General features: G+C 37.6%; 4 protein-coding genes across 6 annotated transcripts; 2 read left to right on the top strand and 2 right to left on the bottom strand.

Moving 5' to 3' along the window:
- Positions 1-24931: 24931 nt before the first annotated feature.
- Positions 24932-50556, top strand: ITM2B (integral membrane protein 2B; the record flags this gene model as incomplete). The annotated part of the gene is made up of 6 exons (XM_080689118.1): positions 24932-25048; positions 44824-44952; positions 45598-45804; positions 47872-47982; positions 48470-48620; positions 50421-50556. 6 exons carry the CDS (start codon positions 24932-24934, stop codon positions 50504-50506), a joined length of 801 nt encoding a protein of 266 aa, XP_080545244.1. The 3' UTR covers positions 50507-50556.
- A 38346-nt stretch (positions 50557-88902) lies between these two features.
- On the top strand, positions 88903-245812 carry RB1 (RB transcriptional corepressor 1; the record flags this gene model as incomplete). 2 transcript variants are annotated; one of them, XM_080689898.1, is made up of 27 exons in its annotated part: positions 88903-89027; positions 92347-92473; positions 104540-104655; positions 112252-112371; positions 113835-113873; positions 115242-115309; positions 122818-122928; positions 127111-127253; positions 129938-130015; positions 133522-133631; positions 133810-133887; positions 137416-137503; positions 150266-150382; positions 151578-151634; positions 151929-151960; positions 152045-152121; positions 154918-155114; positions 223735-223853; positions 229703-229830; positions 231559-231704; positions 234044-234148; positions 235134-235247; positions 235348-235511; positions 237472-237502; positions 241738-241880; positions 242610-242659; positions 245739-245812. In XM_080689898.1, the coding sequence occupies 27 exons, from the start codon at positions 88903-88905 to the stop codon at positions 245810-245812; spliced, it is 2757 nt and encodes a 918-aa protein (XP_080546024.1). The 2 variants fall into 2 exon arrangements, with proteins under 2 accessions (XP_080546024.1, XP_080546023.1); XM_080689897.1 differs by having other exon boundaries at positions 229685-229830.
- Positions 190150-191184, bottom strand: LPAR6 (lysophosphatidic acid receptor 6; the record flags this gene model as incomplete). The annotated part of the gene is made up of 1 exon (XM_080690346.1): positions 190150-191184. One exon carries the CDS (start codon positions 191182-191184, stop codon positions 190150-190152), a length of 1035 nt encoding a protein of 344 aa, XP_080546472.1.
- A 10204-nt stretch (positions 245813-256016) lies between the features above and the next one.
- On the bottom strand, positions 256017-283063 carry RCBTB2 (RCC1 and BTB domain containing protein 2; the record flags this gene model as incomplete). Of its 2 annotated transcripts, none has more annotated exons than XM_080689779.1 (12): positions 256017-256157; positions 259014-259144; positions 260808-260947; positions 265656-265782; positions 266514-266764; positions 273334-273476; positions 275474-275581; positions 275719-275877; positions 276686-276852; positions 280089-280239; positions 280464-280619; positions 283022-283063. In XM_080689779.1, 12 exons carry the CDS (start codon positions 283061-283063, stop codon positions 256017-256019), a joined length of 1716 nt encoding a protein of 571 aa, XP_080545905.1. The 2 variants fall into 2 exon arrangements, with proteins under 2 accessions (XP_080545905.1, XP_080545906.1); XM_080689780.1 differs by having other exon boundaries at positions 266514-266704.
- Positions 283064-288358: the final 5295 nt, after the last annotated feature.

The following is a 288358-nucleotide window of genomic DNA, read 5'->3' as shown; positions in this document are numbered from 1 at the left end:
TAAATCAATGGCCTCCTTTAATTTTTGTTTGTTTGTTTGTTTGTTTGTTTTTGGTGTGGTATCAGGGATTGAACCAGGGGCATTCTATCTCTGAGCTACTCCAGCCCTATTTTTTACTTCTTTATCTTGAAGCAGGATCTCACTAAATTGCTGAGGGCCTCATTAAGTAGCTGGGGTGGGGGTGGGGCTGCAAACCTATGATCCTCCTGTTTCAGCCTCCCAAGCACTAAGATTACAAGCATGTGCCACCATGTCCAGCTTGCCTCCAATAAATCTTAACAGTTCTAATTAATGAACATCCACAGACATTATCACCCAGAGTCTATCATCTACTTTAGAGTTTAATATTAGTGTGGTAGGTCCTTTGGGTTATGGTAAATGGATGCGATAATATTCGCCATTATTGGACACATAGAATAATCTTATTGACCTAAAAATCCTCTGCGCACTGCATATTTATTACTTCATCTGCCCATATGCTGGCAACCACTGTTCTTTTTATTGTCTCCATAGTTTTGCCTTTTCTGAAATATCATATAATTATATAACATTCTCAGAATGGCTTCTTTTATTCAGTAATAAGTTTCTAAGATTTGTCCATGTCTTTTCATGGCTTGATAGCTCTTCTTTGGAGACTAAAATGGGCCTTTATTTGTTTACCCATTTACCTACTGAAAGACATCTTGAATGCTCCCAAGTTTTGGCAATAAATAAAGCTTACATAAATATCTACATGTAAGTTTTCATGTATACACAAGTTTTTAACGCCTTTGCATAAATATCAAGGAGGGTATTTGCTGAATTGTATGCTACAAGTACTTTTAGTTTTGTAAAAAATTTTCCAACTATGTTCCAAAGTAGCTCCATAATTTTGCAACACTTTAGAAATGAATGAGATGCTCCTTTTAATTCTCAGCATTTGGTGGTATTAATGAAAGAAAGGACTGATAAGTTGTATTTTATTAAAATTTTAAAACTTTGATCTGTAAGACACTATTAAAAATGAGAATACACCGGGCGTGGTGGTGCACGCTTGTAATCCCAGCACTTGGGAGGCTGAGAGAGGAGGATGGCACAGGTTCAAAGCCAGCCTCAGCTACTGAGTGAGGCTCTCAGCAACTTAGTGAGACCCTGTTTCCAAATAAATTATAAAATATGGCTGGGGGGGGGTAGCCTGGAGGTAGAAAGCCCCTGGGTTCTATCCCAGGTACCACAATAAATAAATAAATTTTTAAAAATAAAGAGAGAGAGAATACAAGCCACAGAATGGGAGAAAATGATTGCAAGAGACCATCTGATAAATGTCTCATATCCAGCCGGGCATGGTAGCAATCCCTGCACTTGGGAGGCAGAGACAGGAGGATCCTGCAGGTTTGAAGCCAGCCGTACTGGCTTAAGAGACCCTGTTTCCAAATAAAAAAGTATAAAATGGGTCTGGGAGTGTAGCCCAGAGGTAGAAGGGTTTCCAGGAACCCCAGTACCACCAAAAAAAAAAAAAAAAAGTCTCTTCCAAAATATACAACCAACCCTTAACACTCAGCAATAAGAAACTCAACAACACAAACTATTTTTAAATGGGCAAAAGATCTGAACAAACATCTGGCCAAAAAAGACATAACAGTGGCAAATAAGCAAAGAAAAGATGCTCTGCAACATATGTCACCAGGGAAATGTAAATTAAAACAGTAAGATGCCTCTATACAGTTATTAGAATGGCCAGAATCCAGTGCAACTATTTTAAGTGTTCAGTTCAGTAGTGTACATTCATATTATCATACAAGAGTTCCAGATCCTTAGAACTTTTTCATCTGGCAAAACTTAAACTCTCCACCCATTCCAACAATTCTTCGTTTTTTCCACATATCCACCCCCAGCCCATGGCAACTACAATTCTACTTTGTTTCTGTGAATTCGACTATTTCAGTTACCTTGAATAGGTAGAATTATATACTACTTATCTATTCATAACTGGCTTATTTCACTTAGCATAATATCTTTGAGGTTCATTCATCTTGAAACATTAAAGAATTTCTCATAGTTTTTAATTTAAAAGAGGTATTTCTATGGTTAGGATAAGTGTCCCCAAAGGCCCATGTGCTAAAGGCTTGATCACCAGCCTGTGATGCTAATTAGAAGTGTGGAAACTTTAAGGGGTGGGGACGAGGGCAAGGAAGTCAGGTCACCGGGGGTGTGCCCTTGAAGGGGATATTGGGATCCCTGCTCCTTCTTGTCTCTCTTTGGCTTTGTGGCCATGAGGGTTTTCTTCAACATACACTTAAAGCCATGATGTGCTTGCGACATCTTACAGGCCCAAAAGCAATGGGCCAACTAATCATGGTTTGGAAGCTCTAAAACTATAAGCCAGAATAAACCTTTTCTTTTTATAAGTTGCTTATCTCAGTTATTTTGTTATAGTAATGAAGAGCAGGCTAATCCAAGTATTAATGTTTTCAATTAAATAGTATATGCAGTCCTGGCTTATTGTCCCATCTATGTGTCCCTATCCCCAAAGCATCTGTTCTCCATTCTTTTCTTCCTGCTCTTGGTCCCAGGAGGATGACCTCTACAAATTACTTCATCATATGGATTGTCCTCAGGCTTCTGGTAGAGTTTGGCTAATGGGAAACACCACTAGGAGACTGGAGGGCAAGGGGTATTTATTTATTGTCTCTCACAAGCACTACCTTCCAGCATCACTGATGCTCAGTCAGAAGCTCTGCTTCAGCCCTAGTCTTTAGCACCAACTCACCCTAGGCTTCCTTATCGCCACTTGCCTCACCCCTTTTTCCCCTTTACTTTCAAGCCTAGAGGCAGGAAGACTTCTTGCTGTTGCTAGTTGCTGCATGCATCACCACTTCTTTTTGTTGTTGTTGTTCTTTTAAACTTACCTACACCTTGATACTTTTTAAAATTAAAATCTCTTTATTAAACCCTTTTGAGTACACCATCTGTTCATGTCATTCTTGCTAAGATTCTGAGTCAGACACATGCAACTATTAAAAAAAAAACTGATGGTGTAGAAGGATATAAGAAGTAAAAAATAAAAATTGTAACCCTTTACTCCCTTCCATCCCATGTATAGTTGCCACGTCATTTAATGAGCCCTGATTTGTTTCTACCAGACATGTTCAGTCCTGCTTCCCTGGAGTAACTGGTTTACCAGGGCTAAGCCATCAGTGCAGGATATTTCCCTGTCCTGGGGATTGGGTTGACAATGGGAACATGAGTCACTACCATGACCCAGTTCAGGGCAATCAGATGCAAAGGGAAATTTGATGGGGTTTCCTTTCAAGAAAACTGAGCTTGGAGGTGAGCCCCTACTGCAGGAGCCAGTGGAGGAGGAGTTAGAAGAAGAGGCTGAATCAGGAATCACAGAAACCAAAGTGGGCCAATGGATTAAGCTACTCACATCAACTCTAAGCCAAACCAACTTCTACACTTATAATTCTAGAACCTGATAAATTCCATTTTTCCATTTATAAAGCATTCTAGTCAATACATGTATATACTATAAAATACTCATACCCCAAGGGAATTATACCATTATATATTGTACTGCAAATTGATTTTTTCATTAAATAAATATCCTGAATATCTTTCCAAGTAAGCACTTTAATTTTTTTAAATATGGGGTCTCACTACATTGTTCACAATATTCTTAAACTTCTGAGCCAAAGTGATCTCTCTGCCTCTGTAGGAGATGAGTTACGCCACTGAGTCCAGCTAGATAAGTACATTGGTTATCGCTTCATTATTTAAATACTACGTAGGTGTATTTTGTGAAGGGAAACATCATGGTTTATTTATCCTTTCACCTGATGAAGAATATTTAGGTTGTTTGCAATTTTTCCCTATTACAAACAGTAACGCAATGGCACAAATATTTTGGTGTATCTATATTAATATATGCATAAAATGAACTCCCAGTGGAATTGCTCAATCAAAAAGTCTGAGAATTTAAAATGCTCATAAATACTGCTGTATTGCCTTCCAAAAGGTTACATCAAATCAAATAGAATCTATGAGTATACTTGACTTATTCATACCCTTGCCAACACTGGATACTGTAAAATGTTTAAATCTTTGGCCATCAGATAAAGATTACATCTCATTTGTGTATTAATATTTTTATTTATGAGTCAACTCAAAGCATTTGTATGCTTTTTTGTAAACTACCCATGCTTTTTGCCAAATTTTATTTAGTTATAATTATAGTTTCACAATTAATTTGAAGTAGATTTATTTATTTATTTATTTATTTATTTATTTATTTATTTATTTTTGGTGGTACTGGGGGTGGAACCCAGGGGCTTTTCTACCTCCGGACTATACTCCCAGACACATTTTATATTTTATTTGGAAACAGAGTCTCACTAAGTTGCTGAGAGCCTCAATAAGCAGCTGAGGCTGGCTTTGAACCTGTGCGATTCTCCTGTCTCAGTCTCCCAAGCGCGGGGATTACAAGCGTGCGCCACCACAACCGGCTCACCTCTTTGTATTTAAAAGAGTTATTTATTATACATGTTTTAAATTTTGTTCTTTGGTTTTTGATAGTCCTTTTAGTTTTTTTATGTACGTCTTATGTAAGGTTTTGTGCAATTTAATATGTTGATGTTTTCCTTTATATTACATACATTATTTATTCTTGCAGTCTCTCTTATTCCAAGATTATTAATTAAATTTTAAATTCACCAATGTTCTAGCTGGGCCTGGTGGTGCATGCCTGCAATTCCAATAACTCAGGAGGCTGAGACAGGAACATTGCAAGTCTGAGGCAAGTCTCTGCAACTTCATGAGACCCTGTATCAGAATGAAAAAATATAAAACAGCTGAGAATGTAGCTCAGTTGTTCAATCCCAAGTACCAGAGGCAAAAATAAAAACAAAAACAAAATCACCAGTGTTTTCTTTGAATAATTTTGTGGATTTATACTTACATTTATGACCCAGGCAAACTGATGTTGATCTCTACAAAGGTATATCCTTCCATTTTTTTTTTTACAATGAGTATATGTTACTATTATAATTGTAAAAGTATTATCACTAGCTAGTACAGATAATGTCTTTCTATGAAAATCTTGATAAAAGCAAAGTCAGTAGCAGATGTAATTTGAAAAACATCAATATGGTAAAAGAATGAAATGAGGCTTCCCATATTTTACTTTGAAATTCAAAAGTTCACCATATGTGTGCCTTCCTCTGGTATCGCTAAGCTCCTATTCTATGTGGACATACTGTTCAGCACAAGAGGCCTGCTGGCTTGGTGTCAATGGCCAGCCCTCCTTAGTTATCAGTCCATAGGAAAAGAGGGGAAAAATATCAAGAGAAAGAGCAACAAATGCAGATAAAAAATAAACTGTTCGAAGCAGAACTGAGATTTGCCTCCTTGCAACAAGTCTGAGTGTGTGTTATTGGGGATTGAATCGGGGGCATTCTACTTCTGAGCTACATCTCCAGACACATTTTATTTTTTATTTTAAAACAAGGTCTCACTAAGTTACTGAGAGCTGGCCTACAACCTGCAGTCTTTCTTCTCAGCCTCCCAAGTATGACTAGTCTTTTTGAAACTCTCTGACTATCCAATAATACAGTTCATTTTCCAACTTCTGCCCCACAGAAGCTTTTAAAATCTCTGAGCACTAGTCCATGACTCCAAAGTGTCCCCACTGCACGCACACAAAGTTCAGATCATGGATTCGAGTGTGACTGCCTGGCTCACACTAACACTTACCAGCTCTAGGACCGTGGCACATTGCTTAAACAACTCTGGCCCTCACTTTTCTTACCTGTAAAATGGAGACAATAATACCTTAAGTGAATGCCCTGTGGATGAATTACCTGTGTTAGTATGTGTAAAGCACTTTGCACAGTACTTGCATACAATACTGTTCATTAAGTATTATCTACTATCTTTAGCTGCAACTAGTTAAGTCTATCTAATCCAACAGTCCATTGGAGAAGTTCAAGGGACTATCAGAATATTAGGAATTATGTAATATTCCAATTTTGTATTGAATGACAGCTTTGGAAAAATCATGCAACTTTTGTCTTTCTACTTTCTTGAACAATGACATGAGGATAATTAGTTCCTCCTTACAATTAACTAATCATTGTAAAGTGCACTCAATATGCAGTTTGAAGAATGCTATTATTAACATGGTTCTTGTTCACCTGACTTCAGACATGCTGGTTTTTTTCTCTAGATGACTCAATGCTCTGTGCACTGCTATTGTGCAACAGGTAAGAGAAAGTTGTTGAATCATGTTAAACCTGCTTATTGATGCTAAGATCCCACTGTGTGATGAAAAGAAAACAAAACAGAACTCTTGATCACTCAGTAAAGCAGTGGCTATGTGGTTGAAAGAAAAGGAAAGTACCTTGCTTTGTAAGCTGCAACTGAGGTGTATTTTGTGATATATTCTCACAACAATTCCATGAAGTGAGACTTGTCCTTGACATTCCCCTCCAAAGAAAAGCAAACTATAACTTTGCAAGATCACTGAGGACCATTTTAGAAGTCTACCTATCACATGTATACACTCAAGTATGAGTTTTCTCTTTTTAAAAAAATACAGCTATGCAACTAAAATGCATTACCATTTTATTCCTTCTTTGCAGTGTTTTCCATTGCTGTTTTGTGTGATATATTATGGCTGAAACCTTGTGTTCATTTCTTACAGTTCACTTTAATTCTTTTGTACATTTGTTATCTAGTAAGCCTATTATTTTAATAAGTTTTATTTTCAATAACTAATTCTTTAAAAACTGTCTAAATTTGCAATTTCAGTATCCTTTTGTATCACTAAGATTTTTAATTCTATCTAATTTTAAATCTTATTTGCTCTATAACTATTTCCTTGGGCACTTATGTTTATGTTACGGGGCTTGGTGCCTGTCCTTCACAGAATTGGTTTTTCTTAAAAGTCTAGTGGTGGTCCTCAGTTTGCTGTGTGTCTTTGTGACTGAGCATACCTGCTCAGATCTCTGTGGGATCCAGTTGTGACGCCAGGAGCTTGTCTGAAGTCCCTGTGGGTGGGCTAGAGAAGAGATGCCAAGAAGGGTGCCCCATCCCTTCTGCACCCCTCTTCCTATTAAATATTCTTGGAAGCAATGTGTCTCAACCTATGTCTCATTACTGCCTTCCTAAGTTGTTGTTTTAGACCCTTTCCCTGTAATCACTTCCTCCACCCCATGAAATTTTAGTACAACTATGCTGTATATTTATTTTTGTATTATGGGCTACAAAACTATAGCAATATCTAAGGGTCTTTGCCAAGGTGGGACAATGATATCCAGAACATAAAATCATGTTATAGAGATGTCCTTGTCTTCTGAACTAAGTGTCCTAGAGGTAAATGCTCTTTTTGTCTTCTGCTTAGAAAGCAATTGACAGAAGGACTTTTCTCTTTTATTCAATGCATCTCAGATTAAGAACATTCAAACATTCACTGAACCACTCCTACCAGTAAAGTCTCTGATCTACTAAGTTTCTAAAATTCTTGCTTTTTTTCCCCCACTAATAGGCTTTAATTTTTAGAGGAGTTTTAGGTTCACAGCAAATCTGAGCCAAAAGTACAGATAGTTCCTATGTACTCTCTCTTCAGCCCATATAAAAGCTCCATCCTCAACATACAACACAATTTGGCATGTTTGTTACAGTCTGCATTGTTTTTTTGCGTTTGTTTTGTGGTACTAGGGATTGAACTCAGGGGCATTCTATTTCTGAGCTACCTTTAGCCCTATTTCAGTTTATTTTGAAACAGAATCTTTCTAGGTTGATATGAGTCTATTTGCTGTGGCTTTTCTTGAACCTGCAATCCTCCTGTCTTAGCCTCCCGAGTACTAGGATTATATACATATGCCACCATGCCTAGTGTCAACATTTTATAAATATGCCAACCTATATATGATAAAGTAGAATGGTTCTGTTTTATGGGTTCTCTAATATATTATGTTTATGATGGTTAGAACTTGTGATAATATTTAATTTATATAGCAAACTATAAATTATTTGTTAGTGTAACACTGAAATTGAGCTGGGGAGTTGCGAAGGAGGTAAATACCAACCAGGTTATTAAAAAGCTGCTCTAATCAAACCCAGCCCGTCACGGATGATATCTCTGGACCGTGGTGGAAGGAACCGATGAGCCACAAGAGGAAGTACCGATTTTTAAAGGGGGTTTTGGGGTGCAGCTAGCAGTGAGGGAATGCTGATTCTCTTGCGACATCCATAATCTCCCGGCCTTGCCATGCCTGGAGTCTCGAGATATCTCTGCTTCTGGCTTCTGGGGTTTAGCCTCCTGTCTCCACTACAGGGTCCCATGGGGGAAGTGGGAGACCCGACCTATCAGTTAGTATTATATACTTAAACAAGGTTATTCTATCAACCCATGTATACATACTGCATACTTCTTTTTTTTTTGGTGGTGGTACTGGGGTTCCTGGAAGCCCTTCTACCTCCGGGCTACACTCCCAGGCCTATTTTTACATTTTTATTTGGAAACAGGGTCTCCTAAGCCAGCGCCCGCAGCTGGTTTCGGACTTGTGCGATCCTCCTGCCTCTGCCTCCCAAGCGCGGGGATTACAAGCCTGCACCACCATGCCCGGCCATACTGCATACTTCTAATATTTTATGCATACTATTTTTTTTTACTGTTTTGTTAGTCTGTATTTACTTCTATAAGTTCATAGAGTTGACATTTTTACTATCCATATAACTATGAAACAACATAAAATTATATTTACTGATCTCTTGTTAGTTTTTAGATGTTTCTGTATTTTTATATTGTATGGCTTACCAATATTGTTAAGCAGTTTCCAACTTAAATCAATATAAAATGATGTTCCTTTAGCCAAGTGCATAGAATATTACATATGATATTCATTTGTATATATGTGTGTATTTCACAATTTAAAAAACAAATAGAGCCAGGCGTGGTGGCGCACGCTTGTAATCCCCGCGTTTGGGAGGCAGAGACAGGAGGATCGCACAGGTTCGAAGCCAGGCGCATGCGCTGGCTTAGGAGACCCTGTTTCCAAATAGAAAAATGTAAAAATAGGTCTGGGAGTGTAGCCTGGAGGTAGAAGGGCTTCCAGGAACCCCAGTACCAGCAAAAAAAAAAATAATAATAATAGAGAATATATATTTAAATATACACATTTTCTTTATTTTTATATTATGTGTCAATCAGGATTTTTTCTAGTATAATAACAGAAAACCCAATAACGAGGGATTTTAAAAAGACAAAAATGTCTTAAGTAACTTAATACAAGCTCTGAGTACGGTAAGACCCACAGTTTCTCAATATATCATTTCAATAATGATATGAATGACCCAGGTTCCATCCTGCTCTTTGATTTTCAAAAATTAGTAGCAAAGTAGCTAAATAATTAGAAGCATCTTATACATATTTATCCAAGTCTAGAGGAAGAAGTAAAGCATGTATTATTTTGATGCTCTAAGGAAGGTTTTTCTTCACAGATTTAGGCTTATTGGTAAAAATTGATTATGTCCCTATTTAGAACCCAATCCCTGGGAAATTTGCTTAACTACTTATAGAGTATCATTTGGAATGTTGTAATATATTTGTTTAAGCCCTTGTTTAGAATAACTTTTTTTTTTTTTTTGGTGGTACTGGGGATGGAACCCAGAGGCTTTCTACCTCCGGGCTGTACTCCCAGACCTATTTTATATCGTATTTGGAAACAGGGTCTCATTAAGTTACTTGGAGCCTCACTAAGTAGCTGAGGCTGGCTTCTAACCTGTGCGATCCTCCTGTCTCAGCGTCCCAAGCGTGGTGTTTACAAGCGTGCGTCACCATGCCTGGCTAGAATAACTACCTTTATAATCAAAGAGAAAAATATAGAGAAAAAAATCTAGCATAATGTATATGAACATTGTGGAATTAGATGTTAGAATATCAATTACAATATTCCCTGAACACTTTCAAAGAACAATTTGTTTCTGGTAGTAGAACCTATTTTATCAACAGGTGTGCACCACCACATCCCAGCAGAAATTCATCTTTTACAAGCCAATTTGTACTTCATTTTGGAGTATCATCAAGATAACATCTGATTATGGTGAATAGGGAAAGTGAACAGTTATGAATAAGGATACTACTTGAAGCTTTTGCAAAAGCCAATTACAGAAATAATGTTATTTTATCATCCATTTTTTTATTCTCTAGTGTTTTTAGGATTATAAGTAATGTTATATGGAATACCCTAATAGTGAAAATGTGGATTGTCTCTGAAAACTGTAGGTTTTAAATGACTCATATTTTGTTTTTAAAAATAAAGACCCCAGCCGGGCGTGGTGGCGCACGCTTGTAATCTCCGCACTTGGGAGGCGGAGACAGGAGGATCGCACAGGTTCAAAGCCAGCCAGGCTGGCGTAAGAGATCCTGTTTTAAAAAATATAAAATAGGACTGGGAGTGTAGCCCGGAGGTAGAAGGGCTTCCAGGAACCCCAGTACCACAAAAAATAAATAAATAAACAAACAAATAAATACCTCTATTCTTTGAAACTATAATCTTTGCAATCTATATTACTGGATTCTCCTCTGTCTTGTAGAGTTTCTGTTGTGTCATTGTATAGGACTCTTGTCTTCCAATGAGATTTGTCTCTTATTTCAAGGCAGGGATTATGCTGCATAATCCTTTTGTTTTGCTACTGTAACTTGGACAGTGCTCAGCATACAGCAGGTGCTCAGTATTTTTTAGTTAGAATTTTCTAAATACCCAGTGATGACTCTCAGAAGTGTGCATCTTTTGTGTTACCACACGTGCAGGAGAGAACAGTGTATGTGTGTATAGTGGGCTGAATAATGATTCCAAAGATATCAGATCCTAATCTCTAGAACCTACAAACATTACCTTATATGGAACAAGGGTCTTTGCAGATGTGCTTAAGTTAAGGATCTTGAGATGGGGAGATTACCCTGGGTTATCCAGTGAGCCCTAAATGCCATCAAAGAAGAAGATTTCACATACAAATACGTGCGCACACATACAAATAAAGAAGAGAAAGACTTGAAAATGCTGGCCTCGAATACTGGAGTGATAAAGTTACAAATCCAAAAATTTTGACAACTACCAAATACTGGCAGCAGCAAAGAACTTGTGTAGAACATCTGGAGGGGGCACATTCCCGCCAGTACCTTGATTTCACTCTGGTGATGCCAATTTGAAAATTCTGGCTCTAGAACTATAAGAGAATACATTTTTATCATTTTAAGCCACAGTGTTTGTGATAATTTGTTAGAGCAGCCATCGTTAACTAATACAATGCCAACCAGTGCATTTTGCTTTGGGAGGATTGAAGAATCTCTCGGAGCTCTTTTTGTATTCCAATCCCGCCCCAGTCGCACCATTACCAGTCAATCCCATTAACATCTATAAGAGGGAAGCCACTCTGCAATAACTTGCAGTGCATGTTATCAGCTACATCGAGTAATATCTCAAGGAGGCTGAACAATATCTAGAGCAGCAGGCACTTCCACCCAATGCCTCTACCAATCTCATATTCATATCCTTGATCTCCCTCTAGTAGTGTTCCATGTGATGACAGTAGAGTTCTGGATATAGTAAGAGCCATTTTTGGTGTCCAACTGAACTGTAAGTCAATATATTTCTTTTCTTTATAAATTTCCCGGTTTCAAGTATTCTTTTATAATAGCACAAAACAGATAAAACACTTTCTTAATAAAATTTACTTTTATTTTATAATTAAGAAGAATATGAAAAGAGTAAGTAGTTTCAATAAAATCCAAGTTGAACAAAACTTCCTGTCTATAAAATACCAATCGAATAAAATCTAAAAGTGGAATGTGGTTATCAAGCAGGGCATGCCATTTCCGTACTCAGAGCTTCCCATCTGAGAGTGTCTTTTATTTAGGTCACTCTAGGAAGAGCTGGGGCCCATGGGCACTGGGAATGGATGCTTAAAAAGTGGGCTTCACCCACTTCTCCTTCTTTGTACATATCTTTATTTTGTTTTGTTTTTAAAATCTGGAAAAGAGCCTATATTTCCAAGCCCATTAACTCCATCTCAGCCCCCCCCCTCTTTCCCATGATCATATTGTTTTGTTTTGTTTAACCTGGGGAAAAAAAAAAAAGAACTCAACCACAAATATAATGTTTAGCTTTCAAAATAGCAGCTGGAAAAAAAAAAAAAAAAAAGCCCAGGATGTGTGAGACTAAAAACATCCCTTTGGCTGTGTGTGTGTGTGTGTGTGTGTGTGTGTGTGTGTGTGTTTCCTTAGGTCCCTCCCAGAGGGGCTCACTTTGAGTAACATGCTTCAGTTTGGCTGAGGGGGCAAAGCTCCCCACATGGGAACCGCATCATCACTTGGGAACACAACCTTGTCTGCTCTGACTGGGTTGGCACAGGACTAACTGTGGTTTGGCAAGGGCTCTTCAGTATCTTGTTTTGTTCATTATTTCATGAATTCAAATGTGTTAGTCTTTTTCTTTCTGTTTTTTTTTAAATGCCTTTTGATCATGGATATCAGAGATTTCTGAAGCCCTGGGAATTCTATAAGTAAATTTCTTAGAAATCTGTCTTCAACCAGTTGAACTGTTTCTTTGCTTTTTGTCTGTACTTCCCATTAGACAACAGGATTTATTTGTTCAAATTCCTGTCTGACAGAACTGCTTGTTCCCAATGATTTGTACCCTTTCTTATACCCCTCATACCCCATGCTTTCTCTGCCCAATTTCTTTCTTCCTTTATTATATGTTCACAGTCTTCTGTAACCACCCACCTACTTAGCAATAACAAGGGACCGTTCTCACCCTATTATGATGGATGTGACTTTGTAAAATGTATAGGTAATGTTGCAACACGTTTTAAAACATGAATTGAATTGCTTTGATTAAATGCCATTAAGACTCCTTGTTTGCAGAATGTAAGTATTTGTTTTTTTTATATGCACTTCAGTTCATAAAACTAACTCTGGTGTCTCAAAGTGATGGTTATGCTATTTTTTGGTAACGACTATAATAAAACATTTTATTATGCCTCCAAAGTATCATCTTTCTCCTTGTAGAGTGTAATTAGTTCACTTTCAGAAAGAAATGAGGATCCAGAGTTAAAAATTGACTATGCCAAAAAGAGAGAGAGAGAGAGAGAGAGAGAGAGAGAGAGAGAGAGAGAGAGAGAGAATGAGAATGAATGAGAGGGAGAGGAAAAACTAGTTAAGGTATATTTTGGGCAGAATTCCCCCTTAGTATTTTGACCCATCCTACTGAAGTTCAAGGGCACTGGGAGAGTGAAGTAGAACAAAGGGTTTTCTTCCTGATATTGTTACTTAATTGCCTTAGGGTATTGCCCTCCCATAGTTAGCAATTTCTGAGGCTTAAACTGAAACTGGAGGACTTGAGGAAATTTCCCGAGTGTATGGATGTTTCTTGAACCACCAGCATTTTTTATTTTTTGTTGAATAGAGGTTTACTTGCAGTTCTACGCAATTTTATTTTGGGAATAATGTCTTACTGTATTTGTTCCTCCGATCTTCCTATGCCTTGAAATATTGCCCTGAGCTTAGCACGTAGAAACAGGAAAAAGATGCTGACGGGTTTTTATTCCTTTGCTGTTTCATTGGTAAAACCGAAGGCAGACCACTTCCTTCATATATCTTTTGGCATCTGATCAGATTTTCTTTAAAATATTTTTTCCCCCTCTGTGTGGTCTCTTAAAGAAAGTGGCAGTTAAACATGCTGCTTCTAGTTTAGGTTCTGTACTTTCTTTAAGATGAAATTTATAAGCTTTTTAAATAATGTGATCAACCAAACTCAAGAATATCTTAAGGAGAGTCTTCCATGTTTAATATATTTATTTTTTTAATTAATTATTTTTTTTTGCCAGTCTGGGGATGGAACCCAGGGGCATTTGACCTCCGAGTTACAACCCCTGCCCTATTTTATATTCTTTAGTTTGAAAACGGGTCTCACTGAGTTGCAAAGGGCCTCACCAAATGCTGGGATTACAAGCGTGCGTCACCACTCCCAGCCATATTTAATATATTTAATATACATGAATTTATCTTGGCCTTCAAAAGGTATATCCAGCTCTGCTCTTATTTGTCTGAAACATCCTATAAGGAAATTTTCTAGAGATTTTAAAGGGTTTTTTTAACATAAATATTTGTATTACAGCTCCCTCAAATTTTAATAAATCAAACATTGTTTCCCCTTTTCCTTAAAATTAGCCAGAGGAAAACTAGATGAAAGATTATACACATCCAATTTCTTTAGATTTTTCTGACTCATAGTACAAACAATTTTCTCTTGCATATAAGTCCTCACTGTTATTCAATGATACAAAGTACAAGGAAGTTGATTATACTAGATTCAAAGTAAAAATCTAAGTAGATCTCCCTTGTTTGGGTGGGTTTGTTTGCATTTCCTATATTCTTTTGCAAATTGACTAGCACTGGCCGGGGCACACTGGGGAAAGAAATAACCCCCTCCTTATCTGAGTGCATTGTAGGAGTCATTTCATAATAGGAAGGCTCTCAAACATAATTCCTGAAAGGCCTCATCTTGTCCATGGCATGGGTCACACAGTACAGTTCATTTCTTATATTTCCATTCCACCCAGAGCTCCTTTTTATGGCTCCCAATTTGCCTTACAACCATCACTTCATTAAGAGATAACATATTTTTAACAGTCTCTTCTTCAGCATCAAAACAAACATTCAAAAAAATTTAAAACTGGGCCAGGCAGGGTGGCGCACGCCTTTAATCCTAGTACTTGGGAGGCTGAAACAGGAGGATCATAGGTTGGAAACCAGTCTCAGCAACTTATCAAGGCTCTTAGCAACTTAGTGCTAAAGATACTGTTTCCAAATAGCAAATGAAAATGAATAAATAAAATAGGACCAATGGTGTAGCTCAGAGGTAGAATGCCCCTGGGTTCAATCCCCTGCACCAAAATAATAATAATAATAATAATAATAATAATACAACTAGCTTTAGGGCAGAACCTATAAGGAGAAATCAGTTATTTTCCCAAAGTTTGAGAAATACAGCTTTCAAATACTGGTTTCACCCCCACTTGTTCCAGGAAGCAATACAAGAAGTCTGGTCTGGACAATACAGAATATTATTAATACTAATATTACTAATAAGAAATACTAGCAAGTAACCCATGGTGCGGGAGCTTTCTCAGGTCTGTGTGTCATTTAGTGGCTGGAAATGAGGGGGACAGTCTAGCCAGGCATAGACTGTTATGCTATCTAGGAAAAGATCCTGGAGCCATTAGGAAACAGCCTCCTCTGCAGTGCTGGTGACTAGTTTGCACTACCACCCAGAAACTATAAAGACCTTTACCGTTTTTAATCCCATTAATTATGCTGCTTTATGTATGTTTTTCTTGCTTAATAGCAATTGCCGGATGCTGTGTGTCAGGGTCTCAAGTTGGAAAGATCACTTTAGTGCTTGCCCACATATATCTGCCATTGGCCACAGGTTTGCCAGGAAATGAAAATAATTCAACTTTAGCTTTGATTTTTAATAGCTTTGTTAAATGATTATAAGAGAAGCAATTTTGTTGTGGCTTAAAAAAAAAGTCTGTTTAAATAAGCATGACCTTCCCATTACATTGGACTGTAATCTCTTCTTGGACTAGGCAGAAAAAGAACTATCAGAGACTTCTTAAAGTTGTTTTCCAGTACTTTGATTCTATTAGATAGAACATTAGATAGAATAGTCCTGTGGCTATTAAGTCAGAACATGAGACCTCAAATTTATAGGTTTTAGACATTTCACTTTTGTAAGCCAGCCAAGATTTTTTTTAAATTTCCTGCCCCAGCCTTTTTTTTCCTATTTTGATTTAGAATTAAATTGTACATATGCCTCAGATCTAATTAATAAACATACACAAAATATGATATATTCAAAATATTTAGAGTTGTGATATGTAAAGCCTTGATTAAGCTATTTAAGTCATTTTTACAAAGGTTCCGGACAAGTTAATTTTAAGTTATTTAGTAAATAGATCTATAAAAATATTTCTTTTTTGTGGTACTGGGGATGTAATCCAGGGGCATTCTACCTCTGAGCTATATCCCTAGCCCTATTTTTAGTCTTTTATTGTATTTTGAGACAGAGTCTCATTGAATTGCGAAGGGTCTAGCTGAGGCTGTCCACCAACCACAATCCTCCGGTCTCTGCCTCTTGAATGCTGGGATTACAAGCATGCACCACTACGCCCAGATTATAAAAATATTTCTAGGAAATAATGTATATTGTTACATGTTCCCCCTTATGAAAGCATCTATACTTTAAATAATATGTTCAGAGTTAGAGTTAAGTGATATCCCTTTCTTGCTTGCTATTCTTTTTTTTTTTAAGTGTCAGAATGTTAGTGGTAAATCATAATTACATAAAGTTACCGCTGCTTCTGTCCCAGATATAGGGAAAAGGTTAAAAAAGTCAGAAAGGAAAACAAATATTTAAGGATCATATAAGGACTTTTAATTAGATCCTAGGGTGATTAATACATCTTTAAAAATTAGGGTTAGATGGAGTCTGCCTTCAAGTGCCTGTGTCTTACTAATAGATGTGTCAGATTTCTCTCATTTTGGAAAGGTGTAAACAAAATTGAAAAAGATGGTACTAAATTTCTTAAGCATCTAAGAAACTTGCTGAAAATTGGTATTAACTTCATGTTCCTCTTTTGTTATAACAAACTTTACTGCATGCTTTATCTTAGAGTAATGCTTTTGATGAAGATATATGCAGGGCAAATTCAACACTGAAGACTGAACAGAACAGAGTGGAAAGAGTGAGATTAAGGTAGGCATGGTGGTGCAGGCCTGTAATCTAACTACATGGGAGGCTGAGACAGGAGAATCGCAGGTTCAAAACCAGCCTCAGCAATTTAGCAAGACTCTCAGTGGCATAACAAGTATCTGTTTCAAAACAAAAATAAAAATTAAAAAAAAAGGTCTGGGGGTATAACTTGGAGGTAGAATGCCTTTAGGTTCAATCTCCAGTACCACAAAAAGAAAAAAAGAAAGTGAAATTAGTGGGATGTTATCAGGTCTTGGTGGGCCTTAAAAAGCATATTGAGTTTAGATTATAGACACACACACACACACACACACACACACACACACACACACACACATTTTGTGTGTGGATATGTGTATATAATCATGATAGATAGATAGTAATTCTTCCTTCTATAATCCATGTAACCAAAATGACATCAATGGTTTCATGTCATTTCCCTGGAAGTCCAAAGCTTTCCTTTATGAAGCCCACAGTAACATTTAGCAAGGTTCACTGGAATGAGACTGATTTTTTTTATGATAAGAGCCTTGGTGCATATGTCTCCTACCTCATTTAACTCATAACCACATGTACTCCTATATACATTGTTACCACTAATGTTGGATTTATATAGTATTCTGTCCTCTAACATAGATAAAAGAGCTATAGAAACTATCTCCTTTATCCTCATAAGAAGAAGAAGCTTAATTTAAACTTCTCATTCTGCTGATATTTTGTGAAACTTTCAGCAGTCCCTTGAAAATAAAAGCCCGTAGTACTAATTCTAACATGATGCTATAGTTTAGATCTTAGTGTCCTCCAAAGGCCCACGTGTCAAAGGCTTGGTCCCCAGAGTGGTGCTATTGGGAAGTGGTGAAACTTTTAGGAGGTAGGGCCTAGAGAGAGGTTTTAAGTCACTGGGGCATGCCGTCAACGGGATCGTGTGACATAGTTTCTTCCTCTCACGCTTTGCTTCCCAGCTGCCATGAAGTAAGCATGCTTCTCTGCCTTGCTCTCCCACCACACTGTGCTTCCAAGCCGTGCCACATGCTCCAAAGCAACAGGGCCAATTTAACATGGACTTCTACCTGCAAAACTGTGAGCCAAAATAAACCTTTCCTCTTTGAATCCGATTATCTCTGGTATTTGTTTCAGTAACAGAAAGCTGACTGACACAGATGACATGGAGACTTATAGCGCCAGCCCACCAAAAGGTATATTTCCCACAGCTTCTCAGCAGATGCCTTCCATCTGCCCGAGGCTGCTCTCCCTCCTGATCTTGGGGCTCTTCTTCATTCTCTTCCCTTTCCTCAGGCTGTTTTTATTCAATCTTTGTCTTCATCCAAATCCTTTCAGTTCCTCCCACTAAAACTGTCTTCTCCATGAAATCTTACTAAGCTACTAGATTCCAATATCACATTATGATCAGATATTTTATCTGCAGGGTATAGTCAGCCCTCCACTATAATCCACATCTGCAGGCTCTGCCTCCATGGATTTAACCAAGCAGAATAAAAATATCTGAGAAAAAATAAACTGCATCTATAGCCTGGTGCTGTGGTACACACTTGTAATCCCAGTATTTGGGAGGCTGAGACAGGAAGATCACAGGTTCGAGACCACTGTGTGATAATTTAATAAGATCTTGTTTCAAAATAAAAGGGTCTGGTAATATAGCTCAGTGGTAGAGTATCCCTGAGTTTAATCCCTAGTACCACAAAAACAAACTAACAACCCTGCATCTCTCTTGATTATTATTCTTTACACAAGATAGTATAACAACTACTTACATAGCATTAACATTAAATTAGGTATTATAAGCAATCTACAGATGACTTAAAGTGGAGGATATTCTTAGGTTATATGCAAATACTATTCAGTTTATGTAAGAGACTTGAGTATCCAAGGATTTGCGTACTCATGGGAGTCCTGGAACCAATCCTCATATATACATAGGCAGTGTTCCCAATGAAAATACGGTATATGATAAGATTTTAGCAAGAGATCAGAAGGACCAGTAATTGGTCCACCTGCCTTTGTGCCATTTCTCTCTATTCTTTCTTCTTCTTCTCTCTCTCTTTTTCTTTCTTTCTTTCTTTCTTTCTTTCTTTCTTTCTTTCTTCTTTTTTTTTTTTTTTTTTTTTTGGTGGTGCTGGGGTTCCTGGAAACCCTTCTACTTCCGGGCTACACTCCCAAACCTATTTTATATTTTTATTTGGAAACAGGCTCTCTTATGCCAGGAAGGCTGGTTTTGAACCTGCGTGATCCTCCTGTCTCCACCTCCCAAGCTTGGGGATTACAAGTGTGTGCCACCACACCTGGCTTTTTTTTTTTTTTTTTCAGTACTGGGGAGCTACACTCCCAGCCCCATTTTTTATTCTTTCTTTTGAAACAGGTTTTCATTGAGTTACAAAGGGTCTTACTTACTAAGTACCTTAGGCTGTCTGTAAACCGTGATCCTCCTGTCTCAGCTTCCCAAATGCTGGGATTACAAGCATGCACCACCATGCCCAACTTTCTCTATCCCTTTTTAATAAACTTTTTAAATACAATTTTAAGTTCATAGCAAAATTGAATAAGAAAGCACAAAGAGTTCTATATACCTGTCTCTATACCCATAAACTTCCTCTTCGAATCAACATCCTACCCCAAACTGGTATACTTGTTACAATAAATGTGCCTACCTTAACACATCATTTTCACTGAGACTCTAAATTAGGGTTCATTTTTAGTGTTATATATCCTATGGATGTTGATGAATGAATAACTTATATCCACCATTGTAATATTATATGCAAGTTTCATTAAAAATCCTGTATGTTCCACCTAGTCATCCTTCCTAATTCCCAGCCTTTGGAAGTCACTAATCTTTTTATTGTTTTCATATTTTTTCCAAATGTCATATAGTTTAATTCATATAGTATATAGCCTTTCCAGATTGCCTTCTTTTACTTAGTGATATGTGTTTAAGTTTCCATGTTTTTCCAGGGCTTAATAGGACATTTCTTTTTTAATGATGAATAATAGTTGATTATCTCAATGTATCACCATTTATTTAATCCACTTATCGACTGAAGGAACTCTTGATTGCTTCTAAGTTTTTGCAATTATAAAAAAATAGAAAGATACAGGTGGGGGTTGTTTTGTGGGCATAAGCTGTCAACTATTTGGGATAAATATCAAGGAGCAAAGTGGTTAGCTTGTATGGTAACAGTATGTTTAGGCTGGGCCTGGTGGCACACGCTTGTCATCCCAGCACTTGGGAAGCTGAGACAGCAGAATCGCGGTTTGCCGAGAGCCTCAGCTACTACTTAGTGAGGCCCTTTGCAACTCAGTGAGATCCTGTTTCAAAATAATCAATATAAGCCCTTTGGCAAATGTTTTCTCTAGTGTAGGGTTTATCATCTTCTTTTGGTGTCTCTCGGTTTATATTTCTCATCTTTCCCTCTTTCTTTTCCCCTTTTAAGTGTGAAGTGATATTCTTTTTTTATTTTTATTTTTTGGGAACTGGGGATTGAACCCAGAGGCATTCTACCTCTGAGCTATACCCCTACCCCTATTTTTTAATCTTTATTTTTGAAATAAGGTCTCACTAAGTTGCAGAGAGCCTCACAAGTTGCTGAGGTTGTCTGCGAACCTTTGATCCTCCTGCCTCAGCCTCCCAAGTACTGGAATTACAAGTGTATGCTACCACACCCAGCTGAAGTGACATATTCTAAACATGGTTGCACTTAGTAAACCCTGCTTTGGAGGAGAGAAACAATGAGAGGACAACTAGAAGACTAACGCACCTAGTGCATAACAGATCCAGTGTTTTCACAACCAAATAAAATAAAACAAGAATCCTCCATGCCATAATCAATTGAATCAAAAGGGATGTGGATTAAGTATTACGATAATTTTCAAATAATTTAGGACATTATAGGCTGAGACTCTAAAAAAAATTCAACTAGTCAAGTTCATCAAGAAAAATAGTCAGCATTTGGGAGGCTGAGACAGGAGGATGGCAGTTCAAGGACAGCCTCAGCTACTACTTAGTGGGGCCCTTTGCAACTCAGTGAGACTCTGTTTCAAAATAAAGAAGAAAAATAGGGTACAGCTCAGAGGTAGAATGCCCCTGGGTTCCATCCCCAGTACCCGCAAAAAAAAAAAGAAAAAAATAGTGATCGATTATTATTATTACTATTATTATTAGGTACTAGGAATTGAACTCAGCAGCATTCTACCTCTGAGCTACACTTCCAGTCCTTTTTAAATTTTTTTATTTTGAAATAAGGTCTTCCTAAGTTTCTGAGAGTCTCAGGAAGTTTCTGAAGCTGATCTTGAATCTGTGGCCCTCCTGTTTTGGCCTTTCAAATACTGGAATTACAGGCATGTGCCGTGGCACCTGGCTGTGACAAATTATTGTTTAATTAAATTAACTAACATAAGATAAAATAATTGAAAAGCATATATGATATTGAAGGAAGTAGATATTAAATATAAACCTGGGAGCTAACAAATTTAGAAACAATAAAGGATGCCCAAGGTTATGAAGAAAAGAATGAAAACGGTGCTGAAGTCTCTGAATAGCAAGTCAAAGCCTTCACCTTTTGCCTAAAAGAAACACTTCCCTTATGAAAGTTGAGGCAAAGGCACAAAATGTCTAGCTAAAGCCACACACTGTGTTAAGAGAGGGAGGCTTCAAGAACCTTTATCAAAGGGCATATTCAGTGATATTGTTTCACCAGGCACCCTATCTTTGCAAAAAAAAAAAATGTTTCCCAAACATTCTGCTAAGCCTCAAGAAATTTCTCTAGGGAAGAATTGCTTCCTTGAGAAAGAACAATGGTAATAGAACTGTAAAGAACTGCTTAAAAAAAATCCTCGTTCAGGCACATCACACACAAATCTAAAGGGACTAGGATTCTAGAATTTAGTTCCCCGTTTAGTTTCCCAATTCCATTTTGTCCTCCTCCCCGCTTAAGTAACAACAAACTGGGATCCTGGTGAAATGCAAAGCTAGCGACTTTAAGAACAGATCTTCTCGCCTTCTCAAAATCAACATGAAGAAGGAAAACAAAGTTCTTCTAAGACTTCCTTTACATTTGGTAGTCAATGGTAACTTATGATTATGTTTTTCTCTCTTTTTGTTGAGTCATCGACTCCCTCCTCCCCCACTCCTTGGTTTCTAGGGTCAACAGGCAACCTTTACATATCACGAGACTGGGTTTGCTATGTTTGGTCTTGATCCAGCTTCTTTATTATCCCTGCTGTTGTGCACTGCACAGTTCCGTAGACACACCAGATAAAACAGGAAAACAAAGCCAGGAGATTATTCCCAGGCTGTTTACCAACTGATTTCAAACTGATGTTCATTCACTATTGTACACAAAATAATGAGAGGTCTTTTACTCTGCTTTTTTTTTTTTTTTTTTTTTTTTTTGGTGGTGGTACTGGGGTTCCTGAAAGCCCTTCTACCTCCGGGCTACACTCCTAGACCTATTTTATATTTCTGAAACAGGGTCTCTTACGCCAGCGCGGCTGGCTTCGAACCTGCGCGATCCTCCTGTCTCCACTTCCCAAGAGCGGGGATCACAAGCGTGCGCCACCACGCCTGGCTTTTTAACTCTGCATTTTAAAAGAAAAATCCTGGGGTGGAGGAGGATTTCTGGTCCTATCAACATCATTTATTCTTCTTTTGCCTCGGTTTCTTAATCAGCTAATATGTTGTTACGGAATAGTTTTCTTTCTTCTTTTTAAAATCTAATTCTATCTACTGCAAAAAAGCCTTTGGGTATTTTTCTTCCATTCCATCCAAACATAGAAAAAATAGTGTTAAATAAATATTATAGGATATCTTCTTGTTTTGGACCAAGTTTCTGCACCAGGAAAACAGATTAAAAATCAAAATGGAGCTGGGTATGGTGGTACACACTTGTAATCTCAGTACTTGGGAGGCTGAGACAGGAAGATCACAGGCTCAAAACCAGCCTTGGCAATTATGCAGGCCTCTCAGCAACCTAGTGAGACCTTGTTTCCAAATAAATAAAACAGGCTGAGGGTGTGTGGCTTGGAGGTAGAATGCCTCTGGGTACAATCCCCCCCCCCCCCCCCCCGTACCAAAAAAAAAAAAATCAAAATGGAGTCTCATATTAAAATTCCATGTCACCACAAACACCTTGAAACTAAGCTATTTATTTGATCTTTTGAAAAATGAGGACTGGAGAGATAATAGTCAAATCTCTCAAGCTGGCCTCTTCCTATTGGCATGATTGTTAAGTTCCCTTCCCCTTAATTTTTACTTTAAAAAAAGTAACCCAAAGAAACCCGATGTTAACCAATTAGTTATTTTTCTATTGTTTTATTTCTCTGCATTACAAGGAAAGTAATTTTGAAATGATCATTTTTCCTCCCTGCCCCTACTAGGGATCAAACTGAGGGCCTCCCAGATAAGAGGCAAATATTTTACAAGAGCTACATCCTAGGCCCCAGCTTTCTACTTTTTTTTCTATCTATCAAACCCACCTCCTCTGCTGCCTTGATTGGAACCCTCATTCTATTTTGTGGAATGGAGTGTTGCTTAATTCTAGAATAGAAAATAAAGTCAATTAAGGTCTTTAATGTGCAGTTTTATCCTTAGACAAACTGACACATGTATAATTATGTATAATCCTCCAGATCTTGCTTCCAGATGATTTTCGGTTGGATTGTCTTATGAAATCCACGAAACTCGGGAGCTAGGGACAGTAGTTAACTTTGAGATTACATTCCATTTTTACTATCATATACCAGTTCACAGGGTGAACCGCAGCATGATACCTGGAGGAGAGACCAACCCAGGATGTTGAAGCAAGCTGCAGCAAGTTATATGGTCTGCTGCTGTTAAAACTCACCAGAACTGGAGCCCACTCAACTCTTCCTACTTTCAGCTGAACACTTCTTTTTGACTGGAATTTCAGAATACCCAAAAAGACTCAAGATTTAGACTTGCATCCCCCCCGCCCCCTAAGCACAGGTTATTCCTGAAATTTGGACATATTGGGCTGTTTCTTAGGGATTGTGATTTAATATTCACTGGAGATTCTGAGATACCTAAGCCCTTCCTTTAGCAGAGCCAACTCCTCAAGAACCTCAGACTCAATCTACTTTCTTTAGGGTTAACGCAGGCCACACACCTGGAATCTACTCCGTACAGCCACGGAGTTAACTAGGACAGAGTGTTGTCCACAGGGCCATCTGTTGACAGTCAGAAACCTATTAACAGTGCGAGCCAGTACCCTCTCTCGTCAATTCTAAGTGAAACCTCTTTAAAATTTTGCCTTATTCTTAAATGAGCATTTTTCATTTTGCAGAAAAATAAGGACTCATAATCGAGTACTTTGCCTTGAATCACAAATCAGCCCAGTGTGCAGGTGTTTTTTTTTTTTTTTTCTTCTTCCAAATCTACACAAGAGTGAAACATTTTTGTTTTACCACTGCGAGACAAATCTGTTAAAAGGGATCCTCTGAATTGATCTGGGACTGGGCAGGGCAGGTGTGGATGTCTCCAGAGAGGGAGAGAAGGCAAGTCAGCCAGGCAACGCCCTTTGGGTGAGGTCCTTGGAAGATAAAAGTCAGATTACAAATACAGAGCTTGAAACATTACTGTGCTCTACTGAGTCGCTTCGCTACTAAAGTGGAAAGATGGAGATTTTTTTCTTCTTCCATAAAAATTCCCTGGCCAAGGTGGGGACAGCGGGCCCAAGGAAGAGGTGGCCCTGGCGCGGCCAGAGGTTAGCCCCGTGCACGCGGCGGGCCAGGAAAGTTCCCTCGACTTTGCTACCAACCTGCAACCCGGGGCCCGGGAGATGAACTAGTGGTGAGCAGAACCGGAAAATCCAGGCGACCCGGAGGGGCGACCCGTCTGGACTGCGGCGCGCCCCTCCACCGCGGAAGGCGGGGCTTCGCTCCGGGCCCCGCCCCTCCGCCAGATCCGCCCAATCACACCACGCCCTCCGCAGGCCCCGCCCCGCGCCGCGCTCTGGCCGGGAGTCTGCGAGCCCCGAGCCGCAGTCGCCGCCTCGCCCGCCGCGTCGTCCCCTCGCCCGCCGCCGCCGCCCGGAGCCCGGAGCCCGGCCCCGCGCCCCCAGCCCCGCCGCCGCCGCCGCCCGGGCGCCCCAGGCCGCACCATGGTGAAGGTGACGTTCAACTCGGCTCTGGCCCAGAAGGAGGCGAAGAAGGACGAGTCCAAGAGCGGCGAGGAGGCGCTCATCATCCCGCCCGACGCGGTTGCGGTGGACTGCAAGGTGCGGGCCGGGGCGGGCGGCCGGGCCGGGGCGGCGGGCGGGAGCCGAGCCCAGCCAGCCACTTCCTCCCAGGATAAATAATGTGCCTAAAATGGCTGACATCACTGCAAGCCTAAACCTCTGTTGTTTCCTTACTTTCGCTTCCAGGCTGAGCAGCACTTGGACTCGGTCCAGCGACTGGGAGCGTCTTAATTTTTTAAAAAGCCTTTTCGTCTTCACCCCCTTTCTTTCCCACGGCCCTTCGGCGTCGGCAGGTGAACTCACCCCGGGGTCTGGACAAGAGGGTGAGGCGGCGGTCTGCTCCGGTAGGCTCTGCCCGTTGGTTTGATAATTAAATATCCCAGGTAAAGGTCAGCAATGACTCTGTGATGTTCGCATAAAACCTGCAGTTGACTTTTTTTTTTTTTTAATCAGCCTCTTTGTGGGAACTCCTTGTGCGAAGTGAAACCGAACGTAACAAACTTGCCCCCAGGTCCTTAATTTTTTTCCCCTTTTATTTGCAAAATCTTCCTTTAGCCTTAAGTGAAAATCACGAGCGGAGCCGTTATTGTGTTAAGTTTTAGAGGCTTTCGATAATATCAGTTTAAATATGAATATAATTATCTCAGTTGCTTCTTATAAACCAGATCTTTTTAGGCTGTAAGAATTCAATCCTGTAGAAATTAACTGTAGAAGTTAATGTTGCTTAGCTTATGTTTTCTTTAGTTCTTTTCAAAACCTATTATCAGTAGTGTAATTTTCATTTTGACTTAAAACAATTGTGTGCCAAGTATGAGTGATAAGATTCTTTATATGGTCCGATGATAATTACTACGGAAAAATAGGTCACTAGTAGAGATATGCTATAAGATTTTTGAGAATATCGTGCTAATCTGGATGGACCTGTGCTCATTTTCTAGACATGTTCTAGTTAAAAACAAACGTCAACGCTTGATTTTTAAATGATTACCTTGACTCGAAATAGGAACAGTGTAATGATTCTCTAAAAGGATTAAAGGTTTTGGTTTTGGTATTAGTATTGTTTTCCAGAACCCATTGCAAACAGTCTTGGTTTTAAAAGAAAATGTTTGGAATGCACAGGTGAAAATTGCGGTAGCAAATTATTATTAGCTCTTTGTTTATTTTACATACATTATACCTAAAATAGACGGATAGTCAAGTACCCAGTCACAACCATCTCAAATATATATTTAATGCTATTATGTATGTATATAATTTTTAAAGCTTACAAACAGATATAACTCCTATTTAAAAAAATAGAAAGCCTCAGATGATGTCATTTCCTATAGCTTTTCTCTGTTCACTGTAGTGAAGATTTGAAACTCTGGACAAACATCAGAATTAAAATTGCTTGAGCAGCTTTAAATTTGACTTGTAATAATTTTTATCATTTATAAAATAGTGGTCCTGTTTTCAGGTTCTTAGAATTCCTCACATTTTCACCATAATTTAAATTTTGTCCTTATTGCAGCTACAAAAAGTAACCATTTATAGCTCTGTACTTTGTTTTTAATTTCTTATTTTCTCAGATCCCTCCTATGTCTAAAGAAAAATACTGGAACTAAGCTATGAGGTCCAGACCTTTCTTTGTAACTACACAGCAGTCATGGATGAATTGGTAGATATAAAAATAACTGATTCTTTTTTCAGCTGTAAGCTGAAAGACTTCTTCAGTGAGTGACAAAATATTGCTCCACATTATACGTAGAATCCTATTATCAGTCATTTAACGGGTAAAGGAAAGCCTTACTTAACACATTCGTGAGAGGACTTCTAATCTTCTGATCTCTACATCTTAGAGGTGGGGCAGTGATTACATAATGTTCTCTGGCTTTTTTTGGGGGTGGGTGACTGTGGCAACCACCTTGTCTGACTGCCTAGGCTGGGAATAGAATTAGCCTTAATGTCCTTTGCCTGATTGGTTGAGAGAATCAAGTGAGACTGGTTATGTTCTAGAACTCATGAATAAGAATTTTAATCTCTTTGACTCTCCTAGACCATAGTATTCATAGATGAATGTTTTTCAAAATATTCTTTTGAGAACCATCTGCTCTGGTGTCTTCTGGAGTTCTGGTTTTTCACATGTAGATTCTACTACATTATGCCACAAGAATTTTGATCACTAGTCAGCTGTCTTATATAACATGCATTCCAATACTTTTACTTGGCTCCTGTCTTTTGCTGTTTTTCTCTCTGCAGGGGGAGAACCCTCAGATAGCAGTTCCATGGCTCCTTTATGGTTTCAATATTGTCTTTTAAGTAGTTATTAATTCCAGCAGCTATTTCTATTGATTATATTATCTCAACTAGTTTGCATTTTCTCCTATATTTGCCTCTTAATTGTTTTTAACTCCTAAACCTGTTCTGGTGGGCACAAAGCTGCTAGAGAAATAGAAACAGCAAAGACTCATAGAATCTGTGTTTTGTCTAAGAAAGGTGAGTTTAAAATTACATACACGTTATAAGCAGCAATCCATTTATTTTTGTATTCATATCTTTAAACCTTAGACAATTGTTGTATATATGCATATATCAAAGAAAATACTTATTGTACTGAACCAGAAGTCTCAGTTTTGTTATTACATAACTACTTGATCTTGGGCTTAAGTTTTAGTTTTCCTGTCTGTAAGATGAGAGGGTAGAACCAGATGGTCTGTAAGAATTCTTCCAGTTTTAAAATTCTATGAAGATGCTAGGATTACATAATTTTATTTTGGCAAGAATTAAGTTGTTTTAATTGTGAGAAATAACAACCACTGCCTCACTCTAACTAGACTGTTCCTTTCCATGTTTAACACGTTACAATCCTCCCTCATTAAATAGCTGTGGGCTGAAGAAAAAGATGAATAGAGGAATTATATAATAAAGCAAATTTTCATTTTTGGTTACCTCACTGTAGAACAGACAAGTTGTCAACTCTTGTTGCAATGCCTGCTTATGAAACTCCTTTCCCAATATCAGGCCTTGAAAAAGCATAAGTTTGCTTCATTAGTTATCCCCACAAGCCATTTGCTGATGCATAGTGTTGACTTCTCTCTATCCTCCATTGTAGATATTTTTAAAACAGAGTGGTAGAGAGCATGTTTAGGAGAGAAAATGGGGCAGGATGGGAACATGAAAGTGAAAGACAACTAAGCTTTGAGTTACTCGGCACAAAATGGCTGCTTGGGCTCTAGTTGTTTATACTTTGTGATTTTGCATAATCAGGACTAAAGAGTTGATAATAGGGCCTGTTTGTGGTTGTAGTTTTTTTTCTTGTGTTTTTTGGGGGGGCATGAAAGGAGGAACATAAAATGTGTAACTACACATTTGCTAAAATGTGTTGATTTATAGAAGGGATTGGGAGCTTTCTTTAACCAAAGTGCATCTCATTACCTGGTTAGGTAACTTCACGCAGCTATTGGCCAGTGAAATCTTTAGAGTCATTACATGTTGGTCTCCTTGCAGTGTACAGATATCTGATGTGGGGCAGTGCTGGAAGATAAATGAATTGCCTCTGTGCACCCCCCACCACCACTTTAACAAAGTCTTCTGTGCATGTATATCAGGTGCCTAGTCCTGATTGGACACTGCTGCTCTTGAGGTTGGGTCAGATTGCATATTGTGCTGTTGAAGGACAAGTTACCTGCCAGAAGTCCTCCCAGGGATGTAGTCTTCCCAACTAATCAAGCTCTAGTGTATATTATCCTTGGCATATCAAAAACCTGCAAGACCTCATGTAATTCAACTCTTGTTTAAGAGGTTTATGTGAATAAAAGTATTTCTTAACCAGAAAAATCTAAAACACATTTATAGTACAGGCCTATTTAATGTGATTTAGGATTTCGCTTATAAAGTGTTTATCATGCATTGCTATAGCTTAACTTGTATATAAATGTCCATAGAAAAAATGTACTAAGCTGTAGTTTGGGACATTTTCTCTTAGTTTGATCATAACTCAAATATCTGGAGTGTGTCTTCAAAAGCCATGTTCCTTTTCTGAAAGGAAATATTTTCTGAGTTAATATTTTAACTAAAACTTGAGTTTCTTTGTGTAACATATCAGTAAGGAAGATTAAAAAAACTGTCTTTTCAAAATAGAGCAAATTGAATTCTCTTAAAAACTTTTTGGCAAATGTGCCTTTGGAGGCGCTTAAAAATTGAAGGAGGAGGCAAGGACTTGCCCACTAAAGGACTTCAGGCAAATACTGCTACCTGTTAAAATAAAGGATTTGACAATTCTGAATGTGAACAGGGTGGATTATATCTAAATCATATAGAAAATAGTGACATTAGAACTGTACTTTAAATAAGCTTATATAATATGTTAAGATAAATTTTCTTTGAATAGAGCTTAACAGGTAGGAAGCTGAAAGTTCAAAATTAAAAATTATATTTCAAATACGACCCTAAGGGCATCATTTAAAACATCTCTAATTGTGATTATACCTATAATAATGATACATGTTCTTAATAATTTTAAGGAAATCTACAATATAATCTCACAAGTGTTACTGACAATAGAATGAACAAGATTATTTTAAGTACTTGTAAAATTTTAAGAGTCTTTAAATGATTACAGAGAAAAAAATCCTCATGCAGTATTTCTATAATTTTATTACTATTTGGTGAAAAAAATATAGTAAGATTGAACATGGTCTCTTTATTCCTAAACAGAAATATTTGAATCTTGAGTTGTAGAAATGAGAAATTTATCCCTCTTAATAAGATAGAGGGGTATTCTGATTTTTACTAAATATTTTATCTTTATTTATTTTTGCGGTACTGGGATGGAAGCTAGGCATTATTCTACCTCCGAGCTACACCCCTAGCCTTATATTTTGAAACAAGGTCTCACTGAGTTGCAAAGAAACTTACTAAGTAGCTGAGGCTGTCCATGAACCAGGATCCTCCTGTCTCAGCTGCCCAAATGCTGGTATTACAAGTGTATGCCACCATGCCCAGCTTAATGTGTGTGTGTATGTGTGTGTGTGTGTGTGTTGGGGGTGGGGTTGCAACCAGGGGCATTTTGCCTCTGGGTTATACCCTCAGTCCTATTTATTTATTCATTCATTCATTCATTCACTTATTTATTTTTGAAACTAAGTTGCTGAGGCTGGCTTCGAACTTACAGTCCTCCTGCTTCAGATCATAAGTATTGGAATTATAGGTGGGCACCATCCCATCTGGTTTTAAATCTTAAATTACTTTAGCAACTTATATATTAGTGTAATGTTACTGTATTATTATTGTTATAATGTTCAAAGTTACTTAATATAAAAACCAAAAAAGTAAGCTGTATTGTTAATTAAATTTCTTGGATCATTGCAACATCTCAAAGAGGACTCATTTTATACTGGGAAAGATGAATTTGAGAGTTTATATCTGCATTATCAGTTTTTAATATTTCAATTTATTTCGTAGCTTTCTCGTTTGGTTCATGTTTTCATTATTTTTACTTCACTACTAGGACATCAAGTTTCTCAAGTCAGTTTTATCTAGGACAGTAGTAGAGATGTTTAGCAGAGATACTCAAATAGATGGATTAATAAAGCTGGGCCTTTTGCATATTAGGGTTAGAATTTTGGTTTTTAATTTTTAAAAATTGGATCCAGTGTTGTATAGTCCTAAAGTTTTTAATGTTTTGTTTGTTTTGTTCTGTGGTACATGCCTTTAATCCTGATACTTGGAAGGCTGAGATGGGAAGGTTGCAGGTTCAAAGCCAACCTCAGCAACTTAGACTTTCAGCTACTTAGCAAGACCCTGTTTTAAGACAAAAAATATGAAAAGGACTGGCAGTATGGCTAAGAGGTAGAATGCTTTTGGGTTCCATACCTGGTATTACGATAGATAAATACAAATAAATGAATAAAATTTGCACCTACCATTTACTGCCATCCTTTGGATACATTATATTAACACTGTACGTTAACTTTTCCATCAACAAAATAGAGAGTATAATCTAGAAAGCCCCACTTTTCCCACCTTCTTATTCCTGTTTGGTTTTTTTTTTTTTTTTTTTTTTGTGTTACTGGGGGTGGAACCCAGGGGCTTTCTACTCTGGGCTATATTTTTATTGTTGCTGAGAGCCTCACTAAGTAGCTGAGGCTGACTTCAAACCTGTGTAGTCCTCCTGTCTCGGCCTCCCAAGCATCATGGGTATTACAAGTGCACCACCATGCCCAGCTTACCTCACAAGTCAGTTACCTAACAATATTGTTTGTATTTTTACTTACAGAAAAATATTCTGGTAAGGATTCATTTCTGCAACATAAAAGCCCTCACCTCGGGATTAAAAAATGTATATTACTACACTATATAATAGCTGTTAATAGAACTTTTTAAATATAATTTTGGAAGCTGGGGTGGTGGCACATGCTTGCAATCCCAGTACTTGGGAGGCTGAGACAGGAGGATAGTGAAGGTTTGAAGCCAGCCTCAGATACTTAGGCTGTCAGCAACTTAGTGAGACCCTGTTTCCAAATAAAATATAAAATAGGCCTGGGAGTATAGCCTAGAGGCTTTGGGTTCCATCCCCAGTACCCCCCCCCCCACACACACACAAATACTAATTTTGGGTTTTGCTAAAGTCCTGTCCTATCACAGAGGAACCCTCCCCTCCACCCCTTGGGTGGTACTGGGGATGGAACCCTTCTACCTCCAGGCTGCACTCCCAGACCTATTTTATATTTTTATTTGGAAACAGGCTCTCTTAAGCCAGAGAGGCTGGCTTCGAACTTGCGTGATCCTCCTGTTTCCACCTCCCAAGCGTGGGGATTAAAAGCGTGCGCCACCACGCCCGGCGAGGAACATACTTTTTAAAGGTTGTAGTATCAGGCCAGGCGTGGTGGTGCACCCTTGTAATCCCAGCACTTGAGAGGCTGAGACAGGAGGATCGCACAGGTTCAAAGGTCAGCCTCTGCTACTTATGCTCTCAGCAACTTGGTGAGATCCTCTTTTCAAATAAATTATAAAATAGGGCTGGGGGTATAGCCTGGACGTAGAAAGCCCCTGGGTTCTGGCCCCCAGTACCACACACACACACACACACACACACACACACACACACACAAAGTTGTATCATAAAGTAAAATACATAGATCTTAACTGTCCAGTTATTTATTATTATTATTATTATTATTATTATTATTATTATTATTGTGATACTGGGGTTCCTGGAAACCCTTCTACTTCCGGGCTACACTCCCAGACACCTATTTTATATTTTTATTTGGAAACAGGCTCTCTTAAGCAAGTGAGGCTGGCTTCGAACCAGCGCAGTCCTCCTGACTCCGCCTCCCAAGCGTGGGGATTATAAGCGTGCGCCACCACACCTGGCTCCGGTTACATAATTTTAAATGTACCTGAGCTGGCTGTGGTATGCACATACATAATCCCAGTACTTCAGGGGCTGAGACAAAAAGATGACAAGGCTTTTTTTTTGTGGTACTGGGGATTGAACTCAGGGGCATTTACCTCTGGCTATACCCCCAGCCTTTTTTTCTTTCTTTCTTTCTTTCTTTCTTTCTTTCTTTCTTTCTTTCTTCTTTCTTTCTTTCTTTCTTTTTTTGCAGTACTGGGGATGGAATACAAGGGCATTCTTCCTTCGAGCTACACCCTCAGGCCTGTTTTTTTATTCTTTATTTTGAAACAAGGTCTCATAAAAAGACCTCACTAAGTAGCTGAGGCTGGCCACGAAACATGATCCTTATGTCTTGGCTTCCCAAATGCTGGAATTACAAGTGTGCACCACCACGTCCGGCATAATTCTTTATTTTTGAAATAGGGTCTCACTAAGTTGCAGAAGGCGTCAATAAGTAACTGAGGCTGACTATGAACCTGTAATCTTCCTGTGTCAGCTTCTCAAGTACTGGGATTACAAGTGTGCACCACCATACCCAGCAGAGGATCACAGGTTTGACACCAGCTTCAGTAACTTAGCAAGATGCTGTTTCTAAATAAATAAATAAATAAATAAATAAATAAATAAATAAAAGGGCTGGGGGGCAGGGCCTGTAGCCTTTAGGTAGAATGCCCCTGTGTTCAGTCCTCAATACATACGTACATATGTATGTACATACATACAGACATACATAAATGTATACAGCTGAATTAACACCTTAATCAAGATAGAACATTACTATCAACTCAGTTATCTGATGCTCTTTTACAATACATATGCTGCTCTCTTTAGAGGCAATAACTATTTCTATGCCTATAAATTAATTAGAGGCAATCATGTTTACCCTTTGACAACTTGTCTTACATTACCAGGGTAGCCACTAGACCATACTTTGTCTTCAAGCAAAAGATGTCCTCTGGCATCTTGGTAAGTGAAACATTGGCTGATTTTAGCCCCACTTACCACCTTGGCTGGCATCTTTGCTGGAAACAACCTGTCCAACCATGCATGGTGATCTGAACTCCATATTTCTCTTAAATCCATACGTCTCAAACTTTTTGGTCTCAGAACTTCTTTTATTAAAAATTGAAAAGTTTAGAATCTCAGGAGCTTTTGTTTTATATATATATATATATATATATATATATATATATATATATCTTGATATTTACTATTAGAAATTAAAACAATATTTAAAATAATGAATCTATAACATTAACAAATTTTATGAATAATAAAATGTTCTAAACAACCAAAATGACTTAAAGACTATTGTTTTATATTTTTGCAATGTTCTTTAGTGAATAGCTTAATGATAGTTGGAATCTCATCAGCCTCTGCATTCAGTCTATTGTGATACCATGCTTAGCTTCTGGAAAACTCCACTATCTTACGAGTGAAAGTGAAATTTTTATTTAGTGTTTAATTGTGAAAATAGTGACCTTGTGGACCCCCTGAAAGGTCTTGGACCATGTTTGGAGAACAGTTACTATAAATACTTGCTTATACTGTTTTTTCATGTTTTTTGTTGTTTTCATTTTTTTGTCTTTATGTTTTTGCAATTATGGAAGGTGAACTTTTAGCCTTTTCCATATATTTACACACAACACATATATCTATTTTCTTGATACAGTTATAGCAGTTTCTGGTTATATTGATATTCAGTGCTTTTATTATAATTGGTATAAACATTATTTACATCTCAGTGAGATAGTATACTTTTATTGTACTTCCTTTCATATATAAAACTTAATTTTTCCTGGATTTTAATATTACTTCTCGGGCTGGAGGGAAGGTTACTAATGTTGAATGTATTGCTGATTAATCCTCAGATTCTCTGACAGCAGTATAAAAATGCCTTTTCTATCTTCAAATTCACCAGGTACTAAGTTTCATATTTTTCTTTTATCCCTACCTATCACTGTCCAGACTGGTTGCACTCTAGGAATATTACACAGATCTCCTGAGAGTCATAATCATCCTGGAATTGCCTTTACTTTCATTCTATATCGGATCTGCAATTTTATAAATTTGGAAAAAAAAATACAATAAAAAATTTTAAAGCCTTAAATGTCTGATGGTCTATCCTTAAAATTAATTGATCATTGATCTGGATGTAAAATTCTAGGTTAAGCTGGGCATGGTGGCGCACGCTTGTAATCCCAGTGCTTGGGAGGCTGAGACAGGAGGATTGCACAGGTTTGAAGCCAGCCTCAGCTACTTAGTGAGGCTCTCAGCAAAATAGGTCGGGGGTGTAGCCCAGAGGTAGAGGCCCCAGGGTTCCATCCCCAGAACCAAAAGAAAAAAAAATTCTAGGTTAGCTCTAATTTTCTCAGCATTGTTAGTATTGCATCATTATCTAGTCTGATGTCATTCTAATTGCTAGTTACTTCTTTGCATATGCCCCCCCAACAGAAACCTGAGATTTTCTCCTTATATTTTTTTTCTTGTATATTTTCAGCTTTCAAATTTTTTATTTACATTACTTGTCTGTTGTCATTCACTTCCATTCTCTGGCCAAATATTCATTTATTTATCCCATTACTATCACTTTATTGTACTTTCAAAAGAAAGTTAAGGTAAACATTTAACAGGAAATCAACTGCTGTCTTGATAACTCTTAAAATATTAGCACATTTTCTTTTATACTAAAATGGGCTTAATATTAATAATAAACAGTAGTGAAAATCATCTGAATTAGTATTAGCACTAATTTAAGATTATATAGGATGACCTAGAAAGATAGACGAAGCATCCTCTAGTCTTCCTATTCAAAGGAATTACTCTTTCATGAGTAATTTTTGAGACAACTTATTACCAACTTTATGATTTTACTTTTTTTGCTCTTTAACTATACTTGTGTTTCATTTTTGCAATTAATATCTTGCCTTTTTAGTTTATTTTGAAATGCTTATAAGTGTGCCTCTGAGTATTTTTAATTTTTGCTTCATGTCTATATGATTCAATACTTTTTGTTATCTTTTGTAATTTGAACAATGGAGAAAAGTCCTATTGATTTTGTCAGTATGTAGTTAATGCCTATTGTTACAAGTGTGGCTCTGTTCGGATTAGCCTTTTACAATAGCAGAATCTGTAGAAAGTCAGGCCATATAATATCTGGCTGGATATGTGCATTATCTAAAGGCAGCAATGTGTCACTTCATTTATTACCAGAATCAATTTCTCCAAGCTATTTAATCAGATGTTGACCTAATATCTCCATGTTCTTTTCTGAAGTTGCACATGAAGCCAGATATATTTAGGCCTTATTAGCTATGCATATTTTAATATTATGCAAATAACTATATAAATAATTTTTGGGGGCCTTATTATATTTATCAATAAGATGATGTATTAAAATAACTGATCTTCCATGGTAGTTCGTGGGGAATCGTTTCTTTCTGAATTGTACTAATCACATTCAGAAGCACTCTGTAGCCAGACGCTATGAAAAGAATTTAAAAATTCTACTCCCTCCAATCTTCAAGAAGCACATAGTATAGCCAAGAACAGACAACCAGTTATGTAAACTATATAAACCAAATTAGTCACAACCTACTTAAATATCTGTATTTGCTTTCACAAGAAGGTCATGTCCCTGAGTCTAAGAGCCAGAAAAATAGTGGAGTAAGAAGCAAGATCAAATATTTCCACTGAGTATTTACAGTATACACACTCAGAAGTAGATACTAGATTCCACAGCGTTAAAACATTTTTTACCTATCTCAAGAATCTCAAGAACTGCAGTTTTTTTATAGTACTTAATCATTTTGTATAACTTTTTAAAATCCAAATTTGAAGATAATCTGCACTGCCCATACTTAAATTATATGGACCTCAGTGGTAGAGCACATGAGACCCTGGGTTCAATTCCCAGTACCACCACACCACCACCACCACCACCACCACACACACACACACACACACACACACACACACACACACACACACTATTATTGTCACATGTTTTGCACTTCAAGTGGAATTATCTATATTTAAGTGTATAATGTTTATCTTGGTGAATAATATTAAAGTCATTTATACAATGATTTGCTTTTTCTAATCTTGACACTTAATTTTACAATGAATTATATAGGAAAAGCATTTATACCATGCTTAAAGTTTTTAGGAAGACAGTTGCTACTAAGAACAGTATAGTCTCAATATAATTCAGTGATAGAAAAAAAAAAAACATCTAAACCAATTTAGCTTCCCATGGTAAGAGATATTAATACTAAGTAACATTTGGATATAATGCAGTAGTCTACCTCTGCCAGTTTGCTAATGTAGGCTTTTTGCTATAGTGATTGATGCCTTTTAACTCATTGATATGAATTTGAAAGTGCTAAAATTGCACTTCATAAACTTTAAAGTTCTATTTAGCAGAAATTGAATGCCATTTAGAAATGATGATAATTTTTAAACTATGAAAAAGAATTGGACATTTTGATGTGTAATTCATATAGTAATATTATACTTTGTACCACATATTCTGTTCTTCACTAATGATATAGAAGTGATTAAGTTGTGATCCTGTCCTAAATGCATTTACTGCCTGCCTGATTTTTTTTTTTTTTTTTTTTTTTTAGTTCTGACCTATTTTTCTTAGGCTTGTGCTAATTATATATGAGGATAGTAATTTGGTTTAGATTACACAGATTTCTCACAAGAGTTAAATTGTTATGCAATACCTTTAAAGTTTTAATTTTCTTCCTCTGTTGCTGCTTGCATATATTAGCATTTTTAACAAAAAATGTTAGAACATTTATAGACATTGTAATTAAGTTCTCCCATTTTTGACCTCCCCCTATTCCAAATACGGAATAACTCAATAACTGCTGCTCATAACATGGTGTAATTCCTAATTTTGAATCAATACTAATTAATTTGGCTGAACAAAAGCCAGTTCAGAGGCCAGAGTCCTCACAGAAAATGACATAGTGAAATATAATTTTATACCATGGTGAAATATGTATGTTTTATACAAATATAAAGAACAGCTTTCTGTTTCCAAATAATGCTGTCATGTGGAAAACTGCTTTCTGTTTGTGTGTCAGGTATAGTATTTCCTGTGTGGACTTTGTCACCACAGTTGAGACAGTAGCAATCCTATGAGGAAGCAAAATTCAGATACTGATGCAGATGAATAAAATGCAAACAAATGTTGGATGGCCTTATAGATTATTAACAGTTCAGCCAAAGGTCTTATTCTATATATAGCAAATATGTTTGTTAATCAATGCTATTAATCTCTAAATTTTTTTTTTGTGTGTGTGTGGAACCCAGGGGCTTTTCTACCTCCAGGCTTATCTCCCAGACCTATTTTATACTTTATTTGGAAACAGGGTCTCACTAAGTTGCTGAGAGCCTCTCTAAGTAGCTGAGGCTGGCTTTGACTCCATGCGATCCTCCTGTCTCAGCCTCCCAAGCGCTGGGATTACAAGTGTGCGCCACCACACCTGGCTAAATCATGTTTTTTGACATTTCCATATTGAGGACAGTAACATAATTTGAAGCTGGGTAAATAGAACATCTACTGGCCTCAAACCCAAAATTCAAAGTAGTTTAACTATTATATAATTTGGTTCTCAGAAGGGGGCATACCAGTCATAGCTGGAAATGAAGATTAAGGTTCAAAACTCAGCAACATTGTAGAAAAAACAACATGGTGTATTTGGTTTTCAAGTAGGGAGAGAAATGAGAGAAAAGAGTTAAGAAAACTAGAACTTTGATGAGAAATTCATAGTTAAAAAATGTGGATAAAGTTTTAAAAATACTGGTAGCTAATTTTCAGCTTTTAGTCCAAATAACACATCAGGGGTAGCGGTCCTGTGTATAACAGTATTTACCTATATTACGCTAACATGTTTAAAAGTGTACATGTTTCTGAGTAAGTCTACTTTTGAAACTTCAGTAGTTCAGGATATTCTGAGTAAATTCTTCTGGTTCATTTCTGTATGTATCCTTGAGACTAAGATATTTTCCTCTTTATTGTAACATTGCTGTTGTATTTGCTATATTGATGCAAAATAATATATCTGAGAGCTTTGAAAAAGTCTCTTAAAAGCTTCATTCAAGTAAAGAAGGTTCAAATAGAAATTCCTGAGGATGTGAAGTGATTTATTAGCTTGAGTAGAGAATAAAAATTATATGAAAAGAACTTTATATTTTCAGTGAAGTTTATAATTGAAGTACATTTACTGAAGCCTCTTAGGTAAATGAATAAGGTGACCTAATTCTTAACTAATTCAAGTAACAAAATTTCTCTTTCATTTTGTTTAGAATGTAATTGGTTGAGTAATTTTACTTTATGATCCGGTAAGATTTTTCTTTTTAACCAGAAATAAGTATGATGCTACAGTGAAGCCCCTTTAAAAGCCATGTCTTTCTATATCTGTTGTTGAGGGTGCTTGTAGGCCAATGTGTGCTTTAGTGTCTTCATTTATAAACTGGGCTAAAATCTTGAGATTTCAGGAAAATTAATGAGATGATAATTGTGCAGCACCTGTGGGAGTTTTCTTACAAGCACAATTTAAGGTGTACCAGTTTTATTGTAGTACAAGGGAAGGAAATGCCTAGGTGACTTCTTTTAAATTAGGCCAGGTAATAGCCGGGCGTGGTGGCGCACGCTTGTAATCCCAGCACTTGGGAGGCTGAGACAGGAGGATTACGCAGGTTCAAAGCCAGCCTCAGCTACTGAGTGAAGCTCTCAGCAACTTAGTGAGACCCTGTTTCCGAATAAAGTATAAAATAGGTCTGGGAGTATAACCCGGAGTTAGAAAGACCCTGGGTTCCATTCCATCCCCAGTACCACAAATAAATAAATTAAATAAATAAATAAATAAATAAATTTGAGGCTGAGACAGGAGTGTCGCGCAGGTTCAATGCCAGCCTCAGCTACTTAGGCTCTCAGCAACTTAGTGAGACCCTATTTTCAAATAAAATATAAAATAGGGCTGCGAGTATAGCCTGGAGGTAGGATGCCTCTGGGTTTTACCCCCAGTACAACCAAAAAAAAAAAAAAAAAAAGTTATGTACCCCAATGGAGAAACTTATGCTTATTAGGGTTTTTCTTTTTATTTCTTTAATTATGGAATACTCTAAGCACATAAAAATATAAAGAACCTGTAGTACATTTTGCTTTTAAAGTCCTAAATTTTATAAAAGTTCTAAATAAACTTTATATATAAATGCCTATATTGTACAGCTTGCTTTTTTTATTTTTAATTCGCCATTATGTTTTTTAGATATATATCTAAAATCAACAGTGCTAGTTGATTTCTTAAGCAGTTTTAGTGTATGAGTCTGTAATACTTTATTTTCTTAATGGACTCTTAGATTTTTTCTGATTTTTTTTCTATTACTGACTATGCAGTGAATGTTATTTGTATATAACTTTTTTATGCATGTGTAGAAGTTTAGGATTATATCCTTAGGATTGGAATTGCTAGGTCATAAGATGTTTGTATCCTTAGTTTTATTGTTAGTGCCAGATTTTTCTTCAAAATGATGATACTGATTCCTGTCAGCCATGTAGAAATTTCCGTATTCAGTGCTTTCACCAGCACTTGATAGTGTTAAACTTTCTTTTATTACCTGGTATAGTAACTTGGTTGATTTCTTCCTCAGTTGGTTTCCCCCATTTTGAAATATAATTTATATGCAGTAAGAGTCACTCATTTTATTCACCTACAAATCTTTGATTCAGGTGATTTTTTTTTTTTTTTTTGGTGGTGCTAAGGATGGAACCCAGGGGCATTCTATCTTCAAGTTACATCCCTAGCCTGATTTTTTATTTATTATTATTATTATTATTATTATTGTTATTGTTATTGTTAGTGGTGGTGGTACTGGGATTTCTGGAAGCCCTTCTACCTCCGGGCTACACTCCCAGACCTATTTTATATTTTTTTATTTGGAAACAGGGTCAGCGAGGCTGGCTTCGAACCTGCACGATCCTCCTGTCTCTGCCCCCCAAGCACGGGGCTTACAAGCGTGCGCCACCACGCCGGGCTTTTATTCTTTATTTTGAAACAGGGTCTCACTAAATAATGGAGGCTAGCCACAAACCTGGATCCTCCTGTCTCAGTCTCCCACATACTGAGATTATAAGCGTTCTCCACCACACTGGGCTAACTCAGGAGATTTTTGATATTTGATCTTTAGCAGTGTTGCTGAACTGTTACTTTCTTAGGTTTTCTACATAGATCATTTATAAATAATGACAGTTGTTTTTTTTTTTCCCTATTTTTTTTCCCCTATTCCTGTTCCTGTTATTTGTTTACTGGCAAGGACCGCCTCTGGTAAAATGTTGATTATAAACAATCAGTTTTAATGGGTATCTTTATACTCCAGACTTAAAGGGTATTGTATAAATCTAAATTTCACCAATAATATTTTTTTCATTTCCCATACTAGAGATAGAACTCAGGGGCATTTCACTCCCAGCCCTATTTTTAGTCTTTTTTTTTCTTCTTTCTTTTTTTGAAACAGGGTCTTACTGAGTTGCAAAGGGCCATACTACATATCTGAGGCTGTAACTGAGGCTGATGGCAAACCACAATCCAATCCTCTGGTCTCCGCCTCCCAAATGCTGGGATTACAAGTGTGTGCCAGCACACCTGGCTTCAAATATTAAATTTAATCATTCAAAAACAATTAGCCAAGCATGGTGTCACATGCCTATAATCCCAGTACTTGGGAGGCTAAAACAGGGGGATTGCTGATTCAATGCTAGCCTCAGCAAATTAACAAGACCCTGTTAACCAAATAAAAAATGAGGCCTGGGAGTGTAGCTCAGAGGTTCAGTGCTCCTGATTCAATCCCCAGTACCAATAAATAAATAATAAAAACATTTAAATCTTGAGTGTACCTTAATCACTTCACAACTCAGATGGTAATATAAAATATTATTTATGTCATACATGGTGTTAATTCTTGACCATAAATTGCTCATATTGTGAACTGTACCGTGTGTGTGTGTGTGTGTGTGTGTGTGTGTTTTACTGGAACCCAGAAGCATTCTACCTCTGAGCTGTACCCCCTGCCCTATTTTTATTTTTATTTGGAAACAGGGTCTTGTTAAGTTGCTGAAACCCTCACTACATTGCTGAGACTAGCCAGTGATCTTTCTTCTCAGCCTCCCAAGTACTGGGATTATAAGCATGCACCACCACACCCAGCTTTGAACTCTATCTTAATCACACTTGAATTTCCCAAAGAATCTAGCTTAGTACATACTTAACAGGCCTTTAATAAATGTTAAATTGGGCTAAGTAGGGCTACATAGCCACAGTTGTACATCATGAATTATGCCCCTGCAGCATTATCTTGCTGACTACTGATGTAACTTGTGAATCAAAAAGTTAAAAGTGAGCTCTTTTTTCTTTTTCTTTGTTTCTTTTTCTTTTTTATTTTTATTTTTTTGCAGAACTATAGAGGTTGATCCCAGGGGCATTCTACCTCGGAGCTACACCCTCAGCCCTGTATTTTATTCTTTATTTTGAAACAGGGCCTCACTAAGTTGCTGAGGCTGATCATAAACCTGCGATCCTCCTGTCTCAGCAACCTTTCAAGTGGGATTATAAGAGTGTGCCACTACACCCGGCTCTTTTTTTTTTTTTTTTAAAGTGTCTAAGTTTTATTCACGCACTAAATACTTACATGCCAACTAAGTGCCAAACTTGGTTTTAGGTTACCAGTAATGTAAAATAAATATGAATGTATACTCATAATAACATATGACGAAGAGAGATCTATATGTGAATTATTCTAGTGTAAGATGAGAAGTGACTGCTAGTGATTTAGAGATTTAAAAGATTAGATAGGCTTTGCAGGCTTAATGGCTCTTTTATGAAGTTTCTGATTATGATGTGTGGATTTTGGGTCTATAATTTGGCTACTCGGACTTATTTCCTTATTCTTAAGCTGTGTTTCACATAGTTCTTCCAAAAACTGGTATTTTATTACAATAGGTCTAAAAATGTTTTTTTATAGCATTCAGCTTCATACCATGGTCTGCCAAGGTTCTTTGTGATCTGCCCCAATTATTTCTCATCTTCATCTCAACCACTCCCCACCATATTGGACATTCCTTCTATACCACATATGGCTCTTGGAAATGTGCACTAGGCACCATGGTTTTATTCATTCTTTGCCTTACATGTAATTTTTCTTTAACTCTTCTGCTTCAGTAGTAAATATCCCTTAACATTGCCCGTAAGTATTTTCTTTCATGAGAAGTCTTTTCTAAATTCATCCATTCTTAGGTGTTCTCTGGATTTTTCCATTAAGGCCCACATCATATCTATATTCTCTTTGTATATTTGTTCCATTTGCCAAACAGATCGAGCTGGTCTTTTCCTTGACAAAAGCTGTTATTTCCTGTGCCTAGCACAAGTCTTGGCATGTAGTAGACATAATTTACTCTTAAAATGATTTGTTGAGCAGTTAAAGATATATCAAAAAGCCTAAAAACTTGTCATCAGTTCTTCATTAAGGCTATATATTCTTTTGAAGGTTATCTGCCTGTGGTCTTGGTATGTACCTTTAGGTACTATTAGGAGACAGAGCGTGCTGATAGGGTGGGTGTATACACACATTTGACTGTCTCGGCAGCTGATATCAAATGTTGGAAGTGACTATTTCCATCTGTCATTTCCACTCCCTACTCTGCTTCCATCCTGAAGTTAATTATGTTAGAACAATTTCTTATCACCTAGATATTTATGTCAGACAAAAGCTCCAGCAAAACATGTATACTTTTATTGTTCCAAATTTTATAATACCTCGTGGTTTTGTTTTATTTATTTATTTATTTTGCGGTACTGGGGATGGAACCCAGGGACATTCTACCTCCGAGTTACATCCCCAGCCCTATTTTTTATTATTTATTTTGAAACAGGGTCTCACTAGGTTGCAGAAGGCCTCAGTAAGTAGCTGAGGCTGTCCACGAACCGCGATCCCTCCTGTGTAAGCCTCCCACATACTGGGATTACAGGTGTGTGCCACCATGCCTGGCCATATACAATATTTTTACAAGTACTGCAGCAAAGCATACCATTCTCAGCATTTGATCTGATATTTAAATAGTATTTGTTATGTTTAAATTCTATGTTTAAAAAATAGAACCTCCTCAGCCTAGGAGTACACTATGTAGCCTAACATTGTTCTTGGTTATGACATTTGGGATGGGATTTTCTCCAATAATATCAAGATAAAATTTCTCATTTTAGAATTGAGAACATACACTTAACTTTCTTGGTCTAATAGACCCACCTTATTTTTGTGCGTTGCTTATATGGTTTTCCTATCTGCATCTATATCTTATTTTATAATGGCTTAGGTTAAGTCCACTTTCTCCCTTATACTGCTCCATGTTGAGTTTTGGTTATTATTATTTAACTAGTTTTTAGATTAATAACATTTTTTCTATTGCTTTTATCTTAAACATAAAATGAAGAGCTTAAACGGTTATTTAGGGTAGGGCAATGGAATTATAGAATTATTTCTAAGTAAGTAACTGTCTTTTTTTAGATTCTAATTGTTTTTAAATTTTGTGTCATGTTTTTCTGTCCTCTTTCATTTTTCTGTTAATTTTTCTTATCAAGGGCTGGGATGTAGGCAAGTGTACCGCCCTGGGTTTGATCCCCAGTCCAAAAAGACAAGAGAAAAAAGATCCCCTTTAATTTTTCTTATCAATTTTTAGGAATGGTTTTATACTGGTATGAAATAAACTACTTATAGCAGGCTAATATATAATTTACAAATAATATGATAGAGATATCTCTAATACTTGTTATCAGTTGAAATGTAACATTTTCTGGGAAAAAAAAGTGTGTTTTTTGGTTTTGTTTTGGTTTTGGTTCTGCAGATTGAACCCAGAGGCAGTCTACCTCCAAGCTATACTCCAAGCTGGTTTTTTTTTTTGTTTTTTTTTTTTTGAAACAGTCTTACTAAGTTGCTGAGGAGAATCTTACTAAATTTCTGAGGCTGGCCTCAAACCAATGATCCTTCTGTCTCAGTCTCCCAAATACTGGTATTTCAGATAGGCATCATCATGCCCAGCTTCTTTTTCTGAAATTTTAAATGTAAAAAGACATCACCAAATGTTGTGCATGGTAAATACCAAGTGTTGAGTATATCACTGCTCAAGACATAGTTAGCAAATGTGGTGTTGAGAGTTAGAAGTTGGCCACATTCTCCCTCTGAACCAGTGTCTCTTAGCCAAAAAGCACTGGGGTAAGCCTTGGAACTACCACTAAATCATTCCTGGATTGGTTTTGATCAGGGGCCTGACTCTTGGTTTTTATGTCTTCATAAAACAATAACCTTATGATTTTCTAATCCTGAGTCTGTGACTCAGCTTGAAGATTGGCTGTCTTTTGTATTTTAGGATCCAGACGATGTGGTACCAGTTGGCCAAAGAAGAGCATGGTGTTGGTGCATGTGCTTTGGGCTAGCATTTATGCTTGCAGGTGTCATTCTAGGAGGAGCTTACCTGTACAAGTATTTTGCACTTCAGGTAAGTAGAAAGAATACTTTGTCCTTTTTCATTTTCCTTTTTTTTTTTTTTTTAGCAAAATGATTATATTGCTAGAGGTGGCAGCTTAAAGTAATTTTTACATTTAAAGATTTGCTGTAATATATTTTCTACTTAATTGTGAGATAGTTTAGGGGAAAATCAGCTTTACCTATATATGGAAATTTCAGAAATATTATCACTCTTTTGGCTAATAAAGGAAAAATCATTTAATAAGTAAACTACAATAAAAATTTTAAAAGTGTTCTTTCAGAAAAATATATGTATACATTTATGAAATCATAGATTATAAGAATATATTCTTTTATGAAAAACAAAGACTAGGTAGAAGTAAGCCTATTCATATTTACTTGTTACTACCTGGATAATTGTTTTATATACTATTTCATCTAACACAGAAAAGGGAAATCAGCAGCTTTCCTTCTCTGAATCCCTTTTTTTAACAGTACTTTAAAACCTGATCTTAAAGAATGCATTAACTCTCAAATTAAACTGTCTGCCTTGTCATCTGAAAGTAAGAGTTTGCAAGCAAAATGCTATTTAGATGGAGGTGGCAGCTTAAGTAATGCTTACATTTTAAAACCTGTCTCGTTCTGAATTGCTAAAATGAGTGTTTAAACGCTACAGCCGGATGACGTGTATTACTGTGGGATAAAGTACATCAAAGATGATGCCATCTTAAATGAGCCTTCTGCAGAGGCCCCAGCTGCCCGCTACCAGACAATTGAAGAAAATATTAAGATCTTTGAAGAAGATGAGGTTGAATTCATTAGTGTGCCTGTCCCAGAGTTTGCAGATAGTGATCCTGCCAACATTGTTCACGACTTTAACAAGGTGAGCCAAATATGCAGAATTAAAAAAAAAAAAAACAGACTCTTTGTTTTTGTGGCTTTAATTTCAATATTCACTTAAGTTATTCTACTTTAGGGTTTAGTTTTTACTTTTAAAAATGGGTTTGTGCTTCTCTGCCCTTTAAGATAACCTGTCAATATCTGGTGGCTCTGCTTTATCTGAAGCAAACCCTTAGTGACTTGGCCTCCTTGTATCTTTCTGACCTTTTATCCCCTTGCCTTGTCTACTCTGAGAGCTCATTTTGTGGCTCTTTTTCTGTTGGCAAATTGCTATTATTTCTTACTTGACGCCACAAGATAAGTTGGTGATTTGTGTTTTCACTTCTTTGTAGCATTTTCAGGAAATAATAATTTGTAAATAGATTTCTAAGTTTTTCCCCTAGCTTCTCAACATTTTTATGCAATGCAGAAAAGTTGATGTGAGTACCCAAGTCCTCCAACGTGGCTCCAACGTTCTGCCATATTTGCTTCATTTCCTTTTCCTCTCATTTGACATTTCACCCCTAAATATTTAAAATACTTAAGCTGTGATCTTTTTTTCCTTTCTCTTTTTTGTTTTTCCATTTTTATTGGTTCATTGTACTCACACATCCTGATGAATTAAGTGACAGACACACATATACACAGCACTTGGTGAGCTTCTCACTCCCACTCTGTATTCTCCCCTTGCCATTCATGAAATCGAGCTTGGCGCTGATAATTTTGCCTGTGTACATCATGTCGGTTGAAATGTTTCCTTCATCAGGTCTCCCTCCCCCTCTCCTGCTCCCTCCCATAGACCCCCCCTCCATCACTCCACTAGGGTTTTTCCTTCTTTATCTGGAATCCCTTTTTGTATCAATTTCTCCCTGGCTTCCACATATGAGGAAAAACATAGGACCCTTCAGTTTTTGTGACTGACTGATCTCACTTAGCATACTATTATCTAGTGCCATCCATTATCCTGCAAGGGACATAATTTTGTTCTTTATGGCTGAATAAAATCCCATTGTATGTATATCTTATAACTTCATAATCCTTTCATCTTTTGATTAATACCTAGGCTTTTTCCATAAGGCTGTGATCTCTTAAGAGTTAAGATATTTTCCTTTACAGCCATAACAACATCATCACACCTAAAAAATTAACATGATAATATATAGTTTATATTTTTAGTTTTCCCCAATACTTTTGTCTCAAGAACTTAACTTTTCTTCAAACTAGGGTTCAGAAGTTCCAAAATTTGTTTATTGCCTATGGTTTTTATGTCTTTGTATAAGCTTGCCTTTTCAAACACTCAAACGAAACACTGAAGTTAGCTTTACATACATTTAATTTCAAACCATTTTGAAAAATTACTTCAAGGTAAAAGCCTATTCAGTGCCAATAGTAAACAATAGCAAGCACTCACTGAGCTCTTAGAAATCTCAGCATTTACATGGTGTACTTTATTTTATTTATTTATTTATTTATTTATTTTTTTTTTGGTGGTACTGGGGTTCCTGGAAGCCCTTCTACCTCCAGGCTACACTCCCAGACCTATTTTTACATTTTCATTTGGAAACAGGGTCTCCTAAACCAGCGCACGCGGCTGGCTTCTAACATGCGCGATCCTCCTGTCTCTGCCTCCCAAGCGCGGGGATTACAAGCGTGCGCCACCACGCCTGGCTACATGGTGTACTTTAAATCAGTCCTATGAGATAGTCTTTCTCAGCTGGGCTTTCTCATCTGAACCACAGAAGACATTTTACAGGCAGTTTCTCTAAGGATGGTACTAATACTTTAGATACATAGGAAATTAATGTTTATATAGAAGGGGATATTTGGACTTGTAAGTGAAGGAACTAAATCTTCCAATCAGGTGATAGGTATTTGCAGTTAATCTTAATAGGTATTGTTATTACTTATAAAAGCAGGCCACTGGTAAGAATTTTATTTACTGACAATTTTACCTCGTCATTTCTACTTCCATCCCTATCTAGTCACCAGATTCTTGATTCATTGAAATAAAAGTGTCTTATACATTCTAAAGCCAACCCATTTTAACTAAAATTTATCTTTTTCTTACCAGAAACTGACTGCCTATTTAGATCTTAACCTGGATAAATGCTATGTGATCCCTCTGAACACTTCAATTGTTATGCCACCCAGAAACCTGTTGGAGTTACTTATTAACATCAAGGTATACATTTGTTTAATATTTTGACTAATGATGCTATTTTATAGTGCGTTAGAATTCCTTGTTGAGAAATTAGCCCTGAGGAGCCTGTCTTAACCAGAATATAACCAAGAGTTTTAAGTTTTCCTAAATGTCCGGAGAATAAATACTAGCCAACTATTTTATTTTGACACCATAGACAATATATAAGCAAATGGACATGACTGTATTCCAACAAAACTATTTATAGCTGGGTACAGTGATGTGCATCCATGGTCCCAGCTATTCAGGAGACTGAGGCCAAGAGGATTGCTTGCACCTAGGAGTTTGAGACCAGCCTGAGCAACATAGTGAGACCCTGTTTCTCAGAAAATCCAAACTGTATTTATTAAATCAGATGTTGGCTAGTGGTTTGTCAACTCCTCTAAATACTATGATCTCTAAGAATTTTGTCTTTTTTTTTTTTTTTAAGTTTGCTCAATACTCAAGTAACATTATTTTCTAAATGTAGGCTGGAACCTATCTGCCGCAGTCATACCTGATTCATGAGCACATGGTTATTACTGATCGCATTGAAAATGTTGATCACCTGGGTTTCTTTATTTATCGACTCTGTCATGGCAAGGAAACTTACAAACTGCAACGCAGAGAAACTATTAAAGGTAATACTTTTTAGTGTTAAAATACTAGTAGAAAAGGCCATTGTGCCACTTTATTGTGTTAAACAGCTTAGATGAAGCCTAACCACTGTTATCAATATGCTTGCCATGAGTGAAAAAAATAAAGTTACATTGTGTCATTATATAATATTTTCAGATTCATAGAAACATCTAAATTCACTCTTTTCAGATAGAGAACAGGTCAGTGTGAAATGTTGTTGCCTTGAGAAGCTGGTACCTCACCTTCCATGTAGCTCCCCAGTCTGACTTTCCATCACCATGTGGTTCAACCATACCAAAAGGGATTTTTATTATTTAGATCTTTTGAGACTAGATATTTACTTGTATTCTCAGAGAGCTGGGTCTTAAACAAGCTGTTTGCTGTTTGGATCACGTTGACTATCACAGGTTATTTAGAAAGAAATTTGGAGGTGGGTGTGGTGGTGCATGCTTATAATCCCAGCATTTGGAAGGCTGAGATAGGAGTGGGGTTCAAGGACAGCCTCAGCAACTACTTAGTGAGGCCCTTTGCAACTCAGTGAGACCCTGTTTCAAAATAAAGAATAAAAAAATAGGGCTGGAGGTATAGCTCTGAGATAGAATGCCCCTGGGATTTCATTCCCAGTATTTTTTTTTTTTTAAAAAAAAGGAATTTGGGTGGAGAACTAAGAACATTACCACAACTAATGTTGGAGCTTTGCCAAATCACTTAAACTTTATTTTCATACCTGAAAGATAAGGATATAACAGTATGTTCCCCACTTCCTTTCTATTGTAAAAATAAAATGATGAAAGTACACGTGACAGAATTGCAGAAAGTAAGAAGTGCTATTCAAATACACTGTGGTATTTTTCTTTGGGATCATGTCACCCTGTAAAAGTGCTTTCCTGGCCTTTAATTAGCACTTTTAATATACTGTTCTCTTATGTAGTGCTGATGAGTCATCTGAAACCTATATTTGAGTTTCCTTACATTTGGAAATCATCGTGTGTGTGTGTGTGTGTGTGTGTGTGTGTGTGTGTGTGTGTGTGTGTTTAAATGTCAAACTGATACATGGAGCCAGGTGTGGTAGTGCATACCTGTAATCCCAGTACTTGGGAGGCTGAGACAGGACAGCAGGTTCTAGGACAGGCTTAGCAATTTAGTGAGACTCTCAGCAACTTAGCAAGACCCTGTTTCAAAACAAAAAAATAAAGCCAGGTGTGGTGGTGCATGCTTGTAATCCCAGTACATGGGAGGCTGAGACAGGAGGATCCAGGTTTGAGGCCAGCGTCGGCTACTTAGTGAGGCCCTTCACTTATTGTTGTCCTGTTTCAAAATAAAGAATAAAAATCGGGCTGGGAATGTAGCTCAAAGGTAGAATGCCCCTGGGTTCCATCCCCAGGACCAAAAAATAAATAAATAAAATAAATAAATAAATAAATAAATAAATAATAAATAAATAAATAAATAAATAAATAAATAAATAAATGGGCTAGAGACATGACTCAGAAGTATAGCACCTGTGGGGTCAATCTCTAGTGCCACACACACAAAAATAAAACTGATTCATGGAATGAAATTTCACTTTTTTATTTGTGTATTATTCTACAAGGAATTATTTTTATTGCCATGGTCTGTGGAGATATTTAGTTCAGAAAAGCAAGGGAAAAATGTTTTTTCCAATGCAAATAAATTAAAGCTCCAGAAGTTCATGTGATATAGTGAAGCATTTCTCTGTGTGTAAAACTAACACTAAAAATCAATGTGAATAGTTACTGCTAAAGAACCAAAAAAATTTTAAACTTTTTCCTCCCAAACAGGTATTCAGAAACGTGAAGCCAGTGATTGTGCCATAATTCGGCATTTTGAAAACAAATTTGCCGTGGAAACTTTAATTTGTTCTTGAACAGTCAAGAAAAACATGAAGAAAAAATTAATGCCACAGCATAATCCCACCCTTTGCATTTTGTGCAGTGATTATTTTTTAAAATCTTCTTTCATGTAAGTAGCAAACAGGGCTCTGCTATCTTTTCATCTCATTAATTCAATTAAAACAATTACCTTTAAAAAAAATCTCTTTTTCTTTCTAAGTGTGGTGTCTTTTATATTTGAATTGACCAATTGTATGAAGTCATAGATAATACATTATCATAAATCTTAGGTATTGGAAGAATTAAATTTTTTAAGTCCTTTATTTAGATTTTTATGTTTTAATTATACATTTTTCGAAAGGAGGGGTTATATGAGGAATAACCATATATATGTATACATTAAAGTGGACCACAGTGACTTATTTGTAGTTGTTAGTTGCCCTGCTACCTAGTTGGTTAGAGCATTTGAGCACACATTTTAATTTAGGTTTAATTAAAATGTGCCGTATTTTCAGTGTTGCATCAAACTATTTAGAGTATGATTTCCACCTTGATGTTTTAATATCCTAAGCATCTGCTGTAATAATATTTTAGAAATGTTTGGAATTTAAGAAATAACTTGTGTTACTAATTTGTATAACCTATACCTGTGCAATGGAATATAAATATTACAAATTGTTTGACTAGACTACGTGTTGTTTTTCCCATAAAATAACCAATAAAAACCAAAGAATAATTTGATTCTTCATATCTTAAAGTATTACACTTAAACTACTTTTAAAAATTCAGTTCTCTATATACAATGAGTAAAGTCATAGGTTTTTTAAAAAAATAAAAATAAGCCGTTAACAAGTAAACTAGATTCTTTGTGGGTGCTATTCAAGTAGCATTTGAAACTCAACCTTAAATGATTATATCTAAAATAAAATTTTGTTGTTGCTGTTGTTTAATGGGAGGGCCTCTATTAAAGCCTACAGTTTTCAAAGAACATAAAATACTGGTTTTTTTTTTTGTGTGTGTGAGAATATCTCCCTCACAAATGGTGCATTTGGAGTTAAAGTAGTGATTTTGCTTGTTGGTTTGTTGAGAAGGGTCTTGCTATGTTGCCCAGGCAGGTCTAAAGTGGTCTTCCCACCTCAACCTCCTGAGTAGAGCTGGGAGTATAAACTAAGGCCTATTACCCACCAAGCAAGTTATATTAGTGATTTTTTAAAAATAATTTCTAAGGTTGCTCCAGGCTCACTGGCACACACCTTCCAGTGTACTTAGGAGGCTGAGACAAGAGGATTGCAGGTTTGAGAACAGCCTCAGCAACTTGGTGAAACCCTGAACAACTTAGCAACATCTTGTTTCAAAACAATAAAAAAGGGCTGGAGGTATATCTTGGAGGTAGAATGCCCCTGTGTTAATTCCCTAGTACCAAAAAAAAAAAAAAGTTTACTTATCTGAAATGATTCTGATTCAGAATTCACCACCATTTAAAATATGGAAGTGATTTCCTTACAGTTCCTGAGACAAAAGATTTCAATTCTAACTTTAGGAATTCACAATTTTTAAAGCTTTAAAAGTTATAAAGGATTTGGTCTAGAAACCAATTCTAGTTCAGAAGAACATTCCTGGTTCTTGACTTCATTTCAATAGTGTCAGAGTTTGTTTTTGTTTTGTTTTTGGTGGTACTGGGGGTTGTACTCTGGGACATTTTATCTCTAAGCTACACCTTCAGTCCTTTTTATTTCTCTTTTGAAACAAGATCTTGCTAGGCTGATGAGAGTCTCAGTACTTGCTGAGGCTGTCCTCGAACCTGCGATCCTCCCGTCTCAGCCTCCCAGGTACAGGGATCACAGGTGTGTGCCACCACACCCAGCTATCTTATCAGAGTTTTAGGTCAGCTAGATAAAAATTTAGAATTGAGAATTTATTTTAAAAGAGATTGTGTACTGGTACAATGAGAGTTGATTTTCCAGGCTCTAAAGTTCATGATTTGGGGTTCTGTGAACATTTAGGAGCATGTTATTCAGTAAATACTGAGCGTCCTTTATTTGCTCAACACTAAGAATTGAAGATACATCATTTACAAAGAGAAAAACAACTACACTCTCTGTGAAGACTGGAAATGGAGTTTTTACTATAGCCAACCAGTGAAAATACATAGTGGTCAGTACTGCAAGGTGGAAGAACAGGCCCAGGTCCTTTGGAAATGTTAGGAGGGCCAGTGAGGCTCTCAGGAAGTGAAATGCCTGCCTCCTTTTTTTCTTTTCTTCCTTCAGTTTAGAGGATTTAACCTGCAACCTTGTACATGCTAGAGAAGTGCTCTGCAACTGAGCTACATCCCATCATTTTTATATGCCCTCTTGGGGACTTCATTTGGTAGCCAATGGGCCACTGTTGAAGGTTTATATTTTGGAAGAAGCATGTTAGGTTCTGATTTCTCATTGATTATAATGGTGGATTAGGGTAGAAATTGTAATAACCCCAACTTTTTACTGGCTTCAAGTGCCTGCCTTCATCAAAGTCCAGTGTGGCAGGGATGCTCCAAGCTCCCAAGGACTGACAAGTACACTTTACTATAGCATAATTATTTGATCTGAATGTTGTAAAATTTTTGTATAATTGTTTTGGTAAAATGCTCAAATATTTCAGGACACTTAAATCATTGACTTGGCCAGACTGGTCTGACATGGTACCGTGCTTTTATTTCCATTGCTATTATAATAATTGCCTTACATAGAGTTAGTTTAATAGAAAGTGCCCCTCTCACCTAAGTTTGGCCATTCTGATGTCTCTCAGTAATTTTTGAACTGTGAGATTCTAGGCTATACTTTTGAAGTCATGAGCCATGCTAGATTCTGCCTTGTCAGTGTGTGGCTTGGAACAACCAGAGGGCACAGGATGTCAGTGAAAAGATGACAAAGAGAATCAGATATGCAGTTTCCTATAGGTTCTAAGGAGACTCAGTTATCCTTCCCTGTTGCTGAGTTCTTAGTCCATTTATGCTGCTGTGACAAAATATAAACTGAGTGCCTTATAAACAGTAAAGGTTTATTTTTCATAGTCCTGTGGGCTAGAAAGTCTAAAGATCTAGGTGCATGTGGACTGAGTGTCTGGTGAGGACCTGCTTCATCCTAGGTAGGTAGCCATCTCTCTGATCTCACGTGAGAGTCTCTTTAATGAAGGTTCTACCCTTAAGAACTTCCAAGGTTTCACCTCTTTATTACCATCATCACCATAGGGTCAACGTGAATTTTGGGAGGACACAAATCATGAGGTGCCCCTTTGTGTATGTGTACATGCACACATGTGTATGAATTTATCTTAGATTGCTCTAGACCTGCTCCTTTGCAGCACTTCTCTTGGCATTGGTAGAATAAAGACCAGAGAAGTCAGGAAATGAGGTTTATCTTGGCAGGTTGTTAGGATTCTGATGCTCACCCATCAAAGACACAGGAATAAGAATCTCTGGCTCAAAAGTTGACAGATAATTAAATAGTGGGTTCAAAAGTGCTTTATACAGCTAAGTACAGTTGTGGGCAGTTAATACCTTTTGTAAACCTTGTCACTGGTGTTAGCAAGTAAACACTGATCTTTTTAAATGCATATTATGATTTTTCTGGATTCCTCTTTATATTTTTCTACATACACGTTAGTAAATGGTATGCAAAAAAAGTATATAGAGCCGGGCGTGGTGGCGCACACTTGTAATCCCCACGCTTGGGAGGCTGAGACAGGAGGATCATGCAGGTTTGAAGCCAGCCTCAGCTACTTAGTGAGGCTCTCAGCAACTTAATGAGACTCTGTTTCCAAATAAAATATAAAAAATGGGTCTGGGAGTTTAGCTTGGAGGTAGAAAGCCTCTGGGTTCCACCCCCAGTACCACCACACACACACAAAAGTTTATAGTGTTTTGTTTATTTATTTATTCATTTATTTTTGCAGGTCTGGGGATGGAACCAAGGGGCATTTGACATCCAAGCTACATCCCCTGCCCTATTTTTTATTCTTTATTTTGAAACAGGGTCTCACTAAGTTGCGGAAGGCCTCACTAAGTAGCTGAGGCTGTCCACGAACCGCGATCCTCTGGTCTCAGCCTCCCAAATGCTGGGATTACTAGCGTGTGCCACCATGCCCAGCTGTACACAGTGTTCTAGATGTTGTTTATCTCAGATATATTATGAGTTGATGCTGGCTGACTCTGTTAAGTGTACATTTTACCACTTACTAGACACTTCAACCTAATAAAGAGTTTGTTGTTCAGAATTATAGAAATCCTATTCTGTGTTGGACACCAATCCTGCATATTTAAACTCTTTGAGACTTTTGCTAGAAAAGAGTTTCATGTGTATCTATTTAGAAAAAGCACAACCTCTCAGTTTGTTGAAATCTAGTCCCAAGTCATCACTAGTTTTCTTTCCTCTGGCTCATGGAAGGTTAATGCTTCTTTAAGGAAAAAGTATGGTGAAGTCAGTGTAGGCTTTTATATTATTGAAAAGATTACTAAAAACAATTTAAAATATTTACTGAATTTTAAAACCATAAATTATTTCCTGATACCACTGGGGTAAATAGACATCTGTGGGCTTTAGATCTCATACTTTTTAAGTCTCTCAGCCTTCTATTGCAGATTGATTTTGTGAAGCCAAAGAGGTGAGTGAGCTCTTCAGAGCCCAAAATACAGTCCCAAATGGAATAAAATTAGATAATCCCTAACTCTCTTCACTTATATTTGTAATATGATGTGGATCCTGTATTTGTTTTTAAACTTATATTTTTTTACATTTTTATTGCTAAAAAATTTAATATAGAAATGTTAAAAAGTGAATGTCTCCCTCTTTCTACCATCCTCCCTCATTAGTCACTCCCATTCCCCCAAGGGAAAGTGTTGTCAGCGGTTCAGTGTGTAACATAATTTTTAAGATGACCTGGTTCTCGTACTAGTGACTAAAATGAAACATGCTGGAATATGTTTAACAAGGCCAAGCTAGAAACTCCACCCTCTGGACAGTCATCAAGTCTTATACTTCCCAAAACTTCTTGATTTTCTGCAGTCATGGCTTAATCCACTTTACCACACCTGTAATCCTTTCTTCACACTCATCTTTGTATCTTTGCAAGATACAAACCTGATATTTTCGTGATCACACTCTCTGCTTAAAACATTGCCGTGGCTTCTGGTACTCAGGGTAAAAACCAAAATACTGCTGCACTGTCCAGTCCCAGTTCACTGTCCAGCCACATCTTATCATACTCCCCTTTGTTCTCAGCATCCTGTCATACTGACTGCCTTATGGTTTCTTGGTAAATATTATTCTGACTTTGAAATTCCCTTGTTTTCTGCCATGCCCTTTGGTTACCTTCTCTAAGTTTTCGCGATTTAGTTCAGGTATCACATCCTCAAAGACGACCTTTCCTGAAACAATAGGAAAGAGTCTGTTTCTCAGTCTCTTAACACCGTAGACTTCTTTCCTTCTTTTCTTCCTTTCTTCAGTGCTGGGGACCAACCCCAGGGCCTTGCATATAGTAGGCATGTGCTATACTATTGAGCTATACTCATAACCTCTGGATTCCAGTATCTTAATAGAATGTGTGGCACATAGTTGAAACTCTTGTATATTTATCAAATGAATTATTCCTTACTGTATCACTCTTGTCATCATCTTTATTTTGGATGAGGTAGCATTTCACAAAAACAATTATCTCAATATTTGCTGGCCTTCTCAATTTTTCATCCTGGATCTGAGTTAGTTTCATTAAATACAAGTCTGATCATATCTTTCTTTTTTTTTTTTTTTTTTTCGCGTCTGGGGATGGAACCCAGGGACATTCAACCTCTGAGGTATACCTTCTGCCCTATTTTTTATTCTTTATTTTGAAACAGGGTCTCACTAAGTTGCAGAGGGCCTCACTAAGTAGCTGAGGCTGTCCGCGAACCGCGATCCTCTGGTCTTAGCCTCCCGAATGCTGGGATTACAAACGTGCGCCACCACCCCCAGCTTTTCTTTTCTTTTTCTTCCTTTAGGTAGTACTGGGGATTGAACCCAGAGACATTCTGCCTCCAAGTTATACCCCCAGCACAATTTTATTTCTTATTTGGAAACAGGGCCTCACTAAGTTGCCGTGGCTTCAAACCTAGGATCCTCAAATCTGTCTTCTATAAATTTCTGTGATGATGTTTTGTTGCACTTAGGAAATGATCTATTCTAAAATACTGTCCTACTAGAGTTCTCTCATTGTTTTTTGTTGTCATTGCTGTCTGTATCCCAACCTTTCTCTTTTGGCCTTCACATAAGCTCTTAGCCCTGCCCAAGAGTTTTCTCTCTCCAGCCCATCCCTTGTCCTTCTCAGACAAAACACTTGGTTAACTCCTCACCCTTCAGATCTCAGGTTAAGTTTCCACATCTCTTATAACTTCCATGATACTTTTATCTGTGTACATGCAACCCTCTGCTAGACCATTAGCAAAGCTTATTACTGTGTCCTCAGAACTTGACATACAGTATTATCTTAACACTGAATGATGAAATATAGTAACATTTTGGTCAACTATAGCTAGAAAAAAATGCATAACAGTAACCACTAAAACCAAAGTTGTTTGTCAGTCTGCAGCATTGAAGTGGGCAGTTCAATTAATATTTACTGAATAAATGAATGAACGAACAAACTACCTTGAGTGGATCAACCCATTCAGATGGTAAGGGTTTTACTTAGAGGTTCTTTCAGCTTAGCAGGTTTTATAGGCACATAAAGCATGTTCTTTGGGAGCCATATTAAGATTTTTATACAATAGAAGTAATGATTAATAATAAATATTCACAAGTGTTTTGAACCAAGCTTTTTGTATTGCCCATTGCTCTACAGGGTAGTATTTTGGGTCAGATGCTCTTCCACATTCAAAAGGAAACCGACATTCTTTTAAGACCCAGTGATTATCAAAGATATCTATACTAAATTAAAAAATGTAGGAGGAAATTTTGCTGTCACAGGACTGGAGGATGCTGGTTGTATATAATAGATGGAGCCAGGATGCTAAATGTCTTAAAAGCAAGTTCTTTGCAAAAATTATTGTCCTGCCTGATTTGCCAGTTATATCCCTGCTGGGAAATGTGAAAGGAGGCTCAAATAAGCTTTCAGAGTGTCTGTTAACACCCCTCCCCATTATGTAGAGGCAGGAATCATTTTGGTTTGGGTATGAACACAGCAAGTTCTTAGAACATTTCTTAACACCTATAATTAGCCAAGTGCAAATTTAGTAGCCAGAAATCACATACTTAGTTTTAGTCAGAGAACATTATGCTTTGACTCCTAATTATCTGATCCCCAACTCCCATCACAAACCTTACTGAGGTGTCCAAGGAGGTGAGTGAGCCTATAAAATCTTGGAATTTTTTCCTCTAGGATGACTCTAGATAATCACCTTGTGGCCATCTATTACCCTAGAAAACTACTCTACCTGGGAAACTTCTTTAACTTACCATAGAAAAGCCTTTGTAGAACCATGATTTTAATATTATTCTCCTGTTTTCTTTGTTTGTCCTCCCGGGGATTGAACCTCGAGGCATTCTACCTCTGAGTTGTAGCCCCAGTCTTTTTATTTTTTGTTTTGAAACAGGGTCTCACTAGGTTGCTGAGAGTCTCACTTAGCTTCTGGTACTGGTCTTGAACCTGCAATTCTCTGGTCTCATCCTCCAAGTACTGGGATTACAGACATGTACTACGACAACATTTGGATCTTCTCCCACTTTTTGTTAAGGATCACTAAAAATAAAAATGAGCCCAACATATTCTTTCAACTTTTTAAAAAGTGCTAGTGGCCGGGCGCGGTGGCACACTCTTATAATCCCTGCGCTCAGGATTGCACAGGTTGGAAGCCAGCCTCAGCTACTTAGTGAGGCTCTCAGCAACTTAGTGAGGCCCTGTTTCCAAATAAAAATATAAAATAAGTCTGGGAGTATAGGCCAGAGGTAGAAAGCCCCTGGGTTCCACCCTCAGTACCACCAAAAAAAAAAAAAAAAAAAAAAGTGCTAGTGAAAACATTCGTGTACTATCTAGTGCTTCTTATATAAGTAAATATAGTGTTGGGATTGTTTTTTATTTTCTGATAAATGCTGATAACAGGTAGTAGAACTAGATAACTTATTTGCTTCCATATTGCCTTGATTTTTGAGAAACTCAAAGCCAGAGTTTGTGCTAAATTAAATTATTTACTTTTAGTCTAGGTTTTCCAGTACCTTTTCAGTAGGGTGTGAAGTAACCCTTTAGTTGGCTCATATTTTGTTGTGTATTTTAGGTATAATTTACATGTAACAGAAATAAATATATCTTAATTGTTCATTGAATTTTGGCAATTTTATACATCCATGTTAATAATCAAAACATCTTTAACATGCCAGAAAATTCCCTTGTCCCCCTTTCTGGCCAATACTCCCTCTACTAAAACTACTTTCTAACTGGGCATGGTGGCGCACGCTTGTAATCCCAGCATTTGGGAGGCTGAGACAGCAGGATCACGGTTCGTGGCCAGCCTCAGCTACTTAGACCCTTTACAACTCAGTGAGACCCTGTTTCAAAATAAAGAATAAAAAATAGGGCTGTGGATATAGCTCGAAGGTAGAATGCCTCTGGGTTCCATCCCCAGCACCGCAATAAATAAATAAATAAATAAATAAATAAATAAATAAATAAATCTGCTTTCTGATTTCTAAGGCTATAGATTAGTTTTGGGCTGTTCCTGAATTTTACATGAATGGAATCATACAGTTTGTAATACATATGTTATATTTTTGCCTGCATTTTTCTCAACACTTTTGACATCTACATTTTGGCATGAATTGATAGTGGCTTCTTTTCAGTTGCTTAGTAGTATTTTCTTTTTGGCATATGCCATAATTTCTTCATTATTTTTCGTGTGCATGGGTATTTTGGGTTGTTTCCAATTTAGAGCTGTTATGAATAAAATTGCTATGAGCATTCCTGTACTCGTCTTTTGGATGAACAGCTCATGTTTTTAAAAAAAATCTAAATTTCACTGTGCAACCATTTTATTGTAAACCTCAACTTTTTGGAGGAAATTTATAAAATGCAAGTAATAAATATATGAAAATATAAGAGTTCACGTATTGTTAGATTTATACTCATAATTTAAATACTAAGAACAATTTAGAAGCTTCAGTTCTAAGTCTGGAAGTCAAGGCCTAATCAGAAATATAATGGATCCTTTCAAGTAAACTTCTGCAGTTTGGATAATTTCTCATAAATTCTCCCTAAAGCATAAGTTGCTCTCTTTCCGATCTCCATATTGCTTGCCCAATAGGCATTATTAGTTAGGCATTATCAACACTAGTCCAAAACCAAACTTGATTTTCCTCCCCATATCTACCTTTCTTGGTTTTCTCATCTCAACCCCTTTTTTCCATTGCTCAGGCTAAAACTGGAATCATCAACATTCTTAGAGTAAAAGCCAAAGTTCTTCCAATGGTTGACATGACCATAAGTACTAATCTGGGCTTCCAGAACCTCTCCTTACAGCATCCTTGTCTCCTCTCCTGTTTCTCATCCCTCTGTAGTCATATGTCTGCCTCACCTCATGAGCAGTGCTGTCTCAGCCCTTTGTGCTTGCTGTTTGTGGGCCAGAAATGTCATACCCTCCTTCCCATTCAAGTCTCTTTTCACATGTGTTTTTCATTAATTAGGTCACCTGGTCACCTCTTCTCAAGTAAACCCCACCTCCACCCCCATGCTGGCAATGCCTGTTTGTATTATGTTCTTACTTTGCCCCACCCAGGACAGACCACGATCACTTCAAGTTTGAGAATCGGCAAAAATGATGAGTAGGACTTGTTTCAAGATTCCTAAGACAGAGCTGGCGGGGAAGGTGTGAGACTCGGTGGCAGCAGACACATGCTAACGTGTGAGGGCCCTTGGCTCTAGCCCCAATATGGAAAAAGGCTAAAACATCTAATGCAAACAGCAAAGAATAAACAAGCTCAGCTTTCTCTTCACATTCCCTGTTTTCTTCTGGAGACTCCTAGAATTGGTGGTCTCCATAGCCCACATGAATGAGATGTCCATCAGGGCAAAGGAAGAGAACCGTGGGCTCTGCCCCTTTCCCTCCCTCTGCAGGCACAGCCATTCAACAACCAGAAGCAATCTACATACTACTACATGACACAATACTGAGAGCAGAATAAGGTTACCCCATTTCCTTGTGGCTGTGACAGTGCACCTTATCTACACCTATGCTCCAAGACTTCTCCATTCTGTCCCCTTAGGGGCCTTCCTGGTCATGACCTACTACCTCACTTCCCTGTTTTTCTTCATGCACTTATCACTTGAATATTATACACTAATTTTGTATTTGTTTATCGCCTGTCATTCCAAGTATAATATAAATTCACTAAGAGCAGAGACTTTTTTATTTTAATTTTGTATCCTCAGCTCCAAGAACCAGAACCAGGCACATATTAAATACTCAATAAATATTTAATGACTGAATTTTGCTCAGTGTCTTTAGCATGGTTTTATATGGTCTCCTTAAAAAATGGCTTCATGTGTGGGTTTTCATAGATGTTGATATCATACAAAACAAGTCCTTTTTTATTTTTTTCTCTTAGCTTTAATTTTTTAAATTTGGGGGTTGGAATGACCACAGGAATACAAGTTACAGGCACTTCAGACTTGGTACTACGTATGTTGCCATGTTAAAGTGGACTGGGCACTCTGTCTCCAGTAGACAGTAAAAGAAAATGAATTACCTTATTTTTTATTTATTTATTTTGCAATACTGGGGCTGGAACCCAGGGGCATTCTACCTCTGAACTATACCCCCAGCCCTATTTTTATTCTTTATTTTGATTTATTTGTTTGTTTGTTTATTTATTTATTTTGCGGGTCTGGGGATGGAACCCAGGGGCATTTGACCTCCGAGGTATACCCCCTGCCCTATTTTTATTCTTTATTTTGATTTATTTGTTTGTTTGTTTATTTATTTATTTTGCGGGTCTGGGGATGGAACCCAGGGGCATTTGACCTCCGAGGTATACCCCCTGCCCTATTTTTATTCTTTATTTTGAAACAGGGTCTCACTAAGTTTCAGAGGGCTTCACTAAGTAGCTGAGGCCATCTGCAAACCATGACCCTCCTGTCTCAGCCTCCCAAATGCTGGGATTACAAGCATGCGCCACCACGCCTGGTTTAATTACCTTATTTTAATGGCTAAGATTCAAATTGCTTCTAACATGTGATTCCTTAATGTGAAAGTGGAGGGGGGAAAGTGGCAAAAAGTGTATTGAAATTAAGACTGATTAACAAGTGAAAGTCTTGAAGACAGCATTCTGAGAAAGCGTCTGCTTATTTAAAAATCTGCACATTTTGTGATCTGAATGGGTTTGAGTAGTGGATAAACTCAAAAGAAAAATTGAGAGCTTTTTTTCATTGATTCTAATAAACTTTTAAGTGTCTCCTATATCAGATATTGGCTTCAAATTTAAATATTCTTTTTTCTTAAAAGTCAACATTGTGACTATAATGAAATAGTTTCTACAAGGTGACCCAGAAAATCCAATTTACTGGCAATCGATAAGTAACCTTTAGGGAGGAGCACTGACGTATGTAGACTACAGTACTGAAGCTTTGCCCTAAAGAGATTTGCAAGTTCTATTTGCCTAGGGTAATATGGGTTGAGAGAATTCTAAGCTTGGCAATCTTTCTCTGTAAGTCCATTGCTTTCAGTGAAAAGATGTTTACTAATACAACTGTATTAATGTATTAGTTTACAACTAACATTATTATGCCAAATTTTAGTAGAAATTTAATATTCACATAAGTCAATATCACATTTGATATTATGCCTAATCATTTTGGAGTTAGGCATAGGACTTATGCCTAAGATGGCTATGAATCTTGTATATCTGACTCATCCTTCAAAAAATGTGTTCAGAAAGATGGTTATGATTCTTGCAAGCACAAGGGTATTCCACCCACCAAATTCTGGTTAGAAATAACAAACAGAAAACAAAGTAATCAGTTTTCTAAGCAGCTAAGTATACATAAAGACTGAAGGACTTTACTAAATAAAACAAGCCTGGTTTATATCAGCTCTACTCGTGGGGAGTTTGGCCAAGGATAGAGAAGGTCTACTCTGACCACAAAACTATACATAACAAAGGACTTTGCAGATAAGAATGGAAAAGTCAGACAACAAAAACAACTTCATCCAAAGACACAAGGTAACAGAAACTTCCTTGGCTGAGTTGATAGTTTTGTCAGTATTGTTCACTTGAAACAAGGAGCTTAAATTTGACCCACTAACCTCTCAAAGAATCAATCTTTAGTCTTTCTGCTATGAGTCATATGTTGCCCACGAACCTCTAGCCTCCTGGAATGACTGTTAAAAATTCCAAAACTCTTGGCAATGACTTTGAAACACACTTTCAATGTTACTGCAGCCCCACTCTGCCATTCCTAGATGTACAGGTGATGTGGTCACACAGTTAATCATCAGAACAGAGGACAAGAGACAGAACAGTGGGGAAACCAGAAACACAAGAGGTACTTTTGCCTATTGAGCGCATCCTTTTTGTTTTTGTTTTTGTTTTGTTTTGTTTTGTTTTGTTTTGGTGGTACTGGGGTTCCTGGAAGCCCTTCTCCCTCCGGGCTACACTCCCAGACCTATTTTTATTTTTGGAAACGGGGTTTCTTAAGCCAGCGCGGCTGGCTTTGAACCTGCGCGATCCTCCTGTCTCCGCCTCCCAAGCGTGGGGATTACAAGCGTGTGCCACCAACCACGCCCGGTCCTTTTTGTTTTTTAATGAACACGCACTTTTTTTTTTTTTTTTTTGCTTTTTATTGGGAAAATTTTCAAACACACAAAAATAGAAACAATAGTATGCTAAATTCTCTGAACCCATCATTTGGCTTTACCATTAGTGATATTTTCTTTCTTTTATCTATACTTGTTTTATTTTTATTTCTTCTGGAATATTTCATCCATAAACACTGAAGTACATATCTCTTTTATAAACAGATGCACAATCTATTATTCCTACTCTAAACATAATTTTTATCATCTAATCCATATCTAAATCTGTATTCAAATTTTGTGTGTGGGGGGGGGTCTGGGGATGGGACCCAGGGGCATTCGACCTCCGAGCTACACCCCCTGCCCTATTTTTTGCTCTTTATTTTGAAACAGGGTCTCACTAAGTTGCAGAGGGCCTCACTAAGTATCTGAGGCTGTCCGCGAACCGTGATCCTCAGGTCTCAGCCTCCCGAATGCTGGGATTACAAGTGTGCGCCACCACGCCCGGCTACGTTCAAATTTTTTGGGTTGGTTTACAAATAGTATTTTATAGTTGGTTTGCTTGAATTGGTATTTAAACAAGATTTACTCTTTGCATTTGGCTGCTATTCCTTAAGTCTGTATTTTATTTTATTTTATTTTATTTTATTTTATTATGCCAGGGATTGAACCCAGGGGCATTCTACCTCCTAACTATGCTCCAGCCCTATTTATTTTTAATTTTGAAACAGGGTTTTGCTAAATTGCTGAGATGCTGAGGCTGGCCTCAAATCTACGATCCTCCTGTCTCAGCCTCCCAAGTACTGGAATTACAGACATGTACTACCATGTCTGTTCCCTTAAGTTTGTTTTATTTTTTATTTATTTATTTATTTATTTTTTTGGTGGTACTGGGGTTCCTGGAAGCCCGTCTATCTCCGGGCTACACTCACAGACCTATTTTATTTTTGGAAACAGGGTCTCCTAAGCCAGCGCGGCTGGCTTCGAACCTGCGCGATCCTCCTGTTTCTGCCTCCCAAGCGCGGGGATTACAAGCGTGCGCCACCACGCCCGGCCCCTTAAGTTTGTTTTAATCTATAGGTTCCCCTTCCCTTTTCTACTTTCCAGCCATTTATTTATTTATTTATTTATTTATTTATTTATTTATTGCAATGATTGAAATTGAACACTGGGCATCATGAATGCTAAACATACTCTCTATTGCTGAGATATACCCTTGGCCCCCTTCTATCCATTCACTGATAGAAAAGTTGGGTTGTCAGGCGTGGTGGCGCACACTTGTAATCCCCACACTTGGGAGGCTGAAACAGAAGGATAGCACAGGTTCGAAGCCAGCCTCAGCTACTTAGTGAGGCTCTCAGCAATTTAGTGAGACCTTGTTTCCAAATAAAATATAAAATAGATCTGGGGGTATAGCCCGGAGGTGGAAAAGCCCCTGGGTTCCACCCTCAGTACCACACAAAAAAATAAAGAGGAAAAACATTTGAGAGATTTTATTTAATATTTAGCTAGGCAAATTCATTTAGGCATGTGAAAACAAAGTACAGAAAGTTCTCTATAGATTTTTAATAAAAAGTTTTGCATATTTTTCATATTCTTACTATTTACCATTTCTTATGATACTGGCTGTCATTTTTCAACTTAAAATAAAGGGAGCTGGGCATGGTTTCATACATCTGTAGTCCCAAGTACTCCAGAGACTGAAACAGGAGGATCACATGTTTGAGAATAGCTTTGGCAATTTAGTGAGGCCCTCAGCAACTTAGTGAGATCCTGTTTCAAAATAAAAAATAAAACAGGGCTGGTGGCATAGCTCAGAGGTAGAATGCTCTTGGGTTCAGTTCCCAGTACTACACACACACACACACACACACACACACACACACACACACACACGGATGGAAAAGTGGGCAAAAAATGTGATCGTGGACACATATGACATTGGGTTTTGGATTATATATAAATCTTAGGGCACACTAATTCTTAATCATATAAGTCAACTCAAAGGAGCACAGGATATTAGAATTGGAAGCTATCTTAAAGATTACCTGCTGTAACATTCTCCATATGTAACAAAGAGTCCAAAGTCCTAATGGGTTGAGTGATTTTCAGCAGGTTAACCAACTTCTTTGATATTAAGGTATGATTTGAATTTAGCATCTTCATACTTCCGTTGAATATTGCCATTGAATGACCTTAATCTGTTCCTGAGCATTTTCCCCTTGATAAACAGAAGAAAATTGTTAGGAAATCTTTTCATTACGCTTAGGGTGGGTAATGGACTTATTGGATTCAGAAGCACATCCTGCCATTGTAAAACACGTGCCAAGAATGGTTTCCTACTATTGTGAAAGCTGAGGACCAGGGTACAAAGAGGGATGTCGGGGAGAGAAAACACGTTTTATACAAGGCTGTGACTATATTTTTCTCTTGGGTTTCTTTATCTTATATCATTGTCTGCATAGATACATTTAGATAAATGTGCCTTTTTAAGAATCATTCAACCTTTTAGTTCCAAAAAAAAAAAGGTAGAAATATAAAAAGCTTTTTGGTAATGTTACTGATTATGCTCTCTTTTTTTTAATAGAAATGCTTGAATATAGAAAAGTACAAATATGTAAAACTCAGGGAAAAATGAAGCAGAACCTTTTATCCGTGCTATATTTCAAAATACAAACATGAAGGTTGGAAGTCAATGGCAGGAAACAGCTAATTGTTCGTTCAGCAACAAGCTCTTGGACAATGGTTTGAAGCAGCGAGATAATATGCTTTTAGTATCTGGTTTCCTACCATTTCATATAAACATTGCCTCTCTGTTTCCTTCATGGATAAATTTAACCTTAAAATCAGTCTTGCCGTCTCCAGTGCTGTCCTGTTTGTGGAGTTTTTGACAGATCCACGGATTTTAAACACTTTGTGGATTACAGAATATCTTTCTGCAGGCAGACATATGAATTAGTTACCCATTTCCTAATGTTATTTCTGGACTTTGTACAAGGACTAATGGTGCCAAGTACTGGCGTTACTGGCATGCAACACTACGTCTGGCTTACACCATCTCTTCTTAGTTTAAATCCATTTTAGTACCCCCTTTAGTCAAAAATCATAAACTGTTAGATTGGATGGTGAACACAAGAAAGTCAGGAGATGTCACAGCATTTTCCCTTCCAGGTGGTAAGGTTTTATCATGGAGTTATGGCTGGAAATGGCATTCAGGAAAGGACTCTGTCCTTCCTTGATTTCCAGTTTGTACTGAGGATTCCAGGAGAGACAGGCCCACATCTCCACCCTTATACTGTACGACATAGATAGCACTTCCAATACTAGTCCACGCCCTACACCCTCTAAACCTCCCAATAATCTAATGGTAACATCTATCATCCATCATTTCCATGGTAAGCCTAGAACACAGTGGTTCTCAAAGTGTAAACTGAAGTTTCCTGAGGTTGCCTGAGATCTTCTAAGGTCCTTACAGGGAGTTCCTGGGGTCAAAACTATTTCTTGATAATAGTAAGGCATTTTTCTTGTTCACTCTTATTCTTCTGAGTATTCATTGGAATTTTTAAGAGGCTATATGATAGATATTATTAAGAACCCAGCAGTCTCTCACTCAGCGATTTTCTAAAATATGCCACTTTTCCCATAATTTTTTGTTTTTGAAAGTAATCAAAAAACTATACTATTTTGTAATTATTTTGCAATGGCTTATTCTTATTTAAATTAGTAAATGCATATCTTGAATTTTCCTAATCTTACTTTATAAGGTAGTAAGTATCAATGGATATAACTTATATAAGCAAAAGCTTATAATGTTTAAGAAAATAAAAGGCAGCCAAGCATGATAGCTCATGCCAAAATCTCAGTACTTGTGAGGCTGAGCCAGGAGGACTGCAGGCACAAGGCCAGCCTTAGCAACTTAGCAAGGCCCTTAGCAATTTAGTAAGACCCTGTTTCAAAATGAAATAGGCCTGGGGTATAGCTCAGAGGTAGAATGCCCCTGGGTCCAATCTCCAGTATCCCTTCCCCCCCAAAAAAGAAAGAAAAGAATACAAAGGGATTCTGAGACCAAATATTTGAGAACCACAACTCAAGTACTATGTGCATGTATGTCCCTATCACTCTGAACTACATTATATGAGACTACAATGCACCAATAAAAGCATTTACACACACACACACACACACACACACACACACACACACACACACGTATTTAAGAGCCAATGGCAGACTGGACGTGGTGGTGCACGCTTCTAATCCCAGAATTCAGGAGACGGAGACCAGAGGATAGCGGTTCGTAGACAGCCTCAGCTACTTAGCAAGGCCCTTCACAACTCAGTTCCAAGCCGGGCGTGGTGGCGCACGCTTGTAATTCTCGCATTTGGGAGGCTGAGACAGGAGGATCATGCAGGTTCAAAGCCAGCCTCAGCTGGCTTAAGAGACCCTGTTTCCAAATAAAATATAAAATAGGCCTGGGAGTGTAGCCCGGAGGTAGAAGGCCCCTGGGCTCCATCCCCAGTACCACAAAAACAAAAAACAAACAAAAAAAAAAAAAAACTCAGTTTCAAAAGTAAAAAAGACTAAAAAATAGGCCTTGGAGTGTAGCTTGGAGGTATGATGCCCCTGGATTCCATCCCCAGTACAGAAAAAAAAAAAAAAAAAAAAAAAAAAAAAAACCAATGGCTTTGAATTGTGGTGGGAAGCTAGGTGGTGACAGAAGGATGTTGAGGTCATTTAGATATGCAAATCACCCAGCTTGCCTTCATGCTCCTGCACTCACTTTCTGCTGACAGTCACTCCTCACTATCAGGAAGCAGTAGTGTTAGAATGATTAAGAACTATGCATAAAGAGCCTGAGTTCAAATTCCTACTCGGCCATGTGTTAATTTTGTAACTTGAGCAGTTTACTTTGCCCCTCAAAGGCCTCAGGTTTCTCATCTATAAAAGTGGAATATGGCCAGGCATGGTGGTGCACACCTGTATTCCCAGGTCTTGGGGAGGCTGAGACAGGAGGATCATAAGTTCAAAGCCAGTCTCAGCAATTCATTGAGGCTCACATCAACTTAGTGAGACCTTATTTCCAAATAAAAATAAAATAGGGCTGAGTGTGTAGCACAGAGGTAGAATGCCCATGGGTTCAATCCAAAAGAAAGAGAGAGAGAAAGAAAGAAAGAAAGAGAGAAAGAAAGAAAGAAAGAAAGAAAGAAAGAAAGAAAGAAAGAAAGTGATAATATGGTAGGAACTAACTTATGAGTTTATGAGAATTAAAATAAAACACATATTAAATATTACCTGTAATAGGTGAAGTTTCTTAAAGCTGTCTTTGTGATCATCTAATTAGAACTACTGGACAGAAAAAGCAGAGTGAATGCCAGGTTGTTTAGATTCCTTGAAAAAGAGAAATAAGACATCATAAAGGTTAGCCAAGGTTTAGCTTAAAAGTCATAGGAGAGACCTGTAGAAATGTGGAAGGGGACTGGAGAGGGAGATAGGGAGGAACAAAAGAGGACTGAGGAAGGAAACAGTTCAAATAATACTGTGACAATATATGAAGGTATTACTACCAATCTCGCTAACATGTATGGAGGGTGCGGGGTGGGATATGGAAGGGTGTGCATGTATGTTTGTATCACATTAAACTTCACTATGATGTATAATTGCAATGCATTAGTAAAATTATTTTAAAACTTCTCAAACTTTTAGAAAAAAACGAGGGAAAAAGGTTTAGTGGATGACAGATGATTTTGTACTGATCGGTTCAATCTTACCAGAAAAATGTTTTTCTCATAGTTTATCGCCAAGCTTTGTTTCCCTAGGTTGTGTAAACCTTCTGCTTCTTGTGTGATGACATTGGAGTAGTGGAGTCTAAAGGCGTTGGCTTCGTGGTAATAGACACATCTGGACAAAGCACTGTAAGGACAGGCCGCTGAGCTTCACATCTTGCTTATATGCAGGGTGCTTTGAAACCCACCTTGACCCCTTTTAACTCTGACTGAATAATAATCCAAGCAAACAAAAATGGGGCCCAGTTCCTCCATTTTCAATCATAGCCATCCTGAGGAATAATGCTCATCTGGAATCAATAGGATGTTAGAAAGAAGTTGGCTTCTTTCCTCAATTTTAGGTTTTATCTAAATGCCCACTCAGTATATTTCTTTATTTTTATTTATTTGTTTTTTAGTGGTACTGGGGTTCCTGGAAGCCCTTCTACCTCCAGGTTACACTCCCAGGCCTATTTTTATCCCTTCTTTTTATTTGGAAACAGAGTCTCTTAAGCCAGCGCTGCTGGCTTCGAACCTGCGCGATCCTCCTGTCTCTACCTCCCAAGCGTGGCCTCAGTATATTTATTTTCAAAATGCCCAGTATTATTGTGTTCAATTTGATAGAACCTCGTGAGAGGACTATGGAGAACGGAAATCCTTTTATGGCAGTGTTTGTCCTGGTGCAGAAGCATTCTGTTGTGCCTTTCTCTTCTGCTTCTTGGCCAAGATCAAATGTGCCACTTGCTTCTATCTGTATCTGCCTTTTGTTTCACTAGTTCTTGCTTCTTGCCAGGACTTGTGTTATTTTCCAGCTCTTAGGTCTCTCCTGGGTAAAACTGTGGAAAATCTAATAGCATATCTAGCTACTCTATAAGCAGAAAAAGTTCTGTCTTGGCACAATGAAAAGACTTGCCTATAGGTCCTACCATTCTGGCATGAGGCTTATTGCCTGAATTCCTAATAGCCAAGCCCTGTATTGATCCCTGAGCAATTTGATAATATCACATTTCATTATTTAATTATGGCCAGGGTTTCACACAGAATCAGTCCTCTGTTGGACTGGGAAGATCATTGGCTTCTTATAAACATAAGCAGATCTCATAATGAAGAATTCTATATATCTGTACATAGGTTTTTGCAGGAGCCTAATAATCCACTAGACCATCCAGTAAACACTGCAATTTCATTCACCAGCACCTTTACAACCTCCATCTCCTCGACCTAAACAGAGGCTGGTGCAAACCTTACTGTGTGACTAACTTCAGGAGTTATTCACTGACCCTCTCCCAGTAGTGGCAGTGAATCCCCAACTTAACCAGACAATAAAATCAGCAGGAGTAGAAGTTTCACTGCACCTTAAAGTTTCCTTTATTCAGGGGCCTCAACCACTTGAGGCTGGTGTCCCTACCCATTCATATCCAAGGATTTTATCTCTATCACTATCAGTATGGCCTGGCACCACTGCCCAAAGGAGGCCCAGTTCTATCTTTATTGAATGGTCTTGGTTCCAGCTGAAGAAGTCCCTTCTCTCTCACTTTGTCCATTTGATCTCAGACACTGTTTCCTGAGATCCCACATGCAGAACTCCTGCATCCTACACAGGCCATCAGAGATTTGGGTGTATTGAGAGACTTCATTAACCAAACCATTTCCTGCAGGACTGTCTGTCAAGCAGCCCAAGAACCTGGCATCCCAGAGATGGCGTCATGAAGGATTCCTCCTCTTGGTGCTGCTGGTCATGCAGAAGATGTTGGGCTTGGAGGTCCAGACAAGAGGTCATGAGGGTGTGTTCTTAACACATCAGGCAATGATGCAGTGGCCTACTAACCAGTCTCCTCATGTCTATTCCCTCCCTCTTCTCATTCCACACACAGCAGTCAGGAAGTCTGACTGTGTCTTTGCTTGTTTAAACCCCTTTCCTGTATCCCACTTATGCCGTCTTCTTCCTAACTATGCTCCAGTTCCACCAGCCTTCTTTTTACTCAAGTGCCTCGGGGCTTTTCCACAGGGAAGTCCCTTTGACTCCTGGGCTCATTAATGCATCCATGAGCTCTATTCCAATGTCATTTCCTCAGGGGGTTCCCCTTGAGTCTCCAGAGGAGAGAATGCCCCCATATCATGGTTCCTAGCTCTACATCCATTCCTTCACAGTTTGTAATGACTAACTTGCATGCTTTTTTAAAATCTGTCTCCCCCAGTCAATTCATATTCTTCATAAGAGCAGGATCTATAACTATCCTCCATGCTAGGGCTGTAGTTCAGTGGTAAAATGTTTGCTTAGCATGAGTGCATCCCTGGGTTCAATCCCTGGCACCAAAATGACTCCTTCTGGATCTTGACTACTCAAATAGTGGAGTCTACTATTTATTAGATGAATAAATCAACAAAAATAAATCTGGAAAAGTTACTATGATAGGCTGTACCAGCTGGTGGGGACAGATGTTGTTCTGTAACTTCATGCACTGTGAGGAGCTCTACCACATTTGTGACAGCTAGACTTTTTTTTCCTACCATGTGGCATGCAGCTATGTGGCAGCTGCAGATGTGGGTGGCTGGCTTCTTTTCCAGCCTTCAACTCAATCACTGTCTCCTCCTCTCAGGCCCACCCAAAATAGATACACATTCAAGTACTCCACCACCACCCCCACATCTTATATACAACATATACATGGCAAAGGCAAGTTTGGTACTTTGGTTTTTTGAATTCCACAAAAAAATGTGGGGGGCTGTTTTTATTTAGCAAGACCTATTGATTGTCTTCATTCCTATTTTTTTTAAAAAGCAATATCAATGAGAAAATAGTATAATCCTAAAAAAGGATTTATAAATTTCTTGAAAGCCTAGCTTCCCAGAAATCATAATAAAAGCTTCACATCAGGCTTTACTTAGCATGTGTGAAGCCTTGGATTCAGTCCCTAGTACTGCAAAATCAAAAACCCAAAAAACCTCCCCATCACTTACAGTCATTTTCCAACAGCACATTTTTCACCCACACTCTTATTCTGGTGTTTAACTTTTCACACATGTCTGTAGTTTGTTCTCTAAAACAACTCTAAGCAGCTCACAGAGAGGGTTTATGGATCTCTGGCTTTATATTTCTCCATACCTGTGCATAAAGTGCCTATTAATTTTTTCCTCATGGTTTTCAGGAAGAGAAATTAAGTTGAAAAGAAAAAGAAAATTGACTCTTAGAAGAAGGTATTCCACAATTGTGTATTCTGTTATTATATTTCAGATCCTGTGACAAAAGAAAATGGCTTTAGATTAAAAAAAAAAAAAGGTAAACCTGTGCTTTGCCTAATTGAAATAAAAGCCACATGGTGAAAAGTTACCTTTCATACTAGAAAGATGATACACTGATAAATTCAGAAATTGTCCCTTTTTTTTTTTGGTACTAGGGATTGAACCCAGGGACATTCTATTTCTGTGCTACGCCTCCCAGCCCCATTTTATTTTTATTTCGAAACAGGATCTCACTAAGTCGCTGAGGGTCACTGGCTGAGGCTGGCCTTGAACCTATGATCCTGTGTCTCAGCCTCCCAAATACTGGGACTACAGGTGTGTGCCACCACCTGGCTTAGAAATTCTCTTTTTAATGGAAAATTATTTTCACACACTGCTCTGGACTAATTAGTTTTATGGCTTAAAAATTCTATGATAGCTAACTTAAGCTTATACTAAAAAGGTGAGCGACAACTTTTTTATAATCTCATTTGATTCTCTTAAACCCCGTGAAGAGCATAATCATATAGGATCCTTTATATAAAAATCAGTGAAGAGTTCCTTGGTTTCAAACTAAAGATAATCTGAGCTGAGGGGAAAGGAAAGCCCAGGAGGCAAATGGAGTGAGAAGAGAACTGACCTGAGTCACTGAAAGGGGCACTGAGCTCGTCCCCATGGGAAAAAGGGATGCCTCAGAAACACCAGGTGTGTTTGTGAAACTGAGAGGAGAGGTTATTTAGAACGTTCTTGGGCTGAGGCCCGAGGCTCACAGAAAAAGGGCTGTGTGGAGGCTATGAATCTGGAACAGTGTACAGAGTCCCCTGTGTCAGTATGGCCTGGAAGTACACGGCTATTCTGTGGCCTGAAAGCGCCACATGGGGTCTTAGGCAGCACCCCAGATTCCCTGACTCACCCTAGTAGTGTGCAGCAATCACCTGCATGTCAGTAAACAAGTGCTAAATAGATGATGGATGGCTAAATGGCAGTTGAGGTGCTAATAGACCCTCCAAGATCAGGTGCCCCACTTTCCAATGATTTGACACCACAAATCAGATCTATCCTTCTGGTGTATAGGGGCTAAATTTAAGGTGCTACCATGTGGAGGGTAAAGACCCTCAACAGAAAAAAAAAATAGAGAAAAATAAAGGTATTGTTTCTTAGATAGTTGGGTTCCTGGGCTGAAATTTGAAGCCACCACAAAGACCTCTTTTTAGAACGCTATTATCTTTCATTTACATATGCTGACAAAGTATTTTTATGGGTACATCCCTCACTCTAGTTCTACTGTTGCTGAAAAACATGTCTAACTGGGACATGAGTCCCTAGTGACCTAGTAGGAGAATAATGAGTATTTGGGGGGAAAGAAAAGCAAACTTGGTAAAAGATCTTTCTAACTTAAACAAGGAGAAGGCAGTTAAAGGAGGAAAAGAACCAAATGAATTGCTCTTTTTTGGTGACTCTTATACATAGGATTTCCTATTTTTCTAGCATGGTCATGACAAATGCTTTAGCCTAAACCCCTGAGTCTGGAATTCAACCTGAAGTATGGAAAAGAAAGGACTGGGCTTAAAATCACAACTCAGGTTGAATTTCTGGCTTTGCCAATGAACAGATATCGGATCTTGAGCAATCTCTTAACTTCTTAGAATCTCCATTTCTGTATAGAAAGCAACTGGGCTAGGTGTCATTTGTCTGTAATACCAATACTTGGGAGGCTAAGACAGGAGAATCACGGGTTCAAGGCCAACCTCAGCAACGTAGAAAGAGTCTCAGCCACATAGCAAGACTTTGTTTCAAAACAAAAATAAAAAGGGCTAGGGTGTACTCAAAGATAGTTCAATCCCCAGTATTCCTCCCCTCTCCCAAGGAACTAATAAAACACATTCCACTGAATTATTGAGGGAACTGAACCATATACTGAAAGAGCTTTATAAGTGATAAAAAGCTGAACTGTATAAGGTATCATTTTGTGGTGAAGTGGACAATGGAGTAAGAGGTAATATGAATGTGGAGGACATCTGGGGTCATAAAACAGACCATTCAACACAAGGACATTAGACATGCTAGAAAGAAGTGTTTCAGAAAAGAAATAAAGGGACAAAAGTAGTTATCTGGGCATGGGAGGCAAACCCAGATGTCCTCCTTTGAAGTCTAGTTCCTAAAACACTAGTCTCTGTCTACTTATACTTTACCAGCAGTCTCCTGCTCATTTACCTTAGAAATCTACTTAGAATTAGTGTAAGGTACATTGCCTTGCACTTATTGTTCCAGAAAAGGACAATCATTTCCAAATGCCTTCAGTATAAGAAATTAGTAGTGGTTGGGTCTTTATTTTTATTTATTTTTTTAAACTTATTTATTTATTTATTTATTTATTTATTTATTTTTGGTGGTGGTACTGGGGGTGGAACTCAGAGGCTTTCTACATCCAGGCTATACTCCCAGACCGTTTTTATATTTTTTATTTGGAAACAGGGTCTTACTAATTTGCTGAAAGCCTCACTAAGTAGCTGAGGCTGGCTTCGAACCCGTGTGTTCCTCCTGTCTCAGCCTCCCAAGCGCGGGGATTACAAGTGTGCACCACCACGCCCGGCTGTGGTTGGGTTTTTAAAAATCAATGTTTAATCTTTCAACTACTAGAAATCTTTTAAGTTGTTGTTGTTGTTGTTATTATTATTATTATTATTATTATTATTATTATTTGTGGTACTAGGGATTGAACTAGGAATTGGTGGGGCAGGAGGTATTCTACCTCCAAGCTCAGCCTGCAGAACTTTTTATTTTATTTTATTTTATTTTATTTTATTTTATTTGTCTTGAAACAGGATTTCACTAGGTTGTTGAGGGTCTCACTACTTGCTGAGGCTGGTCTTAAACCTGGGTCCTCCTCTCTCAGCCTCCCAAGTACTGAGATTCCAGGCATGCCCAGCTTCTTAATTACTGCTCTTGCTATGAAAGCCCTTGGCTACTACTGGTCCAACTAGTACTTCTTCCGTTGTGACATCCCTAGAAGTTCATCACTCTTATGAGAAAATCTTTGTCATTACTCCTTAAAAACTGAAAATTAGGGAGCAGGCTTCAAATTAAGCTTCAGCTGACATGCACCCATGGTAGAAATAATGGCAGCCTTGTTAATTTAGTCCAGTGTTGGAGTCTTCTAATCATTAAGATGAAGAAAACTCCATCCTTCAAAATTCTTGGGAAGTAGTGTTAGATAGGAATATTTTACTATGTTACCTGGAATAGGATGATATTTCAGAAACACATGCTCAAGTTGCATAGAATGGCCACTATACTGTCTTCTCAGGAGGGTGGTAGGCCTTATTAACTAAAGCCCTCTAGGGCTCACTGAAATTTTTGATTGGTTTAGGATTGTGAGTTTGGGAGTAGAAGCCAAGCAGAGGCAAACATTTTTACAACAGAGAGGAGATCTTAACACATCTGAAGTTAGTGAGACAAATCTTGTGAAGGCCTCCAGAGCAGTCAAAACTGAAAGCTGTTGGGGAAGGTGTATTAAGGACTCCTAGTAGTGGAGAGCCACGTGTATATTTTGATGAAAAGACATATGAAGAGGATTCCCACAAATGTTTTATTTTAAAATTAAAACCTTTAGGTTAGGCGTGGTGGTGCACCTTGTAATCCCAGTACTTGAAAGGTTGAGACAGGAGGATCGCAGGTTCAGGGCCAGCTGCAGATACTTAGGCCCTCCACAACTTAGTGAGACCGTGTTCCAAAATAAAGGATAAAAAATAAAGCTTGGGTTTTAGCTTGAAGGTAGAATACTCCTGGGCTCAATCCCCCGTACCAAAAAACAAAAACAAAAACAAAAGAATTTAAAACCTTTAGAAAAGTTGCAAGAATACTATAACAAATGTTCATATACCTCTTACATATAATATACATACAGTATATATTTGGTTAAATATATGAATATATATTTTGTGTGTATATATAAAGATAAATAGATATAAGGGAAATGTACACATGTATAAGGTTTTTTTGAACCTTTTGAGAGCTTGTTGTGAACATCATGACACATCACTGCTAAATATTTCACCATGTGTCTGCTAAGAGCAAGGTCCACCTTCTATATGATCACAATATAATTATTCCACTTAGGAAATTAAATTGACATAATATCTAATATTCAGACCATATTCAAATCTCCCCATTGTCCCTTAAGTAAGATCTTTCTAAGTCTCCAGCTTAAAGGGGGTGAAGACACATTTTCTTTTTCTTTATTGACACATTTTCCATATTCAACCTAAATTCCTTCTTTATTTTCATACATAACCATCAGAAATAGCTTCATTTTTCCATGAATGCTTTTATGCCAGCAATTTCTTTGAGGGAATTTACACATGTCCTACATCTAGACTGGCAGGGAGTAAAATGGAAATAATAGAAGCTATCGGAAGAGAGTCCGAGGGACACTGATTATATTTGAAGCAGCTGTTTGGAGAGAAAAGCTATTCTATTCCTGGGATGCTGGTCTTTTTCTTCTGACCTCCTATTTTTATCCTGGCCTCTTTTAGTCTTTTGTATGTAATAAGTCTCTTACAGTGCTTGTCTCTCTGATCTTACTATTAAATTTATAAACACGTTGCTCTCATAAGACTTTTTAAAAATGTATTTTATTTTTAGAGTAGTTTCAAATTTTCAGGAAAATTGAGAAAATAGTAAAGTTCCCATATACTTTCCTACCTTCTGCCCCATACCCATTTTCCCCTCTTATTTTTTTAATTTTAATTTTTGCATATGTTTGTGTGGTGCTAGGGGTTGAACTCAGGGGCATCTACCTCCAAGCCATACCCCCAGCCCTATTTTATTTTTTAAATTTGGAAACAGGGTTTTACCAAGTTGCTAAGAGCCTTGCTAAGTTGCTGAGGCTGGCTTTGAACCTGCAATCTTTCTGTTTCAGCCACCCAAGTACTGGGATTACAGGCCTTGCCATTACATACTGCTTCCTTCTATTATTGACATTAAAAATCTTACATACTCTTACATTAGTGTGGTAATGAACCATTGCTGATACATTATTAAACAGAGCCCATGCTTTATTCAGACTTCCTCAGTTTTTACCTAAGCTCCTGTTTCTGTCCCAAGATCCCATCTAGCATATCAAATTATATTTAGTTATACTTTCTCCTTAGGGTCTTACTTTTTAAAAATTTCTTATTGGTGCATTGTAGTCATATATCTTAATGGAGTACAAGATGGTAGAGGCATACATTCATACATTACTCATTTAGCCTTTCCCCAATTCCCACCCCATTCCTTCCCTTCCTCCTTTCTGTTCATGTTTGGCTTAGTGATTGACTTTGAGATGCTTGTGAATGTACATCATATACATTAGAGGATTTCCCTTTTCCCCCCTCCCATCCCCCTCAGTTAGGTGGCCTTATATGCTCATCTGTAGTTTCTCCTTCTTCATCTAGAGTTCTTTGTATGACCCATTTTCTCCCTAGCTTCCACATATTAGGGAGAACATCCAATTTTTTACTTTTTGTGACTGACTAATCTCACTTAGCATAATGTTCTCCAGTTTCCTTAGGATCTTTAAACTGTGATCATTTTTCAGACTTTTGTTTTTCAAATTGCTAAACAGTTTTGTATTTGTGGATCTTTTGATAATTCAATCCATGTACATCCACAACAGATATTATTTTGAAGTTAGAAGTATCTCTGGTGAAAAACAATTTCTCTTTTAAATAACATAGTGGTAAGATTGGTAAAGTTATACTTGAAACTTCTTTAGAAGTTTTGGTTGTAATGGGATGTGGTGTTCATAGCATTCATTGATGGGATAATTTTCTTTGGGTGGATTGAATCAATGAAGCTCAAGGCAAGAAGACAAGGTAAAAGGGCTGAACCAATCAGGAGGTGCCTTTTCCTTTGGAAACTTATGCTTTTATAGATCCCACAGGGGAGGGTAGTCTAAGCTTTTCTCTTTATCCGTGGGATAAAGATAAAGCATCTTAACCGGGCCTGGTGGCACATGCTTGTAATCCCAGCATTTGGGAGACTGAGACCGGAGGATTGCAGTTCGCGGACAGCCTCAGCTACTACTTAGTGAGGCCCTCTGAAACTCAGTGAGACCCTATTTCAAAATAAAGAATAAAAATAGGGCTGGGGGTATAGCTTGGAGGTAGAATGCCCCTGGGTTCCATCCCTAGTACCGAAAAAAAGAAGATAAAGCATCTGGGGGTAATTTGGCTGAAGACATGCTACTATACTTTAGCCAACAGGTAGTTCTCTTGTACTTTGTTGTTTTTATTTTTTAAATTAAAGTATAATTTACATAGAGTATAAATTACATACGTCTCTTAAGTATATAGTTTAAAAGTTTTGACAAAAGCATACATGTGTGACCAATACCTCAAGACACTGCTCATGTCTATCATTGTAGAAAGTTATCTCCTTCCTTCCTTCCTTCCCTTTTTTTTCTTCCTTTCTTCCACTAGGTATTGAGCCCAGGGGCATTCTTCCTCTGAGCTACACTCCCAATCCTTTCATATTTTGTTTTGGAACACGGCCTTGCTAGATTGCTAATGGTCTCACCAAGTTGCTGAGGCTAGTCATGAACCTGTGATCCTCCTGTCTCAGCCTCCCAAGTTCTGAGATTATAGGCATGCTCTACTATGCTGGGCTATCTCATGCCCTTTCAAAGTCAATGCTTGCCTCAATCCATGGAGCATTTACTGATCCTATTTCTTTTACTATAGGTTAGGTTTGTCTATCCTAAACTTCATATAAGTGGATTCACTTAATACCCTTTTGTGTCTGCTTTCTTAGCTTCATATAATGTTTTTAGAATTCATTCATGTTTTGTGATTATCAAAAGTTCATCCCAAGCCAGGCATGGTGGCACACGCTTGTAATCCCAGCATTTGGGAGGCTGAGACAGGAGGATCACGGTTTGTGGACAGCCTCAGCTACTACTTAGTGAGGCCCTTCGCAACTCAGTGAGACCCTGTTTCAAAATAAAGAATAAAAAAATAGAGCTGGGGGCATAGCTCAGAATAGAATGCCCCTGGGTTCCATCCCCAGTACTGAAAAAAAAAATCATCCCATTTGACTGCTGAATAGTATTCTTTGTACATTAGTAATATACAATTTTATCTATTCTTATAATGATGGACATTTGTTTATTTTCTGAATTTTAGTTGTTATAAATGAAGTCATTATAAATATTATTGTACAGGTCTTTTGGGGGGACTTGTTTTTCATTTATCTTGGGTGTGGAATTGCTAGGTCATGTGTTTTGCTATATGTTTAATATTATAAGAAAATGTCAAACCATTTTTCAGAGTGATTATACCATTTTATTAGGTAGTTATTGCTGTGTAAAACTATTACCACAAACTCAACAGCTTGATGTATTTATTATCTCAGTTTTTATGGGTCTGGTCACAGCTTAGTGGATCCTTTGCAATGCTTTAATCAAGGTCTTGGCCAAGACCGAATTCATGTATGGCAACTCAACTGAGGAAGGACTCGTTTCCAGACTCCTGTGGTTATTGGTAGAATTCATGTTCTGTGGTTGTATGACCCAGGGATTCAGCTAATTTCTTTCTTTCCCTCCCTTCCTCTGTTTTTCCCTCCCTACTTCCCTTCCTTCCTGATATCAAGCCCAGGGATATTCTACCTCCAAACTATACCTCAAGGCCTTTTTATTTCTCATTTTGAAACAAGGTCTCACTCAGTTGGTGAATTCTCACTACATTGCTAAAGTGTCCTCAAGCCTGCAATCCTCCTGCTCAGACTCCCAAGTATTGAAATTACAGATATGTGCTACCACTCCTAGCCAGGGCTTCAATTTCTTGCTGGGTGTAGGATGCAGGGCATCCTCAGCTCCTAGAGACCATGTACAGTTCAAACAGAAACTGTTGTGAAAGTCATTTTCTTGCTCTAAAACTGCAGGTGTGTAGCTCCTATTGGGATTTGTCAGGATTTATTTATCACAAATGCCTCTGATACCAATGGATCTGCTGCATAATATAGCTCAAGTGGCAGGGCTGTTTGCATTCCAGCCTGGATCTAACCATGAGAAGCCTCTGACTTTGTTATCCATTTGCCACTAGAAGCTTTTTACGTCTCTGATAATTGGCTGGTTTTGTGTCCCCTAAGACAATATATACTGCCCTGAAAATTTCAAAGAGGCCCACTAAGTGATGAGTATTTTTCTTAATGGCATGACGTGAGAGGTACAACAACTTGTCCTTTATGTTAAATGTGACATCCCCAGCAGATGCAGAACATTGAATTCTTCATAAACACAGCAAGTCCTTGATTACCTCCAAATTTGTCTCCCATTCTTTGGCAAACGTGTTTTACTGGGCCATTTAGACCATGGTGCTCAAAGTTTAATCTATAGACAGGTGTTTGTTGATGAACACTTGACTACTAGTCAAGATAAATTTGGAAATTGAAGATATTGTGTCTAGGAATGTAATAGTAATTTGATCTTGATGTGGCTTCTAGTCAGCACATGATCAAAAGATTCATTGAACAGGGTATAGGTGATTTGGGTTATTGTCAAACTGATGTGTTGATTTGCATGTGCAGCAAGATATATACTGGTCAAGTTCAGTAACTTCCAAAAGTATTGGTCTGAGCCGGGCATGGTAGTGCACGCTTGTAATCCCAGCACTTGGGAGGCTGAGACGGGAGAATCGCACAGGTTCGAAGCCAGCCTCAGCTACTTAGTGAGACTCTCAGCAACTTAGTGAGACCCTGTTTCCAAATAAAAATATAAAAAATAGGTCTGGGAGTATAGCCCAGAGGTAGAAAGCTCCTGGGTTCCACCCCCAGTACCACCAAAAACAAAAGTGTTGATCTGAGACAGGTTGGAGAAAGAAAAAGAAGGAAAGAAGAGAGAGAGAGAGAGAGAGAGGGAGGGAGGGAGAGAGAGAGAGAGAGAGAGAGAGAGAGAGAGAGAGAGAGAGAGAGAGCTCACTACAAATGTTTGGAAAATATTGTTCTAGAGTACTCTAGGAGAGAGAACAGAAGAGTTATCCCTGAGGCCAGAGAGTAACCATATACTCTTATCTTTCATACATATAATAGCAAACTGCTTTTTATCCTTCCTACTTATGGTAGTAAAGAAAAACACATTTATTAAATTAATAACTGCTGGCCGGGCGTGGTGGCGCACGCTTGTAATCCCCGCACTTGGGAGGCGGAGACAGGAGGATCGCGCAGGTTCGAAGCCAGCCGCGCTGGCTTAAGAGACCCTGTTTCCAAAAATAAAAAATAGGTCTGGGAGTGTAGCCCGGAGGTAGAAGGGCTTCCAGGAACCCCAGCACCACCAAAAATAAATAAATAAATAAATTAATTAATTAATTAATAACTGCTTACAAAATGCTAAAGTCTATGTCAGTTTGCTCTAGGAAGATACTACATGCCACATCACATATAACTGCATGTTATATAATTGTGGGAAGATAGTTTATGCTGCCTGGCAGCTTCTGTTGGGGCTACCACCTACTTAAGTGTTTGGTTGTATGCTGTCACCTGCCATGATCTCATTTTTGTAGGTATCAGACAAGAGAGTTGAATAGAAATATAATGGGGCCGGGCGTGGTGGCGCACGGTTGTAATCCCAGTGCTTGGGAGGCTGAGACAGGAGGATCACACAGGTTCAAAGCCAGCCTCAGCCACTTAGTAAGGCTCTCAGGAACTTAGTGAGACCCTGTTTCCAAATAAAGTATAAAATAGATCTGGGAGTATAGCCCGGAGGTAGAAAGGCCCTGGGTTCTACCCCCAGTACCACCACCAAAAAAAAAAAAAAAAAAAAAAAAGAAAAGAAAAGAAAAGAAAAGAAATATAATGGAACTCCAATCCACACATCCTTTAAATCTTCCATACTGATGTAAGTTGTTGCAGTTCTTCTAAGATGTTGTCTTACTTCTGAGTTGTTATTCCTACAAAATGGAAATTACTCCAGAGGTCAGGAAACCAATGTAAGGGTTTTGTCAGCCAAGAGTATCTATCCTAATCATACATCTAGTGGCTTTAACACAGAATGTATTTATGGGCCCATCAGGCCCACTCTAAGAGTGGAGCCCAAACTCCACTGGTCCCCATTCTAACAGAAGAATCATGACAGTATTAATGTCAATTCGGGCCTGTGTCTAGAGGATCTTGGTTCTGGACAGCCTCAGCTACTTAGTGAGGCCCTTTGCAACTCAGTGAGACCCAGTATCAAAATAAAGAATAAAAAAATAGGGCTAGTGTGTAGCTTAGAGGTAGAATGCCCTGGGTTCCATCACCAGTACCGCAAAAACAAACAAACAAACAAACAAACACACACACACTCTGGACAGTCCCTTTTTCCAGACCATGGTCAACATGGCAAATGGCCACAAATCCTTTTCAGAGGAAACTTGTCAAAAACAGTCATTGTATGATTTACAGGCAAAAGAAACATTTTCTAGCAATCTGGAGGTGCTGCTTTTGCCAGTCAGAGAATTAATAAGGTCATTAGTAGATTGGAGTTGGCTCTACCAACTTGTAGGAGCCAATTGTGTAGGTCTCTTCTGAACTGTTGAGTAACATTATGTGCACCATCACACCCAGGTTAACAGGTAATTTTTAAGTGTCCACTATATGCCAGGGGCAGGTTGGGCACAGAAACCCACTGGTTAGCAGAACAGATATAGATCTGCCTTCTCCAACTGGTGGCTTTGTGGACATAAGAGCTATGAAGCCGCACAGCACTCCATGTCAGAAGGGCCTCAGCAGTGGTTTCATGCTCTGGTGTCACCATCTTTAAATTATACACACACACACACACACACACACACAGAGTGTGTGTGTGTGTGTGTGTGTGTGTGTGTGTGTGTGTATTTTAAACAAGGGGCCTTGCATTTTCATCTTGCTTTGGGCCTTGCAAATTATATAGCTAGTTTTGCTAATGGAAATAGAAATTTGGAAGAAAAATCAATTGCATTCTCTCTTTCAAGGAATTTGAACTGGTGATATGGAGAGAGGTTAGGCTAGCAAAAGTAGTATAAAGAGATGAAGAAGAGATCATTTCCAGTGATGTGGAGGAGAGGAGCCTGCTGGCTGGTGATGATAAGACACATGAGTACACCAGGCGGAACACTTTTTTGTTGTTGTTTTCTTCATTTTTCTTTCCTTCTAAACTTATCATTAACCCTGAGTAATTCCGATGAACCAAGCTGGTCTCTGTTCCTTCAAACCTAAACAGACTCTAAGGAGCACACACATATGGGAAGTGACTTAAGGCATGGAATTAACATTGAGCAAGAAGAGGTAACAAGACCTTCAAAATCCAGGTGTTTCCCATAGTATCTGTGGAGAAACTTCTAGATTTGGCAACTTCGTAAACAAGGGGCACACTCATTTTCCACGTTAAAACTTTAAAGATTGATATTCATACTGCTTGTGAGATTGGTGACATGCTACTTGTAGGAGACAATGTATAGCTAAACTGTGTTTATATTTTATTTTAATAACACAAATTCTAGAGACGCCTAGTCTGTTGAAGGTATGAAATGAATGGAAAAAAGCAATTTCAGGGAGCTCAAAATATTTATTATTTTGGTGGTACAGGGGTATTCTATTAAAAATAGGGGTATTCTACCTCTGAGCTATACCCACAACCCTTGTTGTTTTATAACAAGCCTTGAACTTGTGATCCCGTTTCAGCCTCCCAAATACTGTGATTATAGGTATGTGCCACTGTGCCTAGCTAGGTTATTCACTTTTAACTTTTATTCATAGTGAAGAAACAATGCTTTACTTCCAAAATTCATCTTCAATCCTTCATCAGTAGCCAACTTCAAAAATTGACATATAAAATTGTAGTTACATTTAATTATCTCTCAATAAAAATGGGCTTTGGATTTATGAGTTTTTTGTGTGCAGAGCTTATTTTGTTAGAAAATAAATATTAAAATATTTTAATCAAATTAATCATTAATTTATTTATATTTTATACATGTTTAAATGCCACTTATTTGATGAATTTATTATTTTATTAGACAGTTCATGATTGTAGAGCTCCATTATGAATTATGACTATGAATTCAATAAATGGGGGATTACATTTCTGAGTAAAACTAGAAAAGCTCTTAGTATTTTAAATTTTTGGAGTCACTTTTCTAATCAATTATTTAGCTTACTGCTACTATTACTATTATAGATGTGTTTTTTAATTGATAAGACAGTGAAGCTTGTTTCATCAACTATAATACAAGGTTTAAAATAAATCACACACATTTGCTACCTTAATTTAGCTATGAGTTGCAAAAACAGGCTCTATTAAAATTAAAATAATTATTCACATTCACAGATTTTTAATCAATTTTGAGCAGTGGGAGACAAAACTTAACATTTCATTCACTGAAGTGTGGTCCTACTGTGTATGACAGGGACATAGCCAAGCCACGTGAAACTTACCACACAAGTTAGAGAATACCTTGAAATATTCTGTGTTTTGTTTAATGAAAAGTGTTCATTGATCATATTCTTGGATATTGCTGACATGTTGAACTGCTGATAAGTACTTTTAATTTCTATACTCCTTGTGACTAAACATAGGCAGTTTGCAGACTAGCACTGGTGCAAGGACCACACTCTGTGTAGCATTGCTGTACAGAATACCTGCTCTGAAGAGACTGGCAGAAAGAAAATTAGTGAAGGGAAGATTTGTGGAAGAGCGTGTGTGTGTGTGTGTGTGCGTGTGTGTGTGTGTGTGTGTGTGTGTGTGTGTGTGTGTGTGTGTTGCTGGGAATTGAACCCAGGGGCATTCTACCTCTGGCCTTATTTTATTTTTATTTTGAAATAGGGTCATGCTAAGTTGTTGAAAGTCTCACTAAGTTGCTGAGGCTGGCTTCAAAATAGCGATTCTCCTGTATCAGCCTCCCAAGTACTAGGGTTAGAGGTGTGTGCCACCATGCTTGAATAAGAGTTGGGGATTTTTAAGAAAGGGGAACTGGTTAACTATGTCAGCTGTAAGAAAGGTCAGGAGGTTAAAGGCCAAAAAGAAGCCACTACATTGCCTAGTAGGGTATAGGTGACCTTTGAAAGAATTATTTCAGTGGAGTGCTGGTAATGGCAGTAGAAGAAAGCCAGGCACTCATAAGCTGAGGAATTGGGGAAGCAATGTGGACGGGCACTATTCTTTTAAGAAGCAAGATGATAAGGAAATGGAAATAGTGTGGAAGCTTGACGATATAAACACATGGAAGAAAGACTTATTAGACTAGTGGAGACTGAAAAGAGATATTCTAATGATATTGAAAGGGTCTCTAGGTGAAGAGAGGGAGATTTAAGAATCTGCAAAATTTCAAAATACTTCTTTGGTAGTACCACAGAAAGCTGTGTGGTGAGTGTAAGGACTGTGACTTACTCAGTTGTTCCTGAGTTGTACAGAAGGAAACTTTTTTTTTTTTTTTTTTTGTACTGGGGATTAAACCCAGGGAGGTTCTATTTCTGAGGTACATCCCCAGGCCCTTTTATTTTGTTATGGGGGATTGAACTCAGGGAGATTCTACCTCTGAGCTATGCCTCCAGCCCTTTTTATTTTTTGTTTTGAAACAAGGTCTTTCTAGTTGCTGAGAGCCTCGTTACATTGTTGAGGCTGTCTTCAAAAGCAGCGATTTTCCCTCTTAGCCTCCCAGGTACTGGGATTACAGACACGTGCCCCATGTCCAACTTAATTTTTTAGTGTAAAACAGGGTGTTGCGAAGTTGCTGAGGCTGTCCTCCAACCTACGATCTTCATGTCTTAGCCTAATGAGTAGTGATATTAAAGGCATGTGCTATCGCACTCCCGCTGGAAGCTATTATTATTATTTTTGGTACTGGAAATTGAACCCACAAGCATTCTACCTTCAAGTTACATCCAGGGCCTTTTTGTTATTTATTTATTTATTTATTTATTTATTTATTTATTTATTTGGTGGTACTGGAGATGGAACCCTTCTACCTCCAGGCTACATTCCCAGATCTTTTTTATGTTTTATTTGGAAACAGGGTCTCTTAAGTCAGCACGACTGGCTTCGAACCTGCGCAATCCTCCTGTCTCCGCCTCCCAAGCGCAGGGATTACAAGTGTGTGCCACTACACCCGGCGTTTTTATTTTGTTTTGAAACAGGGTCTCGCTAGGTTCCTGAGAGTCGTGTGTGTGTGTGTGTGTGTGTGTGTGTGTGTGTGTGTGTGAGAGTGAGATACTGGGGATGGAACCCCCCAGGGGCTTTTCTACCTCTGGGCTATATTCCCAGACCTGTTCTTTTATATTTTATTTCGAAACAGGGGCTCACTAAGTAGCTGAGGCTGGTTTTGAACCTGTGCAGTCCTCCTGTCTCAGCCTCCCAAGCACTGGGATTATGAGTGTGTGCCACCACACCCAGCCTGTTCCTGAGGGTCTAAGTGGTTGAAGCTGGCTTTGAACCTTGATCCTTTTGTTTTAGCTTCCCAAGTACTGGGGATTACAGACATGTGCCACAATACCCAGCTCCTGGAAGCTGTTTTGAATACACTATGGAACACAATTTAAGCCATGGCAAAGATCCATATCCTATAAATTGAGAAGTCTCTTTATCATAGTTGTGGTAAATCCAGATGTTGATAAACTAGGTTTATATAAGCAAGTCATATCTACACATGAAGGGAATTATCTTCAGTTCTCAGAACTTTCCTTGGTTCTCCGGGACTCCCTATTTTTATTAAGTATTCATTCACTGTGTGCCCAACACTGCTAAGTACTAAGGCTACAAAAATGCCTATGATTTTGAAGGACACACAGGACAAATATTATCAGTCATGATGCCTTCTGGTACAGACAGCAGGAAACACCATCTCAGTTAAAGTCAGCTCCAGGGCTGGCCCAATCAGAGGCTCCATTATGTCACTGAGGGCCCAGATTCTTTGGATATTCCTAGTGTACTAACCTTAGCATTTCTGGCTGATCCCTGGTTTGGCCTGTCTCAGGTTACACCAGCTGCAGCAACTGGCAAGTACCACATTCTCTTGGTAATAGTTAACGGGTAGAACTGAGTCATCCTTGTATCTAATTTTATCAGGCTCCCAAAAGACTCATTCATTGTTCAAAGGTCAAAACTGAATCTTGAGCTCTTGTCTAAAACCAGGGCAAGGTGAATATGACTAGTACTTGAATCCCATTCATTCTCTGCGGGTAGACCTGGGCCTGGCTCTTAATTCCTGGCAGACATCTGGACCCCAATAGAGGGTTTCTGGTTAGGTGGAACTGCAGGACTTGTCATTATTTGCCAAGTCTTCACACATCCTGGTATGTGTCATGGTAAATACAGAAAACGATAGTTTATTGTACAACTTGTAATAATTTTATTTATCAAAAGGTTCAGACTGGATCCTTCCTTGCTCAGCTATTACAGCATAAAGAAATTTACAAGAGTACAATTGTAATTTATTCTCAGCCACTAGGTGGGAAACCAAAAGTGTGTGCAGATACACAACAGTATGTGCCAGAGAAGATCATGTACTCAGATATCTATAAATACCAAGACACAGAAGAATTACATTTTTTTTTTTTTTTTGGTAACAGAGATGGAAGCCAAGGGCATTATACCTCCGAGCTACACCCCAGCCCCATTATTTTATTTTTTATTTTGAAACAGTGTCTCACTAAGTTGCAAAGGGTTAAGTAGCTGAGGTTGTCTGCGAACCTCTATCCTCCTGTCTTAGCCTCCCAAAAGCTGGGATTATAAGTGTGTCACCACGCCCGGCTCAAGAATTACATCTTCTAAACCCATGTTTGACGGTGGTGGTTCCAGTTAGCACTTTTTTCTTTTTGATGTCTTTGTGGTTTTGCAACATAATGTAAGTGGAACCAAATATACTTAGTTTCATGTCTTCTGCTACCCATCTGCTAGGCGATACCGGGCAAATGAATTAAATCCCCGAGCCCCTTTTCCAGCCTGCATCATGGAACGCTAATACTCCTCATTTTGATGGGCCGTTTCTGAGACTTAAGCATCGCGTAAGGCGGCCAGCGCGGTGCCTGAACACCGAGGCGCACCACAAACGCTGGGCCGACGTGAACGGCGGCTACTCCTCTGAAGACCTCTCCCCCACGATTCCACAGCCCTCAGCCCCTGGAGGCCAGCATCCCGGGTCCCGGGGCGCGGCTGCCCTCGCCCTGGCCGGGAGTATCGGCCTCCGCCTCGCCCGGGGCCGAGCCGGGAGAGGGCGAGTTGCGCCCTTATTTGGAGCTGCACGTTTGTTTTTGTTTTGGTGGCGGGCGCGGGAAGGAGAGGGGCGTGCCCGCGGCGGGTGGCGGCGTCCGCCGGTCCGTCCGTCCGTCCGTCGGTGGGCCTGTGGGTCGGCGGGCCCGGGCGGCCGGTGCTGGCGGGCCGGGGCCGGGGCGCGGGCGGCGGGCAGGGACGCGGCGGCGGCGGGGACGCGGCGCCCGCAGCCCTCGGCCGCCCGAGCTCGCGGACGTGACGCCGCGGGCGGAAGTGACGTTTTCCCGCGGTTGGAGCCGGCGCCGGGAGCCGGGCGGGGCGGGCGCGTCCGCTTCTCCTCAGGGGACGTTCGAATTATTTTTGTAACGGAGCCGGCCGCGGACGGGGCGTGCCCCGACGTGCGCGCGCCGCGGCCCCGCGCGCCTCCATAGCCCGCCGGCGCCCGCCCGGCCGCGCGTCATGCCGCCCAAAGCCCCGCGCAGAGCGGCCGCCGCCGCCGCCGAGCCCGCGCCCCCGCCGCCGCCGCCGCCGCCCGCCGCGGAGCCCGAGCAGGACGGCGGCGCCGACGACCTGCCGCTGGCCAGGTGAGCGCGGCGGCGCCGCTGCCCGCCCGCGGCGCCCGGCCCGCGCTGACAGCCGGCGGGAGCCGCGCGGGTCCGCCGCGCCTGACAGGTGTGCGTGTGGGGGTGGGCGCGCCGCGGAGCCATGACAGGTGCAGCCGCGGCCGCGGGACCCCGGCCCGCGCAGGCGCGAGGCTCGGGACCGAGCCGGAGGGACCCGCGGCCGCCGCGCCGCCCGCTCCGCTCCCCGCGCCGTCCCCGCGCCGCCGCCCGGGGGTCCGTGGCCGGCGGGGCGCGCGGCTGAGGGGCTTTGTGAGGTTTCCTCAGAACAATGCTTCGAGGCCCGGGGGATTTAAGGCCATCTGTGGGGACCGCGGAGCAGAAGTTGTTAGAAGGCAAAAAGTTTCTCGGGAGACAGGGAGCGTAAGATAAAGTATTTAAACTTTCTCTTTTATTTTTCCAGTCGAAGAGAAATCTTCTTGCATGTTAGTCAGCCTCAGCATGCCTCGTTATTTCTTCCATTTTTTGCCTTTTGGCTGAGCCAGGAAGGATCCTGGTGTGCCCTTTTTGGTTTTGGTTTTGTTACCAAATTAGCAGGGTTCTGCTCACAAGGGACCACCCTCTCCCTTTTTACTAAATGGAATCTAAATTTAAGCGAGTCCATGTGGATGCAGTAGAACGCGTCAGGAAGATGTTTATTGAGTTTCAGCATCATCTTTTTCTCCGGTGTGCTACTTTATGGTTAGGTAAAATTGAGAGTATGGTTGTCATTATTATTGTCATCACAGGTTTTACTTTGAGGCTACAAATCCATTGAAGGAGAATGGGACTCATTTCTGTTCTTCACCACTCTCTCTCCCATTCTAGTCCATCAGGAAGCCCCATTTTATCCTTGCTCTGAATAGTACCTTTCTTTCCACTCCCCAGACTTTTAATAGAATTCAGGTCAAACTGTGAATGATTGAATTTGGATTTTGGAAATGGACTGTGCAAGACTAAGATTCAGATATTTAAATGGACTGTCATATATAAGTCAGTTAAAAGCTGTACTCACTAGTAAAAACAAAACAATAAAAATGAAAAACAGGTCTGAGGTATGTTCCTGGAGAAGGTCTCATTTTAGATTCTGATTAAACTCTGAAATATTCAGTATTTGTAAGTTTCTCTTCAGAAAGAGCAGTAATGTCTAAAGAATTGTATGTCATAACACAGCCTTGAGAGTATTTTTAATTATTGTAGAGTAAGCAGAATACATAGTTTGCTTTTGATTACCCATACCCATAAAGGTTTTCATTAGTGCAGTCAATCTCTATAGATGAACTCCAGTCATGTGCATTTCAGCATTGTAGGTGAGTCTTGTGCAAACATCATAGATTTACTTACATCAACCTAGATGATATAGGTCAATCACTCCATGTGGCTTCTTGATACAAAAGAAGTGATAAATATAAGATGTATGGGCTTTTGCTGGCTTAACAGCATATTGTTTTATAGTAAACTTTCTCTTTTTGTAAATACAAGATGTATGGGCTATTGCTAGTTTAACAGCATATTGTTTTATAGTAAACTTTTTTTTTTTGGTACTGAAGTTGAAGCCAGGGGCATTCTACCTTTAAACAATACCCTCAGACCTTTTTATTTTGAAACAGGGCCTTGCTGAATTGCTGGGGATCTTATTAAGTTGCAGAAGGCTGGTCTTGAACCTGTAATTCTCCTTTCTCAGCCTCCCAAATACTGGGATTATAGGTGTGAACCACAAATCTGGTTTATAGCAAACTTTTTTTTTTTCTTTTTTTGGTACTGGGGTTCCTGGAAACCCTTCTACCTCTGGGCCACACTCCCAGACCTATTCTTTTATATTTTTATTTGGAAACAGGGTCTCTTAAGCCAGCGTGGCTGGCTTCGAACCTGCGTGATCCTCCTGTCTCCGCCTCCCAAGTGCGGGGATTACAAGCGTGTACCACCATGCCCTGCTCAAACTTTTAATTTTTTAAACAAGTAAGAGTAAGCTCTAAAATAGTGATAAAAGTGTAATATAATAAGTATATAAACCAGTGCCATAGTTGTTTACTATTAAATATTATGGATTGTACATAATTGCTTTTACTTTATTTACCTACAGTTGGGAGCAAAGTAGGTTTGTATATGCCGGTACTACCAAAAAAAAAAAAACCATGCAAGTAATGTGTTGTGCTATGACATTATGATGACTAAAATATCACTAGGCAATATGCATTTTTCAGCTCCATTATAATTTTATGGGACTGCTGTTGTACACTCAGTCTGTCGTTGACTGAAATATCCTTATGTGGCACATGACTGTACTTAACAAGGGTAGAACCACCACCTGGCAATCTGAAGCAGAGAAGCTTAATTAGGGATGGATTTAGTGCTCAGTCCAACTGCACTTCCAGTGACAGAGTCCATTTCTCCTTGAGAGGCAAGATGTCATTTCTTTTGCATTATCTTTGGCCTAAGTGATCAAACTTGGGAGGGAAACTGATTAGGAACAACACGCCACCTTCATTGTTGAAGTAATCAAAAGTTTATGATGCTTTGAAGGAGTCATCAACCTATAATAGTGGTCTAAGTCATGGACTATGGAATTACACTATTGAGTTTATATCATGGTTACTTCTTAATTACTATAAGCTCAGATGACTGCTTTAATTTCTCTGATTTGGTAGATATCTGTAAAACAAGTATAGGGAAAGTACTTGCTTAAAGGACTGATGTGGTTATTCAGTTAAAGCATGTATTTAATGTACTTTGTTTATAGTCATAGTAAATACTCAAAAATTAAGTTATTCTTCATATGAGTATGATAAAATATTAATAAATGAAAATTAATTAGCTAACAATAATTTGTTGAATGCCTCTCTTGGTTAAGAAAGGTCAAGGAGAAAGAGCTGAAATAAGTGATGTGGTAATTTATATCAAGTTAGTCACTATGTAAGAAATATTAGAAGTAGAGAGTCTATGAAACATTGATATAGTCTACAATTTATCAAAGTCATTCGCATTGAATTGACTGTGCAATTTTTATTGTCCTACTTTCCCAAACAATATTAGTGTTCATTCACAAAGCCTTTTTTGCTATTTTGGAGTGTATTGGATTCACTGTGCCAGCACATAATTTTTACTGTATATCCTTATTTTGGAAAGACTATGAAAAGACAAATATATGTTTAAATTCTAAGTGAATTTTTTAAAGATAGAAATGAAAATGTAAACTACTTGGTGATATTCTTTTTCAGAATACTGCTATCTCGTGAAAACTGTAAAAACAATTGTTTAATAAATTTATATGTATGACTATTACATGATTATTTTCATTTGGTAGGCTTGAATTTGAAGAAACTGAAGAACCTGATTTTACTGCATTATGTCAGAAATTAAAGATACCAGATCATGTCAGAGAAAGAGCTTGGTTAACTTGTGAGAAAGTTTCATCTGTGGATGGAGTATTGGTAAGGATTTTATTAAAGTTTTTTGAAAAAATTTTCTCATTTAAAACATTTCAGATCACTGTGAAAAGTTTGGAAAATAAAACAATATAAAGGAAGTAAAGTCTAGTAATAATCTGTTACCCAGAGATAACACCTCTGATAACATTAAAAGGTTTGGAAAAAATCTCCCACATAAACCTCCCAACAAAGTGTTTTGGAGAAAATCTTAGATGTTATATTTTATATATAAATACTTCACTATGATATCGACTTTAAAAACAACCTTTTCACGTAAAATATATTTTTCAAATATTTCTTTGCATATATATAATGTGTGTGTGTGTGTGTGTGTGTGTGTGTGTATGTGTATGTTTTCTACAAAGTGTAAGGGTAGTGATGCCAGAAATTTGGATATGACAAATGAAACCACAAAGTGTTTTTTAAATGAAAAGATAAGGTAAAAATTTATCATAGGTATATATGTATAGGCATACGCAGGAGATAATGTTAAGTTTGGTTCCAGGCCAGTTCAGTGATTATTGCATTAAAATGAGTTACACATAGCCAGGTGTGGTAGTGCAAGCTTGTAATCCCAGCATTTGGGAGGCTGAGACTGGAGGATCACAGTTTGTGGACAGCCTCAGCTATTTAGCAAGGCCCCCCGCAACTTAGTGAGACTCTGTTTCAGGGAATAAAAAGTAGGGCAGGGGTTGTAGCTTGGAGGTAGAATGCCCCTGGGTTCCATACCCAGACCCACAAAAAAAAAAAAAAGAGTTACACAAAGTTGTTTATTTCCTGGTACATATCAAAGTTACATTTATACTGTGATATAGTCTATTAACTGTGCATTAACATTTTACCTAAAAATGTATATAATATACCTTAATTTAAAAAATATTTTATTGCTAAAAAATGCTGGTGATCTTCTGAGCCTCAAGTGAGTTATGCTTTTTGCTGGGAGAGAGTCTTGCCTCAATGTTGATGACTACTGAGTGATCAGGGGATGAGTGCTGAATGTTGGAGGTGGTTGAGGCAGTTTCTTAAAATAAAATAACAATGAAGTTTACCACATTGGTTAGTATACAATGCTATTTGATGACATTTTTTTCACAGTGGAACTTCTTATATAAAGACCTCTCATATTTTGTTGCTACTTTTTTTTTTTATGGTACTGGGGATTGAAATTTTACCTCTGAGGTACACCCCTAGCCCTTTTTATTTATTTATTTATTTATTTATTTATTTATTTATTTATTTATTTATTTATAGAAACAGGGCCTCCTTAAGTTGCTGAAAGCTTCCCTATATTGTTGAAACTGTCCTCGAACCTAGGATCCTCTTGTCTCAGCCTCCCAAGCTGCAGCTCATCCACCAGCAGTTCATTCACAGTCATGTCTTCCATCTCTACTTCTAATTCTAGTTGTCTTGCTATTTCTACCGTATCTGCAGTTACTTCCTCCACTGAAGTCTTTTGTGTGTGGTACTGGGGGTGGAACCCAGGGACATTTTACCTCAGAGCTACACCCTCGGCCCTATTTTTTATTCTTTATCTTGAAACAGGGCCTACCTGAGTTGCAAAGAGCCTCACTAAATAGTAGCTGAGGCTGTCCACGAACTGTGATCCTCTGATCTCAGCCTCCCAAATGCTGGGATTACAAGCATGCATTACCACCCTTAGCTTTCCACTGAAGTCTTAAACCCCTCAAAGTCATTTGTGAGGATCATAATCAACTTTAAATTCTTGATAATAATAATATTTTGATGTCCTTCCATAATTCATGGATGTTCTTAGTGGCCACTAGAATTGTGAATCCTTTGAAAGTTTCAATTTTCTTTTTCTAGATCTAGTAGAGGAATCACTATCTATGACAACTATAGTCTTACAAAATATATTATTACTATTTATAAAACTTGAAAGTCAAAATTACTCCTTGGTCCATTGGCTGCTAAATGGATTTTATTTTAGTAGGCATGAAAATAACTTTAATCTTGTACATCACAGCTCTTGGGTATCTAGGTACATTATCAGTGGGCAGTAATATTTTGAGATGAGTCTTTTTTCCTGAGCAGATTTTAACAGTGGGCTTCAAATGTTCAATAAGCCCTGTTGTAAATAGATATACTATAATCTGGGCTTTGTTGTTTTACTAATAGAACACAGGTTTAATTTTTAGAGTATAATATAACAGATCACAGGTATAATTTTGAATAGTTCTTAAGGGGCCTGAGAGTTTCAGAATGGTAAATAAACATTAACTTCAACTTGTAGTCAGCAGCCACATTAGCCCCTAATGAGCCAGTCAATCTGCCTTCTGAAGCTTGTAAACCAGGCATTGACTTCTCTTTAGTTATGAAAATCTTGGATGGCATCTTCTAATCTGAGGCTGTTTTGTTTACACTGGAAATCAGTTAATTAATGTAACCATCTTATTTAGCTGGATCTTTTGGACAACTTGCTACAGCTTCTATATCAGTACTTGTTTCATCCTGTACTTTTATGGTAAGGAGCTGGCATCTTTCCTTAAACCTCATGATCCAAACTCTGCTGGCTTCAAAATTTTCTTGTGCAGTTCTCTCATCTCTCTCAGCTTTCATAGAATTGAGAAAGTTAGGACCTTGCTCTGGATTAGGCTTTGGTTTAAGGAAATATCAGGGCTGGTTTGATCTTATATCAAGACCACTAAAATTTGAGCCAGGAGTGGTAGCACATGCTTGTAATGCCAGCATTTGAGAGGCTGAGATAGGAAGGATTACAGTTCGAGGACAGCCTCAGCTACTTAGCAAGGCCCTTTGCAACTCAGTGAGACTCTGTTTCAAAAATAAAGAATAAAAAATAGGGCTGGAGGTGTAGCTTGGCGGTAGAATGCCCCTAGGTTCCATCCCCAGTATCATAAAAAAAAAATGACCACTAAAACTCTCTATATCAGCAATAAGGCGGTTCCATTTTCTTATCATTGGTCTGTTCACTGAAGTAGCACTTTTAATTTCCTTCAAAACTTTTCCTTTGCTTTCACAACTTGGCTAACTGAAACAGAGACCCAACTTTCAGTTTATCTTGGCTCTTATGTTTCACTGAGTTTACTCATTTCTAGTTTTAGGTTTACAATGAGAGATAGATAACTCCTTTCATTTCAATACTTGGAGGCCACTGTAGGGTTTTTAATTGGCCCAGTTTTAGTATTGTTGCATCTTGAGAAATAGGGAGTCCCAAGAAGAGGAAAGAGATTGGGGAACAGTCAATGAAACAATAATAACAGTTATTGTTTAAGTCCATTTTCTTATATGGGTGTAGTTCATGGGTCCCCCAAACAATTTTAACAGTAACATCAAAAATCACTGACTACAGATCACCATAATAGATATAATAATTATGAAGAAGCTTTAAGTATTGTGGGAATTACCAAAATGTGATAGAGAGACATGAAGTAAGCATATACTGTTGGAAAAATGGCCCACTGGGGCCACAAATCTTCAGTTTGTAAAAATTGCATTATCTGTGAAATGAAATAAAACAAAGTGTGCACATAGGGATTTATTTTGGTGCATGGTTCTGGAGGCTGAAAGCCCAAGATCCTCATCTAGTGAGGACCTAGTGAAGATTTCATGCATTTTTTTCTTAACATGGTGAAAAACCAAGGCCATTTGGGAGCACACAGAAGAGAAAAACATGAGGGATGGCCTCACTATGTAATAGCCTGTTCTTGTGGTAACTAATCCAGTCCCATCAGAGTTAAAACTAACTCTTTTGAGAATTAACCCAGTCCTGAGAGAATGGCATTTGACTCACTCACCTCTTACAGGTACCATCATCCGACAGTGCCACAATGGCGATCATATTCCAATAAGAGTTTCAGAAGGGTCTAACCATATTGAAATCACAGCAGTTCTCTTAGACTCCCAGTTCTCTCTAGCCAACTCACAAAGACTATCGTGTGCTTCATTTCTTTCTCCTTGTACTGCTTCCAAGGAATCTTTCCCCAGAAAATTAAAGTATTTGTAGGATTCACATTGTATATTTCTACTTTTAGGAATCACTGTCTGTCATTCTTAATGTTTACTTTAGTCTTGAATTTTTAAATTATTTTTTTCCTGATTTTTAGTCATTTCAGATCAAACAGTAAGTCTGGTCCATGTTACTGTATCATAACTTGAAGCAGAAATCCTCAATTAAACCAGATGAGGTGATGCACACTTGTAATCCCAGTACTTGGGAGATTGAGACAGGAGGATTGCAGTTTCACAGCCAGCCTCACAGCTACTTAGTGAGGCCCTCTGCAACTTAGACCCTGTTTCAAAATAAAGAATAAAAAAATAGGGATGTGAGTATAGCTCAGAGGTAGAATGTCCCTGAATTCAAACCCTAGTACCCCACACAAAAAAAGAAATCCTCAGTTAAATACTTTTTACCCCTCCTCCCTTGTCAGTATTTCCACCAGAGTTGTACATTTGTTACGGTTGATGAAACTACATTAACACATCCTTATTATCCCTAAGTCCATAGGGTTTACTCTTGGTGTTATACATCTTAGGCATTTTGAAAAAATTTATAATTATATAAACCCACCATTATAGTATCATACAGAATAATTTCATTGCCCTAAAAACCCTGTGTTTTGCCTATTCAGCTTGCCCTCCCTCTAACTCCTGATCTTTTTATTATTTCCATAGTTTTGCTGTTTCCAAAAAGTAATACAATAAGCAAACACTATATGGTCTTTTCATAAAATAGGGCTGATGGTATAGCTAGGAGGTAGAATGTCCCTGGGTTCAATCTCCAGTTCTCAACCCCCCCCCCCAATAAAAAGTCAAAAGAATGCTTGTAATACCAGTAGGTATTGTTGGTAGGCTGAGACAAGGCCATTCGTAACTTAGTGAGACCCCGTTTCAAAATAAAGAATAAAAAAATAGGGTTGGTAGCATAACTTAGAGGTAGAATGCCCCTGGGTTCCATCCCTAGTGTTCATGTTTCTCTGTCTCTCTCTCTGTCTCTCTCTCTGTTTCTCTGTCTGTCTGTCTGTCTGTCTGTCTGTCTGTCTCTCTCTCTCACACACACACACACACACACACACACACACACACACACACACACACAATAATAGTTGGGATAAAGGGAACCTTTGCATACTGTTGGTGGGAATATAAATTGGTATGACCTTTATAAAGAACTACATGAAGATTCCTCAAAAAATTAAAGACAGAATTTATGACCCAATAATCATACTTCTGGCTATATTTCCAAAGGAAATGATGTCAGTTTGTCAAAGATACCATCTGTATTCCCATGTTCATGCAGCATTTTTTAGAATAGCCAAGATACGGAAATAATCTAAGTGTCTGTCAGATGAACAGGTAAAAAAAATGTGATATATGAACAATTAATAATGGGATATTATTTGGCCTTAAAAGAGTAGGAAACCATGCCATTTGTGACAATATTAACTTGGAGGTCCTTATGCTAAGATAAGTAACTCAAACACTTAAAGGTAAATACTACATGATCTCACTTAGATGTGGAGTCTTATTCAAAGAGTCTAAGCCTTCATTTATAAGATGAATGAATTTGGAGATCTAATGTACAGCATGGTGACAATAGTTAATAACAATATTTTGTATACTTAAAATTTTCAGAGCCGTGTGTGGTAGCACACGCTTATAATTCCAGCATTTGGGAGGCTTAGATGGGAGGATCACGGTTCGAAGACAGCCTTAGCTACTACTTAATGAGGCCCTTTGGAATTCAGTGAGGCCCTGTTTCAAAATAAAAAATAGGCAGGGCATGGTGGCGCACACTTGTAATCCCTGCGCTTGAGAGGCTGAGACAGGAGGATCGCACAGGTTCGAAGCCAGCCTCAGCTACTTAGTGAGGCGCTCAGCAACTTAGTGAGACCCTGTTTCCAAATAAAATATAAAAAAATAGGTCTGGTAGTGTAGCCTGGAGGTACTCTGGGTTCCACCCCAGTACCACAAAATAAATAAATACATAAATACAAATAAATAAATAAATAAATAAATAAATAAATAAATAAATAAATAAATACAAAATAGGGCTGGGGGTATAGCTTGGAGGTAGAATGCCCCTGTGTTCCAATCCTTAGTACTGCAAAAAAAAAAAAATAAAGAAGTGTGGAGTATAGGTCTTAAGTGTTCTTACACACACGTGTGCACATGCATACTGTAACTAAAGTACTAATATGTTAACTAACTTGATTGTGGCTATCATTCTACAATGTGTGCTTATATGAAAACATGTTGTATGCCTTAAATATATAAAAAAAAAAGACTTTGACTAGATATGGTGGTACATGCCTTGTAATCCCAGTATTTGAAAGGCTGAATGAGACAGGAAAATCTTAGGTTCAAGGACAGCCTCAGTGATGTAGTGAGACTCTCAGCAACCTAGTGAGACCCTGTTTCCAAACAATAAATAAAAAGGGCTGGGGCTGAAGATTGGAGGTAGTATTGCATGGGCTCAATATCTAGTACCCAGTATATACATCAACTTTATTAAGGAATTTTACAACATTAAAAATAATGTTCATTTGTTTATTCATAAGTGATGTTTCCTTTTGTGAAGCAGTATAGGTGATATTTGCTAGTAGAAGTTGACAAGCCAGCTTTGGAAGATTTCCATATTTATTCATATAATTGAATCTGAATTTCAGGAATTAACTTCTCTCTCTAGTGTTTTTTAACATTGTTTCTTAGAGTGATGAATATCAGTCTTGAGGCTGTTTTATAGGAAAGATAATTAGTGGCCATTTGAGTATGGTAACAGTTTTCTTTCCCGTACTGTCATATTTTCTTGAATGGATCATCTTTGGACTTTAATCTCAATAAGTTGAGCAGTGAGCTTGAAAAGTTACATATCACTTGTTTAGAAAGTGAGGTCTGTGATGTCATTTCTTTGTGTGACTTACCCTTGTTGACACTACTTGTTCATTATCAATGAGTGAATGTGGGATGAAGAAACTATAGTAAAACTTAGTCTTATCTTACACTTTGGTGATTCAGTTGTTGCTATTTTCTCCAGCCATACCAAGAAAAGAAAAAAGAATTTAAAAGCCACTGCATCCACATTAGAGTACAGCCACTGCCACAACTTTAAAAACAAACACTTGCCAGGCATGGTGGGCACACTTGTAATTCCAGCATTTGGGAGGCAAAGACCAGAGGATCACAGTTCGTGGACAGCCTCAGCTACTTATTGAGGCCCTTCACAATTCAGTGAGACACTGTTTCAAAAATAAAAGGACTAAAAAATAGGGCTGGGGGTCTACCTCGGAGGTAGAATGTCACTAGGTTCCATCCCAATACTGCAAAGACAAAACAAAACAACACTTAAACTGTACTACACTTAAACTGTACTACTACTTTTCCTGCCTTCAAAATGCTTACAAATTAGTCCTATTGGGGCAAATGAGCAAGCAAGTCTATCAAGTCACAGTTTCATAGGTCTGTGCATTGAGTACTATAGGTGTTTTTAAGGGAAAGACTCAAGCGCTCATCTTATAGGCAGAGGGCCAGGTAAATCTAAACTTGCCAGGTATGTTTTTATGGTTGTAAAAACATTGTGTAATTGGACCGTTGCTTCAGCTGGTGTTTACCCCAGCATGACATATTAAAAGTATGATTCGAGTCAAACAGAGCTAGCTTTTGCATTCCTCTTCATGGCTACACCACTCCTGCACTTTGCTTCTGTGCTCATCCAGGAATATTCTTAATGCTAGACTGCTGACAGCTAACACTATATAAGTGAGGGAGGATTTTCTAGTACTTTAATGTTATTCTTTTTGTTTATACATAAGATCTTGCTAAGAAAGAAATCTAGGAATAAATGATGAAGGTATCTCTTCTGTTTTGTTATAATGCTGTATTAAAATACATTTAATGAAATCTTTTGGTCATTACTCAGTTTCACAAATAAGTATAATGATACATTCTTTTGGTGATGAGATAACATTTTTGTAGTGGATTATTTTCATCTTTTTTATTTCAAAAGTACTGGTTAAGTCGGGCATGGTGGTACACGCTTGTAATCCCAGCGCTTGGGAGGCTGAGACAGGAGGATTGCACAGGTTCGAAGCCAGCCTCAGCTGGCTTAAAAGACCCTATGTCCAAATAAAAAAATATAAAAAATAGGCTTGAGAGTGTAGCCCAGAGGTAGAAGGCTCCTGAGTTCCATCCCCAGTACCACCAAAATAAATAAAAAATAAAAATAATTTTTTGGGGGGGCAAACTGGGTTTGGAACCCAGGAGCATTCTACCTCTGAGCTATGCCCCAGCTCTATTTTTTATTCTTTATTTTGAAACAGGGTCTCACTGAGTTGCTGACTGTCCATGAACCGTGATCTCCTGTCTCAGCCTCCTAAATTCTGGGACTACAAGTGTGCCCCACCATGTCCAGCATAAAGAAAAAAAATATTTTTTTGCAGTACTGGAGATAGAACATTCTACCTCTGAGCTATATACCCAGCCCGATCTTTTATTCTTTATTTTGAAACAGGGTCTCACTGAGTTGCAAAGGGCCTCACTAAATAATAGCTGAGGCTGGCCTCAAACTACGATCCTCCTGTCTCAGCTTCCCAAATGCTGGGATTACAAGCATGTGCCACCACGCCTGGCAAAGAAAATATTTTTAACTTGTGAAATTGATAGAAGTGTATGTTATGATAACTTAAGTATCAGTTACTTTCCAATGCCTCAATTTTCTTTTTCCATGATGATTTATGTTACCACTTGGTGGAGCTATTTTATAAGTAAGTGTGTTATAAAAAAGCAAGTACACACAAGTTGTCACTAATTAGGGGTTATCATTAGGGTGGTTCAGAGGAACTAAATAATAACATAATAGGTAGCTTCTTCAGAGGTTGTTACTAGATTTTGTTTTTAAAGATTTTTCTTAGTATTCTTAATGTTTTTTCTTTCCTAATTTATATAAATTTAGAATTTTTTTTTGTAGTACTGTGGATGAAACCCAGGGGGCTTCTACCTCTGGGCTATAACCCTGACCTATTTTATATTTTATTTGGAAACAGTGCTCACTAAGTTAATGAGAGCCTCACTAAGTAGCTAAGGCTGGCTATTGTCTCAGCCTCCCAAGTACTGGGATTACAAGTGGGTGCCACTATGCCCAGCTTAAATTTAGAATTTTTTTTTTTTTTACTGTCTTAACTTTTTTATTTTACAATTGTAGATTTTTCCTTTTTTCTTTTTCTTTTTTCTTTTTTTTTTTTTTTGTGTGTGTGTGGGGGTCTGGGGATGGAACCCAGGGGCATTTGACTTCCAAGCTACCCCCTCCCGCGCCCTATTTTGTATTCTTTATTTTGAAACAGGGTCTCCCTAAGTTGCAGAGAGCCTCACTAAGTAGCTGAGGCTGTCCACAAACTGTGACCCTCAGGTCTCAGCTTCCCAATAGCTGGGATTACAAGCATGCTCCACCATGCCTGGCTATATTTTTCTATTTACCAAATAGAAATAGAAAATCTTTTTATATTTTTTAAAGAGAAAAATTTTGAATTAAACTCAGTTAAAAATGAACAAAACATAAAGCTGTAGTAGTCAAGATATTGTTGGGTATTAGTGAAAAGAAAGACAAGTAAGTCTATGGAACAAAATAGAGACTCCAGAAAGATACCCACACTTAAATCTTCAGTTGATTGTCTATATAAGTGTGAAATGAGGGAGGCTATTCCTCAGCAAATGGAAACTGGAACAGTTGGATATCTAGATGTAAAAATTCCTTGCTATCTAATACCATTTTATAAAATAAACTCAGAGTGAATCATAGAATTCTAGGAGGTGACATAGAAAATCTTCTTTGTGAACTTGTATTATACAAAGATTTCATAGATACTACCACTGAAAGGATAAGCCATAAAAAAAGCTAATTGAGATTTTCAAAATTAAAAAACGTGTGTGTGTGTGTGTGTGTGTGTGTGTGTGTGTGGCTAAAATTAAGGAAAATATAGAGTTGGATGATGATGAGTAAACTTTCTGTTATCCATGAAATATGATAATCCAGAAAAATGATTTGTTCTAAAGCTTGTATATAATTAAGATTTCAAAATAATATAAATTATAAAATAGTATCACATAATTTTCCTCTCAGCCCTCTTATAATCTTCAGTTAAGAATAAGTAAATAAAGCCAGCAACAGTGGCACATGCCTGTAATCCCAGTCCTTGAAAGGCAGATAGAAGGATCACAGGTTTGAGGCAAGCGTGTTGTAGGATTCTAATCTCTGACCCTCCTGTCTCAGCCTCCCAAGTACAAGGATTACAGGTGTGTGCCACCAAACCTGGCCTGAGGCCTTTTTTCAAAATAAAAAATATAGAGGCCTAGGACTGTACCTCAGAGGTAGAATGACATTGGATTAAATTCCAGTAATAAAACACACACACACACACACACACACACACACACACACACACACATTCTGTTTAATAGAACATTAAATAATTTGACATTTCTTTTTTTAACTTAATATAATCCAAACTTTGTTTAAAAGGTTTATATATTTAGAAGGTAGTATAGCCGGGCGTAGTGGTGCAGGCTTGTAATCCCTTGTAATCCCCGCGCTTGGGAGGCAGAGACAGGAGGATCATGCAGGTTCGAAGCCAGCCGCTCGCGCTGGCTTAGGAGACCCTGTTTCCAAATAAAAATGTAAAATTAGGTCTGGGAGTGTAGCCCAGAGGTAGAAGGGCTTCCAGGTACCACCAGAAAAAAAAAAGGTAGTATATATTATTTGGGGAAAGACTTTTCTAATAATAACTAAAAAAGTACTAGTGATAATGATAAAATATATGTTAGAAACCATGCTAAAGGCTTTATGAATATAATTTCACTCTTTTTTTTTTTGCATTACTGGGGATGGAATCCAGGGGCATTCTACCTCAGAGATATACCTTTAGCCCTATTTATTTATTTATTTACTTATTTATTTATTTGTTTGTTTGTTTGTGGTACTGGGGTTCCTGGAAACCCTTCTACCTCCGGACTACACTCCCAGACCTATTTTATAGTTTTATTTGGAAACAGGGTCTCTTAAGCCAGCGCGGCTGGCTTCGAACCTGCGCCATCCTCCTGTCTCCGCCTCACAAGTGCGGGGATTACAAGTGTGTGCCATGACACCCGGCGTTTATTATTTATTTTGAAACAGGGTCTCACTGATTTGCAAAGGGCCTCACTAAGTAACTGTGGCTGTTCTTGAACCTCACTCCTCCTGTTTCAGCCTCCCAAATGCTGGGATTACAAGCATGCGCCACTACACTCGGCTCTTTTTTTTTTTTTTTTTCATACTGAGGATGGAAGCCAGGGGGGCTTTCTACCCCTGGGCTACACTCCCAGACCTATTTTATATTTTATTTGGAAACAGGATCTCACTAAGTTGCTGAGCGCCTAAGTAGCTGAGGCTGGCTTTGAGAACCTGTGCGATCCTCCTGTCTCAGCCCCCCAAGTGCTGGTATTACAAGTGTGCGCCACCATGACCGGCTTGTCCAGCTCAATTTTTACAAAGTGAGGTTTGTATTATTATTTCTATTTTATAAGTAAAACATTTATTTATTGTAGTACTGGGGATGGAACCCAGGGACATTCTACCTCCGAGCTACACCCCCAGCCATATTTTATATTCTTTATTTTGAAACAGGGCCTTACTAAATTACAGAGGGCCTCACTAAGTAGCTGAGGCTGGCCTCGAACCACTATACTGTGGTCTCAGCCTCCCAAGTTATGGGATTACAAGCATGCGCTACCAGGGCTTATTTTCTAAAAACAAATTATATGTTACAGGTTCTAAAATTTTTTGATTTTGCCTTCATATCACTGGGATATTGAAAAGGAATTTTTAAATAACTGATTCTTATTCCTAAGCTGTGATTTAATTTTCTGTTCTTGTAGTTTTTTGCCTCATAGTAGAAAATTCGAATTATATTAATAAGAAATATTTTCAAGTATTTGCCATTGTAAGGACCTAAAACATATTTATTTTGTTATGCTGAATAAAAATGTCCACATGTAATATAACTTTAACATACTATCTAATGTTGGGATGATTTAATGAACTATTTGAAATTTTTTTTCTTCCAGGAAGGTTATAGTCAAAAGAAAAAAGAACTGTGGGGAATTTGTATTTTCATTGCAGCAGTTGATCTAGATGAGATGCCATTCACTTTCACTGAACTACAGAAAAGCACAGAAACCAGGTAAAATTTCTTACATATACATAGGCCTTTGCCATTAAAGAAAAATATTTTCAGACTTACTCTGTAATAGGCTGTAGGAAATTAGTGAGAAATTTAAAATTAAGGAAAACATACAGGATTTTGCCATATAGTGAATTGTAATTCTTTCATAGGGCCTTTCGTGATAGTTTATTCATGCTGTATTTCTTATAAATGTAGTTATTTGTGTCCTATGAAGATTTTAAATTGTCTCTCACTGTTAATTTGTAAACTTCCTTAATTGTAATTGTCAATAAATTGGATAAAAAAGCAAGGACTTATAAAGTAGACATATATTAAAACCTGTATAAAAGCAGTATGAGTCTATCTTAAAGGAATTCAGATGAACTCATTAATACTTAAGATTTTAACAGATATCATAAATACATACATTTTTCAAGTTACTCTATGTTCAGTTTAAGTATCTACTATAGTACACCCCATAATAACTTAAATGTTTTGAAACATGCCGGGCGTGGTCGCTCACGCTGGTAATCCCCGTGCTTGGGAGGCTGAGACAGGAAGATCACGTAGGTTCGAAGCCAACCTTGCTGATTTAAGAGACCCTGTCTCCAAATAAAAAATAAAAACAATAGGTCTGGGAATGTAGCCCAGAGGTTGAAGGGTTCTATCCCCAGTACTACAAAAAAAAAAAAAAAAGTTTTGATACACTTACAAGCTTTAAAAGAGTATACTAATTTGTTTCCAGTAATTTTGAACTTTACATGTAGAAACCTTGTAGGACTTCCTACTATTCCTTTGCAGCATATTTATAAAATACAACAGTAATAATTTCACCAGATGTGTAGGTATATATGTTTCTTCTTGACCTGAGCCATCTAAAATTAAACATGAAAACCGGGTGTAGTGATGCATGCTTGTAATCTCAGCATTTGGGAGGCTGAGACAGAAGGATTGTAGTTCATGGGCAGCCTCAGCCACTTAGTAATACCCTTTGCAACTCAGTGAGATCCTGTTTCAAAATAAAGAATTAAAAAAACAGGGCTGAAGCTGGGTGTGGTGGTGTACCCTTATAATCCCAGCGCTTTGGAGGCTGAGACAGGAAGATTGCACATGTTCGAAGCCAGCCTCGGCTACATAGTGATTCTCTCAGCAACTTAATGAGACCCTGTTTCCAAATAAAGTATAAAATAGGTCTCTGGAAGTGTAGCCCAGAGGTAGAAAAGCCCCTGGGTTCCACCCCCCAGTACTACACACACACATACACACACACACACACTCAATAGGACTGAGGGTGTTGCTCGGAGGTTGAATGCCCCTGGGTTCCATCCTCAGTACTGCAAAAAATAAATCAAAATTTAAAAATAAAATTAAACATAATTTGTATTTTATTCAAATGAGTTAATTAAATTGTTATATTTTATGACGTTTTCTTACTTCCTTTATGACTATATTAAATAAAATGTGGAAACAAAGGCCTTGTATATTCATAAATTTACAAAAATAATTCATAGAGTCAGAGCCTGTAACCACAGGTACTTTCACCTCCCTTCCTCTCTTACTTTCCTTCTTTTCAGTTGCCCTTAGAAAAAAGAGAAAAAAGTTTATTATAACATCTCAGTTTTTATGGTATTACAAGGACAAATATTGGTATACATCTCATAAAAAATGGAAACTCAGAGTTGTTCTTTAAGAAATGTTATTTCAAGGCCAGTTTCTTTTTCTGGACTCTGCATATTTACTTTATACTCTTAGCTTCTAATCAGCATCTTGTCTTTTGCTACTCTATGTTCTACCATTTCTATTCTATCTTTATTTGCTTTTCTACATAGCTTATCATGACTGTCCCCCCTTTTTTATATAATGGAAACTTTTTTTTAAAGTCTGCTAAGCCTTTTTTTTTGTGGTGGTACTGAGGTTCCTGGAAGGTGTTCTAACTCCGGGCTACACTCCCAGACTTATTTTTTTATATCTTTATTTGGAAACAGGGTCTCTTTTTTTATTTTTTATAAGTGGAACATATTGAGAGTGGTGTACATTTACATTGTGCTTCATGCCTTTCCCCTTCCCTTCCCCCCCCAATAGAGAGTGTCCAGGTTAATAATGTTATATTTATGCTATTACACATATTCGTATGTAGCTCCTTATTGAACAACCTCAGCTTTCTTCCTCTCCTATCCTTCCGTTCAAGCTTTGCTGAGATTTCCCCTCCATCATCTGGAATCCCTCTGGCATTACCACTACTCCCTAGCTTGATTAGAGAAAACATATGTCCCTTCTCTTTCTGTGCTTGACTAATCTTACTTAACATAATGCTCTCTAGTACCTTCCATCTTCTTGCAAATGCTATTATTTTATTTTTCTTTATAGCGGAATAGAATTCCATTGTGTGTATTTCCCATAATTTTGCAATTCATTCATGTGTTGATGGAGATCTATGTTGGTTCCATATTTTGGCTATTACAAATTGTGCTGCTATGAGCATGGGTATGCATATGTTAACGTAGTTCTCTGATTTCAACCCCTTTGGAAAGATACCCAGGAGTGGTGGAGCTGGATCATATGGTGGATCTATTCCCAGTTTTCTAAGGAATCTCCATACTGATCTCCATAGTGGCTGAACTACTTTGCACTCCCACCAACAGTGTAAAAGAGTTCCTCTTTCCCCACATCCTCGCCAGCAATTGTGGTTGTTTGATTTCTTTATGTTTGCCACTCTGATTGGGGTTAGATGGAATCTCAGTGTAGTTTTGATTTGCATCTCCCTGATGGCTAGTGATGTTGAACATCTTTTCATGTATCTGTTGGCCATTTGTATCTCTTCTTTTGTGAAATGTCTATTCAGTTCAATTGTCCATTTCTTGATTGGGTTGTTTGTTTTGCTAGTGTAGAGTCTTTTGAGCTCTTTGTATATTCTGGATATTAGCCCTCTATCAGAGTGGTGGCTGTTAAAGATCTTCTCCCATTCTGTAGGCTTCCTCTTTAGGTTCTTGATGGTTTCCTTTGACGAGAAGAAACTTTTTAGTTTGAAGAGATCACACATATTAATTCTTGCTTTAATTTCCTGTGCTTTGGAAGTCTTATTGAGAAAGTTACTCCCTGTACCTATATGTTGGAGTGTAGTCCTATGCCTTTTTCTAATAACTTCACAGTCTCTGGTCTAATTTCTAAGTCTTTGATCCATCTTGAGTTGATTCCTGTGCATGGTGAGAAGTAAGGATTCAGATCCAACTTTCTACAAATGGATAGCCAGTTCTCCTAGGACCAGTTTTGAAAAGGCTGTCTTTTCTCCAGCATATGAGTTTGGCCCCTTTGTCAAAGATCAGTTGACTGTAGATGTGTGGGTTTGTTTCTGTATCTTCTATTCTGTTCCACTGGTCAGTCTGCTTATTGTTGTGCCAGTACCATGCTGTTTTTACTACTATTGCTCAATAGTATAATTTGAAGTCCGGGATTGTGATACCTCCTGCCCGGTTCTTGTTGCTGAGAACTGCTTTGGCTATTCTGGGTCTTTTATTCCTCCATACAAAATTCATAACTGATTTTTCAGGTCTATGAAAAATGTTGTTGGTATTTTAATGGGGATTGCATTGAATCTATAGATCACTTTTGGCAGAATGGCCATTTTGATGATATTAATTCTGCCTATCCATGAGCAAGGGATATCTTTCCAACTTCCAAGGTCATCTTTAATTTCTTTCTTTAATGTTTTGTAGTTTTCTCTGTAGAGGTCTTTTACATCTTTGGTTAGGTTTATTTCTAGGTATTTTATTGGTTTAGAGGTTATAGTAAATGGAAGAGTTTTCTTTATTTCTTTCGTTGTGGGTTAATTGTTGGCATAAAAAAAGCAACTGATTTCTTTAGGTTGATTTTGTATCCTGCAACTTTGCTGAATTGGTTAATCAGCTCCAGAAGTCTTTTGGTTGAGTTCATTGGATCTTCTAGGTAAAGAATCTTATCATCTGCAAATAAGGATAGTTTTAGCTCCTGTCTTCCTATCTGAATTCCTTTGATTTCCTTCTCTTGTCTTATTGCTGTGGCAAGAGTCTCAAGGACTATATTGAAAAGGAGAGGTGGTAATGGACATCCTTGTCTTGTGCCTGATTTTAAAGGGAATTCTTGCAGTTTTTCTCCATTCAATATGATGTTGGCTTTGGGTTTATTGTACATAGCCTTAATGATGTTGAAATATGTTCCTTCTATCCCAATTTTCTGCAGTGTTTTTAACATAAATGGGTGTTGGATTTTGTCGAATGCTTTTTCAGCATCTGTTGAAATGATCATGTGGTTTTTGTTCTTAGTTCTATTTATGTGGTGAATAACATGTATTGATTTGTGTATGTTGAACCAGCCTTGCTTTTCTGGGATGAAACCAATTTGGTCATGGTGTACAATTCTCTTGATATGGTTTTGAATGCTTACAGCTAGTATTTTGTTTAGAATTTTTGTGTCTATGTTCATTAAGGATATTGGTCTGTAATTTTCCTTTCTTGAAGTATCTTTATTTGGTTTGGGGATTAATGTGATACTGGCCTCATAGAAGGAATTAGGGAGAATTCCATCTCTTTCAATTTCCTGGAACAAGTTGTGAAGTATTAGTATTAGTTCTTCACTGAAAGTTTTGTAGAATTCAGCTGGGAACCTGTCAGGGCCTGGGGTTTTCTTTGTTGGCAGAATTTTGATTAGTGGGAAACAGAGTCTCTTAAGCCAGCGTGGCTGGCTTCGAACCTGCACGGTCCTCCTGTCTCCACCTCCCAAGTGTGGGGATTACACGCGTGCACCACCATGCCTGGCATTATAATGGAAACTTTTTTTTTTTTTGCGGGTCTGGGGATGGAACCCAGGGGCATTCTACATCCAAGCTATATCCCCTGCCCTATTTTTTATTCTTTATTTTGAAACCGGGTCTCACTGAGTTGCAGAGGGCCTCACTAAGTAGCTGAGGCTGTCCATGAACCACGATCCTCCAGGTCTCAATCTCCCGAATGCTGGGATTACAAGTGTGTGCCACCACGCCTGGCTTTAATGGAAACTTTTAATAACATTTTTTTTTTGGGGTGGAATTCTCTGCTCCACACTAATTAACTGCAGGTTGTTTTCTCTTTTATTTTCTCCTCTCATCCCTCTTCTCCCTCTTCCTCCTCCTTTCTCTTTCTTCTCTTTCTCTTTCTCTTAAATGAGCTTCACCATGTCCCCCAGGCTGGTCTCAAACTTACACTCAAACAGTTCTACCTCATCCTCTCAAGTGCTGGGAATAAAGGTGCATACTATTGCATCTTAGCTGAGGTTTTTGGTTTTGTTTTGGTGGTACTGGGGGTGGAACCCAGAGGCTTTCTACCTCCGGGCTATACTCCCAAACCTGTTTTATATTTTATTTGGAAACAGGGTCTCACTAAGTTGCTGAGAGCTTCACTAAGTAGCTGAGGCTGGCTTTGAATCTGTGCAGACCACCTGTCTCAGCCTCCCAAATGTGGGTATTACAAGCGTGTGCCACCACGCCCTGCTTAGCTGAGGCTTTTTTTTTTTTTAAAGCTGCTTTGGTACAGTTTCTTATACAAACTTGATTAGACATTAGTTTATGAGATGCAGTTGATGATCACTGTTTTTAGTGCCCTTTTGAAAAATATATGAGTTAGGCCGGGCGTGGTGGCGCACGCTTGTAATCCCCGCGCTTGGGAGGCGGAGACAGGAGGATGGCGCAGGTTCGAAGCCAGCCGCGCTGGCATAAGAGACCCTGTTTCAAAAATATAAAATAGGTCTGGGAGTGTAGCCCGGAGGTAGAAGGGCTTCCAGGAACCCCAGTACCACCAAAAAAAAAAAAAAAAAAAAATATGAGTTGCCCCAGGGGCAATAATGTTGTAATCCCAGCATCTGGAAAGTGGAGACTGAACAATTGGGGTTCATGGACAGCCTCAGCTACTTAGCGAGGCCCTTCGCAACTTAGTGAGACCCTGTTTTAAAAAATGAAAAGACCAAGCCGAGCATGGTGGTGCACGCTTATAATCCCAGCACTTGGGAGGCTGAGATAGGAGGATTGCACAAGTTTGAAGCCAGCCTTAGCAATTTAGTGAGGCTCTCAGCAACTTAGTGAGACCCTGTTTCCAAATAGAAAGAAAGAAAGAAAGAAAGAAAGAAAGAAAGAAAGAAAGAAAGAAAAGACTATAAAGTAGGGCTGGGCTGGGGGTATAGCTCAGAGGTAGAATGGCTCTGGGTTCCATCCCCAGTACCACACACACACACACACACACACACACACACACACACACACACACACAAATATATATATATATATATATATATATATATATATATATATATACACACATATATATATATTTATATGTGTGTATACTAATATTTTAAGGAAAATATATGTACTAATGTTTCAAGGACTAATAGAAAACAATAAATGTCTTAAAATCATTATTTATTCAACTTAAAATTTTAAATCAGCTTTTATTTTCCCCTCCCTTACATTCAGTCCTAAAACCACTGATAGGGCAAAGCATATATGTGTGTACTTTTGTGGCAGAGGAATGCCAAGGGGCCAGAGAAGAAGTCAGAGCCAAAGTGGGGTGAAGAGGGCTTCCACATGGAAGAGCATCCACATGTGTGTATGGGGCAAACTGTTATGTGCTGGTTGGTGTGCAGTGTGAGAGACCAGGCAGAGTGTGGGCAGCCAGTGCAGGAGTTATAGTACAAGGTAGGAGAGGAGGCCAGGCTGGTATGGAGAGTCAGAGCCCTGCTGCACACTGGGGAGGAAGATGTACACTGAAAGGGGTAGGTAATCCAAAATGGGGAATCATTCTGAGAGGAAAAGAGAGTTTACATGGGGCAGTAGGTGGCTTTGGAAATGGAAGATGCTTATTTATAGGTAGATTGTTTAAATGAGTAAATAAAGATAAATAGATTCTAGGTTTTCTACTGTCACAGAAAAGCTATAAATATAGAAAAGGTAGCAGTAGAGTGGTAATGTTTTAGGATCAAATAAATGGATGAAAACTCATGGAAACTTTTTATTTCTATTTTTTTTAAAACAGTGCTGGGATTGAACCCAAAGCCTTGCACATGCTAGAAACTCATGGGTTTTTAAACATACAGATATAGGGTGTCTCTAGATAGTAATTGTATGTAGTATATCTCAAAAAGCTAGAAGAAAGGATTTTGAATGTTTTCACTATAAACAAGCGATAAATGTTTGAGGAGATAGATATGCTTAACCTTATTATATGATGTATACATGTATCAAAATATTACATTATATTCCATTAATATGTATAATTTTTGTGTTTTTAGTTAAAATATAACTTAAATTTTAAACAACTCAAGCAGATAGATTTAGATACATGTATGTGTCCTTTCATGATCCTTTGTTTTTTTTCTATATTCTTAACTATAAATAGATATAAGTATAGAGATATATTGGGGCATGGATTGAAGGCTAGTTGATTTTTTTCATCTTCAAATTTTAATAAAGGCAAAAATAATTCCTTCAAAAGGACATGATAGTAATTTGGCAGAGAGCTAACACTGTTTAAATTTAAATGTCTTTAGTTTGAAATTGAAATAAAATTCCCAAAGTTACTGATTAACTTTTTTCAATTTTTTCCATTATAGTGTCTATAAATTCTTTGATTTACTAAAAGAAATTGATACCAGTACAAAAGTTGATAATGCTATGTCAAAACTGTTGAAGAAGTATAATGTATTGTGTGCACTCTACAGCAAATTAGAAAGGTAAATTAAGAATTTTATAGGGTTATACCTGATTTTTCATGTCTCTGTTCATAGAGTCCATCTGGAACTATTAACATGTGTGTATGTATATCATCAGGATTCATGCTCTTGTTAACTGTGCCTCTTTCATAGCAGTTATTGCATATATAATTTGGTATTTCTTCCTGCTATTATTTAAAGGGCTATTAATGAAATGCTGAACCTCACTAAACCAAACTCTCCCTGAGAGCCAGGATTCTGCCTACTTTTGTTGCCATTATATTGTCTGTACCTAGCATAGTGCCTGGCACTCATTTGGTAATCAGTGTGGATATTTGTTGAATGAAAAAAGCTTGTAGTATATAAATAAATAACCTTTTTATAAAAAAAGTATAATATTGAGTATAATGCTCTATTGTAGAGGATTATACTTAAGAAGTAGATATGTTGTGAGCAAAATATTATATGGCATTCCATCTAAAAGGGTAACTGTAGTAGTGATTTTGGTCTGAAAACACTGAAGAAGACAATATCCAACAGGGACATTGTCCAATGTTCAATAAATAGAAATTCACCAAGCAAAATGAGTGGGAGCTGTGCTAGTGATTAGCATGTGTACAAAGTCAAAGCAGTAGCATGATACACTTTGACATTGCTGATGGTTGAAAGATAGAAAGGGATCAGATTAGTAGTAAGCTTGGATTTTACCATAGGTAATGGAAAGTCATTGAATGATTTTAAATTGTGGAGTGACATAGTCAATTTTGACCTTAAAAGGCCACTCAGTCCTTTGTAAAAGGAACTTAGTATTTTTATTGTCCTGTCATAGGAGATAATTTAGCATTAACTTTACTTGCCTTGGATCAGGGTTTTTGTTAGTTTTTTTTTCTTCTGTCTTATATATATCTTTTGCTGAAGAGTAATTGGGAAGTTTGTGATATCAAAGCCTGTTTATTACATGGCAGACAATATGAATATATATGACTTGAGATTCTAACCAGATCATCAACTATAAACTGTATTTTAAGTTAAAATTGAGCATATGGAATACAGTAGTTTTGAAATTAATTACAATGATGTGAAATATCATAAAGTGGGAAAATTTACTTTAACTGTATTTGCATGGTTTTGCTCTTATATTTCTTCAAATAAGATGAATAAAGTGTGATAATTGTTATGATTTCTATACTGTGAAAATATTTTAAAATAATTTTTAGAAAAAATGTTAAGCCGGGCGTGGTGGCGCACGCTTGTAATCCCCGCACTTGGGAGGCAGAGACAGGAGGATCGCGCAGGTTCGAAGCCAGCCACGCGCGCTGGCTTAGGAGACCCTGTTTCCAAATAAAAATGTAAAAATAGGTCTGGGAGTGTAGCCTGGAGGTAGAAGGGCTTCCAGGAACCCCAGTGCCACCAAAAAAAAAAAAAAAAAGAAAAGAAAAGAAAAAAAAAGAAAAAATGTTAATAAAATTATTTGTTTCTTTCAGAACATGTGACTTAATATATTTGAAACAACCCAGCAGTTCGTAAGTAGTTTAGAGCATGTTAATTTTCATTTTTTTTAAAAAAGATATTTCTGGAATAATCTCACAATATAGTTTAAGGGTTGGTTTTGTTTTTATAGCATGCTACTTTATAAGTTAAAGTAATGAAATTTGTGTTGATAATTTATCTTATAAAGAAATACATGCCTTGTACTATAAAGGAAAACTAATAATGTTGTACTGAATTGATTCAGTATAACAATCTCAAACTCTGGGAAAAACGAAATTCTTTGATTAAAATTTTACCCAGGATCTATCACAGGCATTTTATTAACAAAACTTAGAGCATTATTGTTATATAAGAATAAATTTTAAAGCCGGGCGTGGTGGCGCACGCTTGTAATCCTTGTGCTTGGGAGGCTGAGACAGGAGGATCATGCAGGTTCGAAGCCAGCCTCAGCTACCTAGTGAGGCTCTCAGCAACTTAGCGAGACCCTGTTTCTAAATAAAGTATAAAACAGGTCTGGGAGTGTAGCCTGAAAGTAGAAGGCCTCTGGGTTCTATCTCCAGTACAACCACCAAAAAAAAAAAAAAAAAATAGAATAAATTTTAACATCTATATTAAATTTTTCAGTATTTCTAAAAAAGTAAATACTTGGGAGGCTGAGACAAGAGGATCGAGGTCCTCTGTAACTTAGTGAGACCCTGTTTCAAAATAAAGAATAAAAAAATAGGCCTGGGAATGTAGCTTGGAGATAGAATGCCCTGGTTTCAATCCCTAGTACCCCCCCCCCGCAAAAAAAAGGAAAAAAAAGAAATATAATACTTGCTCTTATGTAGAGCTCTACAGTTTTTCTTTGGAAACAGAATGAGTAGTACAGGAGACTTTTTCGCTCCATTGAAATAGTAGTTTTAAAGATGATTAATATAAAGGGTAATTGTATATTTATTAATTAATTGATAGGGATTTATTAATTCTAACACAGGAATATTTGTGGAAAAATTATCAAACCAAGTGTTAAACTGGAAAATCTTAGTTACCCACAGCCTCACTTTTCTGCTTACAGTATTGATTTTAATTAGAAAACAAGTATTAAGGTAATTTTAAACCAAATATGTTATAGTATACCTGATTCTTTATAAATTTTTAAATCAGAATTGAGATATTCAGCATTTTCTTTAAAAAATGTACTTTAGTGTATGGGCTAAATATAATATCTTGGTAGAAACACCATATTAATTGAGATGATTTGAGTTCAAGTATAAATTATGCATTTAAAATGGACTGTATTCTATTATGATTTTAAATCACGTGTGTAATTTAAAACGAAGCACCCTAAAGTTGAAAAACCTTATCAATGTTAAATTTTTCTTTTTTTTCTCCCCCCTGGTTTTCTGTTTGTTTACTAGGTTGTCTACTGAAATAAGTTCTGTGTTGGTACTAAAAGTTTCTTGGATAACATTTTTACTAGCTAAAGGTAAATTCACTGTTTATTACATGTTCAATGTTTTAAATACAATAATTGATTTTCTTTTGGACTAAGTGGAAACATTTCTATTCAGTATATCCCCTACTCTAATCTCTGTACAGATTATTAACTATTAACAACTTATAATTCTGGCAATGGAAGAAACCTTGGAAACCTTTCATTTTATTTCTTTTTCTCTTTTTCTAATATTTCATCCTTTGTTTTTTCTATTTCAGTGGTGCTGGGGATTGAACCCAGAGCCGTTGTGCATGTTAGACAAGCACACTACCACTAAGATATATCCCAACCCTGTTTTGTTAAGAATAAAGATTTACTGTTTTTAAAAATATTCGCTCATAATAATTTAAACAAATAGCAAAGTACAGAGAAAAATTACCCCAAATCTACCCAAGAATAACCATCATTAAAATTTATGATTATGGCCGGGCGTGGTGGCGCACGCTTGTAATCCCCGCGCTTGGGAGGCAGAGACAGGAGGATCGCGCAGGTTCGAAGCCAGCCACGCGCGCTGGCTTAGGAGACCCTGTTTCCAAATAAAAATGTAAAAATAGGTCTGGGAGTGTAGCCCGGAGGTAGAAGGGCTTCCAGGAACCCCAGTACCACCAAAAAAAAAAATTATGATTATGATTCTAGATATATCTTTGCATATACACTCTGATAAAGATAAGTACATACTGTGTTCACAGCAGATTTAATTTTCTAAAAATAGAATCATACTGTACTGCTATTTTTATTTTGTTATCTTTTTTTTTTTGCGGTACTGGGGATGGAACTGAGGGGCATTCTACCTCCGAGCTATACCCTCATTTCTATTTTTTAGTTTTTATATTTTTTGAAACAGAGTCTCACTGAGTTATGAAGGACCTCACTAAGTAGCTGAGGTTGTCCATGAACTGTGATCCTCTGGTTTCTGCCTCCCAAATGCTGGGATTACAAGCATGCACCATCATGCCCAGCCTAGTGTTATCTTTATAAAAATTAGCCTGGCACATTGGTGTACATCTATAATACCAATTCTTGGGAAGCTAAAGCAGGAGGATGGCAAGTTTGAGATCAACCTTAGCAACTTAGCAAGCCACGTTTCAAAAAATAAGAAGGTCTAGGGATATAGCTCAGTGGTAGAGTACCTTAGTACTGTAAATAAATAATATAAATTATTTTTATTTCTGAAACTGTTTTTCTAACATAATGAAAAAAAGCATTATGAACCAATTAAGAGACTAGAATCTTTACTTTCTTTAACTTTGTATTTTTTTTTGGGGGGGGGACCTGGGGATGGAACCCAGGGGCATTCTACCAAACGAGCTACACCCCCAGCCCTATTTTTTAATCTTTACTTTGAAACAGGGTCTCACTAAGTTGCAGAGGGCCTCACTAAGTAGCTGAGGCTGTCTTTGAATCGCTATCCTCCAGTCTATGCCTCCTGAATGCTGGGATTACAAGCGTGAGCCACCATGCCCAGCGAACTTTGTATTTTTATTTTGGTTGTACTGGGGGTGGAACCCAGGGGCTTTCTACCTCCGGGCTATACTCCCAGACCTATTTTATATTTTATTAAGTTGCTGAGAGCCTCTCTAAGTTGTTGAGAGCCTCACTAAGTAACTGAGGCTGGCTTCGAATCTGTGTGATCCTCCTGTCTCAGCCTCCCACGCACAGGGATTAAAAGCGTTCGCCACCACGCCCAGCTAACTTTGTATTTTGATTTGAAGTAATATATACATTAATCCTCACTTGTCCTGTTAGCTTCTTTCTCCCCACTTTCAGATTATTTTATTATTTCATTATTAAAGACTATAACATTTGTATTTTGTCAATAATTATTATACTTGTTCAGGTTCAGCTCTATATTTAAATGAATTCTAAGTTTGTCGTATTTCTTTATTAATACTTTTCCATTTCCGTTCTTTATTTTGATTAACTTCTTGGTGGACCTTATTTTACCATTGGTAAATTTTTAAAAATAGGCTTTTTGTTGCTCTGTTCTCTGTTTTTTATGTGGTTATGGATCATGTCCTTAGCCTTTATACTAAAAAGACAGTTTGGCTGTGTATCGTATTCTTGAGTCATGTTTTGTTTCCCTTAGACACTGTTTTTTGACTGACCATTACTGTCATTGAAGTTTAGTTTCCCCTCTTTATTTAGTTTCTGAATACTTGAAGAATTGTTTTTTTTTTAACTTTTTTTTAAGGTGTTCACTTACTTTGATAATAATACATGTGCCATATTATTCCCATGGACTGTAAATTCAGGTTAGACAAGAAAATCTAACAGGTGCACTAAATCATTCTTGTATGTATACCAAAGTTTGTGATTATGTGTGACCAGATCAGCTTCCATTTTAAGTAATTTGTTCAACATTTTCAATTCTTACAGAGAAAATAAACATACTGTACACATTTAAAAATTATTCATTTATCTTTGTATTAGTACTTAAAATACATATTTTTATTCAAGGTGACATTTAAAATTGTTCTAATACAATAGAAAAAATATAATTCTGCAATTATAAAAGAGCTAAAGTAGAATCCATAACTAAATTATTTTCATGTTTATAAGTGTGCTTCTGAAATATTATTTCTGTGCAGCTCTGTTACAACATTCCAGATTTGGTTTAAATATACATACACTCATACTCTCAGTTGTGGGAAGGTTTGTTATTATATTTCATGCATTTTTTTGGTAAAGAGTTCTTCAAGAGCCAACCAATCCCAAAAACAAATTCTTAAACCAGTCCACAAAGGAGGTGAAAAAAGTTAAATTAACTGGGTTAAACAGGATTCTTACACACCGCTAAAGCATGTGATATTCTGCAGCAAACTGGAAGTACTTCAGGATTATCTGGCAGTCTTTTTTAGGAGTAATTTCATCATAACAGTTTAAGAAGTTGGATGTTCTAACATTATCAAAAGTGAATCAAATTAAAGTGCTCTTTTAAAAATAGTAGAAATCAGGCATGGTGCTGCATACCTGTAATCACAGTACTTGGGAGGCTGAGACAGGAGGATGATGGGTTCAAAGATAGCCTCAGGAAATAGTGAAACTCTCATCAATCTAGAAAGACCATGTTTCAAAATAACTGAAATAGTTGTCTGATGTGGAGGCACACACATCCCAGCATTTGGGAGGCTGAGACAGAAAGATTGTGGTTCATTGACAGTCTCAACTACTTTGTGAGGCCCTTTGTAATTCAGTGGGACCCTGTTTCAAAATAAAGAACAAAAAAATAGGGCTGGGGCAGGGGGAAACTAGCCGGGCACTGTGGCACATGCTTATAGTCCCAGCATTTGGGAAGCTGAGACAGGAATATCGTGGTTCGTGGACAGCCTCAGCTACCTAGTGAGGCCCTTTGCAACTCAGTGAGACCCTGTTTCAAAAATAAAGAATAAAAAATAGGACTGGGGGTATAACTCAGAGGTAGGATGCCCCTGGGTTCCATCCCCAGTACTGCAAACAAAACAAAACAAAACAAAACAAAACAAAACAAACCCACAAAACAAAAACCTAAAATAAGGCTGGAGGTGTAGCTCAGAGGTAGAATGTCCCTGGGTTTAATCTCCAGTATCAGAAAAAATAAAAATAGTAGAGCCATATGTAAATGTGCACTAACTATATTTGATTATGGCTTATATGTCATATATAGCTGTAGTATTTGTTTTCTCAGGTATGTATTGTATGTATATATTTCCTCATATCACTCTAATTGAATATATAGTATATTAAATTTTAGAATTTTGTGCTAAATATTTATATTTTGGTGTAAATAATTAGGTATAATTATAATATAATTATATAATGTATAAAATTATATGACCTATAATGAATATATATTATATTTGAATATATAAAGGTATTATAGCCTTACAATTATTTACTAATTTTGTTATTTTTTAATGGCTTCTTTTATTATAACACTCTGGATGGGGAGATTAGATTTGAAAATATATGAGGTTTCATAAATAATTAAAAATCAAGATTAGCATATATTATAATTCAAAATTATTTCAGAAGTAATACATTTTATCGCTCATACCAGAACTGGAAATAAGCCTAAAACCAGCAAAATAGTAAATGATTTTAAACATAAAGAATGAAAAAAAAACCCTATAAAATAATACCTCAGCATAGTTTTCAGGATAAATTTAACTTTTCATAATTTTTTTTCTTTTCTTTTCTTTTTTTTTTTTGGTGGTACTGGGGGTGGAACCCAGGAGCTTTCTACCTCCAGGCTATACTCCCAGACCTATTTTATACTTTATTTGGAAACAGGGTCTCACTAAGTTGTTGAGAGCCTCACTAAGTAGCTGAGGCTGGCTTTCAAACCTGTGCGATCCTTCTGTCTCAGGCTCCCAAGCGCTGGGATTACAAGTGGGCACCACCATGCCCAGCTCTTATTCTTTATTTTTGAAACAGCATCTCTCTGAGTTGCAAAGGGCTTCACTAAGTAGCTGAGGCTTTCTGTGAACCGTGATCCTCCTGTCTCAGCCTTCCAAATGCTGGGATTACAAGTTTGTGTCACCACTCTCAGCAATAATTTCATAAATATATGTATTATTTATGTTTATATATTTTATTTTATTTTATTTTTATTATTTTATTTTTATTGGTGCACTGTATTCATACATCATAGTAGGATACATACTTTTGTAGACATACATGCACACTTTTCCCAGTCAGCCCACACCCAATCCCCACCCCGTTCTCTCCCTATCCCTCCCTCCCATGCTTGGCTTAGTAGTTGACATCTAGTATTATGGCAATTTATCTAAAATTAAAAATGATAATCTCACATAACAGTTTCATTTGTCTGATACCAAGCTTTTGATGACTTAAAGATAACATTTCAATATTTCTTTTTGCTTTCTTTCTTACCAGAGAATATTTTTTTTTCTATTTTTTAGGTGAAACTATCATATATTTATATATTTATTTTTCAGAAAAAAATCTATCCTAATATGGAATATGGAGTCTAGGTACCCAAAACGATCTTGAAAAAGAGCAAAGCTAGAAGATATATATTTTCTGATTTCAAACCATATAAAGCTACAATAATTGAAACAGTGTAGTACTATTCTAAAGGCAGATATATAAACCATTGGAGTTAAATGAAAGCCTAGAGCTAAATTCTTCCCTATATTGTCAAGTTATTTTTGACAAGGTTTCCACGAACATTTACTAAATAATGTTAAAAAATAATAATTACATGGAAAAGAATAAAATTGGACCCTTACCTAATCCCATATACAAATATTAACTCAAAATAGATAATAGATCTAAATATAAATCTTAAGACTATAAACTTTTAGGAGAAAATCTGGGTCATTAAACCTCACAACATTGAAATTGGCAGTGATTTCTTGGTTATGATTTCAATGGCACAGGCAACAGAGGAGTATACAAACTCCCTAAAAAATAAAAAACATATTGTATATCCAAAGACAATGTAAACAGAGTTAACAGTTACTAATAGAATGGGATAAAATATTTCCAAATGCTATCTCTGAAGGTATATTAATATTCCAACTAGAAATCCTAGAAATTAACAACAATAAAGGCAAACAATACCATTTAGAGATAGGTAAAAGACTAACATAAATAATGAATCTCCACAGATAACCAATCTTAGTTGTCTGTTGGATGGAAAATCTTGTTTCTCTAGTTCTGGAGTGTGTTACCTATTTCTTCTTTGTAGTTAATCTCTTTGAGTATTTTCTCTAGTGCTGGTTTTGAAGACATAAATTCCTTCAGTTTCTGTTTGTCATGGAAGCTTCTTATTTCTCCATCTAATTTGATAGAAAGTTTTGCTGGGTAGGAAATTTTTGGCTGGAAGTTGTTTTCTTTCAGAGTTTGGAATATGTTACTCCAAGCCCTTCTGGCTCTCATGACTTGGTTTGGGAAGTCTGGAGTGATTCTAATTGGTTTGCCTCTGAATGTCACTTGGCCCTTTGTTTTTGTTGCCTTTAAGATTCTCTGCTTGGCTTCCACATTGGTCATTTTGACAATTATGTGGCGTGGGGATCCTCTTCTCCGATCCTGTCTAAAGGGAGTTCTATAAGTTTCCTGGACCTGTGTATCGAACTCTTGCTCTATGTCTGAAAAATTTTCTGCTATTACTTCCTTGAAGAGATTGTTGATCCCTTTGGTTTCACTTTCTTTTCCCTCCTCTATTCCAATTATTCTTAGGTTAGCTCTCTTAAGATGGGCCCATATTTCTTCAATGTCAGATTCCTGCTGTTGGATATTTTTTTCTAGATTAGAAACTATGCGTTTATTTTTGGTTTGCTCATCTTCTAAGAGCGAGATTCTGTTCTCCATGTGTTCTAATCGGTTGTTTGTGCTTTGAATTGAGGCCTTTACTTCATTAATTGCATCCTTTATCTCTTTTTGGCTCTCTCTTGAGTTCTTTTCAAAGCACCTCTATTATTTCTACAGTTATTTTCCTGATTTGATCTTGTAGAAATCTCTGATTTTCTGTTTTATCGGGTTCTGATGTTGTGGGGTTGTGGGCATTCATTGCTCCAGTGTTATTCCTCTTTCCCATGATTTTGGAAGTTTGTGCCTTCTCTGGGTTCTTCCCTTGGGTCACTATGACTTCACTTAAGGTGTTCTGGATCTCGAGTCAGTAGTATCTCATACCCCACTACTCCTTTACTGGGTTTTATCACAGAGTCTCCGACCCAGAGAGTCAATAGAGGCTGCTTTAGACTGTGGGGGGTGCCAGGTTGCACGTTCTCCTATGGTGTGATATCTCTGCCACTGCCACTCCCCCACTGGGTCAAGTCCCAGGGAGTACAGTACTGGGATTTCTCCTCTGTGTCCCGCAATTTGACTCACTGTTCTTGAGTACGCAGATGTAGCTGTACTGGCCTTGCTGAATTCGGTGCTGCTGCCGCCGGTGGCAATATGGCGCCGCTGCTACGCCCTCAGCTGTGAGGCTGGTGTTTTTCTTCTTGGTTTTGATTTCCACTCTGAATCCCTGCAGCGTGTGCTGAGCTCAGCCACTGGGAGCTTTAGATGCTCTCTGCGCGGAGAAATCCCGCCTGGCTGTTCCGCAGTGGCTCACCTCGGCTTGCTGTAGCCTTCCCGTGAATTCGCCGGTGCCGCCGGTAGTATGGCGCTGCTGCCGCGTCTATCGCGTCCTCGGGCGTGAGGCCAGTTATCTCCTCTGTGGCTCTGTTCTCAGTCCGCTTTCTCTCTGGAGCCTGGTGATTTTTTGTTTCACTGGTGATGGTGTTTTCTGGCTATGAAAGGCGCTGATTTTGTGGTAATGGAGATTTGTTGTTAGCGGGGCTCTTAAGCCCCACTTTTCTCGGTCGCCATCTTCCCGGAACCTGTTTATATATTTTAAACCTGACTTTTTGTAAAAAATAAAAAATGTATTATGCCACTAGTAATTATCACACAAATAACTATATGGACATATCTATGCTTACTGTTTTTTCTGACTTAAAGATATCAATTTAACTTTCCCTAAAAATAGGAACTTTTTTAATTTTCAGGAGAAGTATTGCAAATGGAAGATGATCTAGTGATCTCATTTCAACTAATGTTGTGTGTGCTTGACTATTTTATCAAACTCTCACCTCCTGCACTGCTCAAAGAACCATATAGTAAGTATTTTATATGATTTATGTCCCTTCCACTTTGTCTTCAACAGTTATTTGTTGAATGCCTAGAAGGTCTAAGTATGGTTCTAAACTGAGAGAAAAAAATAAAGAAAATCAGACATGGGCTTTGCTGTTGTAGTAGTTTGCTTTCTTTTACAATACTCAAGATACTTACACATAAGAAACTTATGTAGAGAGAAGGTTTATTTTAGCTCATAGTTTTGGAGGTTCTAGTCCAAGATCTGGAAGGCCCTGTTGCTTTGGGCCTGTAGCAAAACAGCATACCATGCAAAAAGTGCTTGATGGAATAAAATCATTCATCTTTGGTGGCGGGAGGAAAGACATAAGGACAGAACTGGGGTCCTGTTTCGGTGAGCATCCTCACTTTTGTAATCCAAAATACCTGACCACCACCATTTAGAGGAAGGAAGATTTATTTGTAGTTCTGGATCTTTCAGGGGTTTAGTTTATACCACACCAAGTTACATTGGCAGAGCTCAGAGAATGGTGGTAGGAAGCAGAGAGAGCAAGGGCAAGCATGCACAGATGTTCTGCTCTCACACCACAGAGGCCAAGAGCAAAAGAGTGCGAGCAAGGGCTTCAGAGACACCGCACAATCCATAAGGCCCCCAGGAACCCATCTCCTCTAGCCATGTCCCGCTGCCTTGGGTACCACCTGATAAATCCAATATAGTGGATTTATCTACTGATGAGTTCATAGCCCTCATGATTTAACTATATCAACTAACCATCAGTGCATGAGCTCTTTTAGGGGACAATCTATATGTATATCATAACAGATCCTACTGGGCTCCACTTATTGAAGTTTCTTCCACTTCTTAGTTGTATCAAGTTAGGAATCAAGCTTTTGACACATGAACCTTTGGAGGACATTCCAAATCCAAACTATAGCAACCCCCAAATAGTATAAATTACAGAAGGAAGGATAAGAAATGTTAAACAAGTATCAGAAAATATGATAGAAAGTTGTCTGGGTCAAAATAAGAAAATGTTATGGGAATTCAGGATATATGAAAAATTGTCCAGCTCTGGAAAGCCAAAGAGTACCATATAAAAGAGATGATTTTATAAATGAATGTTGAAGCCAGGCGTGTTGGCGCACGCTTGTAATCCCCGCGCTTGGAAGGCGAAGACAGGAGGATCGCGCAAGTTTGAAGCCAGTCTCTCTGGCTTAAGATACCCTGTTTCCAAATAAAAAAATATATAAAATATGTCTGGGAGTGTAGCCTAGATGTAGAAGGGTTCCATCCCCAGTACCACCAAAAAAAAAAAAAAAAAAGTGTTGAAGAATAAGACTGAGGGAAAGCATTCCAGTGAAGAAGTTGGGAAAGGGTATTCCCAGTAAAGATGAGCAAGAGGAAAGACAAAGATATGAATGAAACTCCATGGGAAAGAGAGGACCTTTCTACAGGAGTAGCTTAACTAAAATTTTTATTAGTATTGGATGTTATAATAGCTATATGACTGATTTTTTGAAGAACTGTAATTGATAATGTTTCAGTGGGTGATGGCACAGATATTTAAATAGAAATATCTATTGCTGATATGACTAAAACGCATTAAGCAAAAATGAGTCTTTCCCTTAGAATAGAATTGTTTCCTTAGAAGCCCCAAAAGTAGGATTTCAAAATCACCTATTAAGACGGACGTGGTTGCGCACGCTTGTAATCCCCGTGCTTGGGAGGGTGAGACAGGAGGATCACACAGGTTTGAAGCCAGCTTCAGCTACTTAGTAAGGCTCTCAGCAACTTAGTGAGACCCTGTTTCCAAATAAAGTATAAAATAGGTCTGGGAGTATAGCCTGGAGGTAGAAAAGCCTCTGGGTTCCACCCCAGTGCCACCAAAAAAACCCAAAAAACAACAACAACAAAAAAAACAACAACAAAAAAAATCACCTATTAGACTATAGAAAAATATAAACTAAACTAAGGCTGGAATGATTCCTTGCTCCTAAAATGAAGAAAGTATTAATTATAATATTTAAAATAATAGATAACACTAGACATGGTGACACATGCTTGTAATCCCAGTAGTTGGAAGGCTGAGACAGGAGGATAGCAGGTTTTCCTCCAGCCTCAGCTACTTAGGCCCTCTGCCACTTAGTGAGACCCTGTTTCAAGATAAAGAATAAAAAATAAGGGTGGGGGTATAGCCCCTGGGTTCAATCCCCAGTACCACATTAAAAATAAAATAGATGATAGATCAAAACTTGGAGTCTCAAAATTTTATTGAAGTTGCCAAAAGACTGAAGCTTAATCTTTGTGAACAACAACTTAATGGAAAAATTCTAGAGTAGAATTTATTTATTTATTTATTTATTTTTTATTTTTGGTTGTCCTGGGGTTCCTGGAAACCCTTCTACCTCCAGGCTACACTCCCAGACCTATTTTATATATTTTTTTATTTGGAGAGAGGGTCTCTTAAGCCAGCACGGCTGGCTTTGAACCTGCGCGATCCTCCTGTCTCCGCCTCCCAATTGCGGGGATTACAAGTGTGCGCCACCACGCCCGACCTTAGAGTAGGATTTAAAAAATTTGTTGATGATGGTTTGGTACAGGAGGCAGAAAACTTCATTTAGGAGAAACCATATTCAAAACAGAGGGGGAATTTTTTAAAATTATGTAACAAATACATTTTAAATTTTCCCAATTTTTTAAAAAATTGTTGTTTCTCTCATTTTTAATGTTATAATTTTAATAAGTTAATTATATTACTTTAGGTTGACATTTTTTCTTTTGGATAATTAAATCTATATTTAGTTCTCTAAAGTGCTATATTAAAGAGAAACTAGGAAAGATATTGAACTAAGAGTGGTAAATTTTTAGTTTCTTTTGCTGTGAGGAGTTTCAGGTGAATACAAAGGTAGACAGCAGTGTGTGTTTCCACATACTTACCACCTGTCTTCAACAGGTGACTTTGAGCCAATCTGTAGCAGTCTTCTTGCCCAGTTCCTCCAGCTGTGACATTTGAAGGATAGGATAGCTTTATATACTATTTCAGTCTCATTATTTCAGTGTATATTTGTAAAACATAGAGGGTTTAAAAAGCATAATGCCAGTACCATCATCACTTCTAAAAACCAGTTAATAATGGCTTCTTATGTTGTTGAATGTCTGGTAAGTGCTTATATTTTAAATTCCTTCATAAGTATAAGTTTTCTTACAGGTTGATGGAATCAGAATGTAAATTAAGACCCTTTGTGACTGGTTGATCTGCTTTTAAAATTTCCTCCTGCAGGTTGGGGATGTAGTTTAGTGGTAAAATGTGTGACTCGGCCGGGTGTGGTGGTGCACACTTGTAATCCCAGCACTTGGGAGGCTGAGACAGGAGGATCGCACAGGTTCGAAGCCAGCCTCAGCTACTGAGTGAGGCTCTCAGCAACTTAGTGAGACCCTGTTTCTAATAAAAAATAAAAATAGGTCTGGGAGTATACCCTGGAGATAGAAAGTCTTTGGATTCCATCCGCAGTACCACCAAAAAAAAAAAAAAAAAAAAAAAGAATTTGTGACATGGTCAATCCACAGTATAAAAAAAATTCCTCCTGCGTCTCTTTCTTCCTCATATAATTTATTAAATAATCAGTGTGATTAACATGCACAGGCCTTGCCTTTGATCCCCAACACCAAAATAATCAAACAAGCAAGACTGGAGCCCTGTTGAGTTACCTACAGTCTAGTTTTTACTGACTGTATCCCATGGTAGAGCTTAGCATGTCCCTCTTTCTTCTCAATTTCTTTTAAAAAGCATCACAATTTTCTGAAACTTTAAAAAATTTATCCATAAATGTTTGCTTATTTTTAAGGCTCTAAGACAGAAAACATTTTTCCTCTTGCAGATTGAGTAGGATAAACTTAGAATTAGTTTATCAGTGTTTTTTTCTAGCTTCTTTTCTGGTCTTCTCTGTTTATAGGGACTGTAGGTGTTTTACAGTTCTGGGGCTAGAACCAGAGAACAATAGGGATGGCTAAAACTAGTATCAGTACATAACTTAAAATAGATAGTATAAATAATATGAGATTCTTATTCTTATAATGAAGCCTAATAAGTAAAAGTAGTAGGATGTTACCAAGATTATTTCTGACTTTTCTAGTTATATTTAGAATACTTCATTATTTTATACAATGAATTATGCAATTGTTCTCATCTAATTTACCATTTTTACAGAAACAGCTGTAATACCCATTAATGGTTCACCTCGAACACCCAGGCGAGGTCAGAACAGGAGTGCACGGATAGCAAAACAACTAGAAAATGATACAAGAATTATTGAAGTTCTCTGTAAAGAACATGAATGTAATATAGATGAGGTAATTTCACTTCATGGTTTCTTTAAAACAGTTAAAGTAGATTTAGATGTAAGTTCTTCCTAACAATATATACTTCTTTTGTGGTGAGCATGTATTTTTTTTTTTAATTAGTACCAGCTCTTTTTCAGTTAACAACATATTAAAAAACAATTTTTTAGTTATTTTGCTTTTAAAAAGAGTAGATACCTCACTCTGGAATCACTGAAATGTCTATCATTAAGACCATAGTTTTCAAATGTATATTTTCTTTGATTCCACTGAGGCTACTAGTATCCCTTATTTTAAAATATAATCTACTAAGAAAACCTTAGTGTTTTGCTTTAGTGATAAATGATACTAACATTAAATTTCTATAACTACTCTTCTATAACTATTCTTCTAAATATTAATCCACATGTTAATGGATGATGTAGAACACACATACACACTCTCTAGGAATTAGTTATTCCAGATATTGATAGTTCATTACTAATTGAATCTATACTGACGTTTAGGACATATGGTACTAGTCCTCTTTTTTTCTACCTATGCTATTTCTCTCATAGTATGTTGCATTGTCCACAATTGACTTCCACCAAATAGCAGTGTGAAATACTGAAGCTTTGAAATTTCTCTGTTAGCTTTGGGAAGAAATAGGGGTATTATGTTCCCCAAATCCTTTAAGAAGGCCTCAAAGGATTTATCAAGATATCTAGGTTTTAGCACTATGGTTCTTGTTAATATAAAATATATTATTAGTATATAGATATACCAACTTTATATAAAATATGAACTTACTCTTTTGGAATCATAAATTACCTTTTCAGATAAGCTGACAAGTATAGTTGAAATACTTTTTTTTTATTCCAGTTCTGTTGCTTATTCACAAAATATTCCTGTTTGTAAATTATCTGAATTTCTTAACTACTTATAAAATTTAATTTTAAAGATTAGGAACAAATCATTTTTTGGAACTCTTTCTTAGAATTTAGAATGTTTATCATGATGATTATAATATAGTTAATGAAAAGCTTTAGGGGTGTTTTAATTAATTGACATTTGATTATCTAAATGTAGCATTCATGGCTGTAACTTTTGGTTATTGATGCTAACTTATCAACTACTTACATTATAAGTATTTTAGGTAAGTGGTAGGTAATTTGAAAATAAAACTAGGAGGCTGAGACAAGAGAATTGCAGGTTTGTGGCCAGCCTCAGCTACTTAGGATCTCCACAACTTAGTTGAGACCCTGTTTCAAAATAAAGAATAAAAAATAGGGCTAGAGGTGTAGCTAGGAGAATGTAGGTAGAATGCCCCTGGGTTAAATCCCCACTAATTCCCCCCAAACACACAGAAAAGAAAACAAAACTAATAGTTAACTAATTTATGTTAAGTGATAAGTGTTAGTTAGGTAAGTGGTAATTTAGGTCTGGGCAAGTAGTAGGTAATTAGAAAACAAAACTAAGAATTAACTAAAAGCTTTAGTAGTATTTTAATTAATTGACACTGGATTTTCTAAATGTAGTATTATAGTATTTAACTTTTGGTTATTGATACTAATTGTTTAACCACTTATTTATACCTAGAATATAAATGGTAGGTAATTAAAAACAAAACTAATAAGTATTTCAGAGACTTAATTCTCACATCTTATTTGTGAAGGGGAGAATGTAGAAAATGAGAGCTGGGTGTGGTGGCGCACACTTGTAATCCCAGCATTTGGGAGGCTGAAACCAGAGGATCGTAGTTTGCAGACAGCCTCAGCTACTTAGTGAGGCCTTCGGAAACTTAGTGAGACCCTGTTTCAAAATAAAGAACAAAAATAGGGCAGGGGGTGTGGCTTGGAGGTCAAGTGCTCCTGGGTTTCATCCCCAGACCCGCAAAAAAAAAAAAAAAAAAGAAAATGAACTAATTACTTTGATAAATATAGATTTTAAGTTTGGTAAAGGAACTTAAATAAAGAAAAGTAAGTTGTTTAAAGTTCTGTGACATACTGCAAGTATAGAATAGCCAGGAATATATTTACAGGTTCTCTGAATATAGTTTTTAAAATTCATGATAACTGAAGGGTACTTTTGCATGAAATAGTGCATAATCCCACCATTTTTATTTGGTCTTGAAATGGATTATTGGATATTGTATATGAAATTTTTTTAAAATTTTTATTCTTAAAAAGCCTTGACTTTCTATTTCCTAAGAAGATATCAAATGACCAGCATGTTAAGTGACCCAAAATATGCTTTGGGGGGAAAATCAGAGGCAGTGTAAAGAAATGAAGAGAGTTGTGACTTTGATGTTATACAGATTAGATTTTAAATCAGGATCTGCTACTTTGTAGCAGTGCAACTTTTGTCGTGTTTTTAATTTTTTTAATGCCCTTTTCTAAAAATCATTTGGCCCTTTTTAAAATAATTTGTTAAATGTATAATGTTAAAGTTGGTTCTAGTGGCTTCTCTTCCAATAAATCCTATTTCATTAACAGTTTCCCAGTTAGCCTCTATTTAGGACCTAGAACCTGGCTCACTTATTGCATACATATTAAAAGTAAATAATTGAACTAATTATAAATAAATATCATTAGGTTGAATGTATGTTATTGATTAAATGTGAATTAATACTTTCATTCTCTTGTTAATAGTGACAGGGATTAGACTTCATTTTGTTTTAAATTTTAATGGTCATCTTGTTATTTCATCTTTTTCAGGTGAAAAACGTTTACTTCAAAAATTTTATACCTTTTATGAATTCTCTTGGAATTCTAGCTTCTAATGGATTTCCAGAGGTAAAGAAAACTTAATTAAAAAATAGTATGTTTAAGGACTTTGGGGAGGGAAGAGAGTTATCTAAATTTCTTAAGTTGTCTAAATTTCTTAATTTCTATTTACTATGTATCAAAATTTCTTTTGCCTAAAGAAGGGAACCCAGTGAAGTAGAATTACAAAATCAACCTTTGTATGGTAACAGAAAAAACCTTTAGAATATATATTTAATTATATAAATAAATACCATTTTGTGACTTGTACTATAAATTGATTTCTATTGAAATTTTTCAAAAATAAAAATGTAGGTTTTTAAATATCTAAATGCCATTAAAGATCTAAATATAAAAAAATCATATTTGATTCTAATTTATTGGATTTTTCTTAACATTTTACCACAAATATCTTTTCACTATGAACAGAACAACTGAGAAATGTAGGTGGTGAGGTGAACCATGTAGAGGAAAGCTTGCTTTGATAAATTATGAAATAGGACTCTGAGTTAAAGTATTTAGAAGTACCTAGTATCAGTCACCAGGACCAAAAGGCACAGAATTATATAGACTGCTGATTCTGTGACCTGAATTGACAGCTAGTTCTTGAATTAGTTAATTCATCAAATATTTGTTGAATGTTTAATATATGCCAAATATTGTGCTAGATACTCTGGATACTTACTTTACTCCCAGTCACTGTCCTGAACTTGCTAGTTGCAAAGAGATAGAACATTAGAGGAGTTTAAGAATCTGACACAGGAATGCACAGGATTCTGTTTCTCAGAGGAGGGCTACCTAATCCAAACTGGGCAAGATAATTGAAAAATTATTTGGAGGTGGTGTGATTTCTGAACCAAGTAGAACTTAGGAGAGATGGCATGTTCAGGAGTTATGATGAAAAGGTTCAGTGATATGCAATAGTATAGCTTGTTTAGTGAACTCCAAATAATTCTTTAGGATAGAGGGCAGAAGAACACTAAAATATGGTACTGGAGAGGTAAGAAGGGACCAGGTATTAATTACCATCTTAGATAGCAAAATTACTAATTACCAACTTAGATACCAGTATTATTACCATCTTAGATACCAAAAAATGAACTATTCACAATCCTAAATGGCTTAGACATTTGCAGTAATTTTATTTTTCCTTAGAAAGGATTTTAGTTTGAATAGAAATTTTAAGAGAAACTTTAAATTTTATGTGTAGCTGCCATTTTATAGATGTTTGATAATTGCTGCCTTTTTAAGGTAGGACAGGAACAATAGTTAAATTTAATCAAGTATGAATGATTCTTCTGCCTAACTACTTATGCAGACAAACAAAGTTTATATTTAACTGAGTTTCTCCTTACCACTCCTTGTAGAATGTAATTTTAGTTCTCTCAGATTTGAAACACTTTGGCTTTAAAAGTCAAAAGGGGCTGGGGAATGTAGCTCAGGTGGTTTGTAGCCCATGCTTAGCATATGCAAGGCCGTGAGTTCATCCCCTACCCTTAGCAAAAAGAAAATAAAGTCATAGAAGATAGCATGCCACAGTTTTAAGTTATGATTATGGATTAAATTTAAATTATGGATCAGAACTGATAAATGATTTGTAGATTCTAACAGTTTAGAAAGTGTCTAATATTGTGAATAAATCATATAAACATGCCGGGCATGGTGGCCCACGCTTGTAATCCCAGTGCTTGGGCGGCTGAGACAGTAGGATTGCACAGGTTCAAAGGCAGCCTCAGCTACTTAGTGAGGCTCTCAGCAACAGTGAGACCCTGTTTCCAAATAAAGTATAAAATAGGTCTGGGAGTATAGCCTGGAGGTAGAGAAGCCCCTGAGTTCCACCCCCAGTACCCCCCCAAATCATATAAACATGTTAATTGTGCTAATTATTTTTGTTTTATTTATTTATTTATTTATTTACTTATTTATTTATTTATTTTTGCAGTACTGGGGATGGAATCCAGGGCATCTTTTCTCTGCACTACACCCCCAGACCTATTTTTTATTTGTAACTTTGAAACAGGGTCTCACTGAGTTGCAAAGGGCCTAAGTATATGAGGCTTTCTGAGAACTGTGATCCTCCTGTCTCAGCCTTCCAAATGCTGTTGCACCATGCCTGGCTTTAATTGAGTTAATTATTGAGCTAATTCTCTTGCCCATGCTACTTAACTAAAAGGAAGTAGAGTAATCAAAGGGTTTAGAAAAGATTGGTGGCAGCTGGGCATGGTGGCGTGCACTTGTAATCCCAGCATTTGGAAAGTGGAGACTGGAGGATCTCAGTTCATGGACAGCCCAGCTACTTAGCAAGGCACTTCACAATTCAGTGAGACCCTATTTCAAAAATTAAAGGACTAAAAAATAGGGCTAAAGGTATAGCCCGGAGGTAAAATGCCCCTGGGTTCCATCCCCAGTACTGCAAAAAAAGAAAAAAGATTGGTGAAACATAAAATCAAGAAGACTTGCTACAATATTTTTAAAAAATACTTTTTGTATATTGATAAATATATAGAAAATTAAAAATGAAGGATGTGGGATGTTTGGAGAATTTTGGAAATTAACTTATAATACATGTTGAGGGTCTCTAGTTTGAAATCTGAGATGTTACAGTTTGGAAATGAAACTGTTGCTAATATGAATACAAAAGGAAAATGCTATATCGTGAAACTTTGTTTCATGCACAAAACTATTTAAAATATTGTATAAAAGCCAGGTACTATAGTTTATACCTGTAATCCGAGTATTTGGGAGGCCTGGACAGGAGGATTACAAATTCAAGGGCAGAGTGCAGTAATTTAGCGTGGGATTCTGTTTCAAAGTAAAAAGGCTGAGACTGTAGCTCAGTGGATGAACACCACTGGGTTCAGTCCCGAGTATCCTCCCCACATATGTGTGTATATATATTACACTATGCATAAACTCAACAAAACTGAACACAAAAATATGTATATATGTATACATATGTCCATATGTATATATATACATATATACACACATATATATAATCTAAAATTATTTTCAAGCCGGGCGTGGTGGTGCACGCTTGTAATCCCTGCACTTGGGAGACGTAGACAGGAGGATCACGCAGGTTCAAAGCCAGCCTAGCCTCTCTGGCTTAAGAGACCCTGTTTCCAATTAAAAATATAAAATGGGTCTGGGAGTGTAGCCCGGAGGTAGAAGGGCTTCCGGGAACCCCAGTACCACCAAAAAAAAAAAAATTAAAAAAAATTAAAAAAAATTAAAAAAATAAAATTATTTTCAGGATATGCCTACAATATGTATAAGAAACATAAATGTATTTGTGTTTAGACTTGAACCCCATTCCGAAGATATTTTATATATGCATGCATAAAGGAGACTTAAAATAGAATTTGAAACATTAGTTGTAATTTTCTCTACTTCACTTTTAGACAGGCCTTAATTATATAGTTTATCAACTCTATATATTGCAAAATTAAATGTATATTGCATAAAAAATCTTTAATAAAATCTTCTAAATGTTGAGAGTAATAACAAAGGAATAATTTATTTTTTCTTTTGAGGTTGAAATTCTCTCTAAACGATATGAAGAAGTTTATCTTAAAAACAAAGATCTAGATGCAAGATTGTTTTTGGATCATGATAAAACTCTTCAGAATGATCCTATAGAGAGGTATTGCACATACTATATTATTTATTAATATGATTTCTATGGATTGATATAATATAGATAAATTAATTTTTAACTTAGTGGTCTTTAAATATCATTATATAATAAATTTTACTGCTTTTTTGACTCATCAAGTACAAATTATAAATTTTCAGTATGAGTGACTTTGCCTATCATTTAGCTTTGAAACACAGAGAACACCACAGAAAAATAACCCTGATGAAGAGGTGAATGTAATTCCTCCACATACTCCTGTAAGGTATGAATTTTCCCACTTTAATTTTTATTATAATTGTTTATTCAGTATAATATAGTGCTTTGGGTTTGTTAATTTGTTTCATTCATATTTTATATATTGAGTGTTTTTTATGTCTCAAGTATTTTACTAGTTGTTTAGGGTTCAGTTATTAAACCTAGTTCATCTTCAAGGAACAGAACCTAAAATATGCCTGTGTTTCATCACAAGAAAATATATCACCATTTGGTCTGCATGTAAGATTGAGGGATTAGAAAAATTTTTAATCTCCTTTTTTTTTTTTTTGCAGTACTTGGGATTGAACCCACAGGCATTCTACCTCCAAGTTATTTTTTATTCTTTATTTTGAAACAGGGTCTCACAGAGTTGCAAAGGGCCTTATTAAGTAGCTGAGGCTTTCTGAGAACCTTGATCCTCCTGTCTCAGCTTCCCAAATGCTGGGATTACAAGCGTGTGCCACCAAGCCCGGCTCTATTTTTAATGTCACTTCCCTTACTCTTTCTACATAAATCTGTTATATCTAAATCTAAGTCTTCTTGAAAGTACTTCTAAAATATTTCTTGGGTCCATCTACTTTTCTCCATTTCTACTCTCACCACACTTGTCCAAGACATCTTTCTTTTTCCTTGGATTCTTTTCAATAGCCTATTCCTGCTCCAATCACTGATCCTCTTTTCTCCATCAAATCTATTCTCTACAGACTCAGAAGAATATTCTAGAAATGTAAATCAGATTATGTAGGTTCACCCTGCTGTTAAAACATTCTTATTGCTTCCATTTGCAATTGGAGTACAATTCAAATTCCTTAATGCCTACAAGAGCTTATATTGAACTGGCTTCTGTTGCCTTTCCATCCGCATCTTATTTTCTTGCTTGACCTGTGTTGGCCACATATTGGTCTTCTTTCCCTTTATTGGATTTTCTGAACTATTTTATACTGAGATATTTATACTTGATTCTCTCTTACTTGAAAGTTCTCTTTTTTCTTTCCTTTTTCTTTTTCTTTTCTTTTTTCTTTTCTTTTCTTTTTCTTTTTTTTTTTTTTTTTGGTGGTACTGGGGTTCCTGGAAGCCCTTCTACCTCCGGGCTACGCTCCCAGACCTATTTTACATTTTTATTTGGAAACAGGGTCTCTTAAGCCAGCGCCCGCGGCTGGCTTCGAACCTGCGCGATCCTCCTGTCTCTGCCTCCCAAGCGCGGGGATTACAAGCCTGCGCCACCACGCCTGGCAGAAGGTTCTCTTTTTTCAATGGCTTGCCAACTGCTTTCTTCCTAATGTTAAGCCACAAATACTGTTATTTTCAAAGGTAAATTTCTTTTTGAAGCATTTTCCTTGCTCTTTACCACAGCATTCTGTCCTGTTCCTTTGTAGCCCATATCACAGTTTATAAACTCAAATGTGTGTTTGCTGGTTTTTAACTGACACCCATTATAGCCTTTAAGCTTTGTATCACATGGGCCATGATTCTTGGTTTACCTTATAATAATTAAGTCCTGGCATGATACTTGGTACATTGTAGGCAATCAGTAATATAGTTCAGATTACTGTTCTGACATAAACACATTTGAAATAAGTATTGTAATAGTCTTATGGACAAGTTAATGAAATAACACAGAAAAGACTTTGTAAAATATGTCTGAACTGAATGTTGAAAGCATCCGATTTCAGTGACAACCATTTCAGTGAGTGGGAGTAGCATGTGCAAAGGCATGGGAGTGTGATACAACATAATGTTTCTTGGGAATTATTAGCAGATCTCTATTGATTGACTGTGACATGAGAGGATGAGATGGCAGCAGTGGAGAATGGGTAATGGGTATGAGGCATAAAGGTCTTCTATGCCATGCTCACAAGTACCTACCTTGGCCTGTGTATGAGTAGCCTGTGCTATTTATTAACGGGCAATAAGCAGGGGTAAAGATAAAGTCAGACTTCAGTTTACAAATTTGCATGCTAGTAGTTGTGAGAGGTTGGACTGAGGGGGACAGAAAAAGGTAAGAAATACCCCGTCAGTGGTTTCAGTGTTGCTTAATAACCAGAGTGCATATTAAAATACTTGAGGAACATTTTCAGAGTATACTTGTTTAGGCCTTACAACCACAGACAGAGTGAAAACCTATGGACGTCTTTTGCAGTAGTTTAGTTGAGAGACAGCAAAGATCTGAACCAGTAGGATAGTGGTGAGAATGAAGGAGCAGGAACAGACTTGATAAATATTTGATGGATTCACACTTAGAACATTCTTGAGGCATTTATAAGTATGATGTCTAGTATGCAATAGATTAAAAAGTTTTTTTCAGATTTGGGAATCGTCAAGAGGAGTTAAAACTATAGAAAATAGATGTCATTGCCTGAAGTGAGGGTGTATAATGGCAAAAATGAGCAGCAAAGGCTAATCTCTAAAGAATGATAGCATTTAAGGACTGGATAGAAATGAGATTCTAGAAAATGAGAGGGTGGGTGGTTTGGAAGCCTAGTGGGGAAGCCAAGAAAGCCAAGGCAGGGCTCAAGTTTCAGGAAAAGCAAGTGTTTAAGTGTCAAATGCTTTAAGGGAGTCAATTGTCAGAACAAATGAGAAAGGTCTTTTGGTTTTAGTAGTTGGTCATTTGTAGCTTTAGTAATTGTGGCTTAAATAGATTCATGGACATAGAAGCTACTTGGCAATATGTTTAAAAGGTAAAGTATAGATACCAGTTTAGAGAGGCTTGGCTGAGAACAGTAAACATGTTTTACTAAATAATATTTATGTACCCTTTCAGTCCTAAACATTCTGCAGTTCTTTGTGATTAATGTCTCAAATATATCGCTACTTCAAAAGTGGAACATCTATATTATACATCACACACACGTACATGCACATGTTTGTGCATGTTAAATTATAGAATTAAAGAGATCTTAAGAGACTGACCTAATTTTATTCTTTAACAGTTAAGACTTAAAATTACCCAGGACTTTTATGTACTTTCTTTTTGAAAATCTTTATAAAAGAGGATCATTTGACTCTTGGGTTACTGTTAACCTGTCTTTTTTTTGGAAAATGTTTAATTATAATAATGTTAATTGAAAGAATACAATTTTGGTGCCTTTTCCCTCAATTTGATATAATACTTGATGCCATATATTTTCTCCTAAAAATAAAGTCATTAATTTGACCAATCAATATTTTATTGGTGCTTAGTTTAATTAATAATATAAGTTTTATAATTCTAAAATTGTTAAGAGCATTTAATAAGATTTAAGTAGAATGCATTTTTATATATGGTTTTATTTAGAGAAACTTCCTAAAGATAAATGGGAAGGCTGGGGATGTAGCTTAGTAGTAGAGTACTTATATAGTGTGTGTGTGTGTGTGTGTGTGTGTGTGTGTGTGTGTGTGTGTGTGTCTGGGTTCAGTAACTCCTACTGCAAAAAACAAAAACCCAGGTAAACGGGAGAACTACCGTATCAGAAGATACGTTTAACTTGATATATACATTTCATTTTTTCTTTTTCTTCATTGCTTAACACCTCTTTCTTTTTCTCCCCTCTAGGACTGTTATGAATACTATCCAACAGTTAATGATGATTTTAAATTCAGCAAGTGATCAACCATCAGAGAATCTGATTTCCTATTTCAATGTAAGCCATATAAGAAGAAAAGTTTTGCAATTTATTGAGAAAAAATTAGAAGTTAAAAACTAAGTTTTTTTTTTTTGGTGGTACTGGGTATGGAACCCAGGGGCCTCCTACCTCCGGGCTACACTCCCAGACTTACTTTTCTTCTTTCTTTCTTTCTTTCTTTCTTTCTTTCTTTCTTTCTTTCTTTCTCTCTTTCTTTCTTTCTTTCTTTATTTATTTATTTGGTGGTACTGGGGTCCCTGGAAACCCTTCTACCTCTGGGCTACACTCCCAGACACTTATTTTTTGAATTTTTCTTTGGAAATAGGGTCTCTTAAGTCAGCGAGGCTGGCTTTGAACCTGAGCAATGCTCCTGTCTCCGCCTCCCAAGCGCAGGGATTACAAGCGTGCGCCGCCATACCCGGCCCAGACCTATGTTTATATTTTATTTGGAAACAGGGTCTCTTAAGCCAGCTGAGGCTGGCTTCAAACCTGCGCAGTTCTCCCTGTCTCAGCCTCCCAAGGGTGGGGATTACAAGCGTGCGCCACCATGCCTGGCTAAAACTAAGTATTTTTTAAAACACTTATCTTCCATTTATTGTGTAGTTTTAAAAACTTATCCATTCAACATGTAGTTACCTGTTTTCTTATTTCTTGGTTTTTTAACCCCCAAATTAGATATTATTAGTAATATCATTTTATTTAGATAATGTTACATTTAGATTTTCTTAGATTTACTATTTAATTTGCTCATCATTTATTCTTATAAATTAGACCTCACTTCTGAGATTATTTTCTTTCTTCATCAAATACATTCTTTAATAATTCCTTTTGTGAGGTTGATTAGAATTGAAAGTATAAGACTTTACTTTTTTTAAAATTTTTGTCCATATATGCCTTTTTTCTTATTTTTTTGTGAGATGATTTAACCATATTATCAATTCTAGGTTAACATGTACTTTCTCTTGGAAGTTTAAGGTACTCTTTTACTATTTTGAAGTTATTACTTGCCTATTTATTAGCTCACATGATGTCTAATTAAGAGGTTTTCTAGCCGGGAGTGGTGGTGCATGCTTTTAACTGTAGAATTTGGAAGGCTGAGACAGGATTGTGGTTCATGGACAGCCTTTGGAACTCAGTGAGACCCTGTTTCAAAATAAAAAATAAAAAAATAGAGCTAGGGGTGTCACTTGGAGGTAGAATGCCCCTGGGTTCCATCCCCAGTGCTGCAAACAAACAAACAAAAATCTTCTGTCTAATGTTGTTCTTTTAGAGTCTTCTTGAAGGTGGTGTTAGGTAGGACTTAACACCATAGCCCTACATTTTTTTTTATCCTATATTTAACTCATTTTCATTTAAAATTCTTGTTACCTCTGTGTACATTGCACTTCAAAGTTCCTGATAGAATCCGAGTTTGATATTTGAAAGCCCCTAGTGCCTCCACTTCAAAAGAGGAAGAGAAAAAGAGAATGAAAATGAGCATCTATATTACTGGCTTGCTCCTTTATTGCTTATTTAGACTCATTTGAGGATTAGGACACACTGAGATGTTCTTTGATGGAAATTGTGTTTGAGGCAAGAGTTACTAAAATTTGGGTTATTCTTGTAATTACTTGCTTTTTTTTTCTTTTTTTTTAATTGGTGCACTGTATTTATACATCATAGTAGGATACATACTTTTGTAGACATACATGCACACTTTTCCCAGTCAGCCCACACCCAATCCCCACCCCGTTCTCTCCCTATCCCTCCCTCCCATGCTTGGCTTAGTAGTTGACATCTAGTATTATGGCAATTTATATAAAATTAAAAATGATAATCTCACATAACAGTTTCATTTGTCTGATACCAAGCTTTTAATGTCTTAAAGATAACATTTCAATATTTCTTTTTGCTTTCTTTCTTACCAGAGAATATTTTTTTTTCTATTTTTTAGGTGAAACTATCATATATTTATGTATTTATTTTTCAGAAAAAAATCTATCCTAATATGGAATATGGAGTCTAGGTACCCAAAACGATCTTGAAAAAGAACAAAGCTAGAAGATATATATTTTCTGATTTCAAACCATATAAAGCTACAATAATTCAAACAGTGTAGTACTATTCTAAAGGCAGATATATAAACCATTGGAGTTAAATAAAAGCCTAGAGCTAAATTCTTCCCTATATTGTCAAGTTATTTTTGACAAGGTTTCCACGAACATTTGGTGGTGGAAATGATAATCTTTTAACTAAATATTGTAAAAAAAATAATAATTACATGGAAAAGAATAAAATTGGACCCTTACCTAATCCCATATACAAATATTAACTCAAAATAGATAATAGACCTAAATATAAATCTTAAGACTATAAACTTTTAGGAGAAAATCTGGGTCATAAAACCTCACAACATTGAAATTGGCAGTGATTTCTTGGTTATGATTTCAATGGCACAGGCAACAGAGGAGTATACAGACTCCCTAAAAAATAAAAAAATAAAAAAATTGTATATCCAAAGACAATGTAAACAGAGTTAACAGTTACTAATAGAATGGGATAAAATATTTCCAATTGCTATATCTGAAGGTATATTAATATTCCAACTAGAAATCCTAAAAATTAACAACAATAAAGGCAAACAATACCATTTAGAGATAGGTAAAAGACTAACATAAATAATGAATCTCCACAGATAACCAATCTTAATTGTCTGTTGGATGGAAACTCTTGTTTCTCTGGTTCTGATGTGTGTTACCTATTTCTTCTTTGTAGTTAATCTCTTTGAGTATTTTCTCTAGTGCTGGTTTTGAAGACATCAATTCCTTCAGTTTCTGTTTGTCATGGAAGCTTCTTATTTTTCCATCTAATTTGATAGAAAGTTTTGCTGGGTAGGAAATTTTTGGCTGGAAGTTGTTTTCTTTCAGAGTTTGGAATATGTTACTCCAAGCCCTTCTGGCTCTCCTGACTTGGTTTGGGAAGTCTGGAGTGATTCTAATTGGTTTGCCTCTGAATGTCACTTGGCCCTTTGTTTTTGTTGCCTTTAAGATTCTCTGCTTGGCTTCCACATTGGTCATTTTGACAATTATGTGGCGTGGGGATCCTCTTTTCCGATCCTGTCTAAAGGGAGTTCTATAAGTTTCCTGGACCTTTGTATCAACCTCTTGCTCTATGTTTGGAAAATTTTCTGCTATTACTTCTTTGAAGAGATTGTTGATCCCTTTGGTTTCACTTTCTTTTCCCTCCTCTATTCCAATTATTCTTAGGTTAGCTCTCTTAAAATGGGCCCATATTTCTTCAATATCAGATTCCTGCTGTCAGATATTTTTTTCTAGATTAGAAACTATGAGTTCATTTTTGGATTGCTCATCTTCTAAGAGCGAGATTCTGTTCTCCATGTGTTCTAATCGGTTGTTTGTGCTTTGAATTGAGGCCTTTACTTCATTAATTGCATCCTTTATCTCTTTTTGGCTCTCTCTGAGTTCTTTTCAAAGCACCTCTATTATTTCTACAGTTATTTTCCTGATTTGATCTTGTAGAAATCTCTGATTTTCTGTTTTATCGGGTTCTGATGTTGTGGGGTTGTGGGCATTAATTGCTCCAGTATTATTCCTCTTTCCCATGATTTTGAAAGTTTGTGCCTTCTCTGGGTTCTTCCCTTGGGTCACTATGACTTTACTTAAGGTGTTCTGGATCTCGAGTCAGTAGTATCTCAGACCCCACTACTCCTTTACTGGGTTTTATCACAGAGTCTCCGACCCAGAGAGTCGATAGAGGCTGCTTTAGACTGTGGGGGGTGCCAGGTTGCACGTTCTCCTATGGTGTGATATCTCTGCCACCACCCCTCCCCCACTGGGTCAAGTCCCAGGGAGTACAGTACTGGGATTTCTCTTCTGTGTCCCGCAATTTGACTCACTGTTTTTGAGTACGCAGATGTAGCTGTACTGGCCTCGCTGAATTCGCTGCTGCTGCCGCCGGTGGCAATATGGCGCCGCTGCTACGCCCTCGGCTATGGGGCTGGCGTTTTTCTTCTTGATTTTGATTTCTACTCTGAATCCCTGCAGCGTGTGCTGAGCTCGGCCACTGGGAGCTTTAGATGCTCTCTGCGCGGAGAAATCCCGCCTAGCTGTTTCGCAGTGGCTCACCTCGGCTTGCTGTAGCCGTCCCGTGAATTCACCGGTGCCTCCGGCAGTATGGTGCTGCTGCCGCATCTGCCGCGTCCTCGGGTGCGAGGCCGGTGTATCTCCTCTGTGGCTCTGTTCTCAGTCCACTTTCTCTCTGGAGCCTGGTGATTTTTTGTTTCACTGGTGATGGTGTTTTCTGGCTATGAAAGGCGCTGATTTTGTGGTAATGGAGATTTGTTGTTAGCGGGGCTCTTAAGCCCCGCTTTTCTCGGTCGCCATCTTCCCGGAAGTCTCTTGTAATTACTTTCTATAGTCCTTATTACTATTATAACCTGCCTGTGGCTTTGTAATATTCTGTTGTATTCTTTTGGGTGACTTCTAATATTCTTTTGTACTCTTTTGCTGAGTTCTGTCCAGGAGTTAGCAAAGTAATTTCTGCCATCATATTCATAATTGTGTTGGTACACAACTGATTTTGTTTGTCTATCTTATATAAAGTTTCTTTGCTTGAGCATCTACAGCACAAGAATATTTGCCAAAACATATCTGCCCAGTTACCTGGAACTTTTAGCAGGGGATAGTTAAAAGAATGATAATATCTTCTCAAATACCATTTAAAATACTTTATCTAATATTTGGTATATGTAGGAGCATTTTATTTTGAATTACTTAAGCTTAGAAGATTCTGGCTCAGACATTATCTGGAGCTCAATTTAAAACTTAATTTTTAATAAGACCACATATATATGTATATATACACACACACATATATATGGTTTGTATCTAGATAGTTTTATTCAGTTCTATATGGATGATGTGTTTGCCTCAATGAGCATGTTTTAAAGATCATTACATTTTTCCTTGATTTTACTTCTTTATTAGTGCAGATTTCTTTGTTTTTAAAATTATGCCATCTTTTCTATGTATAAAATCTTAGAAGCTGTGGACATTTTGGCAACAATGTCCAAAATGTCCAATAATGTCCAACAATGTCCAAAAATATCCAAAATGTGGACATTTTGGCAGGAATAGAGAATTATTGATATTCTAGAATATGAATTTTTTTGTGGTGCTGGGGATTGGACCCCAGCCCGATTTTTTTATTCTTTATTTTGAAACAGGGTCTCACTGAGTTGCAAATGGCCTAAGTAGCTGAGGCTGGCCATGAACCTGGATTCTCCTGTCTCAGCCTCCCAAGTACTGGGATCACAAGCATGCACTACCACAAACAGCTTAGAATAAGAAATTTTGAATGGCAATGTATGTATTATAAAGAAAATTATAATCTTCATTTTTTAAAAAATTTTTATTGGTGCACTGTATTCATACATCATAGTGGGATTAAAACTTGTGTAGACATACATGCACACATCGCCCAGTTAGCCCTTACCCAATCCCCATACCATTCCCTCCCCAACCCTCCTTCCTATGCTTGGCTTAGTGGTTGACATCTAATATTATAGCAATTTATCCAAAATTAACAATGATGATCTTACATAACAGATTCATTTGTCTGATATCAAACTTTTGATCACTTAGAGATAACATTTCAGTATTTCTTTTTGCTTTCTTTCTTATCAGAGGATATTTCTTTTCTTTTTTTTTTAAGGTAAAAGTATCATACATTTTTTTTCAGAAAAAAATCTATCCTAACGTGATATATGAACTCTAAATACCCAAAACAATCTCGAAAAAGAACAAAGCTAGAAGATGTACATTTTCTGATTTCAAACCTTATAGAGCTACAATAATTGAAACAGTGTAGCACTGCTATAAAGGCAGATATATAAACCAGTGGAGTAAACTAAAAAGCCTAGAAATAAATTCTTCCATATATGGTCAAGTTATTTTTGACAAAGTTTCCAAGAACATTTGGTGAAGGAAATAATAATCTTTTCACTAAATATTGTTTAAAAATAGTAATTACATGAAAAAGAATAAAATTGGACCCTTACCTAACACCATATACAAATCTTAGCTCAAAATAGATAAAAGACATAAATGTAAATCTTTTTTTTGTTTTAAATTCATTAGTTTAATTAAGAGTTTTATTTATTTTTTTATTAATTTATTTTTTAAATTGGTGCATTGTAGTCATATATCAATCACATTGGAGTACAAGACTTGAGAGGATATACAAGCACACATTATCCAATTAGCCCTCCTCCAGCCCCCATCCCATTCCCTCCCCCTCCCTCCATCCCACGCTTCTTTGGTGATTTACTTTGATACATTTGTTTATGTACCTCCTACGTTTTAAAGAGGCTCCGTCCTCCAGTATTACATACCCTCTGATTGGTCACATTAGTTGCTTCACTATAGGGCCCTTTCTATAGCTCAACCTCTTTCTGTTGCCCTTTTCCTCCTAGTTATTGCTGATTAAGAGAAGCGTCTGATTTATATTTTCTGCGATATTTCTCTGTGCATGCTGCGTTGCAAGTACCGATCCCACTCTTGATGGTCCCAGTAGTGGCCTGGCTACTCAGTGGACTGATCCAGACCTCGCTGGCTCAAGCAGCGGCCTTGCCTCAGGGAGGCCCCAGTTCTGGTCTCACTTGCCCCTGCACCGGTCTAACCCCTAAGCTGGCTTTGGTCCCGGCCTTGAAGGCCGCAGGAGTGAACTTGCCTCACGCCAGGCTCCAATGCTGGCCATTGGCCCCTGCACCGGCCTAACCCCTTGGCAGGATTCCAATCCCGGCCTCGGAGGCCCCAGCACCGGCCTAGCCTCACGGCAGGCTCCAATGCCTGCCTCGTTGGCCCCAGCACCGGCCTAACCCCTCGGCAGGTTTCGTTCCCGGCCTAGGAGGCCCCAGCACTGGCCATGTCTCACGGCAGGCTCCAATGCTGGCCTCGCCTCACGGCAGGCTCCGATGCCGGCCTCGCTGGCCCCAGCACTGGCTTAACCCCTCGGCAGGTTGTTATCCTGGCCTCGGAGGCCCCAGCACCGGCCATGCCTCATGGCAGGCTCTGATGCCGGCCTCGCTGGCCCCAGCACCGGCCTAACCCCTCGACAGGCTCTTATCCCGGCCTCGGATGCCCCAGTACCGGCCTTGCCTCAAGGCAGGCTCCGATGCCGGCCTCGCTGGCCCCAGCACCAGCCTAACCCCTCGGCAGGCTCTTATCCTGGCCTTGGAGGCCCCAGCACCAGCCTTGCCTTATGGCAGGCTCCGATGCTGGCCTTGCTGGCCCCAGCACCGGCCTAACCCCTCGGGAGGCTCTTATCCCAGCCTCGGATGCCCCAGTACCGGCCTTGCCTCAAGGCAGGCTCCAATCCTGGCCTCGGAGGCCCCAGCACCAGCCTTGCCTCACGGCAGGCTCCGATGCCGGCCTTGCTATCCCCAGCACTGGCCTAACCCCTCGGCAGGCTCTTATCCTGGCCTCGGAGGCCCCAGCACCAGCCATGCCTCACGGCAGGCTGCGATGCCGGCCTCGCTGGCCCCAGCACCGGCCTAACCCCTCGGCAGGCTCTTATCCTGACCGCGGAGGCCCCAGTATTGGCCCTGCATCATGGCAGGCTCCGATGCCGGCCTCGCTGGCCTCAGCACCGGCCTAACCCCTTGGCAGGCTCCGATCCCGGCCTTGGAGGCCCCAGCACTGGTCATGCCTCATGGCAGGCTTCAATTCCGGCCTCACTGGCCCCAGCACCGGCCTAACCCTTCGGCAGGCTCTTATCCTGGCCTCGGAGGCCCCAGTACCGGTCTTGCCTCAGGCAGGCTCCGATCCCGGCCTAGGAGGCCCCAGGACCGGCCTTGCCTCACGGCAGGCTCCGATGCCAGCCTCGCTGGCCCCAGCACCGGCCTAACCCCTTGGCAGGCTCTTATCCTGGCCTCAGAGGCCCCAGCACTGGCCTTGCCTCACGGCAGGCTCCGATGCCGGCCTCGCTGGCCCCAGCACCGGCCTAACCCTTGGCAAGCTCTTATCCCGGCCTCGGAAGCCCCAGTACCGGCCTTGCCTCATGGCAGGCTCCGATGCCGGCCTCACTGGCCCCAGCACTGGCCTAACCCCTCGGCAGGCTCTTATCCTGACCTTGGAGGCCCCAGTACCGGCCTTGCCTCATCGCAGGCTCTGATGCCAGCCTCGCTGGCCCCAGCACCGGCCTAACCCCTCAGCAGGCTCCGGTCCTGTCCTCGGAGGCCCCAGCACCGGCCTTGCCTCACAGCAGGCTCCGATGCCAGCCTCGCTGGCCCCAGCACCGGCCTAACCCTTATGCAGGCTCTTATCCTGGCCTCGGAGGCCCCAGTACCGGCCTTGCCTCAAGGCAGGCTCCGATCCCGGCCTAGGAGGCCCCAGTACCGGCCTTGCCTCACGGCAGGCTCCGATGCCGGCCTCGCTGGCCTCAGCACCGGCCTAACCCCTCGGCAGGCTCTTATCCCAGCCTCAGAGGCCCCCGAACCGGCCTTGCCTCACGGCAGGCTCCGATGCCGGCCTCGCTGGCCCCAGCACCGGCCTAACCCTTGGCAAGCTCTTATCCCGGCCTCAGAGGCCCCAGAACCGGCCTTGCCTCACGGCAGGCTCCGATGCTGGCCTCGCTGGCCCCAGCACCGGCCTAACCCCTCAGCAGTTTCCGGACCCGACCTCGGAGGCCCCAGCACAAGCCTTGCCTCATGGCAGGCTCCAATCCCGGCCTCGCTGGCCCCAGCATCGGTCTAACCCCTCGGCAGGTTCCAATCGCGGCCACAGAGGCCTCAGTAGTGGCCTTGCCTCACAGCAAGCTCCGATGTCAGCCACTGGCCCCGGCGCCCGCCTAACCCCTCAGCAGGTTCCGATCACTGTCTCTGTGGTTATTATTTCAAAGGTTCCAGGTGTAATGTATCAGATCTCTGCCTCCCCTGAGTATTGGCCACTGGCATTGCCACTGCCTCCACCGTTTCAAATCCTTCCCAGGCTCTTTTTCCACTCTGAATGTTGTCCAGTGTTCCTAAGCATGCGTGATGGTAGCATTCGACGTTTGGTGTAATTTCTCCAAAAAAATAAAGTTGGTAGGATTCGGTTTCTGCTTCTCCTGAATACAAGTCTCCACCACCATCGCGGAGAACTCTTTCAACACCACATTTCTCCTTGGTCTCCGCTAAACTCTCTCCTTACGTGTGATGTCTGAGATTCTTAACAATATACAGAAATAGCAGTCCTCTTTCACAGTGAATTTTTCCATAAGTTCCAGTGCATTTAGATAAGTTTTGTCTGCATCTCCAGTGTCCTGGCATCCATAACGGCTTTCTTACCTCCTCTCCGATATTTTTCTTTATCTTTTTCTGTCCTGGGCCCGGTTTCTCCAGGGGTCTGGCGTGCTACGCGAAGTTCGGCCCGGGGCCCAGAGTCCCACGACCCGGGCCCTGGCTGGTGTGCGCCGCGCGCGACCCCCGCCCAGAACCCAGCGTCTTACTGGGCCCAGTTTCTCCAGGGGTCTGGCGTGCTGCTCGCAGTTCGGCCCGGAGCCCAGAGTCCCGCGACCCGGGCCCCATCTGGCGTGCCCCGCATGCAACCCCTGCCCAGAACCCAGCGTCTTACTGGGCCCGGTTTCTCCAGGGGCCTGGCGTGCTACGCACAGTTTGGCCCGGGGCCCAGGGTCCCCCATAAATGTAAATCTTAAGACTAAAACTTTTAGAAGAAAACCTGGGTCATAATACTTCACAACATTGAAATTGGCAGTGATTTCTTGGATATGATTTCAGAGGCACAGGCAACAAAATAATAAACAAACTTCCTAAAAAATAAAAAAATACTGTACATCCAAAGACAATGTAAACAGAGTTAAAAGTTACTGATAGAATGGGATAAAATATTTCCAAATGCTATATCTGAAGGCATATTAATATTCTAAATATAGATCCTAAAAATTAGCAACAATAAAGGCAAACAATACAATTTAGAAATACAATTTAGAAATAGGTAAAAGACTGAAATAACTAATGAACCTCCAAAGATTTTAACCTATAAACACATGAATATATTCTTCTTTGCTTAGTTGTCTGCTGGATGGAAAATCTTGTTTCTTTGGTTCTGGTGTGTATTACCTATTTCTTTGTAGTTAATCTCTTTGAGTATTTTCTCTAGCGCTGGTTTTGAAGACATCAATTCCTTCAGTTTCTGTTTGTCATGGAAGCTTTTTATTTCCCCATCTAATTTGATAGATAGTTTTGCTGGGTAGGAAATTTTTGGCTGGTAGTTGTTTTCTTTCAGAGTTTGAAATATGTTACTCCAAGCCCTTCTGGCTCTCCTGACTTGGTTTGGGAAGTCTGGAGTGATTCTAATTGGTTTGCCTCTGAATGTCACTTGGCCTTTTGTTTTTGTTGCCTTTAAGATTCTCTGCTTGGCTTCCACATTGGTCATTTTGACAATATTGTGGCGTGGGGAACCTCTTCTCTGATCCTGTCTAAATGGAGTTCTATAAGTTTCTTGGACCTGTGTATTGACCTCTTGCTCTGTGTTTGGAAAATTTTCTTCTATTATTTCTTTGAAGATATTATTGACCCCCTTGGTTTCACCTTCTTTTCCCTCCTCTATTCTGATTATTCTTAGGTTAGCTCTCTCAAAATGGGCCCATATTTCTTCAATGTCAGATTCCTGCTTTCTGATTTTTTTTTCTAAGTTAGAAATTATGCATTCATTTTTGGAATGATCCTCTTCTAGGAGTGAGATTCTATTCTCCATGTGGTCTAATCGATTGTTCATACTTTGAATTGAGGCCTTTACCTCAGTGATTGCATCCTTTATGTCTTTTAGACTCTCTAAATTCTTTTCAAAGATCCTGTATTTTTTTCTACAGTTATATTCCTGAATTGATCTTCTGGTGATCTCTGAATTTCTGTGTTATCAGGTCCTGATAATATGGAGTTGTGGGCATTCATTGCTCTATTGTTGTTCCTCTTTCCCATGATTTCAGGATTTTGTGCCTTCCCTGGGTCACTACAACTTCACTTAAGGTGCTCTGTATCTCGAGTCTGTGGTAATTTTAGCCGCCACTACTCCTTTACTGGGTTGTATCGCAAAGTCTCATACCCAGGAAGTTAATCGAGGCTGCGCGAGACCGTGGGGGTGCCGGGCTGGGCGTTTTCCCACGGGGGGCTGTGACTAGGGTGTGGTGTCTCTGCCACTCTTACTCCTTCACTGGGTTGGACTGCAAAATATCCAACTCAAGGAGATTATCAAAGCTAAGCATGTCCCTGGGAGTGCAGTACAGAGATTTCTCCTTTAGGGGATGCAATTTCACTCACGGTTATTGTGCGCGCAGATCTGGAGCTGTGGTGGGGTGCAGTGAGCTTGCTGTCACTGCTGGCAATTTGGCGCTGCTTTCATGCACTCGGGCATGAGGCTGGTGCTGCTGGCAATATGGCGCTGCTGCCACTCCCTCGGCCGTGAGGCTGGTGTATTTCTTTTCTGGTTTTGAGCTCTGTTCTGAGTCCCTGGAAGGCGTGATGAGCTTGGCCACTGGGAGTTTTAGATGTTCTTTGTGCTGGAAGAACTGCTGAATTACACCCGAATGATCTGCAGCTGCTCAATTCAGCTCTTTGTTTACCTTTCCTCTCTGGAGCCTGGTGCTGTGAGGAAAGATGGCACCGACGCGGCTCTTCTGCTGCATTGGGGGCTTGATTTCTGGTCTCTGGTTGTTCTTCTAGTCTTTTTTTTTCTCTGTCCCTTGTGTTTACATTTTTTATTTCTCTGCTGATGGTGTTTTCTGGCTATGAAAAGCACTGATTTTGTGGCAACATAGATCGAGTTTTAGCAAGACTCGTAAACGCTGCATTTCTTGCTTGCCATCTTCCCAGAAGTCCTAATCTTCATTTTATAATGTTTATTTTTAGTTTATAATATTTTGAATGTATTTGATCTAAAAAGATTTTAAAAACAAAACCTTTGAGTATAGCATATAAGAATTATATTTGTGATCTATTTTTAGTATAACATAATATGAATTATAAACAATTACAATACATTGTACCACATTTATTTGTTTGTTTGTTTGTTTGTTTATTTATTTATTTATTTTGCAGTATTGGGGGTGGAACCCAGGGGCATTCTACCTCTGAGCTACATCCCCAGCCCTACTTTTCTTTTATTCTTTATTTTGAAACAGGGTCTCACTGCGTTGCAAAGGGCCTCCCTAAGTAGTTGAGGCTGTCCATGAACTACAGTCTACCTGTCTCAGCCTCCCAAGTGCTTACATTATAAGTGTGCACCACCATGCCCAGCTGTACTTTTAATATACCATCCTGCAGTTTGTTTCAATTATTAAAGTTGATAATAACCCTACTCCAAAGGATACATGCATTGATAACTTGACTAATTTTAACTCTCTTAAAATATACAGCTTTAAATTAGTAAATTATATCAAGCTGAAATCTTAAGTTTTACTTTTTTATTGGATTTTTTGGGGGGATGACTTACACTCTATCATAGTTCTTAATTGAAGACATTTTATGATGGATAGAAGAGTCATCAACCAGAAACAAAGTTTAGGTAGTAGGGTTTTTTCAGTTGTGCTCAAATATTTTTAGGGCACTAACATCATAAATTCTTTTGTCTGCTTTTTCCTGTAGTTGTGTTTACCTAGTTATTGTGGAAATATTTCAATATTTTTATAAGCAGTCAGAAGCTCAGTCATTTGTTATGCAACAGATAATTTCAATTCTGATTAAATAGCATCCTCAATGTTGATTTCTGTTTGTATTTCTCAAAGAACTGCACAGTAAATCCAAGAGAAAATATTCTGAAAAGAGTGAAGGATATTGGACACATCTTTAAAGAGAAATTTGCTAAAGCTGTGGGACAGGGATGTGTTGAAATTGGATCACAGGTAACGTGGGTACATTTTTATCAGTCCCCCTATATAGAAATCAATTTAAAATGAGAATCTGTTCAGATTGTATAAGTACTGTAATAGTATTTGTCCAATAGTATAAAATACTTGTAGATTATTTCAACTGCTAGTGTATGCTGCTGTTTATGGGAATCTGTATAGGAAAATGCTTTCCATCTCATTATAAAAAGCAAAAGTACACATGCCATTGTAGAAAATTTAGAAAATACAAGTAAGAAAAAATTCAAATCTCTGATATTTTTACATTTTTATATATGTACTTTGCCTTCTATATGTACAAATATTTATGCATATGTGAATGGGATTATACTATACATACCATTTCTTGGTGATATTCTTTCAGATAATCTAAAACCAATATATTAGGTAAGAATATAGACTGAAATTACAGCCTGGCTTTATATCTGGTTTACTGTTTATGAGCTGTATGATATTAAACATGTTTAACTTCTTCTGAGATTCAGGTTCTATATTTGGTCTGCTTTTTTGTGTGGCATTAAGTGAGGATAATTACATAAAGATAAATTTGAAAATTGTCATTCACAGTACACATTTATTCAACTAAAGTGAGGTTATATTTTTATGCCACCAATATTTTAAGTAGCTATACTTAAAAATTTTGTTTTGGTTGTATATGATGTTTGTGGTCTTAATTTGGAATGGAGGAGTGTGTGTGTGTGCATGTGTGTACATACATATAACTAAAACTTTGTTTACTCTTTCAGTTGAAAGGAACTACTTGTTCAGTTAAAGCATTTTGCTTCTAAGTTCAGTTTTGTCTGATTTTTGTTTGTGCCAGTTTTACTAAGTTCTATGAACAGAACTTTAATTTTCTTGATCCTACACAGTCATTTTAAAAGCAAATGTTGTTACAAGAAATGGGAATGTAAAGTGCTCCAAATAGCATTGGGTACTTGTTTATTCTTAATGTAAATGATATAAATTAAAATGAGATGAAGGAAAATTAATGGACCTAACCTTTTGATAGTTTATGGGGAATGTGAACTATCACTTTATACTTAAGTTTTGAGTTTCAGACATGCTTGCTTTTGTGATTTGTTATTAGTCATATTTTTAAGAAGGGTCAAGCCTCTTTCAAGAAAATACTTCTTTAAAAAATGAGTAATTGTGATTTTCTAAAATAGTGAGATCTTTTTTTTTTAATTTGTAGCGATACAAACTTGGAGTCCGATTATATTACCGAGTGATGGAATCCATGCTTAAATCAGTAAGTTAAAAAGATATAATACAAGCCAAGCATGGTGGTGCATGCTTGCAATCCCAGCATTCTGGAGGCTGAGACTGGAGGCGGTTTGCAGATAGCCTTAGCTACTTAGCAAGGCCCTTTGCAACTCAGTGAGAACCTGTTTCAAAAATAAAAAATTTAAAAATAGGCCTGGGGGTATCTCTTGGAGGTTACCATCCCCAGTACCACATAAAAAAAAGATAAAATACTAAAAAGTTCACTGCTAACACAAATAAGATTTCAGTTAAAGTTTAAAACATTTCTTTTCTGTTTTAGGAAGAAGAACGATTATCCATTCAAAATTTTAGGTAAGTTTTTAAAAAATTTTAGTGAAACATTTTTTTCTTTTAATAAAAGTAAATATTTTGAAATCATTCTTTTTTTTTTTTTAGCAAACTTCTGAATGACAACATTTTTCATATGTCTTTATTGGCGTGTGCTCTTGAAGTTGTAATGGCTACATATAGCAGTAAGTTAAAATTTAGTAAAGAAACATTTTAGTTAAAGTAAAAAATACTTAAAGAGTGTTCTGTGTGTGTCTGTTTTTTTGGGGGGAGAGGGTGTTAAGGAAAATAAAGACATTTTAGATCATTATATACTGAAGAATGTATTTGGTTGTTAAAAGCTATTTTTAAGTGGCTTTTCTAAATTATTTCATATCATCTTGGGGATGGTTTCAATTAGGCTCCTATTCTAAAACTACTGATTCCAGAAAAGATAGCTATTGAAATTTCTTGAAAAACTTGTAAGATTGGAAAAACCTCCAAAAATGTTTTAAAGAGCAGCCAGGAGCTGGGCGTGGTGGCACATGTTTGTAATCCTAGTACTTGAGAGGCTAAGGTGGAAGGATCCCAGCCAACAGGTTCAAGGACAGCCTCAACAAATAGACTCATCAACCTAACAAGACCCTGTTTTGAAATAAAAATTTTAAAAAAATTAATTGGGCCGGGCATGGTGGTGCACGCTTGTAATCCCAGCATTTGGGAGGCTGAGACCGGAGGATCGTGGTTTGGTTCGCGGACAGCCTCAGCTACTTAGTGAGGCCCTCTGCAACTTAGTGAGACCCTGTTTCAAAATAAAGAATAAAAAAAAGGGCAGGGGGTGTAGCTCAAGAGGTCAAATGCCCTTGGGTTTCATCCCCAACCCCCCTCCCAAAACAAAAACAAAAAATTTTTTAATTGGGCTGGAAGGGAAGCTCAGAGGTAGAATGCCCCTGTGTTCAGTCTCTAGTACCATAAAAAAAAAAAAAGTAGTCATTACTAGTATGAAAGCACCTTTATAACTTCTGAGGTCATGAGACCAAAGGTTGGCACTGGGATCTAACAGCTTGAATGTTTTATTTGGCAATTGCTTTTAAGCCAATTATGAAAATTTAGTAACTTGCTTATAAACAGGACAAAGGCCCAAAACAGTCATTTTTAAATGTAATTTTAAGTATATACCACGTAATAGTGTTATAAATGTTAAAACAGTTTTTCTTATAGAAACAAAAGTAGAACATTTATATAAGGGTACAAATACACAACTAATGAAGGTGGAACTTAAATAGTAAGCAGATATGGAAAACAGAATCCTCACTAATAACACAAAAATTCACAATTATAAGAGGTACCATTTTCTATCTAATGAAATTCGTAAAATCTTAAAGCATCTTTTCCTTTTTTTTTGTGTGTGGTACTGGGGATGGAACCCAAGGACATTCTACCTCTGAGGTATACCCCCAGCCCTATTTTTTATTCTTAATTTTTAAACTTTATTTTATTGGTGCACTATAGTCTCACATCGTAATGTGGAACATGTTGACAGTGGCATATATTGACACTGTACTTGGTGCCATCCCTCCCCCCAACCCTGCCACCCCCACTTCCCCTTTTCCCTTTCTCCCAATACTGAGGTTAACAATGTTATATTTACATGTATACACGTATTCAAATGTAGCTTTTTCGTTGATTAACTTCAGTCCTCTTCCTCCCCTCCCGTTCCTTTTTGGCTTTGCTGAGGTTTCCCCTTCATTATATGGAGTCCCTCTAGTATTTCTAATACTCCCTAGCTTGAGCATATTAGAGAAAACATATGTCTCTTCTCTTTCTGTGTTTGACTGATCTCACTTAACATAATGTTCTCCAGGTCTTTCCATCTTCTTGTGAATGACATGATTTTGTTCTTCTTTGTTGCTGAGTAGAATCTAAAGAGAAAGCCTATAGAATGGGAGAAGATCTTTACCAGCTACCACTCTGATAGAGGGCTAATATCCACAAAGAGCTCAAAAGACTATACTAGCAAAACAAATAACTCAATCAAGAAATGGGCAACTGAATTGAACAGACACTTCACAAAAGAAGAGATACAAATGGCCAATAGATACATGAAAAAATGTTTAACATCATTAGCCATCAGGGAGATGCAAATCAAAACTACACTGAGATTCCATCTAACTCCAATCAGAGTGGCATGCATAAAGAAGTCAAATAACAAATGCTGGCGAGGATGTGGGGAAACAGGAATTTTTTTACACTGTTGGTAGGAGTGCAAACTAGTTCAGCTGCTATGGAGATTAGTGTGGAGATTCCTTAGAAAACTGGGAATGAATTCACCATATGATCCAGCCATGCCACTCCTGGGTATCTTTCCAAAGGGGTTGAAATCAGAGAACTACAGTAGCGTATATATACCCATGTTCATAGCACAATTTACAATAGCCAAAATATAGAACCAATGTAGATCTCCATCAACAGATGAATGAATTGCAAAATTATGGGAAATACACACAATGGAATTATTCTTTATTTCTAAACAGGATCTCACTTAGTTGCAAAGGGCTTCACTAAAGTAGTAGCTGAGGCTGTCTGCTAATCATCCTGTCTCAGCCTCCCAAATGCTGGGATTACAAGTGTGCACTACCATGTCCAGCGTGCACCACCATGTCCAGCATCTTTCCCTCTTTTCACCAAGAATTACTGAGAGAATTGAAATAGTATGCTAATGAACTGTTGCTAGACTATTAAGCCTGTCCATGATAGAAATTTAGGGTATTTAAACCTTGAAAATTTTGGTATAAGCTTTGAGTCCCTTCTCTGAGAAAAATATATATGCATATGCACTCAAAATTTTGAAAGCCTATTTTTTAAGAGGCTATGGACTCCAGAATAAAAAAATTCTACCCTAAATAAAAATTGTTGAATTCTTTGATAAAACCTTCCAAATAAAATTACTTAGTTTAAGTCTTAACATTTCATATCTATACATTTTTTTCTTTTATTTTTAGGAAGTACATCTCAGAATCTTGATTCTGGAACAGATTTGTCCTTCCCATGGATTCTGAATGTACTTAATTTAAAAGCCTTTGATTTTTACAAAGTGATTGAAAGTTTTATCAAAGCAGAAGCCAACTTGACAAGAGAAATGATAAAACATTTAGAACGATGTGAACATCGAATCATGGAATCCCTTGCATGGCTCTCAGTAAGTAGCTAGCTAAAAATTAAAGATATTCATATGCATATGGATAATAAATGATCTGTTAGTGAGACATATTTCTTAACATCGACCTTAAAATAGCATTTTAATGTTGTTAATAGATAGCCCAAGAATTAAGTGGAATTTTAGAATGGAGTTTTATTTGAGGTCTCCATAGCATCTGACACAGTGATTTACTTGGGAATGTTTTTTCTAAAACATTGGCACTTTATGTAAAATACAAATCTTCAAAATACTTTGGTAACTTAAAGTACACGTTGTTATTGACAATACAAATTTCTGCTCTTAAATTTCGACAAAATTAAAATTTTGAGACTATAAAAAGTACATTTTCTGTTGAATTTAGTGGAATTCATTTTGTCACATTATTAAAGATAGAACAAAAGTTTACACTATTATTCAATTATAAGTATTGTTTAAGGAATTGTAGCACCACAAATTGTATTCTCTAGGGGTTCATTTATAGCATATAAGCTATTGATAAGGCTTTGTTTTAATAAAGGTGATATTTCCTTTGTAGTGTTGTAAAATGCTTATTCAAAGTTTTATTATGTCCTTCAAATCTACATAGTTGAATAATACTTTGTGAATCATCAGATTTGTAGATTAATGGTTAGTTTCTTTTGAAACTGTTGCATGTCCCAATATAATGTTAAAAAAAGTTTAAGTATTGGATCATTTTAGATTTTGGACTTTTGGATAAGGAATGTTCAACCAGTCAAATCTATGTAAATATTCCAAAATTGGAAAAACTCTTAAACATTTCTGGTCACAAGCATTTGAGATAAGAGATACTCAACCTGTGTATCTCGTTTTAATATATACCAATTTGCAGAGAAGATAATTTAAAAAACACTTCAGTTATAGTAGAATCCTAATCTGTACATGTAACCTTAGTTTTGATTTTTAGATGTGTTAAATATCAAGTGGCTAAGAGATAACCCATTGCTTAGTATTTTCTTGTATTGTCATATAGATAGTAGATAGGGAAGTGTAGAAAAATGGCAATTGCTTTTATAGAATTTGGCAACTACTTATAGGGCAAGCTTCCATTTGATAAGAAAAGGAGTAGATAGAAAAAAAAACTTTTGGAATCTGGGCAATTAAAAGTAGCAAACACAAATAAATAAATAAATAAAAATTTTAAAAAGTACTTTGTAGAGGCATATGTGTCTTCTCCAGAAACTGAAATCAGAACATTACTATATCATCCGAAAGGGGCTGTTCTTTTTTATTTTAGATAATTAATTTTATTTTTCTCAGCACATTTTTATTCAACATCTCCTGTTTGGGTAAACAGTGCAAAGACAGACAAAAAAGGTAAAGGCTCTGAAAATTATAGATGAAGTAATAGAAATTTACTATTTAAAACATTGCTTGTTCTCAAGCCTGTTTAACTTATTTACTGGCATTCAAGGTTATAAACACTATCCTTTAATTTTGAGAATTTTTGAAGAAAAAATGGCATGCTCAATGTTTGGAAAGAGTATAATTTATTTGTGATAGAATATTGTGTAAGTCATAAGCCTCTGAATTTAATTTCTAAGAATAATATCTCTAAGAAATGAAACAATAGAGGACTTCTATTGTCATATTGTTAATATTTGAATTTCATATTACTTTAAAAATTATAACAAAATTAGAGAGTGGATAACTTTTTTAAGATAAGTTATGACACACAAATAGGATACTGTGGTTATTTTTGTGAGAATAATTGGCATTATAAAGGAGGGACATGGCAGATAGTTGAGCTTTCATAGTTTTTTTTAAAATTGAAATATAGAATATATACAGAAATATATATTTTTTAAATGACAGTTGGATGAATTCTTCACAAATTGAATACACTCATATTACCAACACCTATATCAAGACCCATAGCAAGCCTTCATAGTCTTCCGATTCTTTATCACTATAAAAAGTTCTTGTTAACACTGTAAATTCTTGGGAACATATTCTTACAGTGTTATTGACTGAGATAAACACCAAGTGAGATATTATGGACTTTTCTTGCAATATTTTTTTTTTTGGTGTGTGTATTCATGTGCGCCAGGGATTGAAATAAGGACCTTGCAAGCTCTCTACCACTGATTCAAGCCCTCTGCCCTTTCTCCAATAATTCAAGAAAGAACATTATTGTATCCTGTACCGAAATGGATTCAGCTTATTTGATTGACAGTCTTTAGAAATGATAAAGAGCATGCCTATCTTTCTTTATATCCCACAGAGACTAGCAAGCAATATGTAACTGTACAGATGCTGGAATAATCTGTTGAAAAACCCCGTAAAATCCCATTTTCTGGAAATTTGAGAGATTAGGAATAATTTATAATACATTATATCTGAGTATTAAGTATTTAAGCCTATTAAATTTGTTAAGACCATAATGCTAGCAGATGAAGAATGAGATTTCAGTATTTTAATTTGGTGGTTTCTAAAATTTACTGGATTTTTTTCAGTAAATCTTTAAAAGCCAAGGTACATCAAGTAATTTATTCTTTATTTTTTACATATTTATTTATTTATTTTAATACATATTTTTATTGAAAATAAATGGTATACATTTAAACTGTACTTGGGGTCCTCCCCCCCCCCATGATTGTCCAGGGTAACCATGCCATATTCATACTTTTACACATATTCGGATGTGGACCCTCATTAGTCAAGTTCAGGCTTCCTCCTCTTCTATCTTTTCAATCAAACTTTGTTGAGATTTCCTTTCCATTATCTGGAGTCCCTCTGGTATCCCCTATGCTTCCTAGTTTGGGCATATTGGAGGAAACATATATTCCTTCTCTTTCTGTGCTTGGCTGATCTCACTTAACATAATGATCTCCAGGACTTTCCATCTTCTTGCAAATGACATGATTTTGTTCTTCTTTATAGCTGAATAGAATTCCATTGTGTGTATTTCCCATAATTTTGCAATCCATTCACCTGTCGATGGGGACCTGGGTTGGTTCCATATTTTGGCTATTACAAATTGTGCTGCTACGAACATAGGTATGCATATGTTGCTGTAGTTCTCTGATTTCAACCCCTTTGGAACAATACCCAGGAGTGGTAGAGCTGGATCATATGGTGGATCTATTCCCAGTTTTCTAAGGAATCTCCACACAAATCTCTATAGTGGCTGAACTAGTTTGCACTCCTACCAACAGTGTAAAAGAGTTCCTCTTTCCCCACATCCTCGCCAGCATTTGTTGTTATTTGATTTCTTTATGTTTGCCACTCTGATTGGGGTTAGATGGAATCTCAGTGTAGTTTTGATTTGCATCTCTCTGATGGCCAGTGATGTAGAACATCTTTTCATGTATCTATTGGCCCTTTGTATCTCTTCTTTTGTAAAGTGTCTATTCAGTTCATTTGCCCATTTCTTGATTGGGTTGTTTGTTTTGCTATTGTAGTCTTTTGAGCTCTTTGTATATTCTGGATATTAGCCCCCTATCAGAGTGGTGGCTGGTAAAGATCTTTTCCCATTCTGTGGGCTTCCTCTTTGGTTCTTGATGGTTTCCTTTGATGAGACGAAACTTTTGATACCATCCCACTTGTTAATTCTTGCTTTAATTTCCTGAGCTCATTTATTCTTTAAATGTTCTCTCTTTCCTGGCCTTTTTTTTATTGTGCACTTTTCTTATTGATCTACCATCTGCTACCTTGGAACTATTTCTTACTCAGCAGCCAGAGTAAACAGACCCTATGCTGATTTGTCTGTGAGGATCAACCAGTGTTGATGGAAGAAGACCCTACCATATGACTTTCTACCAAAAAAAAAAAAAAAAAAAAAAAGCAAAAAACAGAATATATCCTGTAGAGTACAAAGAAGAACAGCTTGAAATTACTGGATAGGAAGGACAAACTCTAGTTGAGAAAGGGATGAGGGGAGCTATGAGCCTGTAGAAGGGGCCTTTTAGTCTGGGGCTAAGTGCAGTGAGTGTGGGGAATGACAGTAGTGTGGGGAGATGGTGCCAGTAGAAAAACTGCAGGCTTACTGATAGGGAAACCAGAAACTGAAGCTGGAGAAAACTTGGCTATTGAAGAAAGTGGGATATTTTTGCAAGAGAAAGGGTGCCCCCAAACCAGTGGACCTACATCTCTGACTGAAGCATGAATCATTCCTGTGTGTAACAGACTCAGAGCTGCTTAATAAAAGACAAATGTCTGAACAGAGATTGGAGTTGCCATGCCCAATAAATGGTATATACAGTTCAAGTTCAGCAAAGATAATGGCCTGTTAAGATAAACAACAAAAAATGCTCACTTGAGAAAAATAACAGAATCCAGAATCTGCACAATATAACAGGATAACAAGGATATTATTCTAAAATTACCTACCCAACTAAGAAGATCAGAGGAATAAAGTGCATCTTTTTAGTAGGAGCTTTAAGCCAACTGCTTGATGCACCAAAGGCTCTTTTTAGATGCTTTGTCTCCCTTTTTCTCAAATGTTTTTTATATTACTGTTAAGATGTTATTTATTTTTTTAGTCTATTGACATTTAAATTGATAATATAAAACTTTTGACCTATGCATGAACTAAGTCACTGGTGCTAAACCAGCTAGTAATCATTGTATTCAGTACTACACACTCTCACTTAAAAAAAAAAAAGTGTCAGTTTCAGTTAAGAATTTCCTTTGTGAACCAGTTAAAAAAGTATTTTATTAAATCTCCACTCTTGGATATTCAGTTTAAAAAAAAATTAATGTTAAAAGTGTGTATAAAGTTGCATACCAGATTATTATAATTGTCTTGAGGAAAAACTTTTGGATTATTGGTTGAGTTGTGAACTAGTTATTCTTCATGAAAAACCTTTTTTAAAAATTGTAAGACCAATGAGCAATTGTGTTTATTCAAGCTTGAATATTTGGCAGATATTTTCTTGAAAATAACCAAAGTGAGCATGTCACCTCAAGGAAAACAACTGACAGTGAAGGTTGCCAATGATAACTAATGTGTTTTCAGGTAAACATTAGAATTTTGGAAAGCTTGTGTCCTCTACTGTAAACTTGACAGCTTCCTAAAACAGGAGACTTTTCTTATGAAATCAGTGGTGATATTCATGAATATGATTTTTTTGTGTGGTTACATAGAGGGGCTTGTTAACATCTGGAACATATATATAATTCAGTGAACCAGTATTTTCAAATGACTGAATACATCATGTTATAAAATTATGCATGGGTAAGAGATACATTCAAAGTTCAAAATCTATCAATAGATTTTAAGTTCCTGAAAATGAAAAGTTTATTTCTGTCTGTTGATTCTTATTCTACACTGCAACTTACTTGTAAGAAACTACTATTTGTTGAATTTTTAAAAAATAAAATTTTATTTTTGTATGTAGTGCAAGAGATAGTAGAGAAGGCTATATAAAAAAAAACACAGTAAAACTTAACAAAACTGCTACTACATACCCGCTTACTGAATTTGGTTATAGTATCAAAGAATAGCCACAACTCAAAGTCTATTAACATATTCTTTTTACAACAGGGACCAATTTTTTTTTGTATATTTCAACCAAAACAACATATTGCAACAAAGCAAATGTTTAAACCTCTCTGTTATGCCAGATGTTAAAGACATTAGTAAGATTACAAAATAGTTCCAATGTTCTAAATGTTTTTTGTTTTGAAGAATATCATTATTTTTTCATAAAAATATTATTTATGTTAGTGTCTAATAAGTTTAAGTATTAATAGATATAACCACATGAGCAAGAGCTTTTTGGGTCCTCAGTGATGTTAAGAATGTAAAAGTGTTCTGAGGCCAAAATCTTTTGAGAATCCCTGTCTGTATTCTATGTTCCATTTAGACTTGTCTATCACTTATACAACCATATTTCTGTCCATCCTTGAGTTTTAAAATACTTTCCCCTACCTTTTTGTCTGCCACATTTTTAAGGTCGACTTGTACTTTGCCTTTCTTAACCATCCTCATCTGTAATCATGTTTGCCTCCTTTAAAGTCTTGCCATGTTTATTATCTATACTATCTACTAGTCATTTGTAAACCTTATATCTTATTACATGTGCATATTTTATGATGAATTCGTGTACATAAAGCACTTAAAATAGTATTATCAGATGTAGCAGTTAATTACATAAGGGTAAGTGACAGAGAGGGGTCAGCTTATGACATCCAGGTTTTTGGCTTATATAGCCAACTAATGTTATTCATTAAAATAAGATACCCAAGACTGGAGAAGGTTTTCTTTAGGACATAAGCTTCATTTGAATTACATTCAGTTTAAAGGAATTATAGATCATTCAAAGAGAGGTATCAGGTGTTGGATATATGTGTTGAACTTAGGGGAAAAATTAGGCTAGGAATGCAAATTAGAGTTGCCATACATATGTAATAAGATTGTCACTTTTAATTGACAGTTTATCTTGTGCCGAACAGTTTGGTGAGCATATAATTATAATAAGTTTTTATAATCATGAGGTAGTAATATTCTTTTAAGGAAATGAATATGAAGAGAAATTTAATTACTTTCTCTAGACAAGCTAAATGGCAGAACTGTGATTTGAACTCAACTTTTTCTGGCTCCAAAGCTGTTAATCCCTATGCTTTGCTGAGTAACTGAAGTTTGGAGAATGGATAAGATTACCTAAGGGAAGAATGTGATATGAGAAGAGAAGGAAGGCTTAAGATAGAGTCCCGAGAAAGTCTAACCTTTAAAGAGCCCACAGAAAGAGAATCTTCTGCCTACAGAAGGGTTTTACATAGAACAGGCAGAGAAATAGGAGGAAAACTAGAAGTGGTGTCATGAAATAGAGTACTCCAAAGTCTGAGGGAATGCTTGGTGTTCCAGACACTAGAAGTAGCCAGTAATAACAAAAGTTCTAGCAGCAGGGAAGTCACTGGGGACATTAGCAAGGATCCTTAAATGAAGTGGGCATAGGATGAACTGTGAATGAGAGAGAAAGAAGTGGAGGCACTGAGTATGATGGCTTTTTACCACAGGTTTGTCTGTGAAGAGAAGTACAGATACAGCAGAAGTAAAGATATTGTTTGGGGAGTGTGAAGCAAGAGATCATTATTATTATTATTATTATTATTATTAATTTTAATAAAAGAGCTAGGGATTAAATCTTGATGTTAAAAGAATACTTAGAAATGTTACTTAAAAATACTTAGTGTTAAAAGAATAATTAGTAGTGTTCTTTTGCTGGGAAACAATTTAGTGGTGTAAAGCCACCTTTTATTTTGCTCATGATTTTGTTGGTTGGGAACTTGGTAAGAAGTCGACTGGAAAGATTATTGACCGTGTGGTGTCAGCAGAGGTCTAGGGCCAGAGGATCTACTTCCAAGTCTCTTAACTCTCCTTCCTGCCATGTTTCTCTCTTCCACACAGCATCTTACCTTCCTGGCCTTCTCATAGCATTTTGGCTTTAGGGTATTCATACTTCTTACATGGTAGCTGGCTTCCAAAAGGCTCCTAAAAGAACTATAGCTAGAAATATATTCTGTTTGTCAGAGCAGTTACAGGGCTTTCCCAGATTCAGGGAATGGGGAAATAGGTGTCATCACTTGTTTGAGGAGTGGCAAGGTCATGCTTCAGAAGAGCATGTGGGGTGGGAAATACTCCTCTGACAAAATGCAAAGTTTGAGACCAGTCACAAGCCGGTATGTGGGTACCATTTGCTGAAGGTAGGTAGTAGGGTATGGGTGGGGAGTGCAAAGTTTACAGAAGTTTAAGAAGCATTGTAGTAATTACAATGAAACAAATGGGAAAATATAACAGGAACATTAAAGCAAAGGCAGTTTTGAGGGTAGAAATTTTGAATTTGTAGTTCCACGGTACTCAGTATCGTGCTGTTTTTTCCCCAGAACTCACTAACACCCAGGTATAAGATTTAAAAAGTGAACAGGTTGATTGAATCAAAAGGTGAACAGGTAGATTGAACCAGGCCATTGGGATATAGTGGAGCAGATACAGTAAAATAATAGGTTAAAAAGTTGAGGACATTGGTCATAGAGTGATTGGAGTGTTAAGGCTTGCAGTTTCCAGCTGCATAAAAAGACCAATAAAAGTGTTTCAAGAAGCCAGAACTTTTAATGAAATTTAATAGGTGCAGTAAAAGTAACAGTGGGGTGAAAGGGTAAGAGGTTGTAGTATATAGTGAGATGTTTCAACTCAGTGTTCTGGAGACAATGTTTCTGGGAAGTTTATTTCTTCCTAGAGTATATGACTGAACTAGAATGGAGATGAAGACCATTGGCAATGAGAAGGTCAAGGAACCAAGAGGCTGAGAGAGGTTCAGAGTCCCAGGACTAGTATAAAACAGAAAAGTGAACTAGGGACTAACTTTAGTGTAGGAAGAATTAGGTAGGGCAAGGTCCTGAAAAAACCTCATCTTCATAAAACCTCTCATACTCCTTAGTTCAGTGTCTCACAGATAGAATTTAGGAACATAAACAGTTAATGTCATAATGTTCTTTGATGAATTTACCCTTTAATCATTATGGAATGGTCCTTTTTATTCTTGGTAATATGCTTTGTTTTGAAAATGACTGTCTGATATTAGTAAAGTCCTCCAGCTTTTCATTAGCATTAGTATGGCATTTCCCCCCCTTTGTAAAATTTTAACTTACTTGTGTCTTTAAATAGGTCTCTTACAGCAAGCGTATAACTGGGTATTATTTTCTTAATCCAGTTTCACAACCTGCCTTTTAATTGATACGATTAGAAGATGTAAATATAATGTGATTATTGATATGATTTGGTTTAAATTCTCCATCTCACTGTTTTCTGTTTGACTCATCTCTTCTTGCCTTCTTTTGCACTGAAGAATTTTTTATTCCACTTATTTTCTTTGTAGGCTTAATAACTATACTTTGTTGTTTTATAACTGGTTGCTTTATGTCTTATAATAGGCATCTTTAACTTTTCATTCTGTCTATAAGGGTATTATATCATTTTACATGTTGTAGTAAGAAACTTAAAACAAGGCAGTGGTAGAGGTCCAGCAGCTTGGGAAACTGAAGCAGAAAGATCATTTGAGGTCAGTTTGAGCAACTTAGTGAAACCCCATCTGAAAAAAGAAAAAGAAATAAAAAGGACCTTACAATCCTTAGTCATACACATTACTTCAATGCTGATAGTATGTTTGCTTTAAGTTTTCAACTATCCTTTAAGAAGCTGATAGTATGTTTGTTTTATGCTGATAGTATGTTTGCTTTATCATTTATCCTTTAAAGGGTGGGGAGAAGGAAACAAAAATGTATTTTTATTTATATAAATTTTTTATTTATTCAAAGAGCACTATACATATAGTGGTCTTTATTTCTTGTGTAGGTTTAGATTTACTTCTGGTATTGTTTTCTTTCTGCCTGTAGGACTTTTATTTTTTAAAGCATTTTTTTTTGTATAAAGGTCTATTAGTGAGGAATTCTTTCAACATTTGTATGCCTAGAAAAATATTTCTTTTCTTTCTTTCTTTCTTTCTTTCTTTCTTTCTTTCTTTCTTTCTTCCTTTCTTCCTTTCTTCCTTTTTTTTTTTTTTTTGGTGGTACTGGGGTTCCTGGAAACCCTTCTATCTCCAGGCTACACTCCCAGACCTATTTTTATATTTTTATTTGGAAACAGGGTCTCTTAAGCCAGCAAGGCTGGCTTTGAACCTGCACGATCCTCCTGTCTCTGTCTCCCAAGCACGGGGATTACAAGTGTGCACCACCACGCCTGGATAAAATATTTCATTTTTGAAAAATATTTCACTGAGTATAGATTTCTAGGATGACGTATTTTTTTTTAAGTGCTTAAAATCTTGCTCTGTTCTCATCTGGTATGCATTGCTTCTCATGAAATCTACCTTATATTTGTTTTTCTGTGTGTAATAGGACTTTTCTTTCTGGCCACTGATAGGATTTTCTCTTTTTCACTGTCTTTTTCTACCTCTCTTTATTTATTTTAATACCTTTATTGGTGCATTATAATCTTACATCATAATATAGTTCATAGTGATAAGGAATTTGATTGTGATGTATCTTGATTTAGTTTTCTTCATGTTTACTTTGATTAGAGTTATGCTTGGATATGCCATCTTATCTAGTTCATCAAATTTTAAAATTTGAGGCCAAGTATGTAATCCTAGTACTTGGGAGGCTGAGACCGGAGGATTGTAGGTTCAAAGCCAGCCTCAGCTACTTAGTGAGGCTTTCAACAACTTCTTTGGGAGACCCTGTTTCAAAATAAAAAATAAAATAGGGCTAGGGGTGATACTTAAAAGTAGAATGCCCCTGGGTTCAATCCCAAGCACTATACACATACAAAAATATCATCATGCATACATACATATATATACATATAATAAAATTTTTTTTTTATTTATTTATTTATTTATTTTTATTGGTGCACTGTATTCATATATCACAGTGGGATACAAATTTTTGTAGACATACATGCACACATCGCCCAGTCAGCCCCCACCTGATCCCCACCCCGTTCCCTCCCCATCCCTCCTTCCCATGCTTGGCTTAGTGGTTGACATCTAGTATTATAGCAATTTATCCAAAATTAAAAATGATAATTTCACATAACAGTTTCATTTGTCTGATACCAAGCTTTTGATGACTTAAAGATAACATTTCAATATTTCTTTTTGCTTTCTTTCTTACCAGAGAATATTTCTTTTCTATTTTTTTTAGGTGAAACTATCCTATATTTATATATTTAATTTTCAGAAAAAAATCTATCCTAATATGGAATATGGACTCTAGATACCCAAAACGATCTTGAAAAAGAACAAAGCTAGAAGATATATATTTTCTGATTTCAAACCATATAAAGCTACAATAATTGAAACAGTGTAGTACTGTTCTAAAGGCAGATATATAAACCATTGGAGTTAAATAAAAGCCTAGAGCTAAATTCTTCCCTATATTGTCAAGTTATTTTTGACAAGGTTTCCATGAACATTTGGTGGTGGAAATAATAATCTTTTAACTAAATATTGTTGAAAAATAATAATTACATGGAAAAGAATAAAATTGGACCCTTACCTAATCCCATATACAAATATTAACTCAAAATAGATAAAAGACCTAAATATAAATGTTAAGACTATACACTTTTAGAAGAAAATCTGGGTCATAAAACCTCACAACATTGAAATTGGCAGTGATTTCTTGGATATGATTTCAATGGCACAGGCAACAGAAGAGTATACAAACTCCCTAAAAAAATAAAAAATATTGTATATCCAAAGACAATGTAACATTTCAATATTTCTTTTTGCTTTCTTTCTTACCAGAGAATATTTTTTTCTATTTTTTAGGTGAAAATATCATATATTTATATATTTATTTTTCAGAAAAAAATCTATCCTAATATGGAATATAGACTCTAGGTACCCAAAATGATCTTGAAAAAGAACAAAGCTAGAAGATATATATTTTCTGATTTCAAACCATATAAAGCTACAATAATTGAAACAGTGTAGTACTATTCTAAAGGCAGATATATAAACCCTTGGAGTTAAATAAAAGCCTAGAGCTAAATTCTTCCCTATATTGTCAAGTTATTTTTGACAAGGTTTCCACGAACATTTGGTGGTGGAAATGATAATCTTTTAACTAAATATTGTTAAAATAATAATTACATGGAAAAGAATAAAATTGGACCCTTACCTAATCCCATATACAAATATTAACTCAAAATAGATAATAGACCTAAATACAAATCTTAAGACTATAAACTTTTAGGAGAAAATCTGGGTCATAAAACCTCACGACATTGAAATTGACAGTGATTTCTTGGTTATGATTTCAATGACACAGGCAACAGAGGAGTATACAGACTCCCTAAAAAATAAAAAAATAAAAAAAATTGTATATCCAAAGACAATGTAAACAGAGTTAACAGTTACTAATAGAATGGGATAAAATATTTCCAATTGCTATATCTGAAGGTATATTAATATTCCAACTAGAAATCCTAAAAATTAACAACAATAAAGGCAAACAATACCATTTAGAGATAGGTAACAGACTAACATAAATAATGAATCTCCACAGATAACCAATCTTAATTGTCTGTTGGATGGAAACTCTTGTTTCTCTGGTTCTGGTGTGTGTTACCTATTTCTTCTTTGTAGTTAATCTCTTTGAGTATTTTCTGTAGCGCTGGTTTTGAAGACATAAATTCCTTCAGTTTCTGTTTGTCATGGAAGCTTCTTATTTTTCCATCTAATTTGATAGAAAGTTTAGCTGGGTAGGAAATTTTTGGCTGGAAGTTGTTTTCTTTCAAAATTGGGAATATGTTACTCCAAGCCCTTCTGGCTCTCATGACTTGGTTTGGGAAGTCTGGACTGATTCTAATTGGTTTGCCTCTGAATGTCACTTGGCCCTTTGTTTTTGTTGCCTTTAAGATTCTCTGCTTGGCTTCCACATTGGTCATTTTGACAATTATGTGGCGTGGAGATCCTCTTCTCCGATCCTGTCTAAAGGGAGTTCTATAAGTTTCCTGGACCTTTGTATCAACCTCTTGCTCTATGTCTGGAAAATTTTCTGCTATTACTTCTTTGAAGAGATTGTTGATCCCTTTGGTTTCACTTTCTTTTCCCTCCTCTATTCCAATTATTCTTAGGTTAGCTCTCTTAAAATGGGCCCATATTTCTTCAATATCAGATTCCTGCTGTTGGATATTTTTTTCTAGATTAGAAACTATGAGTTCATTTTTGGATTGCTCATCTTCTAAGAGTGAGATTCTGTTCTCCATGTGTTCTAATCGGTTGTTTGTGCTTTGAATTGAGGCCTTTACTTCATTAATTGCATCCTTTATCTCTTTTTGGCTCTCTCTGAGTTCTTTTCGAAGCACCTCTATTATTTCTACAGTTATTTTCCTGATTTGATCTTCTAGAAATCTCTGATTTTCTGTTTTATCGGGTTCTGATGTTGTGGGGTTGTGGGCATTCATTGCTCCAGTATTATTCCTCTTTCCCATGATTTTGGAAGTTTGTGCCTTCTCTGGGTTCTTCCCTTGGGTCACTATGACTTCCCTTAAGGTGTTCTGGATCTCGAGTCAGTAGTATCTCGGACCCCACTACTCCTTTACTGGGTTTTATCACAGAGTCTTCGACCCAGAGAGTCGATAGAGGCTGCTTTAGACTGTGGGGGGTGCCAGGTTGCACGTTCTCCTATGGTGTGATATCTCTGCCACCGCCCCTCCCCCACTGGGTCAAGTCCCAGGGAGTACAGTACTGGGACTTCTCGTCTGGGGCCCGCAATTTGACTCACTGTTCTTGAGTACGCAGATGTAGCTGTACTGGCCTCGCTGAATTCGCCTCTGCTGCCGCCGGTAGCAATATGGCGCCGCTGCTACGCCCTCGGCTATGGGGCTGGCGTTTTTCTTCTTGATTTTGATTTCTACTCTGAATCCCTGCAGCGTGTGCTGAGCTCGGCCACTGGGAGCTTTAGATGCTCTCTGCGCGGAGAAATCCCGCCTAGCTGTTCCGCAGTGGCTCACCTCGGCTTGCTGTAGCCGTCCTGTGAATTCGCCGGTTCCTCCAGCAGTATGGCGCTGCTGCCGCGTCTGCCGCGTCCTCGGGCGCGAGGCCGGTGTATCTCCTCTGTGGCTCTGTTCTCAGTCCGCTTTCTCTCTGGAGCCTGGTGATTTTTTGTTTCACTGGTGATGGTGTTTTCTGGCTATGAAAGGCGCTGATTTTGTGGTAATGGAGGTTTGTTGTTAGCGGGGCTCTTAAGCCCCGCTTTTCTCGGTCGCCATCTTCCCGGAAGTCCCATATAATAAAATTTGAACTATTATCTTTTAAGATATTTTTGTTGAGTCCCTTCCCCCTTTCTTAGGGAATTGTTGTCAAACATATATTAGGTTGCATAAAGTTGTCTCATAGCTTATTGAGACAGCTTAAAAATTTTTATTTAACCTGGGCATTTTTTTCTGTACTTCATTTTGGATAGTTTCTATAGCTATGTCTTCAAGTGCATTCATTTTTTTCCTGACATATCTAATCTGCTGTTAATGCCATCTACTGTATTTTTCATCTCTAGAGATTTGGATATGCTTTATATTCCTCTTTTGCAATGTTTATACTTTACTTTCTTGAACATTTGGAATATAGATATTACAACTTTTTTAAACAATTTCTTTTAAGTTTGTTCCTATTGACTGGTATTTTCCTTTTTGGGAGTAATATTACTTTTGCTCTCTGTAAATTTTAATTAGATCCTTAAAATATTTTTAATTTGACCTTACTGGGTTCTGTTTTCATACTTTTTAAACTATACTTGAGCCACATGTTAGGATAAAAATATTCACAAACAGTTTGATCCTTTTTTTTATTGTTATTTTTACACAAGTACCAGTTTTTAATTGAGAGCTAAGTCCCCCCCCCCACCACTATGCAGGCAATGTTCTTCTGAGCACTTTACCTGGTTTCTCACCTATTAAAAGAGTTTTCTACTTGAGCAACTCGAAATCAGATCTCTTCTTGTCTCTACATCAGGGATGGCTCTTCTCTTTTCACTATATCTTTCTCCAGGTTCAGATAGTTTCCTGATATGCACACACTGATAAGGACTCAAGGATAACCCTGCATAGGCTTCTGGAGCTCTCTGTCCTGCCAGTTGTAGTCTTCTCAGCGTCCTTGATTTCTCAACTCTGTTTCTTGAGGACCAGAGAGTTCTGTTTCTTCTTCTGTGTATAGCCTAGGAGTTCTCCAGCAGTACACTGTGGCAGTGTTGGGGCTCACCATTTGTTTGCCCTCTCAGGAATCGCTGTCCTGGGCTACCTTTTGTTCAGTGTCTGAAAGCTTTTGTTTCATTTACACTCTTCAATTTAATAGTTATTTAAACAAATCTGGTCCATGTTCCTCCTTCAGAGCTAACAGAATCAATGAACATAAGACTTTATAATTGATAAGTATTTATATAATATTTAGGGCATCATTTCTGTGTTCCTGCATTAAATATATTGGGTTTTTGTGTACTGTTTTGGAGGTATACTTACTATATAGAAAACACCAATATATTAGTTATTAACTATTTCTTCGTATTAAATTTTAATAAGTCTTAAGAAAGTTGGAGCTCCTTTAAATGTTGTCATATGTAGCTTACTCATTAAGCTGGCTTCTGTTGTAATACTCTTTTGTAGTCACCAAACATTAGCAAGTTTCTTCATATACTTACATACATTTTAGCCAGCACACTTTTATCTAAGAAAAGATTGAAACTGTTTCAAGTTTTTTCTCTAATTTTTAAATGAAATGCTGTTTCATGCAGTTGTAATGAATGGTGAAAAATTTATAAACAGATTTTTAAGATTCGTTGGTATTCTTTTGAAATATCAAACGCAACAGGAAGTGAACACAAAAGGGAGAAAAGCCTGTGGTTCTGAAAAAGCCAAAAAGGATATCTGTCATGTGTTTGTGTGGGGGATCATTAACCTCTGGTACACTTTGCACAAAGGTTTTTGTAATTGTGACAAGACATTGTTTTCTGTTTTCTTTTTTAAGTTACATTTTATGGAGAGCCAAGTCTCAGGAAGGCAGGTGAATTGTTAGATGCTGATTAGTCACCATATTTAACACTTTTAAAAAATATAGGTTAAAAACAATAAGGCAATATAAGGTCATATTTACAGTTACACAATGGCTGTGCTACTATGATGAAAATATGTCATATTTTTAAAGGCTTCTCATGAATTATTTAAAATAATCATGTGTTTTAATTAATATTTTGATATTTTCTAAAAAGATAGCCCAGCTTTATTTGAGGCACAGAAAGAGTAGTCATATGTGGATGGTGAAAGACTTGTGACAGATTTGGAAATGTGCAATGGTAAATGAATAATAAAATCATCTTAAATGTTATTTATTAGAGTTTTTAACATTTTTAAAAATGAAAACTAGCTCTATTGGTAAAAGAAGTGTTCTGTAAAAACAAATGCACCAGATAGTTTTATGCATTAATTATTTTAAAAAGCTTGTGTGCATACACACATAACTGTTTTTGAAGAAAATCTTGAAATATAGCATATGCTTCCTTCTTCAACAGAGCATATTTAAAGTACTTTTTTTGGCCAGGCATGGTAGTGCATGCTATAATCCCAGTACTTGGGAAGCTGAGATAGGAAGATTGCAGGTTCAGAGCCAGCCTCAGCAACTTAGTCTCTCCACAACTTAGTAAGACTCTGTTTCTAAATAAAAAATAAAATAGGGTGGGGATGTAACATGAAAGTAGAATGATTCTGGTTTTAATTCCCAGTGCCACAAAAATGTACATTATTATATTAATTCCTCATTTAATTCTGGAGAATATTGTACTCTTTTCCCAGTGTTTTTCTTAACTCAATGTTTTAGTGTCTACTAGTCCACAATACCTGTTGTCTCTAGCTTGGTTCTCCTAATAAATCAGTATGTACTACTATATACATACTTTGCCCTTTTAAATTTTTGGCCCAATTTTATTGATAGTTCTTTAAGGTTGAGTTGTTGTTGTTGTGTTGTTTTGTTTGTTTGTTTGTTGCAGTACTGGGGATGGAACCCAGAGGTATTTTACCTCTGAGCTATACCCCAGGCCTATGTTTTACTCTTTATTTTGAAACAGGGTCTCATTGAGTTGCAAAGGACCTCACTAAGTAGTAGCTGAGGCTGTCCACAAACCACAGTCCTCCTGTCTCAGCCTCTCAAATGCTGGGATTACAAGCCTGCGCCACAATGCTTGGCTGAGGTGTTTTTGTTTTTTTGAAGATACAGATTCTTACCAAGTAGGTCTGTGTTGGGGCTTGAGGTCCAGCATTTTCAGTAAATTCCCAGATAATTCTAATGTTGCTAAGTCTGTGGGCCACTGTTGAGAATAACAGGATTCTAGATGACTGGTACCAGATGAATGTTTATTCTTATAGGGCTTTCAAATAAAATTCTCTGATGATTCTTACAGTAATCTGAAAAGGAGAAAATGTAGACATGAGTCTAGTTTGTATGTGAGGAAAAATATGAACAAAATATGTGTCCTTCCCAGGAGCTAATTAATAATAGATAGAAGGGATAATCTACCACCAGCCATCTGTGATGTGCCATGCATCAAAAGTATTTGCCTAAAGTAGATAAAACTGAACCATAAAAACATTGAATCAATCTAAAATAAGAGGTGTGTTAGTTCCCTATTTCTGGAACACAAATCAACCCACAAACATTAATGATCTTACACAGTTTCTGAGAGGAATGAGTTCAAGAATGCCTCAGCTGAGTAGTTTTGGCTCAGGATCTCTCATGCAATTATAATAAAAAATATGAATAACTTAATTTTCAAAAATTGTTCATCAATAATTGATGGAAATTGTAGATAGCAAGTTAGTAAGGACATAGAACACTTGTAAAACAATATGAACCAACTTGACCCAATTAATATCCATAGGCTATATTATCTAAAATGTCAGATTATTCATTCTTTTTAGTGACATGGGTGTTTATCAAGGTTAACAATGTTTTTTTTTTTTTTTGTGTGTGTGGTACCGGGCGTGGAACCCAGAGGCTTTCTACCTCCAGGCTATACTCCCAGACCTCTTTTTTTATATTTTATTTGGAAACAGGGTCTTACTAAGTTGCTGAGAGCCTCACTAAGGTTTGAGGCTGGCTTCAAACCCGTGAGATCCTCCTGTCTCAGCTTCCCAAGTGCGGGGATTACAAGCATGCGCTACCACGCCTGGCATTAACAATGTTTTTATGGCTCAGTTTTATCTACTTTAATGTCTTACTAGTTATACTTCTTTAGGCTTATTCATTGCTGCTTATTTTTGTTTTGTTTTATCAATGGCTATAGGCTTTACTATATACATATTTAACATATCACTGTCTTTAAAAATATGTCATCTTAAAAAAATGTTTGCCTACTGTAATTCTCACTATAATCCTATGAAGTTGTACTGTTTTCATTTTTCAAAGATGGGACATTAGGTCACCCAGTTGGCATTTGAAACAAGGTTGATTTCATTTAAAATTCCATGTTGATTTCTAGTAAAGTGCTCTGTTGCTGTGCTACATTATTTCTGTTAAATTGTTCATATCATTTTTTAACCACTATAATGTGTAGTCAAGTATTACAGGGAGCAATATAAATAAGTTCCAAATTCTAAAGAAAAAAAATTTTTTTGCGGTACTGGGGTTGGAACCCAGGGACATTCTACCTCTAAACGACACCTCCAGCCCTATTTTTTATTCTTTATTTTGAAACAGGGTCTGAGTTACAAAGGGCCTAAGTAGCTGAGCTGTCCATGAATTGCGATCCTACGTCTCAGCCTCCCATATGCTAGGATCACAAGCGTGCACCACCATGCTCAGCTCCAAATTCTAAAGAAAATTTTAAAGGGAATTTTGAAATATAGATATACAATAAAAGTACAAACATAAATGAGAATAGTAACTTAGTTCAAATGAATAATTAATCTTTTACTTGAATAATTATCCACTGTGATATAAGTGATGATCGCTTTTTAAAAGAACTAAGAATATAAGCTCAATTTAATAAAATAGTTTTTTATAATAAGAAAAATATCTTTTAAATATTAATAAGGTGTTAAATGTGTTTTATGTGGTTTTTCATATTACAAAAAGTAGTAAAGAAAAAGACCTGTTATAAATCAATGCAGGTCTTTTCCTGTACTAAATGCTTATTTAAACCCAAATTCTTGATACTTATCTACTTACGGTTTTAAACATAAGATCCTTTGCACATCTAAACCTTTGCTCCAATGACCTTTTGCACTCAAACACTGTACTTGACCTTAAGTTTGTTCTATTCTCTATAGATTTGCCCCATTGTGTAATCTTTAAAACACTCTGACACACTTGACACTCGCTGTAGTTCACTGTGGAGAAGTATTCACAAGCCAGCCATTTATGTTGCCCCTCCCCACTGCAGCATCTGTACTATCTACAGCACCCATTCTCTTTGATCATGAATTAGCAAAAAGATCTAAAGAAATTCAGAAATATAAAAAAAATCCAACAATTTGGGAATGCCCTTTAGGTAGCTCAACGAAACTTGGTTTAGAAGCAGGAAGCAGTGCTTGAAAAAGGTCATCATTTGCTTGCTTTTTGGGATTCTTTCCACATCATCATAGAGACCAGCATCAAAATGACTTCCACTTGTGCACACAGCAGTCAGTGTAGAAATACTAATAGGTAGTGGTTTTGTGTTAGTAAAAGTATCATAAAAATAATTTTAACATTACCATTTCACAGATAAACTGAGGCACAGAGAACTTGGTAAACCTTCCCATGTTCACAGAACTAGTTGGTAACACAGAACCAGAATTTATTTTTTATTTTTTATTTTTTTTGAGTTCGTAATGGTCACACTTTATTACAGGTTCGAACCTGGACCCAAGTGCATCTGTCTCAACAGAGTCAGCAAGGGCCCTGATTCCAGCAAAAAGGGTGCCTTATATACTACTATTTTGCAAGTCATTCTTATTACATCAGCCTTAACATTCTTTTTTTTTATTTTTTATTGGTACACTGTATTCATACATCATAGTGAAATACAAAGAAAACTTTTGTAGACATACATGCACACATCACCCAGTCAGCCCCTACCCGATCCCCACCCCATTCTCTCCCCATCCCTCCTTCCCATGCTTGGCTTAGTGGTTGACATCTAGTATTATAGCAATTTATCCAAAATTAAAAATGATAATCTCACATAACAGTTTCATTTGTCTGATATCAAGCTTTTGATGACTTAAAGATAACATTTCAATATTTCTTTTTGCTTTCTTTCTTACCAGAGAATATTTTTTTTCTATTTTTTTAGGTGAAACTATCATATATTTATATATTTATTTTTCAAAACAAAAAATCTATCCTAATATGGAATATGGATTCTAGATACCCAAAATGATCTTGAAAAAGAACAAAGCTAGAAGATATATATTTTCTGATTTCAAACCATATAAAGCTACAATAATTGAAACAGTGTAGTACTGTTCTAAAGGCAGATATATAAACCATTGGAGTTAAATAAAAGCCTAGAGCTAAATTCTTCCCTATATTATATTGTCAAGTTATTATATTTTTTTGGTGGTACTGGGGTTCCTGGAAGCCCTTCTATCTCTGGGCTACACTCCCAGACTTATTTTTACATTTTTATTTGGAAACAGGGTCTCCTAAGCCAGCGCACGCGGCTACCTTCGAACCTGCGCGATCCTCCTGTCTCTGCCTCCCAAGCGCGGGGATTACAAGCGTGCGCCACCACACCCGGCTTGTCAAGTTATTTTTGACAAGATTTCCACGAACATTTGGTGGTAGAAATAATAATCTTTTAACTAAATATTGTTGAAAAATAATAATTACATGGAAAAGAATAAAATTGGACCCTTACCTAATCCCATATACAAGTATTAACTCAAAATAGATAAAAGACCTAAATATAAATCTTAAGACTATAAACTTTTAGAAGAAAATCTGGGTCATAAAACCTCACAACATTGAAATTGGCAGTGATTTCTTGGATAAAATTTCAATGGCACAGGCAACAGAAGAGTATACAAACTCCCTAAAAAATAAAAAAATATTGTATATCCAAAGAGAATGTAAACAGAGTTAAAAGTTACTAATAGAATGGGATAAAATATTTCCAAATGCTATCTCTGAAGGTATATTAATATTCCAACTAGAAATCCTAGAAATTAACAACAATAAAGGCAAACAATACCATTTAGAGATAGGTAAAAGACTAACATAAATAATGAATCTCCACAGATAACCAATCTTAGTTGTCTGTTGGATGGAAAATCTTGTTTCTCTGGTTCTGGTGTGTGTTACCTATTTCTTCTTTGTAGTTAATCTCTTTGAGTATTTTCTCTAGTGCTGGTTTTGAAGACATCAATTCCTTCAGTTTCTGTTTGTCATGGAAGCTTCTTATTTTTCCATCTAATTTGATAGAAAGTTTTGCTGGGTAGAAAATTTTTGGCTGGAAGTTGTTTTCTTTCAGAGTTTGGAATATGTTACTCCAAGCCCTTCTGGCTCTCCTGACTTGGTTTGGGAAGTCTGGAGTGATGCTAATTGGTTTGCCTCTGAATGTCACTTAGCCCTTTGTTTTTGTTGCCTTTAAGATTCTCTGCTTGGCTTCCACATTGGTCATTTTGACAATTATGTGGCGTGGGGATCCTCTTTTCCGATCCTGTCTAAAGGGAGTTCTATAAGTTTCCTGGACCTGTGTATCGACCTCTTGCTCTATGTTTGGAAAGTTTTCTGCTATTACTTCCTTGAAGAGATTGTTGATCCCTTTGGTTTCACTTTCTTTTCCCTCCTCTATTCCAATAATTCTTAGGTTAGCTCTCTTAAAATGGGCCCATATTTCTTCAATGTCAGATTCCTGCTGTTGGATATTTTTTTCTAGATTAGAAACTATGCGTTCATTTTTGGAATGATCATCTTCTAATAGCGAGATTCTGTTCTTCATGTGGTCTAATCGGTTGTTTGTGCTTTGAATTGAGGCCTTTACTTCATTAATTGCATCCTTTATCTCTTTTTGGCTCTCTCTGAGTTCTTTTTGAAGCACCTCTATTATTTCTACAGTTATTTTCCTGATTTGATCTTGTAGAAATCTCTGATTTTCTGTTTTATCGGGTTCTGATGTTGTGGGGTTGTGGGCATTCATTGCTCCATTGTTATTCCTCTTTCCCATGATTTCGGAAGTTTGTGCCTTCTCTGGGTTCTTCCCTTGGGTCACTATGACTTCACTTAAGGTGCTCTGGATCTCGAGTCAGTAGTATCTCAGACCCCACTACTCCTTTACTGGGTTGTATCACAGAGTCTCCGACCCAGGGAGTCGATAGAGGCTGCTTTAAACTATGGGGGGTGCCGGGTTGCACGTTCTCCTATGGTGTGATATCTCTGCCACCGCCACTCCCCCACTGGATCAAGTCCCAGGAACTACAGTACTGGGATTTCTCCTCTAGGGCCCGCAATTTGACTCACTGTTCTTGAGTTCGCAGATGTAGCTGTACTGGACTCGGTGAATTTGCTGCTGCTGCTGCCGCCGGCGGCAGTATAGCGCCGCTGCTACGCCCTCGGCTGTGAGGCTGGCTTATTTCTTCTTGGTTTTGAGTTCCACTCTGAGTCCCTGCAGCGTGTGCTGAGCTCAGCCACTGGGAGCTTTAGATGCTCCCTGCGCTGAAAAATCCCGCCTGGCTGTTCCGCAGCGGCTCACCTCGGCTTGCTGTATCCGTCCGGTGAACTCGCCGCTGCCGCCAGCAGTATGGCGCTGCTGCTACGTCCTCGGGCGTGAGGCTGGTGTATCTCCTCTGTGGCTCTGAGCTCTGTTCTCAGTCCGCTTTCTCTCTGGAGCCTGGTGATTTTTCTGTTTCTCTGGTGATGTTGTTTTCTGGCTATGAATGGCACTGATTTTGTCTTAATGGAGATTGGTTGTTAGCGGGGCTCTTAAGCCCCGCTTTTCTCGGTCGCCATCTTCCCGGAAGTCCAGAACCAGAATTTAACTCATGCTCTCTGGTTCCAGAATCTACACTCCTAACCTCTCTGCTTCCTCTTAGTGTATATTAGTTAACTTTGGAATGTGCATTGCCATAATTGGTTTCTTTCCTCATGTTTTGACTGTATTTTTCTTTCTATTTGTGTTACTGTGCTGTGGCAGGAGGCAGGGGTTTGGATCACTAGATCTCATTTAAATTTCACAGATGCCTGCAAGGGTGAACATTGCTATTCTTATTTTCTTGATAGTGAACTTGCCGTTTAGTGATGTTGTATAACTTGCTTTCCTGTGGTTCTGTGCAAGTTTTGTCTCACTTTGTCAGGTTTCCTTGTATGTAAAATGGGGACAATAATATTTACTATTCAAAGTTGTTGTGAGGACAACTTAAGAATTTATGAAAACAGTAATTAGAAACATCACAATTGTTATTTCCCTTCATTTCCCTTCCTTTAAGAACAGAGAGCTGAGAATACAGGTAATCTGGACCTGTTTATCCTGGCTTACTATAGTATGGAAAACTTTTCTCCTTGCTTCTCTACCACATCACCTTCTCAAAGTTAAAAAAAAAATTCAGGGGGAAAAAAGTGTCAGTGAACTCTAACATTGTTAATTCTGGGCAATATTGGGATTTTTTTTTATATTGCTTTAGTTATGATTCATGTCAATAGTTACCTGAGGAAAATGTTAGTTCACTATTCAAGTACAGACAAGAAGAAAAACAGCAACTGTAGAATAGCAAGGAAATCTTCTGTGCTTAATGGTGAGACTGGAAGTATACACATTCTTATTTTGAAGGCCTAACAAAGGATCATATTAAAAAATTACTTGAATGCAGTTTTAGAGTTTTAAATTTCTGAACTTATACTCATTAACTGGAGTCTTATTGAATGGAATCTGGAATTCTGGATGTGCAAGAAACGAAGAAATAAATGAGCTTTTTATCCTGTTTGATATAGTTTCTGAATTTTCCCAACAGAGTAAAAATTCAGTGAGTTCAATAAAATTTTAATTCAGGAAAATTAGGAAATTCAATAAAAATTTAGACCTAATTCTAGGGCAGTTTTCTTAAATGATCTGAGTTCACATACCCCTAATTGGAAAGTAGAATACCTGTTTGGCATTTCTCTTTTCTAAATATTTATGGCATGGTTTTAAGAGTCTGTGTGCTATCACAACACAGTCATTTCAACATGCATGTTTGTGATCTTCACCTGTGTGACTTATTTATTTACTGTCTTTTAATATTGTCTACTTTTGTCAGAAATAACCAGATGTCAAAAGTATTTTTTGGTATCTCCCTGTAAGTGCTGAATTTAGAACAGCATAAGGAAATATAGAATAGGAAGTAGCTGGGTTTATTTCTTACCCTTTCAAAAAACTTTTATACTGTTCTTGCTAAGTTTCAGGTTTTTTTTTTTTTTTTTTTTTTTTTTTTATACTGGGGATTGAACCCAGGGGCATTCTACCTGTGAGGTACACCCTCACCCCTTTTTATTTTTTATTTTGAAATAAGCTCTTCTCCCTAAGTTGCTAAGACTGACCTTGAATCTACAGTTCTCCTGTCTCAGCCTTCCAAGTACTGGGATTACAGGTGGCATGCACCACCATGTCTGGATTCAATGTTTTTTTTTTACCTTGGCTAAAATATAACCAAATTTCTCTTTAACAATTTTATTATACCCTTTAAAAATTCTTTAAAGACTAACATGTACTACTATCTCTTGAGGTTTTTTTCCCTTTTTGAAATTAAAGTACCTGGTTTCTATTATTATTCCCTTTCCATATTTTAAGATAATTTGCCTAAAGTTTCTTCATTTTCATATTAAGTAATGCTAATTTTTAATTAAGTTCCATCATTTAGATTTTTTCTTCTAAGCATCAAAATGATCTTACTAATAGATGAGCCATAAAAGTGAACGTAAAATTTATTTAATACTAGATTCTCTTTGTTCTTGAAAATATCTTTTGTATTATCTTTCTAATAGGAATATTGGGTACTTTTAATGTTACCTATTTTGTACCACTATCTAATTTATTTGAGCCACATATACTTAAACATAGTCTTTTTTTTTTTTTTTTTTTTTTTTTTTGGTGGTACTGGGGAATTGAACGCATTCTATCTCCAAGCTACACCCCTACCCTGAATTTTTTCTTCTTTATTTAGATACAGGGTCTCACTAAGTTGCAGAGGGCCTCATTAAGTAGTTGAGGCTGTTCGAGAACCCAGATCCTCCTGTCTCAGCTTCCCAAGTACTGTGATTACAAGCATGCACCACTATGCCCCGCTAAAATGAGTCTTCTTAAAATTTTTCACAGTTGAGTTTCAGTAATGAACTGGGCATTGTGTCACACAATTGTAATCCCAGATATTTGGGAGGCTGAGATGGCAGATTCCAGGCCAGCCTCAAACTTAATGATGGAAATTGAATGAGATCTACCTAAAAAATAAAATTAAAAGTACCAGCCATGTATCTAAGTGGTAGAATGCTTGCCTAGCATGTGTGAGGCCTTGGGTTCAATTCCTAGTACCACAAAATCAGGGGGGGGGGGGTTCAATGAACAATGAATGGACTGGAGGAGATGGAGACTGATAAAGATTGCCATAATATAAAAAGTATATCCCTGACCTTTGTAATTATTTCTCTAGAAGCATCTCTATAATCTTTCATAGAGAAACTATTTATACATGTCCCTTTTTTTTAATATATGCCCATGTTTTTTCTTCTTTTCAGTCACTAAGATTATATTGAATTATGTGTGCTTTAGGTTTTTTTATCTGAAGAAGTCTCGAGACCACAATGTAAAATATAGCAATTTTTGCTGAACAATTTTGGAACCAGTTATTTTGACCATCATCAAAAATTATATATGTGACATATGAGCCAAATGGTATAATTTTAGTGCTAAATTTTAAGTAGTTATTTTTATTTAAATGAACTGCTTTTTCTGTTCACCAAATATTCTACATAAAACCTTTTCCCCTGAAAAGCCCAAATTTTAATTCAGTGTATTTTATACTTGGGTAATTAAAGTCAGTCCTTCCTTTTCTCTTTCTTTCTCTCTTTCTTTCATCCTTTCTTCTTCCCTCCCTCCTTCCCTCCCTCCTTCCCTTCCTTCCTTCTTTCCTTCCTACCTTATTTTGCAGTACAGGGGATGGAACCTAGGGGCATTCTACCTCCGAGCTACAACCCCAGTCCTATTTTTTATTCTTTGAGTTGCAAAGGGCCTCACTAAGTAACTGAGGCTGTCCTTGAAATGCATTCCTCCTGTCTCAGCCTCCCAAATGCTGGGATTATACGTGTGTACCACCATACCCAGCTTACTTTATTTTATTTTACTTTATTTTATTTTTTGTGGGTCTGGGAATGGAACCCAGGGGCATTTGACCTCCAAGCTATGCCCCCTGCCCTATTTTTTTTTTAATTCTTTATTTTGAAACCGGGTCTCACTGACTTGCAGAGGGCCTCACTAAGTAGCTGAGGCTGTCCGTGAACCGCGATCCTCCAGGTCTCAGCCTCCCAAATGCTGGGATTACAAGTGTGCGCCACGATGCCTGGCTAAAGTACTTTATTTTAAAATAAAGAATTGTAATATATGATTTATAGATCCTATTAAAATATGAGCTAACAAGAATTGGTAAAACTAGCTGGGCGTGGTGGTGCACGCTTGTAATCCCCGCGCTTGGAAGGTGGGGGCAGGAGGATCGCGCTGGTTCAGAGCCAGCCTCGCTGGCTTAAGAGACCCTGTTTCCAAATAAAAATATTAAAAAAAAAAATAGGTCTGGGAGTGTAGCCCGGACATAGAAGGGCTTCCAGGAACCCCAGTACCACCAAATAATAATAATAATAATAATAATAATAATAATAATAATAATAATAATTGGTAAAACTATTTGGAATTTTTAAAAATTAAACTGAATATTTTCTTCATAATATAAAGCTTTGCTACATTTTGATGAAAACATATTTTTATTTTTTTTATTTTTTACCTTTATTTATATTTATTTTTTTGGTGGTACTAGGGGTGGAACTCAGGTTTTTTCTACTTCCAGGCTATATTCCCAGATCTATTTTATACTTTATTTGGAAACACGGTATCACTAAGTTGCTGAGAGCCTCACTAAGTAGCTGAGGCTGGCTTTGAACTTGTGCAATGCTCTCTCAGCCTCCCAAGTGCTGGGATTACAAGCGTGTGCCACCATGCTCAGCAGAAAACATCTTTTTATTTTTTACTTGTAGTGTTGTAGGGATTGAACCCAGGGACATTCTACCTTTGAGCCACACCCCACCACCAGCTCTATTTTTCTTTTTTCTTTTTGTGGTACTGGGGATGGAACCTAGGAGTCTTCTTTCTCCAGGCTATGCTCCCAGACCTATTTTATATTTTATTTAGAAACAGGGTCTCATTAAGTTGCTGAGATCCTCACTATAGCTGAGGCTGGCTTCAAACCTGTGCGATCCTCCTGTCTCAGCCTCCCATGTACTGGGATTACAAGTGTGTGCCACCATGCCCAGCTATATTTGTTATTTTTTAACTGCAGTAAAAGCATTTTAAAATAATATTAATTTTTTTAAGTAACAATTGCTTTTAAAACTAGTCTTTATGATTCAAAATAGCAGTCTACTGGCTACACACTCTTAACCTCCTTTCTCTCCTAGAACCTTAAAAAAGCCACACACACACATACACACACACACACTTGGGTGTGTGTAAAACCAGCAGTACTCAGACTATGATGTGGGAAATCTATGGAGAGTAGTGGAGGCATTGATTCATTTTTTTGAGGTTAAAAAGTAAATAAAGAGTGTATTAATGGATATAACAAAGAAGAGTAGACCACAGAATACATACAGGAGAGAGCTTTGGTGAAAATAGTGGTCATGGCCTCCAGGTTCCAACAGCAAAAACATCATAGGATAGTAATAAGAGGAATTTTCGTAAGCATTACCTGGAGATGATTTTAAACTTTAGTATGACTTGAAATTATCTGAATGGCTTGTAAAAACACAAATTACAGGTTTCTAGGAACAAGCCTAATGTTTCCAGGATATGGTCTAAGAATTTGTGTTTCTAATATGTTTCTAGGTTATGCTAATGCTGCTGGTCTGGGTACTACACATTGAAAACCACATTTTGAGAACATGAAACAACTGAATCTGTAACCCACCTAAGGCCATGTCAGCCAACAAGAATCAGGAAAATGTGCCTCCATCTGTGCTAATGAATTAGAAAAAGTTTATTTTCTGGACATAGCAGCCCTAAGCTTGGTTGACAGTTTGGGCTGAAGCCCCATACTATTGTGCAGTGCACAAACTACAAATAGAGATTATCTTCAACTTATGATGGGGTTAGGTCCTCATAAATCCATCACAAGTTGAAAATTTCATAACTCATGTACAATTTTAACATACCAAACACCATGGCTCAGCAGCACAGTACACTATAGAGTACCACTGGTTTGCCCTTGTGATCACATGGCTAAAAGGAAGCTGTAACTCATTATTGCGGTGCTGTTCCATATAGCCCAGAGGGAAAAGATCAAAATTCAAAGTATAGTTTCTACTCAGGATTGCTTTTACACAATTAAAAAACATAAGTTGAACCTTTGTAAATTGGGGGTCATCTGTATATGCCTGGTCTCTTCCTGCTCCAAATGTTATGTACTATAAATACACAGGGCAAGGATTTCTTTATGTTGCCAGAGAGAAGGAGAACAGAAACTGAAGTAAATTCAGACTTCTATAATGTATTTGCAGTGTGTTGGGGGGGGTAATTTTTCCTAGAAAGAACAGAATATAAATTGTTATGCTGTTAGGTTATATTGCACCTTACTTTGGTATTTTGGAGCATTTAGGTTCAAACCTATCTGTATAGCTCTTCATCTCCACAAGAAAGATCAGAGAACTTGGAGGAGGAAAAAAAATAATGATAAATAACAGAAAAGAATTTCCTAAAACCAATGAAAGCCAGAAGGCTTCAGATGGAAAGAGCCCATTTGTTAGGCCAAACCTGATGAATGAATGTGAATTTATTTTGGTAAAAATTCAGAATTGTTAAGATAATGAACCAAGCAAGTTGTCACATACCTATAATCCCAACATTTCTGGAGGCTGAGGAAGGAAGATTGCAAATTCCAGGCTAGCCTAAGCACCTTAGTGAGACCCAGTCTCCAAAGTAAAAAGGAGCTAGGGATGTAGTTTAGTAGCAGAGCACTTGTCTAGCATGTGCAAGGCCCTGGGTTAGATCCTCAGCACTGTAAAAATAAATAAGGAAGTAAAATAGGACTGAGGAGGTAACTCAGTGGTAGAGTGCTCCTGGGTTCAATCCCCAGTACCAAAACAAAGCCAACAAAAAGAAAAAAAGTAAATAATACAAAAACTTTTTTAAGTTTTCAGAGGAAAATAAGATAGGGAAATAAAATCCAGATTAGCATTGCCATTCTCATCAGTAGTACTGAATATTTGATAACCTAAAATTCTTTATATAATTAACATTGTCAAACAGGACAGAATAAAATAATTTGCAAACAGAGAAGGCTCAAACAGTCTATCTCTTGACTATTCTTTTTTAAATGAAATCACTAGAGAATACACTTTAGCAAAATAAAGAGATCCAAGAAGAGGGAAATCGGGGAATCTAAGTGAAACCATCAAAGCAGTGAAGAGAGAGAAAAAAAGAAGGGGAAATCTTAGGATGCAATAAGCCTAGGAAAATAGTTTTCCACACAAGAAGTAAGAGTTCTATAAAGAATGTCTTCAAGTATAAAGTGATTTCTTTTAGCAACATTTTCCCTCATTTAAATGGTAGATTCAGAAGTCGGGCATGGTGGCACATGCTTGTAATCCCAGCATTCGGGAGGCTGAAACTGGAGGATCCTGGTTCGCGGACAGCCTCAGCTACTTAGTGAGGCCCTCTGCAACTCAGTGTGACCTGGTTTCAAAATAAAGAATAAAAAATAGGGCAGGGGGTGTAGCTCAGAGCTTGAATGCCCCTGGGTTTCATCCCCAGACATGCCAAAAAAAAAAAAAGGTAGATTCACACAGTTGTGAATTAATAAGTAATAAAATTTATGGTAATAATGGCAAGAGTTGAATTCTTATATTGAAGTTGTATTAAGAGAAAATTTGCCATTTTTGGGAGAAGGATGTTTAGAGAATTAAATGAGCCATCAGTTTTGTGTATAGGTACAGGGAATTTATTAGAACTATACAGATAAATACCCCGCATAGGTATAAGTAGGTATTGGTTATTAAAAATCAACCTGGCAGGCAAATTAATTCTAATCTGTTATTAATGCTAGGCCATTTCCTTTCAATCTTACTCTTTTTTTTTTATCTTGTATTAGGTTGTGTAGAGCATGCAAAGAATTACAAAACAGTTCCATTCCTCAAGGAACTTGATGTGTTTAGGTAGGATAAGATACAATCCACAGTGGTGCACACCTGTAGTCTCAGCTGAGACAGGAAAATCATTTGAGCCCAGGAGCTCAAGACCAGCCTGGTCAACATAGGAATACCCAATCTCTTAAAAAAAAAAAAAAAATCATTGCCCATGTGATCACAAGGAGAGGGGTAATTACCAAAGGCAGTAAGTAAATATCAAATAAGTGATACAGACAATAAGTATCTTTTTTATAAAATATTTTATTTTAGGAATGAAGTTGAATTCAGCATTGTAGTATGAAAAGGATTTAAACAAGAGGGGCAGAGAGCTTTATAAATTGGGTGAAGGGAAAGATTAACGTGATATACAAAAGGGTCCATAGTCAAGAAAGTGAAATTTAGGAACAAATTTAGGACAAATAGTAGACCAAACTGAAGTGGAAGAGTCTCATTTGGTAGACAGAAAATAAACTAAAATATTAAGTAGATCAAAGACATATTCTGAAGAACGTTGTTTGTTATATTTTGTTTTTCTTTTGTTTTGTGGTAGTTGGAATTGAACCCAAGGGTGCTGTACCATTAAGCTCATCTCCAGCCTTTTTTATTTTTTATTTTGAGATGGGGTCTCACTAAGTTGCCTGGGTTGGCCTTGAACTTACAGTCCTCCTGCCTCATTTTATACTGTAGTTGGGATTACAGGCAAGTTAAAGAACTTTGAAAATGGACTTTTCCCTTCATCTTCAGTGGGAAAACAAACAGCTTTTGTGTGTGTGTGTGTGTGTGTGTGTGTGTGTGTGTGTGTGTTACTGGGGGTGGAATCCAGAGGCTTTCTACCTCCGGGCTATACTCCCAGACCTTTTTTTAAATTTTATTTGGAAACAGGGTCTCACTAAGTTGCTGAGAGCCCCACTAAGTAGCTGAGGCTGGCTTCAAACCCGTGCGATCCTCCTGTCTCAGCCTCCCAAGCACGGGGATTACAAACAGCTTTTAAAAGTGGACATTAAGTGACAAGAGTAAAGTGATGGATGGTTGAATAAGTGAATCTAGTTAAGCTGTCTATAGGGGATGAAGGAAAGAAAGTCAAAACCATCTGATGAAAAAATAATTGCTGTAGTGCCACTGTGACACAGAAACACTGCTGATAGTAGTTATTGAAGGGAAGGAATGGATGAAAGGCCTTAGTGCCTAGAATGAGAATCATAATGTATGGGATGTACTTTACCTGTTATCTTGTTCAAAACCCTTACCTAAAGATGAGGTCAAGTCGGGCGTGGTGGCTCACGCTTGTAATCCCAGCATTCCAGAGGCTGAGACCTGAGGATCACGGTTCGCAGACAGCCTCGGTTACTTAGTGAGGCCATCTTCAACTCAGTGAGATCCAGTTTCAAAATAAAGAATAAAAGTAGGGCAGGGGGTGTAGCTCGGAGGTCAAATGCCCCTGGGTTCCATCCCCAGACCCACAAATAAATAAATAAATAATAAAATAAATAAAGATGAGTTCAATATAGAGATATTAAATACAACTGAAGTTATAGTAGCCTGTATCAAATCTCTGATTAGAACTTGCATCTCTCTTTTAATGATCTTGTTTCATTTATTCAGCAAATAATTATTAAAACCAGTTGTTTGTCAGACACTAATATAAATGGAGGTCTATATCTTTTATTTTTTCTTCTTTTTGTTAATTTTACTATGTAGAACTAGAGGTGATGCATATCTCCCACAGGCCAACCACTTGATTCTGTAATTTAAATATTAGAACATGGCCACCTTACTGATTGTGGTTACTTTTGCAGTGCAATACAAAATTGAACAGTTTCAACAAGATTGTATAGCCTACAGGCCTAAAGTATTGACTGACTCTTGAGAAAGAAGAGATAAAATAGCAATTTGAGAATTAATGGTTTTAGGAGTATATACATGTTACTCTCTGAAGAATACTGCCAATAAAGAAATATTGCCAGGCATGGTAGTGCATACCTGTGATCCTAGTACTTGGAAGGCTGAGGCAGGAGGACTGAAGATTTGAGACCAGCCTCAGCAATTCAGCAAAATTCAGCAACCTAGGAAGACCCTGTTTCAAAACCAAAAAATAAAGAGGGTTGGGGATGTAGCTCAGAGGTAGAATGTCCCTGATAATCCAAGTGCCCACATAAAAACAAAAAGGAAAAATGTTATCAATCATGAAATTACTGGATCACTTTAAATTTAAATATGTTCTATAAGTTTGCTCATTAATTCTTCAAAATTTAAAATTTCTTAGAAGTTTGTTATATTCACTTTCTAGGACAGCCCAAAAGAGCCTTTAAAAAACAGTTTAGAATTACTTTGAGATTTCATCCGCATCTAGACACTGATTATAAAATTGTGTCTAGGAAAAAAAAATTCATTTACACAAGATTATATCTTCCTTCACTTGTGACATCTAGAGTTGGATTGGCATGCAGGCATTTAAAAAGTTTGCATTTCAGGAGGCAATAACTATTTTTTTTTTAGTAAAAGTAGCTTAATATATTGACAAAAGACAAAGTACTTGGTTCATTAGGGATCCAAAATTGTAGGACCCCAAAGCAATTGCTTTAGACTCTTAAAAGCTACTTACCATTCATAGATCAAGTATTTCTTAGTTGGAAAGAGGAAATTTGTATTATTTTCTATTCCTCAAGTGAATGGCTAATTTCTTTAAGTATCAGTTTTTATTTATGTATAGATTATGATTTGTACTTCAGATTTATTTTCAGTATTTTGAATGTAGGTATTAGAGTGTGCTGACAATTTTGTGATAAAGTAGTGTTTTTAGTTGCTATAATTTTCTATAGATAATGTACAATAAGAATACTTTGTAAACTAATTATTTGGGGTTTTCTTAGAAAAAAATAATTACTAAATTCAAAAAATTATTAGAATATTATAAAGCTGTTTTCCATACATGAAGAACTTCTAGTGTTATTTTGTTTCTATAAAGGAAGTTAATGTGGAAAGGAAGATTAGCAAGATCATCTTATCTTTTATGAAGATGATAAAAGCAGTGGCACAATTTTATTTTTAGAGGAAGGGTAGGGCTTGGTACTCTCATTTTAAGGTAGAAAGTAAAATTCGGAGAGATCTAACTATGGGTCATCTGAACAAAGGGGTAGGGGTAAGAAAACCCTTGGTATATAAGATTTACTCGAATCATATATCAAAAAGACCTTAATAAAGAAAATAAGATTTGTTCTGGTACTCTTTCTGTTCATATAGGCCAGTATTTGAAGTTTTAGATGATAAACTTAGTATTTGTTATGTTACATATTACTTTATGAAGATTTTTATTAAGCTTTCAATTCATGCATCATAGAGACAAGAAGGCAACAAAAAATTTCTCTAGTGAGCATCCTATTAACAATTATCTGATGACTATTTTGCTAGTATTTTAAAGTAATATTCATGCTTTGTGATCTCAAGTCTCTAAGTACAGGAAAGTTCTAAGAAATGTTACTAACTTCCTGCCTCTTCCAAATTAGTACATTGTGAGTTGCTTTTTAACTCAAAAAATGTACATTTATGAGTGCTAAATGTATTTTTTTCTGATATGTGTGATACCTAATAAACCTAAGGTCAATTCAGGAAAACCTGTTTACAGGAGACATATATGTAGACATACATACACATATATATACATATATATGTGTATATATATGTAGAAAGAGAAAGAAAGAAGTGTGTGCTTGTGTGTTTGTGTGTGTATGTGTACGTACATACACTTCTCTTTGCTCTTGGAATATAGATCTTCAATATAACATTGAAGATCATTAGTTTCTTTACCAGTTTGTTTCAGTAATTTGGTTTTAGGTTTACCTAAAAGAAACCATGAATACTTAAAGAAAAGCCTCTATGGTTATTTTATAAAAATCAGTTTACTTAATCTAGTGAATCATTGTGATTTGTCTGAAATCATTGAAGCCCATATCCAGAGAGCAGTAAAAATCAAATTTGAATCTTAAGTATTTGTCCAGGTTGTAGTTATGGTTTGAAAGGTTAAGATGACAAAAACGAGATATGCTGAATGCTGAATTCAATTACATATCCTTTTTGGAAAAAGTAAATAAAGAAAAAGGATATGTTGAAAACAAAAGTTTTCATGTACTTGGTACTTCTTTTCTAAATTATAGATCAAATCCATACCTTTTTATGTTTCATGAAATGAAAATGTAATTGCATTTTGTTATTTGACCTTGTAGTTTTGATTTTTATATAAGTATTCTTACTTAATAAATTATTTTGACACAATAACACTTTGCCTACTTGAAATAACATTTTTAACAATTCAATATGTGGCTTCAAATGGTCAGAAGAGAGAATAGTAAAAAAATTACATATCACTTCCTAAGTGAGAAGTACTATATTTTGCTATAAGTGTTTCTCTCACCTAACACTTAAAAGTCTGAGCTCTTTGCTATGACGTAAATGATCCTTTAAAATATATCTCCGGTAGCATTTTACTTTTTTAAAAATTTACTTAGCAAAATTCACTTCCTTTCTATTTTTGTGGTATATATCATTTTGCAACTGGATATTACATTCAGAATATGAATCAAAATAGTAATTTCAAAGAATACTATATAGTTTGACAGCATCTTCTCTTTCTGAATTGCCTATAACAACAGACCCCTTAGATATTATCTATAAGTGAAATACTCTAAAAATGTTTGATTATTTCAAATTACTCTCCTTATAGTTAAAGAAACATGATTAGTAGTCAGATTTAAAATGAAATAGAAATGAAACATAATAAATTATCAAATTCTTAAAATTTCTAATATGAGTACATCATTCAGTATAAATACTTTAGAATAAAATTAGTAAATTAAATCATTTGGTATAAAAAGGAATTAAAAGTACTGATGGTCACCATATGATTTAAAGCAAGTCACTTTTAGACTTTGAAGAAACGTTTTTAGACAGTTTTTTAATGAAGGAGCAAACTAAAGTGGCTCAGAAAAATAGAATGGGGTACATACAAGAATAAAGTATATTTTAATGCTTAATACATTGAATACAATTTTCTTTTTAAAAAAATCAAAATGTCCATATGTTAATTGTCTTTTGATGGTGAAGAAATCATTTTCCCAAGAGAACACTTTCACAGTTGGAGGAACTTGGAGTTTCTGTCCCAGTAAAGTCCCAGTAGTTTTATTTCAGGCAGCTTATATTGTAGATTCATTGTCAAATATCTTACTTTTTAAGGCCTGTAAGTTGTGTTGAATAAAATTCTCTGTGCCTTGAACTTCAGAAAACCTGTAGTCACTTCTCCTAACAGACCAGCTTTTCATTTTTATTGAATTCTGAATTGTGTCCGATGTAAAGTAGTAAACTATAGGGTCAAAACAACAGTTGGAAACAGCAATGCAGAGAGTGATTGGGTACATTGTCCTTACTGCTGCCACTACTGAGCAATTAACAAGTGTCTGTGTTCTCATAAGAGAATATAAAATAAGATTGATATTGTAAGGCACAAAACAGAAACAGAATATGACTAAATGAACAAAAATCATTTTTAAAACCTTAGTTTTGTTTATTTTACTTCTACTTAATGTAACAGGCTTATTTAAAGTTCTCAGCACCATACTAGAACAAGTTACGTTCAAAATTAGAGGAATAAAAAATCCCACTATTTCAATGAAAATTACAATCCTTGAGAGATACGTTTTCCATGTGGCTTCTGGAAAGTTTTCAAAGCAGGCTTCTGAGGTATTGTTACCCCGAGAGTGAGTAGACTGGAAAAAAACTGCTGGGGCACTTCCTCCTATCACAGTCAACCACACAGCAATGCAAACAATCTTTGCGTTTCGTTTAGTTCTTAGAGTCTTTGACTTAAATGGGTAGACGATTGCCAGAAATCGATCTACACTAATGCAGGTTAAGAACAGAATGCTTCCATACATGTTGGTATAAAACAGCATGACAGAAATCTTACAAAGTAAATCTCCAAATGGCCAGTTCCGTGTTGCAAAGTAAAAAATCCTGAAGGGCAAAGTAAAAACGAAAAGCAAGTCTGACATTGCCAAGTTAATCATGTACGTTGTAGTTTCATTTCTAACTTTGAGAGTGCAGATGAAAATGTATATGGCAACACAGTTAGATATTAACCCAAGCACAAACACCATGCTGAACATGCACCCATACAAAGTGTACTTAAAGGAGTCATCATAGGGGCATTGGGAGCTGTTAGTGCTTACCATTATAAAGGCACGTCCAGTTTAAAGTGCAAAAGTCCCTTTTGTCCGCTGCACTATACTTTGGTATTCAGATTGTGAGCACTATAACACCCAATTTATTCCCAATATTATATGGACCTTTGGGTGGTTTTATAAGTACTTCCTTTTCTTGTGAAATCTCCAAAGCAAACATGAAACTTGTTGCTGTAAAGTTTCCAGTAGGTTCTTCAACAGGAAAATATTCTCATTTTCTAGTATTCAAACAATCCATGAAGGCAGGGTTTTGTTAACTGACGAGATAATGCAGTCAATGAAGCCAACCCATAGAGTTGCAAATGAAAAGCTCTGTTCTAAGATAGCTACACCACTACTGGTTCCATAAACTTGTATTTCAGTAGTCAAGATGAACATTCCAAAATGAAAATTTCCTTACACTTCAGAATCTTTAAGCGTAAGTTACCAGTCTTATTTTGCTGTTCAATGTTGAGGTTCAAAGACTTAAACATTCCCAATTCGTCCTCTTTACCTTCTTTTAAATGAGATTTTTCTTTTTGGTATTCCGGCGGTGGATCCCAAACCCCAAACGGCACCAAATAAAAGAATCTTTTAAAGTTTCCAAAGTAAATTCCTAAGCATGTTAGCTCTTGCTGAATTGAAGTCTTTTCAGGGATTGCCAGCTGTATTGTGAGATGGGCTTTCTCTGAAGTGAAAAAGAAAGGCTTGCTCGATTTGTAATATGACATCACAGGAAGAAGAGGCTGGGTTTAAACAAAGAAAGGTTCAGCCCAGTTTGTTTGCAGTTCCTTTAATCTGATAATGTGTCCGCTGGGAATATACCTAGGAGACTTGCAAAGGATCACTGGCTGTTTAGCTGAGCTGTCTGCTCATTAACTCTTTTCATTCTGGAATGCCTTCTGGTGCTCTGGCAACCTTTCACAGTTTTTATTTTGTTTTATTTAGATAGTAATAACTGAGGAGTGAAAACAGTTCAAGCCTGTTTTTATTCGACTGCTTTTGTTTGGGGTATGACTTTTTTTTAAGAAATAAAATGTAAATGGTGCCTGTTTACAGATTAAAATTATTAATGATTACTTCATATAGCATTTTAAAGAAATTTTTAATGACTGAGAGACCTTTAATCATTATATGTAAAGGGGATTTGACTGAGATACTAGTGATAGTTCTGCTATTCTTGGATTCTATTTTTTTCTACTCTTCAAGATTTAACTTTATTGGTATGAGAATGATTAAACTCACTCATGAAAATGGGAGTGAGTGGCTTTAATCCTGGGCTCTCTAGTTTTTGTGGGGGGTTTTGTTTATTTTTTAGGGCTCTCTAGTTTTTGATACATTATTTGTTAACATTCCTCTTCCCTATGAAATAGAATTAATATTTTATAGCTATTTCAATTTTTAAATTACCTCTTTCATCAAAGAATAAATTTTTAAATGTTTCATTTTCTCAGTGGCAGAATTTGTGCTTAGTGTGATAGACACTGGGTTTTAATCCCCAGCATCCCCTTCCTCATACACCAAAAAGAAAAAGGTCTATTTTTGGTTTTGGAATTAACAAATTTGTCTCATTAACAAATTTTGTCCCATTGTCCCTAATGTGGAACATCCAGGAAAACTTAAATTGAGCAAATGGGAACTTTTAAATAATTACTGTCACAGAATGGAAGACTTGGGACTTACTGAGTTAATCTTATTTAACCCATGCTTTAAGTACAAATGAGGGTCATTTAAAAAAACAAAACCAAAATGCTTTTCTTCCTAAATTGATTGAAATAACTAATGAAGAATACAATTCCTACTTAGCTGAATTTTATGAGTTCATAATTTTATTTTCATCCCCCTAAACTCTTAATATCCTTAATGTGATATTAACTGTATGTTGGGATATATTTCAGATCGATCTTATTTTAAACTTTTCTATAATAGTTTCTCTATATATTTATCCTTAGAGTACACTATTTTATTTTATTGTACTGAGGATTGAACCTAGGACCTCACACATACTAGACTAGTGCTCTACCACTGAGCTACACCTCCAGCCTTATTTTTATTTTGAGACAGGATCTCACTAAATTGTTCAGGCTGACCTTGAACTTGCCCTCTTCCTGTCTCAGCCTCCAGAGTAGCTGGAATTACAGGCATACCCACCATACTCAGCTACTATTCATATATTATCATATTTACTACCCCCATCAGAAGAACATATGGGTGGAGTGAACGTAGTCTAATGTAAATGTTATTTTTGGAAGGACTGAGGCTATTATAACCTCTAAAACACATCTTACCCCCCACCCCTGCCCTGTGGTACAGAGGATTGTACCTAGGACCATTTCCCTAACACATGCTCTATCCCAACCCCCTAAACTAAGCTATACCCAAGCCCCTAAATTACCCTTAAACTAGCCCATAAACTACCATTTTTCAGAAAAAGCCAAGTCCAGTTGTGTTTTACTGTTAGTATTTTTTAATTTGGTTCAGTTTGGGCTGAAACTCTTCCTTTTGAGTATCCAGTAAAGAATGCTTTGTTTTTCCTTCATAAATTACTTATCTAACTTAAAAATAAAATGTTAAAGTAATATGTTTTATAACCTTTTTAATTTGCTCATTCTCAGCAAGTTTTGATTTTGATGAATTATAACCTATTTTTACTATGAAATTCATCTAAAACCAAATGATACACAGAAATATGAATATTATGTAGGACCAACAAACTTAAAGCATTGAGGGTATGAATTTCTTAGTATCACTTTTGGTATGGAAAAACATATATAAGACTGGTAGAAATTTTGATTGGGCAGTAATGAGAAAAGGGCAGTTAATAAGCCATATTCTCACTAGAGAAAATTGTTCTGTTAATAGTTAGTTTAGAAAAACATAAAAAGCTTAGCAATATATTTAACATTTATAGTCTCCATTTTAACCATCTTTTTTTTTTTTTTTTTTTTTTTTGGTGGTGATACTGGGGTTCCTGGAAACCTTTCTACCTCTGCGCTACACTCCCAGACCTATTTTTTTTATATCTTTTTCTTTGGAAACAGGGTCTCTTAAACCAGCAAGGCTGGCTTCAAACCTGCACAATCCTCCTATCTCCGCCTCTCAAGTGTGGGGATTACAAGCGTATGCCACCATGCCTGGCTTATTTTAACCATCTTTAAATAATGAAATATATGCAGTTATATGCACTGAACTTGTCCACTTTTACTTTCATTTTAAATATACTTAATGAAATAAAATATATTAATTATATGCTGGATTATTCTTTCATATATTGTTATTCATTTGATTTTTATTTAAGTATTCATCTAGTTTTTTCATATTTGAATGTTGCTTACATGTGGACAGGCCATTATTTGTTGAATTCAGCTTTTTACCATCAGTATATTAGTATATACTTATATTTATAATTCTTAGCATAGTTCTTGACCATAGACACTGACATTTTTGCTGATGAATGAGTCATATAAAAATTTTTGAGGAAGAGCTATAGCAGAGGGGCTGTTTCAAAAGGAAGAAGATAATTGAATGCTAGATACTTTAAGATATTTTGATTTCTAACCTAAAGAATCAAAGTGCAGTTTGATACCTTTAAAAATCCTTAGGTATGCCAGGGCATGGTGGCACAGGCTTGTGAGGGAGGTTCAGGAAAGCCTCAGCTATTTAGGCCCTCAGCAACTTAGTGAGACCCTGTTTGAAAATAAAGAATAAAAATTAGGGAAAAGGATGTAGCTTGGAGGTTGAATGCCTCTGGGTTCCATTCCTAGACCCACCCCCCACCCCCCAAAAAAAATCCTTGGGTTAGGATTTAAAAATAAAGAATATCTATTTACAAAGAATGTTAAACAGGTCTGTGGAATTAAATGCATTTTATAGGTGCTTTTGATTTGGTAGACTCAGAAAAACTATTATTTTATTGTGAAATTTGTAGATTTCTGGCAGTAATGTCTGGGAATCAGTTTTTCTTGTATGGAGTTTTTAGGGAAGTGTCATAAGGGGAACAATCAGAAGTTGAAGTAGTGAAAACTGTTCAACATTCAGGACTCTTACACTAGTATAGGTATATAACTGATTTGAAATACAGTGTACATAAACAAAAGATTTGAAATACAGTGAATCTTAAGCTGGATGTGGTGGCACACACTTGTAATCCCAGTGCTTGGGAGCCTGAGACAGGAGGATCGCACAGGTTCAAAGCCAGCCTCAGCTACTTAGGCTCTCAGCAACTTAGTGAGACCTTGTTTCCAAATAAAGTATAAAATAGGTCTGAGAGTATAGCCCGGAGGTAGAAAAGCCCCTGGGTTCCACCCCTAGTACCACCCTAAATAAATAAATATAGTGAATCATTTTATACAACTCCTCACTTTTCAAAATTTAATCAACTCAAGAAGCTAGGAAAGTTACCAGCTAGCCTATAAAGTAAATCTGTTTATCAGTACAGAAATTGTCTAAATCTTTAAGTTTTATATTTTTTTTTCCAGATTGAGAGAGTATTCTATTAACTATCAGAAGTTTAAAGATTTGGGTAATTCTGAGTTCTTGACTAAATTCTACTGTGACTGTACTGTGGCATTGAGGGGGCAGGAATCTGACTTATCCATGTCTGATTCAAAATAGACTCTAAAAACTGTTGAAACCTTTATTGTAAGGTGGGTTTCCCACCCATTCCTTTTATCCTTCTTTTTCTTACTGGTTTTTTTCTGGGCTTGATACTAACATCAGTTTTATCTTTCCCTCTCATCATTCTCATTGCCATCTTTTTTAGATACCCCCACACTCTTACTTATGTGATTATTGTAGTGTATTATCTTATCTCCCTATTTCTTACCCTGCTATCTTCCACTTGCCCCTGCCAGACAGTCACAGATCAACTCATGATAGAACCAACTAATTATTCATTTATTCTTGCTTCCAAGAAAAACTGAGAGCAAATTGTAATCAAGTGAATATACTGTTAAAAGCAAGAGAACTAAGCTGGGCATAGTGGCATATGCTTGTAAACCCAGCATTTGGGAGGCTGAGATAGGAGAATTGTGGTTCTCAGCCAGCCTCAGCTACTTAGTAAGGCTCCCTGCAACTTAGTGAGATCCTGTTTCAAAATAAAGAATTAAAAAAAAAAAAAAAAAAAACAGGGTTGGGGGCTGTAGCACAGAGGTACAGTGCTCCTGGGTTCCATTCCCAGTACTGGGGGTGGGGGTGGGGATCAATAGAACTAAACATTTAAAATGTAACATTTTTATGATATGCAAATCACACTTTCTTTTTAAAAAAAAGTTAATGAAAGTCATTGTGGAAGTGTTTACAATTTAAAATATGAGAGCTGAGGATGTAGCTCAGTAGTAGAGTACTTCGTAGCACATGGGAGATCTTTGGTAAATAAATGAAAAAAATGAATAAATAAAATACTATATTTATTTTTCTAAAACGTATTCATTTTGAATATAGCAAATGATTATAAAAAGCAGGAAAGTATTCTTAAAATGTAAACATATGTATATATAAGAATGATTAAAGCATATGCTAGTAGAAAGGATGGGAAGTATATAAAATAATATAGAAAAGTAGAGAATAAGGGAAGCTGACACATTTTATATATACACACAAACATGTTGTGGTCCTCACTTAATGAAAGAAATCATTCCAGAGTATCAAATGAAAAACTTTGCTTTATCTCAGAAACATATTGTGAATCTTTCAGCTGGGCAGGGTAGTGCATGCTTGTAATCCCAGCATTTGGAAGGCTGAGACTAGAGGATTGCAGTTCGCAGACAGCCTCGGCTACTTAGCGAGGCTCTCCACGACTTATGAGACCCTGTTTCAAAATAAAGAATAAAAAATAGGGCAGGGGGTGTAGCTTGGAGGTCGAATGCCCATGGATTCCATCCCCAGACCACCAAAAAGTAAATATATTGTAAATCTTTATACATATACTACTGCAGAATGTTTTCTAATAAATACTTATTTATAACATAACATTTCTTGTTGACCCTCATTTTAGGAAAAGTACCAAATGTCAAATTTGTTACGGATTGGGAGAATATGGTTTGGGAAAACTGTTCCCCGGGGACCCCTGCAAGGGTCCCGGACACACTTTCCCCAAACCCATAACAAAAGCCAAAAAAGACCAAAACCAGAAAATTACCGTAGGTTCTTGTCCTAAGCTAAGAATAAATATGCATAGCTTGGACAGTTGCTGAAGATTTAAAGTTTATTAGAAAGATAGAAATACAGAAAATAGAAATACAGCCCCATGCCAAAATGGCATGAGGGGGTGACTCGAAATGAATACACCAAAGGGCTTACACGTGGACTCAGCCTTTTATACCCATGACCTTCATCTTGTTTGCATGACTCTGATGTAGTGAATGTCCCTGTAAGGTACCTCCCCCAATAAGGTGTGGCAAGGTGTCTCCTTTCATGAAGGTCCACCCCTCCTACCATCTTAGCTAGCTTATCCAATCTTGTAGATCTGTCTTTAGATAAAGGCCTAGTTCTCCTCAACTAAGTCTGTCTTTAGATAGAGAAAGGCCTAGTTCTCCTCTCCTATGAACTTGTTAATCACCTTTAGCTAGGTTAATTTACATTTGAATAGTTGCCTGCTTTTAGGCAGAAACTAAGTCCTTGCACAGATCTGCCCCTCACCCAATTTTTGAAATATATTAATAATCATAGCTTTCTCAAATCTTCCTAGGCCATTCCCAATACTGGTACAAAATTGTGGTTCTGGGAAAACATACTATTTTTTGGTAGATTAATTGTATGTATTAATTTGATTTACTACTAGTGAATGTTTGAGAGTCTAGTACAAAGGAGCTGCATCTAGAGACCTTGAAATCTCTGAAACCTTTTGTATGCCACTCCCTACTCCTAGTTCTCTTAGGGACTAGGTTCATAGCCTTTGTTAGGTTCTCAAACACTGTAACCATATATATATATATATATATATATATATATATATATATATATATATATATATATATACTTTATATTTATACATATATTTATTTATATATATTATATATATGATAAAAAACATCTGAAGAAATGAAGACATAGGAAGTCTTACAGGTTATTCCTCTAAAATGCCTTTGAAATATTTTGAAAGTTTTTCTCTATGAACAAACTAGAAAGAATCTAGACTTTAACTTGCAAGTGCAGATCTTTTATATTTGAAATAAAAAATTATGTATGTAGGCAATGTGAATGTATAAGTACTTATATATACTTATACTAAGTATAAATAAATATACACACATATACATACATATATGTAGGAAAGTGAACATGGTATGTAAATAGCACCAAGAAAATAATCAGAGAAGCTTGATGTGCTGTACTGTGACCTTTCTTGGAGTCTGGTTTCTTGGCTATAAAAAGAAGGGAGTTGGACTGCATAAAGGTATCTTCCTGCTTTCATACTGGATTCTGATTCTTTGAATTCTTTGAATGTTTAAGCTGCTACATTGGTTTCTCTCACTGTAACTTAAAACAAATAAAGGAGTAACTTTTTATTCTTTAGTTAAGGATTTCTCATTTTAAAACCAGGCTATACAAAAAATATGTACAAGAAATAAGCTTTCCTTTAGAAGAGTTCTCAGATATTTTCTAATATTCTAAATATTAAATTTTAACAAAGGCTTCCCTTTTTATTTCTATAGCACTCTTTGAAATACCTCTCCTTTCTTTTGAGTGCAGTGGCACATGCCAGTACTTGGGAGCCTGAGCCAGCAGGATCACAAGTTCAAGGCCAGTGTGTGATAACTTAATGAGACCCTGTTCAAAACAATACAAAATAAAAAGGATTAGGGGTACAGCACTGAGGTAGAATGCCCTTGGGATCAATTCTGCAGTACCATGCCCATGTACATACAGACACAAAAAGAAAGAAAAGGGGGAAAAAATCTAAAGCACAAGTAAGTGCCATGTTCTTTTTGCTGTGAAATTGATTAAAGAGGAAAGGATCAAAACCTTAAAGTATTATCTCATTAAAAGTTCTTAAGGCCATAATTGGAGTTATACCTATAATAACATTGAGATCAGGAGATGTGCCTCCCCAATTATTTTAAAGGAGAGTGTATTTTAACCTTACATCCCCAAAAGTCCATTCAAGTTCAAAGCAAAGTGAACAGTGGTATTTTGAAATGTAAGAAAATTTATTCTAAACTTACTGATTTTGAATGCAGTAAATATTTGCTATGGTGAAATATGAGTCTTCTGGGTTCTTTTCTATCTCTAATTTATGCTTATGAAAAAAAACCCCAAATTTATTTGGATTGTTTTGAAGCCAGTATATTTATAATACACTTTCTATTTAGGTTTAGAGACAAATATTTTCTACTTGATAAATGAACTTGATAATGGAACCCAGGGGCATTCTCTGTTTGAGCTACACTCTCAGACCTATTTTATATTCTTTATTTTGAAACAGGGTCTCACTGTGTTGTAAAGGGCCTCACTGGTAGCTGAGGCTGTCTGCAAACTTCGATCCTCCTGTTTCAGCCTCTTGAATGCTGGAGTTACAAGCGTGTGCCACCACACCCAGTATATTTATAATACATTTTCTATTTATGTTTAGAAACAAACATTTTCTACTTGATAAATGAACATTTAAAATTTATGTAAACAGAACATATTTTTTATAAAAAGATCTTTTAGCCCAAGTGGAAAATTTATTAAATTTTAGACAAAATTTGTATTACTATCAGTCTGTTGATATGATTTAGAAGTGTTTAACCTGCCCGTCATTATTGCAAAAATGCAAACACTTAATATCTTATGTTACTTTTAACTGGAGCATGAGTCATCTACTTAAGTTCAAAGAGTAGAACCAGTTTGTAGGGTTGGGTAGGAGTAGAAAAAGAAAGATTGAAAGGATGATGAATGATAATTATAGCAAGTAAAAGTAGGTGCAAATGATAGTTGGAGCAGGAATATTATTGTGGTGTAGGGTTAAAACTTGAGTAAGCATACTCTTGAGCTATCCCTCCTCCTTTTTTTTTTTTTTTTTTAATATTTTCTTTACCCTGTCTCTGCTTGCTTTCCCCTTCCTCATCACCATCTCTTAAAATCTTATCACTTTTTCCTATGGAGTCCTCTGAATCTTATCAAATTTTTTTGTACTTCTACTTGTCTTGGTTTAAAGACATAGTCATGCAGTTCACGTAAGATTAAAAAATGAATAATTGTATTACAAAACTTATCAATAAATGTTTTTGTAATATTGAGATAAGAGTCAAAGGGCTTTCAGAGGATATTATATCTAATTAAAGTTGGCCTTTCAGTTGAATAAAAATTTCACATTTCAAGTCTTGAAGGCTAGAGCCAATCCTGGTGATAATGTCTTAGTGCTGTCCATTAGTATAATAATCATGTTACTTTTTTTGGGGGGTGGTGGTACTGGGGGTGGGACCCAGAGGCTCTCTACCTCCGGGCTATATTCCCAGATCTATTATATATATATATATATATATATATATATATATATATATATATATATATTTTTTTTTTTTTTTTTTTTTTTAATTTGGAAACAGGGTCTCACTAAGTTTCTGAAAGCCTCACTAAGTAGTAGCTGAGGCTGGCTTCGAACCTGCGTGATCCTCCTGTTTCAGCCTCCCAAGTGCGGGGATTACAAGCATGCGCCACCACACCCGGCTCATGTTACTTTTCACAATCAAAATTACAGAAAAGTGAGTGATTATTTTCTCCATTCTCTTAAGAATACTGTACACTCTAGATCTACTCTAAATTTCTAGAAATTCTTCTCATATATGCCTTGAGACATAAGTCTTACTTTGATCATAGGATCTTAATTGAGAATGATAAGGTGAGTTTCAGTTTTCAAAAATCTTTCAACTACCTTGGAAGCAGCATCAAGGTGTAGTGAAAAGACCAAAATGACATGTTAAGTGATGATTTTAATTCCAGTTAAAAATTAATGTGACATTAAGCAAATTATTTAATTTATTATAAATTTGTAAAAGGAGAGTATTGAGCTAGATCTCCAGAATCCTTTTCAGTCTTTAGCTTTCTATCTAATTTAATCTTCACATAAATTTTGAATAACAGAAAGAACATGTATTATTGTTTGCATTTTATAGATGATAAAACTTGAATTTAGAGTTGTGACTTGCCTAGGATTACGTGAGTAAATGATGATAACTAGATCCTCACTATAAGTACCCAACCCAATTCCTTTTACATGTTTTTCAGATGAAAAGATATAACTCTGTAAGTGAATGCCTAAATAGATAATAAAAAGAACTTTGATTTTGAAATCTAAAAATTTTGATTTATAAATTTTAACTTGACCAAACAACAAAATGAAGTAAAAATACTCTAAAATACACTATTACAGATGAAGTAGTTTATAATATCTTAATTTTACAGAGATAAAGTTGTTAGTCAGGCATAGTTGTTCACATCTATAATCGCAGTACAAGGGAGACTGAAAGAGAAGGATCACAGGTTCAAGGCTAGCATGTGGTAATTTAGCAAGACCCTGTTTAAAAATAAAAAATAAAATAGAGCTGGGGGTATAACTCAGAGGTAGAATGCCCTAGGCTCAATTTCCAGTATCCCCTCCTCCATACACACACACAAAGGTTAAGTTGTAGGAAGACATAGACTAAATAGAGTTCTGTATGAAACATAAAGAAGTGATCATTGATACATTTTTACATATCTTGTTTATACTGATAATGTATGCTTAAATCTTCAAATAGACAGTCCTTATTTAAAAGGTGTATTTCTAAGTTAGTGTGTTTAGAAGTAATCACATCATATTAATCTTAGTAATCTTCCATGTTAGAAATAGCACTAGATCAAAGAATTTCAGAATGCAAGTCTTCCTTATACCCATTACATTGGGCTGTTGACTCTCTTTAGTAGTTCTGTTGTTCTTCCAATCACTTATGTGTAATTGGGAAAACTGAAACAGTAGGAAGTAAAATCCTAAGATTTTTAACTGTGGTTGATTATTGCCAGAGCTAGGAATAGAATCTTTTATTTATTTATTTTTTTTACTTTAGTCAAGTTTTCTGACAATAAGCAGGTAGTTTCCAACATTTTTTTTTTTTGACATAAAATTTGGAAATTTGATTCATAGCTTAGGTGAGTATAACTCAAAAGAAGATTCCATATTTTTATGTTTGAGCTATAGAAAGGTAAACCTTTTTTAAACAGTTCTAACATTATGACAGATATTTAACCACCTAGAAGCTTCCATCTATCTGTAGATTAAAATAGTATGGTAACCATTCTTCATTTATAGCATCTTTATTGATTTAAAAAGTTGTTAGTATTTGTATATAGTTCTGTGTCAAATTTTATACAGAGAAAGGAAATAGCTCTCTTTTTCTTAAGTAATTATTAGGATTCAGATCTTCTCTGAATAGCACATTTAACTTTTTTTTTCTTGCAGTACTGGGAATTGAACCCAAAGCCTCACACATATTAGGCAAGCTCTCTACCACTAAACTACACCTTCAATCCTCTTTTTTTTTTTTTTTTTTTTTTTTCATTTTGAGGTAGGATCTCACTAAGTTACCCAGGCAGGCCTCAAACTTGTGATCCTTCTTTCCCTAGAAATTGTGATCCACCTAACTATATTTAACAGCTTGCAGCATAGTTTATTATTGGAAATCCAGGTACTCTTCCCCTTCCTCCCTCCCTCCCTCCCTCCTCCCTCCCTGCCTCCCTCCTTTGTTCTCTCTCTCTCTTTCTTTCTTTCTTTCTTTCTTTTCTTCTTTTTTGTGGTACTGGGGACGGGACCCCAGGGGTATTGTACCTCTGAGCTACACCCTCAGCCCTATTTTTTAGTCCAATAGGGTCTCACTGAGTTGTGAAGGGCCTCGCTAAGTAGCTGAGGCTGTCTGCAAATCACGATCCTCTAGTCTTCACCTCCCGAATTCTGGAATTACAAGAGTGTGCCACCAAGCCTGGCCTCGGTTTATTTCAATAAGTATTTATTATAGACTTTTTTTTAACTCATTACTGAGGAATGGAGGCAGAGCAGATTGCTTTCTCAGGATGCTCTGGAAGCCTGTGGTTAGAAAGCTATTCTTCTGATACATCTGAATTCTTTTGCTCCCAATACTGAAATCATATGCATATAAAAAGTTTACAGATATTTGTCTCTAGGTTTATGTTTTCTACAAGTTGTATGTATTGATGTAATATAAAACATAGGGCCAAAAACTTTGCTGTTTTTATTAAAATCAAATTCATTACTTTGGAATGACTCGGAGGCAAGTTTCTGAAAATATTATCATTGAGTTAGGTGTGTATGTGCATCTGTAAAATATGTAAGGGGGACAGCCTAAACTAGAAAAGTTGGTTCTCTGCTCTTAGGTTCCTTTACATATGTCTTTATGTCCTTAGTCTACACACAGTGAAAATCATAAACAGAATATTGGTGTATTTTATAGAAGAAAAACAACTTGAAATTTTGCTTAGAAAAGAACCTTGACCCTATGTAAAGAGATTTTTTAACAAATAATACATTTTATGTGTTTTAAATTTAAATAAAAGGTTTTAGAGAATTATGTATATCATTTAAAAAGTACTTACTGCTTAGCCTTTTCAGTTCACTTGTGCTGATCTCGTCAAAAAAGATAATTTTTATGTCAACAATAACCAGCTGGAAAATCTAACAAAAAAGACTCAATTTAGAGCAATAACTATAAAATACCTTAAGAATAAACTTAATAGGCAATGAACAGGGCCTAGATGAAAATGAAGCAAAAGATCACAAAACTTTAATAAAGGTCATAAATAGCACTCTCAAATAGGTAACAGGATTTTCCTAGGGTAAAGCTAATTTTTTTTTTTTTTTTTTTTTTGGTGGTACTGGGGGTGGAACCCAGAGGCTTTTCTACTTCTGGGCTATACTCCCAGACCCATTTTTTTTATATTGTATTTGGAAACAGAGTCTCACTAAGTTGCTGAGAGCCTCACTAAGTAGCTGAGGCTGTGCCATCATGCCTGGCTTAAGCTATAAATTTAATGACAACAACTAAAAAATCTAAGGTTTTTGGTGAATGTCCTTTTAATTTTGTTCACCTATAGAAATGAATATATGGGTTATATAACCTAGTAGTTTCATTTCTAAGAAAAATTCTTTTCATAATTTGCATTCCTATCAATAACACCAATTTCCCCACAGCCTCCTAAACCAGATGATCATTGTAATAGATCAAAGGTAGTAACTTATTTAATCTGCATTTCCTTATTAATGATGTGAGATCCTAGAAATGGGCCCCTGGGGATCCAGAACCTTGGGGAACTTAACATGTAATAATTTTACCATTTCAAATCAGTGGAGAAAAATATGGATTTATAAATCCTAATCAGGATAGCAATTGGGAAAAACCAACTTATTCTTTATTTTAAAATAAACTCTAGGTATGTCAATAATATCAATAAAAATGAATACACTTTAAAAAAAGTGATTCCAACCAAGTACAATAGCACATATCTGTCGATTGTAAGTTCAAGACCAGCCTGGCAATTTAGAGATACCCTGTGTCAAAATAAAACTTTTTTTTTTTTTTTGCAATATTGAGAATTGAACCCAGGAGCATTCTATTTCTGAGCAACACCCCCAGCCCTATTTTTTTTATTCCTTATAATGAAACAGTGTCTCACTAAGTTACAGAGGGCCTCACTAAGTAGCTGAGACTAGTCAGGAACCTGTGATCCTCCTGTGTCAGCCTCCCAAGGACTGGGATTACAAGCATGCACCACCACACCCAGCTTAAAATAAAAATTTTTATAAAGTGCTGGAGATGTAGCTTTGTGTAGAGCCTCTTGCCTAGCATGCAAAAGACCCTGGGTTCAATTTCTAGCACTACCAAAGGAGGAAAAACGAGTCTATAAAAGTTCTGGGAAAATAGGAACACATTTGAAAAATTATAGGGCAAGGAATGTAGCTCAGTGATAGAGTGATTACTACAAGAACAAGGCTCTGGGTTCATTCTTCAGAACCTAAAATAATAATAATAATAATAATAATAATAATAATAATAATAATAATAAAATAATGAAGTAAAAAAAATAACATAGTGCTAAAAGTTTTTTAAGGATTATATGACGTTTGAAGAAGTTCAAAGTTTTTAAAAAAATGTGTTTGACTAAATAGTTTTATTGCCACTACATCATAAAGTAGAAAGAAAGTATCAGTCTATGATACTGCCTTTTATATAATTCTTAAACAGCACATTTCTTTGTATAAACCTATTAGAACAAACTAACAAAATTAACTCACTCACAATAATGAGGAAAAAAATCTAAACAAGATATAATTTTTGTCCTAAACTTAAGAATTTTCAGTGTTTTCATTACCCAAATTTAATATTTTTATCTTTTTGAAATTGAAGTTTTTGTCTTCAAAATAAAATTGATTATACTTTTTTTTAAAATTTATCTCCAAGCTATACCCCCAGCCCTATTTTTTATTTTGAAACAAGATCTTACTCAGTAGTGAAGGGTCTCATTAAGTAGCTGAAGCTGTGGGCAAACTGTGATCCTCCTGTCTCAGCCTCCCAAATGCTGGGATTACAACCACCATGCCTGACTGACAGACAATTTTAAGGTCTAATTCTATGAATACTATTAAAAAAAAGTAAAACAAGAAACATATTTTGACTTTAGGAATTTATATCTATGTTTTTCTCAACCCAGTTATAATTCAGAGAAAGATACTGACAAAGAGACTGACTCATAAACAGATACAGACAAAGGTCTAGAAGAATTATTAGTAAAGTTCTAATCCACTGGTCATCCATTTCCAGAACAAAATTTCCATAGTCACTTCATTTATTAGTTTGCAAGTATGATTGTTTTAATCAACTGATTCCAATTCTTGGAAAATTTGAGGATTTCCTATCAATACCAGATGTTACCAGCATTGCTGACTTAAGAAAGGTTAGAAACAATAGACCGGAAGGATTTCTACAAAAGGCCGTATTTTAAACTAGCCTTTTGTTGTTATTGTTGTTTTAGTTAAACAGAAGTGAACTCTTTTTGATCTGACCAAAAAGGTTACTGAATTATTGTCTTGGTCATGTACCTAGGAATATAGGATAAGTATATTAAAATCTTTCCTGCTGGGCTAGTAGTATAGCTCAGTGGTCAAGGCTCTGGGTTTGATTCTCAGCACTACAAAAAACAAAACAAAACAAAAAATATCTTTTCTGGTTATATTATCTTTATCTCTGGTTTTACTGATATTTGTTTACTTGATAGCAAATATTGATTGAGGGCCAACTGAATGCCAGGTGCTGGGATTATAGTAGTCATTCAGTTTATATTTTATATGAGGGAGACAGTCAATAAGCAATTATACAGTTGGCCATGTGATGATAAGTTCTCTGAAGAAAAATACACTTAGGAGGAAAAAGGGAGGGGGTGGGCTCTTATTGTTCTATATAGGAAGGTCAAAGAAGGCCTTGCTGATAAGGGGACATTTGAACTGAGACTAAAAAGAAGGAATGAATCATGTGGCTATGTCAGGAAATTGACTTTTAACTGATTAACATCTTTATTTTCTTTATATCTACAAAGTGAAAACCTTTTATTGGTAAATTTGATATAATATAGCTGATTATTATCTTTTTGTGTGTGTGTGGTACTGGGGAGTAGAATCCAGGGACTTTCTACCTCCAGGCTATACCCCCAACCCTATTTTATAATTTATTTGGAAACACGGTCTCACTAAGTTCTTTAGAGCCTCACTAAGTAGCTGAGACTGGCTTTGAACCTGTGCAGTCCTCCTGTCTCAGCCTCCCAAAACGCTGGGATTACAAGTGTGCACCGCCATGCCCGGCTGCTGATTAGTGTCTTTCACAAATCTATATTTCCAGCTTCATCCCCCATAAATTCACTTACCAGATTCATGTTCCCAAGACTGTCATGATAGTAGGAAACTTCCAAGTAGCATTTAAAACTGATAAAATTCTGAGTGTCTACTTCATTTTGTTTTGCCTGACACCTCATAAAGTAGGAACTTTTGCTTTGTTTTAGTTTGTGGTATGGGGTTGAACCCTGGGGCATTCTACCTCCAAGCTATACCCCCAGCCCTATTTTTTATCACTTATTTTGAAACAGGGTCTCACTAAGTTTTGAGAAGTGGGATGGTGTCACTTAAGTACCAGAGGCTGGCTGCGAACCTGCAATCCTTCCATTTCAGTCTCACAAGTACTGGGATTACATGTATGCACCACCATGCTCAGCTTCAGAGACTTCTTTAGAATACTCTTGAAGATGAATCTGGCAAAAAATATCTTGTTCAGAAAATTTCTGCCATTAAATAAGCCTTAAGTACTAAGCCTGTGCTATATAGAATTGTATTTTAAATAAACCATTTAAAAATCACTACTGAGAAACTCTGTCAAATCCCATGACAAGATCATAATTCTTACTTCATAATAAACCTTTTCACTATTTTGCTTTATTGTTAAACAAAATGTATTTTCCCTTTATATGTGTACCAGTATTGGGAAGAGGTTTCAAAATGTATTAATGTACCAGTATCGGGAAAGATTTCCAATTTTTTTTTTTTTGGGGGGGTGGTGGGTGGTGGTACTGGGGTTCCTGGAAGCCCTTCTACCTCCGGGCTACACTCCCAGACCTATTTTATATTTTTGAAACAGGGTCTCTTAACGCCAGCGCGGCTGGCTTCGCTGGCTTCGAACCTGCGCAATCCTCCTGTCTCCGCCTCCCAAGCGCGGGGATTACAAGCCTGGGCCACCACGCCCCGGCTAAGATTTCCAATTTAAAAAATATCTTTGGTAGCAAAAAAAAGGGGGGCTTCTTTACATTTCTAAAGAGAGACAAACTGCCTCAAGGATAGGAGGAAATCCCAGATCCTGGATAAGCAACTTAACACATTTTGGGAGTACAAAAAAAGGTGTGGGGTCTGTGCCTAGACAGAGCTGCCCCCTCTCAAAGGGGGGCGGATCTGGCTGGGCTAGAGATAGGGAAACATATCTACATATAAAAGGACCTGCACAGACTTGGTCTGGATAAGAACACTGGGGGGGGGGGCTTTGGGTATATTCCCTCGAACCCCCCCCCCATGCCATTTCATGGGGCTTTAACTGTCTTCTGTATTTCTATCTCTTTAATAAACTTCTTTAAATCTCCAGCAAGTGTCTGAGCTGAGCTATGTATACTTATCCTTAGCTCAGGACAAGAACCTGCGCTTTTTATCTTTGTGTGGTTGTTTTGGGGGAATTATTTCTCCCCTCACACACTGCAACATATTTCACTATAACAATATGTACTGAATTATGAAACCTGTACAGTGTTTAGCTGGATGAGAAAAATTAGTAATTTGGCATATTCATATTTATTTCATTCACTATCTTTGAATTAATTCTTCCTCCTCCTCCTCTTCCTCCTCCTCCTCCTTTTTGTAGTACTGGGGATTGAACCCAGGGACATTCTACCTCCGAGCTATACCTCAGCCCTATTTTTTACTCTTTATTTTGAAACAGGGTCTCACTGAGTTGCAAAGGACATAAGTAGCTGAAGCTGTTTGCAAACTGCAATCCTCCTGTTTCGGCCTCTCCGATGCTGGGATTACACACACCCGGCCTGAATTCATTTCTTCTTGAGGGGCATTTTACAACTTTAGTCTTTGCTGCCTCAATATTTATTTAAAAGTTACAAGAAAATATGTTCTTAAAAATCTTGATAATTAGAAGAAATAGTCTCTTCAACAGTAGTGGCTTTGTACTTTTTTATATTATGAATTGAAACCTTAAGAGATTTGTAATTCTACATTAGTGAATCTGTTTTGGGATTCAGTTTTGATAATAAAAAAGACTTTTTTTAACATACATACTATTTTACTGTTTTTTTGTTTTGTTTTGTTTTGTTTTGTTTTTTTACCATTAGTATCTGTAAGTAGCGTTGTGCTTCAGGTGATTTTAGCCCTCCAGGCTGACTCCTGAAATTCCCTTCCCCATGAGGTGGGGAGCAGAATCAGCAGAAGGGACCCACCCACAACAAACAGACTGGACTGAAGTCTCTTTGACTCTACAGCCCCAAGTCTCTTTTCTAGGCCAGAGACATCAGAGCAGTAGAGGCACACCATTGGGGAGATTCCACCTACCCCAGTCCTACTGAGAGACAACTGGCAGCCTAACCTGGGGAAAAGGTATAGGCTCATGTACCTACCACCACAGTTAAGATACTGAACAATTCAATCACCACAAGGAAGAGTATTTCCCCCATCTCCCCTCTTTTTCCTTAACCCCTGACTATTATTCACCTATCTTCCATTTCTCAAATTTTGATGTTTCAAAATCATTATATAAATACAATCAAACAAATTATTATTAGATCTTTTTGTTTTAGATCTTTTTAGACTTAGCTTTTTTTCACTTAGCATAATTTTTGGAGATCCATTCAAGGTTTTGTATCAATAGTTTATAACTTTTGATTATTAAGCATTATTTCATAGTATGAATATATACAGTTTCTTTACCCATACATGTATTGAAGAATATCTGGACTAATTCCATTTTGGGGCCATCACAAATAAAGCTTCTGTGAACATTTGTGTACACAGGTTTTATATGATCATGATTTTTCATTTCTCAAGGATAAGTACCCAGAGAGCATAGTTGCAGGGTTGTATGGTTATGGTTATTATATGTTTTGTTTTAAGAACTATTACAATATTTTTCAGGCTAGTTGAGCCATTTTAAATTCCCACCAGCAACATATGAGCAGCCCAGTTTCTCTGCATATTTGTCATCATTTGGTTTTGTCAAATTTTAAAATTTTAGTCATCCTGATAGTGTCAAGATATTTCATTGGGGTTATAATTTCCATTTCTTATCAGGATGATGGCGAACAATGTTGAGCACCTTTTACTTCTGCTTATTCGTGATCTGTATTTCCTCTGTTGAAATTCTCTTCACATCTTATGTTCTAATTGGATCATTTGTTTTTATTGGTTAATTTTGAGAGTTCCTTACATATTCTAAATATTAGGGTTTGTTGTATATGTGGTTAGAAAATATTTTCTCTAGTGTACGCCTGTAATCCCAATACTTGGGAGGCTGAGACAAGAGGATCACAGATTTGAGGCCAGCCGTTTCAAAATTTAAAAAAAAATAGGGGTGGGGTATAGCTCAGAGGTAGAATACTTCTGCTTTAAATCCCTAGTTACACACACACACACACACACACACACACACACACACACACACGCAGTTACCCAGAGAATATTGAAGGAATCATAGCTGATTGATGATGAATGCATTGAATTCATACTAATATTTGTACATGTTATATTTGAGATATTTGTAACATATCCACATGAAGATCTTTAGTATATATTTAGAAATACAGATCTGGAACTTGAAAAAAATAGTTTAGTCAGAAATGTAGATTTAAGAGTAATAGAGTTAAATTCATAGTAATGGATCACCCAGTATGTATATTGGCAAGAGGATCTGAAGACATATCAATATTAAAAGATCAATAAAGTAAAATGGAAAAGGACTATAAAAAATGTTAAGTCCTGCAAACATAGTTTCAGTTCTTCTTTTCTTATTTGTATTCCTTTGATTCCTGTCTCCTGTCTTATTACTGAAGCTAGAGTTTTGAGTACTATGTTGAATAGGAGTGGTGACAATGGGCATCCTTGTCTTGTTCTGATCTTAAAGGAAATTTTGTCAATTTTTTTTCCATTCTACATAGCCTTTGTGATGCCAATGTAGGTTCCTTCTATTCCTAATTTTCTTAGCATTTTTATCATGAAAGGGTTTTGAATTTTGTCAAATTATTTTTCTGTATCTGTTCATCATGATTTTTATCGTTAGCTCTGTTAATGTGATGAATTTATTGATTTGAGGATGTTGAACCAGTCTTGCATCCCTGGGATGAAGCCTACTTGGTGATGGTGAACTATTTTCTTGATGTAGTTTTGAATGCAAATTGCTAATTTTTTTTTTTTTTTTTTGAGTCTGGAGATGGAACCCAGGGGCATTAAACCCCTGAGCTATATCCCCAGCCCTAGTTTTTATTTTGAAACAGGGTCCCCACTACTTCCTAGTTTGGGCATATTAGAGAAAACATATGTCCCTTCTCTTTCTGTGCTTGACTGATCTCACTTAACATAATGTTCTCCATATCTTTCCATCTTCTTGCGAATGCCATGATTTTGTTCTTCTCTACAGCTGAATAGAATTCCATTGTGTGTATTTCCCATAATTTTGTAATCCAGAGGGACTCCAGATAATGGAGGGGAAGTCTCAGCAAAGCTATAATGAAAGGATAGAAGAGGAAGAAGGCTGAGGTTGATTAATGGAGGAGCTACATCCGAATATGTGTAAAAGTATGAATTATAGCATGGTTAACCTAGACACTCATTGTAGGGATGGGGGAAGGGAAATGGGGAGGGGGGAAGAGGGCACAACCACAGTCTAAATGTATACGATTTTCAATATGTTCCACATATAAATAAAATATGAAAAAGAAAAAAAGAAACAGGGTCTCACTAAGTTGCTGAGGGCCTCACTAAGTAGCTGAGGCTGTCTGCGAACCGCGATCTACCAGTCTCAGCCTCCCGAATGCTAGAATTACAAGCGTGCGCTACCACACTGGCTTGCTAATATTTTGTTGAGAATTTTTACATCTATGTTCAGTGATTTTGGTCTTTAATTTTTTGTGGTATCTTTATTTGGTTTAGGGATTAAGGTGATGCTGGCTTCATAAGATGAATTTGGTAGTTTTCCTTTTTCTATTTCATGGAATAATTTGAGGAGCATTGTAGTTAGTTCTATGAAATATTGTAGAATTCACCTGGGAATTCATCTGGGCTTGCATTCTTCTTTGATGGGGACCCTTTATTCCTATTTTGATTTCCTAGCTTCTTATTTTTTTTTTTTTTTAGGGTTTCTCTGTCTTCTTGATCAAGTGTAGATAAGTTGCAGCTATCTAGGAATTTGTCATTTTTCTCTGGGAAATTGGAGTATAAGTTTTCAGAATAATTTTTAATAATATTATAGATTTTTACATTATCTGTGCTATCTCCATTTTCATCTATATCCTTGAGATTTGGGCCTATTCTCTCTTTTTGTTAAGTTGCTTAAGGGTTTGTCAGTCTTATTAATCCTTTCAAAGAATAAGCTTTTTGTTTTGTTGATCTTCTGGATTTTTTTGTTTGTTTTCTATTTCATAATATCTGCTCTGATTTTGATAATTTTCTGCCTTATCTGGCATTAGTTTGGAGTTAGTTTGTTCCTGCTTTTCCAGGCTTTGAGATGCATCATTAGATTTCTTTTTTCTTTTAAAAATTTTTATTGGTGTATTATATTCAAACATCATATTGGGGTAAAAAAACTTGTGTGTACAAACATGTACTCATCGCTGATTTAACCCCTACCCAATTCCCACCCCATTCCCTCCCCGTCCCTCCCTCCCTTGCTTGGCTTAGTGACTGACTTCGATATGTTTAAGTACATTGTGTGTTTTAGAGATTTTCCTCTTCCCCCCTCCTTTCTCCTCCTTTAGGTTGTCTTGTTTGCTCCTCTATAGGATTTCCTCTTTCAAGAGTTCCTCCTCCATTTCTCCCTAACGCTCACATATTAGGGAAAGCATCTGATTTCTTATTTTTTTTTTGACTGCCTAATTTCACTTGGCATAATGTCCTGCAGTTCTATCCATTTCCCTGAAAATGATGTAATTGAGTTTTTTTTGATGGCTGAGTAAAATTCCATTGTGTACATATCCCACAGTTATGTAATCCATTTATCTGTTGATGGACATCTTGGCTGGTTCCACAGTTTCGCTATGGTGAATTGTGCAGCTATGAACATAGATACACATGCATTAGTTTGGTAGTTTGGCTTCCTATCTTTTGGGTAGATACCCAGAAGTGGTATTGCTAGATCAAATGGTAGATTTGTTCCCATTCTTCTGAGGATTCTCCATACTGTTTTCCAAAGTGGTTGCACTAATTTGCAATCCCACCAACAATGTCTTAGAGTTCCCAATTCTCCACATCCTCGCCAGCATCTGTTGTTTGTGTTTTGAATGATTGCCATTCTAGTTGGAGTTAGGTGAAATCTCAGGGTAGTTTTGATTTGCATCTCTCTGATTGCCAGTGATGTTGAGCATTTTTTCATGCATTTATTGGCCATTTGAATTTCTTCTTTTGTGAAGTGTCTATTTAGTTCTTTTGCCCATTTTGTTATTGGATGCTTTGTTTTCTTAGTGTTGAGTTTCTTGAGTTCTCTGTATATTCTAGATATTAGTCCTCTATCGGTGGTGTAGGTGGCAAAAATCTTCTCCCATTCTGTTGGCTCTCGATTGAGGTTCTTGATAGTTTCCTTTGCTGAACAGAAGCTCTTCAGTTTCATGCAATCCCATGTATTGATTCTCCTTTTAATTTGTTGTGCCTTTGGTGTCTTGTTGAGGAAATGTTTATCTGTGCCTATGTGTTGTAGTGTTGGACCTATGCCCTCTTCAAGGAGCTTCAAGGTCTCTGGTTTAATTTCCAAGTCTTTGATCCATCGTGAGTTGACTTTTGTACAGGGTGAAAAAATGGGATTAATTTCCAATTTTCTGCATATGGTTAACCAGTTTTGCCAACACCATTTGTTGAAGAGGCTATCTTTTTTCCAGTGTATGTTTTTGGCCCCTTTGTCAAAAATCAATTGGCTGAAAGTGTGTGGACTTGTTTCTGGGTCTTCTATTCTGCTCCATTGGTTTATATATCTGTTCTTTTGCCAGTACCATGCTGTTTTTATTACAATGGCTTTGTAGTATAGTTTAAAGTCAGGTATTGTGATTCCTCCTGCGTGGTTTTTGTTGCTGAGAACCACCTTGGCTATTCTGGGCTTTTTGTTATTCCAGATAAATTTAAGGACTGATTTTTCTATGTCTGTGAGGAATGATCTTGGTAGTTTAATGGGCATTGCGTTAAATCTGTAGATCACTTTTGGGAGGATGGCCATTTTAATGATATTTATTCTGCCAATCCATGAACATGGAAGATCTTTCCATCTTCTAAGATTTTCTTTGATTTCTTTTTTCAGTGTTTTATAATTTTCTTTGTAGAGATCTTTTACCTCCTTGATCAAGTTTATTCCTAGGTATTTTATTTTCTTGTGGGAGATCCTGAGTGGAAGTGTTTTCTGAATTTCTTTTTCAGTGAGTTTATGGTTGGTGTACAGGAAAGCTTCTGATTTTTTAAGATTGATTTTGTATCCAGATACTTTGCTGAATTTGTTGATCAGTTCTGTAAGCCTTTTGGTTGCGTTTGTTGGGTTTTCTAAATATAGTATTATGTCATCTGCAAATAGTGAAAGCTTGAGTTCTTCTTTTCCTATTTGTACTCCTTTGATTTCCTTTTCTTGCCTTATTGCTCTGGCTAGAGTCTCTAGTACTATATTGAAGAGAAGTGGTGATAGTGGACATCCTTGTCTCTTTCCAGTTTTTAGGGGGAATTCTTGAAGTTTTTCCCCATTTAATATGATGTTGGCAGTGGGCTTATTGTAGATTGCCTTAATAATGTTGAGAAATGTTCCTTCTATTCCAATTCTCTGCAATGTTTTTTTTTATCATAAATGGATGTTGAATTTTATCAAATGCCTTTTCATAGTCTATTGAGATGATCATGTGATTTTTGTCTTTGATTCTGTTTATATGATGAATTACATGAATTGATTTTCGTATATTGAACCAGCCTTGCATCCCTGGGATGAACCCTCCCTGGTCATGGTGTATGATTTTCTTGATGTGGTTTTGAATGCATGTTGCTAGTATTTTGTTTAATAGTTTTGCATCCAAGTTCATCAGAGATATAGGCCTGTAGTTTTCCTTCCTTGAACTGTCTTTATTTGGTTTGGGCATTAGTGTGATGTTGGCTTCATAGAATGTATTTAGGAGAGTCCCGGTTTTTTCTATTTCGTGAAATAGTTTGAGTAGTAATCATTAGATTTTTTTATTTTGAGTCTTTCTGTTTTTCTTATGTGAGCACTTTCTGTTTTACTTATGTGAGCACTTAAATTTTCCTCTTAACATGGCTTTCAGGGTGTACCATAGGTTTTGATGTGTTGTTCCTTTATTTCACTCTAGGAATTTTTAAATTCCTCCCCTTATTTCTACTTTGATCCAGTCTTCATTTAGTAATGTAGCATTCAATCTCCATGTCTTTGTACATTTTCTCTGATCTTCACATTGTTGATCTCTACTTTCAAACCCTTATGGTCTGAGAGAATATGAAGAATTATGTTGATTTTTTTTAACTTTTTTTTTTTTTTACTTGTTTTGTGGCCTAAAATATGGTCTATTTTGGATAAGTTTCCCTGGGCAGCTGAGAAGAATGTGTATTTATCTGTTATTGGATGGAATATTCTGAAAATGTCAGGTCCAATTGGTTTATAGTGTTCTTTTTTTTAATGTGGAACATATTGAAAATGGCATACATTCAGATTGTGCTTGGTGCTCTCTATCCCTGCTTCCCTGTCCCTTCCTTCCAACAATGAGTGTCCAGGTTAACCATGCCATATTCATAATTTTACACATATTTGGATGTAGCTCCTCCATTAATCAATCTCAGCTCCTTCCTCTCCTACCCTTCCATTTTAGCTTTGCTGAGGTTTCCCCTCCATTAAATAGAGTCCCTCTGGTATTCTTAATACTCCCTAGTTTGCATATTAAAGAAAACATATGTCCCTTCTCTTACTTGGCTAATCTCACTTAACATAATGCTCTCTAGTACCTTCCATCTTCTTGTGAATGACCTGATTTTGTTCTTCTTTATAGCTGAGTAGAATTCCATTGTGTATATATATCCCATAATTTTGCAATCCATTCATCTGTTGATGGAGATCTGGCTTGGTTCCATATTTTGGCTATTAAAAACTGTGGTGCTATGAACATGGTTATGCATATGTTACTGTAGTTCTCTGATTTCAACCCCTTTGGAAAAATACCCTGGACTGGTATAGCCGGATCATATGGTGGATCCATTCCCAGTTTTCTAGGAAATCTTCATGTCGATCTCCATAGCGACTGAACTAGTTTGCACTCCTACCAACAGTGTAAAAGAGTTCCTCTTTCCCCATATCCTCACCAGCATTCGTTGTTATTTGACTTCTTTATGCTTGCCACTCTGATTGGGATTAGATAGAATCATTTCCCTGATGGCTAATGATTTTGAACATATTTTCATGTATCTATTGGCCATTTGTATCTCTTTTATAAAGTGTCTATTCAATTCAGTTGCCCATTTCTTGTTTGGGTTATTTGTTTTGCTAGCGTAGAGTCTTTTGATCTCTTTGTATATTCTGGATATTAGCCCTCTATCAGAGTGGTGGCTGGTAAAGATCTTCTCCCATTTTGTAGGCTTTCTCTTTAGGTACTTGATGGTTTCCTTTGGCAAGAAGAAACTTGTTCTTTAGGTCTGAGGTACCTTAACTAATCTTTTGTGTGAACAACCAATCTAATGGTGTAAAAGGTGTGTTGAAGTCTTCTAGTATTATTGTATTGAGGGTCTGTCTAGGTTTTCAAGTCAAGAGTAGTTTGCTTTACATAGTTTGGTGCACTAATATTAGGGGCATAAATATTTAATATGGTTATATCTTCATTTTGAATAGTTCCTTTTATCAGTAAGAAGTGTCCATCTTTGTCTCTTCTGAAAAGTTTTGGCTTGAAGTCTGCTGTATCAGGCTATGAAAATTATTAGCATTCCTTTATACCAATCATGAATCTACTGAAAAAAAGCAATACAGAAAATAATTCCATGCACAGTAACCTCAAGAACAATAAAATACCTAGGAATAAATTTAACCAACGAGGTAAAAGACCTCTAAAATGAAAATTACAAATCACTAAAGAAAGAAATCAAAGAATATTTTAGAAGATGTAAAGACCTCCCATGCTCTTAGAGAGGCAGAATAAATATACTAAAAAATGGCCATACTTCTAAAAGCTATTTATGTATTCAATGCAATCTCTATCATCATCATTTTTTCACAGACCTATATCAATCAGTTATAAAATTCATATGGAAAAACAAAGCACCCAGAATATCCAAAGCAATTCTCAGGATTAAGAACCAAGCTGGAGGGATTACAATACCAGACTTCAAATGGAACTACAGAACAATAGTAATAAAAACAGCATGGTATTGACACAAAAACAGTCACATAGACTAATGGAACAGAACAGAAGACAGGGAAACAAAGCCCCATATATGGAACAGGTTGATCTTTGATAAAGGGGCCAAAGACATTCACTGAAGAAAAGATAACCTTTTCAACAAATGCTTTTGGCGAGAGCTAGCTTTGCATATGCAGAAAAATGGAACTTAACCCTAATCTTTCACGCTGCACAAAAGTCAACTCTACTTGGCTCAAACCCCTAGAAATTAGACCAGAAATTTTCACACTGCTAGAAGAGGGCATAACACCAACACTCTACTATATAGGTACAAGTAGAAACTTCCTCAGTAAGACCCAAAAAGCTGAGAAAACTTAAACAAGAATTAATGAATAGGATAACATTAAATTAAAAAGCTGTACAGCAAAGGAAAGCATCAAGATTCTAAAGAGAGAACCAACAGGATGAGAGATCTTCACCACCTACCCATTTGACAAAGGTCTAATGTCTAGAATATACAAAGAGCTTAAAAAGCTTAACCCAATTAAAAAATGGGCAACCAAACTGATTAGATACTTTTAAAAAGAAGAAATGCAAATGGCCAAAAACATGAAAAAATGCTCATAATCTTTAGCAATCAGGAAAATACAAAACTACTCTGAGAGTTCATCTCACTCCAGTTAGGCTAGCAATCATCAAGAAAACAAAAAATAATAAATGTATTACACTGTTGATGGGACAGCAAACTAGTACAGCCACTTTGGAAATCAGTGTGGAGGTTTCTCAGATTGGGAATGGAACAAACATATGATCCAGTGATAGCATACTGGGCATCTTTCCAAAGGAAATTAAATCAGAATATTATAATCACACATGGATATCCATATTCATAGAAGTACAGTTTATAATAGCCAAATTATGTAACCAGCCTTGGTGTCCATCAGTGGATGAATGACTCACAAAATTTTGGTATATATACACAATAAAATTTTACTCAGCCATAAAGAAGAACAAAATTAGACCATTTGCAGGAAATGGATGGAGCTCAAGAATATTATACTAGGTGAGTACACCCAGTCCCAAAGAACAAGTTGATGCATATTCTCTCATATGTGGAAGCTAAGATTTGGCAGTAAGGACAACATAAGATAGATGAGTAGAGACTCCAGGGGAATGATGGAGGGTGATGGGGGAAGAGGGAGGGCATAAAGTCATAAAGAATGAAATAGAAATAATGCTGTGAATATACACAGAAGTGGCCAGTTGCAATCTTGAAGACTTGCAGGGTGTGTGTGTGGGGACTTGGTGGAAAGGGCAATAAGAGTTGTGTGCATGTGTTTTTCTAACACTCTGTACCCCAGTATGATATGAAATTACAATGTACCCAATAAAAATAAAAGTTAAGCCCTGCCAAAATTTTTCTATTTTCTATTCTAGTTTCCTTTTACAAAGCAAAACAGTCTTAGAATTTGGCTTAGGATACTACAAAAACATTTCCTGTAATATAAGTCCAATAATATTCCTTAAAATACCCAAGAAACAATAGCAGTTCTTTCTTTCCACTTCCCCTATTGTTCATTTTCTACTGGCACTGGAGATTTTGTATTTACTTGGATAATCAGAATCTCTTTAAGAGCACATGACTTGATATCCTTGACAGCCTCTTGAAAGCTTCATGCTTGCTTTAGAAATGTTAATTATGAAAGGTCACTTAAAACATACTTCTAGCTTTTACATTTTCTGTCAGTATTATTTATTTGGTGGTATTTAAACTAATCACAGTGAGAGTCTGGTTTCTTTTACAAAGATTAAGTAGCAAAACAGAGTGAAGTGTTGTGTAGAGAACAATTATGCTGACAGTTAATTTGAGTAGATAAGTAATGACAGGAGGCAGCTTGCCTGTGTCCAGGAGAAAATTGCTGCCTGAGTCCTGGATGGACTACAGAAAATATACTATGTATATTTTATTTCAAAAGTTAAATATCACATTAAATCTTGTCTATAGTTTTTAAAAGATCAGTTGCTGCTGGGTGTGGTGGCACATGCTTGTAATCCCAGTACTTGGGAAGCTGAGATAGGAGGATCGCAGTTTCCTCTGGTACTACTTAGTGAGACCCTTTGCAACTTCGTGAGATCTTGTTTCAAAATAAAGAATAAAAATAGGGCTGGGGGTGTAGCTCTGAGGTACAGTGTCCCTGGGTTCCATCCCCAGTACTACAAAAAAAAAAAAAGAAAAAAAAATCAGTTGCTGTGTTAGTGATCAATTGTGATATTAGTTCCCTATTAGCAACTTAAAATAATATTTATTATCCTACCTAATTACTGAAGGTCAGAAATCTAGGGCTGACTTAGCTATGGCTTGGGCTTAGGTTTTCTTTTGAGAGATCCTTAGGTTGTGAACCAACTGCAATCAGTTTAAACCTTTACTGGGGTTGGAGAATTGACTTGCAGATTCACTAATGTTGTTGGCAGGCACCAGTTTTTCACCTACTGATGGTCAAAGAGTTCATTTCTTTGCCATGTGAGCCTCATCATAGCACTACTTATTACATGGCAGCTGCTTCCCCTCACTTCCCCAGAGCAAGAGATCCTAGAGAGAAAAAACACCTAAGATGGAACTATAGCATTTTTAATAAGTTAATTTTACAAGCAACATGCCATCACTTTTTAATATATACTTAAGAGATCAACCCTGGTACAATTTAGGAGTGGTCTATACAAAAGTGTAAATAACAAATGTCAGGGATTGGGGAGTGATCCTGGATGCTGGCTGCTACAGTTGTCATTTAGTATCAGTTGGAAAGCAGTTATACTGTCATTTTTCATGATTGTGCTCTGCTGTATTTAACTTAACTCACAGTTATGGCTATGTCATATTTTAACATTCTAGAAATATTTACTGAGAATGTTCATTATATGTTAGACACTGGATTTTATTTTAAGGTCCTGTCTGGACCCTCTTTAAATCATTCAATGAGTATCTCTTGCTGGTTCCTTGCTATGTAGTCTATGTTTTAGCTTTAAGGGACTAATAATTTGTCTTAAAGATTTATGTGCCAGATGCCATTCTAAACATTTTACATTTATCATCTCATTTAATTGTCAGAACAATCCTGCTATGGTATGACATGGTTTGCCCTCAAATACTCACGAGCTGGAAGTGTTGTTCTTAGTGTGGTGATGTTCAAATTTTTTTGGGAGGGCAGTGCTGGAAATTGAACTCAGGACCCCACCCATGCTAGACAGTTTCTATACCATTGAGCCATCCTCTAGTCTAGTGATGTTAAAACGTGGTAGAACCTAGTGAAAAGTCACTGGGGAGCCAGGCGTGGTGGCGCACGCTTGTATTCCCCGTGCTTGGGAGGCAGAGACAGGAGGATCGCGCTGGTTCAAAGCCAGCCTTGCTGGCTTAAAAGACCCTGTTTCCAAATAAAAAAGATATAAAAATAGGTCTGGGAGTGTAGCCCGAAGGTAGAAGGGCTTCCAGGAACCCCAGTATTTGATGTAGTTCCCATGGGACCCTGGCTTACTTCTTCCTAGAGGGTTGTTATAGAGTGTGAGCCTGGGCCTTGGGGGTGTTCTGCTTCTTGCTTTAGCATGTGTTCTCTCCCTGTCTCATTTGATGCCATCTGCCATGATGTGATACAGCCAGGGGGGCTCTAGTCAGAGCAAGAAATCATGGTGTTTAGAATTTTGGCCTCCAAAACTGTAAGCTAAATGAACATTTTTTTCTTGACAAGTTATCTAGCTTCAGATATTTCATTCTAGTAATAGAAAATGGACTAATGTAAGTCATATGAGGAAGAACTATTTTCCTTGTTTTATAAATGAAATACATGAAGCTTCTCTAGGGCTTCATGTATTTCATTTATTTTCCTTCTCTTGCTTCTGAGCCCTTCATTTCTCTGCTTTTTACTTTAAATAGTTTCTGCTCCTCTTTTAGGACTCACCTAAGCTGTAACTTCTTCCAAAAAGTTTTACCTAATATACCCAGTTGATAGCCCTTTCTTGATTTCCATGGTATCCTGTACATCTTTTTTTTTTTTTTTTTTTTTTTGGTGGTACTGGGGATGGAACCCAGGGGCCTTCTACCTCTGGGCTATACTCTCAGATCTATTTTTTATATATATATTTTATTTGGAAACGCAGTCTCTTAAGCCAGCACGCTTGTAATCCCTGCGCTTGGGAGGCGGAGACAGGAGGATCACGTAGGTTCGAAGTCAGCCTCTCTGGCTTAAGAGACCCTGTTTCCAAATAAAAAATAATGTAAAATAGGTCTGGGAGTATAGCTCGGAGGTAGAAGGGTTTCCAGGAACTCAGTACCACCAAATAAACAAACAAACACTAAAAAATAAACAGCACTATACAGTGTTCAAACAATAAAAGTTTTAACATTATTTGTTGTCATGGAATGATATATATGGGTAAAGGGCACTTGTTAAATTCCCATAGGCAAAAATCTGGTAATTTCAATTCTCTGGTATAGAGATCCCATTTAAAAGGCAGGAATTATTTAAGAAAAATTACTTTAATAGTGATAATTTAGTCATATTATGCTCTTTTTTTTTACTAATTTTCAAATTGTAGTTGAAGGCATCATTAATAGATGACTCAGTATCTCTTTTCTTTAGTTCAGTCATGTTTATTTCTGATCTTTGAAGCAGAGTCCGCCCTTCTTGTGCTTCTGCATTCAGTTGTAACCTTCTCTTCCTTCAAAATTTGGCAGAGCATCTGGACTTTCATCATATTTAGACATGTTAGCTTCCTTTCAAGAACTTTCATGCCCTGTTCCCCTTATAATGTCTTTCTCACACTGTATCAGTTCCCCTTATAGTATTAATTCCTCCTACAATATGACTTTTTATTCATTTCACAGATATTCACTGTTCTTTCATAAGGTTTTTCTGAATTTGTCATCATATATTTACTTCCTTGCTTTTTTTGTCAGCCTCTTCCCACCAGATTCTAACCACTCTTGTTAAATAGGAACCATGTTCATTTGCTCACCACTGTATCTAGTGCCTGGTACATAGTACACATTAAATGGATGTTTTATTTCAGTGGATAATGACTCACAGATAAAAATAATTTCCAAGCTGGTTATGATTATGCATGCCTGTAATCTCACCTACTTGAGAGGCTGAGGCAGAAGAATCGCAAGTTTGAGTCCAGCATAGGAAACTTAGTGAGACCCTGCTTCAAAAGTATGTTTTTAAAAGGGGGTGTAGGAAGCCGGGCGTGGTGGCACACGCTTGTAATCCCCGCGCTTGGGAGGCAGAGACAGGAGGATCACTCAGGTTCGAAGCCAGCCGCGCGCGCTGGCTTAGGAGACCCTGTTTCCAAATAAAAATGTAAAAATAGGTCTGGGAGTGTAGCCTGGAGGTAGAAGGGCTTCCCAGTACCACCAAAAAAATAAATTAATTAAAAAAAAAATAAAAGGGGGTGTAGGTAGAGGAATGTAGCTTAGTTGTAGAGTTGTTGTCTACATGTGGCCCTAATTTCAATTCCTAATACCACCACTAATAATAATAGATGATAGTAATAATTTTTAGTTCTACCCCAGGTTGCCTAAAATGCTCAGTTGTATGCCACTTTTTAAAAAACTCTTAAGTAGTAGGCATTATGAAACAGTATATACTTTTACTTTTTTATAAAGTATGGCTATGGTTGCCAGGCATTGTGGTGCACGCTTGTAATCCCAGCTACTCAAGAGACTGAGGCACAAGGGTCATAGGTTCCAGGTTAGCCTGGGTTAGCAAGACCCTTCCTCAAAAGAGAAAAAGGCCTGGGATGCAGCTTAGTGGTAGAGCATCCCTGGGTTCGAGCCTCAACATAGCCAAAAAAAAAAAAAAGTAAATATCTTAAAAGTTATCTAGAAGCTCTGAGTTAGCTAGAAGTTCTGAGTACCTGGGTTAGTTTGTGAATTTAATTTTATAGTGATTTGCTAAGATAATCCCTTAAGAAAACCTTACTTAATACGTTTACTATATTTAGGTCTTTTCTTTTAAACTCATCATATTATTCAGCTCTGACTTCTGATTTCATGCCTGAAGGATATGGCTGCAAATATTCTAGTTTTTAAGACTGGAAACAGTCTAGGATATTTAATATTCACTATATAAACCTTCCAAATCTCATTATATACATGTAAATATTTCAAAATCCAAAACAGTTCTTGTCCCAAGCATTTGTACAAGGAATATTCAACTTGTATAAGCATTCAAGATTATATATTTTCCTACATGTATGTACATGTGTATTAGAAAATTGGCAGTTAGGAACTTCAAAGTAAATAAAAGAATCTTGTAACTTCTGAATTGCCATTGTTAGTTGTGCCTAAAATTCTTAGTGCTCACCATGTCAGACAATATGATTTTGATATGTATATGGGAAAAATAAATGCTTACTTATGTTTTAATATCTTCTTGTTTTATGTAGGATTCACCTTTATTTGATCTTATTAAACAATCAAAAGACCGAGAAGGACCAGCTGATCACCTCGAATCTACTTGTTCTCTCAACCTTCCCCTCCAGAATAATCATACTGCAGCAGATATGTAAGTAAAATATGTTATGTTGTCCATTCAAACTGCAAATAGGTTTTGAACCTAAGGGTAATACAAGGCAGTATGTAGAAGTTGTAGGGAATAGAATTTTGTATAATATACTGTTTCTATTTTTTACTTTTTTTTTTTTTTGCACTGGGAATTGAACCCATGGACATTCTGCCTCTGAGGTATACCCACAGACATTTTATTTATTTATTTATTTATTTATTTATTTATTTATTTATTTATTTACAGTACTGGGGATGGAGGGAACCCAGGGGCACTGTACCTCTGAGCTATACCCCCTGCCCTATTTTTTATTCCTTTTTTTTTGGGGGGGGGGTACTGGGGTTCCTGGAAACCCTTCTACCTCCAGGCTACACTCCTAGACCTATTTTATACTTTTTATTTGGAAACAGGGTCTCTTAAGCCAGTGAGGCTGGCTTCGAACCTGCGTGATCCTCCTGTCTCTGCCTCCCAGGCACGGGGATTATAAGGATGCACTACCATGCCCGGCTTTTCTTTATTTTTAAAACAGGTTCTCAATAAGTTGTGGAGGGCTTCAGTAAGTAGCTGAGGCTGTCAGCGAACCACGATCTTCCAGTCTCAGCCTCCGGATGCTGTGATTACAATCGTGTGCCGCCACACCCGGCTGACCTTTTTATTTTTAATTTTGAAACCGGGTCTCACTAAGTTACAAAAGGCCTCAACTAAGTTTCTGAAGCTAGCCTCAAACCTGCAATCCTCCTGTCTCAACCTTATAGGTACTGGTTGTTTCTGCTTTTATAATTAGAAACATAAAAGCCATTGTGGTTGTGCATGTCTATAATCCCAGTACTTGGGAGACTGAGACAGAAGGAGTGCAGGTTCAAAGCCAGACAAGGCAATTTAGTGAGGCTTTCAGCAACTTAGCAAGACCCTGCTTCAAAATATACAATAAAAAAAATAAGGCTGCAGGTGTAGCTCAGAGGTATAATCCCTCTGGATTAAATCCTTGGTACCACACACACAAAAAAAAGGAATAAAAGATACATAACCCAGGGGCATTCTGCCTCTGAGGTACACCCCCAGATCTCTTTATTTTTAATTTTGAAACAGGGTCTCACTAAGTTGCAGAGGGCATATAAAGGTCATATAAAGGAATAAACAGTGTTTCTGAATCATGTTGGATTGGTGTTATGAGGGCTCTTTTCATGATAGAGATGGCAGTTTATGTATGTATGTGTGTATCTGTGTATTGCAGTACTGGGGATTGAACCCAGGGACATTGTACCTCTAAGCTATATCCCCAGCCCTATTTTTTATTATTTATTTTGAAACAGGGTCTCACTAAGTAGCAGAGGGCCTCACTAAGTAGCTGCAGCTGGCCATGAGCCTGTGATCCTTCTGTGTCAGCCTTCCAAGTACTGGGATTGTAAGTGTGTACCACGATTCCTGGCTCAAGAGATGGCAATTTAAATAGGCCTTAAAAATTGAACAAGATTTGAACATGAAAACTGGAGAAACTAGAGGAGACAAAGTAGTGCTACAAGAGCCAGAAATGGCATGAATTCATAATGTCCAGACAAGCATGAAGAATTTTTCAGATAGTACAGATTAGTTCATATGGCGTGAAGCATGGGATAGGTCTAGGGAATAGTGCAGGCTGTGGGCCCAAACAGGTAACTAGGGTGTGGTGATGATGGGAGGAGAAAGAAATAGCCAACATGAATTGAGGGCTCACTTTGTAGTGGGCAATTGCCTAAGTAATTCATATTCATGTTTATCCTTTAATCTTCATAACAGCCCTTTAAGGTAATGCTGTCAGCCTCAGTTATTTTTAAAAAGAAGGGATTAGACACTTGGGAGGTGGAGACAGGAGGATCCCGCTGGTTCGAAGCCAACCGCACTGGCTTAAGAGACCCTGTTTCAAAAAAAATATATGAAAATGGGTCTGGGAGTATAGCCCGGAGGTAGAAGGGCTTCCAGGAACCCCAGTACCACCAAATAAAAAAAAAAAAAGAAGGGATTAGAAAAATAACGTAACTTGCCTAAGGTCAACAGAAATTCAACACAAGCAATCTGAACCCAAAGCCCATGCCCTTAATCTTTCAAGCTATACTGCCTTCCATAGAAATTTGCTTAATGTTATATTTCTGTTTAGTTGTGTGTAGGCATTGACATTATATTGTTCTGTGATTGATATATGGACTGTTTTGTAGAGATGTCATTTCCATGCTAACTTGATTCCAAAGTTCCTAGCATATACAGATTATCCATACATGTATAAATTTGTTGATTAGGTCAACTTTTACATAAATAAGTCAAGTTTTTTTTTAATCCAATAAGCATTTATCTGTTAAATGCCAAGGAGTATTCAAGGTACTTAGAAGTTAGAAGCAAGGCAGTCCAAGTCCTTCCCCCTCAAAGAGCTTTACATTTTGGAGGAAGGAAATAGTGAACAAGTGAACTAATACATAATTTGGTTTTATTTTTTATTTATTAATTATTTTTTGCAGGTCAGGGGATGGAACCCAGAGGCATTTGACCTTCGAGCTACACCCCCTACCCAATTTTTTATTCTTTATTTTGAAACAGGGTCTCACTGAGTTGCAGAGGGCCTCACTAAGTAGCTGAGGCTGTCCGCGAACTGTGATCCTCCTGTCTCAGCCTCCCAAATGCTGGGATTACAAGCATGCACCACCACACCCAGGTGTAATTTGGTTTTAGATAAATGAAATAAGGAGAGTAATCAACATGAAAGAGAACCTGAGGGGACAATGGAATATTTAAGGATGCTTTCATTTCTCTGATAAAGTGATATTTTGACTTGAGGCCTAAAGGACAAGTGGATGCTGGTCAGGCAAAAAAACCTTCACTATTGTAGAGCAGATTAAACTTGGCTGGCTTGAGGACTAGAAAGAAATCCAGTGTGCATGGGGTACAAAGCACATGAGAATGGCATAAGACAGGGTTAGATTGGCATACCAGAGCTAGATTTTGTTGGTTTCATAGGCCATAATAAGGAGTTTGAATTTTATAAGTGTAGGGGGAAACCATGTAGCAGGGAATCAGCTTGTTATAATGTGTATTTTTAAAGCAGCACCGTTTGGGTAGTATTGGAAAAGAAAGTATTGGGAAAGAAAGGGTTGTGAGGAAGGAAGTGAGGAGACCAATTTGGAGAGTATTTTAATAGTTCAAATGAGAAATGTAGGTGACTTGGTCTAAGACATAGAAATAAAGATAGAAATGAAAAATCTGGGATATATTTAGAGGTAGAATTAATAGGTTTTACATCAGTTTGAGAAACTAGAGAAACAAAAAATTAAGAAATAATGTATAGTCAGGTGTGGTGGCACATATATATAATCCTAGTACTTGGGAGGCTGAGACAGGAGGATTGCAGGTTTAAGGACAGCCTTAGCAAGTAGTGAGATTCTTATCAACCTAATGAGACCTTGTTTCAAAAATAAGAACAAAACAGGGCTGAGGGTGTAGCTTAGAGGTAGTGTGTCCCCAGGTTCAATCCTCTGTACCACAAAAAGAAAAAAAAGAAAGAACTTCCTAGATTTTTTACTTTAAGACACTACATATAATGTGGAGCCATTTTTTGAGATGGGAAAAACTAGAGGAAGAAATCTATAGTTCTGCTTTGACCTTAATAAGTTTGAGGTTCAAGTAGTGATAGCCTTTAGGTGATTGTATATTTGGATCTAGAACTCAAGGGAGACTACATTTTTTATTTTATTTTTTATTGAACATAAATGGTATACATTTAAACTATACTTGGTGCCCTCTCCCCCTCCGCCCCTGTTTTCCCTTCCCCCCTCCCACCAATGATTGTCCAGGGTAACCATGCCATATTCATAATTTTACACATATTTGATGTAGACCCTCATTAATCAAGTTCAGTCTTCCTCCTCCCCTATCTTTCCATTCAAGCTTTGCTGGTATTTCCCCTCCATTATCTGGAGACCCACTGGTATCCTCTACGTTCCCTAGTTTGGGCATATTAGAGGGAACATATGTACCTTCTCCTTCTGTGCTTGGCTAATCTCACTTAACATAATGCTCTCCAGGACTTTCCATCTTCTTGCAAATGATATGATTTTGTTCTTCTTTATGGCTGAGTAGAATTCCATTGTGTGTATTTCCCAGAGTTTTGCAATCCATTCATCTATTGGACTATACATAATACTCACAAACGATGGGTAGAAATCAGAAAAACAGGACAGAGAACGCTATAAATATGAGAAACAGGAATAATGAAGAGACAACAGAAATCACGAATACTGACCTACAAGAAATGCAAGAAGGGGAGTTCAGAATCCTGATTTACAATATGATGAAAGGGAGACTACATTTTTTCCCAGGTTAAATCAGTCTATAGTTGTCAGAGAATTATAGGGAGGTCCACTGGAAATAGAGACCAAACACTAGTATTATAAAATCATTGTGCAAAGCCACATCTGTAATCCCAGTACTTGGGAAGCTAAGACAGGTAGATCACAGGTTTGAGGGCAGCCTCAGCTACTTAGAAAGACCCTCAAAAACTAAGTTAGACTCTGTTTAAAAATGGAGCTGAGGTGTAGCTCAGAGGTAGAATGCCACTGCCTTCAATCCCCAGTGCCAAAAAAAAAAAAATTATTGTGCTGATGAGTTCCCATTCCTAGTACACTAGTTAATACACCATATTTAATTAAAATGTCCACAATATGGTTCAAATCCTACTTCAGAGTTTCTCAGCTACTATAACAAAATCAGAAAATATAGGCAGATTATTCTGTTACACAGAGGGTAACGAGCAATAGAATTGCCATAAATTGGGAGAGAGTATTTGCTAATATTCCTGCCTTTATTTTTGCCTGGCATATTTAGTTAACAGGCATAAGTCTATGTTGATGGTATTATTTGGAGTATAAAACTATAGAATTTTATACTATATAACTTAGGGGTATGTGTGTATGTGTATATAGCAAGTCTTAACATATTTATGAACCATAGAGTAATCAGAGACATATGTTTTATATAAGTAACTTGTTTTTTAATATGGAATTATTTTATGTTCTCAATCCCAGTATAACTATTAAAATAGAAAATTATGGTTGGCCATGGTGGTACACGCTTGTAATCCCAGTACTTATGAGGCTGAGACAGGAGGATTGCAGATTCATGGCCAGCCTCAGAAATTTAGGCCCTCAGGAACTTAGTGAGATCCTGTTTCAAAATAAAGAATAAAAGAGGGCTGGGGGTATAGCTCAGACGTAGAATGTTCCTGAGTTCAATCCCCAGTACCATAAAAAAGAAAAATTATGCATGCATAATTTTTTAATTTATTTTTCTCAATAAGTAAGTAATTCCCAGGAAAATTCACTTTACTAAAACACAGTTAGGTCTGACAGTGACAAGCATAGCTTTCCTATTAAAATATCTTTTCCCAGCTTGTATTTTTTTTTTCTTATAGTACTGGGGTTGGAACCCTAGGGCATTCTGCCTCCAAACTACACCCCCAGCTTCATTTTATATTCTTTCTTTCTTTCTTTTTTTCTTACGCCCAGCTTAAATTCTTTATTTTGAAACAGGGTCTCACTAAATTGCAGAAGGCCTCACTTAAGTAGCTGAGGCTGTCTGAGAACCTCAATCTTCCTGTCTCAGCCTCCTAAGTAGTCCTAGGATTATTAAGCATGCACCACCGCGTCCAGCTTTTCAGCTTGTATTTAAGTAGCCTGATCAAGGAATAAAATGTGCCTGGGTTTATGTATACATGGTGTGTGTGTGTATGTGTGTGTGTGTGTGTGTGTGTGTGTGTGTGTGTGTATTTCTCAGCAAACTTCAAAGACTTTTCCTTTGAATACATCTAGGTATCTTTCTCCTGTAAGATCCCCAAAGAAAAAAGGTTCAACTACACGTGTAAATTCTACTGCAAATGCAGAGACACAAGCAACCTCAGCCTTCCAGACTCAGAAGCCATTGAAATCTACCTCCCTTTCACTCTTTTACAAAAAAGGTTAGTAGATTACTTTCAAAAGCATGGACTTTGAAACCAGGCTGACTAGGTTCAAATCATGGCTCTTCTATTTACTAGGTGTGACCAGAGCAAGTCATTTAATATCTCTCTATGCCTCAGTTTCCTCAATTGGAAAGGAAAACCTACCTTATAATACTAATCTTATATGATTTTATATAAGTAAATGAATTAATACATATAAAATGTTTCCAACAGTGCCTAGCAAAAAATAAGTCCTCAAAAAATGTTAGATATTAGTCCTGCTACTACCACTGTTATGCCTTCAAATTAATATTTGGAAATATTTGCCCTAATACTTTGCAACTCAGATGTGTATATAGAGCTTAGATTATACAGGGTTCTGTTGACTATTGCAGACACATTTCCTAGATATTTTTAGGACATTTAATAAATCCAAGTACCAGTTTATATAGCATTCTCTGATTATGTGTATATATGGCAAGAAGGTCAACTACGTATATCTGTACATGTGTGTGTACGTACAAGTCCACACCTCTTTGGAGCTCTCTGAAGGAGAGTAAAGGGTCAGATCCTCTGTGATAAGATTTTTTCTAATCTTATTCAAGTCAAAAATATACTGAGTCTCACAGGCATATTTTAAGATTTGGCCCATAAGTTAGGGTAGTGGTTCTCAAAGGTTAGACCCTGACCAACAGAATCCATGCCACATAAAAAGTTGTAGAAAGAATTTGAGGCCTCCACCTAGACCTGCTCAATCCAAAACTCTAGGATAGGGCCTCAGAATTCTTATTTTAACAACCTTCTAGGTAAGTCTGAGGCACATTAAAGTTTAGAGCGACTGGGACAAATTATTAGCTTTAAAAAATTCTGTTTAGTTTATGCAAGTATCTAAAGGTGCATTTTATACCAAGAATCTTTGTATTTAAAGTAGATGGACAAAAATTCAATTTTGTCAATCTCTTCTCTTTAACTTGTATTTCTGATACTGTTTTAATAGATTCTTTAAAGAAAGTTCACATTACAGTTGACCTACTTTTAGAAAATAAACAAATCTACCGTCTTTCAAGAGTGTGCCCCACTAGTATTTCAGAGAAATATGTGGTTTCATTTTTTTTTCTTTTAAAATTGGAAAATTTTAAGGTGGGCATGGTGGTAATCCAGTACCTGGGACGCTGAGGCCAGAGGATTGTGGGTTAACAGCCAGCCTCAACTACTTAGTGAGGCCCTCTGCAACTTAGTGAGACTCTGTTTCAAAATAAAAAATAGGGATGGTGGTGTAGCTTGGAGGTAGAATACCCCTGGGTTCAATCTCAAGCACCACAAAAAAAAAGGAATAATTTAATAAACACTGGCGATCCCATTATTTAAAAGAATATTATCCCTCTTTGAATATTGATAGTGAAAATTTCCAACATCTGTGATGAGCAGTTACCAACAGAACTAAAGCAAACCTAATTTGGTTTGCCTAATTTCATAAGATCTTATAGTCTTTTCCCATCTACCTACCACCTCTGCCTCAGGTTCATGATATAATAGTAAATTTAGCAAGTATTATTGTGCCTTATTTGTATCTAGCACTGTACTACTACTAGAAATAATTCATAAGGAAAATAGTGGTAGAGGTGAGGTTACTGCTAAATGCTACCTAATAGCATTACGGTTTTAGCAGTTTAACAATTTGGAAAGAAAATTTCCTTGTAATCCAAAATGAACAGTAAACATAATTCATTCTCCTTTTTTCTCCAGTGTACCGGCTAGCCTATCTCCGTCTAAATACCCTATGTGCACGTCTTCTGTCTGATCACCCAGAACTAGAACACATCATCTGGACCCTTTTCCAGCATACATTGCAAAATGAGTATGAACTCATGAAAGACAGGCATTTGGATCAGGTAAGAAAAGAAAGCCTTTCACCTTACCTTATCTTTTCTTTAAAAAAATGGGTTCAAGTGAGGAACCAGATTAACTTAGTAGACTATGTGTATATATATAAATAATATATGTGCATAATCATTTGTTTACTAACACATTTTTGCTATAATTTTATACAGTACAAATTTGTATATATTATACATTATTTTGGTATAATTCTTATAAATTAGAGCTTTAGAATTCAATAATATATTTCAATAACTAATAATATATTTTCGTACAAATCATTGAAGATCCTATTTATCATCATCTTTTTTGCGTTTTAGTAAGCTAGTAAATTAATCTAGCGTATTCAAGCACTCTACCACTAAGCTACATGCCCAGCCCTAGATTCATGAAATTTAAGAGTCAGTTGATCTAAAATGTACCTAATGAATGAATGAATGAATATAGTTTATATGCAGAGTTAATTCTCTTATCTTTCTTTTTCTTCTTTAAAATGGGTTAAAGAAAAGCCGGGCGTGGTGGCGCACGCTTGTAATCCCCGCGCTTGGGAGGCGGAGACAGCAGGATCGCGCAGGCTCAAAGCCAGCTTAAGAGGCCCTGTTTCCAAATAAAAAAGTATAAAAATGAGTCTGGGAGTGTAGCCCGGAGGTAGAAGGGTTTCCAGCAACCCCGGTACCACACACACAAAAAAGCAATGAAGTACTGACACAAACTACGACTCAAATAAACCTTTAAAACATGCTAAATAAAAGGAACTAAACACAAAGACCACATATTATATGATTCCATTTATATGAAATGTCCAGAAATGGCAAATCTATAGAAATAGAAAATAGGTTAATGTTGCCTACAGATGAAGGGGTTGGGGATTGGTGGGGTATTACTAAAGGTAATAGAGTTTCTTTTTGGTATGATGAAAATGTTCTAAAAATTGTTATGGTGGTGGCCACACAACTCTGAGGCTGTACTAAAAACTACTAAACTCTATACTTTCCTATTTATTTTTCATTTGGAAGCAGAGTCGTGATAATTGCTGAGGCTGGCCTCAAACCTGAGATCCTCCTGTCTCAGCCTCCCAAGTACTAGGATTATAGGTATGTGCCACCATTGCCAGGCTCCAAGTATTATTCTTTTAGCCCAGTACCATGAAAGAGAGAGGTTGGGGGAAGGGAGGTAAAATAAAGATATTTTGAGTAAAAGATGGATTATTGTATAGAGGTATAACCTATACTGGATTTTTTTAAAAATAGGCACTGTATTATCCTATGGTTCTTCTGCTTTCTCCAATATAAGAAGGCAGACACTAGTGCTAAGGATTTCTAGAGGATTAGGTATTTGGAATCAAGAAAGTTTTTGAAAGCAGTAGCCTTAGATAATATTAATGTTGAAGAAAAATGTGAATTAGCATAGGATACTGAATGGTATTCAAAGTGGAAAGAAAGCAAGTTTGGGGATGATGGCAGGTTGCTGAGCAAGCTATCATGAGTACATATTCTTTTTTTCTTTTCTTTTCTTTTTTTTTTTTTTTGCGGTACTGGGGATGGAACCCAGGGGGCATTCTCCCTCCGAGCTACACCCCCAGCTTTTTTTTTTTTTAATTCTTTAATTTGAAACAGAGTCTCACTAAGTTGCAGAGGACCTCACAAGTTGCTGAGGCTGGCCACAAACCCTGCAATCCTCCTGTCTCGGCCTCCCAAGTACTAGGATTACAAGTGTGTGCCACCGTGCCTGGTAAAAATCTGATATTTTAAAGTCACATAAAATTATTTTCAGATCTTATTTTTGCATTTGAGATATCTTTTTATTAAAATGTAATACACCATACAGAGGAAATATGCATATTATAAGGATATATCCTAATGAAAATTCAACAACTAAAACTCACCTGGATAATATCCATTTTAAGAATCAACATTGTCAACAACTCAGAAGTCTTTTTCTTGTTCCCTTTTAGTCACTACTTCCTCCATACCAACACCAACTGTATTCAATATTTTACCCAATAGTTTGACACTTTTTTCACACCTGACTTTTTTAATTGCTAATTATACAATTAACTAATTCCAGTTTCAACACCTCTTTCCTGGGAAACTAAGAACAGGAACCAAAGTTAGGGTAATTTACAAAGCAGATGATCAGTTCTGAATAATTGAGAGTTGCCAATTTGCATTTTGTTCTTTAAACAGGATTTGTGTGAAACACTTAACATAGACTTTTAAACTAAGCTCATTATGGTACAAAATACTCTAATAGGAAACAAAATTTCCATCTTTTAAGGATAATAAAATGACAGTGCTTTTTAGAATAAAACCATGTAATACAGTTCTATTTTTATGTTTCATTTATTTACTAGATTATGATGTGTTCTATGTATGGCATATGCAAAGTAAAGAATATAGATCTTAAGTTCAAAATAATTGTAACAGCATACAAGGATCTTCCTCATGCTGTTCAGGAGGTAAGTAATCTCTTATGGTATGATTTTTTTGATAAATCCATGCTATAGGTAATTTTAGTCATTAATTAGAGCTTATATTCTGACATTACTATGTGAATTCACAAATCAAATTTTTACTTTTATATTATTGGTTAATTATTTGTAACAAAAATGGAATTGGAAATCTAAGACAAATTATGACATCCAAATACATCATTTAAATATGATAAATAATACAGGTATGCAATAAGCAGAAAATTTGTAATGAATTTGATATGCTATTACTTATTACATTAGATTTTTAAAGTTATTTTTATTACTCCATAGCAAAAAACAGCATAAATTCAGCCTTGTAAAGAAGTAATAAAAACTTTCAGTGTAAGCACTAAAGAGAAGCAATAGTAACAAAATAGACTTGGTGTTTCACATATTTCATACTCATCTGTGGGAAGTGAGTTGTGGGTTACTTTTCCCATTTATCATTGGAGTGTTCAAAGGTAATAGAAACCAGTTTGTTTTTATTTATATGTCTGAAGCAATTTTCTAAATCCAGTTGTTTTAATTATGTACATTAGAGGCATCCTCTAAAATCCCTGTGCTTTTGCCTAAGTAAAATTTAAATGTCAGAAAGAAAAAAAGTAGTGCTTTTACTAAATGTCTACATCTTGTGGTGGAAAAGCGCACACTCTTTGAACATTTTAGATTGGTAGAATGCAGGGAAGTACAAGCCAGAGAATATAGTATAAATGTTAATAGATCCTGCCAGCCTATCCACTTGTCCTTTGGGGTGGCCAGCTGTTCCACCTGCTGCCTGCTTTCTGCTTCTCTGGATCATTCTGACATTTCACTTCAGGAAGAACATCTAGAATCCAACCCTAAGAAGGCTTTTTTGGAGTATTTTTTCCTGTATAATATGAGCTTCTTTAAAAGTATTGCAAGCTATTAAAAATATCAAGAGAGAAATTCTTAAATATATTTAACAGGTGTTTTTGTTATTTTTCCTCAGACATTCAAACGTGTTTTGATCAGAGAAGAGGAGTATGATTCCATCATAGTATTCTATAACTCTGTTTTTATGCAGAGACTGAAAACAAATATTTTGCAGTATGCTTCTACTAGGGTATGATGAAAGTATTCTTTGGTTGGGGAAATCTAATTACAAAGTAATGGATCCCAATGGAACTTTAAATAAATAATGTACTTTTCTGGTTTTGCTGTAGCCACCTACCTTGTCACCAATACCTCACATTCCACGTAGCCCTTACAAGTTTTCTAGTTCACCATTAAGGATTCCTGGTGGGAACATCTATATATCACCCTTGAAGAGTCCATATAAGATTTCAGAAGGTCTGCCGACTCCAACAAAAATGACTCCAAGATCAAGGTTGGTGTTTTCTCTTTAGGGAAATAGTAAGAAAAAAAAAAAAGGTGATTATTTTAATCCAAGTTTAAAGACATAAAGCTTAGCTGGATATGGTGGTGCATGCTTATAATCCCAATACTTGGGGGGCTGAGACAGAATTGCAGGTTCACAGCCAGCCTCAGCAACCTAGCGAGGCACAGTTTCAGAATAAAAAATAAAATAGGGCAGGGGGTATAGCTCAGAACTAGAGTGTCCCTGAATTCAATCCCCAGTACCACAGAAAAGTCACAAAACTTATTCTTATATTTGTAAAGCTTTCTTTGTTTAAAATAAGCTAGAGCTTTCTAATTTGCTTATTTATATTTAAATGACATGATAAGAACTTGGGAAAAAAATCTGTTTACTCAGATGGGTGTGCAAATTGAGTCATCAACTTTACTGGGTGCTGGAGTCTCTTTTGTGAACAGTGTGAGAAATAATTTGGTTATGCATTTCAAAACATATTCATATATTTTGAGTAGCCAACTTGCTAAACAGAGTGAATTTTTAAAACTCTTTCTGTAGACCTTGTTTTGCTTGTTATAAAAATGGAAATGACTTATTAAATGTAGATGACTGTCAATTAAGTGTTTAGAGGTCCATCCCTTATTCTGCCCGTGGCTCTTTACATTACCTTAGGAAGTCTGTGTCTGTACTTTAGATGGATGCTGTGTATCTGGGAAATGATGAGTGTAAAGCTGTTTTAAATTCTCAGATGAAAGCTTCTGTACAGCTACAAATCATTATATTATCTTCCACATCCAACTACAAGTGTTTTCTGGCTTTGAAGTTCTTCAGTTAATTAATTATATGTTATCATGGCCTATTTGAAACTGACTTTGCGTAAAGTAGGATGCAGATTAGCTAATATAGTTAATGTAGTCTCATCCCAGAAATTATCAGCTCACATAGTTATACCTAATGCGCAAGAGAAACAAGGAGAAGGGGCTATATTAGCCTTTTAGGGAATAACCATGTGGTAGATTTAATTACATGAGTAATGAACACCTGTGATAAAAAATTCCAAAGACTGCAGAAAAGTATTAGTAAAAAATAGTTGAGCCGGGCGTGGCGGCACACACTTTTAATCCCCGAGCTTGGGAGGCAGAGACAGGAGGATCGCGCAGGTTCGAAGCCAGCCTTGCTGGCTTAAGAGTCCCTGTTTCCAAATAAAAATATAAAAATAGGTCTGGGAGTGTAGCCCGGAGGTAGAAGGACATCCAGGAATCCCAGTACCACTAAGAAAAAAAAAAAAGTTGAAAATACAAGTGCTCTTATGTTCCCCTGTATCTTCCTTTAATTACTTGATGTTCTTGTAATTGGGTGTCTGTGTACAAATATCTGTAACTTACATTATAAGCTGCTAAGATACCACACCATGTTTATTTAAGTCAATAAATAGAAGTATGTAAATACTTCTATGCTGCCACATGAAAATATATACTTAGATTTTTAACCATGATAATCCATATTGTGATAATACTGGCTATTTGCTGGTCTTAATTAAATCAATTCTGTATTGTTCTGTATTTTTCTTGCTAAAGCAAGAAAATCACATTCTGAATATCCTGATTAAAATCATTGATCATTCATTAAGAAATCTTCTTAACACTTTATATAGTGTATTTAGGTATTCTAGTTAATCATATATTATATATAGAATGGTGGCCACTTATAAAAGAAGTGAAAGACAGTAAACTCTATGTATCTATTGGTTACATGTGTGTATTTTTAAACCTTTGTCATTTTAGATTATTGCTGTCATTGTTTAATCAGACTAGTACTGTTAGAATAAACCCCCAATGAGTATTTATTAGTGACACTAGAGTAAACTTTTAATATGTAATTTTGATACTTTAAAATATGTCTATATTCATCTCTATATCTGCAAAATTTATATATGATTTTGTTTACTAATTTGTATTTCATCTTTTCTTGACAGAATCTTAGTGTCAATTGGTGAATCATTTGGGGTGAGTATTTTCTTTCTATGAAATATAATGGCACTGAATATTAAGTAAAAGTTCATTGGCAATATGATACAGGTACTCTTGTGTACCCTTGTATTATCCTTTATTCTTGTAGTTAGGTATCTGTGTACTGATGTGTACAACTATTATTATAACTATAAAAGAATAAAGATTTTTAGTGAATTTACAAATGCTATTAGAATTTACAAATGCTATTATTCAGACACCTCATCCCAGCACCAAATCTGTGGAGGGTTTTTTCATATCCATCTATCCTCAAACTCTCAGGATACAACCAGTGTCCTACAATTAAATTCAGTTTTGATGCTGGCTATTTACTTACCATCAGATACCACAGATTCAAGAATTCAGTCCCACAAGACTGTTCTCACTTCAAACATCAGTCACAAGTGCCCAAGTCTCCAGGTTATACACTTCCATGCAACTTGGATAAAATTCTGTGGGCTTTTATAGCACCTCACTCAAGTTCAGTCATTTGCTAGAATGGCTTGCAAAACTCTGGAAAATACTATTGTCAGTTTATTACAAAATTTATAAATGAGCACCGTAGGAAGAGTAGGTACACATAGGGAAAGGTCTGGAAGAGTCCTTGCACAAAAGCTTTCTGTCCCTGTAGACTTGCCAGCACTGTAGCTCCCCCACTTCCACTATTGAAGTGTTTTAATGGGAAGGGGGTTATATTACATAGGAATAACTGATTAATTCATTCTCTAGCTTTTTTCCCCACCCTGGAGGTTAGAAAGTATGGTTGACAGTTGCAAGCTTGGTCTTTCAGGCAACTAACCCACTTTCCTGAAGCAAGGAGCCCAATAAGCGTCACCTCATTAGAACAAAAGATGCTTTTATCATGTTTATGGTTCCAGAATTTCAAGGGGTTTGGAGATCTGTGCTTTTAAATGGGATAAAACCCAAATATCTTTCTGTGATACCATATGTGTATGTATATAAACTTTGCAGAAATGTTTACAAAGCAATTTTGAAATTCAGTACTTATGAGTATGGTTTGAAATGAGATACTCTACAATGTAAGAACCATATACAGATGTCATCAGTCACTTAGGAGGCTGACAGGAGGATCATAGTTTCAAGGCCAACACTTGGTAACTTATTAAGACCCTATTTCAAAATAAAAAAAAAACTACTGGTCCTATTACACACATACACACACACACACACACACACACACACACACACACACACCTTTCTTTCAGACTTCTAGGTTTTTCTTTCTCTGACATATTGATTAAAAATTGGTTACAGGAGACCTTGCCCTAGTGAAATTGCCAGGGCTTATGTAGTGTTCTTTTTTCCAGAGAAGCAAAACAAAAAGCTTAGCTTTGAAAGAGTTATTCTAGGCTGAGTACTTAGTTGGCCTTCCATTAACATCATTAATGGAACATCAGTAATTGAGCATTTCCATAGTCAGACGTTTGTTTAATATGTTGCACCATTCTCCCCTCCACAGAGCTCATGTTATATAGAAAAGGGAAACTGCCTGTAGTATTTATTGCTGCAAAGCAGATTCCCCCAAAATGAATGCTTAAAACAAATGAACATTTAACATCTCATTTCTGTGAGTCAGTAGTCTGGGCCTGGCCTAGCTGGGTCCAGGCTTTCTCACAGGCTGCACAGGCTATGATCAAGGTGTTAGCTGGGCAGCAGTCAACTCAAGACTCAACTAGAGGAATAACTTCTGGCAAACTCCATAGTTGTCAACTGATCCTCAATGGCTCTTGGTCAAACCCATCGGTTTCTGGTTAGTTGGGCCACTTCATAGTGTTACCTATTCACATGGCAGCTTGCTTCCTCAGAACAGATTCTAAGGGAAGAAAAGAACAAGATGGAAGTCACAGTCTTTGTGTAATCTAATATTAGAAATGATATCCCATCACTTTTGCCATATTGTTTTGCTTAGAAGCAAGACAGCACTCGTCTAGCCCATAGTCAAGGGCCAGAAGATCACACGAGGACTATTGGACACCACATCAGAGGCTGCTGACCACACTGCCCCAAATAAATAACTAGAGAGAGATTGGAATTAGTATGCTAACTCACCAAGTTTTTAAATACATGTTACTCAGTGTCAAGTTATTTAGTTCAAAGTAGGCTTTAGTTGTTAGGATTCATCAAGGAGATGTAGAACCATATGTGTAGGGTTGGAGATTGATAGGTATAAAATAGAGGTCTTCAAACCTTTTTGCTTACCATACCTCTAAAATAATTGATAAAATACTATATATTTTAAATATTCAATACTTTTTGCAGTACTGGGGATGGAACCCAAGGGCATTGTACCCTCAAGCTATACCCCTCGCCCTATATTTTAGTCTTTTTTAGGATTTTTTTTTTGTTTGTTTGTTTTTTGGTGGTGGTACTAGAGGTGGAACCCAGGGGCTTTCTACCTTCAGGCTATACTCCCAGACCTAATTTTTACATTTTATTTGGAAACAGGATCTCACTAAGTTGCTGAGAGCCTTACTAAGTAGCTGAGGCTGGCCTCGAACCTGTGCAATCCTCCTGTCTCAGCTTCCCAAGCGTAGGGATTACAGGCATGTGCCACCACACCCGGCTCTTTTTTAGTTTTGAAACAGGGTCTCACTGGGTCGTTCAGGGCCTCACTAAGTAGCTGAGGCTGCCCTGAGAACCACGATCCTCTGGTCTCCACCTCCCAAATGCTGGGATGACAAGCGTGAGCCACCATCACCGGTCCAAATATTTCATATTTTATTTATTTTTTGCAGTACTAGGGATGGAACCCAGGGACATTCTACCTCCAAGCTACTCCCACAGCCCTATTTTTTATTTTTTATTTTGAAATAGGGTTTCACTGAACAGCAAAGGGCCTCCTCACTAAGTAGCTGAGGCTGTCCGTGAACTGCAATCCTCCTGTCTTAGCCTCCCAAATGCTGGGATTACAAGGGTGCTTCACCACACCCAGCTCTTAAATATTCCATATTTTAAAATGGATTAAAAAATATTATATAAGGAACATGAAATTTGGACTCTGTCATATTGTTTATGTGCTCTAAATACTTTTTTTAAAATCAAAACTTGTTTTTGCATTAGACTTTTAGAAAATAAAACATAACTGGCAAAGCTAATCCTACTATCATTTCTACCAGTCAAGTCAGATTTAATTTCTATCAGGAAATCTGGCTTCTTTTTTTTTTCAGTTTAAGTAAACATGTTAATGCTAATTCATCTGAGACAGACACCTCACTCTGGTTTTAAAATAGCTAAGAAATAGAAGTTTTTCCCCATATATTTGTTCACTGATAAATAAGGTGGTGCACCCACTTTGGTACTTCTTACCAAAGCTGATTTTGCTTTGCCTTGACAGTATTTTCCCTCAGGAGATATCTCAAATCATTCCCAATATTATTGCCTAGACTCAAATTCTGAAATCTTTTAATATTTGATTTTTTTTAAGTTTATGAATTAGGAGCATTTCAAATACTATATCAATGTCAATTTATAGTATATAAACTATATTATTTGTCAGTCTAATACTAAGAAAGTGAATCAAAAATTACTTCCTGAACACAACCTCTTATCAAATTTTTGTGACCCTCCCTCTCATTATACAATGCCCTGAAAAGAAAAGAAAAGGAAAAAAAAAAAAAAAAAAAAACGCTGTCAAAACCCAAGTTCCAGAAAGGTGACCCAACTTTGCCTCCTCTGTGAAAAAGCTTCATGTGTGGGTGAGTTCTAACAATTTGGAACCACCACTTTCAGATGTGTGGTCAGAGTTGTTGGAAAGTGAGGAGGAGCCTTATGGGGAAAGACAGGCATATTTAAAGGTTTGGGTGTTTAATGGAGGCAGAATCGGTATAATTTATTCTTATTTTTGAGATTTTTTCAAAGTCTTTTATTCAGTCCAATAAGGCAGAAAATTTAAATGAAGGGATCACTTACGCCTAATTTTTGACATGCCGCAAAGTACAATTTAAATTTGCTAACTATAAAATAATGACATTTAGCTGGGTGTGATAGCATACCTGTAATCCTAGTACTTAGGAGGCTGACAGGAGGATCATAGTTTCAAGGCCAACACTTGGTAACTTATTAAGACCCTATTTCAAACTAAAAAAATTAAAAGGGCCAGGGATGTAGCTCGATGGTAGAGTTCTTTGGAGTTCAATCCCTAGTACCATACACATATATACAAACAATGATGACATTTACTGATTTAAAATAAAGAATTCTATAATTTATAGACTTCGGAGAAATTCCAGAAAATAAATCAGATGGTATGTAACAGCGACCGTGTGCTCAAAAGAAGTGCTGAAGGAAGCAACCCTCCTAAACCTCTGAAAAAACTACGCTTTGACATTGAGGGATCAGATGAAGCAGATGGAAGGTAGGACCCATTCACTATGTGTCTCCATAGCTGATCTGGTCCTCTGGAGAGCCGAGAGTCTCAGCACTACCCCTGACTCCCACCAGTCCTTTTCATGCCAGCTTTATGGCAAGTTTTGAGACTGGATCAAAATAGTAGGTATAAATATACCTCAAAGTTTAAAACACCGTACAAATCATTGCCAATTACTGAAATTAAATCAAGATATCAAATGTTAAAAATCTGTTCCATATTGCTGAGCGTGGTGGCACACGCTTGTAATCCCTGTGCTTTGGGAGGCTAAGACAGGAGGATCGCGCAGGTTCAAAGCTAGCCTCAGCTGGCTTAAGAGACCCTGTTTCCAAATAAAATATAAAATAGGTCTGGGAGTGTAGTCCAGAGGTAGAAGGCCCCTGGGTTTCATCCCCAGTACCACAAAAAAAAAAAAAAAAAAAAAAAATCTGTTCCATATTTACAAAGCTATTGGCAAAGTTTTACTAGTTGTAACATTAGATTTAAAAATGTTTGTTCTTGAAAAATATTCACTACTGTACTTTAGAAAAATTCCTAAAAATACATAGGATCAGAACTTGTGATATTTTTATTTTAGATGGTTAGTTCATAAGCTTTAAAAATTAAGACCTGCTCACTAAAATAACAGCATCCTATTGAAATTGCCATAGTTACTAGAAATCTGAGTTTTCTATTTATACATATGCATGTGAAATATTTTGCCTTTTCAATCTGCAGTAAACATCTCTCAGGAGAGTCCAAATTTCAGCAGAAACTGGCAGAAATGAGTAAGTACACATTTACCTTATTTAAATGAAAGAAGCAATTATTTTCATTGTAAATAGGCATTATAAAATATGTACATAATTCCTTCAAATTTCTTCATAATTTCTTTTATACATTTAAAATAGAATTCAGTCAAGATTACATTATTTACCTGACACATTTGTGGATTAAATGTGTGCTGCAAAGTAGAGGTCATCATTACCCTTTGTAAGATCCTGGGTGCAGGGAGACTAAGAAGTAAGGTGTTGCCTGAGCACATCTTCAGTACAGTGAATTTTGTCAGAAAATCCTCCAGGGCAGCAGAACTGCAATGGGGAGCTCTTTTCACACTGTGAAGTACAAGGGAAGGCTCTACAAACCTAGCATGCTAAACATCCAAACACTTATTTAAATAATAATCTTTAAATAAGTATCCTATTATTGATATTGTTGAACTTTAATTATTGGCAGACTTTAAGCCGGGCCTGGTGGCACAGGCTTGTAATCCCAGCATCTGGGAGGCTGAGACAGGAGGATCGCAGTTCACAGCCAGCCTCAGCTACTTAGTGAGGCCCTTGGCAAGTCAGTGAGACCCTGTTTCAAAATAAAGAATAAAAAATAGGGCTAGGGGTGTCATTCAGAGGTAGAATGCCTCTGGGTTCCATCCCTAGTACTGCAAAAATAAAAATATAAAATATAAATAATTGTTGGGAGACTTTAAAACAATTTCAAAAAAGTTTTATATTACAGGAGTTGGAATTTTGATGAACAATAGGTCATTTTTTAAATAAATTTGGAAGGTTGGGCCGGGAGAGTCACTTAGTAGTAGAACATTTGCCTACCCTGCACAAGGCCCTGGGCCCATATCCAGCCTGGAATGTTAAGACAAATGGGATTCTCTCTTAAGCTAAGCTATTCTGAGTCTTTAAAAAAAATTAATCCAAGTATAATGGATGGAAAGTACCATAGGAAAGAAATAAGTGTTCACTGATCATTGCTTATTTGTCTTAGGTAGGTATCTATGATAGTGTGATAGTTTTTAATATCTGGCTCTGATATCAGTTTCTATTAACAGGAAAAGATTTAGAAGGAAGAAAAATATTTAGGAAATCCAGGTAGCGTTCCTTGGAGAGGGAGCTGGGGAAAAGCCCACCTAGTGCTGTGTGCATGTATGTCACTATCACTTTTATTTACATTATGATGTGAAACTATAATGTACCAATAAAAGTATATAAAAAACTATCATTCCTGGGTCATAGGTTATATCTGTGAGAACAATACAAATTAATGCACAAGGAGAAACTTTCAATTTTCTTTGTAAATACTTGAGAAAGTATTTTATTTTTTAATAGTTAAATTATTTTATTTTTTATTGGTGCACTATAGTCCCACATCATAATGTAGATGGTGTTGACAATGGCATATATTCACAGTGTTTGGTGGCCCCTGCTTCCCCTTTTCCCTCCCTCCCAGTGCTGAGTGTCCAGGTTAACAATGTTATATTCACATGTATACACATATTCAAATGTAGCTCTCCATTAATAAACCTCAGCCTTCTTCCTCCCCTCCCCTTTCTTTCTGGCTTCCCTGAAGTTTTCCCTCCATTTTCTGGAGTTCCACTGGTATCCCTAATATTCCCTAGCTTGAGCATATTAGAGAAAACCTAAGTCCCTTCTGAGAGAGAAAGTATTTTAAAGAATGCTTTGGGTTAATTTTTAAGCCATTTTTTTACAATATGTTGCTGTGTTACAATTAAAACTAAATATACCAAACATTTAATTATTTTAGTTTTTACACAGACTAGATAAAACTAGGAATCTAGTTTAACTAGATTTAAATAGTGTGGCTTTTTCCCCCCCAGTACGTGAAAATAGACATGAAGTTTGTAACCAAAATCAAACTGTGAAAACATTCAGAAGCATTTTGAAAGCATGCATTTTAAAAAGAGCAGGAAGCTGTAAAAAAAAAAAAATGTATATTTTCTTACAGACTTAACTGGCTCTAGCCAATGCATTTCCTAGTGACACTTAGCTATAATGCAGAGTTTCCTCTGCCAGGCCAAAGTTTAGGGCCTTTGTACAGCTGGAAAACTAGAGACAAACAATGGAAATTTTAACCCCTGGGGCTAAGTAAGTCATGCTCCAGAATACTCCTCAGCTTGCTTCAAAGAATCACATTTTAAAAAGATCACTGCAAGCCAGGCATGGTGGCACACACTTGTAATCCCAGTACTTGGGAGGCTGAGACAGGAGGATCGCAGGTTCATGACCAGCCTCAGTTACTTAGTGAGACCTTGTTTCAAAATAAAGAACTCTGAGTTCCATTCTCAGTACCACAAAAACAAAAACAAAAAACCACTGCAGGATTCTGGATTGCCCAAGTGTAAGGAAAGTGGAGTTTCCTTTCCTTTCATTCCTTCCTTCTCCTCCCCTCCTTTTTTTTCTTTCTTCCTTCTCCCCTCCATCTTTCTTCCTTTGATAGATTTGAACCCAGGGCCCTGACTGCTGAGCTACACCCCTAGTTCTTTGTTCTTTCTTATAAAGAATTCCTTTCCTCCTCTCAGGTCAAGTTAAGAATTTTTAAATAACTTAAGTATTCTGGTATTATCTATATTATAATTAACAATTACTTTTAAAATGTTCATGCCTAATTTAATTTTGTAGTACCTGTAAGCCATCTCCAAATACAAGGGAATGCTAACTTTGTAGAGAATACCACCACTTGCTCTGGCAGAGCCCGTAGCCTGTGGTTCTAGTTTGCTTAGGTGTACACCAAACTTGACACCATCTCTAGAATGGTGGCCTACAAGTAGGAGTGTGAAAGACCATCTTTGGGGGTACATAAAGAAAATAATATAAGTTCTATTCATTTTTGTCTCACTTTTTAATATTTGTTTGGAGTTTTGTGATTTATACATACACAATACAGAGAGACATACTTGGAAAGAATCTTACTCACGGGGAAATAAGACTTTAAAAACTTTGGAGACCACTGTCTTTGCAAGGTTCTGGACTCCATCGAGTTGCATAATGTATATGGCAGCTCCTTGTGAACTTACCCAGTTCCATCAGCGCTATTAACAAGTCTTCGTCCTTTTTTCAGCATCTACTCGAACACGAATGCAAAAACAGAAAATGAATGATAGCATGGATACCTCAAACAAGGAAGAAAAGTGAAGAGCCCAGGACCTCTGTACATTGTCTGCACCTCTGGCTTCATTGTCTCTCACAGATGACCATATAACTCTTCCAGGTTCTGTTTACGGCCACATTAATATCTTTTTGTAGATATAAAATGTGCAGATACAAGTTGAATATTCATGTGAGTGATTCCTAAGCCACTTTCAATGTTGTATTCAGTGATAATATGCATTGTTATTATACGAGACTGAAAATTTAAATTTAAAAAGTTGTAGCAGATGTTTGCATTTCCAAAGTAAAATGGCTCTGCTTTATGAATAGTGAGCTGCCTCTGGAGTGGGAGTCCTTACAACCCAGGCCTGTCTGACTACTTTGCCTTTCCCTTGTAGCATAAATGTGATGTTTGCTCTTGTTTTTATTAATTTATATGTATATTTTTAATTTAACATGAATACCCTTAAAAAATGTGTCCTGTCTTCCAAATGCAGTTTGACTGACTCTCCATTCACTAAAATTATCCTGAATTCTCCAGCTAAAACAGATTATTATTAGAAACCAGGAAGCCAATTACTAATTTTTACCATAATACTTTGTTTTAGTATTGGAATCTGATGTACTGTATGCTTGTTTTACAAATTTTTTCTTTTAACTACAAGCAAAAAATATATATAAACATGATATTGTCATACTACTGACACAGATTTCATACCTCAGAACTTGGAAGAACTTACTGATTCTTTTCTTCATCCAACTCATGCTTTAAAATGAGGATTATAGTACTCTTGAAGGGGGGATGTTTGTTTTGCTTCATTTTGTTTTACTATTCAGATCACTGAATTATAAGTACTCATTTGGTACTTGACAAAGTAAAATGTCCAAACAGAGCTGTGCTGCAGTGGACCCTAATACAAGATATACCAAGTGCACTTTCTAATGTTTCTGGGTCCTGAAGAATCAAGATACAAATTAATTTTAATGCATAAGCAGACTGTTAACTATAGGAGCCCTGTTTTTGTTGTTGTTGTTATTGTTGTTTTTTTTTTTTTTTTTTTTTTGGTGGTACTGGGGTTCCCGGAAGCCCTTCTACCTCCGGGATACACTCCCAGACCTATTTTTATATTTTTATTTGGAAACAGAATCTCTTAAGCCAGCGTGGCTGGCTTCGAACCAGCGTGATCCTCCTGTCTCCGCTTTCCAAGCGCGGGGATTACAAGTGTGCACCATCACGCCTGGCTAGGAGCCTTGTTTTTTTTTCTTAGATATTTGTCTAATTGCATCTCACCAATTGTTTTGTCCTCCTAAATTTGGGAAAGTTTTGTTCTCTTGTATGACACATGTCATTCATGTGTCTTTCAAACTGGCAAATATTTATCTATTTTTTTAAGTCAGTATGGTCTAACACTGGCACATTCAAAGCCACATTATTCCTAGTCCAACATTGAAAATAAGAAAAAGTTCTTTCCAAGTTAGGCATTAATATTTCTCTTTTGTTTTTTTGTTTTTGTTTTGTTTTGTTTTGTTTTTGCAAAAGCTTCAACTTAAAATAGCTTCATTAGAAAGAGGCGCTTTCTCCCTCCCCTACACCTAAAGGTGTATTTAAACTATCTTGTGTGATTAACTTATTTAGAGATGGTATAATTTAAAATAGGTGATATTTAAGGTAGCATCAGCTAGCATTTAGAAAAATTACTTTGTCTAAACCCAGAGTTCTTTTTAAAAAGAAATCTGGATTTATTTCTTAGAAAACAAAATGTTATTTTATGTTCGATCAAACTTACTATTTTGACAGTTATCTTGATAACAATGGCACTAGAAAGCTTTACCCATTTTCTTCATGAATTTTTGCATGGATATCATACTAGTTTTTACATCAAGGGCTTACCATATTTCTGGGTCTTTTGCTAGTAAATTCACATTAGAACTAATGACAGAATTTTAGGAATTTCAGAGATCGTGTTTTGAGATTCTTAAATAAGACTTCGGATATTGCTTTACTGCTTTTTTGTACTGGTTGAAACTGTACATTTAAAATCGCTGTTACTATTTTCTACAATTAATAGTTTGTCTATTTTAAAATAAATTAGTTGTTAAGAGTCTAAATGGCCGCCTGTTGTGGTCTTTGGGTTGGGTGTAATAATATTGTTCTCTATATAAACACTTTCCCCTATCTCACCTACTCAAAACCTTTAGTAGTGGACTCTTTATGCTTCTGCTGATGGTTCCTGAAGTGATTTCTCTAGGAGACATCTTCATATAAGTCAAAGCTTTCATAGCCAACAAAACTTTCAGTTCCTACCCTTACCTCCATTTCTCAGAATGTAATCCAAAACCCACCAAAAATATCTTGTTTCTGCCCTAGTCTTTTCCCATATTACTAAATATCTGTCAAGCCAAAAACTTAAGAGTTACCTATTAACTCCTGTCAGAACCACTGCCTATCTATTCATTGCTAATATCTAAAAATCCAAAAAGCAAGTGGTTTTATATATTTGGTGCCAAAACTCCTATGACATCAAAATCACATTCAAATTGATACACAGCTTTCTATAGTCTTTTTTCGGGGGGTGGGGGGGATTAGAGATTGAACCCAGGAGCATTCCACCTTTCAATCATACCTCCAGCCCGTTTTATTTTTTTACTTTGGAACAGGATCTCACTAAGTTGCTGAGACAGGCCTTGGACCTGAAATCCTTCTGTCTCAGCCCCCCAAGTACTAGGAATACAGGCATATGCCACTATACTCTTCCTACTGCCTTAATCCCACTAATTGGGAATATTCTTCTTTCTCTACAGAAATATTAATATGTTTGGTTATTGTGAATTTAGTAAGGTCTTATCTGTGTATTATATATCATATGGATATGTGTCATATTATTGTTATTAACTCCAAAAATACTGAAATGGATCTGGCACCACGTATTTATCTTGAGTTTATGTAATTTCTCAAAACAAGGTGAACTATGCAATGCTTTTTTTTTTTTTTTTTTTTTTTTTTTTTGCGGGTCTGGGGATGGAACCCAGGGGCATTCGACCTCCGAGCTACACCCCCTGCCCTAGTTTTTAGTCTTTATTTTGAAACTGGGTCTCACTGAGTTGCAGAGGGCCTCACTGAGTAGCTGAGGCTGTCCACGAACCGTGATCCTCCAGGTCTCAGCCTCCCGAATGCTGGGATTACAAGCGTGCGCCACCACGCCCGGCTTTGCAATGCTTTTTTCTGGAACAGAATGTTTGTTCCTGAAGAAAGAACGGCAAGTGAGGACAGCAGGAAAAGCAGCAAGCGTACCTCAATAGGCTGTACTTTTGTTGGAAGGGGATCTTAAAGGAAATGCATTTCTTAGGTCAAGTCAAAATCAAGCAGCCTAATAAACAGCACTAAACATTTTTAGTCTAGGTGACAGAAAATCAGTTATTTCTGGTAACTAATTTAGCATTTTAGTGATTTAAATGCTCAATATAATAAAAGGGACAAGTTCAAATTCATATTTTTTTGGGGGCGGGTCTGGGGATGGAACCCAAGGACATTTGGCCTCCGAGCTACACTCACTACCCTATTTTTTTTTTAATTCTTTATTTTGAAACCGGGTCTCACTGAGTTGCAGAGGGCCTCACTAAGTAGCTGAGGCTGTCTGTGAACCATGATCCTCCGGTCTCAGCCTCCCGAATGCTGGGATTACAAGCGTGCGTCACCACACCTGGCCTCATATTTTTACTTTTCATTACAGCTTTCTAGCACAAATGGCGGAGGGAAAGACCCTACATTCTAGTTTTATTATCTGGATAATATCCTAGAAATTTGATTTTAGAGGCATGTTTTTATTCTTCATTTTGAGAGCTATATAGTATATACACATATTCATATACATATACATAAATATTCAGTATAACTCTCTGGACCAAATAGATATTTAAAGGATAACTTAAAACCTTGCCTCTACAAATAACTATATTAAGTTTCTACTGCAGTATAGCTTCTTAAATATAAATGTATTATGGTATTAAAATCTGAGTGTTAAATGTCCCCATAGACTTACGTGTTAAAGGCTTGGTCCCCAGGGTGGCACTACTGGGAAGTGATAGGACCTTAAGAGGTGGAGCCTAGAGGGAGGCCTGTAGGTCACAGGAGGCATGTTCTGGACAAGGGACTGTGGGACCCTACTCTTCCTGTTTTGTTTCCTGGTTCATGATGTAAGTGGTTTGCTCTGCGATGCATTCCTGCCATGATGTGAGGCCCTCACCAGAGGCCCAAAGATGGAGCCACCTGACCTTGGACTGGAACCTCCATAACCAGGAGCCAAAATAAGCCTTCTCTCTTTATAATTACCTCAGGGATTTCATAATAGCAACACTATGCAAACTAAAACTTATGGTAATGGTAACTCTGATATGTAAATGCGATTAAAACAAACTCATAGCTGAACATGGTGCCACACTCCTGTAATCTCAGCACTTAGAAGGCTGAGATAGGAGGATAGCAGGTTCAAGGCCATCCTCAGTAACTTCACAAGGCCTTCAGCAACTTAGGAAGACCCTGTTTCAAAATAAAAATAAGAGAGCTAGGCATGGTGGTGCACGCTTGTAATCCCCGCACTTGGGAGGCTGAGACAGGAGGATAGCGCAGGTTCAAAGCCAGCCTCAGCTACTTAAGTGAGGCTCTCAGCAACTTAGTGAGACCCTGTTTCCAAATAAAATATAAAATAGGTCTGGGAGTAGAGCCCGGAGGTAGAAAGCCCCTGGGCTCCACCCCCAGCACCACCACCACCAAAAAAAAATAATAATAATAATAATAAATAAATAAAAATAAGAACTGGGGACATAACATGGAGGTAGAATGCCCCTGGATTCAATCCCCAGTTAAAAAACAGAAAGATAGCTGGGCGTGGTGGCACACACTTGTAATCCTCATGCTTGGGAGGTGGAGACAGGAGAATTGCTCAGGTTCGAAGCCAGCTACGCTGGCTTAAGAGACCCTGTTTCCAAATAAAAATATAAAAAAATAGGTCTGGGAGTGTAGCCTGGAGGTAGAATGGTTTCCAGGAACCCCAGTACCACACACACACACAAAAAAAAAGATAAACTTTTAATATGAAGCTGTGATGTTACAGTTTGAGATGATAAGGTTTTGGGGAAACGGTTCCCAAGGACCCCCGTTAGGGTTCCAGACACAATTTCCCTCAAAACCCAAAAACAGAAACACAGAAAAACTGCGGGTTCTTGTCCTGAGCTAAGGATAAGTATACAATAGCCTGGACTCTTGCTGAAGATTTAAAGAAGTTTATTAAAAAGATAGAAATACAGAAGACAGTTACAGCCCCATGCCATTCTTGAATGGCATGGGGGGGTGGTTCAAATGAATGCCCCACCAAAGATTCAACATGTGGACCGGTACATGTGATATTCATCTATTCTCATAAATCCTTTTTGTGTCCAATATTACTAATATACAAATATATTAATATTAACATATGGTAATGATAACATAAAAGATTAAATATATTGAACAGGTACTAATACTGGTTACTTCCTAAATAGAAGAATTGCTGAGAAAATCTTAAGTTTTATATTTCTGTTTTGGCAATTGTACCAGTATTGGGAATGGCCTAGGAAGATTTGAGAAAGCAATGATTATTAATATATTTCAAAAATTGGGTGAGGGGCAAATCTGTCCAAGGACTTGGTTTCTGCCTTAAAAACAGGCAACTATTCCAATGTAAATTAACCTAACTAAAAGCAATTAACAAGTCAATAGGAGAGGAGAACTAGGCCTTTCTCTAAAGACAGATCTACATGATTGGATAAGCTAGCTAAGATGGTAGGAGGGGTCGACCTTCATGAAAGTAGATACTTTGCCACACCTTGCTAAGGGAGGTACCTTACAGGATAAGGGGAGGTACCTTACAGGGATGTTCACCACGTCAAAATTACATAAACAAGATGGAGGTCATGGGTATAAAAATTCTGGTCCATGTGCTGTATCTGGGGAGTGGTGAGTTGGCCCGGGCCACCCTCCTCCCTCATGCCATGTTAGCATGGGGCTGTAACTATTTTCTGTATTTCTATTTTCTGTATTTCTGTCTTTTTTAATAAACTTCTTTAAATCTTCAGCAACTGTCCAAGCTATGCATATTTATTCTTAGCTTAGGACAAGAACTCGCGGTGATTTAAAAAAAGCACTGAAAAGTATAATAGTGCCCCCCCACACACATAACAGAGCTTAGAAACCATGGATACAAATCCAGAGTAATAACTTGTGATCTAGCAGTATAGCTATTGAACCACTGTGGAGTTTGGTAGAAGGAAGTCCACTTATCCCTAAATAAATATGAGTATTTTGATTTTTCCGTGATATATGTTCATAAAAGTAAAGGGCACGTGAGGAGCTTCAGAAGCCCTTCAGCAAAGGTAGAGAGGATTTTCAAAGACATACAAAGCTTTAAAAACTAAGTCTGTTATAGCTACAGGAGGATGAAGAAGAAAGATTAAGAAAACGAACACCGTGGTTGTCCAACTGCCAGAACTAACAGCTAGAGGTCCTTCCCATATCTGAATGTTTCTTTATTGGATAAAAAAGAAAATCTTTAAAAACAAATCACATATGGCTAACACCCCCCCCCCCAGGGGGATGGAACCCAGAGGCTTTCTATGTCCAGGCTATACTCCCAGACCTGTTTTATACTTTATTTGGAAAAGGGTCTCACTAAGTTGCTGAGAGCCTCACTAAGTAGCTAAGGCTGGCTTTGAACCTGTGCGATCCTCCTCTCCCAGCCTCCACCACGTCTGGCTATGGCTAACTTTTAAAATAACAAGTAAATAAATATGTAGTTTCAAAAATAGGTCTCTACTTTAGAACTAGAGGCTGACTCCTATAGATATGCATAGTTGCCAGCATGGTGGCGTAAGCAATGTAATCCCATTACTTGGGAGGCTGAGACAGGAGGCTCAGACAGGTTCAAAGCCAGCCTCAGCTACTGAGTGAGGCTTTCAGCAACTTAGTGAGATCCTTTTTCAAAAATAAATAGGTCAGAGGAATAGCCCGGAGATAGAGGCCCCTGGGTTCCATCCCCAGGACCACAAAAAAAAAAAAAAAAGATATGCATAAAGAAAAACAAAATCACACCATTTGCAAGAACTTGAGAATATTATACTGGCTATATAAACCAATTTCAAAAAGCAATCAGACGTATGCTTTCTCTTATGTGGAAGCTAGAAAGAAATTCAGAAATAAAGGCAACATCAGATAGATGAGCAAAGACTCCAAAGGAGTGACTAAGGGGCATTAGGGAAGAAAGGAGGGAAAGAAGTCACAAAGAATGTCACAGTGGAAATACTGCTATGAATGTACACAACATTACCAAATCCAATCCCAAAGAATGCATGGGGAGGTTGAGGGAAGGGGGAGGGACCAGTGAGAAGGGTACCAAGAGCTGAGTGCGTGTGTTTTTTGACACTGTATACCCCAATATGATATAAAATTACAATACACTCAATAAGAAAAACCCAAAGATTTGAAAAGTGACATCATCAAGAGAATGAGAGGAAAAGCCACAAACTGGAAGAAAATCTTTGCAAAAGACACAGCTGATGAAGAACCGTTATCCAAAAATGTACAAAGAACTCTTACAACCTAATAAGAAGACAACTCAATTAAAAAATGGACCAAAGATCTAGACATATTATCACCAAAGAAGATACACAGGTGCCAAATAAACATATAAAAAGACGTTCAATATCATCAATGTCATCAAGGAAATGTAAATTAAAACAACAATGAGTTACCACTACACACCTACTGAACTGCCAGAATCTGAAACAATGCCAAGCGCTGGCGCAGACATGGAGTAATAGAACTCTCACTCACTGCTGGTAGGAATGCAAAATGGTGCAGCCACTTTGGAAGACAGTTTGGCAGTTTCTTATAACACTAAACATAATCTTACCATATGATCCAGCACTCACACTCCTCAGTATTTACCCAAAGTAATTAAAAAACATGTCTACACAAAACCCTGTATACATCACTGAGTGTGGTGACTCAGCCAAAACAACCTGTACATATTTGTTCATAGCAGCTTTATTCACAATTGCCAAAACTTGGAAGCAATCAAATTACCTTTCACTAGGTTAATGGAGAAGTAAACTATGGTACATCCAGACAGTGAAATATTCAATATTAAAAAAAGGACAAAAGCTATTTTAAGCCGTGAAAGACATAAAAGAATGTATAATCACTAAGTGAAAGAAGCCAATAGGAAAAGACTACAAGCTGTATAAGATTCTAACAATGTGACATCCAGGGAAGTTAAAACTATAGGACAGTTAAAAGATTAGTGACTGCCAAGAATTAGAGGGGAAGGTGGGAGGGAGGAGTAGGTGGAGCACTAAGGATTTTTAGGGCAGTGAAACTATTTTGTATGGTACTATGAAGATAGATGCATGTGCCTAAGTCTACAGAATGCTACAGAATATACACCTAGAGTCAACTCTAATGTAAACAATTTCCCTCAAGTTAAGAGTCTATACAGATTCACCAGTTGTAACCAAGGTACCATTCTGGTAGGAGATGTTGCTAATGGGGGAGCCTAGGTATGTGTGGGAAATCTCTGTACTTTCCTCTCAGTTCTGGTGTGAACTTTAAATCGCCTAAAAAAAATACAGTTTTCAAAAAAAAATAATAACCTCATCAATAAAGAGCAACCAAAGGCAACAATATGAATACTAACTGGACTGTCTACAAGCCGTTTATGTTTTAGAGTAGGCTTTGCCATAAGACATTTGAATAACTGCTTTAAAAAGTGATTTTATACAGCCGGGAGGGGTGGAGCGCGCTTGTAAACCCAGCGCTTGGGAGGCTGAGACAGGAGGACCTCACAGGTCCGAAGCCAGCCTCAGCTACTTAGTGAGGCTCTCAGCAACTTAGACCCTGTTTCCAAATAAAGTATAATATAGGTCTGGGAGTATAGCTGGGAGGTAGAAAAGACCCTGGGTTCTACCCCCAGTACCACACACACACACACACACACACACACACACACACAAAGTGTATACATATCACATGGGTTTATATACATCTAAGAGATATGAGGTCAGTATTTTATAAGTTTGCTGCTTCTTAGGAATAAAAAAAACACATTTGTCTTATTATCTGCAAATAAGCACTTTATTATCATATGGCTCAGCATCAGAACAAGATTTCTAGGAAGGTTTTCTTTACATAACATACTATGAGACACATAATAGAAGAATCTGATGCTGGGCCTGTTCCAGTTTCTCTTTTGTAATTGGGTAACTTGTTTTGATCCAAAAAGTATAAATTTCTCTCATTCTTGTCAGTGCCATTCATGAAATGTAAGAATGAGTTCCTTTTTAGCCAGTACAATTATATTAGTGCAGGTTAAAAGATCTGTTTTATAGTAACATAAAAGTAAACTACCAGAAAAACACAATCATTGTTACTTACATAGGTAAATCCTCATTAACTCAAAGAAAACTAAGGGATTCTATGCACTTATGTAAGGCAGATGGGCCCAGAAATAGTATTCACTCAAAGATAATATTTTATACTAAATAATCTTACATAAGAAATTAATGACTCAGAGTAAACAGAAAATTAAAATTAAGCCCTTGCATCTTTGACCACTTAATTGCTAAGGCCTTTTAAAAATTCTAATTAGCACTTTAAATTAGCCACTATTTCTCAGAACAATGTGACAGTAGAATATGAATTTTAATCATGGGTTGAAGTTACTTTGTGTAACATTCTTTATCCATTAGTCTACCAATAAAACTGCTCTCAAGCCACCCTTAAGATTTATAATAAATTAACTGAGTGCCTAGTATGTGCAAGGCACTGTGCTGGATGTAGGGAATGTGGTACTGGCAGCATTCCTTGCCTAGCTATGCGATACCAGCCAGCTAAATAATGGAACATTCGGCCCAAACAGTATAGACCAATAAACCAATTAATCAAAGCTGTCCAACTTAAGCGATTAAAAAGAGAAAATCACAAACATATTTTCATGTTTTTTCTTGACCACACACATCTGATCAGAGCATTCAGTGCTTTCTTATATAAACTTCAGATCAGGCAGATGGAGAAGACTAACCACCATCCTTTAAACAGAACACAAGTATTCAGCCAAATGTAGCTCTTCATAAATACTGTTAACTAAAAACAAGTTACTCATCACTGGCTTTTTTTCGCAGGGGAAACGAAAAGACTCAAAAACTTTCCCACACATGGGGCTCAGTTTTTGAAGGCTCCGACTCTGCTGGCTTTGCTGATGAAGTTCTTGAGTAGGTCATGGTCCATTTCTGCAAAGCCTGAGGTCTGTGTTACCACAGTCAGATGGTTTATGCAAAACCGGAAGCAGAATTCTTCTAAATCCTAGGAAAAACAATAATAATGGTTTAACAAATTCATTTTTTTCCAGGGCTATGCAACATCACATAAGAATTGCTCAAATAAGGAAAAAGGATTTGCTGGCTAACAACACTGGTACAGCAACACCTACATTATAGTTATGAAAATTATGTAACACAAATCCATGCTTATAAGAATTTAAATAACAGTAAAATATTCAATTTCCTTCACACCAACCAATGCATAGAATCTGGCTTTTTCTTCCCAGAGAGAGGACAATAAGTGCACCAAATCTTCAGTACCTTCTTGTTATGGTATTTGGATCATTCATTTCACCTTCAATATTTGTTAAAAGCACTACACTCCCTTTTTATGTTCTCGTAGCTGCTTTAAATATTTGTACCAGTAAAGAGTTTGTAGAAGAAAAGAGATAAGCCATTTAAAAAACAGCAATGCTGAGACTGCTACCCTTAGATCACTAATAGGCCACTGCTAATTTTCTTTTGCAAGAAGACACAGGATGGAACAGATGGATGTCATCACATTATACATCGCTCCTATCATCTTAACTGGAAGTTGCTCACTGTGCTTGGTGGCACAGTGTGCTCTTACCATGAGTGAGGCCCTGGGTTCAATCCCCAGCACCAAAAAAATTATATATTATATATATACACACACACACACATATATATATATATACACACATATATAATGCATATATATGTACACATATACATATATATGTGTGTGCATGCATGTAATGTAATATATAATAACTATACATATATGTGTTGTGAGCAGTGCTGGGGACTGAACTTAGGGCCTCACACAGCTAGGCGCACACTGTACCAGTGAACTATACCTCTGGATGCTTTCTTGACCTGGGGAGGGGTGGGCCCACCTGTGCAGATCTCCAATAGGCTTCCACAGACCTGGGCTGTGCTGCCATCTGACTCGGCCCAAGTTCATCTCCTTTGCCAGTGCCCCCTTATCTCCTTGACGTCTACACTGAGCACCCAGGAAGTGAATCGCAACTGCGTCTTCCTCATGACATAGCCCCACAGTTTTTGCTCTGAAGACTGGTTTTTATGCAACTTGCTTGTTAGATGTGATCGTTTGGATATTTATTACCTAAAACACACTCAAAACCAACTCCTGATACGTCCCCCAAAATGCTGCTCCTTCCCATCTTCCTTAACCCAGCATGACATAACAGTTTTGTCCTTTCAGGCCTTGAAGTTATCCTTAAGTTTGCTTGGGTACTTTTGTTTGTTTTTTGTTTTTTCTTACCCCACACCCAATCCATCAGCAAACCTTACTGTCTCTACCTTCAAAATATATTCACATGCCAACAATTTCACCACCCAACAGCTGGTGGCTTGGACCCATTCACCCTCATCACTGACTGGCTGTGCAGCCTCCAAATTGACCATCCTCAGCCCTGCAGGCTACTTAAGGTGGGTAAGGGTTGTTTTTTTGTTTTTTGTTTTTATGTTGAGGGAAAAAAATCTTAGCTTTGAGTATTTTGAAATATGTTCATAATGTGACCTGGGGGGGGGGGGGATCAGAAGTTTCTGTATGGAAGTTACAAATGCCCTGTATTGATGAGTCATTTCCTTCCTCATACTTTTTGTGTTTTCTACATTTTCTTTAGTAAGTGTATTACTGTTTACACAGCAGGGGGGAAAGCTGTAGCCTTTTCTCCACTAAAATGTCTCTGTTTTTCTTTTCTTCTTTTTTTTCTTTTTTCTTTTTTTACAGGAGAGGATATCCTTATTCCAAAAGGAAACTGAATCCAAGAAGTCATGACTTGTTTCCTAAAGAATTTTCTCTAAAATAGGTTCCCTTTCCTTTCTTTCTTATCATAACAACACATGGTCACTGTAGAAAGTTCACCCAAAAACAAGCAAAGCAAAGAAAAACTGTAATCCTACATTCAGTGATAGCTGTAACTCATATTCTTAAGTCTTTTTTCTATGTAGATAGTGAATTTTAGTCTTTTTCTATTCAGGTATTTATATTTAATAAAAAATGGAAAAACAGTTTTTCAATTAATGATACAGCTTGAGCAGCTTTATAATTTAATAAACAGTCTTCTACTATTCACATGGACTTTTTCCTCATTTTCAAAAATAAAAAATTGCTGTATTAAACATCTTTAAAGCTAAATCTTTGATCAAATCATGATTACTTCCTTAAGATAAACCTGCATAAGTGAATTCCTTTGTTAAAGAATTACATCTCTAAGACTTTATATACATATGATACCAAATTGACTCCAGACTGATTGCACCAATTTGTACTCTCATCCTTTTAAGAGAGCACACATTATTCTGAGCCTACAATATTTATAAAAATATATTCTCTAGTTTGACAAGTGAAAAACTATACTTTGTTCTCATTTACATTTTAAATTTGTTTTTCACTTTTTCATACATCCATTTATTCTTTGGACCATTTTTCCCAGTCAAACTGCATTATATTTCTTTTTCTTTTTTATGGTTGTAAACTTGATTCATTCTATGCTACAAATATTTGTTCTAGTATATCATGTACTTTCAAATTTTCTCTGTGGTATTTTTTGTTTTACAGTTTTTATCTTTTGAAATCAGATTAGTCCTTTCCTTTGAGCTTCGCCCTAATATTTTATATATGTGTGTGTGTATATAGAAGGGATTGAACCTAGGGTGTCACGTGTGCAAGCAGGTGCTCTACTACTGAGCTACACCCCAAGCCCTAATTATATTTTTTCTACTACTTTTGCTGGTTTACTTTTTTACACTATTTAATCTACCTAGAGTTTATTTTATATTAGGATATAAAGTAGACACCTCACTCCACCTCTTCCAGAAGGTTGCTGGGTAGAGATGCTCTTCCTACCTGAGCATCATATTTCACCGCAGCCGAGAGCAGAGCAATAGCATTCTCCTCGCAGATTCCTTGCTTGATGGTTTGTTGGCAGAGTTTTTTCAAACGATTTTCTCTATAAAACGTAGCCAGATCTAGCAATCCTAGGTGAAAGAAGTAATTATTGTGGGGGAGGAGGCAACCCAAGTTAAATCGTCCAAAGATGATCCTGACATTATTCTGCATATCATACTCTGTGAAGTGCTGTGTAAACACACATTGGTGGATATACACTTGGAGGGTGTGGCTCTTCTTAAGAAGGCAGCCAAACTGAAACACATACAATACCCAACTACTCACTGTTGAAAAGCAGGAGCAACATGAAAATGGCTTTAATAATTGTTCCTAGGATGAAAGAGAAAAGGCATGCTCTTCTTAATTATTCTTTGCCCAGCATGAGCAATTTATTCCTCTCTAGTCATTCCCATCTTTTTTTTTTTTTTTTTTTTAATGGTACTGGGGATTGAACCCTGGGGCATTCTACCTCCAAGCTATACCCGCAGCCCTATTTTTTATTCTTTTATTTTGAAACAGTATCTCACTAAGTTGCAGAGGGCCTCACAAAGTTGCTGAGGTTGGCTGCAAACCTGCGATCCTCCTGTCTCAGCCTTCCAAGTACTGGAATTACAAGCATGCACCACCATGTTCAGCCAACAGAACTGATCTTTAAACAAGAAAGAGGGGTTGGGTGGAGCTCAGTGGTAGACAGTATGCTCAGCATGCAGGAGGTCCTGGGTTTCATTCCCCAACACCAAGTAAATAACAGAATAGAAAAGAAACACCTTCCATGGATACATCCACCTCTGTTACCCTGTCCCAGTCCAGCCTGGGACAGTCATGGCTCTGCAGCTCCCCCAGGCACACCCGTATCACAGGGTGGCTCAAGAGCCCAGTCCACTCCTGGGTAACACATCAGTACCCAGGAACCTAGGATTCCCTACCCATCTGGTCCTGAGCTGACACACATGGGGAATTCCTCCCTTATGGCAGGCCATGCCACCAACATGCAGACCCCTAGCCCGAAGGGGAGACCAGGATGGGGAGGGGCAAAGCCTGGCCACAGGGCCCACACACCCCTTGACGGAATGTAGCCGCATCCTAGTCAAAGGCAAGTCCTCTATCCCAGAAACTAAAGCCAAACACCTCAGCACTGTCCCCCCTTCATTCACACCTCATGTCCCAGCCACCAGCAAAGCCAGGAAAGTAAATCCAATACCTCCACTGCTCATCCCAACTCAGAACCACTATAATTTCCCATTTTTAAAAACAATACATATCTAGGGCAGAGGCTGCTGACTGCCTCTCCCCTACACCCAACACACACAGTCATGCCATCTGGAAATGTCCTCGTGTTCACAGTCTGAAGGAGAGGACCCACTCACGCCCTTCCCTTAGACCCCGGGCTTTGCCCTTTGCCGCTGTCCCTCCCTCTATCCTACTGTGATGCTCCAGGGTGCTTTCATATTCCACGGACCTCTTATTTTATCTGAGACTCAACCTTTGTGTGAAGTAGCAACAAGGAAGAGTTTGGTTCAGGGACTACGGATGGATCTCAGTGGTAGAATGTGTGCTTATGCTGCACACGGCCTGGGCTCCATCCCTAGCATGCACACACACACACACACACACACACACACACACACACTTACAAAACACACACAAAAGAACTTCACCCTCACAGTGATTTTTTGGGGGGGCTCTATGGAAAACACCTTGTCAGTTACTCAACATTTTTGCCAATTTTTTGGTAAAGTCTTTGGCAATTACCTACTGCCTCCTCAGGAGAAAGGCTGATGCTGTCTGTATACAGGTATTCTAGGAAGGCTCGGTACACAGGGTATGAAAATTCACTCATTTCTACAATATCGTCCTCATTGTCTTCTAACGAAGAACGAAAATGCTCACACCTGAAGGAAGAGAAAAGCAGGTCAAGTCCTCGCTGCTCCTCCCCATCCAATACAGCCTGGACACTCAGTGTCCCCTGAGGCCTCCATGTTAAGGGCCTGGCCTCAGGGCGATGCTACTGGGAGGTGATGGGATCTTGAATGTGCTCTGGAAGGGGGCCGTGGGACCAGCCCCTTCCTCTTCCTCCTTTGTCCCCAGTCTCCTGATGGCTGGCAGTTTTGCTCCCCATGCGCTCCCACTGTTGGATCTGGATTTAGAATGCCCCCCAGCCCTCATGGAAACAAGGCAGCAATGTGGGAAGCAGGGCTTGGTTGCAAAGAAGGGGTCCCGGGGTCGTGGCCCCGGGGACTGTACAAAGTCCTCCCCCTGTTCTCTCTCTGCTCCTGGACTTCATGGTAGGCTATTCTTCTTCACAGCTTCCAGCTGCCATACCCTGAGCTCTGCACGCCCAAGCCTGACAGAGACTAAAGCCTGAAGTCCCCCCAAACTGAGCAAATAAGCCTTCCTTCCTCTAAACTGTGTGAGGTCAGGCATAGGAGGTCACAGTAGTGAGACTGCTGACCGAGACATCCTCTATCCTATGCTTCCTGGCCACAGGCCCAAAGCAGTCAACTGTGGACTGGAACTTCCAAAACTGTGAGAAAAAATAAACCTTTCTAAATGGAGGTCAGCTCACTGGGGGAGCACAGGCTCCACACGTGAGAGGCCCTGGGTTCAACTCCTAGCACCAAACAAGTAAAAGAAGAAGTCTTTCCTTTTGTAAATTAATCACCTCTGGTATTTTGTTACAGTGTCTGACGGGAAGCTGGCTAATACAACACTCTCACGTCGACTCCTTGCTTTCTCTGTTGGCCTGATAATCTCACATAATAACTTATTAAAAGCAGGCAAGGCGGGGCGTGGCAGCGCACGCTTGTGATCCCCGCGCTTGGGAGGCAGAGACAGGAGGATTGCGCAGGTTCAAAGCCAGCCACGCGGGTTTAAGAGACCCTGTTTCCAAAAAAAAAAAAAAAAAAAAAAAAAAAAATATATATATATATATATATATATATATATATAGAGAGAGAGAGAGAGAGAGAGAGAGAAGGTCTGGGAGTGTAGCCCGGAAGTGGAAGGGCTTCCAGGAACCCCAGTACCACAAAAAAAAAAAAAAGAGCCAGGCAAGGTGGCACATGCCTGTAATCCCAGTATGTGGGAGGCAGGAGGATCACAGGTTAGAGGACAGCCTCATCAAGTAGTGAAACTCTCAACAATGTGAAAGGTTAGAGCCGCCCCTGCCCCTGACAGGGAGAGGGAGAGACGCACTCTCCCCTACCAGCCCCCGTGGGCACGCGTGGGGCTGGAGGCCGACTTCCCACGAATAAAGCCATCCATATCATATTATGGATCTCCGCGTGTCTCTGTGCAACAGGGGGACGCGCCAAATATCTTTCACAATGCTGTTTCCAAATAAGAAATAAAAATTCCTACCCCATTGCCTCCGCCCTCCCTTCTTTGCCCTGCTTGGCTTACTGATTGGTATATTTGTGAATGTACATCATGTACATTAAGGAATTTCCCTCTTTCCCCTCTCATCCTCCTCAGGTCACCTTATTTGTTCATATATGGTTTCTCCTTCCTCGTCTAGTTCTTCCTATGACCCTTCTTTATCCCTAGCTTCCACACATTAGGGGGAGCATTTTTACTTTTGTAACTGACAAATCTCACTTAACATAATGTTCTCTGGTTCCATCCATTTCCCTGTAAATGATATAATTCTGGCTGACTAAAATTCCATTACCTACATATCCCATAGTTTTGTAATTCATTTATCTATTGATAGACATCTTGGCTGATTTCATACTTTGGCAACTGTGAACTGTTTTAAATATATATATGTATGTACACACACAAAAATGGACTCACATATATCAAGAGGAATATGTAAGTTAAATATATATGTATATATTAATGTAAAAAGAAATTTAAAAATAGGGCTGGGGGTGTAGCTTGAAGGTAGAATGCCTCTGGGTTCAATCCCCAGTACCACAAAAAATAAACAAACAAATAATTTATTCACAAAGGCTGCAAAAGTAAGCCGACTGCTGCTGCAGGCCATGGGCAGCCACCTCTGTGGCTGTGCTGTTGAAGCCAACCAGGGCTCCCTGACATCCTCCTCGTCCCACATCCACTGAGAGGCATCATACAGAGCAGTAAGGCTGATTGTTATAATGAAACATTTGGATTCTGCACTCCATTATAGGTTGGACTGTATCCCTCACAGAGCTCAAAATGTGACCTTATTGGGAGATAGAGTCTTTACAAAGGTAATCAAGTTAAGCCAGGTGTGGTGGCGCACACTTGTAATCCCATCATTCAGGAGGCAGACAGGAGGATCTCGGTTTGCATACAGCCTCAGCTACTTAGTGAGGCCTTCTGCAACTCAGGGAGTTTCAAAATAAAATATAAAAAATAGGGCTTGGGGTGTAGCTCAGAGGTAGAATGTCCCTGGGTTCTATTCCCAGTACCGCAAAAACAAAACAAAACAAAAAAAAAAAACAATCAAATCATTAGAGTGGGCCCCGATCCAACATGTCTAGTGTCCTCAGAAAAAGCAAGCATGTGGACACACACACACACACAGGTAGAATGGCATGTGATGAAATGAGTCAAGCTGCCACCTGCCAAGGATGCCAAAGGTTGTCATGAGCCACCAGCAGCTGAGACAGAGGCAGCGAGCTGACTGTCCCCCTCGCTCCTGGAGATTTACGGCTTCCAGGACTGTGGGGACTAAGTTTCTGTTGTTTAAACCACTCGTGTGTAAGTACTTGGTTACAGTGAGCTCCCTTCTTTCAGGGAGAGTTCTGTGTTTAGTGGGAGTGAAGGAGCGTGGCACAGCTAGACCTTCTTAAAGAGGAACTTGAGCCGGGCGTGGTGGCGCACACTTGTCATCCCCGCTCTTGGGGCGCTGAGACAGGAGGATCACACAGGTTAGAAACCAGCCTCAGCTACTTAGTGAGGCTCTCAGCAACGTATTGAGACCCTGTTTCCAAATAAAATATAAAATAGGTCTGGGAGTATAGCCCGGAGGTAGAAAGCCTCTGGTTCCACCCCCAGTACCACCAAAAAAAAAAGAGGAACTTGAGACTGAAATGCCACATGGGGTTTGAGATTCACTGACAGAGGATTTAAAAATCTGTTATGCAATGATACAATGAATTTCAAAATGATTATGCTAAGAGGAAAAAAACAGGCACAAAAGAACATATACTATATTGTTTCTTCTATATAAACTTCTAGAAAATACTAACTGGTCCATGGAGACAGAGCACCAGCTGCCCAGGTAGCACCTGAGGCGTCTTTGAGGAACAGCTGTGTTCTGAACCTTGACATGGGATGGTGGTTTCACAGGTATGTCTGTGTGTTAAAACCCACCAGACAGCACACTGACATGGATGCCCATCGGTGCTCATAAATCTGATTCTAAAAAATCTTCAGTTAGCCAGGCGTGGTGGCACACGCTTGTAATCCCCGCACTTGGGAGGCTGAGACAGGAGGATCGCGCAGGTTCAAAGCCAGCCTCAGCTACTTAGTGAGGCTCTCAGCAACTTAGTGAGACCCTGTTTCCAAATAAAGTATAAAATAGGTTTGGGAATATAGCCTGGAGGTAGAAAGCCTCTGGGTTCCACCACCAGTACCACCAAAAATGAAAGAAAGAAAGAAAGAAAGAAAGAAAGAAAGAAAGAAAGAAAGAAAGAAAGAAAGAGAGAAGAAAGAAGGAGGGAGGGAAGGAGGGAGGGAGGGAATAAATTAAAAAATAAAAAATCTTCGGTTAGCATCACCTCAATCTTGTTAGTCTGAAAAAGCCCGACCTTTAAAAGCTCAGTATCGCCAGGCGTGGTGGCGCATGCTTGTAATCCCTGCGCTTGGGAGGCTGAGACAGGAGGATCATGTAGGTTCGAAGCCAGCCTCAGCTGGCTTAAGAGACCCTGTCTCCAAATAAAATATAAAATAGGTCTGGAAGTGTAGCCCAGAGGTAGAGGGCCCCTGGGTTCCATCCCCAGTACCACCCAAAAATAAATAAATAAATAAATAAATAAATAAATAAATAAATAAATAAAAGCTCAGTATCCGCCACTGAGTGAGGAGAGAGATCACCGTGGCCTGAGCTCTCTTCTCAGACAAGGAAGGTAACTGGCAGCACACAGCACACCGGGTGGCAAGAGCTGGCAGCTATTCTCTAATGCACAGGCAAAGCACGGTATGAGTGTGAGTGTGTCTGAGCACGCATATGTGTGTGTGCGTATGTATGTGTGTGCCTCGCTGGAGACTGATCTGAGCTACAGCCCCAGCCTCTTTATTTTTTACCTTGAAAGAGGGTCTTGCTAAATTGCTGAGGCTGTCCTCAAAGCTGCAACCTTCCTGCCTCGGTTTCCTAAGCTGCTGGGACTATAGCTGTGTGCCACCATACCAAAATGGAAAACCACTTTCCAGGCCTTCTAAGGAATTCCTACAGGACTGAGTCCCTGAGCCACACACCCAGCCCTGTCATACCCGTGTGTAGTATTTCTTGTTTCTCATAGCACATGTTTCTCCAGGCTGCAGGGTAAGGGCTCAAAGAGCCTTGTGCTTCTTCGTTATTACACAAGGGCCCGGCATAGTTACTTGGGCACTTATGAAATGATTGTTGAGCAAAGAGATTGGTCTCAGTTCTCAAAGCAAATTCCTTACCTAATTTTGAGAAGGACTTTATGTGCATAAATGTATTTTCCATCAACCAGGAACTTCAGGTCTGCAGTATCAGGGTTGTCAAATTCCCTCTTCAGTGATTCAGCCACAGTGAGGTGGTCGTCAGGTTCTAAGAGAGTAAGATGGATGCGTCTAGACTCAGCTGCAGACTTGACAGCCACACAGGCAGGATGAGGCGTCGCTCTGATGACACTCATGAAAATAAGAGCTCCCTGAAAGAACTGACTTGGTCCCCCTAAATATGGATTTGCATCTCTACAGCCCATAAAGATTAAAAAAAAAAACAAAACTTACATACATCTGTGTATAAAGCTGGTCAAACAACAAAAAAGTCCTAAACTACCTCACTAATTTGAAATGAAATTTTAGAACCAGTAGGTAAATATACTAGATAAAAATAAAAGATGCAAGCCAGGCAAGGTTGTGCACACCTGTAATCCCAGGACTTAGAAGGCTGAGACGGCTGAGGTGTGAGACTAGCCTTAGCAATTTAGCAAGGCCCTTTTGCAACCTAGCGAAGTCCTGTTTCAAAATAAAAAATAAAAATGGGGCTTAGGGTATAGCTCAGAGGTAGAATTCCCCTGAGTTCAATCCCCAGTACCATAAACAAAAAATGCAGTTTTCTTGTAAAACTAAGAAGTAATCAAATAAAATTATTTTTTATTTAGAACTGGTGTTGGTTCCTGATATTTTAAAGTAATGGATCAGTTTTAAAATCAATCAACCTAGTTCCCTTTCACAGAAGATCCTGCACCTAATGAGGTGCTTATGTCAAAATAAAAGCTCTGAGTTCCCTTCCTGATCCTGGGGCCATTCCACAGTGGACAGGAACCAGCTCACCCACAGAGAGGAGGCGCCAGGTGACAGGAGGCGTGGCGAAGCAGGCGAACACATCGTCGGTGCAGGAGAAGTGGGTGAGGTGGGGCAGGATCACCGACTGGCCCCGGCACTGGCCCCACATGTACACGTGCCCACCCTGGGTCTTGGCGGCTGACGTGTGGGCTGAGTGACAGGCGGCGATCTCTATAATCCTAAATTCACAAGCACACGCCACAAAAACATGGTAAGCAGGAGAAGAAACAAGGTGGTCTCTGTAACAGACTTGGGGCATCATAAACTGTACTGACAGAAGGGTGTGGACCCGAGGAGAGGAAAAAGACAAAAGGAGACTTGTAGACAACTCCGTTCCTAAATTTCCAGGTACCAAACGTCAGAGCCACACCTCATGGCACTTGTACCTCATGAGGATCTGTCTGTTTCCACTTCCAGCCAGTTGGGCTATGAAAACATGCATTGTCCTGTTTGAAATTCAAGTACAATCAAGTCGTGCAGCCATAAGAAGAGATGATTTAATTTTTATTCTTAAAGCATTACTAACTGAAGGAGATGATAAAGATGTGGACCCTTTTGATCCAGTCAATCAATATTTTGCCAGGTGTGGTGTCGTGGTGCACACCTGTAATCCTAGGACTTTGGAAGCTGAGACAGGAGGATCACAGGTTCCAGTCCCGCTTCTGCAACTTAGCAAGACCCTTAGCAACTTAGATCCTGTTTCAAAATAAAATATAAAAAATGGGCTGGGAAGCCAGGTATGGTGGCACATGCCTGGAATCTCAGTACTTGGGAGGCTGCGAAAGGAGGACTGCAAGTTCAAGGTCAGCCTAAGCAACTTAGGGAGACCTTCAGCAACTTGCAAGACCTTATTTCAAAATAAAAATATTTAGCCGGGCGTGGTGGCGCACGCTTGTAATCCCCACGCTTGGGAGGTGGAGACAGGATATTGCGCAGGTTCATAGTCAGCCGCGCTGGCTTAAGAGACCCTGTTTCCAAATAAATAAAAAATATAAGATAGGTCTGGGAGTGTAGCCCGGAGGTAGAAGGGCTTCCAGGAACCCCAGTACCACAAAAATAAATAAATTAAATAAATAAATAAATAAATAAAAATTTAAAGGGCCAGGCATCTAGCTCAGAAGTAAAAGCCCCCTGGCTCCAATCCTTAGTACCAAAAAATAAAATAAAAGGCTGGGGAAGTAACTCAAAGGTACAATGCCTCCAGTTCAATCCCCAGTACTAACTATATAAATAACTATTTTAATCAAAACTTCACCTAGTTAGGCTGCAGCCTAACTGGTAAAGATTGTGCTTAGCATATGTGATGGCCTAGCCTCAATCCCAGCACCAGAAACAAAAACAAATATGTTGTAGTGCTAATGAGCGTACTGAGAATCATCTCAACCTCTAGAGCACATCATAAATTCAGTAGTAGTTTGGTTTGGTTTGGTGTGGTTTGGTGCTGAGGCTCAAACCCACTGCCTCATGCATGATGAGCTACATACCAGCCCCAATTCAGCTAGAATGTTATCATCTGGAGCCCAGGGGCAGCTTCCTGAGCTCACCCAATGATAGACTCCAGTGCATAATCTCAAGAAAGGCAGAGAGGTAGTTCCCAGAACACTTTCCAATGGGAAATGTTGCTCTGCTGATCTGCAAACAATTCCTTCTCTGTAAGATAAGCCACCATACAGATTCAAAGCAGATACTAAACTCTTTGATCCCCAAGCCAGGTCTCCTTCTGAGTCGTCCCATAATCGGCAGTAGTCCCAGCAACCTCAGAGATGGGCTGCACCTCAAAGCTGCCTCTGACTCCTCCCTCCTCAATAGCCATATTTTGGGGAACAGGTGTTTGGTGGGCAACCTAAATAAATAAGGCAACTATCCCTATTTTATTTGGAAATGGGGTCTCACTAAGTTGCTGAGAATAGCCTTGAACATGGTGATCATACAGTCTCAGCCTCCCAAGTACCACACCTGGTTTCTGATTTTTCATTTTTAGTACTTTGCAGTCATTAAGCTGTATGGTTCTTGTGAATCATTACATTGAGGTGACATGAAACCAGTTTCCTGAGGACATGTAGTCACTCTCTTTTCCTATTAAGAGTGGCTACAAAAATAAACTGTGAGCTAAGCCAGAGGTCCTGATAGTCATTTCTGCTTCTGCTTCCTCCAGCCCTTCTCCATGAAACCAGCCTCCTTTGCTCAGCCACGGGACACTCACTCTATTACGTGGAAAGAAGTGCTTTCCAATTCTAGAAAAAGAAGTAAATCCAATTAAAATCATTCAACTGACTTGCTCTAATTTTGGCCTCTGACAGTATGAAAAGTGTTGGGAACCTTCTCTTGTGCTTCCATTCATATGTCAGGCCTGTGCTTGATGCTTACCACTTGCTTTTTCATTCCCACACAGCCCTGTGCTGTGATGAAGCCATGGCTCCCAGAGGCTGAGGAAGCTCCCTCAAACCCCACAGAGAGGGCTGGGGCGTAAACCTAGCTCCATGTGACCCCAGAGCCCGGGCTCCCCACTGTGGTGCCACCTGGGGGCTTTTCCTCTGGTATTCTTGGGTTCTCAAGTGCCATCCTCCCATAAATCAGTGAAACTAGCTGGGCCACCCATGAAAACGGTGTTAGCCAGGTGAGGCCAGCTGCTCGGCAACCCCTAGGTTGGAGGAGAGCTTCCATCTGGGTTGGCAAACATCTGAGAAGGAGGGAGCCTCTGGCCAGCTGGATCTTGCCCAACCCTCAGCGGCTCTGTGCGTGGAGTCCTTCCCAGTTAGCCAACAGAATGACCTACAAACTGCACTTAGGAACAACTGTGAGGTGTGCTTCGAGAGAGAAATAAGCCAGGGGGTTCACTGCCAGGAACCTGTGATCTGGCTGAACAGGTGACGCTTGCACAACTGGAAAGATAACAAGGTTAGGCTGGAGTGTGTGGACGGGAAGTGCTTCAAGAGGTCGGAGGAAAGAGCAGCCTCTACTGTGGGCCTGTGTGCAGAGGCCCTCACAGGATGGGTGGTGTTTGTAAGGAGAGAGAAAGAACACATTGTGGTACAAGTAATCATGACTAAAGCCATCCAGGGGCAGCGAATATACCTGTTTGTTGGAACATATGGTGTGTGGACCACAGTGACCTTAGGGAAGGTGGCACAGAGGTAGAAGCCAGATTACTGGAGGCCCTTGTGTCCTGTCTGGGCTTTTATCCACTGGGAGGCCACTTCAGGTGTGGAAGAACTGGTGGGAATAGGAGAACTGTTAACCTACCTGCAAGGTGCCATTTGGAGCTGAGGAGAGAGAAAGTGTAAGGCCAGGGAACCTACAAGGCTGCTAGTGTCCAGCCCACAGCCTGACTGACGGGGACATCACAAAAAATAAGGACCCGTGTCACAGCCAGGTGTGGTGATGCACACCTGACTCGGGAGGCTGAGGCGGAGTGTGGCAGGTCGCTGGCCAGTGTCAGCAGCTCAGCAAGAGCCTGTCTCAAAACAGAAACAAAGCAAAAAATAGGGCTGAGCATGTAGCTCAGAGGTAGAGCACCCCTGGGTTCAATCTCTACACAGAGAGAGAGAGTGGGGGGAGGGGGATATGAGGGTAAAGAATAATGGAGAAAAACTAGTGATAGTCATTAAGTGCAGAGCAGCATCCCAAGCCCTGGTTTTGTAAGAGCCCAAAGTATTACTGATTACCTCAAAAAGACACAGCATTCTTGAATCCTAAAACTTGTTTTACATCAACTTGATTAAAATATGCTTTTATTGCACTTTAAGAACAAAGACACAAATGCGAGTCAATCAAATACCAAGGCATTGAAACCTCAGAAAGATTGAGATCATCTTAATGACTAAAACTGCTTTTTATGTAAATATAAGGTACTGACAAACATTAGTATTTTTCTTCATAAATGGATCTCCCTGAGAAAGATTTTCAAAGGTTTTGCTTGGGTTTTTTTTTTTTTTTTTTTTAAAGAATCCAATGTAGACAGATTTTTCCTTTTCACTCTGGTGAACAGGCACCTAAGAGACAGGGAACCACCCCACCCCACCCCACCCCAATTCAATCCTATTCCTGACTGGCCAGGCTTCCTCGGGAGGGCCCCAGGTGAGTCAGAAGGAAGTTCCTAGGAGAGGAGTCCTGGCCCATGGGGGAGGTTCAGTCACTGGAAAGGGTGGGGAGGTGCAGGACAAGTCTTAGCACAGACTGTAAATTCCTCCCCAGCCACTGTGTGTGACCCAGCGCCCCACCAACACTGAGCAAGCTGGGAAGCTACTGCTTAAAAGTCAAGCCCAGAAAGCTGAGAAAACCCAGAAGCTCTCACTTAAAGCATTCACCCATATTTCTACAGCCAAAATCAGGTTTATGTAGACAACAGCAAAGACATAAGCTCTATCTTTTTTACATTTATAATTCAGAAATAATTGCAGTTTTAAAAGCTGGAAAGGCAGGAGATAACTCCCAAGGTCCAGGACCGCTCTACACGCAGGGCACTTCCACTCTGGCATCTCTGCTTCCTGTCTTTCTCCCGCCTCCATGCCCCAGAGTCTGTCTGTCCTAGTGGACTGCACAGAAGATCTAGGGCACTGCTCTGGACCAGGGACGGTCGGTGCCATGGGAACGAGTCACTGGGCGGCAGTGACAGCAGATTCCATGAGCCAGAAACAAGTGTGGTTTTATTTTTGTTTTGTTTTGCTTGTTACTGGGGATTGAACCTAAAGATGTTCTGCCTCTGAGCTACACCCCTACCCCTTTTTATTTTTTATTTTGAAGCAGAGTCTTGCTAAGTTGCTGAGGCTGGCCTCGAACCTGCAATCCTTTTGTCTTAGCCTCTCAAGTACTGGATTACAGGTGTGTACCACAACATTCAGCAAGCTCTGGTTTTTGTTAAGTGTGGAACCACCACAAAAAGTGGAAAGTGCCAGCCAGGCATGGTGGTACATGCCAGTAATCTTAGCTACTCAGTGAGACACTGTCTCAATTAAAAAAAAAAAAAAAAGAAAAGAAAAAAAGAAAATGAAATAGATGTAGCTCAGTGGTAAAGTGCCCTTGGGTTCAATCCTAAGGGAAGGGAAGGAGAAAGGGATTGCTTTTTTTTTTTTATTTCCATGCTACTTTTACTTAATTCTTTCACATTTTGTTTTTCAAGCTAAATACTAAGTGTTCCAACTAACTGGACTGGCCATCCTGAGGCATTTTTGTAGGTATTCAAATCCTCAGGACTGTCCTATCTCCCTGCAAGGTCACTCTGGATGCCTTAAAATATGAGAAAAAAAAAAAAAAGAAAAGAAAAAACAGGGATGCAGCCCTCCACCCACACCAGTTCCTACTTCGGTGTCTCCTCTCCCATCTACCCGCACAGTTCCCAACACCATGTCTCCCTTTCTACTCAATTTTAAATGATTCAGGGGTCTTATTCTAAGAGTTTGGGTGAAAAAAAATTTTTAAAGCCGATTTGACATAGGTTAAACTGAGTTTATAATACACAAATGGAAAACTGATGTATTTGAAAAATACAATTTGGTTCTTTACTTCTATTGTTAGGTGTTTCAACAGAAAAATATAAGAGAATCACATAAGTATTTGTTAATCGGTTTATCAACATATTTATTTTAAAATCAAATATAATAAAAATTAATATATAAAATAAATATAAACAGCAGTGTTCATTTCAACAATAACTGCAACCCTGGTTTGAAAGATAACAACAATAATAAAGAGAAGATCATGCTTTTGCTCCATACTACTGTGTCAAGACTTGGCAAGTGCAGAAGCAGTGATGTGCCAAGCCCAAGAAGTCCCAGAGGCTTTAAAAACTATTGGGATTATTTAGAAACTACTTCTGGATGTGATAATTACTTAATACACCTTGGAAACAAGTGCACAAAACTAAGTCTTACTTTTTTGTGTGTGGTACTGGGGGTGGAACCCAGGGGCTTTCTACCTCCAGACTATACGCCCAGGCCTATTTTATATTTTATTTGGAAACAGGATCTCACTAAGTTGCTGAAAGCCTCACTAAGTGGCTGAGGCTGGCTTCGAACCTGTGTGATACTCCTGTCTCAGCCTCCCAAGCGCTGGGGTTACTAGCGTGCGCCACCACGCCCAGGCTAAGTCTCACTTTTTAACCATGTGACTCTTCATTGTAGCAACAGCTCGGGAGTAATGAAACAGTTCTGTCCTTTTCAACTGGAACTTTTAAAGATAGTGGAGGGAATGGCTGCACATCCCATTCAAGGTACTTCATTTTCCAGGCCACAGAAGACAACTCCCTCAAATGTTACCAGTTTCCCTTTAAGTATGGGAAACAAGCTGGGCGTGGTGGCACACACGCTCATAAAACCAGTACTTAGGAAGCTGAGACAGGAGAACTGCAGGTTCAAGGACAGCCTCAGCAACTTAGCAAGGCCCTTAGCCACTTAGCAAGACCATGTTTCAGAATGAAAACTGAAACAGGCTGGGGTGTAGCTTGGATGTCGAATGCCCCTGAGTTCTATCCCTAGTACCAAAAAGAAGAAAAAAAGTATGGAAGCTCAAAGAAGGAAAAAGGTCATTTGTGTGAGAGAAGAATGTAGAACCGCTGTTGGAAGTTAGGTCGTTATAGCTTGCACTGGGTAACTATTCAAAGTATAAATAAAATATAAGTAAGTGAAAATAGGATATTTAACACACAGTCCATCTGCCCAACAATTCACAGATCAACTTTTAAAGAAAAGAATGACTCCTCAGGTGAAACTGTATTTTAATGCTAGTAATAAATTCCATACAAATCTGTATCATGTCTGAGTCCTGTTTAATGCTAAAGATGATGGGTTTATTCTGAAAATGCACACCTTACCTGTCTTTTTCCACAACAATAGGAGTAGGATAGGACTGGTTACTTTTATTGCCAGTGCCCAATTGGCCATAAGAATTAGCGCCCCAAGCATACACTTGACCTTCATCTGTCAATACTAACGTGTGTGCGTAGCCACAGGCAACCTGGAAGGGCAGAAACAAAACAAATCCTCTCAGGCCTGCAAACGGAAGGAAACGCTTCCCTACTCCCAGAAAGTAGGGTAAGAGTGAAAAATCAAAGGAAGGAAGAGGCAGCCTGCCTGTCAAGGCAAATGTTAGGTTAACCAACACCCTTCCAGTCCAGCACGGGCCCTGAGGGTGGCCAGGGCTGCGGGAAGAGTCCTCCAGCCTGCTCAGCCCAGTCCACTCAGCCTCCTCGCACCATTCTTGAGGGTCATGGAAACCCAGAGGTGTAAGCTGAACGTCAGAAACCGGCACTTTTAAGCCGGGCGTGGTGGCACACGCGTGTAATCCCAGCATTCAGGAGGCTGAGACCTGGAGGATAGCGGTTCGCGGACAGCCTCAGCTACTTAGTGAGGCCCTCTGCAACTCAGTGAGATCTGGTTTCAAAATAAAGAATAAAAAATAGGGCAGGGGGTGTAGCTCGGAGGTCAAATGCCTCTGGGTTCCATCCCCAGACCCGCAAAAAAAAAAAAAAAAGAAAAAAAAGAAACCAGCACTTTTACTTATTTTTTTTTCTTTCTAATGATTAGAGTAAACCTGTCCAATGTGAAGAACAGAAAAAACATAAAAGTCCTCTCAAGATCAGGGTTATTTACTGTTTGTTTTTTCCATTTCTATAGAGACAGAGAGATGTGCACCTATAATTTTTTTAATGCTGATATTGTATGCACTTCTCCCATCCAAGTACTAACCAAGCTTGGCCCTGTTTAACTTCTGAGATTAGACAAAACCAAGAGCAGGCTGTATGCACAGTTCTGCATCTGGTTTCTTTTACTTAGCTTTACAAATAGCACTTTCCCCTATTATTAAAAGTTCTTTGTGCGTGTAATCCCAGCTACTAGGGAGGCTGGAAGGCTGAGGCCAAAGGATCAAAAGTTTGAGGCTAGCCCTTGTAATACAGAACACCCTGTCGCGAAATAAACTAAAAAGATGTGGAGTATAAATCTTGGGTTGAAGCCCCAGCACCACACACATAAAAAAAATAATAATTTGGAACATTATTTTCATCATATAGGCTTGGGAAAGCTTCTCTAATCGTTAACCTGATATTTAATTAGCAAATTATACTGTACCTATTGTTTTTTTTTATTGGTGCACTGTATTCATACATCATAGTAGGATACATACTTTTGTAGACATACTTGCACACTTTTCCCAGTCAGCCCCCACCCAATCCCCACCCCATTCTCTCCCTATCCCTCCCTCCCATGCTTGGCTTAGTAGTTGACATCTAGTATTATGGCAATTTATCTAAAATTAAAAATGGTAATCTCATATAACAGTTTCATTTGTCTGATACCAAGCTTTGTACCTATTGTTTTTTATTGAAGAGATTTTTTTTTTGCTATGTGTTTTTTTGTTTTTTTAGTAGTACTGTGGTTCTTGGAAACCCTTCTACCTCTGGGCTACACTCCCAGAGCTATATTTTTTACATATTTTTTATTTGGAAACAGGGTCTCTTAAGCCAGCGCGGCTGGCTTTGAACCTGCACCATCCTCCTGTCTCCGCCTCCCAAGCGCGGGGATTACAAGTATGCGCCACCACGCCCGGCAGCTATATGTTCTTTTTAGTTTTTTTAAATTGGAGCATTATAATTATACATGGTCTTCTTATATAATTATGTATGGCACTTTCTTTTTGGTTCCTTAGGACCAATCCTAAGAGTAGAATTATAATTTAAAGGGTCGAGAGATTTCTAAGGCTCTTGAAACATACTGCCAAAGATTTTGCAGAGAACGTTATCAAAACCTCTATTCCAACTGGAAGCTGGACATGACAGTGTCCTAGAAACAGAAATTTTGAACATCTACAACTTAATTCAGGAAAGAGTTCTAGATTTTATTGCAATGAAGACATTCAAGCAGCTACATATACTTTTCGTGGAAAGCAAACTATGTTTAATACAGTGGTACCTTTGCCGCTGAAGATCCAAACACGCAGAACAACAGTGGACTTACCCGCTGGACACGGATGCCTTGCAAAGCTGCCACTCTACAGGGGGTTGGCTGGTTGCCGCTGCTGCCGAGGCCCAGCTGCCCATTCCCATTATAACCCCAGACGTAGACCTGGGAGAGGATGAGGAACTTCAGTGCTCAAGAAAGACAGACAGCAGTGCAGTTCTGTTATGAGAAACATGCCATGCATGTGTGATACTGATATGGCAAAAAGGCTTGTTAAACAAAGTATGAAATAATCTTCCCACCTCTCCAGTGTCTACCACTGCCATTGAGCACATCTGTCCGCACGCTATGTTCGTAACTATTTTATTCTGTAAACAACCAGTGACTCTTCGAGGAATCGGCTGATTAGCTGTTGACCCAGAGCCTACCTGCCCAGAGTTATTATAACCCCAGGCAAATACCTGTGTGAAAGAAATGATGGATAAAGGAAGAGCATTAATTTATAATGCCTCAACTTAGATGCTGACATATTATGGCACCTCATTATTCCTCTAAGGTAATCAGAACTAGACATTCTCACAATACAGGTAGGTTTTTTAAAAAAATAATTCATATACAACATATTATTTTAGACAATTAGGTAATGGGTTTCATCTACATCAATAGCAATAATTATACTCAAATATCATATAACACTTTAATATCTAATTTCCGCTTGTAATCCCAGTACTTGGGAGGCTTAGAAAGGAGGATCATAGGTTCATGGCCAGCCTCATCTACTTAGTGAGGCCCTTTGCAACTTAGTGAGATCTTGTTTCAAAATAAATAAAAAAAAAAAACCTGGGGGTGTACCTCAGAGATAGAATGCCTCTGGGTTCAATCCCCAGTATCCCCAAAATATCTAATCTTTCCCAGCCATATTTTCCAATGTTTTGGGATTTTCTTTTTGTAAATAATCCCTTCACTGTAAAAATACATCTTTTTAAAGACAGCAGTGCAACTGGGAAGGTAACTCAGTGACAGAGTGCTTATCTAGCATGCGCCAGGCCCTGGGTTCGGTTCCCAGTACAGCAAAAATGAATTTTGCAGTGATATAAGTCCTTAATGCATATAGTTAAACTTCATGATATGAACACCATGACTATGAATTTGAGAGAGGGAGATGGTTACTTTAATCAAATAATCATATTCCTGGAACTGTCAAAGGAATCTGTAGAAATGCTACTGAAAAAAAAAAAGGTCAATGACCTTTATGCTGACTATTCTCACCTCTCCATCAGATGTCAGGACCAAAGAATGGTAAGACCCACAGGCAACTTCAATGACTTGCTTGTTTGACAAATTAGTAGAGATATGACAGGGCACTAAGCCATGATTAGTTGTCCCATTGCCCAGCTGGCTATAAGCATTATGACCCCAGGTAAAGACTTCTCCTTCTGAAAACAAAAAGGAAGGAAAACATCTTTCAAAACATCTACTTCATTATGTGAAAATATATATTGCATAACTTCTACAAATGAAAACTAAAAATCAAGCTGCAAAGAGCTAGTCAACTTCCCTATCCCTCCAAATTCATTCTATGGAAGAATCTATATAGAAAGTATAACCTGCCTTCTATCTCAACAAGATATCTAAATGCATGAAATTATAATAGCTGTAAGATAGGCTTTTAATAAACAGCAGAGAAAAAACTCCTAAAAATAATAAAAGAATATTAGATTGAAAGTCAAAAAATTTCATAGGTACTTAACTCTCTTGGGTCTTAATTTCCTTATCTATAAAATAATCACTAAGTTAAAAATAAAAGTATTATTATTGTGCAATATATCCAGAAAAGTTCATTAAACATATATGTGTAACTTAAATAATTAGAAAGCACACACTCATATAGTACTATGCAGGTGAAAAATATATAACTTATAATCACCTGCCAAAGCCCCTCATACACACAATTTGTATAAAAGAACCTGGTTTTTCCCAGTCTTGAACATGACATAATGGAATCGTAAGGTTCCATTCATCTGTATTTTTTACATGCTGTCTGTTCATGCTAACTTCTGAATAATTTCCTCTGAGCTGGGAATGGTGGCACACCCCCGTAATCCCAGTGCTTGGGAGGCTGAGACAGAAGGACTGTAGGTTCAAGGACAGCTTCAGCAAGTAGTAAGACTCTCATCAACCTATTGAGACCGTTTCCAAATAAGAAATAAAATTGAAATGGGGAGAGTTAGCTGGAAGATAGAATGCCTCTGGGTTCAATTCCCAGCATCACAAAAAAATAATAATTTCTTCTGAAAATTTTTTTTGCAGTATCCTAATTGCTACAGAACTTGTCTACTGTATTTTTATTTTGATAATTATATAGTTCGTGTGGATCTCTTAAAAATCTTCTATGATCACTGTAGATGTCTTTCAGCTTTTTAAATTTTCAAATAATCTTATAACTGATATCTGACAATTCTAATATCTGATGTGTTTTGTAGTCAATTCTTACAGTCTAGCATCTCTGCAATTTCTCGTTCGTTAAACAGAACCTGGAGGAGGCCGTTGATCTGGACTGAGCTCCTGTACCATTTCTAGCAGAACAAACCAAAGTGGGGTCACTCATGCTGAAGTTCCACACCACCAAGCAGAAACCAAGTTGTTTAGCTGACCTTCTGAGAAATCATAAGAGACAGCACATAACAGCCAAACTCCCAAACAGGCCAGTCTCAGTTGGCAAGAGAGTGGAGTTTCCTCTGCTTTCCTCTGCTGAGCCTGTCCTTGTGTCCACAATCCTCCTGTCTCAGCCTCCCAAATACTAAGATTACAAGCGTGCCACACTATGTTCCACAGATGTTTTTCTCTTGCAGCCCCCCCCCATTTGAAACTAAGGATTGAACCCAGGGTGCTGCACCTGCAAGGTAGGCACTTTGCCACTGAATTACGTCCCACCCCTCATTTGACTTTATGGGATAAAGTATTGCCTGATTCTAGCATCACAAGGAAAAGACAAGTATGACCTTTAAGCTGGTGTTAATTATGTCTTCTTATCCACTGATGGTGCCTTGTTTCCTGTGCACCTATGGACTAGTGCTGATTATTGCCACTGGGCTGAGAATGAAGGTACCTTCCTCTAGAAGTGGTCCACATTAACCTCTACCATGCCCTGGAGGCACTTCCAGACACTACCTTGGTTAAATTCAAGGCTTGAGATTTCTTGGACTCTCTGGTCTAATGTGAGCTAAACTACAAATCCATGGTTACAAACTGTCAATTTGAATGTTCATTCCATTTTTTTCCCCACTACTTTTACTCAGAGTGAAGAATTGTTCCATTCAGTCTTCAAGAAGTGGCCAAGGGCAGCCTTGGTGGTTTGCCTATGGGGTAGGTCTTCTCTTACACCCCAGTTAGGCAGGACCTTGACTCATGTCCCCTTCACCTCTGAGTCCATCCAAACCACAGTTCAGTTTCAGTGGAGGACCAGATGCCTTGAAAGTAAAATGACTTCAAGTTCTCTAACCTCTCAATTAACACTCTTAAAATTTAGCCTGATAATTTCTTTCTACTTTTTTTGCTTTATAAATTTTTTATAAAGCAAATAAAAATTTATAAATTTTTTTAAAATATTTTTTCTGCCAGGCGTGGTGGCACACGCTTGTAATCCCCGCGCTTGGGAGGCAGAGACAGGAGGATCGTGCAAGTTCAAAGCCAGCCGCGCGCGCTGGCTTAGGAGACCCTGTTTCCAAAAATGAAAATGTAAAAATAGGTCTGGGAGTGTAGCCCGGAGGTAGAAGGGCTTCCAGGAACCCCAGTGCCACCAAATATATATTTTTTTTCTAAAAATATATTAAAATAAAAAATATTTTATTTAGAATTTAGTTGTTTGGAGTGAACACATGGTCTGAATAATCTAACCTGCTATTACTGGAAACAAAAAAAAAACCGCCTAAATGTATTATTTATTTATTTTTGTGTGTGTGTGTGTGTGGTACTGGGGACTAAACCCAGGGCGTTCTACCTTTGAGTTGCATCTTCAGCCCGATTTTATTTACTTGGAAACAGAGTCTCACTACTTGCTGAAGCTGTCCTGGAACCTGCAATTCTCCTGTCTTAGCCTTCCAAGTACTGAGATCACAGGTGTGCGCCACCATGCGTGGCTTGGAATGTATTTTTTAATGTGAAATAATTACACATAAAGTTTACTTTCAGTTTAAAGAATAAAATGAATAACAAGCTTAAGAAAAACTCTAAGGTATTTTCCGTAACTGGAGGTACGAGAGACAGAGCAGTCCAGAACGCCAACTAACTGCTAGGTTTCATCTGCCACGTTATCTTTTTTTTTCTTTTTGCAGTTTTGAGGATGGAATCCAGAGGCATTGTACCACCAAGCTACACCCCCAGCCCTATTTTTTAGTCTTTTTTTATTTTTTGAAACAGGGTCTCACCGAGTTGTGAAGGGCCTCGCTAAGTAGCTGAGGCTGTCCACAAACTGTGATCGCCCGGCTTGCTACATTACCTTACTCTGACAGTCTGATACATTCACATGTCACATAGCTCAGTGCATGGTCCATTCACAGGGTAGAGCCAGCAACACACTCTCACTTGGGAAATATGCTCTGGACTTCAGAGGCAGCCTAGTCTTGTTCCTCAACAGAGCAAAGGCTGAAAATATCTGCGGAGTTCCCGTTACCTGTGGTGGCGAGGACGACGTGAGGACCACTCCCGTAGCCGAGGCAGGCCACCTTTTTACCACTTAGAGAATCCAGTCTCCGAGGCTCAATGGTGCTCTGGACATCACCTAGCCCCAGACAGCCACTGCAGTTGGTGCCTAGCACAAAAATCTGTGGGGAAAACCACTGTTGGTTCAAAAAGCTCTATCTCTGATAGGCCTATAAATTATACTTCAACAGGCCCAGTCTTCCTCAAGCAAACTCAAGCTTGTAGAATAAATACAGAAATGTTTTCCTTTTTTTTTAACTTTTATTCCTTAGTTTGCCCAAGATCTTCAATTTAACAAATTCATTACTAAAGGTAGACATGGATACATTTTTCTCATAGCAATTACCTCGTCATTTACTGTGGTATACAAAACTTCATTGCCAGCACTGCCAAAGACACAAGCCTGCCGAATTAACTGCAGCTCTTCCTCGGAACAAAGGGAAAAAATTGGCCATTTTCCCACATCTAACATCTTCAAAGAGGAGAGGGTAGCCTGTACCAGCTGAAAATGAATACATATGTATTGAGACTATTAATAAAAAAAATAAATTTCCTTCACCCCTTTCACTTCCACAGAGGGCCTGAGCTGGCTTAAGGAGGAACAAGTCCTATCTATGACTGAGAGGCCTCTCCCAGCGGCAGGAACTGCCCAGAAGCCCAAGTGCTTCAGCTTGGCTCTCCTGGCGGCCAGGTGCAAAGGTCCAGGTGGAAATCAGACCTCACCTATTCATTTTCCTCGAGAATGCAGGAATCATCCCAGGCGGAACTGTGGGGAGCTGAGTGTTTAGTAAATATTCCAAGGACTGGCTGTGTCTTAAACACAGGTGTGGAAATTTGGTTGGTTGAAAAAGCAAGCCAAGACCTAGAGAGGAAAGGACACAGGCTGCCATTTCACCTGCTGCCCATCTTGACACAACGAGGCTGGGAGAGTGACAGCGAAGGTGGCTACGGGGAAGTCATCCAGACACTGAGCATGACCTCATCTTAATTAATTAATTTATTCATTCATTCATTTATTTTATTTATTTATTTTGCAGTACTGGGGATGGAACCCAGGGGCATTCTACCTCCAAGCTACAACCCCAGTCCTATTTTTTATTCTTTATTTTGAAACAGGGTCTGAGTTGCAAAAGGCCTAAGTAGCTGAGGCTGTCTGCAAACCCAGATCTTCCTGTCTCAGCCTCCCAAATGCTGGGATTACAAGCATGCGCCACTACGCCTGGCTCCTCTGTTCCCTCTCTACTCAGGTATAGTACTGTGAGGAAGAAACATCCAGAAAGCACATGTGAGCAGCTGTAATAAAGTCCAGCAAACTCAGATGCGTGAAAAATAGAAATTTATTGTCTGATAGTTCTGGAAACTAGTAGTTCAAAATCAAGGCATCAGCTAGTCTGGTTCCTCCTGAGAGCCACGGAGGAAAGAGCTATCCCAGGTCTCGATTCCTGGCCTGCAGATGCCTGTCTTCTCCTATGTCTGTTCACATAGTTTGCACTGTACATATGTCTTTGTGTCCAAAGTCTACCCCAGGGCTTAAACCCAGGGGCATTCTACCTATGAGTTACACTCCTAGCCCTATTTTATTTTTAATTTTGACAGTTTCTCACAAAGTTGCAGAGGACCTTACTAAGCTGCTGAGGATGGCCATAAACCTGCGATCCTACTATTTTAGCCTCCCAAGTACTAAAATTATAGGTGTACACCACCAGGCCTGGCTAATTTCTCCCATTTTTATAAGGACACCAGTTAAACTGGATTAGGGAGCGCCCTAATGACATGTCACTTAACTACAGAGACCTGTCGAGTTGTCACAATTCAATTTAAAATACAACCTATGTAAATAGAATCAAAATTACACAGTGGGCATGTGGCTGTCCACCTGATTCCTCATACTGATGCAGAAGTATAGCTTGACTGGGAGCAACTCTCAAAAAACTATAAATATGCATCTTGGTGCCAGGTACAGTGGCACACACCTGTGATCCCAGTGCTTGGGAGGCTGAAACAAGAGGATTTCAGGTTCAAGGCCAGCCTCAGCAACTAGTGAGACTCTGTTTCAAAATAAAAAATTAAAAAGCTGGGATGGCCGGGCATGGTGGCGCACACTTGTAATCCCTGCACTTGGGAGGCAGAGACAGGAGGATCGCGCAGGTTCAAAGCCAGCCTTGCTGGCTTAAGAGACCCTGTTTCCAAATAAAAACATAAAAAATATGTGTCTGGGAGTGTAGCCTGGAGGTAGAAGGGTTACCAGGAACCCCAGTACCACCAAAAAAAAAAAAAAAAGCTGGGGATGTAGCTCAAAGATAGAATGCTCCTAGGTTTGATCCCCAATACCAAAAAAAAAAAAAGAATAATAAAGGCACATCTTGGTCTCTAATTTCATGACAACATATTTCTTCCATTATATTTTCCTTGAGTTAATATTAAAATCTCACTACTTTGCATCTCTACAACTGATGCCAGCTACATACAGGTGGGAGAGGTGGACCTGGTGAGAGCCAAGTAGCAAAAGAACACTGGCCTGCAATCAGCTGTCCCTCGGGTAGTGGCGTGGAGGGTCAGAGGGATACCAGGACCAACTGCGTGAACTCTACAAATGAGATCTTAATGACAAACACTACCCAGGCCTTCATCTCCTCTCCTAAGATTGCCCGCTTTATAATTTTTTAAATCTCCCTCACTCAGATCAAGCGTCCCCTACCTTGGGGCTCTTCTCTCGGGTAATGTCAGTTCCCTGCTGGCCCTTTCAGCATTTCACATCCACAACAGTCACCTGTTGTCAGTCACTGCACTGTGCGCCCTTCAGAGAGACGCAATCTCACTGTATCTTCCTATCAGTGACCAGCTTAATGAAGTAGGCTTCATGCAACAGAATACACATGCTCCAAAGGCAAGATTTTGTCTAACCTGGCCACTTTCTCCACAGAAAAGAGGGAGTTCTTCTTCCATATGGGCTCAGTCCTGTGCAGGCCCTGAGGGAAATATATATGGTAAAATCAGGATCCCCTGTACCAATGAAACCAGGCTAGTTAAAATGACTTTAATTCTAATCTGGGCATGATAGAGCACAACCAGAGTCCCAGCATTTGGGAGACTGAGGCAGGAGGATCCCTTGAGTCCAGGAGTTCAAAACCAGCCTGGGAAAAACAGCAAGATCTTATTTCAAAAAGAATGATTACCCACGCTTGGGAGGCTGAGACAGGAGGATCGCACAGGTTCAAAGCCAGCCTCAGCTACTAAGTGAGGCTCTCAGCAACTTAGTGAGACCCTGCTTCCAAATAAATTATAAAATAGTTCTGGAAGTATAGCCCAGAGGTAGAAAGCATCTGGGTTTCACCCCTAGTATCACACACAAAAATAAAAAATAAAAAAATAAGAAATGATTATACTTTCAATTTTAACAGAGGAAATAAGATGAACTCAAATATGATAAAAGGAAGGTGGGAGACCTGAGCTTTAGACATGGAAGTTTAACAAGGTGTTTTAACTGTTCTGGAACTCTTGCAGCAATCATGTTGCTGAGTTCTGGAAAAGTCATCCAAGGACAAATGAAAGTCTTAATGTCTGTAAGAAAATAAGTGAAATTTGTCATTTCAGAATTGAATTCCTATAGATAAGAAAAAATAAATTTTGGACCTTGATCAACTTTTCTGTGGGATTAGAAAGTTCCAAATCACTGTGAACAGCAGACTTATCAATCATCAATTCCACTGAAGAATTTATGATTTCTAACCTGGGGAGAAAAAAAGGAGAAATGAATGAAAAGGATGAGAAGGTGAAAGAAAGAAAGAAAGAATGTATATGGCTTTGTTTTCCTAGACTTTAACGAAAAAGTCTGAAACAACAGCCATGAAGTATGTAGTAACACCACTGAATGTTCTTACCTAATATCTCCACACTGACTTCTTCCTACGATTTAATCTTCCTTCCTTCCTTCCTTTCTTTTTTCTGGTACTGGGGACTGAACTCAGGGGCTAATTCTACCTCTGAGATTTACCCACCCCCTGACCAACCATTTTGTAAAAATTGTTTTGTTTTGAAACAGGTTCTCACTAGGTTGCCGAGAGTCTTGCTGTGTTGCTTAGGCTGGCCTTGAAGTTGCAATCCTCCTGTCTCAGCCTTCCAAGTATTCGGATTACAGACATGTGCTACTACACCAGCTCCATTTAATCTTTATAATACCCAAATGAATAATCATGAGTATAAGGTATAATCGTTGCCTCCATTTTATGGGCCAAGAGTCACCAGCCAATCAGGTACAGAGGTAATAATCAGGGCTGGTTCTAAAGCCCTCTTAGACTATTGTATCACAGAGATCTTTAAAGACTTTTCCTGTGTATAGTCCAAATCGTTTTACTTTATACTGACTAGCTAGGAATGTTCTCTCCAAAAACATTTGCATCCGATCATTTTAAATTTCTAGAGCTAGGCCGGGCGTGGTGGTGCACGCTTGTAATCCCTGAGGCTGAGACAAGAGGATCGCACAGGTTCAAAGCCAGCCTCAGCTACTTAGTGAGGCTCTCAGCAACTTAGTGAGACCCTGTTTCCAAATAAAACATAAAATAGGTCTGGGAGTATAGCCCGGAGGTAGAAAGCCTCTGGGTTCCACTCCCAGTACCACCAAAAAAAAAAAAAAAAAAAAAAAATTTTCTAGAGCCCAATATTCCAGTCATCTTTTAATCCTGCTCACTCTAGATCCTTGAGAAGTTGTCTTATACAACAAGATTAATGTGACTGAAAATAAAAATATATATATTCTATTAGAAAAAAAAAACAAAGAAAATAATATACTACCCTGAAAATTTAATAATCCTTTATTGATTAAAAATATTTCTAAATTGTATGAACACTACTGTGAAAAACTTAGCAGTAGAGGTGCTCACTTATAAAAGTATGGAAGCCATAAAATATAACTTTTGGATACTATGTTTTATAAGTTTTCACAGGTTAGGTTTCCATAATTTGGACACTAAAACATAAAAAACACATACTAAAAATGTTTAATCGATAGCATTTAACATAGAAAATGAAAGAAAAACCACATGAAATATAAAACACAAACTTTCAAACTTAGAATTAAGTATAGAAAATATCTTCATGGCCTCAGGACAGGGAAAATGTTTTTTAAGTAAGACATGAAAGCATGAACCATAAAGAAAAGATAGAAGAACAAGAGGAGGAGGAGGAGGAAGAGGAGGATGGGGCAGGGGCAGCAGCTAGTAAGTTTGAGCAAAGGGAAAAAGTATGCCACAGAATGGGAAAAGATATCTGAAATATATATTACTTATATATACCTAATAGCTTGCAAAGGATTAGTGTCTAAATTACATAAAGAATACTTATAAACCAATAAGAAAAAAACACAATTAAAAATGGTCAAAGGATACAAGTTATTCACAAAATGAATAACATATTAAAAGATACTCATATTTGCCATGAAATTTATCATGGACGCCGGGCGTGGTGGCGCACACTTGTAACCCCCGCGCTTGGGAGGCGGAGACAGGAGGATCGCGCAGGTTTGAAGCCAGCCGCGCTGGCTTAATAGACTGTTTCCAAATTAAAATATATAAAAAATAGGCCTGGGAGGTAGAAGGGCTTCCAGGAACCCCAGTACCACCAAAAAAAAAAAAAAAGAAAGAAAAGAAATTTATCATGGACATGTAATCACAATGGGATCAGATCTTAGCCATTAGATCTGTAAAAATTAAAGAGGGACAACAGCGAGTGCTGGTGAGGATATAAATTGAGGGTATTTATATACTCACACCTGCTAAAAGAAATGCAAATTAATATAATCATTCTAGTGACTAACTCCACAATATTTGGATCACTAAATGTAATGCCAAAGAGAAAAGGTCCATGTAATTCTATCAGTGAAATAGTATGCTATTGCTCTTCCATTGATAAGATGTTCTTCATGATTTTAAGCTTAAGTTAATCATATAAGTACAGGTGGATAAGGTTAAAGCAGACAAAATTTTAGAGTCAGAGTATCATTATTGTGATTTTTCCTTTTCCATAACACAGGAATTCAATAATGACAACTCATAAGCCACATTTCTTTTGCTATCTCTAAAATAGAATTATATCAATACCATAAGAAGATAATAACATTAATAAAGAATAGTATTTTAAGTACCATGAACAAAAAAATCCAAATCAGCAAAAATGTTTAATATCATTGTATTAGAATGACAAGAATGTATTTTCTTCTTCTGGTCTTATAAACTTCCCTATTTTCTGCACAGAAGGGCAATGTTTCTTCTAGACCCAAGGCAGAGGCTGACATTTATATTGGGGCAATTTATAGTGACAGGGTCACAGCATTAAGATCATCCCACATGAACATAATGTGGGATGATAGTAAGATAATCTTACTATCCTACTATGTTACTTTATTATTTTTTCATTTACTTGTCTTGAAATAATATGGCTTTGCTCATGTATAATCATTCATATTCATATTTAAAGTATACAAGGATACTTTTAATAGTTTCTAGCACAATTCCTCAATTTGATTATATGGGCCAGGCGTGGTGGTGCATGCCTGTAATCCCCGCGCTTGGGAGGAGACAGGAGGATCGCACAGGTTCAAAGCCAGCCTCAGCTACTTAGTGAGGCTCTCAGCAACTTAGTGAGACCCTGTTTCCAAATAAAATATAAAATAGGTCTGGGAGTATAGCCTGGAGGTAGAAAGCCTCTGGGTTCAACCCTGAGTACCACCAAAAAAAAAAAAAACCCTCCAATTTGATTATATGTAATGAAAACAATGTGATTATACTCTTTACTGTACTGACACTTCCCTGCAATGCAGGTAGAAAGTGGAAGGAGGACAGGGACCTTCTCCAGGCAAAAGTTCTTGCCATTGATCTCCACCTTTCCAGGCTTCAAATGGGATACTCAAGAGCCAGTATTTTTAGTTTTTGCAAGAGCAATTTTTCAAAGCCAAATAAATATCAAGCAAGGTCATCTGTAGCAGGACTGTGTGTGTGTGTGTGTGTGTGTGTGTGTGTGTTACTGAGGATGGAACAGGGTCTCACTAAGTTGCTGAGGCTGACTTTGAACCTGTGACCCTCCTGTCTTGGCCTCCCAAGTACTGGAATTATAGGTGTGCACTACAATGTCCAGCTCATAGCATGACACTTCTTATTCCAGTTGTTTTCCTAAACTTGCATAGTTCAATAACTTATTTACAAATTATCCCTATTTAAGACAGATAACTGCTTATTTGAATTTTCTGTACATTTTTTTCTTTCTTTCATTACTAGGGATGGAACCCAGAGGCACTCTACCTCTGAGTTACAGACCCAGCCCCTTTTATTTTTATTTTGAATAGGGTCTTACTAAGGAATTGAGCTGGGATTGCAAGTGTATGCTAGAGTACCCAGCTGCACTCATAATAACCACACAGTTAAAGACTGGCAAAGAGAAGGAAAGTCTTTTGATAATGTGACAAAAATATCCTCTCCTAATATAAATAATAAATCAAATAACCATTTCCCTGTGCAGAGCATATGATAGGTAGTTTGCACATATTATTGTTGGTAAAGTAATCCATTTTAACCAGTCTATCTGCTACACAACATGCCAAATTACTTGGTAATACCTCTGACCTAAATAATTAAATAAGCTGATTATAGAGCAAATGAACATTAGCCTAATTCATTCAGAAAATATTGATTTGCTGTTTCTAGTAATCACTGAGTGGAAAGCAAATGTGTAAGAGAGAAAACACAACAATGTGGAACAAAGGAATTTCCTGTTCTGAGAGTCTTGTGTACATATGAAGGCACCCTAATGGTCAGTCTTAGTGCTGATATATTGCAGGTAATTGGGAGCTTCTAACTGCTGACCGTTGTTCTTTAGAAATGATCTCAGAAGAAAAAGAAAAAGAAAAAAGAAATTTCTGCAGAGAAATTCCAGCCTTAGCTTTAAATTCAACCTGATAATATGAGGTCAACTCTGAAGCCATGCTTGAGAAACATAATATATAAAAAAACTTTCCTGCAATATAGAACCTTATGCTATTAACAGATTCGACCATTCTGGCAACACATTAAACAATGCCTGTCTAATCAAAGAAACAGAAAATTAAACAAAACTAATCTCTTTGAGGATGTCAGTGTATGATTTACCGTATTAATGTTTTAATGAATTGCAGACTTAGTAAATGTCAATGAGATAATGATGGTTCCCAATATATGCTTTGCTGACTCATTATTGTTAATAGTTTTTAATGTT

The sequence above is a fragment of the Muscardinus avellanarius genome (genome assembly GCF_963383645.1).
Source record: "Muscardinus avellanarius genome assembly, chromosome: 2".
Taxonomy (NCBI): Eukaryota; Metazoa; Chordata; class Mammalia; order Rodentia; family Gliridae; genus Muscardinus; species Muscardinus avellanarius.
Note: the sequence above shows the minus strand (reverse complement) of the source record. Positions and strands in the feature narration are given on the sequence as shown.